Source organism: Gobius niger, assembly GCF_951799975.1.
Source record: "Gobius niger genome assembly, chromosome: 14".
Classification (NCBI taxonomy): domain Eukaryota; kingdom Metazoa; phylum Chordata; class Actinopteri; order Gobiiformes; family Gobiidae; genus Gobius; species Gobius niger.
Genome location: NC_136865.1, coordinates 3657501 through 3940000, shown reverse-complemented (window position 1 = coordinate 3940000; position 282500 = coordinate 3657501). Strand labels below are relative to the sequence as shown.

Genomic DNA, 282500 nt, shown 5'->3' with positions numbered 1-282500 from the left:
TCTGTGTCTGTCTGTCTATTATGGCTGGAAGAAAACAAAACAAATTGAGCCAGGTGCGCGGCTTCATGTGAATAAAAATGGCGTCGCTCAAGCTAAACAAAGGTTACACTCCGACTACCAACGGCTGACATGTGTGCACTTGCATGTAAACGGCGGGACCGAGAGGAGCTGATGGAGACGGATGATGGAGAGAGGTGTAGAAGACGGGATCTCTCTGAGGAGATGTGATTACTTGGCTCGGCAGCTGTTATGGCGCTGGCACCGGGATCCTGCGGCAGAGCGCTGGCACCAACGCTCCCACATTAACATGCGCGCAGAGGGGCAGCCTCCAACACTCCCATCTACACTGGGGGTGTTACACTGGCACACATATTGACAAAAAAATATTGAATATCTCAGTATTTTGGGGGATTACGATGATGACGGGATGCTTTTTATATCAGAAATATACAGAAATGTGCGGTAAACATCTAAATTGACATTGTTTTGACTTTTTTTTTTTTTACAATTTTCCCTTTTGAAAATTTTACTTTTTCTTTTCGATTTCTGTAACCATTTGTCCCTTTTTGTCACCCTTTCCCTAATTTTATCCCCATTTCTTGACATTGGAGATAAACTCGATATTGTAAATTTGCATATCTTCCAAACAGTAACATCTTGCAGACGATATTTGCTCAGCACTATTTCTGAAACATCATCATGATCACTCTCTACGACTTTATTGGATTGAAAATGTATTTAAAAAGTTAAATTGATTAACCCCTTAACTCCCACCTGAACCGAGCACATTTTCTCCAGTTTGGCTTTACCCCAGTCCAAAAGCTTCTGGAAAAAAAAGCTGTGAATATAGCAACAAAACTGAGACGAAAACAATGATGGAAATGTGACAAAAAAGTGAGAAAACATTGACAAAAAACTGATGAAAAATTGATGAAAAAGTGGCAAAAATGTCACAAAAATTACACAAGAAATTGACAAAAAAATGACGAAAAAATGACAAAAAATTGACAAAATGTGACAAAACAGGACAAAAATTTGACAAAAATTTGACAAAAATGTGATAAAAAATTTATGAAAAAAAAAAGACAGAAATGTGACAAAAAATGACAAAAATATGCCCAAAAAAATGACAAAAATGTGATAAAAAAATGGACGAAAAAATGACAAAAAAAAATGACAAAAAAAATGACAAAAAAAATTGACAAAATGTGACAAAAATGTGACAAAAAATTACAACAAAATTACAAAAAAGTTACAAAAATTAGTTGAATACTTTATTAGTTGAGTATTCCAATGTTTCTCCTGATTGGTTTGCCCTCTCTGCTCTGTGGATGCAGCGACTGTCGGACATCAGTGCTATGCTAACGCTGCTTTCAAGTGATATTGGAATGGTGGTAAATACCACTTTGTCCAGCAGACAGTTGTGGGAAATCATTTTGATACCGGAGTTTCTGAGATGAGACAACCTTTCAACACAACATTTTTTATTTATCTCAAATATGTCATTTTAATGTCATCTCTTTTGCCACCTAGCACAAAGCAGACGGTGGTAGCAGCTAGCTTCTCACTTGAATTTGATTGTTCATGGATTTCTTGTGTGTTTTTCAATGTTTAATGTGTTTTACAACTGCAAAAGCACTTGAGCGCTGGTACTTTGCAATTCATGGTTCTTTCCCATTGCACACGAAGGCAGCATAAGAAGCGGAAGCTTGGTAATGGGAGGAGCAATGTATGAGCAGGCGCAATGGTTCCTTCAATAGTTCCCGCAGATGATTTAAAGATGACTCAATGGCTCACGACACAATGGCAAGTTTGTTTTTGGTGCACACTTGGAGACGCTGCCCTGAGGCACTGGTTGATGGATGGGTCGGATGCAGAAGACAAACTTTCATACGGGGAAAATAAAGTCTCCTAATGCATAAACAAGTGCATCGGGGAGGGTTCGGGGATTGTGGCACTGCGGCAAAGGCCAGTGTGCCAACCTCTGGCACAACAACGCAACAATGATGCCTTTTTGTATGATCTAAATCAGAGTCAGGAGTTTTGAGCTCTGGAGAAGGAAGTATACAGACTATATAACCTAAGCTCAATGAACTTTAGCAGGATTTGTTTAAAGTCGTCTATGTAGCTTGCACGCTTAAAGCTTGCCCTACCTGAATTACTCCGAGATAAAACCGTGAAAGTCGTAGGTAGTTAAATGTCTCAGCTGTTGCTTAAACTTGTTTCTAGCTCTCACTTCATAACAAGACAGAGTTCATAGCAAGACAGAACTGGGATGTGAACAGTGTGGCACGCTAATGCTAACACTGTGCAAATGTAGCCTCTGACTTCCTGGTTTGCGCCGGAGGAAATTGTGCTGTATTAGGACACACAACAGCACACATGGTCTGTTTTCTGTCACAAATGCATTGGTGCTATGGTGCCAAATACATTTTACTCTACTTGAAGAAAATCATCTGATTAAACCAGATTCAAACTATATAGACCACAGACATGAGGACTTTTCCCTCATTTAATGGTCTCTCTTATGAAGCCACAAGACATGAGAGATCACACACTTTCTGTTTTTGCGTCACACACGAGTCCCCCCCCCCCCAAATGAAACCGGGTTGGATCCAACTCACCATGTCGGATAAGAGACAACATCAGCAGCCTGTCCTTTCATGTTTCACATCGGGGTCACAAATAACAGCATGCAGGTGAAACTGTTTGGTTTCAAAGGCAGAGGTGGCTGTGAGTCGCCACAGGAACATCACTCAGATTACAGCGACAGGAGGAAATATCAAACATGTTTGTTTCTAACCATTTGAGGTTGTGGGGGGGTCTGATCCGACAAATAGTCATGACACAAATACATTTTGTATTTTTTTGTGGAAGTCTCATGTCAAGTCCAAGTCAGTTCGTCCTGGGGTCAAGACGAGTCACGCTTTAGTCGGTGAGTCACCTGAAGTCGGATATATCAGAGTTAGGCCTAACTTTCACTGTTGGACAATTAAGACTCCTTTTGTGCAACAAATATAAGTCAAAATTGGCAATTTAGAAAGTTGAGGCTAATATCAAACTTGAAAGTGATCTGAATTTTGAAGGCACACTGTGTAACATTTTGGACTATTCTGTTGCCTTCAGCACAAAACATGCTCCTAATGACCAGCTCGACACAGAAAAAACTATTTATACAGTGGTTAATCAAATTATAGATTTGGATGAGAACCTAACCTGTTTAAATCTCAAATTCTACTGACTTTAGTCACATCTCCATGGAGATGAGGAGGAGATGCACCCACTCCCTGTAAAGTCACAGTCATGTCTAAAGAGAGATGAGCCGCTCACAGCGAAAGCACATGTCGTGTGGTATTTTTCAATGATGAACATATCTGTCATAAAATAAATGCTTGTATCTCGATATTAATTATTGGTTAAAATTTCTACGCAGTGTACCTTAAGTCTGATCAATATTAATAAGGCTCCGGACTGTGTACCAAAGTGGTTACAATGTTATTATTAACACAGTACTTTAAGTCGGGGGAAAAGTGTCTTTTAAACATGAGCTGATTTTTCATGCAGTCTGAAAGATAAATATAGAATCATCTTTATTTTGGTACGTTTCTTCCACTTTGGCGCAGATGCCTGCACATGTGTTTGACACTGTTCGTACATGTGTGATTTCCACATGATTTACGGTGCTTCTCATTGACGACTACATGTTTCTTCCAAAGACATGCCCAGCGTATGACTCTCACACATCAGAGTACTGCAAACTACTGCGTACTAACAGATTTCAAGTTAAAACACCAAAGTGGCTCTAACATGTTGTCAGTGGATCCATTTGTTAGCGTGTTCATGTTGTGCTTCTGCCTGTGCCGTGTCATATCGATCAACATCATCCACATCAGATGTGAGGCTGTTCTTATCGGACCTGGCGACACAAATGAAGATGAATATATTTACCTGTGTCCTGTTGAAAGCCACTCGTGCGAACACGGCCTGCGAGATGCCCGCTCTCTTCAGCTCCTCCCTCACATTGTGGTAGACATCACCGGGCACGTCCACCGCCCCCGCTCCGAACGTCCCGCCTGGGCTGTGGCTCTGCGGCCCCGCTGGGAGGCTGCACTGTGCCGGGGCGGGCCCCTGCACCTCCGGGCCCTTACTGCTGAACACCTTCACCGACACCCTTCCGCCGACCGGGGGGTGGTGCAGGTACTGCTGAGGGGACGGGGGCATGAACTGTCCCAGCATGTGGCTGACCATGTACTGCTGGTTCAGGAGCTGGGCCATGACGAGCTGCGGGTTGACCACGGGGGGGCTGAGGGGCGAGGAGGTGGGCAGCGGCAGTGGAGGGCACGCAGAGAGGGGCGGGCGCACGCAGATGGGCCCCCCTCGAGGGAACGTCAGGCAGGGCTGGTCAGGTGGGGTCCCGGGAGGCTGCTGCAGCTGCTGATGCTCGCACAGGGTCTCCACATCTGAAACATGGGCGTGAGGGAAATGTGACAACATATTTGAACGCAGGTGGAAATCCTGATGATTTCCTGTTTGAAAGCAGAAGGGCCCGCCTCAAGGGCCTGCCTCTCTGCACGTCAATGCTTCCACGAGGCGCAATATATCGTCAAGTTAATGTTTTCGTGAAGCAACAAGCCACAATATAATCACTAAGGTCTTCCATCTGACTGAGACATACTTTTTCTTTTTAAAGCAGCCTAAATTTAAAAAAAAACCCGTGAACTTCAAAATGTTTCCTAGAGTTTCCTAGTTCAAGTCCTTTTTTGCCTTCTTCTTTTAGAATTTTTTAAAGTCCGGTTTTGACCCAATTTGATGCAAAAAATAAAAACCTGTTTATTGCTTTTGGTTTTGTAAAAATATTTAGCGCTATATTCGCAATATAACACTTTATAATAAGGCTATGAAGTCATGTACGAACAACATGCATGACATAATGCATGATTTCATGATGTATTTATGCATGATGATATCTTGACTCATCACGAGTTAACATGACTTCATGCTCTTTCGAAGATGACTTAATTCGTGAATTAATTAATTAACTACTGTGTTTGTGTGTACTTGTTAATTCATCATGATCTTAGAATCATGATGACTTCACGAAACGTTTGGATTTCTTAACAAAAACATGAACTAATCCTAATTATGAAGTTCATGCCTGAAAATCATGATCATCATGATTTTGAACTCATCATTAGCTAATCCTTAGTTCATTCATAAATTCGTGATGATTACGCCCCTATACTAAAGTGATGCACATTTATGCTTTGGACAATTATCAAAGTATTTATTAGACAAAACAACACAAACATTAAAAACATTATCATTTATAACTGTTCACAATGCATTTGGGTTCAAATTATGTCTGTTTTTGGTCTATTTAATTTCCTTTACATCAACATAAACACTGCCTATTGTTTACATTTTTCTAAGGCCGATGCCGATGTGCACCGCCAATATTTCTGGACAATTTTTAAAATACGTCCTGTGTAAATGCATGAAATTTAATGGAGCACAAAACATTAACTTCATTGTAACCCATAATGCATTGTGGACAGTCATAAATTATAATGTATTTGATGTTTGTGTTTTGTCAAATAAATACCTTGATAATTGTCCAACACATTAAAGTGCATCACTGTAGTCCAGGGGACACAATCATCATGAATTTATAAAAGAACTAAGGATTAGCTAATGATGAGTTAATGTTTTTTTTTTAATGTTTTAGTGAATTCATCATGATTCTAAGATAGATGATAGATAGAAGCTAGATGATAGATTAGCAAGATTCTCTCATGACTTCATAAAACTAGTTACTTAATTAATTCATGCATGAAGTCATCTATGAAAGTACATGAAGTCATGTTACTCATGACGAGTCTCGATATCGTCATGCATGAATACATAATGAAATCATGCAGACTTCATATAACCTTATTATAAAGACTCGAATCAAATCTTGCCAGATTTTTTTTTTGGATCAGCCCAACGAATCATAGCAGGGCGTCTTTCGAGAGAAGACCTTCCATCTCGTATATCCTTTATCATCAGAAGTTCAACAGCGCTGAGGTGATTGTTGCTCTCAGTGTTACCTTTGAGGAACTTGGCCTTCTTGAATTGTTTGTACCACCGTCCGAAGTCGTGGCACTTGGCGGCGGAGACGTTTGCATAGTAGGTGCTGTTGACGATGGACGATATCATGCTCTGTAACACAAGACAAGAAGCACAGGAGGACTTCACCAGCATGTCATACACATATCCCAGAGCCTGGTGATCCTGCGGTGGAGGACAGGTCCGAGTGTCCTTTGTTGTGCTTTTGAATGGACCTAGTTCATTACGGAATCTTTGGCCCAGTTTGCTCTCTTTACACATGCATTTCACCGGGAAACGAATAATTTCCAAATTTCCACATGAAGGACTTATATGGGAAATTGTAACATGAAGGCCAATTTTCTCTTGACTCTATTTTTCTCACATCTCTCCTAAGTAACAACAGCTACAGTCACCAATTTCTTATAGTTTTATTTATTTTTTCCCCACAAGGAATATCCATCCAACCTCACGGTTCTACCCGGGCCTGTTGGTCTCTCATAAGGGGCTCTTTGTCTGACCCGTCACCTATAGCCTATAGGACCTGATTGCCCTGGGAGACCCTACCAGGGGCACGAAGCCCCCGACCACGGCGCTCCCAGGACGTTTTGAGGAGGGGCCAAAAGGATATTGAGCCCCAGAAAGTACAAGACAAATAAACCGGTTATTACTGGGGAAAAGGTTTGTCAAATTCAAAGACAAAACAAGATCTCTGAGTCCACTCTGATAAAATCGAATAAATAGAATGATATAGTTTCATAATGACTTAAACCCCACCTAAACCAAGTGCATTTTCTCCAGTTGTTTGTCACTTTTTCTATTTTTTTTCACACATTTTAGATGCCGTTTTTTTCCCTCACTTTTTTGACGCCGTTTTGTTGCTCGTTTCTTGCTTTTGTTGTCACTTTTTTGTTGATCTTATTGTGCCTTTTTTTTGGGTCACGTTTTCCATCACCTTTCTGTCACGTTTTTGTTGTGTTTTCATCACTTTTTTGTTTGCCTTCTGTTCCATTTTGTTTTGGTCACTTTTTGTCACATTTCAGTGCCTTTTTTTGTTTCGTTTTCATCACATTTTTGTCTCGGTTTTTGTTGCTATTTTGACACTTTTTTCAAGAAGCTTTCAGATTTGGATAAAGCCAAAAGCATCAGTAATCTGCTGAACATTAGGGCTACGGTTAGGATTATAAGCATATTATTCAAGGCCAATTAGAATCTTAATAGATATTAGTATAATAAGTAGTTTATTAATATATACCCCTCCTGGAACCGCCACCTTAACGTGGTGGAGGGGTTTGAGCGCCCGAATGCACCTGGACCTCTGTTGTCGGGGCTTCGTGCCCCTGGTAGGGTCTCCCATGGCAGACAGGTCCTATAGGTGACGGGTCAGACAAAGAGCGGTTCAGAAGCCCCTCATGAGGCCATCCTTCTGTGGACCCACCACCTGCAGGAGGAACCATAGGGGGTTGGTGAAATGTGATTTGGGCAGCTCCAACAGCTGCCCCCACGACCCGGAAATGGACAAGTGGAAGAAGATGGATGGATAGATGGATGGATGGATGGATGGATGGATGGATGGATGGATGGATAGATGGATGGATGGATGGACGGACTAATGCTTATTATACCTCATTAATACTTAACGAGCACACCTTGATACCAAGTGTTTCCACCTATCTAATTGGTGGAATAACATGTGGCAGGTACGATTGTTGTCAGAAGAAAAAAAAAATTCTGTTAATTATGGCTTTTGTAATTAATTAATCACAATTGATCGCATTTAAGCATCCTTTATTTAGGGGTTGTATTTATTTTCTACAATTGAGCTGATTTTGGTGGAGATGTGAGGCCTGTGTGAACATTTCAAGCACTTCAAAGACAGTTTGATTTATATTGGAGGATGATCTTTTAAAAGGAACAGGCCACTGTTTTTCCACGCTGAGATAAGTTCTTACCTGAGCTTAGACGAGTTGATGTGCACCTGTCTGGTCTCTGTGCATGCGCTCAGTCACGAAAATGTTGTTAGCATTTAGCCTCTCCCAGCAAAGGTATAGCTCCAAACTGAGGTGAAGTTAGAAGCGACCAAGCTGTCCCTCTATTTAAATACAGTTATGTGAGTAGTCTACCGTAAATGCTCTAATAGAGGCCGGGGCCTTTATTTACTCAAGGGCATCTGGGACCAGGCCTTTATTGGAACCAGGCCACAATTAGAGACAGGCCTTTATTTCTATTTGAGCAAAACGGACGACCAGGAAAACAAAGAAAAACGAGATTTGTTTCCATTTGCACCTAAAATATTAGGTTCATTTATTAATTAACTTTGCAAACCCTCTCCCAGCGGCTGGAACATTTACGCCTTTTATTTTGTCGGGACAACAGGAAGTGTTTCGCTGCTGTTAGCGGAGCTTTGACATCAATGTCACTGCAGGTTTCTGTTTCGTTTTTACCGTGGACCAGATTATTTGTTGTTATCTTGTGTAAAAGGCGAGTTTAGACGGAGCGTTTGTGTTTGTGATCGATCATGAGACTGACCCGAGAGAAGACGAGACGCTCGCGCTGATGGGAGGAGTTATTTTGAGGCGTGGGACTGACCTGCACACGGAGCAGCTGGACGTGCTTTGAAGACGCGATGGTGACTTTATTAAAACCCTGGAGGGTCACACAACATTTGTTGCTCTGTTTCCACAAACAGTCACTGGAGGTTTGAAAAGTGGCTAAATCTGTGTCAAAGTTACGCTCGGATCAGCTCCTCCATCAGCCCGGGTTCCCGTTTGTTTACTTCCTGCACGTGAGTTTTCATTTACACGAGTAGGAGACAAATTCCTAACATGGGGAATATTTCGACCACTAGTTTCTAATGATAGCCCCGGCCTGTTTTAGAGACGGCTTTAATTTGCCTCCGGCAGCCGCAAACCCGGCCTCTGTCAGAGACCCGGCCGCTAATGCAATACAGGCCAGTATTAGAGATGTTACGGTAGTTATATAAAATTAAACATGTATTAAACATGGATTTTCTAAGCAGATATAAAGGGGAACGATATTGTGAGGCGTAATAACACCTGGAGAACTATCACTGCACGGAAGTCGAAATACTCCAGGTGTTATTACGCCTCACAATATCGTTCCCCTTTATATCCGCTTAGAAAATCCACATGCTTGATGTCGATATAAGCTCAATAATAGCTTCTATTTCCACCCCAGTTTGGAGCTATAACTTTGCTGGGAGAGGCTAAATGCTAACAACATTTTAGTGACTGAGCACACGCACAAAGACCAGACAGGTACGCATCAACTCGTCTAAGGTAAGAACATATCTCAGTATGGAAAAACTGTGGCCTTTAACCTCTTAAGCCTCACCTTAACCAAGCACATTTACAAATCTAAAAGCTTCTCGACTGGAGTTTACAGCCTATATGCCAGAGTAACACCTTATTTGAAAGCTAAGACCTACAAAACTCATCGCAACTTTTTTGTCGCTTAGTCGCCGCCTTTTTGTGTTGCTTTTTCATCACTCCTCTGCTTTTCTTTTTTGTTTGCGTCACTTTATTTGACACTTTATCATCACTCTTCAGTCAAAGGTTTTTTCCCCCCGCTTTTTTATTGTGTTATTGTTGCTTTTCCGGCACGTTTTTGTCACTCTTTTGCTCCTTTTTTGCTTTTGAATTTGGGTAAAGCCAAACTGGAGAAAACATGCTCGGTTCATGTCGGGGGTTAAGAGGTTAATAAGTCTGACAGTAAAATTGTTTTTGTCTTGCCACAGCTGCCCTGGGGTAAACTGACGTGCTCGAGGCTGCCAGTCCGTGCCCCTCCGACCACCACCACTCACTACATTCATTCTGGCCTATTGTACATGTTTTTAAGTTGTTTTTAAGTTCTTTACGGGAAAAAGGAAACTGAAAAAGTGTCTGAGCCGCAAAAGCAAAGTGTGATTCATTACGTCCCGGCCCTAACTTGAATTGCAATCAAAAGTGTGTGGACTAAATCCCTTAAAACATAAAGGAAAGGGAAAACAGTGGCTTTTTTGTTTGGAGCCTTCCTGCCAAAACAGTGACTTATCCAAAGAGCTGAAACGGCCCCCGCCCTCCATCTGAAGTTACAAATCTAATTCTAGAACATGCACTTAATGCTCTCCCCCCCCCCCTCTATCTCTGCTGCTCACCCGTGTGATATTAACCCGCTCCGAAGCGTGTTCACAAAAAGGGCCCCAGGTAAAGACGAGGCCAGACACAGATGTTGAGCAGCACGCACAGGTCGGAGGGGGAGGGCGGCCTAACCCTTCAGCCTCAGCACACTCAATAATACCGACGCCTGTCGTGGGAAATGGACTGAACGGAGAACATGAGCCCGGAGTGAGAATATGGAGGACGAGCTCAGGCAAAAATAAGCACCATTTGACATAGGTGGGCTGAGATAATCATTGACAATGTCCTTCAGCACTGTTAGAATGTTCTGCAGCAAAATGTACATAAGCTTCAATATAGGTTTTCCTCGACAATGAAATAGTTAAGTATCTATGACTGGATTTCTTCGTATGAGTGGATTATCAATCAATCAATCAATTATTATTTTTTGAAAAGCACAATATCACAACATCAGTCGCCTCAATGGACTTTACAATCAAATTGCAGATTTGATCCAAAAAGGTTAGGTTAGGTTAATTTATTTAAACCCGTGGGTAAATTCGTCTCGCAATTCTGAAAAAAAGAAAGAAAAACAACTATGAGACATATCAAACAGTGACAATGACAAATGTCTCTCAGTCAGCATAAATAAGATATGAACAAAGTAAATATTTTGAGATTTACATTTTTTTGCTAAACTGCAACTTTCATGAAAGTCTGTCACTTATTTTGGACATTTAGAACATAATATTTCCATTTAGAACTAAGTTTACAGTACTTTTTTTCCTCTCCTCCGGTGCTGCTTTGCTTTGTGAGGAAAAAAAAAAGGAGGAAAAAGACCTGAGGCTCCTGTAGATATAATAAACAAACGGACATTTCACGAGGATTCCTGCTGCATCAGAGCGGGTCGCTCACATGTTTGTCAGTTCACCATCTTTTTGTAAACTTCTGTCATAAAGCTAAACTGTTAGCCGCTAACTGTTGCTGCGTCTTCTGCTTCGAACATTTGCGATCTCTTGTTCACGTGTTTGTGTTTACATGGTGCAGGGGGGGGCATGTGGGGGTGAGGGGTGTGTTGGGGGGGTGTGTTGGGGGGGTCTCCTGCTGTTTGCGATGGTGGTGCACAAGGTGGCGCATCTAGAGGGTAATTGTTGGTAATGCATCGGTGCCAGACCGGCAAAACCCAATTCTAGCTTACAGACTCTAGGTCATGTTGCGTTTTTGTCACATTTTTGTCACTCTTTCATCACTTTTGTGTCGCTCTTTTGCTGCTCGTTTCTTGCTTTTTTGTTATATTTTTGTTGATCTATTGTGGTGTTTTCATTGTGTCACGTTTTTCGTCACAATTTAGTCACTTTTTGTTATTTTTATCACATTTTTGTCTCGGTTTATGTCACTATTCTGACACTTTTTTCAAGAAGCTTCTAGATTTGGGTGAAGCAAAACTGGAGAAAATGTGCTCGGTTCAGGTGGGGGTTAGTAATCTGCTGACGATTAGGATTATAAGCATATTATTCAAGGCCAATCAATTGTATTTTTCATTTATTATATGTAATTTTATATTGTAACTAATTGCCTAATGTCATTACTGCGTATAATCAATGTAAATAATCAATATAATAAATTGTAGTTTTATCTGATCACAATTTTTACCACAAAAACAAAAAAGGACTAGTTCTGATAAGTCCCGAGCACGCACATGAACATGGCAGTGATCGGTAGATGGTAGCGCCGCAGGTCCATAATCTACTGCATCAATGGACGACCCAAAAAAAGTGTTGTCCATAAACCAATGGCTCCATGACTCTGGATGGACGGGCCCTGAAGGAAACGGAGCAGCCGACTGTGACACACTCCCAGCCTGGTGTCACTGGAGTCTTACGTGACAGGGGAGTTCCAACACGCCTCGAAAGGAACGATCTTCTGCAGAGATAAGCAACGTCAGGCACGGGGGCCGAATCCAGCCCACCAGCACAGAACCTCTGGGCCCCAAGATGATTGTGAGACATATTATTATACAAATAAGGGATCAAATAATGGATTTTAGAGTACTGTTAATGTGCTCTAAAAATGCGGGTAATACTTATATGGGCTAGATGCAAGTTGGCCATTTTATACTCACTACTGCCACCTCAGGTCATAAGTGTAACTGCAGCTTCTATATTAAGCTCAAGCATGACGGCACTTCAGACCCTTTGTGAGTGACAGTGCAGGATTTTAGAGGCAGTTGTGGTGAACAGGTCTGAGCTCATTATCACGCTGTATAGTCCCTTTAATACTACATAGTACGTATTTCTTACATTTTCTGGCAGAACATCCCACTTGGTCATATGATGTAAAACACTGACATTTGCTGAAATTATTCTTTACTTTGGACCAGTAAGTGTCAACTTAATAACATGTTGTACTCATTAATGTGGTCCCAATACCAGAAACCGATACCGCCTGATGTGCTCTGTTAAAGAGGGGGTATTATGCTTTTTTTCAATCACATATCACACTACAATGATGACCAAACCTTCTGTTGGTCTGTAAATGCAGTAAATTAGAATAACTGCCTTGTATAAAATGTCTCTCTCAAAATGGCTGTAGTGAATGTCTTGAAATAGGCCTCTGTCTCTTTAAGAACCTCTGACCCTTTCCGACACGCCCCCTCCACACGCTGTCTGTGGCATCAGTGGGGAGGGGGTTCTGCTGAGGAGCAGTGGTTGGTTACTCGGCTGGTGACGAAAGCTCGGAGGCGTCTCCAGGAGGTGGGGGCGTTCCTAGGAGGACTCAGGCAAACCTATCCCTAAAATGGCCGCCATCAGAGTTTTTACAGATTACTCAAAAATACGTGAATGTGCCAAGGCAACACTTCAGGCATGTTTTTAATGAGGGAATGACATAATAACATGATGTAAAGCTTGAAAAAGTCCATTTTGCATAATGCCCCCTTAAGGAAAGCAAAAAGCTAGAGAACTCGGAAGGCTAGATGTTTTTTTTGTATCAAATATTATATTGATTTTTGCAATAGGTGTGGATACACATAGAGCTGACTTTATTACAGACCACACTCGCTAAATCAGAGTCTGTGCTGGATTTAACCAGTGCTAAATGTTGTCTTCATTGCAGACTCACAGCACTGCAGCGTTCACAAGAAGAGCAGGCTAATGTAGCTAACTGGCTGCTAACGCCTGTGGCCATTCTTCTGCCACTTCATGCTCAGGGACTTAATGCATCTGTAAAACTGTAAGTACTGAGGAGGAGCTGTGCAAAGAGACACAGCATGTCCATGTTGAGAAACATTTAGCTGCAGCGGGAGAATGCTGCACCCGCTGTATGCAAACTGCTGGAGTCAGGCTAATGCAAAAGGAGGCCAAACTAGTAGTATCAATAAGTAACTATCTCAATATTATTATAAATGAATAAATACATAAATATAGCAGAGACATTGGGTAACTTTTGTGCTGTTCCAGTGTGGACTTTGTGGACCATTTATTTTTCATTGCTTGGAAAGAGAAAGAAGAAACCTGGAGCAGAAGTATATAGTTACCTGACTCCCATGGACGGACAGGCTATGGCTTATTCAGTAGTTTTTAACAATGTCTGGTAACCTTCGCATCATTTCCTCTCTCTGCATTCTTGCTACTGCGTTTACACAAACAAAGCACTAACATCGGGGAGAACTCTGCTTTTTCGCATCGCATAAAGACGGGATCTTTTTGTTTGCTTCCGGAGCACGTTATGTCACCAAAATAATTGCAGTCTTTGCGATTCAACTGCAGGATAATTGCGCGGTCCTAATTCGGAAACATAGGCAGGAACCCAACTCCCTATCACCCCGACTATCTCCCTCATAAATATGGGTGATAAAATGTAAATGCCCCACACACCCCGGGGCAGAATGTCAGATAGAGCCGGCTGATACATAAAACATTGTGGAATAGATGAGCCGCGCTGTGGGTTTGCGCCGACTACCAGTCAGCTGAATACGAGATGGGAGCGGAGATGGCGGTATCCAACACTCTACCCGTATACCAATGTGGACTGAATAAAGTTACGTTTATGTATGTATTTATTTATCTATTCGTGGTAACACGGCCGGACCATTCCCCCGGCAATCACACGATAAAGCAATCAGAAACCCAAATACAACTGATAGCTGATAGCTTTTAGATACTGTATACAACCTACACTTCATATTTTAACCATGTCCAGAAGCACAAGCTATGGACACATGGAGTACAAACGACTGAGAAGGTGGTGTAGGACTGTCTGAACAGGTGAGTTTGGATTTAAAGGAGTGGCAGGGAGTTTGTGGTACGGAGGTCGGAGGGGAGAGAGTTCCAGAGCTGGGGAGCAGAGCGGCTGAATGCTCTGTGCCCCATGGTGACGAGTTTGGCCGGTGGGACGGAGAGTTTGAGAGTGGGGGAGGAGCGGAGTGTGCAGGGGCAGGAGGTCAGATACATGTAGGTACGGAGGGGCCAGGTTATGAAGTGCTTTGAAATTGATGAGGAGTATTTTGAAGTTGATTCTTTGTTTTATGGGTTGTTGTCGCACCGGGGTGATGTGATGAGAGGCAGGGGGTCCGAGTGATGATTCGAGTGGCAGAGTTTTGGAGGAGCTGCAGTTTCTGGAGGGATTTGTTGGGAAGACCGAACAGAAGTGAGTCGCAGTAATCAGTGCGGGAGGTGACGAGGCTGTGGGCGAGGATGGCGGTGGTGTGGGGGGGGTGAGAGAGGGGCGGAGACGAGAGATGTTATTGATGTGAGACTGGAAGGAGAGTGCACTGTCGAGGATGACACCCAAACTCTTAACCTGAGGGGAGGGAAGGACAGATAAGTTGTTGAAGGGAATAGGAAAACTGTTAGATTTGGAGAGAGTGGAGGAGGTGACTATGAGAAGGACTTCTGTTTTGGAGCTGTTCAGTTTGAGGAAGTTGGAGGAGAACCACAAATGAATTTCTTGTAGACAGAGGGCAAGGGAGGATGGAGGAAAAGATGAAGATGGTTTGGTATAGAGGTAGAGCTGGGTGTCATCCGCGGAGCAGTGGAAATGAATGTTGTGTTTACGAAGGATGTGACTGAGTGGGAGAATGTAGATAATGAAGAGGAGGGGCCCCAGGACAGAGCCCAGGGGCACACCAGCGGAGACAGGGAAAGTGTAGGACTTGTGGGATTTGAGTTGAATGAACTGTGTGTGGCCAGAGAGATAAGAAGTGATACAGGATATAGTAGGATATTTACTGCAGAACATTCCAGTGACGGGAAACCCCTTGAGATGTAAGAACTAGTTTGCAACAAGGACCACTCACAACAAGACACTTTTAAGCTTTTCCCAAATCTAAAAGCTTCTCGACTGGAGCTTACGGTGTATAGGCCAGAGAAACCCCTCATTTGAAAGCTATGACCTACCATACTGATTCGAAGATTTTTCCTTGGGTTGTCGTCACTTTTTCGTGGTATTTTTGGTGCTTTTTGTCAAGCTTTAGTTGCATTTTTTTGGTGCTTTTTGTAACTGTTTTGTTGTTTTATCATCACTTTTTGCTACCTGTTTTGTTGTGTGTTTTTTGCCCTTTTGTTTCACCCCTTTTTCTTTCAAGAAGCTTTTCGATTTGAGTCAAGCTGGAGTAAATGTGCTCGGTTAAAGTGGGGGTGAAGAGGTTAAAGAGATATTTCAAAATTTTTGATATGGAGCCTCATTTCTCATTTTTTTGCAATTCAAGCAGTTCTTCTGTTTGAAGAGTTTCGTGGTGCTAGGCTAATGCAAGGCTAGTGCATTTCTATGGTGTCAGCTAGCCTGCATTAAAAACAGTGTGACCCACTCCACAGAGCACCTGAGGCAAATCACTTAAAACACCAGACTAACCATATAAATGTCTGTGTCGATAGAGTAATTTTGAACATTTTGCATTTAAAATAACTTATATTTGAGCAGCATCAGCTTTGTGGTTGTATAAGCTACACAGAGGCGGAGTGATCTGCTAGAAAATAGTCCCTCAAAATGCGATCATTCATGTGATGCAAGGTCAGTTATATTCCAAACATTATTCTATGGACACAGACATTTATATGGTTAGTCTGGTGTTGTAAGTGATTTGCCTCAGGTGCTCTGTGGAGCGGGTCAGACTGTTTTTAAGGCAGACTAGCTGATACCATAGAAATGCGGTAGCCTAGCACTAGCACTAGCCTAGCACCACGTAGCTCTTCAAATATAAGAACTGCATAAAATACAAAAAAAAATATCTCCATCAACTCAACAAATCAGCAACACTCTGGATAACTAGGAAATGTCAAAAATCCTGAAATATCCCTTTAAGTAGGTCTTGTGGTACCAGAAGGCTTTTATGTATTTGGTTACACCAGTGGTTCCCAAAGTGGGCACTACAGGTGGGGCCTCCAAAACAAAACAAAAACATTTTAAAAGGAAATGTATATTTCATTGCTATGTTATACTATTTTAAACTGGTATTTAACCTCTTGTCATTGCTAAATGTTGCTTTTAATGTAATGTTATCTGTAAAATAAGACATTCTAATAAACTATATCCCGGAATTTGGGAATGGCTGGGTTGCACGATAATCAAGCTACGCCTGGGCCCCAACTGTTCAAAGTTTCCCGTCGGTCAAACAGGAAAAAGCTCAGTATTTAAGGGTCATTTCTTCACACAACAGTCTGACCCGCTCCACAGAGCACCTGAGGCCAATCGTTTATAACACCAGACTAACCATATAAATGTCTGTGTCCATAGAATCATTTTTCAAATATTACTGACCTTGTATCACATGAATGATCGTACTTTGAGGGACTATTTTCTTGCAGATCACTCCGCTGCTGCCTAGCTTATACAACCACAAAGCTGATGCTGCTCAAATATAAGTTATTTTAAATGCAAAATGGTTCAAATTATTCTATGGACACAGACATCTATATCAGCAGTCTGGCCAGTGTTATAAGTGATTTGCCTCAGGTGTCAGGCTGTGGAGTGGGTCAGACTGTTTTTAATGCAGGCTAGCTGATACCATAGACATGCACTAGCCTAGCACCACGGAGCTCTTCAAATATAAGAACTGCATGAATTATAAAAAAAAATACATCTCCAGAAATCAGCAACACTCTTGATAACTAGGAAATGAGGCCCTGTGTCAAAAATCCAGCTGAGCTCCAGTTGAAAAGCTTTAAGATTTGGGCAAAGTCTCACTGGACAAAATGCCCTTGTTTTGTTTCCTGATTCACCTGCAGCGTCTCGTCTTAATCATTTTTTTGTCTCAAAAGATGAAACACCCAGACTCTCCCGATTACCCAGCATTCCCCTTTCTCCCTCCAAAACCCCCAAACATAAACCTGCCCTGATGTGACATGGATGTACAGATTTAAAGCATATTCACGTTTTCATTTTTTGTATTGATGCATTTATTTATTTATTCATTCATGTATGTATTTATTTATGTTTATGTATGTATGTATTTATTTATGTATGCATTTATTCGGGGCAGCAGCAGACTGGGTTGATCTCACCCCCACCCCCGTCGGCAAAAGCGACTGTGCCGGTCTCGGAGTGTGGAGGTGGCCCTGCTTTTGGAGGAGGAATAGTAAAAAGAAAAACATTCCTGTCTGTAAAGGTGATTTCAGAATGGAATCTAAATGAGTCCTGACACCATTGTGATTGCAGGGTCAGGACAGGCGGGCAGATGGACAGATCGATGGAGGGATAGTGAGAATCAGACGCTATCTCTCACCATCAGGGCCACATTATAATCTCCCACTGCTCCACATCTCTGTGCACGTTCTCCTGTTCACATCCAAATGCTCTCACAACAGGCCGCACTGTGGGTTACGTAGAGACTTGGCCTATTGTGCATGTTTTGGTTTAATGGGAGAAGCTGAAGGAGAAAGATCCCACCCAACCCGGGGAGTCAAACTCGGGACCTTTTTGCTTTAAGGTTGAAGCCTTTATCCACGGCTTTGCCCAAATTGAAAAACTGCTTGAAAAAAGTGTCAAAAGAGCAACAAAACTTAGACAAAAATGACAACGCTGCAACAATGTGAGGAAAAAGCTCCATTGTAGATGAGTTTTGTAGGCCTTAGCTTTCAAATGAGGAGTTACACTGGCCTATAGGCTGTGACCTAAAGTGCACTCGGTTAGGCGGGGTTTAAGATCAGTTTGGCCGGTGGGGGTATAAGTCATTTACCCACACATACAGTCTACCTGTGTGTAATCTAATGTCAGATCAAACACAGCTGCTCTGTGATGGTCTCAGAGGTCTGTTAAGAGACTATTGTGGAGCAGAAGCATCATGAAGTCCAAGAACTCACCAGACAGGTCCGGGATAAAGTCATTGAGAAGTATAAAGCTGGGTTAGGTTAGAAAAAGATTTCCAAAGCTTTGAACATCTCTCAAAGTACAGTCAAATACACCATCCAGGAATGGAAAGAGTTTGGCATCACTGCAAACCTACCAAGACCCAGCCGTCCTCCTAAACTTACTGACCGAACAAGGACAGCACTGACCAGAGCTGTTACCAAGAGGCCTATGATGACCCTGGATGAACTGCAGAGAGCTACAGCTCAGGTGGGGGAAACTGTCCACAGAACAACTATTAGTCATACACTGCACAAATCTGGCCTTTATGACAGAGTGGCATTTTTAAAAGAAAACCATAAGAAGTCCCGTTTGCCAGAAGCCTCCATGTGGCTTAAAAGTAAAAGGGGGCCCATACTTAAGCATACCACTGTACACACCAGCTAAGGTTTCTGAAGTAGTTTTTAAAGCCTTGGTCCCCAGACCTTGAGGACATACCTGGGACAGAGGGCACTCCTTGGCCAGCGAGCTCTGGTTCATCTCCTTCAGGAGCTCCTTCAGGGCGTTCCTCACTGTGGAGTGGGTCCACTGCTCTGCTGGGAGGTCCTCCAGCCGCGGGCAGCTACCAACAACACACAACGGAGAAAACAATTCACACAAATAAAATGTTAGTATTTGGGGCATTTCTTTTTTTTACACCACCTCACAATTTAGTTTTTTCAGCTCAATGTTAAATGTTAGGTCAGTGTTTCGTACATAGGAATCACATTTACTTTATTATTTTGCAGGAGAGAATCTTGTGTGTTTACAGCTTTGATCATTTCCAACATTTCAGTGCATTTCAATGTAAATGTAAATTGTTACTAGCTCAATATTGTATTTATAGCAGGTTTTGGATCCAATCCAAACTCACTGTAAAAGAGTGTGAGGTTATATGCAGGGCGTGTCTGACCGGAGAGTGGCAGGGATTTGTTACTTTACCCAAAGCCAAATCTACTACTTCATTTATACAGTGATGATGATAGATTAGTGCTGTCAGAGTTAACACTTTAACTCACCATTAATCCATAGATAATTAACTAATTATTCATTAAATAGTAAGCACATAGATTTATGGAATAGTTATTAGTGTGTTAATGATATGTGAGAAAATACTTTAAATGAGAGTTCTGTGTCGGCCTGGTGTTAATGATGAATATAATAATTACATTGAAATGATCATGATTAATTACAAGTGTCATTAAAGTGATTCTAAAAATCAATAGATCAACAGATTTTAACGCTATTTTAACATGAACTGAAACCAGTCAAACACTCTCTCATTCACACAGCCGTGTCCAGTGTACACAGACGCACAGGGGGGGTAAAGTGTCACCCTGAATACTTAATGACAGTAAGCGCTGCCCGAGTCGAAGCTGGGACTGAACAGACAAACTTTGAATCAACAGGCGAATGCTCTGCCACCCGGACTCTGCTTAGCCTCTGAAGTCACACGAGGTCAGCCATTCCCATTGTCCGGGACATCCCCTCATCGATCTGAACATCTCTCGGGGCCCCACCATAATAAAACAGCTGACTGACTGTGTGGCAGCGGTGGTTTACCTGTGCAGCTGTATCTTCAGCGTGATGACGTGGTGAACGTCCTGCAGCATGTCTGCCACTGTGGCGTCAGGGGCGTCGGTCACACTGGACAGGGGCACCGGGTTCCAACGGCCCACCTGGATCAGACCTAGGCCAAAGTACTTTTATCAAATACATGTATACAACTGGTCAAATACTGCATTACTCCAACACAATGACACGTTTCTCAGTCAAAGTGCTACTTCTGAGACAGCAATCGGCTACACGACAGGGACGAAGCATTGACCTTACATGTGCACAGCGCCACCTACAGTCCTGGAGTGGGTGTTTTAACAGGGCAGTACAATTTAACACTTTTTAATGCCGTTTTAAAGCCTAAATACTACATTCTTAAGGCCAAAAAGGCATTGTGAGCAAATTGATCACAATGGACAACTGCAGAGACCCCGTGTAAGGCTCAGAAAGGCTAAAGTGAATTTCCTTTGCTTATTAAAGAGACCCGGAAACCCAAACCGTGCGCCCCCCCTGTAGGGAAGTACCTCTGGCCTGGGCGGCGGAGCTGTGGGAGTACCCCAGAGTGAGCAGGGCCATCTCGATGAGCTGGTTAAACAGCAGGTCTCTCTTGATCAGGACAAACTCGGCGTGCTCCTCTCTGCGGGGCCCCTCCAGCTGCGGCCCCTCGGGTGGGGCCCCCCGATGCTCCACCACGCAGAAGACCGGCAGCAGGCTCCCTGGAGGCACAGCGGTGGAAGAACAGCGCGGGATATTAAAGCAGTCGTTATTTAGAACCGATGAGAGAAGAGAAATAACTTTAACGGCGAGCACAGCAGGACTGGAGACGTTTACTGACAATTTTGAGTCGTGTTTTGTTTCATTCATGCATGTTTGAGTCTTGCTGCATATTCAGTCCTAAAGGTTTGAAACAGTCTGCTCCACTTCCTTGGATTATTTTAAATAGAACAGTAACTTTTTCACCTTAATAAGTCCTTTTCGTAGTCCCTCTGGGAGTAATACATGTTGTATTGAGGTGTTGATGGGATGATTGGGGGGTCTTTCATCTCCCCCTGGTGTCTCTAGCCAAAAAAACACACTTGCAGCTTTCCCTGCCTCTGACCCGGCAGCCCCAATACACACTCATGGAAAACATCTTCCTTTTCTCTCGTTTTTCTGAGGTTTATGACACAGGTAAGTCCTGACTGTATTCTGTCTACAGCTTTTGTTTTGTTGATGAACCTTTTATAAAATGTTGGTTTATCATGATCAGAAGACGGTAACATGCTAACGGGCAAAGCTAACTGTGGGCTAGCACCACTTAAACAGCATTTACAGCCAAGTTTGAGCAGAAAAAAATATCTCCATTGTATAATTGGGCTGTGGCACAATGTACAATATCCCTCTCTCCCTTTGTCTTTTCTGTCAGCGTAGTATTTACTCTCACGGACAATTAATGAGTAAAAAAACATGCAACAAGCGCCACAACACCTGCAGTGGCGCTTGTTGCCTCTAGGGGCAAAAGTTACTTTAATATGGTTCTTTTATACAACGACTCAAGTGGTTTTAAGGACCAGCTACACATGCAATACAAAAGATGAGGAGCAACCATAGTGTTGAGATGAGTATTTGAAGCTTTCTAATATGTTTAAATGTTAAATTATTATCTAAATATTTTACACTTCTTGACACTTTTTTTAGGCCTTTTACTTTTCACCTTATCATCAGCGTTACATCGGTGTCAGAACACACTGTCGTGAGGTCATTTATAAAGATGCTAAAAACGACGGTCCCAAAATAGACCCCTGCGGCACTCCCATCGAGGTGACTCTAAACTGGGCTGTTATTCACTCGTGCACACAGATGTCGGCCGCTCAGATGAGATCTTATCCAGTTTTGGGTGTGCTCAGACTGAGAGACTTGATTGATTTGATTTACTGAAGAGTATCTGGTTTACACAGCTCAAAGAAGACGACTCCCACCCTTTTCTGATCCACATATGCCCTGATGATGTGTACTGTGTTCAGACTGTTGTGGAGAGAAAAAAGACTGCTGGGATTCTAACAGGGGTGGACCGGCAGGAAAAATCGGCCAGGGACTTTGGGGTCAAGACCTGCCCTGTCATATTCAATGCAATAGTCGAGGCCATTAGCAATACAACAAGCCCTTGAACTAAAACAGTATGAGCCACAAAACCGAGGACAATCTATGCATTTTGTTTCTGCCAAATTCAAGCAATCGACTCAATCAAGTGGTTTACAACCTGCTGCTACATTTGTAAATTACGAAATAATCTTAACGCGTTCCGCTAATGAGGTTCCTATAGTGTCTGCAACTCCAATAAACTTCACAGAAACAACCAAATGATCCCACTGTAGATTTAGGAAATGAAATGGTACAACTCACGACAGAGTTAGGGAGGTGTAGAGTGGGGATAGAAGTCCCAAAAAGGGAAAGTGTACACTGTAAATCCTTTCAAAGCAAGAAACGCTTTCCAAAAGTGAAACAGAAGTTTTGACAACTTTTCACAGCGATTTCCAACTCGAGTGGGTTCAAATGAGACTGGAATTCTGAATCAATTTCCCCAAATTTTCCGGAAGCTTTCGATGGGAACATTACCCTGGAAATTTGGGGGAATTTGCAAAACTTAAAAATTGTCAAAACACTTAAATAAACTGCTTTCATTGAATAATAACCCATGAATGATGTTTTTGATCCATAATTATCACACCATAGGCCCGTACAGGAAGTGTGAGGACCGTATCGTCTTGTCAAAGCATAAGCAATGATTCTGTTTAATCAAAAATGTTTCTGATTAAATCCCCCTGTCTCGAACTGAGATCTTGACAAACGGTGACCAATACTGTACGAGGAGTGGGCGAGGCCTGTGCATTAAACACTCTCTGCTGACACGTGGCACAGACTCTGGCAACGGCATAATATTGTAATACTGAACATACTTGGTGACTATATACAGCAGATGGACACAAACATGGTGTCTATGCCATTTACATATCCATCATTCAAACGTCACAGTCCTCTTCAAACCCTGGTGCTCATTTGTGAAGCAGATGATTTCTTTTTACACTTTTCATCTCTGTGATATTTCACTTCATAACGATCAAATCCGATTCTCACGCTGCAGTTTATATCTGTCTGTAAAGAAGCAGCCTTCAGTTGTGTTAATCCCCTGTTTATTCACGTTAATTCCCATGAAAAATGTCCGACATTGAAAATTCCCAGAATTTTACAAACCCAGGCAGGCTCTCGAGCCCCAGCAGGTGGACAGCACGTTTCCCTGCCTTCGTCGTTTGAATGGGCCTAAGCGGTGACTTCGAGGTAAAGGAAAAGCAGTAATGGAGCGGTACAGGAAGCACTAATAAAATCTTACTAATTCAAGTGACAAGTGCATCCATCACTTCCTTTTTCCCTTCGACTCCATGTTTGTAGGAAATGTGAAGATAAGCGCGGTGCTCTCTGGCCCCTGCGATCAGACTTTTTTGAAGGATGTCCTGTACCTTTGGAGTGGCTGCTCCTGCTCAGGGGTCTCCCTGGAGAAGTTCTGGGGTTGGGACAGGGCCGTTTCACACCCGGACTGTGTCCCTCTCTGCGGGGGTCGTCCCGAGCCGACGGTCCCGCTCCCAGCTCCCCGAGACGGCACAGCTTGGCCGGAAGGGGGCGGGTGATGGACTGGGGATCTTCAGTGGTCAGAGCGCCGTTACACAGAGGCTCCATCAGCAGGTTTACACTGGACACACAGAGAGGAACTTCTTCAGTGTGGAGTTGTCATACAAATACTTTTTACTCTTTCCAAAGAGAGTAAACCTTCAAGTAACAAAAGTTTTGTGTTCACTTGTGAAAAAAGTGAATGCAGAAGTAGAAATATCAGAATTGTCTTAGTCCCGGTATGTCCTTTACCATAATTATTATGTACTTTCACATTAACCAGACTTTTAGAAGCAAACCATCAATATTCGAGCCAGATTTTCACAAAATACTTCCCACTTGATAGGGCTGCACTATGTTCGACCTAATCACAAAGCAAACATCTTAGCACTTATTCATTTTACTTGAGCTTTATGGAGTTTAAAGTAGCAGACAGTGGACGGATTGTACAGTTAATCCGTGGAGAAGAAGTAAAAGCCACAGCAACAAATGATTACCGTAAATGATTGTTTACACCAAGACGCAGTCGCTCACAGTAAAACTTAATGAAAGGGAAGAGACCGCACGTTGTAATCAGCGGCAGGTCTCGCGCTGAGCGGAGCCCTGTCCGCTCCGTCCCTGCAGACACCGACGGTATGAGGCAGTAAACATCACGGACCTTGGCTCGGTGTCAGCGCGCGGGGATGACCTTCACAAGCAGCGATGCAGCGTTCCGGACCATATGGCATCTCCCCCCCCCCCCCCTCCCGCACTCTCTCGGATTTCCCCGTGTACAGTTTGAAACCTCAGAACCGACGCGTTTCCAAACACGGTCCCAGTCCCGTCCCCGTCCGATCAGCTCAGCGCAATAAAGTTTCCCCGAGACGCGCCGGAGCGTTCCCCCTCGCGCCGCCCGTCGTCATCCCCCCGTCAGAGCAAATCCACTGGAAGTCCACGGCGCTTTTTGTTGTTGTTGCTCCGTTCTTTTTTTTTGGTATCACGCGCTTTTACGCACGGCGGCCGCGGCTCTCCGGGTTTCGCCGCTGAGGTCTGCCGTGTCCGTACCGGAGTTCTTCTTCTTCTTCTTCTTCTTCCTCTTCTTCTTCTACAGTATGTGTGGAGCTCGTACACCGCGAGACAAACCGGGGCACGCGCGCCACACGAGCACGGACAATTATATACCCGGGGGCGTGCATCATCTGGGCGCGCGTCACCCCCACATCACCACCGAGGAGGCTGTGGATGGAGAGAGAGAGAGAGAGAGAGAGAGAGAGAGAGAGAGAGAGGGAGGGAGGCGCGCGCACAAACTCATAAACGCACGAGGCCGCCGCATTAGCATATGGTGTAGTAATGAATTCACCAGCGCGCGCGGTAAATGTATTAAAGTTGACAATTGCGTGTTTGTGCTTTTACAGCGGCACGCGGCGCACGCACGGCTTTGTCTTTAGGGGCCGGCGCTCTCCATGGCAACCAAGTGCAGCAGCCAGAGCCATGGAGTAGCCTATGATATTAACTTATGATAGTGATCGATCCACGGTCTGAGGCAGTAACGGGGGAGAGTTACTTAAAGGAGTAGTTCACCGTTTTTCCACACTGAGATATGTTCTTACCTGAGTTTAGACGAGTTGATCCGTACCTGTCTGGTCTGTGTGCGTGCCCGTGGAAGAGCTTGGTAGCTTCTAACTTCACCCCCGTTTGGAGCCATAGGAATACATTGGGAGAGGCCAAATGCTAACAATATCTTTGTTTTTTATGCGTGACTGAGGGCACACACAAAAACCAGACAGGTACACATCAACTCATCTAAGCTCAGGCAAGAACATATAGATACAGACGGCATCTCGTCATAGAAGGGGGCGTGGCTTCGCCGAGGGGGAAAATAGAATCTTTAGAGAAACACAATTTTTCACTCATTCTAGCCATTTTCTGGTGGGATATCAACTTATTTATCACATAAATAAAGTCAAGTGTAAATCGGGCCGATATGGACATTTTCTCACAGCAGATTGTTCAGTAGAAGTGAAAAAACGGCAGTTGTAGCTACCGCGAGCTAACCGTTAGCATTAGCCCGATGCTAACATGTAGCATCATGTTAGCATTCTCCGTTATTCATGTATTTATGGGCTGTTGAACCACTTTGCTCCTCTCCATGTCTCTGTATCTTTATTTAGTAGAAACTATATTCATATTTCAGCATTAATTACGGTAGTTTTTGAATAATTAGAGAAAATATACATTTTTTCAAAATTGTTTTCCCCCTTTAACTGTTTTTAAAAATGACCATATATGGGCGATTCCAGAGATGCCGTCTGTATCTTTCTCAGTATGGAAAAACGGTGAACTATTCCTTTAAAGCCAACAGAGACGGGTAGTACTCAGTTGCATTTACTCGAGTACTTGGGTAACTTTTTGTACTTATTGCACTTATAAACACAGGTTGGTGGAGTTGCCAAAATATTTACTTAAGTAAGAACAACGTTGCTTTAAGATAATTAAAGTGCATATGACAGGTTTGAATGCTTTTGAGAACAGTTACAAGTTCATCAGTTGCATAATTATAATTTTGTTTCAGTAAAGCAGCCATTTTATTCCAAAAATATTAGGTAGAAACTTTTTTTTTGTTTTTTTAAGCTGCAGACAGGAAGTGACATAGATGAAGGTAAAGTTCCAGAGCAGTTTGACTCATTTGCCATTGACTTAACATGGTTGGAAGGCAAAAAATGGCTCTTTCTCAATAGAGTTCGGGAATGTGACGTCATATCGCTAAGCATTATGGGATGAGCAGCAATTGTAAACTAATGGAGATTTTAAAAGTTAAAATACTGGAGTTATTGTTCACATTAAAACACTTGGACACCACAGTGAGTTAGATGTTTTTACCAGCAGTAACTCGGCAGCTAACGGAGTTGTTCCACGGCTATTTTCTAGCTAATGTTGGTCAATGGAAATGTGTGCTAACAGCTGCAAAGATGGCGGATCTCCATGAATTTCCCGAACTCTATTGCCAGGACGTCCTAGGTGGCGGGTTCCTCCAACACGGAGCCGAGTGTCCTCTCACCGCCGCATTGAAGCTCAACGGGAACGGCCTTCGGAGCGAGCGGCTGCGTCAGGTCACGTGTCAAATCATGTGATCAAATATGAAATTATGCGTACAAAAACAACTGTATAATGAATAAAAGAGACCAGAAAAAAACATGGTTGCAGGGCATTATGGGTAATATTCTGCTCTCAAGGCAGCGGAGGACCGACAGGAGAATTGGACCAGTTGGCGGCGCTGTGACGACGTGAATTCCGTCCGAAGTGGTCGAGAAGCCGACTATCCTGGCAATTGACTCTGAAACTAATGAATAAAGTGGTGCTTTTATTTTGGCGTGCTGGATCGAAACAGGAAGTGACTTCTTCTGCGGCGTTGTTTTGATTTGAAGTCAATTGGGAAACAGCCTCTGCTTCATCGATGTCACTTAAATGTAATCGTGTGAACTATGTTTTAGCAAAAATGGCATCTAATGTGTCATATGCACTTTAACCCCTTAACTCCCACCTGAACCGAGCACATTTTCTCCAGTTTGGCTTTACCCCAATCCAAAAGCTTCTAGAAAAAAAGCTGTGAAAATGGCAACAAAACTGAGACGAAAACAATGACGGAAATGTGACAAAAAAGTGAGAAAACATTTACAGAAAAGTGACAAAAAATGTATGAAAAAGTGGCAAAAATGTCACAAGAAATTGACAAAAAATGGACGAAAAATTGACAAAAAAAATTGACAAAAATGTGATAAAAAATGTATGAAAAATGACAAAAATGTGACAAAAATGTGACAAAAAATTGACGGAAAAAAAGACAAAAATGTGACAAAAAATGACAAAAAAGTTACAAAAATGAGTTGAATACCCAAGATAAAAATGATGGAAAAAAAATCTGATGACGTGAGGAAAAAGATCCTCTCGGTTCAGGCGGGAGTTAAGAGGTTAAAGTAAGAAGCAGTGACCTAAATAATTACAGGTAAAAGCTAAAAAGCACAAGGAATTGTTTATACTTGTGTACTGTAAGTAACTGAGCGTAAAGGATAGTGACGCTTACAAAAGGTGTCCTGCAGGCGAGGGCACAAATCTGTCCTGCCCAGTCCGGTGTGGTCAGCGGTGGTCAGATTATGATGGAGAGCGCCCAGGCAGGGTGAGACGGCGGGCCAGAGCAGCCACCCGAGCACAGCCGCCAGAGGCACTGCACGACTCCACTTTGGACCAATGAGAAAGTCACCCCCCCATCCCCGCGGCAGAGCAGGGGAGGAACGACCAGTGTTGGGGGTTATAGGAATCAATAATGTAATAACAGGCCAATAACTTGATCAATTTGGCCTGTTTCATAATGAGATAAGACGATAACGTAGTAACACTGTGGAGCCAATAACCGAAGAACGATTTTCCGCCGATGGTGTAATATAAGTTACTGCGTTATTGGCCTGACACGATGAAAACCACTCACAAATGTAATCAATTCAGCCAATAACGTGATAATACATCAATCTATTTTTCAAAAACGACCAGGTTAAACATGGTTTTTGCGCAGTTTTATCTAAAATGCTACATGACATTTTGGGTGTTTTTCATCATCGTGTTATTAACTTTCCAAAGCTTTAAAAAAAACGTAATTTCGATCATTTCCATCCTGATTTTGATTCTAAAAATGCAAGTTACAGTCACCGGACTCTTGTCTCAGTCTGCTCTGCCTCCAAGTTTAGGATCTGTAATCTCTCCAACTATTCGAGAAGGTTCTTGAGGGATTATCGAGGATGGACAACTCCTGTATGACAGAGCTTACAGAGACTCTCCAACTATTAGAAACCATCAGAATAGCATCAGTCTTTACCTTCACGTCAGTGGGACCAGTACCTGACCGGACCTGGTGAAGGATTTGTGATGGAGGCATGTTTTTTTTGTTTTTTTTTACAGCGCCGTGGTGGTGACGCCCTCTCCGGGTCGTCGAAGAGTCCTTGAGTGAGGGACGGATGGAGCGTGAGATCGACGGAACGGATCATCAGCAGTGATGCGGTTGCTGCACCCGCGAAGAGCTGAGTCGAAAGACCGGTCGATCTGCACGTTCCTACCCGTCACGCACGATCATGAGGTCTGGGTCAGGACCGAAAGGAGAAGATCGTGAATATGAACGGCTGAAATGAGTCTCCTTCGCTGAGTGCCTGGGCGTACCCTGAAGAGGCTGGAGGAAGCTCAGACTGTACAGCCTCAGCGACCTGACCCCAGATGAAGTGGAAGAAGAGCGTGCTTCTATAGGGTGGTTCTTGGTTCCGAATACAAAGATACTGTATATCGGGTCGATAAATGCTATATATTGTAGGCTACCGGCCGATATCATACCACTAAAAGGCCGATATCTCCAGAACCGAAAGTGATAGAGACTTGTTTTTTTGCATTGGAAAGAGTTCAGTCATAGATTTGAGGGTAACTGAGAAACATCGCAGTGAAAATGGGTCACGTGTTTGTACACCTCGGATCATATTGTACATATTTTATGTTGCAGACTTTTGCATATACCTTTGTAATCATATTGATTTTTATCTATCGAGCAAACCTGGGAAGTACCTACTAAACATGAATGTCCTTAATAAATCAGCACAATGCCCCACTTAAAAGCCCCCTGCTGTCACGGTTACTTTTCACGCGCGCTTACATTTAAAGGAATAGGCCACCGTTTTTCCATACTGAGATATGTTCTTACCTTAGCTTTGACGAGTTCTTTAGGACCTGTCTGGTCTTCACCCGTGCCTTCAGTCACGTAAACACAGCGCAGACGGCGTTAGCATTTAGCTTACGCCATTTAGTAGTTCGAAATCCACGCAGTAATCTTCACTTTACTGCGCAGTAATCTTCACTTTACTGTGCGGATGCCAAATTAATCCTGGTATTATTACGCCTTACAATATAGTTCCCCTTTTATCCACTTAGAAAATCCACATTGTTTAATTTTGTGTAATTATACTTTGTAGTGGAACACTTCACGTAACCATATTTAAATAGGGAAAACGTGGAAGAGCTTGGTAGCTTCTATCTTGACCTGTTTTGGAGCTATAGAGGAGAGAGGGAGAGGCTAAATGCTAACGCAGTCTGCGCTGTGTTTACGTGACTGAAGGCACGGGTGAAGATCAGACAGGTCCTAAAGAACTCGTCAAAGCTAAGGTAAGAACATATCTCAGGATGTAAAAACGGTGGCCTATTCCTTTAAGGTATGTGTGCATTTGTGTAGCCAATATGGGAGCTGTTATTCTTTTCCTGTTATTCTCTTGTGTAACTGAAGTACGGTTTTGTTACAGCACCACTCTCTCACTCTGCAAAGCAAAGACAACTTAAACGTTTCTTCCCTGCATTCTATCTGATTCACACGATCACAGCGCTACTGAAGCGGACAGAAGTGAAAGGCAGTGAAACTTTACGATTCATGACAGTCGGACAAACTGTCAGGGTGAGTGAATGACCACAGCAAAGTCAATCCTTCAACCCGTCACCGCCCGCCTTCAGACGCATCCCTGTAAGACCCGGGAGCGTGTGCCAGCGTGGCGTCTGCGAACACCCTGTGTGGGCCGCGGAGTGTGTGCTGCGAGAGCCCGACTCCCTCCCCTCTCCGGCGCTTAATCACTGCCTGATTCGTCGTCAATGAAGCTAGTGTGCTAAATGCTAATTAAGAGCATTACACGCTCAGGAAGCATGCAGCAGTGAGCTCCTCTCGGGGGACAGTCTCTCTCCTCTCCCCCGCTCTCTCTGCTGGATGTTTTACGGGGATGCTGTAAACTCCTGATGTGGTTAGCGAGCTGCTGACACCGGGGCGGAGGCTTCATGCATTAGAGCAAAATGGATTATCAACTTATCAAGCCACACTTTCTGTTGGCTGCGTTTGGGTTCCACTGGAGGAGAGACTTTGCAGAACTGTGCAGAAGGGTTTGCCTCACGGTCGAACGGTCCCGGGTTTATGTGGCGCCTGCGGGGCCCTGAAACAGAAAGGAGGGACCATGAGGCACATTGTGGGTGAAAAAAACAGATCACACGATTGATCACACTTCATTTAAATGTAATGATTATATTCATTATTGATAGATACAGACGGCATCTCTGGAATCGTCCATATATGGTCATTTTTTAAAACAGTTAAGGGGGAAAACAATTTTGAAAAAATGTAAATTTTCTCTAATTATTCAAAAACTACTATAACAAATGCTGACATATGAATATAGTATTCTACTAAATAAAGATACAAAGACATGGGGAGGAGCAAAGTGGTTCAACAGTCCATAAATACATGAATAACAGAGAATGCTAACTTCATGCTACATGTTAGCATCAGGCTAATGCTAACGGTTAGCTAGCGCTTGCTACAACTGCCATTTTTTCACTTCTACCGAACAATCTGCCGTGAGAAAATATCCATATGGGCCCGATTTAGACTTGACTTTATTTGTATGTGATAAATAAGTTCATATTTCACCAGAAAATGACTAAAAAGAGTGGAAAATTGTGTTTCTCTAAAGATTCTATTTTCCCCCTCGGCGAAGCCACGCCCCCTTCTGTGACGAGATGCCGTCTGTATCTATACCAGACCCACATAAAAGGCTCTGTTTGTGATTCGTAATGCAAGTGCTGTGTCTTAAAGGTGCATTATGGAGCTTTTAGGCAAAATAGACAAAAATAGTTCATATTAGTGCGTATTTGACCTTTCATTGACCCATTTGGGTGGTCAGCATGGCGCCTTTGCTTTCCATCCCGACTGTATGATGCTCCAGGATAGAGATTACATTAACCGAAAATTCTCCCTCATTTACGGAATATTCTTAGCTAGACGAAGGCCGTCCGTCATTTTGATGGATTGAAAATCAAGCCGTACTGAAAGTCCAAACACAAACACTGCTCTGTCTCCAGAGTTGGGGAGAATACTTTCAAATTGTATTTCGTTACAGAATACGGAATACTCGACTTAAAATGTATTTTGTAACGTATTCAGTAACTTTGTCCAGTCAGAGTATTGTATTCTGAGCACTTAGAATACTTTTCCCATTGGTTTGCATTGTGTGCAAACCAGTGTGCGAAAAAGCACTTTGAAAATGCAGCAGCACATTGAAGCACATCACATGACGCATGGCGCACATGAACTGTGACGTAAGGAGTTCTGAAATATTTATTTGTATTTTTGAGGAGAGACAGACCATGGAAAGTGATTTATTACTTGCTGCAATAATACAAATTTTACTTTGCCTCGGCCAAAATCTTATGCACTAAAAAGTACATTTATATATTGAGCCATCTCACACTGGAATATGCTGCCTCAGGGAATTAAGAGACTAAAAAAAATCATCTTTCTTTTGAAATAAGTCTAAAGAAATATGTAATCAGTCAAAAATAAATAAATAAATACATAACCTGCCTGAATGTTGCTTTGAGTATTGTAATGCACCTGACCTGTTTTGTTTTTTTCTTATCTCAGTTATTGAATTGAATGTGGAACTCTATATTGTTGATGTGTGTTGTATAAATGACCCTCTGACTGTGTAATGTCTTTCGAATGAGAATGGACCCCAGGAAGAGGAGTCTTTGCGTCGGTAAAGACTAATGTGGATCCGTACATAAAGAAAGAAAAGAAATAAAGGAAGGCGGTGAAGACGTCCTGCCTTTGCTCTGCCCCGTCCCGTCAGACCTCGGAAGCTAAGCAGGGAAGGGCCTGGTCAGTGCCTCGATGGGAGGGCGTTTGGGAAACACCATGAAGCCTGGTAAATGTAGTGAGTGAGTGAATGTAGTGAGTGAGTGGTTTGTGGTCGAAGGGCTGATGGCGCAGACTGGTTGCCTCGCTTCCATCAGTCTACCTCAGGGCAGTTGTGGCTACAATAGTAGCTTACCACCATCAAATATGGAGTGAATGAATAATGCAATGTAAAGTGTCTTTGAGTGTCCAGAAGAGCGCTATATAAAACTGATGCATTATTATTATTATTACAGAGCTAAACATTTCCCTGATAGTTTTGATCTTTTGTCTATTATTAATGTTGTGCAATATGAGCTGAAATATGACTGAGTACTGCAATGTGTTCCTTTGATTTTAGGACAGTAACTGTATTCTAAATCCTCAAATGAAAGAGTAACCGTACCTGCATACAGTTACTCAAAACGAGTATTCTTAATACGTATTCTGAATACAAGTATTGAGTTACTACCCAACACTGTCTGTCTCTGAGCGCTTTGTATTCCGCACGGCAGCTAAATAGTCTTTACAGCCGCACCCAGAATGCTCGAGACACAGAACCTCAAGGCAAACCATTTTCAGAGCTTGTCGGAATTGATAACGTAATAACTGCCAATAACGCAATAATTTTGTCCAGTTTCAAAATGAAATACACTGATAACGTAATAACACGGCTGAGCCATTATTGACTTGACAAGATGAAACTCGTTCACAAGAAATCAGTTCAGCCAATTATGTAATAATGCATCAACCTAATAATACATCAACCTGACTATTTACACAAACACATTCAGTCTGGTCTTTGTGCGGTTTTCTCTAAACTGTTATTGTTCGTTTTTTGATATCTCAGATGTTTGCTTTTTCACTCGGGGTAACTTGTCACGGCTCATATGCACATTTCTACGCCCCGTGACTGCAGGGTTGGCCGTTCAAATCCTGGCTCCCGGGAGTGAGTGGTCGGTGGTCAGAGAAGTCAATGGCTACAACCGTCGGGTATAGGATGCATAAGTAATACAATGTAAAGCACATTTTGAGTGTCCAGAAGATTATGGGCCTGACGAGGCGGTCAAACTGTGGCATCGGCCGCTCCGACCGCCTCCAACAACCACTCCCTGACTCATGCACCACATTCACACTTAGGCAAGGTAAGATGGCAAATCATTATTATGTTATTGGCTCAACAGTGTTATTACGGTACCACAATATCACATTTTGAAACGTCAGTACCTAAAATAAAACTCATAGGAACTTCAAAATGTCCAAAAGTTCCCACTTATTAGTTGTTTTCCTCATTTCGGCCCATTTTGGCTCTATTTTGTATTAAAGGGGGAGGTATTATGCAAACCTTTTCAAGCTTTACATCATGTTATTATGTCATTCCCTCATTAAAAACATGCCTGAAGTGTTGCCTTGGCACATTCATGTATTTTTGAGTAATCGGTAAAAACTCTGATGGCGGCCATTTTAGGGATAGCTTTGCCTGAGTCCTCCTAGGAACGCCCCCACCTCCTGGAGACGCCTCAGAGCTTTCGTCACCAGCCGAGCAACCAACCACTGCTCCTCAGCAGAACCCCCTCCCCACTGATGCCACAGACAGCGTGTGGAGGGGGCGTGTCAGAAAGGCTCAGAGGTTCTTAAAGAGACAGAGGCCTATTTCAAGACATTCACTACAGCCATTTTGAGAGAGCAATTTTATACAAGGCAGTTATTCTTATTTACTGCATTTACAGACCAGCAGAAGGTTTGGTCATCATTGTAGTGTGATATAGACTGGTGCTATGTGAGTGAAAAAAGCAGAATACCCCCTCTTTAATTTGTTCCTTAAACGCATCTTGATGAAAACAGGCGATGGTGTTTGTCAAAAGTTATGAAATATCATTTTCCCTCATGTCCTGCAGCCCCTGCCCCTGTTCACTTGACTTTCCACGTGACAAAATGACACCGAGTCCCAGCTTCAGCCTTTGCAGATCTTTTTTTTTTATTCATGTCCTGTTCGTTGGTGAGACGTATCCACCATTCCGCCCTACTTGGACCACCTGCGTGTACGTCGTATCTTCCCCTTGATGTTATCGGGATCCTTCCACAATGGCAGCGGTGTCGGGTGAAGCTGCCCCGGGGCGGAGGAGTGGCGGCCGCGTGGCTTCAGACTGTGGCTTTTGTAAAACGCAGTGCGAGCGATTTAATCGAGCGATCTGCGCCTTTGTCCCCGCAGAAAGGAGCGGATCGACCGGCGAGGGACAGGAACAGCCCGCCGACAGCAGGGATATCTGAGAACGCACTCCAACGCACTTGCTATTGTTGATAAATAATACGCACGGCGCGATTATGTGAGACATGTATAGGCCCTGTGCCCCATTTATCCAGCCCAACAAACAAACTCAGGCGAACAGGAACAAATACTGTTGATCACAGACATCATTCACGGAAGATTGTATTACAGCTTTTCTTTCATTTAACATTTCCATGTGTGCGCTGGGTTGATCAAATATAAACTAATGGGTGTCTCTGCAAGTACGAGTCACAGTAGGCCAACAACAAAAAAACAAGTGACAAGTCAAATGTGATGCAATATAAATGTACACGTTCCGCTCTGGCCGCTGTTGGGTGTGGATGCGCTGTTATGGGGCCAGGTGTTCAGTAGCCAACCAGAACAGAGCTGGAAGCCGGTCCTCAAAATCCCAGGCGAGGGCTCGCACAGCCAGGTTTACATGGAGAGAAACCAGAAATCAGCCACACACAAACGCACACGTCAGGGGGGAGCCAGGAGGGCAGCGCGGGGCCGCAACATCACCCTAAAAAACCTACTGTATGGTGACCAAATGCTGGTCAAAGCACTAGGTTTCATTACTTGAGTAAAAGTACAGATACTACTGATCAAATATTACTCCCTTAAAAGTAAAAGTTACTTTGTCGGTTATTTACTTAGGTGAAAATACTGAAGTACTGTTGAAAAGTATTCGAGTTGAAAGTACGTATAAATCAGTTTGAAAAATAACTTTGCAGCTTGAAAAAATGTGAAATTGCGCCTGAATTCCCCTCTGTACGGGAACACGATGGGGACAAACTTAAGCTTCTTCTTGGTACTGTTCAAAGAGTGTGCTTTGTTAAGCCTAGGTCACAACTTGACGTACGGCCGGTCAACATGCAAAGAACACAAGACACGTACAGAGCGCGTGTATGGCGTGCCGCTGCAGAGGGTCTTTGTCATGTCAACAAACTCTACGGGCGCTTACGTTTTTTCAGGTTGCAAGAAAAACTTATGCACGTTGTGCATCTTTGTGCGTCGTCTGTATAGCCAGGGTATGTATTTTGTACATTTTGTACATAACTTTTCCGTATGCCTGGCGGACTTCGTTGATGTGTCGATTGCCACACGTGCACTTTTAGTGCGGCCAAACCCACAGATGTCTCGTACGTCCTCCGCGCATGTCGCGTAAATCGATCGTGAGTTGCTCAGTTTTCGGCCTGAGTGCATCAACTGCACAAAAGCTCTGATATAGAAAGCTTCAGAGCTTCAGAGATGCCTTCAGTTTTTGCAATATGCCGAGGAGAAGAGGGAAGGCGAGGAGAGAACAGAGGGAGGAGAGAGAAAAGGTGGAAGACCTGGGTCTCTTCTTTCACCAAAGGTGTTTGGATCCATACAAATGTATGACATGTGCTCACCGTGGCTTTCTCTCTCCAACTCCGGGAAAGGATTCTGCCCAAACATGCACCTTCTCTGTATCCAAGGACGTCCCCACCAGCGCCTCAGTCTTGGTCCCTGTTCTCGCATGAATTAGATAGAGAAGTATAGCTTGTTCTTGTTCCTCAGCTTCACAAACCTGTAAAACATCAGAGAAGAAATCTTTGCAGAGAGATCGCCCTTTTCACAGAGGAGAATGTGGTCAAAATATGATGAAATAAGCTACATATACCCCTCCAAACTGCCGGGTAATCTCTGCGACAAACGCACAGCGTTGATACACACAACGTTACACACAACGTTACACACAACATTACACACAACGTTACACACGTTACACACAACGTTACACACGTTACACACAACATTACACACAACATTACACACAATGTACAGATCGTGTGCCGTTCTTGAAACCTTCCTCCCGCGGTCAGTACGTTTATTGCAGGTTGGTCTTACAGCTTACGTTGGCTGTATGAATGATGCGACAGCTGTACGTCCGAGCAGCCACAGTCAGTGTGATGCATGTTGGACTTAAAGGTTGTACTTTGGGTGCGCAGTGATAACTACAATCTCCACAAACAAAAAATAAACGCAGCGATTTGGGAAACACCAGAAATCGCATTGCCAAAAGTCATACGTCTAGTTGTGACCAAGGCTTTAGGCTTTTAACTCGTGGTCAGGTTTACTTTTGACTTTACCACTGACACAGCCTGCTCACTGATAGACACCTGCAGTACATCCAGATGTGCTGGTCCAGTTCTGACCAGGACCAGGAAAAATGACCATATTAGACCAGTGCTCAGGTCTCTCCACTGTTGCACAGAAAATAGACTCAAATTAGCTTTGCTTGTCTGTAGATCTGAAAATAGTGCCACATGAACTATCCCGTACTCTAAGAGCCTCAGGGAGTGGTCTCCTGTTGGTCCCTAGAGTCAGGACTAAACATGGTGAGGCTGTGTTTCAGTGCTATGCTGCTGCCGTCTGGATCAGACTGGGAGAAAGTGAGAAGGGCCATGTTTAAGCCTGATTTGTTCTTATCCTTTTTTAATGGTAAATGGCCTTGAAACATAAATAAACATGCCTTGCCTTTGGAGCCTTTACATAAATGTAGTGCAGTGGATTATTTATTCATCTTCCAAATGTAGTGGAGCAAAAGTAACATGTTCTCAACCAATCGGATCTTTTTTCAGTCAAATTTACCCAGAACTCCCCCGAACGAACACAAGAATCAGCCCAACACTGGAGCAGGCGACAGATGTGAAAACTGTTTGATCTAAAGTCAAAGCTAAACGCACTAAAAACAGCTACAGTCAACTTTATTAGTTGTGTTGTAAGACTGTATTCACATGTTTTTCAAAGTGTCAGTATCAGTCCCATTGTGATTTTAGATTATTTCAATTAAAACAGTGTGCCTTTTATCGATCACGTCTTGGACATTGTGAGTTATCTTATTAAAATGTTATTTTAAAAAGAGCCAGTCTTTTGAGCGGCTCTTTGAAAAGAACGGATCCCACAGACTCAGCTCTCAGTAAAGAGCCGTAAATCCCAATCTCTACCTCTGATTGTGGGTAGTGCCAGGTATATCACTTCAGGCCCCAGCTTTTTTGTACTTCCAGAGCCACTTTAACCAATGGGCTAGCAGGGGCTGGAGCCCAGGGGTCTACCATAGTCAAGGGCCTATCAGAATTAGGGGGGGGGGGACTTGTTGATTTTCATGTCAATCACTTCACTTTGCGGCATGACTAACCGTATGCGATGATTGTGCTGCGCTCCTATGTGTGTACCTGGAGTGGGCCCGCCCTACCTGGCCCAGAGGGACACATGTAGGAGTAGCAGGGTTAGGGTTTTTGTGAGACTTAGTGTTAGGGTTATAAGTTAGGGTTAGGGTTTGCGCTGAGGGGGGTGGGGGCCTACAATTCTGTTTAAGCCACGGGGCCTATGGGTACATTAAGGCGGGCCTGTGTACTTCTACATAACAGAATGTGACCAACAGTATTCCAACCTGGAGCCGTACTTTCCCCTGGGAAGGCATGGGAACTATTACCCGACAATGAAGCAGCCTGGGGCTTCATGTGTGTCCAATAGAGTAACCAAAACAACCATATACTGCTTCATGTCCGGCTAAGCGACCTGAAGAAGCTCCCGCTGCAGCTCAGGTCATAATACAGGGAAATATCTGAATATTTTGACCCACAGTGAGGGTTACAGATTTATCTCATTTATCTCTGCAGTAAAATCACTGGTCATATTTCGGCGACTTTGGCGCCTAAAGGGTTATACGTGAGGGTTTTAGAGGGATACAAAGATTCAGTTCAGAGGAGATTCAGGATCTTATTTTGGCTTTGAATAAACTTTTTTTAAATGAAAAAATCAATTAAATAAAAATGTAAAACAAAAATGTATTTTTGGGGTTCAAAGCTGAATAATAAGAAGAGTTCAAAATATCATTGAAAGCCCTTTATCTGAGCCTTTATAAGCATGAAAGAGAAAGCAAAGGTTTGAACTGTTAGTTGTCCCACATTTAAAACGTTTTATATGGTAAATGGTCTCAACTTATATAGCGTTTTTCCACCTACATTAGGCACTCAAAGCGCTTTACAGCAAGGATCCACTCACCCATTCATACTCTCATTCATACACCAATGTACACAGACACTTTAGAATCACACTGTTCCAACTCACATCAGGAACATCCCAACACTGAGAACCTTCACTAGATCAGGAAAACTCTGGCTCCTGGACAATCAAACCTGCAGTCACAGTGTGAACATGGAGGCTGTTTACCAATAGTGTTTAAAATCTCTTATTTGTCTGTGTCGTTTTGTTCATAATGTCTTTTTACTAACCATTTTATCTTGTCTTTTGTTCATGTCTGTTGTGCTTGTTGTTCTGAAGACAGCAACCTGCCCTGGGACCACAGATGAAAATTAGCCATTGTGGCTAACTCTGGCATATTTACATGTGGACTTTGAGGATAATTAATATGCACTGTCCCATCTTAAATAAATAAATAAACATCCTTGTTATTTGTCCACAAACCACGGCATGTTCGATAATGGAGGGGGTGTCACCACAATGTGAGAAAAATGCATTCTGAGGAAAAGCCATGGTAAAATGTATATTTATTTGAACATGTTTCTTCACCTCAGATAGGAGGTGTTTATGAAGTGTTTACAGTAGTTTATACATGCCCTAGTTTGTACATACCCTGCCTTTAAACTTCACTCCCATTTCCACTGCGTGTTGGAGAAAATCACTTAAACTATGCATTTCCTTCATAAATCCAGGGCTGAAGTGAAAATGAGCAGTGGGGAAGTGCAGCCTCTGTGGTAATAATGGGATTGACCCAGATGTGTTTGCGTGACACTGCAGTGATAAGCTGTACATGGGTATATCAGGCTGCTGCAGGTGTGCCGCTGTGTGCCAGACAAACACAGATTAGCAGATTAGCCGCAGTACTTTCCACACTTTGGATCACGCGAAGGATATTATTCATGTCAGTGCAGGGACGAGGAGGGATCACTACTGGATCAAAATGTATGTTTAAAATGTTTCAGATGACAAAGTCTGCAGTCTGATCCTGGGAAAATAACAACATATCCGGTTTGACTTTCCCTTCTGCTCTCTTCTTCTTCATCTCTCAGCTCTCACTGTAATAAGTGACTCACAAAGGGTGTTTCCTAAAATCACTCTGAGTTATTAAGCTTTGGGGAACTGACTGTTTTTCCAAACTGAATTGGAAAACTGTCATTCGAAATTTTACATCGTTCTTCCAGAAATCCAAATCATATTTTCAGGGCCAAGCCAATTTGGCCTCCCCTCCCCCAACAAAGCAAAAATGTAAACTGTCCCACATTTAAAACGCTTTATATGGTGAATGGTCTCAACTAGCGTTTTTCCACCTACATTAGGCACTCAAAGCGCTTTACAGCAAGGATCCACTCACCCATTCATACTCTCATTCATACACCAATGTACACACTTTATAATCACAACAAACAAAAGTCACATAATAATTTGTATACATTTATAACATTTATACATGCGTGTGTGTGTTTTTAGCACATGCAAATTGTTTGAAATGCTTTGACACAAATGATATTCTGTATTTTTCATAGATTTTGAGGCTGATTTTATGGAAAAGCTTAGATTTAATGTATTAATTTACGATTACGATTATTATTATTGGTTGCTATTGTTTTAATCAGAAGATGAACATTCAGTTCATCAGTTTTGTTGTAGCCCACACTGGGTTTTATTTGAGCAGGAAGTCTCCACTTCTGATGTAAATGTACAACTTGTCACGGTGACGTTGCACTGCTCCGTGGAGGCACAGGAGGACCAGGAGGACCAGGAGGACCAGGAGGCACAGGAGGACCAGGAGGACCAGGAGGACCAGGAGGACCAGGAGGACCAGGAGGACCAGGAGGACCAGGAGGCACAGGAGGACCAGGAGGACCAGGAGGACCAGGAGGACCAGGAGGACCAGGAGGACCAGGAGGGCCAGGAGGGCTCCTTTGAAAGCTGAACTCTCTGGTTCTGGCACAAAAGACCACAAGTCTCGATCTCTTTCCGTTCAAACGTTATGTCCAAAAGTCGGGGATGTTGTAGATGGCCGCCATGGGCCTCATGGTTCAACAACTAAAGCGCTATTAGGCTCCACCAGATGGCGACCTCGGCGAGGCTCAAGGCCGCCCTGCATATTTTAAACTTCTTTCATCTTCGTTTCATTTCATTTCGTCTGATCCACAATTATTTCAAACCAGATGTTTATTTTTACTTACGTCAATCTCTTCCCTTTTTCAGCAGAAGCTCCGCCTCACTTCCTGTTTCCCGTCTGTGATCCTGGGTCTGGGATGGATTTGGAACTCTCTATCTGAGAGAATCAGGATCATGTTGATTTAATCCAGAAAAGTGTGGACATACTGGGATAGCTCATTCTGATCCAGCAAAGTGGAATCGAAACATTTACACACATTTCACAGACTGCACACTTACCAAAATAGAGGCTCTTCACCAAACTTTACACTTTGTGACCTTCATCCAGCAGGGCCATTTTCTCTTTCTCCAAACCAGGTGCTGCTACTGCCACAGGACTGGCTGAAAACAGAGCCTCGTCTGATGAGTGAGGAAACTGAGACTGTGATGTTTGCAACAATGTCACAAATCAGCAACATTCACATGGCTGACACTGACCTGCTTTTCCTCGTTCGGCCGGGCCGAGCAGGTGCAGACGTGGAGAGGGAGATGGACTGTTCCATTGTGTCCAGCTACACTTCACTCTCCCCCTGTCTGCTGTGCTCTGTTTGTCCACACGGGGGCAGCACAGCGCCACACATGCAGCGCAGCTCTGTTACTGCTGTAATGTCCCACCTGATGCTGTGGAGGGCGCTGTCACCTTGTGGTAGACTCTTGCGTGTCAGTAAAAGAGCAGGGGAGGCCATGGAGAAAAAGAGAAACAACTGTCACTTATTTAGTCACAATTTTCGCCAAGAAAACACACAGAACCTATTCCCAGAGTGTGTAGGCCTGGATGTAGAAGTGCCAGTTACTCTGATTATTTTTCATCCTTATTAATGTGGTATTTTATTGCTGTTAACTGGTTTGTAAGACTTCTACTATCAAGCTACAGTGACAAAGCAATTTACTTTGTGGATGAGTAGTGGTGGTAGTATTTTTTTATTTGGTTGTTTATTTGGTTGGGACAGTGAAAGTTAATGAACACACATGGGTCTCATGCATGTAAACACGCCACGCCGGATTGTGTCTTCTTCTTCTTCTTCTTCTTCTTCTTCTTCTTCTTCTTCTTCTTCTTCTTCTTCTTCTTCTTCTTCTTCTTCTTCTTCTGACTGTGAGGCAGATGTGCAATGAGACCCAGTGAGACAGTCTCAAAGCAAATCATCACAGCACACCGACCAAATGTTTTTGGACGGAGGTTCTGCTGTACCTGCAGGTCGATCCCTTCCAGCCAAGAAGCCTGTGCCTGTGTCCACCACAGGTCGTCGGGGTGGGACGCCCTGGCAAACAACAGACTGTCGGAGTTAACCTCGAGGCACATGTTTTGATTTTTGTTCTCACTTTGATTAGTTCCTCCAGTAGAGACTTGGAGCTGTGGCTTTCAGACGGACTTTCCTACATCACGCTGAACAGACAGGCCTCTTCATCGTGACAGGGCCGCCCCACAACAATCACAAGTTCGACGGATGATACTTTTAACTGAGAAGAGCTTTCCCTTCGTTACCTCGTCATATTTACATTACTGTAGTAGCTTCATCAAATTAACAAGTGTGAGCTTTTCCAAATTAGGTCTCATTAATTTACCACAATCTTTCTGTGTGACTGTTCAAATTCGACCTTTGACGCTTGTGGTGTGTGGAGCTGTGTGGTGTGTGTTGCCCGTGCGGCTGCTCTTGCTGTAACAAACACCTGTTTAGTCTGCAGGGATGCTGACTCGCTGTGAAGGAGCTCAGGCACTTCCTCTCACTGCTCAGTCTGTTTCTGACTTTTCTGTTCAAACGGGTCCTAAGTGTAAAACCCAGGAAGAGGAAAGAGAAAGCAGTTTTGGAAATAGCCCTTGTGACAGAGGCTTCAGCAGCTGTAATAGTATTGTAGTATCAGTCAGAGTAGTGGTGGTAGTAAACTCTTAATTCAAGGTACTATTTATGATTAGTGACAGTATTTTCATTGGACTTGGCAGTGCGGTGGCTCAGTGGTTAACAATCGCGCCTCCCTGGAACTGTTCTGTTCTGTGCGGAGTTTGCTGATTCTCCTCCTGTGTGCACGGGTTTCCTCCGGGCGCTCCGGTTTACCTGATCCACTCAAAACATGTACAATGCGTGAATCCTCCAGCCAGGTGATTCTGACCATCAGCCTGGCTCCACATCTGGAGATGGGTCCCCAGATTAGACCAGGTCTTCATGAAGTTGTCCAGGAATGATCCACAGCAGTAGAAATGTTCAATCATTGTAGTCATCTGGACCGGGTTGTCAACTACAGTTCAGTTCAAAACTGCGCTATAATCGAGTCTGAGTTTGATGACCGAACAACATTATAAACAAAGCAATGTGTGAAAGTACTGAAGACAATACAAATCCTTTACATGTGTGTGGAGAGTATCTTTAGGGCTTCAACAATATAAAGCTTGCGCCTGAATTCCCCTCTGTGCGGCATCGCGACAGGGACAAACTTTCATCCTTGTCCCGAGTTAGTGGCACTGACCGTACCTCTGCACTTTCTGTGTGGAGTTTACATGTTCTCCCCGTGTCTGCGCAGGTTTCCTCCAGGTACTCCGGTTCCCCCACCACTAAAAACATGTACAATTGGCTTGTTGCGCGGTGTGGCTATGCTAGTTCCTCTGACCTGAAGGTGTGAGCGCCTGGACTTCCTGTCTGTTTTCTTTTCCTGGAATAAAAATCATATTTTCCAAAGATTATGTTGTGGGCGGTGAGTTCCTGGTCGATGATCATTTACTGTGTTCAAATCTTTATGTAACGAGTTCAGATCAGAGACGCCTGTGATCATAAAGGATTGATAGTTTGTCTTGAAGCTAAAGGCTAACATGCTATAAAAGAATATATATATATAAAGGCACTATTTCAAGTTGTGTAATGCCTTAACCCCTTAACTCCTACCTGAACTGAGCACATTTTCTCGACGAAAACAATGATGGAAATGCGGCAAAATGTCACAAAAATATCACAAGAACTTGACAAAAATGTGACAAAAATGTGACAAAATGTCACAAAAAAATTACAAAAAAATTACAAAAATGTGACAAAATGTGACAAAAAAATGACAAAAAAGTGACAAAAATGATGGGAAAAAAATGTGAAAAAAAGTTCCTCTCGGTTTAGGCGGGAGTTAAGAGGTTAAATTAGCCTTTAGCTTCAAGACAAACTCCCTGATCCTCACAAACATATATGGAAATATTTCTACCAGGAACTCACTGGTCTGAGCTCATCCTAATGGAAATGAACACGAACAGGAAGTACTAGCGCCCACAGCTTCAGCTCAGAGGAGCTAGCGTAGCCACATTGTGCAACAAGCCAATAGGACAGGATCAATGAGCGTGCGTTTGAGAGTGCGCATGGGGGACGATGGGTGGAAATTTGCTCAAGGCCACAATCCGGTGTGGCTTATTTACATGCATGAGACTGGGACTTAAAAACGGCCCTGGACTCTGACCAGTCTGGCCCGAATTAGCGTAAATGCGCACAGCACAAACACATATTGACATTACCCAAATCTAAAAGCTCCTGAACTGGAGAGCAACTTTTTGTCATGATTTTGTTGTTTTTTCATTACTTTTGTGGCTTTGTCATTGTGTTTTATCACTTTTTTGTGGCTTTTGTGTCGCTCTTTTGCTCTGTTTTTGTCTCTTTATTGTTGTTGTTGTTTTGTCACGTTTTTGTTGGTTTTTGTCACGTTTATGCCACATTTTTGTTGTTTTTGCGGCACATTTTTTGTCCCGTGTTCATCCTCGTTTTCGTCGCTATTTTGGCGCTTTTCCTTTGAGCTTTTAGATTTGGGCAAAGCTCGGTTAAGGCGTGAGATAAGAGGTTAAGGAGAAAATCGAGAGGCCAGACCGGCGGCCCTGGAGCCAGTGGCCCTTCTGTGCTCTTCCAGAATGGACACATGGCCAGTCCGCCCCTGCATGAGACCCATGTACGTTCATTAACATGCACTGTCCCGACCAAATAAACACAACACAATACAAATACAACTGTACTCATGAACAGTACTTCAGTAAATGTACAGAAGTATTGATGACCACTTCTTATGATAATGTAGCCAAGTAAAGAGCTCAATAACGTTGCATTTTCTTGATACTTTAAATCTTGTGCCTGTGTTTGCCCAGCTGAAGAAGTTCCTAGTTAATCCGCCTTTGGAACGAGCCTGGGAATCCCCCACGCTGCCGTGTGCGCTCCAATCATTTGGAACCGCACAACAGCCTGGGGACCATGGCCGAAATATTTGCATGGATTTGGGAACCAATCACAGAACGAGGAGGGGACGGCAGGACAATGACGAGCTATTCGAGATATGGAAGCTTGTGGTTTGTTTGCAGATCCAACATGACAGATTCCATATTCTGTTCAAGCTTTAGACCGTGTTCTAAACAGTAACCGAGCTCTACCCCAATCTAAAAGCTTAAAAGAAAAGCATCCAAAAACAAAAGTGTGCTGGAAAAGCAACAAAAAAGCAACAAAAAAGTGCCAAAAACACAACAAAATGTGACGGAAACGTGACGAGAAAGCAATAAAAAAAGCGATGAAAAAAACAACAATAACATGAACCCCCCCCTGAAAAACAAGAGACGAAAACCCAATGAAAAAGTGATAAAAAGGTGACAAAAAAAGTGACGAAAACATGCCAAAAAACAACAAAATGTAAAGAAAAAGCAACGGAAACATGACAAAAATGCAGGGACAACGTGACAAAAAGTTACCATCACTTTTCTAGATTCGAGCTTTCAAATGAGGCGTTACAGTGTTGCTCTCCAGTCAAGAAGCCTTTTAGATTTGGGTAAAGCCGAACTGGAGAAAATGCTCTCGGTTAAGGTAAGAGGTTAACATATGTATTTGTGGAAGTGTCACATTTACGCTAATTTGGGCCAGGCTGACCAGAGTCCAGGGCTGTTTTTCGGTCCCAGTCCCGCCCCTGTCTGATACGATGATACGATTGGCTGTGGCCACGTGCAGACACATGATAGAAATTTGTAGCGCGCAATAAACAGCTTTGGACAAACAGGGGCGGGACTGGGACTGAAAAACAGCCCTGGACTCTGACCAGCCTGGCCCAAATTAGCGTAATTGTGACTTCCACAAATACATATTTTAACCTCTTACCCCCCGCCTTAACATTAACGAGTGCATTTTCCCCAGTTCGGCTTTTTTATTATTATTTTTTTGATCGGTATCATCAGCAAAAAGAACGGGAAAGGTGGTCGCAGAAACAGAAGCAAAATCTTTAATATAAATAATAAATAATAGTGGTCCCAAAATTGAGCCTTGTGGCACACCATACTCCACGGAATTCCTTTTAGATTCATGTTTTTTTTATACTGGGCTTTACCCAAATCTAAAAGCTTCTCGACTGGAGATCAACAATGTGACGCCTCATTTGAAAGCTAAGACCTACAAAAGTGATGTTGTTTTTTTAATGATTTTTTCTAGCATTTTTTGTTGTGTTTTTTTTTTTGTCCGTGTTTTTCCTCATGTTTTTGTTGACTTTTCATCCTCTTTTTCTCGCCATTTTGATGCTTTTCTTTTTAGCTTTTAGATTTGGGTAAAGCTCGGTTGAGGCGGGACCGGTTGCCCTGGAGCCAGTGGCCCTTCTGTGCTCTTCCCGAACGGACATATGGCCAGTCCGCCCCTGTGGACAAACGTAAACCACACCTCTCCAACGAGAAAACGAATTACAGACTAAATATCACCTGTGATTTTAATCAGGCCACTTTGGAACTGAGTTTAAGCTAACTTCCTCCAGGTTTAGTCCCTTTAACCCGCCGTCCTCGCCTTTGTTTACGTGTTGTCTTTGTCGTCCGTCCCCGTGTCCTCCTCTGCCGTGTGCCCGCGGGTGATACGGCTCGTCCTCACTCCTCGGCTCAGACTGACGGACGTGCGCCGCCATTGCTTCTCGTTGACAGCCGCTCATTGTTTTCCCGCGCTTAATAACTCCGGCCGCTGACAGCCGGCCGCTCGCGCTCTCACGCTGCTTCCCTCCCGCCGCACGCGCAACACATGGACCCGACCACGAAAACGCAAGCAAACACAACACTGTGAAGCTGGCCCCCCATGCGACTTTGAGCAGTGACCGATCTAACCTCAGTCAGTGAATAGTTTACGTCCATTTGCAAATGTTGAGCTAAAGTTATTTCAAAGTCCATCCCTACACCACATGACTCACAGCAGGGATTCCCAACCACGGGCACCAAAGCCATATATTTTGCAGTAGAATATGCAGTTTGGGGAGTGTTTTAGGTTTATTTTGAACGCAACATTGTCCTTTCCTTACTACCACTCCGGTAACACTTTACATTACGGGCCAGAAAGTCCTTGGTACTTACAGAGGTAATTCTAGATACTTATTGTGGTACTAACAGTGGTACTTATGGTGGTACTTATGGTGGTACTTACAGTGATACTTAATTCTAGGTACTTACAGTGGTACTTATGGTGGTACTTATGGTGGTACTTACAGTGATACTTAATTCTAGGTACTTACAGTGGTACTTGCGGTGGTACTTACAGTGATACTTAATTCTAGGTACTAACAGTGGTACTTATGGTGGTACTTATGGTGGTACTTACAGTGATACTTAATTCTAGGTACTTACAGTGGTACTTGCGGTGGTACTTACAGTGATACTTACAATGGTACTTATGGTGGTACTACTACTACTAGTACCACATTGACTACCTATGAATTGCTGCTGTAGCATCTTTGAATTACCAGTAAGTACCATAGATGTATCACTGTAGCTACTAGAAACTATCAATTAAAGTACCAAAGTAAATAGAAGTACAACCTTCATTACAAGAGCATTACCGCTGTATCTCTTAGTGACGAGAGATACAGCGGTAACTCTGTGTCTCCCTAACCCTAATCCTAATTACTAGTAAATACCACTTTTAGTACCACAGTAAGAAACTAGAATTACCACTGTAAATGCTAGTACTTACAACTGTAAGTAACACAATAAGTAGGCCTACCTAGAATTACCACTGTAACTGTAAGTACCACAATAATTTCCACTGTAATTATCACTGCAAGTACCACGGACTTACTGGCCCGTAATGTAAAGTGTTACCGATACTCTGTTTAAGTGACTGCTTAGACTGCAACCATTCTTGAGGTGGGGGGTACACAGAGTACCACTAAAGGGTCCAAGGGGTCCGCCAGACAAAAAGGTTGGGAAACACTGACATACAGTGGATGTCCCATAACTGGACGAGAAGCTTAGGCTACCACAGTGCAGTGCTACCTAAGCCTAAACAATATAACATAGTGTGTTATAGGCGATAGTGCATGTGAAACTCACAGAATAAAACAGTTCACACACAGGCTGAATGTGTGGACACCCATCAGGAGAGCGCTTACAACTCAGACTCCGGACACTTTGACTTTGACCAGCTATAAGTGGGTTATTCTTCGGACTAAATGGGAATAAACAGGGCACTAACCCGACAGCAGACTGGACATGGACAGATATCAACTGTCTGATCTCATTTTTAATCAATTTCTACACGGTCGTTCTTTGGTAAATGGTAACCCCTTTTCGTCACAAATCGCATATATTTGGGTTGACCATATTTAGCATCATCCATCCATCCATCCATCCATCCATCCATCCATTTTCTTCCGCTTTATCCGGGTCGCAGAGGCATCAGTCTCAGCAGAGATGCCCAAACTTCCTGATCCACACACACCTCCTCCAGCTGTTCTGGGGTGACCCCGAGGTGACACCAGGCCAGCTCGGAGACATTGTCCCACCAGCGTGTCCTGAGCCTTCCACGAGGCCTCCTCCCAATATGACAAGCCTGGAACACCTCCTGGAGGCGACCAGAAGGCATCAGAAACAGACGCCCTAGCCACCTCAGCTGGCTCCTTTCGACGTGAAGAAGCAGCGACTCTACTCCGAGCTCCTCCCGGGTAACTGAGCTCCTCACCCACTCTCGGAGGGTGCGCCCAGCCACCCTGCGAAGGAAGCATATTTCGGCCGCTTGTATTCGCGATCTTGTCCTTTCGGTCATTACGCAAATCTCATGACCACAATGCAAAGTTCACACATCAGGGTTATGTTTTCCACAAATGACTACTTTTACAACATACTTTTATAGGGCAAAAAGAATACACCCTACAAAAAGTTTTAAAAAAGTACTTGGATTTTTTTTTCCAAACCCCTAAAAATAAAAGATCACGTTGTCATTTCAATATTTTTTGTGAAAGCCAATCAAAACAACAGCCCGGGTCTCCCCTCCTGGTTTTTAAAAATGACCTCAAGTATCCTTCAAGTGCTGGACCTGACCCACGCGCGGCAGGACCAGCTCTGTCAACACCACGCCTTCCTAAAAAGAAAAAAAAAAAAAAAACCTGCGCGCGTCCGCTCCTGCAACTGTTGTTACTGTACTCGGCCGTGCGCGCGCACCAGTCACGGTCACGCGCCCGGGGGGCTGGGGCTCGCGGAGTCTGAAAACGGAGCGGCTCGTGCAGACGGCAGGCAGGACGCAAGTGAACCCAGCTCGTTTTTCTTTTCTTTTCTGTACCGCGCACTGCTGCGGTGGCGCACGCCCTCCCTCCGCCGCCCGTCTTTTGCCGCCCGTCTCTGCCGCTCGTCTCTGCCGCTCGCCGCTCACTTTGATGGGGGCCGCCACACCGCGCAGGGACCATGCCGGTGATGAAGGGATTATTAGCGCCGCAGAACACCTTCCTGGACACCATCGCGACGCGCTTTGATGGCACCCGTAAGTTGCTTCTTTCTTTCTTTTTTCGGAATTCTTTCTTTGGCCCTGGTTTGGTCTTGGTTTTGCTTTGATGGCACATGCAAGTTGCGGGTTTTTTTCTTTGAGCTTCAGTTTGCTCCGCGGTTTGGTCTGGCTTGAGTCTTGGTGTGGTCTTTGTTTGGGCTTTTTGCAGTCCTGATAACTTTCCTCCTGCTGCTTTAGAACAAAGCAATGTTTTTCTGCTCTTTGCTTTCCTTTCACTCCGGGTTCTTTGCAAACACTGATGCTGAGATATGTAGCAATTTGTGGAAATATGGTTTCCCTTTTAAAAGTTTATATTCACCTTTTCGCGGATGAGAGAACGCCGTATTTACGCCGAGTCCGAGCGGCCAGGCGCTGTCCGCGGTGCTGGATTCAGCGGCGCGGCGCGTTCAGCACCACGGACAGCGACGCGCAGCGCACCCGCGTTCTTCTACGCTCTTTTTTCAACGGCTTCTTTCTTTTCTACTTTTTTTCCCCAACCTGGCCCCTGCTACTCCCCTGAATTCAAAATTTTTCTCAGCTTGTCAGCCAGGTCCTGGAGTTGTGTGGAGTTTTCCGTATTGTCTGCGTAGGTACTCTGGTTTCCCCTGGCACTAAGAACATGATCACAAATCCAGGCTGAATGAGAGTGTGTTTGCGCGTGTGGCTAGCGGGACAACGGATGTAAATTAGCCCCGGCAAGGTTGTTTCCATGCATGAATCGCATGTATGCTCAGTATCACGCACTGTAGTGACGGAATAAACCCGGCACGTTGGCTGAGGTCGGTAGATCAAGGTTCCTCAGACCCAAACCGAGAGTTTTTTTTTCTTTTGTTGGTCCCAGACTCTGGAACGAGCCGCCTCTGTACATCAGACAGGCTGACTCGCTTACTGTTTTTAAAGGAACAGTTCACCGTTCTTACCTCAGCTTAGACGAGTTGATACGTACCTGTCTGGTCTGTGTGCATGTCCATGGAAGAGCGTGGTTGCTTCCAACTTCACCCCGCTTGGAGCTATAGGAATACATTGGGAAAGGCCAGATGCTAACAGGACTGAGGCATAGTATATATATCTATACTTCGGAGGTTGTTCAAATTGTTTTTTTGTGACATTACTTATTGTCCTTATGTCTTTTTTTGTTCAGCGCTTTGGTCTACTTAGTTTTTTTTTAATAGTGCTTTTTATACTGGTTTGGAAATGAAAAGTTGCCAGATCCAAACCAGTGTTTCTCACCTGGTACTGGCATTGGGACCCACCATTTCACAGGGACGACAAGCCGCGTCACATTTTGAGGCTTAGGTAGTGATTCTATACCTTTGTTGTCCATACATTTTAAAATAAAGGTTTTCTTGTAAAGGCTCATAACCCACTGAAAACTGATTTAAGCTGTTTCTCATCGACTCACATATCAGTTCAAACGGTTTTCAGACTCTTTTACAGAACACCTTGATATTTCTAAACTCAAACTCAAACACAACAGCACAAACAATCCGTAATGGCTCCATAATGGCTTGTTTAGTCCAGCAGCGAGGGAGTGTCTATAATCAGAATACATTCTTTTAGCTTCTTTTTCGCACTTCATCATCATGTCTAACTTTTTCTCCATAATTCCCGTCCGTCGCTCCTCTCGCTCTCCCCCCGCCCTCTCTCCTCTTCCCTCCTCTCCTCTCTCTGCGTAGGGGATTTTCCTGTGCTCCGTGGCAGCCCCCGAACACATTTATCAAATTTAATTGGTGCGCTCGGCGACAGCGATACACTCTCTCTCTCTCTCTCTCTCTCTCTCTTTATTTCAGACTCTTTATTTACGTCATGAATGCTGGGTCAGCGTCTTTATCATCTTTCAGCCTCTCCCCGCGTTTGGGTTCGGCGCAGCCAGGGGTTGTTATGTTGCATAAACCGGTCCATACAGCCATCCCACTATTGTGTTTTTTATCTTACCTTATTTCAGCTTTTTATTTTACATTTTACAATGTTCGCTTTTGTTGTTGCGTAGCATTTCATTAATCAATTCTCCATATTAATTCAGTCTCCTTCAACACTCTGTTCCACCTGATGATGTCATGAGGTGGTGCTCTCCTGTGTTTTAAGGGGAGACACTGCAGGAAAAACTCTTCTAAACTTTTAGGTTTTGGGGTTTGCGATCCAGCTTTGAAACCCTTAGAAACATACAGATCTTTCAGAAATAACTTTCAAAGGCTAAAAACAATCTAATGTCAAAAGAAATAACCTATATGTCGGCTCTGTTTTTTGGATTTCGTTGTCAAAAAATGTATATAGTTTAACCGTTGTTTTTTGTTTTTGTTTTATGAAAAGATCAAATGAAAAAAGACTTGCTACACATTTTAGAGCGTGGTCCAGCCTGGAAGGTGAAGTACTTGAAAGGAGAGTTCTTCTCGCTCCTGTCAGTGCAGTGTGTGGGGGGGCATTAAGTGCTCTACCATTGGTTCACACTTTTTAGATTTCAAAGGACAAATATCACGTAGAGGCATGTGTTACTTTGTTATTGCTGAGAGTTTCCATGACCAGTGCTGCCCCAGTTTCCTTAACTGACTCTGTTTACCGATTACTCCTTTAAAGGGCCTATTTCATGCAAAATGGACTTTTTGTTGTAATGCTATTTCCTTATCAAAAACACCGCCAGAGTGTTTTTAACTTCATTCACGCAGTTCTCAGGAATCCTCCTGAATCCTGCTCTGAGCAGCTGCTCCGCCCTCTGCTGGAAAACCACTGAGTTGTGACACTCTGACGTTTTTTACGTCAGGAAGAGCACAACTTCTGTAATATAGTGCCTTACAGCCTGATTTTAATTTATTAAACAGCTTTTTCATCATTTCTGTTGTAAGAAATACATTTAAAAAATGTAAAAGGAAGTGCCCGACCCGTCTTTTTTCTTACCTAACGATAATGTTGCGGAGAAAAGTGCGGATTCAGTGACTATCAGCCAAAATAGTGTTGTTCTGTGACTGTCTCTGGTGGATGTTTGGTGAACGAGTCCCATAATGTAAACACCTGATGGAGCGGTGACTCAATCCAAACGCGTGTTAGCTTGTGTTTTAGCGTGCTAGCGTGTGTGTTAGCCATTTATGAAGCTGTGTTGCAGATGTCAACTCCTTATAACTGCATTGGGAAGTAAGTTCACTTATTGCTGTGTTATTTATATATTTATTGTACTGCTAATAATGCATGGGCAGATTAGCTTGGAGAGAGGGGGCGGAGTTAACTGAATTGAAGCGTTGTGTCTTCCGGGTTTGAAAAATACCTCCAGAAAATACTTATATTTCTCTACTCTCTTTCAAGCTAAAGTGCTTTAGATTTTTAAAGACCTGTAAGACCCTCCCACCTTCCCAATATACGCTGTCAACGCAATAGACAAACACACCTACACCACCTACCCGTTTCTCTACACTCTCACACACACAAAGACACGCATGCACACACACTCACACTAACACAATCTTGTTGTCTGTTGTTCAAATCACCTGGATGGAGGAGTCACCTATTGTGCATGTTTTGGCCATATTACATGGTGTGTTACTAAGAATCATCGTGTTACTGAGATCATTGCTCATAACGTTTGTGTTGTCACTGTAGAGGATCTGACATACTAAGAGTTTCCATGGGCCACGAGCAGGTCACCAATGTACAGTTTAACACAAATACTGCAGTTGTCCTAAAAAGTGTCTCGATAAAACCTTCACTTCACTGGCTGGGGGGACGATAAATGCTCTCTGCTGGCATTATCCTTTCGAACTAAGTCATAATGAGGTGAAGAGGGAAATAAAAAAAAGGCTTTCAACTCACAACACGTCGGAGTGAATAGTCTCTCCACGTTCTGCGAAAAACTTAAAGACCTTAAACTTCAGAGACATGGCCCCGTAAGGCAGCCCCAAACGCCGGCGATGAGGATCTTCAGCCACAGATTTCATTTACAACGCGCAGTTCGTGGTCGTCCTCAGCTGTTGAGGTCAGTCGTAAAGTACGGGCTCTCGTGATGGTGGAAATGGCCTCCTGTCCTTGAGAGGAAATACTGAATGATGAGAACGGGAGAATGAGTTTGTTGGGCGGGCGGGCGGGCAGCGGAGCTCGACGAGGCGCTTTGGCCTTGGAGAGTGAGAGGAAGAGGAGGGAGGTGTTGGGGAACGGGAGGGAGGAGAGAGGATGAGCAGAGCAGGATGGAGGAGAGAAGGCAGCTCAGTGCTCTGACGTCACGCCCGGCCCGGGGAGCCTCGGACCTGCAGACAATGCATGATGAATGGATCCCAGTCCAGCGGAGAGCGGTTTAAATAGAACAGCTTTACAGGCCGTGTATTAAGCAGAGAGAGCTCTCCCACTTCGCCCCAGTGCGTCGTAATGTGGGAAAGAGTAGAGTTCAAACTGTTAAGAAGGACGAGACAAAAAGTCAAAAGTGTCCACGAGTCCACAAAGCCAGGAGGACATTCACGGAGCGGTCACTTGTTTATTTAACGTTGACACAAGTTGATATGTATCTCATATCAACAGTGAGGGGGAAATACTGACTTGGATTAGAGGGTTCGGGTTATCAGGGTAGATCGATGCAAACATTCCCTTTGCACAAAACCTGCTTAGATAAGAAGAAGGCTCTTTGACCAATCAGAGGAGAGAATCCGCCTCTCTGTGGCCCAAACTCTGCAGTGTTCGGAGGAAGAGGAGCAGAGAGGGAAGAGGAGGAAGCCCCTTGAGAGAAGTCCTTTTTTTGAAATAGATCGTATAAACATAGCATAGATTTGATAAAGCAACGACATCGTGTTTTTACACCAGTGGCTAATGCGGATTTTAGATGACGACATGAAAAAGGCTTATTTCTCGTTCACAGAGTAATACGAGTGTTTCTTCGATGAAGGTTCTTGAGTTGTCATCTGTACTCTGTAGTTGGTGAAGGATGTTTCGCCTCTTCATCCAAAAGGCTTCATCAGTGACACTAAAGTTTCCAGCTCAGCCACGGATAAAGACAACTGGGAGGGGTTAGGGGGTTAACTTAGCTAAAGAGAGGGACTTAACCTTCATTAACAGATCTGTTAGTATTTTATAACACCCGTCCAGAAGGTTTGAACCACATTGTGTTTTGTGTTTTGAGATTGTGTACAATTGGTGGAGCACTTTCATTTTGAATAGAATATGAGGAGGGAAATATGTTCTATGGATAAAATGTAGGATTTCTTGAAGATAACTGCATATTCTACCAAATAATGTCCCATTTTGAATTTGTTGGATGAGGAAGTTCTTCTTCCCACTGTTAGACGACACACATAGGCTCATGATAAGCTGATTGAAATAGAGAATATCATTTAGAAACTGTTCGGTGAGGACAAATTAGATTTGAGTACGAAGGGTAACTGTTCTGTGGGACCCCATAAGTGCACACTGCAATTGGAGACACTGGATCCTTTCAGACTGTACTGTTGTTGCAAGTCTTGAAAAGTTCAGAGAGTTAGACTCTAATTCTGGGGATAGAACCTCGATGAACCTAGATGATTCTGAGTTTGTCCAGGATTTAGACTCAGAGAGTTTCTGTGGTTGCTTTTAGCTAGATTTAGTTCTTTGGTCTTTTTTTCCCTGTAATGATCTTATAATCTTTTTATAAGATCTTTCTGCTGTTGCTCCAAACCCGACAGGTCTCTGTCTTTATTCGAGTGTTTCTGTCAGACTGATTGTGATGTTTATTGTAAACCTCGGTACTCGCTGGGAGACGCTCGAATGCCCGGGTATTGTTTTCACATTCCATTGCAAGCAACTCTTTTGGTGATGTTACATCAGGATATTCATGTGTTACAAAAACCCAGCTTCTCCCAGTCAGCTTTGACCGGGAGATTCTCCGGGCTGGAGCTGGTGTAGCTTTCAGTGAGGCTTTGGCCGAGGTGTCCCAGCTCCTCAGCACGTCTGGACCTGAGTCAGAGCAGGTGTGACACTTGGCCTTATCTGAGTGACCTCAACAGATGGATTCAACCAATGACTGTAGGTGTGGAGAACAAAAAACTGAGAGAATGTACCTGGGTTTTATTATTATTACCAAATTAAAATTACAGCTAATAAAAACGTTTCCCAGTATCCTTCAGTGGGTGAAAGAGAGACCTTTGATCGTCTGAAATGAATGCATGGAAGAATGCTGATACATGGTGATGGATTTTGATATCCAGAAGAACTGTGTCTGCGTCTTCAGTGAAAGACTAGAATAGTATAAACGAGACATATGTTGCCGGTATCTTGTGGAACATTGCTCCGTAGGGAATCGTTAGATCGATGGAATAGATAGACCATGAAGTGCGCGTGTCTCGGCGTCCCACAGGAAATCCTCGCGACACTCCTGACTCGTGGGCGCCTCGAAAGCGTCTGGAACGGCGCACAGCTGCTGCCGCCTGGGCCACTGTCGGAGTCACGGGAAAAGAAAACAAAGGCCTGCCAAGATACACTTTTAGAGGCGTTTAAACCTCCTCTGCTCATACAGTAAATGATAGAGAAACCACAGCAGTTATAGACATACCATAAAATCAGTCAGACTTTAGCTTTTACACAGAGGCTGTGGAGAGAATCCAGACAGAACGTCCGGCGACACACAAAACCTGTCAACTCCGTATAGCAGTGGGTTGAATGATTTCTCTGGGCTGAAGTGTGTGTGTGTGTGTGTGTGGGGTGTTTCCTGCTCTAAGCGCTCCTCCACAGTCAGCAGGAGTCCCATGCAGGCAGCCCAGGTAATTATCCGCCACAATCAGTGAAGAGAGCGAGGGGAACACTGACAATGGAGGAGCCTGAAAGCACCGGGCCGCACAGGAGACTCCCGAAAACACTTTGCCGTCTAAAATGCCCTCAATGTTCCTTCCGTACAGTGCATTATATAGCGGTATTTTTGCAAAGTATGGTGCTCAAAGTTTGCTCTTGAAAAGTAGTGACCTGTTAAAAGATCGATAGCTTCCCCTTTTGGGCGAAGACTTAATAATCCAAGCCGTTTTCTACCTTCATGTGTAAGATAAGACTTTATTGATCTCACAGTGGAGAAATTCACTGGTCACAGCAGCTCTCGAGAAACACTCAGGGAAATGTGCCAAAAGTAATAGATAATAGAAGTATATTGTGTAAACATCTGCATAATAAGAATGGGAACAGAATATAAAATATCAGTCAACATTGGCAGTGCAAAGTCTACAGTCATAGTCATTGATTAAGAGACTCTGGCACAGAGGTTAGTTTTGCATAGACGTTATTGCACATGAGTCACGTTACTATAGTACTTTACAGTCTCCTCAGAAGCACCTCAGAGGCGGCTTTGGCCCTTCTTGTACACTTGCCTGGCCTTCCACTTTTGCCTTTTGTATTTATTCAAAAACAGGACCACCTGGATATTTTCTTAAGTGTACCTAAGAATGTATCTGCTTCATCCTCTAGAGGAGTAGTTTGCCATGAGTTTCAAGTTTAATGGTTTTGTATAACCCAACATCACAACAGAAGTTGCCTCACAGGGCCTCACCGAACATTAAGGCAATAAAACAGAGCAATAAATATGACAATGTAAATTTGTAAAAGGTTCATACTGTCTTCTTAAGACAGAAGGTTTAGTTTACCTGCTTTACTAGTTTCGATCACTTCCTGTGATGTTCCTCAGAAGCCTCACCTGGTGGTGGAGGTGAGTGGAAATGTGATGTCATTTATGAAATCCCATGTCTATCATGCAATAAAACATATGTGGGGGAGACGGGGCGATCATTCAGCACACGAAAGAAAGAACACCAGAAGGAATGTGAAAAGGAGATCTCAAATCAGCCATATCAGACCACTGTAAGAGGGAGAACCACATCATGAACTGGGACAATGCCAGGGTCATCCGTGCCGAAAGTAACAAGTACCACGGCTGGATCAGAGAAGCCATCGAGATCAGGAAACATCAACATGTATGAACCGGGACGAGGGAGCGTACACCTTATCCCACACCTGGGAGGCCGTCCTGGAGAAGGCGCCGGTCAGTAGGGGGCGTAAGCTGCCTTATGACACCTCACCTCCACCACCAGGTGTCGCTTCTGAGGAAGATCACAGGAAGTGATCGAAACTAGTAAAGCAGGAAAAACTAAACCTTCTCTCGTACTAAAAGAACAAAACTGTAATATGACAATGTAAAGTTCAGGTGAATGAAGTATCCAGTCAAACATAATGTCCAATAGCAGCAGCGGGAGGCGACGAATGACGCAGGTGTCCCCTGTCCTTAGACTCTACAGCACGGCAAGGAAAAACTCAAAAACCCAGCAGGAGAAAAGAGAAACCTTGGGAGAACCACAGAAGGACAGATCTACTCCCATGGACGGACAGGCTATAGAGACCCAGGGCCGAAGGATCCCTCAGCAGACAGGCCAAGATTGCAGACCGTCCAGTCCTCAGATTCCAGAATGCAGGGTTGGGGCCCCAGCAGTCAAGGGACCCATTATTTATAACTTGCATTGAACTCTTGACATGCACAGTCTAATGACTTTGGCACTGCAGGTAACAGTCTCTAGCGCTATTTATCCCCCTCCTGCTGCTGCTTTAGTGAGCTATGGTTCCCTAATGTCAACTTAAAAAGAGCAGTGGACCGATTTTTCACTCTTATCTCCACCAGATTATATTTCTAATAGTGAAACCTCATCATGACCTAAAGAACCTCAGCTTCTGTTCTGAGGGAAACTTGTGCAACTGCATTCTGGGAGTGGACAGGTGACCAGCTCCTGCCCACATGACGTCCTCTCTCCCAGTGCGCAGTACACCGAGCGGCCACCAGAGGGGCTCCAGCCAACACTCTCGCTACGCCACTGCAAACGTACGGTGACTGAAACCAGGGGCGGACTGGCCATGTGTCCATTCTGGAGGAGCACAGAAGGGGCCCACTGGCTCCAGGGCCACCGGTCTGGCCTCTCACTTTACCTTACCCTTACCCCCGGGCGTGACCGAGCTTTACCCAAATCTAAAAGCTTAAAAGAAAAGCATCCAAATACAAAAATGTGCTGGAAAAGCAACAAAAAAGTGACAAAAACACAACAAAATGTGACGAAAATGTGACGACAAAGCAATGAAAAAAGTGATAAAAAAACAACAATAACATGAAAAAAAGAAAAGAAAAACAAGAGACGAAAACACAACGAAAAAGTGACGAAAACACACAAAAAAGCCACAAAAAAGTAATGAAAAAGCAACAAAAACATGACAAAAATGCAGCGACAACGCGACGAAAAGTTACCATCACTTTTCTAGATTCGAGCTTTCAAATGAGGCGTTACAGTGTTGCTCTTAGATTTGGGTAAAGCTGAACTGGAGAAAATGCTCTCGGTTAAGGCGGGGGGTAAGAGGTTAACATGTGTATTTGTGGAAGTGTCACATTTACGCTAGTTTGGGCCAGGCTGACCAGAGTCCAGGGCTGTTTTTCAGTCCCAGTCCGCCTCTGTCTGAAACCGCCGTTATGCATTCACATTGTATTCTCCCACGTTTAAAATCCAAACAGTCGCTAATGACTCCTTTGTGTCGTATGGTTCATTCACATTAGTCTCCGCTCTTCGGCCGATGCCTCGTGAGAAACACTGACTTCCTTGTTTACAAAATACGCCACAGAGTTTGTCATTTTGCAGTGAACCACGGGGAGTGGTCTCCAGCCGGTCCCAGAGTCAGGACTAAAGCTGAGGATCTGCTTCACTCAGCATGTTTTCAGCTTTGCTTTAAACTAGTGAAAAATGGAACATCCTCGTCACCTTCCGCGACACAACGCTTAAATGAAAATCAAGAGTTATCGAAGTTTGACTGCTGGGTTTGAACTGTGGTTTTAATGACTGTATAAATGCAAATGCAACTCTCGCCCCGTCTCCGTCTCTGTGAACGTCGGCTCCTCCAGCAGATGAACGCCCCGGTGTGGAGCCTCTGTAATTAAATGGTTGCAGCGGGAGCATGTGTAGCTGTGGGTGCCGGGCCGGCTGGTGTGGGCCCCGAGAACACAGCACTTCTGGAGAGAGAACGAGGGGCCGAGTAAGAGCATTACGGCGGCGGTGGCGTGCTGGGACATCGTTTGGGCTCGGGGAGTTTTATCATCCCGGCCGGCCCTCGAATGGACGTATAACCTCGTGAGGCAGGCGTTATGGGATGGTTGTATGGTTGTCTGGGCGCAGTCAGCAGGCCGAGTTATACAAATGAGATATATCTTATTGATCCACTTTGTACACGAGGGTGGCTTGTTTTTTTTTACAGCCCCATCTGCCTTTTTTCTGTCTGCTTTACGACCAAAGACATCATCCGGACCTCTGGTGTTCATGTGGTGATATTTTTGGCAGATTTTTAAGAATGTCTCGCCCATAATCCCGTGTGTGATGCTTCTAATCTGTAGAAAGAGTTGAACTGTGACTGAACATGTGCCTTTGTTTGGGTCGTGTTGACGCAATTACGGCCGAGCGAGTGCCGACTAAAGCTGGGTACCTTTCGTTTTTTTTCCGATACCACTACTTTAACGATACCAGCTTTTCGGTACCGGTGCCTTTACGGTACTTTTTTCGATACCTATGCTATTTTAATTGAGTTAAAATAATGTGTATAAAAAGTATCGTTCAGGAGAACAAACAGCACAGCAGCACAAACACGGCACATCAGAAAACAGGAGCAGCAGCGTCACCTGTAACTTGAGCAGAATTCCCTCTAAAGCAGTGATAAAAAGAGAGAAAGGACATTATTACCTTCTGAGCTGCAGAGACAGATCCACATCAGGCACCGTTTTCTTTCAGATAAACTTTTCTAAACTCACTGAGCTGTTCCACAGTGAAAGCTCCTCACACGTCACAGATCTGTTACATAGTGAGAGCGCTCACTCTGTCACTAACAATGTACCATAACTGTTCCAAACATGGCTAATGCAGAGTGAGCGGTCACCTTTTCCAGAAACAATCTTTGATCCCAAACGCTCCGGTGCAGCTGGAGTTTAAACAACAGCAGTGACTTCAGGCTCTGCGGGGCTAAAGCTAAAGGTAAAGGTAATGTGTTTCTTGTTGTTACTACCGTGTTGTCACTGCTTTTCTGTCCTGGTTTAGTCCTGGCTCAGACCGCGGCTCTGCCATCTCTGATAATGACTGAAGTGTGAGTAAGTTACAGCTTTGCTTCTGCATTTGTGCTGAAGCTGCTCATGAGTTCAGGCTTTTTTAGACTCACTGTGGATCATTTATTGACGTTTGAAGAGAAAAAGTACCGAAAATTAGCACCAAATTTTTTTTTTTACGATACCGCCCCCTACCGGAGCTTTTCGGTTGGTACCAAGTAGGTACCGTTTAACGGTACCCAGCCCTCGTGCCGACCCGCGCCACAGCAGGGTTTATCTTCTTCCCACATGAACTGAGCACATTTTCTCTAGTTTAGCATTACCCAAATGTAAAAGCTTCTCGACTTGAGCCTATAGGCCAGCGTAACACTTGTTTTGGTCACTTTTGGACAAAAATGTTGTTTTTTCGCTGAATTTAGTCATTTTTTCGTTGCTTTTTCTTAGAATTTTTGTAGCTTTTTTGTGGCTATTTGGATGCTTTATTATTTTTTTTAAAGAACTTTTTAATTGGTGTAATACCAAGCTGGAGAAAATGTGCTCTGTTCAGGTGGGGGTTAAGAGACTAACACAAGTATTCAGTTTGGCCGATAGAGCTTCTAAAAGGACACGAGGCAGCGCGATGTAAATGAGGAAAAGGATGTGAGGCTGATATAGGAGAGCTGCTCTCACTGCTGCTTTGAGTAAACTGTGCCTTTGTCGACCTCTTTTTTTATGTTAGCCTAAGCAACGCCCTCTCACAGTGCAAACAAGATGACACCTGTCCTCGCGCCAGGCCCAATATCTCTCATGGTTCTGAGCATAAGCAAAAGTCTGCAACATACTGCAGATGTTTCTCCGCCTGAAGATGTGAGAGGGCTCTGACTACAGTCCTTTCATTGACCGAGTAGTTTCATATTATATCATTTAAAACAATAAAACAAAAAACAAAATCTGAAATTGACCCTACATACAAGCCCCCAAAACATTCCCAGCTCAGAGTCTTGATAATGTGATTCTGGGGAGCGGAAATAACTCTTCCGCTGAATGCTGTCATTTCTTGTTACATTTTTAGATGAAGCTTGTTTGTAAATGCACCTCTTAATTACAGATGATAAGAAGTACGTTTTCGGGAGCGTGAGTCACCGCCATGACTCAACTATCGACGCATTCCTCACAACATTTCAGTGGAAACATCACAAAAGCAGCCTGAACCACAAGGCCACGCGTCGGCAAAGTCATCAGAGTTTACAGATTGTCAGATTCACTCTCATTTCGCCTGGAATTCTTTTCTTTTGATTTGATAGTACACGGATTCTGCCGATAAAAATAGAAGCTTCAGACTGACATTTCATTTTGTTTGGTGGAGCGGCTCAGCTGTGCTAGACGCGTCCGCGCAGGGGATAAATCTCTGTTTGCTGGAGGCTGTGATCCATGTCTGCGGCTCACAAACCGGGAAACCGAAAAGGATGGATCAAATGTAGAGAGGCCCCCGACGTGACATTTCAAACTCTATTTGTGCGGAGTCAGTGGAACAAAGTCAGTGGAACAAGCTCCGACATTTTCTCTAAGTCATGACGGTGGGCGGACTTGTTTGCGTCTGATAATGCAGCGCTCACCGCCTGATGAAATGTAAGAGTGAGCCGCACGCACTCTCTCCACATGAACTTGATTGTTTCGCCGCTTTTCCAGAAGTGTCCTCTCTGCGTTTCACTCTTTGTCATTACCGAAGCCGGCGTGTCAATCCTGTTTTCATACGCAGGATTTCAGACAAAATCCGCATCAGGATCATGTGTTTTTACAAGATACTGTCCAGATCAAAAGTTTAAGACCAGTTTAAAAATGACTGGATCTTAAAGGGGCTAGACGCAAGTTGGCCATTTTATGCTCACTACTGCCACCTCAGGTCATATGTGTAACTGCACCTTCTATATTAAGCTCGTGCATGACGGCACTTCGGGCCGAAGCAACACCGTTTTTAGTGACAGTGCAGGATTTTAGAGGCAGTTGTGGTGAACAGGTCTGGGCTCATTCTACACATTAGGACTTTGTTGGAACATGTAGGGGGAGGAAATATATATATCTAATTTCCTCCCCCTAAATGTTTCAACAATGTCCTAATGTGTAGAATGAGCCCAGACCTGTTCACCACAACTGCCTCTAAAAAAGGTGTTACTTCGGGTCCGATTTGCCGTCATGCACGAGCTTAATATAGAACCTGCAGTTACGCACAAGACCTGAGGTGGCAGTAGTGAGTATAACATGACTAACTTGCATCTAGTCCCTTAAAGGTGAGGCAGACACGGCAAGTGGGGGGAAAAAAAAGATTTTTGGCTGTTTTTCTCCCGGTCCCTGAATAACACTCCAAACATGAAGCCTCGGATACTACAGGCCCGATCTTGTGCATCAAAACGGAGACGATAGCGTGACATTTTGCGCTCAGTCGGAGCACTTTGTGATCTTGCCACTCCAGACTTGGCGCATTTAAGTGGGTGGAGACACACATTTTCCTCCAACCAGATCGACTCCGCGTCCAGGAGAGTGGTTGTGTGGGAGTGGGGGGTGAACATGTGCTTTTGTTTTGCTTCGCGTTCACGCAGAGCGCGGCCGATCCGCGCCACAGCGGACGCTGTAGCTCTTTTTCTCTCGAGACGTGAACATGGTTTAGCTCACGATGGGGTAAATAAAGTTTTTAGTTTGACCTGTGAGAGCCTAAGGCTTAAGAAAGAACGCAAGACAGCGCAATGTAAACGAGGAAGTGAATGTCAGCTGTGTTTCCATCAGTGCAGTCACCTCCTCTTGTGATGCCCACATATAGCGCCGCCACTCGGAAAATAATTCGCCAAGAGCCTGCGCCGCCCCGTGCGCCGCCACAAGATCTGGCCCTACATGTGACTGAGGGTCGAGCTGAGCTGTGACTGTAGTTTTTCCTCAGAGGGTTCATAGATGTGTTTACTGTGTAAAGGCTCAATTCTGCATGCTAACCATGGTAGCATGGTAGCATGCTAATCGTGGTAGAATGCTAACCATGGTAGAATGCTAATCGTGGTAGAATGCTAACCATGGTAGAATGCTAACCATGGTAGCATGCTAATCGTGGTAGAATGCTAACCATGGTAGAATGCTAACCATGGTAGAATGCTAACCATGGTAGCATGGTAGCATGCTAATCGTGGTAGAATGCTAACCATGGTAGCATGGTAGCATGCTAATCGTGGTAGAATGTTAACATGCTAAAAATCTTGAAGAAATTTCTGATCTGATTATTTGAGAGTATTGTCTTTTTTTTGTTATTTCAGTGTAAACAAGTCTCTTATGCATATGCAGGTTAAACCTGTCTAAAACTGTGTGTACTGCCCTCTCATGGCGACTGTTGAATTCTGATTTTGTAAAGTTACACCTTTATGTAAAAGTCATGAGCTCTGGGACCATACTTTTTACAGTTATGATTGAGAGCCATGATTACAATTACACATGCAAATGCTCCGGTCCTGCCCTTTAGTTTCATCCTGAGTAGAGATATCGTCACTAAATCCACTTCCGTCCTCAAATGGCAGCATTAACAACTTTGTCCCTCAGAAGCAGACGAGCGCCGCACTTCCCTCACCTCACACCTCACACCCCTGTCATTCAGCCTTATTGTATCAGATCCTCCAAAACAGATCCCTGATCTTTGACCCAGACAAAAAAAAGACAGGGGAACGGCAGAGAACAATAGTAATGCTTACCCAAGGTCCCGAGGTCATTCTTTTAGCTCTCGTCTGAACATGTATAAGTGATTGTCGACTGAAGTGCTTTCCGCAGGCATCTCCCACTTCTTCACTCACCTGTGGACACCTGACACACTTCCGCCTCATTAAGTGGTGAGCGTGGGGCGTCCCTTCGCGGTGCACACTCAGCAGTAGTGGCCTAGTCTGAGTTCCCTACAGCGTCCTCTCCTCCTCCTCCTCCTTCTCCTCCTCTTCCGCTGAGTGCGTACCTCCTGCCCTGACAGCGTGGCTTCCCCCACTCTTTTAATTAGTGGAATTCTTCCCCAATCAGGGCTAAAGGACTGTCCGCGCACAGGCTGCCGCTCTCGCAGGCGGACGACATTTTTAGACGAAAGTAAGTAAAGATTTGAAAAGAGACAGGCTGTGGGAGTGGAGGAGGAAGGAGAGCTTATAATGGTGGGTGTAATGCACGGTACAGCCTGAAGGGGGCGCTGTCGTTACTCTGACCATTATACAATTTTTTTTTTAACACTTTCTCCACCCTTTTCACGTTTCATTTGTTAACCCTGGGACCTTATTCAGACGCAGGAGCTTTATGATGTGGACTTAGCTGAGGTTTAGCTCACCGGGATAGTTTAGCTCAACTGAACAAAACAAAACAAACTTGTGTGAGGGCCCATCCAAAGCATACAGTGGGGCAAATTTTGGTCAGTTCCCCAAACACTTCCTATTGGATTTCGGCCAAATACGTTTTCTAGGTCTGTAGTAGCTCAGCTGTTGGAGTCTGCTTTCAAGGCGTGATGTTTTGTCGAGCTGTGCGTCAGAGTTGATGAGGAAATCCCTACAACGTGGCGGAGCTTCCTGGTTTTCCCAACCCCTGCCATCCCTTCAGATTCACGCATGGGACTCAGTATTTTCTCCCGCTCACCTCCCGATTCTACAGTGATGCAAACAAGTAAGATTATGGGGGCTATGCAGTATTTGTCGTAGTATCTGGCAACCCTGGCCTGGGGGTGAAGCCTGTTCTCTGCGCTGTTGGTTCTGTTAAATGGTGTATCCCACATTCATCGCTCTGTTTGGTTTTGTCCTTCATTAGTACGAGAATCAGAGGAGAGAGAGTCCCTTCCCCTCAGCGTTTCCGTGGAGACATGGTACTCGCTTCACCATGTGCAACATACAATGACAGAAAACATACAATATTTTTTTCTAATTTAGATCAGTAATCTACAGAGAAAGTTTCAGCTTGATAACTCTTAATGATTTCTTCCCTATTCACCTTCATGTTTTCTCTTTTTCTACCCTGGTGGCCCACAAAGTGCTGCGGCCCACTGGGAAATGCCCCGACCCTCCCGATTACCCAGCATGCCGCTGATGAGGAGCTGAGGAGAAAACAAACGGCCGTTGCGTCACTTTTCACTTGACTTATTGTTTCTATGATGGAGATCTGAGGAGACCATGGTGTTACAGGGAGACAGACGAGGTCTCCACGGATGGAAACATCATGGCCTCCAACATGTACCTCCAGCTCTTCTGGCCAACGCCGACCGTGCACGAGTACACAGAGGCGCTGCAGAGTTGCACTTACTCAGGTTTAGTTACAGGCAACTTTTGAATGAAACTTTGAAATCATGTTTACCAGCCCGTTCCTCTGAAGCTATTCCCCCGTCCCCAACCTGCCAGGAATTCTGCTCATTATCAACAGTCTCCGCTGTCCTAAAGAAAATGTACTACTCTGAAAACCATCAATGTGCCTCACAGCAACACCAGACACCCACGCAAAAACACAATAAAATTACATAAAGAATCACATAAAGAATAACATTTAAAAAAATCTATATATTAAAATGTGTTAAAATACAATCAATTCCCATAGGCGGCAGTAAAAAGGTGTCCTTTCAGCCTGGACTTAAACACAGTCAGGGTTGACGCCTGTCTCACATCCTCACAGAGATTGTTCCAGACTTTTGTTGCGTGAAACTGAAACGCAGCCTCACTGTGTTTATTATTGACTCTGGGAACCACCAGATGTTCTCAGGGCCTGAGGTGGTTCATACGGCTGTAACATGTCAGAGATGGACTTCGGTGCCTGACCATGGACAGACTTGTAACAAGTAGAGCTGTTTTAAATTCTATTCCCTGAGTGACAAGAAGCCAGTGCAGAGACCGGAGCACTGGACTAATATGGTCGTATTTCCTGGTTCTGGTCAGGCGTCGAGCTGCAGTTGTCTAACAGCTTGTTTGGAAAGGCAGTTACAATATCGCTCCAAGTCTTGACATCCCACCTCACAATGTAACCGTGAAATATATTCAACAACTGTAAAACAAATAAATAAAAGTAAAACATCTGGAAACAAAAGTTGTCACTGCATAGGCACCCACTTCTCATTTTGTTTTATTTTCCCGTGTGTAATGGGACACACATCACTGACAGTCGTAGCGTGTCTCTTGCATCTGGCTGGTACGTGCACAAGTGAACCAATACACCCCACGCTATTCAAATGACGAAGTCTAGATGACGGCATATACACGTCTGGGCAGTCAAAGAGTTAGTTTCACATAGTCCGCTTCTGCTTTAAGAAGACTGTCACCAGCACTGATCCATTTTTAGCTGCTGCTCCCTTGTCACTGAATCAACAATTTAGTCAAGTCCCAGATCCTGGTAAACTGACTTTATTTCATGCATATTTAAGATAAAAATAAAGTTTCTTGGAGCCTTACTCTTTTGCAATTCTTGTATAAAGATAATCTTAACCATCAGGCCCTCCGTAGAAAGTAAACGAGCTGACATTTCCATGACTGCATTCAGAGAGTTTCTGTGGGTTCTTAGGGACGGCATCTGTCAAAACAATGACTGTGCTGCTCCACAACTGGAGGAGTGGGAAAGCCGCGGTGAGAAATTGTGTTTTGCACTGACTTAAATTAGATACATAAACTACAAACAATACAGAACTGAGCTGCACAAATAATACCCCCCCCCCCCTGTACCTTACACAATTCTGTAGAATGTAAACATGTGAAGCTAAATCTCCCACAGATGAACGTCCTCTGAGTGAGCTAACATACGCCCCCCCCCCCGCACTCTGCCTTAGCTGAGGGGGCTACAGTGAAAAAGTTGCGTGTCATCAGCATAACAGTGGTAGGATATCCCATGTTTGCTGATGACATTACAGAGGGGGAGCATGTAAGTTGTGAATAGTATGGGGCCGAGTACCGACCCCTGTGGGACCCAACACATGCTCTACTACACACTGCTGGATAAGCACAACTGGAACCACGGTAAAGCCGTACCTGACAGTCCAATGGTGGTGTGGAGACGATCCAAGAGGATGGCATGGTCGAGGAGAAGGAGTAGAGATGGCGATCCGGCATCAGCTGCCATTAGCAGGTCATCCGTCACCCTGAGCAACGCTGTCTCTGTGCTGTGGGCCTGACTGGAACTTCTCAAACAAGAGCTGGCTGTCAACTACCTTCTCCAAGACTTTGGACAAGAAGGTGAGGCTGAACAGCCACGGGAGAAGATCCAAAGATTCCTCAAAGATGGGCTAACGGCTCGAAACACAGCTCCTTCCAGGTCTGATTTTGGTGAGATTTTAAGCTCTGGAAAAGTTATACAAATATCCGAGTACTAAGAGTGGGAGTGTCGATCAAATACATGCAACAAACTCTCATAACTTCACTAAGTGCGGATCTTGTTTAGTATTTCAAAGCTTTAATAACTGAGTTTGTAGCGATGAGTATTAGGGCTGGGACAATATATCACAATACTCCTTTGTTGCAATACCAATATGGACACTTAATTGACACGTTATTTCACTCACAAGCTACTGAGTCTAATAAGTATTCATTCTTTTAATACTCCTAAACATGTCATAGGAACATTTACACAGCGCTGTATGTTAAACCGAGGTAAAGCACTTTACAGTCTCAATTTTTTCAGTTTTCCAGTTTTGAGCCAAATTGGTATAAACTTTCAGCTGGAATGAAATAATATCCTAATCATCACAATCACATGTTTAAATATTGCACTGATTCAATGTTTCTCCATAGATTTCTATGAGAAATTTTAAGCCCCTACAGACTTCAGACTTTCCAGCCTTGGACTGAACCATCATTTTTAATTTTTTTCTTTTTCGTTAGAGGGACTTTTTAACATCTGCTTCCAAGCCTGATTTATTGAGTTTTGAATTTCAAAAAACAAGAACGAAATTTCAATTTTTACAGATTTTTCCACTAAAGAAGCTTATTTTAAAACTTTTAAACAATATATTCAAAATCCCCTCTGAAAAAGTCTTTGTAGCTAATATGTCAACAAAATAAAAACATACATTTCAATCTGGCTCAATCTGTTATTCAAATTTCGTCGCCGAAAATATGGGGCATTTTTGGCATTTTAGACATAAAGCACTTTATTTATAAATGACTGAAAACTTGCAGTATATGTTCTCCTCATTGTGTCAGTCATGTACAGCAAAAGTTTCAAATTAATATCTTTAAATGAAAAATGGTTCCCTGTTATGGCACCTGTTAACACTTAAAAAAAACACATCACTCTGATTTGTAATAATTGAACAGTCGTAGAACAGGCGCCTCATACCAGAGCCTGAACAGTATCAGCCCAAAGCCTGCATTTCCTCAGAAGGCTGTGTTTGTTTGGACTGCGTGCAGAGATCAGGGCCATATTGTACAAAGCAGTTAATGCCATTGTGAGATAAGGCACAGCTGTGTGCGACGGCTCCCTGACCGTCCCGAGTCAGACCGAGTCAGACCGGGTGGACAGAACGGCAACAACAGCTCTGAAGCGAGAGGGAAACACCACCAGACTGTTGGCCTCCTCAGTCTTTGTTTGAGTTGTTGTCCTACAAGCTTCTACAATCCTCCTGGCTGATTCATCACATGTTCTATTTTCAGGGTACGACCTGTTGCCCACAGCCTGGTCCTTCCCTCCACTCCTCTCCGAGGGCAGGGAGTCCCTCCACTGTGGATCCATTACCCCCTTAAAGGGATATTTCAGGATTTTGGACATAGGGCCTCATTTCCTAGTTATCCAGAGTGTTGCTGATTTCTGGAGATATTTTTTTTTGTAATTCATGCAGTTCTTATATTTGAAGATTTTCGTGGCGCTAGGCTAATGCAAGGCTAGCGCATTTCTACGGTATCAGCTAGCCTGCATTAAAAACAGTCTTACCCGCTCCACAGAGCACCTGAGGCAAAACTAGCCATATAAATGTCTGTGTTAACGATTTTGCATTTAAAATAACTTATATTTGAGCAGCATCAGCTTCGTGGTTGTTTAAGCTACGCGGCGGCGGAGTGATCTGCTAGAAAATAGTCCCTCAGAATGCGATCATTCATGTGATGCAAGGTCAGTTATATTCCAAACATTACTCTATGGACACAGACATTTATATGGTTAGTCTGGTGTTATAAGTGATTTGCCTCAGGTGCTCTGTGGAGCGGGTCAGACTGTTTTTAATGCAGGCTAGCTGATACCATAGACATGCACTAGCCTTGCACTAGCCACGAAACTCTTCAAACACAAGAACTGCATGAATTACCAAAAAAAATATCTCCAGAAATCAGCAACACATTGGATGACTAGGAAATGAGGCCCTATGTCAAAAATCCTGAAAGATCCCTTTAGCCCCCCGTGTGGGATGGGTTCTGGGCAGCGCTGGGGCCTCATTTCGGCCCAGGAATTTAGAGATTTAGATCGGCCCGTTTTCCTATAGAATTATAGCTCAGATGTTGTGCGCTGGTCTCAGTACAAACACCTCTTTGACGATGTTCTTTCTCTTTTCACACACACAGTCTGAGCCTCACAAAACCACAAGCACCAACATATTTACCTTTTCTACCTTTCATCCCTCTTTACTCGCACTGACACTCTTTATTTTTCTTTCTTTTGTTTTGTGTTGGTTTCCATTTGATCGTTTTTTCTTCTCTTTCTGTATTGTGAACCCCAGGCTGTGGTGTTTTCTCTCACGAAGGGGGGAAACAAAAGTGTGTGTATGTAAAACTGCAAAAAAAAAAACTTAAACCTTAAACACCCCTGTGAGTTTGTTCAAATGGTATCTCCCTGCCGCAAGAATGAAAAGTTTGATGCGAAAAATATTGTTATTATATCATTTTTAAAAAGCGACAAAAACACACGGCTAAAGAGTGAAGAAAAAACAACAAAAACACGACGAAGACAAAAGCCACAAAAAAGTGATGAAAGCAACGAAAATAAAGTGATGGAAAGGCAACAACAACAAAAAAACAACTACAAAGGACGCATACGCAACAAAAACACATTCAAAATATGACAAAAACACGACTATAGAATGATAAAAAAGGAAAAACTAAAAAAAAAAAAACTACGAAAACATGACAAAAACACAAAAAAAAAGCCACAAAAAGGTCTTAGCTTTCAAATGAGGCGCTACACACTGGCCTGTAGGCTGTGAGCACCAGCCGAGAAGCTTTTATATTTGGGTAAAACCGAGCAGGAGAAAATATCATGATCCATTTCTTTTACTCTGCTCTTCAGTGGAACCGGGAAATACGACCATATTAGTCCAGTGCTCTGGTCTCTGCACTGGCTTCCTGTCACTCAGAGAATAGACTTTAAAACAGCTCTGCTTGTTACAAGTTGCTACAAGCTACATGGTTTAAAGTACATCTCTGACATGTTACAGCCGTGTGAACCATCTCGGGCCCTGAGAACTTCAGGGAGGGGCCTCCTGGTGGTTCCCAGAGTCAATAATAAAAGCTAAAGCTAAAATCTGGAACAGTCTTCACGAGGATGTGAGACAGGCCTCAACTCTGACGATGTTCAAATCCAGGCTGGTGTTTTATCTGCACTCTTGCCTTTTACTGAGATTGATATATTTTGTATTGATGTTTTTATTAATTTGATCTGTTTTCTTTTCCTTTCCTTTCCTTACCAGCCCTTAAATATTGAAACATCCGAGTCATTGTGGATATACTGCCTTCACTTGTGTTCCCTGCTATGCGTTTTACTGCCTGTGAAGATATTACTGCTCATTTGACAGATCACATTGTCTTGCCTTACTCTAATGGAAAGGGAGTGGATGAATTATATGGCGTGTGCACATTGTATTAGCCTCGACTATAGCGCTGAATTTGGAATGAACTGATTTAAACAGGTCCAAAGGCAGAACACAGAGGCCGCTCGCTGCAGCTAATGGGCTCCCGAACAAAACCAGGGAAACCGGGAAACTGGAGTTCGACCTAAGAGGAGGTGGATGTATTCAGCAGATAATGAGATGTTCATGTTTTAAGTCTCGTTTTTGGACAGTGTTTGTGGATTCCTGTCTCAGCTCGTGGGAACCCGACGGAGACGTGACGAGACGGCGCCGCCTAAAAGCCGTCATCATGGGTATGGAGAGAGAGCCCAGATACAGATAATGCCGTTAGTCCCGCGGCGCCGCAGCCACTGTTGTACAGTTGTGAACCTGGTTGCCATGGTTTGTCGGCAGTAACCATGGCGACGCCCAAAGTTCCTCTTCTCCACTCCCCCCCTTTTCGAACTTCCTCCTGTCTCTCGCCTTCCCTCTCCCGTCGTGGTTCCGGCTGTAAAGTGAGGTTCTCCCGCTGCCCCGCCGGTGACGGGACGGGTGGACGTGGAGGGCAGGACGCTTTAGTCTGTTGTTCTCGGTCCGGTCTGTGAAGGAGGACTGGCAGGACGCAGCTGGTGTAAAGTTTTGTGCTCATGCATTGGGCAGATGTCCGTATGTTTTGGAGGCTGCCTCTCCAAACCAGGTGAACTTCTTTACAGACATGAGCAGATAGCAGATTTTTAGAATAAACAGATCTATAGTTTGTTTTGGTGATGATTCATTGGGTAAAAAAAATGTATGGTTTGAGCAAAATGATGTCAAAGAGTCCAACAAACAATCAATAATTGTTTGATAAAGCAATATTAATCGATTAAAGCAGTTGAAGAGGATGTACGTCTCTGTTCAGGGCCATCACAGACAACGCCTCGCACACGCACATCTCTCCTCCTCTCCTACCTCGTCTCTCCTCTCCTCTCCTCTCCTCTCCTCTCCTCTCCTCTCCTCTCCTCTCCTCTCCTCTCCTCTCCCATCCCTCCCTCCCTCCCTTTCCACTTTCTCTCTCTCCTCTTTCTCTCTCCCTCCCTCTCCATTTTCGCTCTCCCTCTCCACTTTCTACCTTTTCTCTTTCTCCCTCCCTCACTTCCTCCCTCCCGCCCTCTCTACTTTCTCCCTCTCCTCTTTTTCCTCCCTCCTTCTCCTCTTCCTCCTTGTCCACTCCTCCCTCCTTCCCTCCCTTCCTCCCTCCCTCCCTCCCTCCCTCCCTCCCTCCCTCCCTCCCCTCTCCTCTTTCTCCCTCCCTCTCCACTTTCTCCCTTTCCTCTTTCTCCCTCCCTCCCTCTCCTCTTTCTCTCTCCCTCCCTCTCCATTTTCGCTCTACCTCTCCACTTTCTACCCTTTCTCTTTCTCCCTCCCTCACTTCCTCCCTCCCGCCCTCTCTACTTTCTCCCTTTCCACTTTCTCTCTCTCCTCTTTCTCTCTCCCTCCCTCTCCATTTTCGCTCTCCCTCTCCACTTTCTACCTTTTCTCTTTCTCCCTCCCTCACTTCCTCCCTCCCGCCCTCTCTACTTTCTCCCTCTCCTCTTTTTCCTCCCTCCTTCTCCTCTTCCTCCTTGTCCACTCCCTCCCTCCCTCACTCCCCTCTTCTCCCTCCCTCTCCACTTTCTCCCTCCCCTCTTCTCCCTCCCTCCATCTCCACTTTCTCCCTCTCTCTCCACTTTCTCCCTTTCCTCTTTCTCCCTCCCTCCCGACCTTTCTACTTTCTCCCTCTCCTCTTTTTCCTCCCTCCTTCTCCTCTCCCTCCCTCTCCACTTCCCCCTGTCCCCTTTCCTCCTCCTTCTCCCCTTTCTCCCACTCTCCTCCCTTTCCTCTTTCTCTCCATCTTCTCTTTCTTTTCTCTCTCTCTCCCTCACTCTCCTCTCTCTCCCTCTCCTCTTTCCTCTCCTCTTTCTCTCTCTCCCTTTTCCCCCCTCTCGCGGGCATCCTCTCCACAGCTCTCCAAATGCACCCTCACATTCATCAGAGTATTTCAGGCGCGGTTTCACCTGCTCTCGTCCTCTTTCATCACTTTACCTCCTTTTCACTCTCTCTCTCTCCCTATACCTCACATCCATCCATCCCTGTGTCCTTTAGAGCACCCTCATCCATCTGTCTCCTCTCCTTACCTGTGCTAGTGCTTCTCATCATTCACTGTCCCAGCGGCTAACCCCCCTACCCAACCCCTCCCACATGTTAGACCCACCCAAACCCTCACCCCCCCATTCTCCCACTTCCCCGTCCCACGTGAGTAACGGTTCTATCTGCTCCTCCGACACTTGCACATAGTTAGTCAATGCCAGATGTGTGTTTTAGTGAAACATGTGCAGCCTTTTACGTTTAAGATCACGTCACAGTGAAATATACAGGCGTCCTGCTATTTGCCTGCTTCATATGGGAGGGGGGTGGGGCAGGGGGTATGCAAGTCATGTTCCATTACAGCAGTTCATCTCAAATACTGTGTATGAGTGTGTGTTCATGTAATTACAACATTGTGAGGACCAGTTTGAGCTTTTAACCAACAGAGTGAGGACATTTTTGGAAAGTGAGGACATTTTGGGTGGTCCTCACTTATTTCTAGCACTGTTTGAGGGTCAAGATGTGGTTTTAGGGTTAGAATTGGGTTTAGACTAGGGTTAGGATTAAGGTGAGTGGTGCGAGGGGCAAAGGGCAAAGGGCGGACAGACGCACCCAGAGCGCAGAAAGACCAATAGATAGACTCCTCAAGAGCATACCTGTTATCCGAGGCCCACCCTACAGTGCTACAGGCATTCAGGCCCACCCTACAGTCATTCAGGCCCACCCTACAGTCATTCAGGGCTCCCTCCCTCTCCCAGGACCTGCACCTTTGTCTGCAGTACCTATCGTGCACACCTGGTTGTCTCTGTGTTGCCTCGTGCACTCTGCTTCTCGATCATTGATCATCCATCCATCCATCCATCCATCCATCCATCCATCCATCTTCTTCTACTTTTCCGTTTCTGGGTTGTGGGGGCAGCTGTTGGAGTTGCCCAAATCACATTGCACCAGCCCCTTATGGCTCCTCCTGCAGGTGGTGGGTCCACAGAAGGACGGCCTCACGATTGAACGGGCCTGTTGGTCTCTCATGAGGGGCTTCTGAAACGCTCTTTGTCTGACCCGTCACCTAGGACCTGTTTGTCATGGGAGACCCTACCAGGGGCACGAAGCCCCCGACAACAGAGCTCCCAGGATCATTCGGGCGCTCAAACCCCTCCACCACGTTAAGGTGGCGGTTCCAGGAGGGGGATCATTGATCAATAGTTGGAAACTTATTTTTAACCCAAAGACAGAGATGTCTCGGCAGAAACTTTTTCTTTTCCTCCTCTCTCTGTAATCCTGCGCCTTCTTTCTCTCTCCGCTGTGACCAGAGAACACCACAGGCTGCTAACTTTCTGTTTGGGCTGTTTTCGTCTTCCTATGGGGGGCGTCACAGAAAATATTTGAGAAGCACTGTAAAACAACCCCCTCGAGGAGCAACATAAATCATTGCTGTTCATGCTGTGAAAAGTAAAGTTAATAACACTGCTGTGTCAGCGGTCAGTTATTGCAGCATTTCAGAAGCAAAGATATGCATGAAGTTGTCATCTGGACTAAGTGTTTAAAGAGGGGGTATTATGCAAAATCGACTTTTTCAAGCTTTCCATCATGTTTTTCTGTCATTCCCTCTTTAAAAACGTGCCTGAAGTGTTGCCTTGGCACATTCACATATTTTTGAGTAATCTGTAAAAACTCTGATGGCAGCCATTTTCGGGATAGGTTTGCCCGAGTCCTCCAAGGAACGCCCCCACCTCCTGGAGACGCCTCCGAGCTTTCGTCACCAGCCGAGTAACCAACCACTGCTCCTCAGCAGAACCCCCTCCCCACTGATGCCACAGACAGCGTGTGGAGGGGGCGTGTCGGAAAGGCTCAGAGGTTCTTAAAGAGACAGAGGCCTATTTCAAGACATTCACTACAGCCATTTTGAGAGAGCAATTTTATACAAGGCAGTTATTTTGATTTATTTTAATTCACTGCATTTACAGAAGGGTTCGTCATCATTGTAGTGTGATATAGACTGGTGCTATGTGACTGAAAAAAGCCTAATACCCCCTCTTTAATGGAACAGGCCAGACAGACACGAACAGCAAAAGAACAGGGGACAGTAAACAAATTCCCAGCTACCTTCAACTGGCGTCCTCACAGGGCAGGTGTCATGGCAGGAGCCGGTCTAGAAGAAAATAAAAAAACAAAACAAAAAACTGTAGCCATCGTGCGTCCAAAAGGCAACAATCCCAAAGTAACAAACAAAGTGTGGCCAAAACACAACAAAACACCAACAAAAAGGTGAGCCCCAGAACTAATCCCTACGGGACGGTATAAACCACTGAACACACCCTAACAAAAGAATCCCAAACTAATCCCAGACACCAGGCCGCACAAAAACAATGCTAATGCTAACACAAGATGCTACAGACCAGTATATCACGATACTTAGAAACCTTTGAACAAGAGAACAGTGATTTATCTAAACGTTATAAAACAAAGTTCATTTGACATTTATTGAAGTGTTGGAGCAAACAAAATGTAGGTTTAAAATTAAGTGCTGTTTAACTTACAGAAAAAATCTCACTTTTTAAAAGTATTGAAAGTTGCATGTTGCATGTTCTCCCCGTGTCTGCATAGGTTTCCTCCGGGGACTCTGGTTTCCCCAACCACAAAAAACATGTACAATAGAACAGGATGTTTGAGAGTGTGTGTAGGGAAATAAGCCCAAGGCGTCAATCCGGTGTGGCTTGTTCATTAAAATTCACTGTCCCAACCAAATAAACCAAAAGTGCATTATGGGACTTTTAAAGCAGTACTAAGTAAGTCTTCCCCCTAGAGGCCATAAGCGCAACTGCAGGTGTAGTAGCAAGTTACGATTTTTTAACTTATTGTCTTGGAGAGTAAATACGACGCTGACAGGAAAGGCGAAGGGAGAGAGGGATATTGTGCATCCAATTATACAATGGAAATATTTTTTTTCTCTCAAACTTGGCTGTAAATACTGTTTAAAGTGACGTTAGCCCGCAGTTAGCTTTGCCTGTTAGTATGCTTGCTTCGTCTTCGTGATTCCATTAGTGTGTATTGCTTTCTCCGGACCGGTGGCAGTGAAGTTGCAAACATGGTTTTCTGTCCAGAGACACCAGGGTGAGATGAAAGACCCTCCAACCATCCCATTAACACTTGTATTACCCCCACAGGGACTACGAAACAGATTTATTAAGGTAAACACGTTACTTAGTACTGCTTTAATGTGAAATAAAGCTTTTTATTATTGCATATTTGACCTTTCAGTGACCCAGTGACTGTGTGAGTGGTCAGCATGGCACCTTTACTTTCCATCACGGTGGCTCCAGGATCAGTTGTTTTTCACATTTCTGGTAGGTTTATACTGCCGACAGAAAAACCTGCAAAACAATTGATCCTGCAGGTTATGGGAGCAGCTGTGAACGAAACAAAAAGGGTCACAAAAATGTCAATTACGCACAAGTTTTCACATAAAAAGTTCCATAATGCACATTTTCCAAGTCAGTGGCATTGACAATCCATCTGCACAGCGCCACCTGCTGTTCAAAAGTGGCTTGAAATATGTGGACAACTTTGGAACTTTTGTTGAAACGTAGAAGGTAACAAAAAGCTCAAGTCAAAAACTCAAAAACGTCTGTCTCGATGAGCTAAACCTGCGACTGTGGAAGGGTCAGTCCGAATGATCGAAGTCTGGACTGTGCAGCCCCGCGGACGCCCTCCGGTCGTCGGTTCCATGTAATCTTTCCTACGTCCCGCTCTGAAATGTGTTTCTGTGACAGGCCTGGCTGTAACCGTGTTTATGCTGGGAGAGGTTGATTACTTTTCCATCGGATTTCCGCACTGAAGGAGAGCGCGAGAAGACGATGTTTTATGGAGTGATCTGATAAGCGGCGCTGTGGAGGAAGGGCTCGCCGTGTGATTTGTTCTGCAGTAATACAAGTGTCCAAACTCACTGTAAACTCGTGGGGCAACGACGTTTAGTGCGAGGAGGACTTTAGTGAGTGAAGAAAGGACAAAGGAGAACATTTCAGAGCTGAAAGTGTCTTTTAAAGGGTCAGACACCTAATTTAAGGCGGGACTCTGCCGGTTAAAAGGAAACACTTTTATTTAATGATCTCAAGTTGAGACTTTTGTTGTACATTGCTGTTGTAGTACTGTGTACAGTATAACAGTATATACAGTACTATAACAGTAACATGAGGGAGAAACATATTGCAAGTTTTCTGTTATTTGATGATTTAAATAAAAATGGCTAAAATTGTCGATATTTTCAGCGACGAAATCTAAATAACAGATAGCAACAGGTTTGAATTAGGGTTTTTGACCTATTATTAGGTCAACATCCTGGCCTATTGTACATGTTTTTTAGTGGCAAGGGAAACCAGAGTACCCGGAGAAAACCTACACGGAGTCGCTGAAAGGAGAAAGGAGCCAGCTGAGGTGGCTAGGGCACCTGTTTCAGGAAGCATCCGAAACAGGTGCCTCCTCCCTCAGGAGGTGTTCCAGTCATGTCCTATTGAGACGAGGCCTCGTGGAAGGCCCAGGACACGCTGGTGGGACTATGTCGCCTCGGGGTTCCCCCAGAACAGCTGGAGGAGGTGTGCGTGGATCAGGAAGTCTGGGCATCTCACCCAGCCCCGGATAAAGCAAAAGAAAATGGATGGATGAAGTATTGAAAGTTGTGATACTCTGATAGTATTGATACTTGGTTTGGCGACAAAGGCGTATTGCCAAATATATTGCAAAAACGATATAGCCCTACATTTTACAGGTAGTACAGATACCACTGGTCAAATGTTACTCACATATAAAAGCGAAACATTCTCAGATAAATTATTACTGAAAAGTCAAAAGGCAGCACGGTAGCACAGTTCATGTTTCACAGCGAGAAGTCTGGGTTCGATTCCCACGAAGCCTTTCTGTTTGGAGTTGGTTCTCCCTGTGTCTGCGTAGGTTTACCACAAAAACATGTACAATAGAACAGGATGAATGAGAGGAGGAAACCTACGCAGACACAGGGAGAACATACACAGACAGGCCTCGTCCAGCTGGGAGTCGGACCCGGACCTTGTAGCTGTGAACCACCAGCGCTAACCACTATGCTACCATGAAAAAAACCTGAGAAAATTCACATTTCACCTTGTTTTTTTGTGATTCAAAGCTCAATAAATCAGGCTTCAATTTAGATATTGAAAAATCCTTGTGAAAAACCTTCAGAATCCAAGTCAGTGCAGTTCCGTGTCTGTAGGAGCGACTGAAGTGGAGATGATGCTAGAGTGGAATGAGAACCTCGTCCCTAAAGTTTGGTAGCGACTGCACATGCGCCCTGTGTATATTTCTCCCGTCTTTAGCCGCTGCTGTCTCCCACAAAGGAAACGACCATGTTTGGACTGCAGAGTCATCTCGGTCACAGCCTTACACACAGATAAAGATGTCCATACTTGTAGATGAGCTTGGGAAAATGGCCGGTGTGTTTTCACCCTGATCTTTCACCTCAAACTGCCGAACTCGTGCAGTGTAAATCTGGCTTTTTCAGTGAAGAGGAGTGCCTGGAGCAGGGTTAGGAGTTTGTGCATTAATCCAGAGCTCTTTGAGACAGTATGTTCATTAATCACCTCTATAATGTCCTCTGCACACGCACTGTCCTACTTTCCTGGGCCTTTCGTGTTCCCTCGCTGCTCTCCCATCACTGTGCACTCCTCATGCCCCTCCCCGTTACATTATACTACTTCACCATCTCTACAAATCCAAACTATAGCCTCTATCGAAACTTGGCACGAAAACAAAACATGCCAATGATCCGTTTACCCCATTCATCTGGAGAGAATCAATGACACACGGCCTACTTTGAGGGAAGTTTATGAGATACGGAAGATTGTGCTTTCAAGCTGAGAAAAATTATGATACAAAAACAAAGCCATGGTCATCAGAAAAAGTCCAGAAAAGCTTAAAAGCATAAAGAAGGGAACCCCCTCATGACTTGGGGTTGAGCCTTTGACTCCACTACAGACGGAGGCCGACTCAGCACTCAGGATTACTCTGACATGGCTGTTACAAGACACAGCGTCAAGTCGGTTTGTACAAGAATCATCATTATTCTTCTTCTGAGCAGTTCAGCTTTTCAGCCAAGACAGAACAACAGTTACTAGGGAAAAGAAAACACACAAATGTGCCTTCATGTTTTGTATTTTCCGTACAGTCATACTCAAACAGTGGAAATGAGTGAATAAGATCAGATAAGATAATCCTTTATTGATCACAACGGGGTGTGCTGTATAAGCATCCAGTTTTCTTACACACAAGTTACCGGTTCTTTCTAACTAACCAATGATTCATTTGTGTAGTGATGTCTGTGTGTCTTAAATACGATGTTCGTTGTCTTCAGTCACAGCCAGTGTTAATTTTGACAACATATTTTAATTTAGTTTTAGTCTTAGTCTAAAATGTAAGTTGATTTTAGTCGAGATTTAGTCAAAAAAAACGTTTCAATTTTAGTCTAGTTTTAGCAAGTAAATTTAGTCGACTAAATTTAAGACTAATTTAAGTTTAAGTTCAAGTTTAATGGTTTTGTATAGCCCAATATCACAACAGAAGTCGCCTCACAGGGCTGCACCGAACATTAAGGCCATTAAACAGAGCAATAAATATGACAATTAAAAGTTCAGGTGAATCCAGGCAAATACAATGTCCTCCTACAGTGATTTTGGAGACTCGAGGAATCACTAGTTGCCCTGAGTTTTGAGAGCGGAGAGCTCTGGTTGGCTGATATGGAATGACAGCGTCTTGGAGATAAAGCGGAGCTAAACGCTTTATGGATTTAAATATGAGGAGCAGCATTTTAAATTTGATTCTAAACGACTCTTTAGTCGACTTTGCATTGATAATATTCATTATAAACATATTTAATGTTGTTCCTCTGCTTCATGGAGCTGCTCCACATGAACAAAGCTCAGAGCTGATCATTTAGCAGTGATTGTAAATGATCTGAGGCTCTTTCAGACGGTCAATAGAAGTTTGGATGATTTTCACTCCCTTTCATTATTATTTAGTCTTATTTTAGTCGACTAAAATATCTGGACATTTTAGTTGTAGTTTTAGTCTCATGAACAACTTTTAATTTAGTTTTAGTCCAATTTTAGTCGTCAAAAATATCACTTTGACTAAAATTAAGACTAAATATTTTAGTCGACGAAATGAACACTGGTCCCTGCCCCATGTAGCGCCTGCATTATTGCCATATCACACAACAACAAAAGAATAATATTATCACATGATCCAAAGAATCAATCTGCATTAACTTCACACTGACTGGACAGCAGCACCAGCCTCCTCAGCCTCTCCATTCCCTCCTCTTCACCACCACTTCCTTCACTGACGTCTCTCCCTGCTGAGGTCAAACCACCAGAGTCCATCCACACGATAAACTGTTACCAGAGTCATTCACTGGCTGCAGTTTGGGACTTTCCTAAACGTCACTAAAACAACATTGTGCAAAATGGAATGGAACAGGTATTCATGACTGTTGCGAAAGAGGTTTAATCAAACAGGAATGCAGTCTGTCAGGTTCCTGCTGAAAATGGATTTGATGACAGAGTTCTGAGGGCTGGTGTCCGGTTACATCAGATTAAACATGAACCCTGAAGCCTTTATGCTCTTAAACAGCTGCTGGGCGCTGAGCTGCGTTTTCATTACGTTATTACCTTTACCAGTCCCATCACGAAGTATGACATTGTTCATGGTGCCTGTTTCGGACTGTTTCATTGCTTTATTTGCAAGAGTTCTGATTGTATAAGCCTATGCATTAATGAATTTGGCATCCGCACAGTAAAGTGAAGATTACTGCGTGGATTTCGAACTACTCCTGGTATTATTACGCCCTACATTATAGTGCCCCCTTTTATCCGCTTAGAAAATCCACATTGTTTAATTTTGTGTAATTATACTTTGTAGTGGAACACTTCACGTAACCATATTTAAATAGGGAAAACGTGGAAGAGCTTGGTAGCTTCTATCTTGACCAGTTTTGGAGCTATAGAGGAGAGAGGGAGAGGCTAAATGCTAACGCCGTCTGCGCTGTGTTTACGTGACTGAAGGCACGGGTGAAGACCAGACAGGTCCTAAAGAACTCGTCAAAGCTAAGGTAAGAACATATCTCAGTATGGAAAAACGGTGGCCTATTCCTTTAACGCTGGTTTATCTGGCTCTTTCTTTTACGTCTTATGAGCTGGTGAGGACGTGCTTCAAATGGCGTTTGACGTTTGGACTCATCAGGAATTATTTATTTGTTTGTGGCGGTTTGGGACTTTTCTAAACGTCACTAAAACAACATTGTGTAGAGTGGAATGGAACAGGTATTTATGAGAGTTAGGAAAGAGGTTTAATCAAACAGGAATGCAGTCTCTCAAGTGTCACATCAGATTGAACATGAACCTGGTCACCATTCATCGGCCACTTTAACCTCAACTTCAACCGTTTCTCAACAACAACTTAATCCCCAGCACCAAACCACAAATTATGGTAAATCAATGTCTCAAAAATATCACAAATGCCACTCACACTCTTATAGTCCTTCACATACACACACACACACACACATGCACACCTGCAAATACAGTGGCGAGAAAAAGTAAGTACACCCATTGGAATTTCTCACATTTCTGCCTAAACTGGTCACTAAATGTGGTCCGATCTTTATTCAAATCATAAGAATGATTAAACAGTGTCTGCTTAAACTAAAACCACCCAAACATTTACATTTGATCATATTTTTATTGGCCAAAACATGTAAACATTCACAGGACAGGGTGGAATAAGTAAGTGCACCGCCTGAATCTCGCTGAACTGCAGCAGTTTTGTAAAGAGGAATGGTCCAAGATTCATCCTGATCGTTGTGAGTGTCTAATCTGCAACTATAGAAAAGCAGTTATTGCTGCAAAAGAAGGATCAGCTGATATTTAATACAAGGGTTCACTTACTTATTCCACACTATTATGAATGTCTGAGGTTTTTCTGCAAAATATCTTGATAAACTTGTGAATTCATTTTTCTATTGATGATGTCACGTTGTCCAGGCCCTGAGGCAACAAAACATACAACACGATACATTTAATTAATTTTTTTGAGTAATATTTTAATCAGCAATACATAACACCTACATAAATGATACACCATTCATTCTGATATAGCACCCTTACACCCCCACATGCAAGCACGCACAAAGAGACCCCACAAACCGAGACAGCACTTACACAATAAGCACTCACCCCCCATCCCACCCTTCCTTCATGCCAACTGTATCAGCAATATTGTTGTTGTTTTTTAAAGGCGCATTATGCAACTTTTTGGTGAAATAAAAGTAGATATTTGTGCATATTTGACCTTGTAGTAAACCAGCAGCTATATGATAAACTGTATATAATGTATATTTCAAACATCGTTTCTTCTTTTGTTTCTGTCATTGTATTTCTTTCACTGGATGTTAAATGAATAGTAGAAAAAAAAGAAAACACTTTAAACATGAACTTGCCTTTAGGCCTTTAAACAGCTGCTGCGCCCTGAGCTGTCGTTTTATTACATTATTACCTTCAGTAGAAATGCAATAGGGCAGCAATGGTGGACAATAACAAAGCAAAAAGTACTCATTCTAGCCCCTTTTTCTTTGATTTTATGATGAATATTTTGTATTTCACTTTCACTAAACTATATTTTTGGGCACACTATCTGTACTTTTTATTTAACTACATTTTTTTGTTGGACTAAGTGAATGAGGTGCCCAGCCCAAATCAGTTTGGGGCCCTGTTCTGAAAAACATTGAAGGCCTCTGTTGTAGCCGTGTCAACAGCAGATTAAACATGTGTTTTTTTGTTTTGTTTTGTTGACTGTGCCTCACCTGACCGACAGCTGAGAGATAATAGAATGAAGAATGTTTGACTGTAGCTCCTCCTGCTTCCTCCCAGAACAGGTTTGGCCGTTGCCCCTCCCACAGTAGTATAAGCAGGCCAGCTTCAGTCAGACTCTCCCAGTCGCCGTCAGGAGGAGCCGCCATGGCAGAGAACACCCTCACCACAGAGGCCTGGACGTGTGCGATCTGTTTGGAGCTGCTGAAGGAGCCGGTCACTGTTCCATGTGGTCACAGCTTCTGCAGCAGCTGTGTCCAGAGCCACTGGGACCGAGAGGAGAGTCAGCCTGAGTACAGCTGTCCTGAGTGTAGGCAGAGCTTCAGTCCCAGGCCTGTGCTGGGCAGAAACATCATGTTGGCGGCTTTAGTGGAGCAGATGAAGGAGGCAGGGCCCACAGCGCCCCCTGTTGGAGACTGTGTGGCCGCTCCAGGAGATGTGCCCTGTGATGTGTGCAGTGGGAGGAAGCTGAAGGCCGTTCACTCCTGTCTGCAGTGTCTGGTCTCTTACTGTGAGCGCCACCTACAGCCTCACCGGGATGTAGCAGTGTTACAGAAGCACCAGCTGGTGGCGCCGTCGGACAAACTCCAGGAATATCTCTGCTCTGAGCACAAGGAGGTGAAGAAGATGTTCTGTCGCTCGGACCAGCAGCTGCTGTGTGTGGTCTGCTGCATGGACCAGCACAAGGGTCATGACACGGTGTCGTCTGCAGCAGAGAGAGCCCAGAGGCAGACACAGCTGGAGACCAGAAGACAACATCTGCAGGAGACCATCAGGGGCAGTGAGACAGGTCTGAGGAGGCTCCAGGAGGAGGCCCAGGCCATCAGCCGCTCTGCCCAGGACGCAGTGCAGCGCAGCGGGGACGACTTCACCCAGATGGTCGTGCTCCTGGAGAAGAGACGCTCTGAGGTGGAGCAGCAGATCCGAGATCAGGAAAAATCCGAGCTGAGGAGAGTCCAGGAGCTTCAGGATCAAGTGCAGCAGGACATCACTCAGAGGAAGAAGACCCTCTCTGAGATGGACACGCTGTTGAAGACACCAGACCATAACCACTTCCTACAGCTCCTCTCTGACCTGCCCTCACACGGACAGACCACGGCTGTGAGCACAGTCCCCTCACAGGAGCTGCACTACTTTGAGTCTGTGACCACAGCCCTGTCAGGTCTCAGGGAGAAGATCCAGCTCAGCCTGAACCAGAGCAAGGCAGAGGTGTGCACCACTCTGAGAGAAGTCCACACACTTCTGTCCAGTAGAGAGGGATTCCTAAAATACGCCTGTGATATTTCTCTGGATCCAAACACAGCTCATAAAAACCTGAGTCTGTCTGAGGGGAACAGGAGAGTCACATACTGCAGTAAAGAACAGAGGTATCCAGATCACCCAGACAGATTCATTAACCTGAAGCAGGTCCTGAGCAGAGAGGCTCTGACGGGCCGCTGCTACTGGGAGGTGGAGTGGAGTGGGACACAGTGGGTTAGTTTAGCTGTGGCCTACAGAGACATTAATAAACCCTCTGCTTGCTTTGGACATGATGATAGATCCTGGGCCTTAGATTGCTACAGCACAGGTTATTCCTATCACTTTAACGGAGTCACTTCCAAGGTCTCTGGTCCTCCATCCTCCAGACTGGGAGTGTTCCTGGACCACAGTGCAGGGCTCCTGTCCTTCTATAGCGTTAAAGACCAGACCCTCAGCCTGATCCACAGAGTCCAGACTAAATTCACTCAGCCACTGCATGTTGGAGTCTGGATAAATTATGATAAACACACCATGCACTTTCCACAAATCAAAAAACACTGAGATTATTGAGTCAGATCTGTTTGTGATTCAGTTTGTGCATTAAATGTTTTCCTCAGTTGCTGTAAACTTTAATATTTTGTATAACACTTATGATCATATGATCTCCTACTCCATCTGTATGACTAATCATTGGTTAAACATACAATTATTTTTTCTGTTAAATATCAATATGTCATTGACTCCATATGACTTATGGAACACTATCTGCTGAAAATGTGTTGTATTTTGGATAGAGAAAAAAAAACAATAAACTGTAAATGTATTTGCTTTGTCATTACTTTTATATTAAGGTACAGCAAATAAGGGGAAAAATAGTTGATAATTTTTGTGCCAGTTAAGGCCAGTTATTGATATATACTTTTTAAATATATAAAATAGACAGTATATTTCTTTTAAATAAGTAGGTAAGTAAGCAAGTGCTTTATTTGTCATTGTACAACCTGACCAGAATGTTTTTGGAGGTTGAGGAAACCGTAAAACACCCAGAGGAAACCTGACTCCCTTCAGCCTCCTCTGATCCTCTGAAATGGTGCACTGCCTCCTAGGTTTGTCCCTGTTTCAGAGCATGGTGTCCTGCACTGGTCAGCTCCTCCTTCCCCCTCTCCTGCAGTTCCCTCCGCTCCACAACAATCTTTCACCATCTCCTCATTTGTCCCCTTGTTGTTTCCTGTAGCTCCTCTTATGACGCCTCCACTGTGCTGCAGGTGTGGGGGCTCTTGGTGCCTCTTCAGTGTTTCAGAAGAAGACATTTGTAGGTTTCAAACAAGACGCATTCCCCCAATTTTCAGTGTTTCATGGTAAATGATCCGGGAAATATTTAGGAGGATCCGGTAAAGATTTGATCTGATGTAATGGTGTTTTTAATGCGAAGGTTCTGGCAAATGTTTTGGCCTGTTCCCCGAATCCATCACTTCAGACCAAAAGTGTTCCTGTAAATACTAATTTACAAATCAAGCACAGGAAAAAGGCAAAAGCTGCAGCAGGAGGGAGGGAGGTTGCTTCCTGTTTTCACAACGCCATGACAACAAGGACCAAGGATTTTAAACCAGATGTGAAAATATTTTGTCCATCCATCCATCCAATATTTTGTTCCTGAGTTAATTGACCAGGAATGCAGTTTGTCAGGTCACTGCTAAAAATGGTATGATGACAAGGTTACAGGCTGAAAAAGTTGATTGGTCACGACCTGCGGGCTATATGTAGCGGTAACTTTACAAAGTCAACTTATGACTATATTATAATCCTGTCTCTTTCCCTAATCTGCCTTTACACCCCAACAGTTACTGTAATGTCTGTAGGAGGAGTTCTTAGAAAACGATTTTTTTTACTAAATAATTTGACTCGTGTCAAAGCCCAATGTTCTAATAAATCTACCCTATAATGACTACAATTGAAATTCAAAAAGTGAGTATATTCAGAAAAATGTAAGCACTAGCCACTGTTGTGCATATACTGTAGTTCTATTATCCAGAATGAATAAATGAATGTAGTCTTTTAAGGGCAAACAATAAAAATCAATGTTTGACAGAATCTTTCCTGCTCTAACATGGCTCCTTGCAGCTGATGTTATGCTGAAGGAGCCATGGTAGGAAACATACAGCCTCCTTTCCCTCTACCTCCTTCCTCATCCTCATCCTCATCCTCATCAACCGCTTCCTCTCGCCACATTCCCTCTCGCTCTGGTGTAGAAACAAATGGAATTAGCCGGTGTCAAACTCCGGCTCTCACCTTCCCCAAATCCTGACAGGCCACAACACGAAACAATTAACAGCAACACAGCGAGCAGTCAGGCGGAAAATGGGCTCCGTCGCCGAGGGTCTGCAGGACGTCCCGGGCTGATGGGGAACATGTGTGCATTAGCATATATGAGCTATCTGTGAGCGGCTATTACTGTCATTTGTTTCACCTGAGAGAACATTACAAAGAGGCGTTACATTACAGTTTCACGCTGATCATTGAACATGTTTTACTGTTATTTCCAACTATACTATGTTCAACTTTAATGTTCCAAAGGGAAATTTGTCTCTGTGGTTCCTGCATTTACACAGACAACTATGACCGCAGATATGGGTCAATACATTCTGGATCATTGCAACTGTGGGATATGGCTGTGCTGTGACAATCACTGTGCACAAATAAGATACTTTAAGGCCAAACATTGCACATACGTTTCTATCATAGCATAAAAAAGATACAATCATTTTGCTTTCCGGATCATATTCTCTATTTTGGATTTTACACAGGACGGTAAGGGAGTCGAACCAGGCCAGGCCACATCCGATTAGTCTTTACAGAACAGCTTTATAAAAACATTATGTTTGTGCTCACACCAAATATTCTGAGTCTATTTAAAAAACAGAGCCTCTGAGACAATGTGGGACACAAGAACTCTACATGCACACTCCACTTGAGGAGGAGCCAAGATATTTGAAGGACTCGACGTGTTCTGTTTCACTCCCACCAAGTGGGAAATGCATTCATGCTGTTGATCTGTGTCAAATGTCGCTGTTGTTGTTTTTTATCTATTTTATTTTGTATCTATTTTATGCATGCACTTGTAGTTTTATAGTTTTATAGTTTATCATTTGTCTCTACCAAGTTTTATGTTTAATGTTGCACGATTACACCAAAGAAAATTCCTAGTTTGTGACAATGACAGTAAAAAAACTATTCTGATTCTGATAAAGACTGGGTCATGTGACAGCAGTCCTTTGGGGGTCAAAGACCTTCTCTTTGGAATAGAAAGAGTCTGTTTCTTTCTTTCTATATTTGAATTGGGACAGTGAACATTAATCAACACGTGTTTTTTCAACATAACAAAGTTAGCCATATAGGCTAATTTTCCTCCGTAGTCCCCTGGCAGGTTGATGTCATGACAGATAAGACAAACAACAGGCACAAACATACAGCCAAAACACCATCACAGAGACATAAAAAGACACTGAATGGTGAATAACAACATATAGTTAAATCTGAAAAATAGGTAAATTAGCTCAGCTAAAAGATCAGTAAGGGATAATCCACAAAACATCTTCCACACACCAAGTTTTACACCATGTTGTGTTCACATGTCTCAGTGTCCAAAAGCCACTTCTTCACAGAATGTCTAATGGACTTAGGCCTGTCACGATAGTTACTACATTGACTCATCGTTCAATAAATGACAGACAAACAATACATTTCTGGGCTCAGCGTTTATCGTCTGTTCATTTCTTTACATTTTTTTGTCACACGGATTAGTTTTTTTTTCTACGCCAAGTAAGTTCTATTTCATTGAATTTCATATAGTGGGATATTTTCAGTGTCTTTCAAACAAAGCTTTACTGTCATTTGTAACCTTTAGAGTTAGTTTCTATACGCCATTAAAAAGTTTTGTTTAAAACAATATTTTCATGGTTCAATATATCGAACTCATCGTGACAGGCCTAGATGGACTTTCCCCTGTTGTGAGTATCAGCTCAGCATAATCGTGTCATTGGAGAATTTGTATATTTTGTTGTTTGGCTTTTGTGTGTGTACAAAGTAGACAGTACAGGGGAAAGCACAGCTCCTTGGGGCACTCCTGCTTGTTTTTGTTTCAGACAAAGCTTTATTCACCCTCACTTGTTGTGACCTATTTGTTCCTAAAGAGTAAAACCACTATTCAAGGTAAAGACTAAGCTGTAGGTCTATCAGATTTTGTAAGACTATAAGGGCGGACCCGAGCGTAACCACCTGACTTTTCCAGATGTTTACAAATCAAATGAGACCCTCCAACAATAGCTATTGTTCAAACACTGGTTGTACCTAGAGTTGCAGTTCTTGTATACTGGCTGTACTAACTTAATACTGACCGAGGTGGACTCACGCGGTCCACTCACACCTCACATCTGCACATTAACAACCTCATTACAGCGGACTGCCCCCGTGTAATGGGATTCACTTTTCACTGTCACACTCCACTATATTAGGCTAAACTCATCTCCATTCGAAACGCGGCTCTGTGTGTGGACTCATCGATTCATCATCTTCTATTGAGGTGTACCTTCCACTGTCATCTTTAAACCTGCTCTGACACGCTCCTCTCCTGCCAAAAGGTTACGTCCTCGTGATGTTAGAACATTGTAAGGAGAGTCTGCCAGTGGATTTGCCCTGATTTAATATCTCTGGAGTTACAGGGCCTATCCGCATGAAACGAAAACTGACTCGAGGTTAAACATCTCTGTCTGAACAATTGAACTGAGCTGAAAACATGTGTCCAAAAGTGGTGCAATGATACCAGATGAAATGGAATTGAACTGGAAGATCTACAGCATGGCTCTTTCATAGATGTGATCTCTGACAACCACAATAACGGTGTGGGGTGTAACAATGCACCGTCCCACGATTCACCGCGGGACGATGTGCATCATACTGAAGTGATTGTCTATATTTCTTGATATTTAAGCTCTGTGGCACGTGTCAGAAGTGTGTGTGCACAGAGTGTGTCATCATCACTAACCTCTAAACTGAAGGCTGTCGACACTCTGGATCCACACAGTTACATCTCCCAAAAACACATGAGATTGGTCTTTGTTTCTCTTGCTGATAATCAGGCTGCGGTGAATTATAGATCCACACAATGTCAGAGGCACAGACAAATGTATAAGATCCAATCTTAGTCATAATAATCCGCCTCAAAAGCTTTATTTCTAAAAAAGTACAAGCAGAATGTCGTCCAGGAACAGCCCGAACATGAGCCGAGAATCGAATGTGCTGCTCTGTGTGTGTTTTAGCTGCCGTGTCTGGAAAGTGAAACTGCAGTTTATCACTTAATGTTTTCTATTTTGTTTTGTATTGTGAGCCAGGGGCACAATGCACTAACTGCAACATAACGGTTCAGTATGGTTAAATATTTGTGAATGTTCAGATCAGTCTTCTCTTTCAAAATAATAAAAATAATAATAATTTATTACTTTATTTGATGGCGCCTTTCATGTCACCTAAGGACACTTTACAATTAACAATACAGACATACAGATATAAAATCAGTAATAAAATCACAGTGCATGAGCAGATGTGAAAAGGAAGGTCTTGAGTTGGGTTTTTAAAGTAACTAAAGAGTCCAGTTGACGGAGGGGCTGAGGTTAAGTGTTCCAGAGCTTTGAATGAGTTTTTGGGGGAGACCAGAGAGTAGAGTCCAGTATGACACCCAAGCTTTTACCCTGGGGAGAGATGGGAACCAGGCACCCGTCAATGCACATATTGAAAGGTGGGGATATGGATAAAGTGGATTTTGAGCCGATGAATATGTTTTGAGTTTGTTTTCTGACATTAAAGCTGTAATGGCCTGTAAACAGTTGGTTAATGTGACATATTCTAGCAATATTTTGAACATAATACTCTCAGTTTATGCTCACTTTTTAAAAATATTGGCCAGATCCTTGACTTGGGGGGTACCCAGAGTATATAATGTCTTTAGGGGCACGTGGGACAAAAAAGGTTGGGAACCACCGTTTAAAGGCTGATGCATTCAATAAACATTCAATAAACAGACATGCAATCTTCTCTTACTTGGGTCAATAAACTTTATATGATATGAGTTAAGGTATATTTAAAGTCAAATCAATGCAGTTTGTTTAATATTATGTGCGTGTTTTATTTGTGTTTGAAATACATTGTGCTACACAAATTCCTTATGTTACAAAAATGATACAAATCCAATCTCATACAAACATATTCACAGTTCCTTGCATTGTTTTTCCATTTGTTAGCAGGGTTTCAACGGGGCATTTAAAGTCCTTAAAGGAACAGGCCACCGTTTTTACATACTGAGATTTGTTCTTACCTTAGCTTTGACGAGTTCTTTAGGACCTGTCTGATCTTCCCCCGTGCCTTCAGTCACGTAAACACAGCGCAGACGGCGTTAGCATTTAGCCTCTCCCTCTCTCCACTATAGCTCCAAAACAGGTCAAGATAGAAGCTACCAAGCTCTTCCATGTTTTCCCTATTTAAATATGGTTACGTAAAGTGTTCCACTACAAAGTATAATTACACAAAATTAAACAATGTGGATTTTCTAAGCGGATAAAAGGGGGGACTATATTGTAACGCGTAATAATACCAGGAGTAGCTCTTTGTTTACGTGACTGAAGCCACGGGTGAAGATCAGACAGATCCTAAAGAACTCGTCAAAGCTAAGAACATATCTCAGTATGTAAAAACGGTGGCCTATTCCTTTAAATGAATTGGGCCAAAATCAAGGCCTTAAATATCATTAAAAAGCATTAAATTGGATTCAAACTGGCATTAAATAAATAAATAAAAGGAAAATTATGAAATCGCTCAACATGTTTTGCTTCATAAGTTCATTAATGGTCTAAAACAATTTGTTTTGCTCAAAAGTTTCCCGTTTTTCTCGTTCGTCTGATGAAATGTTTGCAACTCCTAAGAAAGGATATACTGTAGGTGTCCTTTACTTTCTGAGTTTGTGGCATTCAATATAGTACTTGGGCATTCAAATGGCATTAAAAGCATCACATTTGACTTCTGTCTGTGTAAACCCTGGTCAGAAGGTTAAAAAGGATTCTTTGTTTTAGCTCTTATTCCACATTTTTGTTCATCCGCTTTACATCATGTTCATTTTCACACACAAATTTGTCTGAAAACACAAAACCCTCACTTCTCATTTGGGATGAGTCAAGTCACGCTTGCACAAATCTTTTTCCAACAACAATAGCTCCATAGTCTCCTCCTCTGCTCCCTCACCTGTCTGCCTCTTATCGCCTCATGTCCTCTTCAGCTGAGAGTGAACACAATCCCAGTGTTTTGGATTTGAGATACTGCACAGACTCGTTCGGAGTTCATCTGCACGGCTGGTTGGGGAGAAAGCGGCAGGTATTCCAGACGCTGCGATGCAAACACTAATTAAACAGCATCTACAGACTTTAGAGAATTCTCCACAAGCGTTTGGGGCCGTGGTTAGTTTGTGTTGGAGGAAGTGGTTCATTATTTCATTTTATGCCACATTCTCATGGCTCTGGTACTTCTCTCCTGCATAATCACATATATTCTCTCTGAAGAGCTGCTGTAATTCATATATATATCTGCATATAATGATCAGGGAAAACATTTGGACATTTCTTTCCAAAACTCTCTGGGTCAGATCTGATTCTTAAAGGATCTGTAAACTATGCTATGCTATTTTATGCTATTTTAGCCATTCCAAAGTTAAGTATAGGCATTTATATGTTATATCGTACCTCTACCACAATGGAACACTAATATTTGTGATAAATATAAGTGTTTTCTGGAGTTATTTTTCAAACACAGAAAACACAACGCTTCAATTCAGTTAAACCCGCCCTCTCTCTCTGCTCATGCAACTTAACCGTAGTAGAAATAAAAATACACAGTAGTTATAAGGAGCTGACATTTGCAACACAGCTTCGTAAATGGCTAACACACATGGCCGCTCCATCGGGTGTTTACGTTATCGCCTTGGTTATAAAAGTTAATCCACTTTGAATAAAGTCTGTCCTCGTAGCCATTATCGTTAGGTGAGAAAAAAGAACAGGCGTGTCCAGAGTAGGTTAGAAAGAGCTCCATTTTCACAACTCTCAGTGCAAACATGACATCAGTTCAGACGCTCAGGGGGTGCGTTTGTTTTTATTTTTTACATTTATTTAAAAAGCTGTTTTTACACATTAAAATCAGGCCGTAAACATAGAATATATTACATTACAGACGTCAAGCACTTTCCGTTCCACTCTGACGACACAACTGAGCAAGTCAGTGGTTTTCCAGCAGAGGACGGAGCAGCTGCTCAGAGAGCAGGATTCAGGAGGATTGCTGAGAGCTGCGTGAATGAAGCCAAAGACCACTCTGTTTTTGATAAGGAAATAGCACAACAACATGATTAAAAGCTCCAAAAAGTCGATTTTGCAGGATAATGTAAGCTGTAGAGCAGGCGTTTGCAGACAGGTGGCGCTCCTTCCAAACTTCCGCATCACACCTGGTGCAGAAAGTGGGCAGGACGGGGGGTGGACGGATCTCATTCAGCGCTGCCGCCCAGACTGTTACTACAGAAGGCGGTGGGTCTCGGGGGTGCGAGGGGACGCGGGGGGGGCTTGGTAAGTTTGTAGTTTGTCTTGCAACAACATGCACGAGGCGGCGCACAATGTTTAATAAAGCTTAAAGAAATAAAGCTGTCCCTCCACTCGCTGCAAAGTCAGATCCAAGATGAGTGTGAGGCGGGCGGGGAAACAGAGGCAGCAGCCCTGAGCGCTGGACACGGCAACTTTACCAAACAAAAAGGATTTCATTGATCAGAAACTGTCATATTGGCAACAGAGAAGTTGCAAAGAAATTGTAGCTTATTGGAACACTTTCTACAGCTGAAGGATTCTTGGAGCGGCTGAATTGGTGAAAGTTTCCTTTGCGCCCTGTTTGTGAATGTGTTCCTTCGATTTTAGACTGAGCTGTTCACAAGGAGCAGCAATGCAAAAAGAAAACAATGTTTTTTAAGACGACCACGACTGATGCTCTTCATTCATCAGGAGGTAAACGCAGCACAGTGGCACTGACACACTTTTTTTTTTTGCGGAAACAAATGCTTGGGCTCGTACGCGCTTCTGCCAACCCACTTTTTTCCCTAAGCGACACCCTCAGGCGACCGGCCAAACTAGCGCTAAGTAGAGTTTGTGCAAGACCGAAGCCTCGCTTTGACCAAGACTGTTGTGCCAGGTTGGGGTTGCAGGTCGCTCCCCATCGAGTTTGAGCTCATGGCATCATCGCCTGCATGTGGAAAGACACCTAAATTGTCACATGATGTTGGAGAATGTCGTGAACGCAAACCCTTAACCAAAATAACTTAATTAATTATGAAGCATCTTTGTGAAATGGGTTTTGAGAATTTAACTCGTAAATCCAAATGCTGGATGTCTGAGAATGTAGAAGAACCTGTGCATGGTTTCTAAATGCACTTGAAGAAACACAATTCCTGCTCTTTAAATGAGTTGAAACATCTTGGCTCCAACTGTCCAGAGTGAAGTCCTTAAGGCACAAAGTGTCTTAGAAGTAGCGCTAATGACAATGTTTAAATAGATCTGTCCAAGCCGTCGACGCCTTAGCTGCAAAACTTGAGCTTCTTGGGACATTATTGACTTGTCAGCATGCAGTCAGCGATCACTCCGAGGGTTTACCGTGTGAAATTTGTAGCAGATTTTAAAGCCAAATCTGCGCATGTGTCCAATTTTGAGCAGTGTTTTCCATTCGATCTGATGATTAATCCCCTCATGCCACATTGATAGAGTAATGTTTGTGTGTTCTTTCTGTCCTCCTCCCAGACAGTAACTTCATCTTGGCCAACGCTCAGGTCTCCCAGGTGTCCCAGGGCTTCCCCATCGTCTACTGCTCCGATGGCTTCTGCGAGCTCACGGGCTTCTCCAGAGGGGAGGTCATGCAGAAGAGCTGCGCCTGCAAGTTCCTCTACGGCCCCGACTCCAGCGAAGGCATCATCCTCAGCATCGACGAGGCCCTGGAGGAGCGCAAGGAGTTCAAGGAAGAGATCATGTTCTACAAGAAGACAGGTGAGGCCCGCAGCTGGTTTATGCCTTTTTTTAAGGATCATTTCAGCTTGTTGACAATCGAAAAAACTATCTCCCCATCAAGACAAACCTCCACAGGCTCTCTGGCTCGGCGGATGTAGCTGCTGTCGGACATTGGAAGAGCAAGTGCAAAGACAGGAGTCAAGGGGAAAAGCGGCACACGGAGAGGTGGTGACAGATGAGGAGATGTTTGATCCAAATTAGATTCACACTTCCTTATGTGAGCTGGGACAGTGGACAGGATGTGGCAAAGGATGTTAGATTTTTTAATCATTTCGTCGACATCTCTTGGTGTTTCGAAGCTGACTCATGCAGACACTGTGAACTAAAAGTAAAAGACAATCCCGGATGAACCTGTGTCTGGATTTATGATTGACTGAGCGGGCTGGAGCGGAAAGTCCTCCCATAAACTGCACCCACGGCGCGTACGGGACTCCTCGTGATGGGTGCCAGTCTCCCCTCGCCCCGTGTGAACACTCGTGTGTGTCACATCATCTCCTCTTCCTCTCTCTCTCTCATCCATCCTGGCCTCTTTATTACACGTCTATTGGAGCAAATTTAACAATAAACTCCCACAGAAACTTCACACACAGAATGACAGAGCCCTGGCTATTACAGATTTTAAATGGACAGTGCCAAAACGGCACAGAAATAGAGCTGACGTCACCAGTCAATCAATCATTTTGTTTAGCACAATATCACCATGGGAGTTGCCTCACAGGGCTGCGCCAAACATTAAAGCAATGAAACAAAACGGTAAACAACACAGTGTAAAGTTCAGGCAAATCTTTACAAATCTCAAACGTGGCCACTAGGCGATTGCTAGTGACGCTAGTGGGGCCCTCAGAGTCAGGGATGTCATTACCCCAAATGTATGGCAAACATCAGGAGCAGGTGGGTCGGGTTAGAAAGTCCACATTTTTTTCTTCCATAGCTACTTTGCTGGCTTACATTACATAAAATGCATTGTTATCCATAAATGTCACTCACAGTGGGCGGCAGAAGGTTTTGGTATACTATATAATCTAAGGAGTGCCTCCTGAGTGCAGGTTCGGGTCGGTCTGGTTTCATCCCGTCGGGTTAGGCCGGGTAAGAAAAAAGAAAAGACCAGAATTGGGGAGAATACGTGATAATTGTATGTATTTTGTAATATATTCCGTTACTTTGTCCGACCAGAGTACAGTATTGTGAATACTTTCATGTTGTTTAGATCATAATCTAATGCATAAAAGCAGCATGTGATTAAAAACATGCAGATGCACTTCGACTGTTATTTACCCTGGTTGTTTTGGTCTTTTTATTCTTTTATCGTTATGTATAAAACTGAAATTTGGTTAAGTGCTGCAATGTAGTGCTTTAATTTAAGGAAAGTATCTGTGTTCTCTCATCATTTGTTTCATTTCATTTCCCTCAAATGAAATAGTAACTTTATCAAAATACAGACACCAATATGAGTTTTCCAAATATCCATCCATCCATCCATTTTCTTCCAGTTGTCCGTCGCCGGGTTATGGGGGCAGTCGTTAAAGCTGCCCAAATCACATTGCACCAGCCCCTATGGCTCCTCCTGCAGGTGGTGGGTCCACAGAAGGACGGCCTCATGGTTCTAACCGGGCCTGTTGGTCTCTCATAAGGGGCTTCTGAACCGCTCTTTGTCTGACCCGTCACCTAGTACCTGTCTGCCATGGGACAGCCTACCAGGGGCACGAAGCCCCCGACAACAGAGCTCCCAGGATCATTCGGGCGCTCAAACCCCTCCACCACGTTAAGGTGGCGGTTCAAAGAGAGTAGTATTCCAAATACATATTCTAAATACATATTCAGTTACTCCCCAACACTGAAGCTGACTCAGGCGTCACTAGCGTACACAATCTATGCAGTCTTTTATAAATGAGGCCCCTGGTTCTCAGTCACACATCGAACAACAATAATATTGACCATTGTCGCTTCTCTGCATCGAGGGTTTGAGAGTAATGCATCAATCTGTGTCCAGGCTTTGTGGTCGAATCCACCGTAAATCCAGCTGAACCAACTCCTTCTATTCTGTAACATTCCATCATGAACAGGCTTTGCCAAAACTTGTCCATGACTGTAAGGAGGTGGAACTAGGTCAAAAAGACTATTCGTACCATATTTCAGCTGAACTTGAGGGCTATTTCCATTCTCCTTGCACAAATGGACTGTTGAACAAATGGAGACAGCCTCATTAAAAGGCGATTACGTGCAGTCATCAGTTAGGGTCGTAATTATTAAACAGTATGGCACGTTAAACATTCATATCTCACTCCGTCTGCTGCAGAGGGTTTACGTATGGAGAGCATTTTACCCGTTACCAATTAATCTTTCCCCTAAACTCGATGGGGCCAATGAAAACCCACAAAATAAAAAGTTCTAGAGGGATTTTGCCACAGTTTTACTCATAAACCATTAGCCAACCAATGATATTCAAGGTCACAGACGGCAGCTTTAGGCCAAACTATCAGAATCTTGTTCAGGAGGAGCTGAAGGTTTTACTCCACTGTGGCACTGGGAGAACACGCCAAATCCACACCGAGAGGTCCCACACGGGCCTGGGAATCGAATCAGAGAACTTATTGCTTCCTGATTTTCCAACAAAAGCCTTGAACAAGTGGTGTAAACCTGAGAAACTTTATGTGCAGAGGAATCTGTTGGGCTCCAAAGGCAAATCTTCGTGCTTTGTACTCCTGATCCGAAGCCTGTAGTTGATGCTGTGTGATAGATGTCGTCATCAGAAGGAACGCTCCTCGCTCAGGCTGAGTGGCCGACGTCGATCTCAGTGACGGCAGCTCTGATCAGGTGTTCACTGCTGCCACAAAGACCGTCCGACAGCAGCGGAAAAACTCCCCAGACTTTCCTCCATCTCAGCACGCGTCAGCTGGACTTACTGAACACTGACAAACGCGACAACATACACAGGATTCACTGACAATGATGACTTGTGCTTCTAGGGCTTCAGGATTTGACAAAAATACCTTATTGCGATTTATCCTGATAGATATTGCGATTTGATTTGCGATTTTAAGATTTTACTTGTAGCATAATGTTTGATTATTCATGCAATTGAGCTACATATAAACTTCTAAAACTGCTGTTGAGCGTCATGGTACTTGGTTATTAACACATTGTGGTTATTAACACAAACGGAAAAAGTTGTTTTTGCGTTTTTGTTTTAATTACAAAACTAAACACTCTAATACACCTTATGTGTGATTTTGGCAGCTCTGTGATGAACAGAAGTGAAATAAATGACGACCAAAAACTTGTGAAAAGTCACGATCTGGACATTTTGTATATATTATTATTTTCTTTTTTCTTTGCAGTCTGAGGGGGTGTGGTGTTGCCTAGCGAAGCTGTAGAGCCGACACTTCTCTCTCGCTCTCTGGAGCTCGTTTGACAAAGTAGAGCAACAAACAATTTAGATTTTAACATTTCTCTGAGTTTTAAAATGGTTAAAATCGGTCCAAGGACGGCTGAGAAACATCCTGTTAAAGTCTTCAATCCGAGAACCAGGCTGTTTAAATGCACACGCCATAAAAAGACGTCGATCTGTGGAAACACGCGGTGTTTCAAAACGTGTCAACAATGTTGTTGTTGAAACTAAGATATTTATTCATTTGCCTCTTCCCATAATGTTAGTATCTGTCCACAGAGAGAGGAGTTGATCAGAAATGAGAGTGTTGCAGCAAAAAAAAAATCTGTGATTTTGATCAAAACTAACCTATGTTTAGCTTAGATTTCTCAGGAACCGAGGCACGTAGAATTAAACTGTTTTCTCCTGCAGAGAGCTTAGAGTCTCGTCTTTCAAACGAGCCGCAGCCTGTGTCCATAGCTATAACATCCAATACACTGTGGTGCTACAAATATCGTTTGTATAGCTTCATCAGCAACAAGATACAGATCTGCAAGAGGCAAAGAGGCATTTTATGGAGTCATTTGAAAAACATGCTTAGTTTTAAACATTCTCTAATAAACATGATGCTCTCACACTCTCCCTATTTAGCTACATAAATGTATTATCACACGCTAAAAAAACACTGCTAGTTTTATATTTATTACTCCAAAAACTGTCTGTAAAGATGTTACAATGATTATAATACAATGATGCACACAGCGATCAGCTATTTTTTGCCACCTCAACCCGCTCCGCGATTAAACGATTCGTGGTGAGAATCGTTTGCAGTTGAAACACACGTGGAGTTTGTGAATCGCAGCGCAGGCAAACCTGATTCTTCTGCACCTTCTTTCGATTGGCCATCAGCCTAAGGAAGCGAGGCTCATTCTCATACAACACACAATGACTTTTTCGAGCTTTCTTGTACGTCGTGATGTTGAGAGGAACCGAGATGGAGGTGCTCCTTCGGCTTGAGAACAGGAAAAAAAATCTAAGTACAGTCGGGGTGTAATGGGACGCTAAAAGTTCAACTACTTGGAGGGCAGGGTTCAATTTCAGCCGCTGTGTCCAGAAGTACAGCGTGCCCAGTGCGAGGAGAACATTGAACGGCTGAAATGAAACCTCTCGACCGGGCCTGGAACTTCACCGGGCTGATGAGATGAGAGCGATTTTCGCACTGACTTCTCCTTGCCAATTGTGTCTGAGGGAAAGAAATCGCATAGTCAGATATCAAGAGATTGTCATGAGATTTAACAGGCCACAAGAGAAACAATCGGATGAGTCTGGGAGAGAAGAGAGAGGCGGTAATAGCCAGAGCATGGACCTGAGCGTCTGTGTGCAGAGACATCCATTTAGCCCAGTCCCAGGGCGGGTTTCTCCTGAGCTGCTGCGCGGGGACCGAGGGACCGGGCATGGAGCGGGTCGGTCTATTTAAAGGCAGCCTGTCCCTGGAGACCGGCATGTGGTGGACTGGCCACTAACAATGGGCTCAGACGATTCTCTGGAGCCGCACGTATAGGAGCGTAATGAGAAATGCGACTGCCATACTGAGGAGTGTGGTTTGGTGGCAGGGCAGCGGACCGTCGAGACCCAGTCGAAAATTACAACGGCGGCGTTTGCAAATCAGCGGTCAAACAAGCAGATTTTAAGAAAATGAGAAAAAATGTCAAACTTCCGAGGTTTAGAGCACTGGCAACCACAATCAGAGCTGTTGGAGGAAGTTTGTTCTGAGAAGACAGGATCGAGAGAGAAAGAAAGGAAAGAAGAGAAGGAGCTGAGTCTTACCCCAAGATTCCACATTCTCCGTGTTCGCCAAAGCCTCCCCTCACGACGCGATGTTGCATTTTTAATTGTCAAGAAACGTTCCTCATCCCTGCTCCGAGGGGCCTCCGTGGCTACAGGGATTCACAGCTCTTCACTAGGAGCTGAGTCTGTGTTCATTTCAAAGAGCCGTCCAAAAGACTGGCTCTTTTTTATAATGTAAAACGCCAGACAGATAACTCACAATATCTAAGACGTGATCGACAAAAGGCACACTTCTTTGATTCAAAGCAGAACTGAGTAACTTGTTTACCTTAATAAATCCTTTTCCTGGTCCTTCTTGGGGCGTTAACGGGATGATTGGGGGGGTCATTCATCTCCCCCTGGTGTCTCTGGCCAGAAAACCACAATTGCAGCTTTCCCTGCTCCGCCCCAAATACACACTATAAGGCTCGTTTCCACCAGCCCTACCCTTCTCTACTCTACTTGGTTTGGTCCTACTCTACTTGGCCTGGTTGTGTTTCCACTATTCTGTAGAATCTGATACTGTATCCATGGTTACCAGGGTGTATCCATGGATATGGCTTTGCTTTTGACTGTATCCATTGTAAACAGTACCTGCTTGGCCTGGTTAGTACCAGGGCCAAGCAGGTACTAAAAAAGTACCAGTTAACTGTAAAGTGGGCTGGTGGAAACATTTCAAATGCAGGCAAAGTAGAGCAGGGTAGAGTAGAGTAGGGTAGGTGGAACCGAGCCATAATGGAATCAAGAAAAAGCTAACATGCTAAAGGGCAAAGCTAACTGCAGGCTAGCGCCACTTAAGCAGTATTTACAGGCCAGGTTTGAGGAAAAAAATCTCTCTCTTCTGTCAGTGTAGTATTTACTCTCACGGACAATTAATGAGTAAAAAAAAAACGCAACATGCTACGACACCTGCAGTTCTGCTTTAAAGGTACACTGTGTAACATTATGAAGCTATACTGTTGCGGCAAAACAAAACATGCTCCTAATGACCAGCTCAGCCTTGGATGAGACACTGACCTGTTAAAATCTCAAATTCGACTGCCTTTCGTCACATCTCCATGGAGACGAGCTGGAGACGTACCCGCTCATTTAGCTTTAACTGAAGCTTTCACTTGTGTGGCCTGCTCCTGTGTTGGGCTGATGCTTGTGTTCGTTTGGGGAAGTTCTGGGGGTAAAATTGACCAAAAATCCGTCTCTGTTCAATTGAGATCCGGATTCGAAGCATTCACCATAAAGAGCCGTTCAAAAGAGCCGGTCGGTCACTTCACTATCCTCCGCCGACACGCCGCTCTGTTCCTCCCCGACAAAAATACGGACAAACTGTTTTTTCAGCTCTGTCAGAGTCTGGCCACATCAATCTCGACAGTTCAGATCGCACCTCAAAGAAAGCAAAACACAGAACAGTATCTGGATTTCCAAAGTAAATACCCTCCACATTCACTTTATTTTTACAAAAATGTCAAAATTTTACACGATACAACCTCGACATTTCCCTCTGTGGGAGTTTGTGATCACAGAAACAATCACAAGACTCGATTCGCTCACAAGAACCACAATCTCAGGTATGATGTATGAAAAGATGTTTATTTTAGAACGTTGGCGTTGTCGTTTTGGGGCTTCAGATAGGGAAGCTCACGGGCTCTCGTCCCCATCTGTAGAAATAGCAGAAAAATATTAGTAGAAGGGAGGGAGGGTGGGGCCGGAAACTCCGAACGAGAGGACGAGGTTAGTAGTTGGGGGACTTAAATAGGCCGGCGGGCGGAAGAGGCGTATAGGAGGTGTGGTCCGGCTCTCGAACCTAGATAAATATAAATACTTATCCCCATTTCAGCTTCTATCGCTCTCATTCACATCACTTTTCTCTGCCTCTGCCCCTCACACGCCGGAGGGAGAAGAGAAGTGTTTATGTTTTTGTACTTTCTCATGGGTTTTATTTTGCACACTGGTTGCTTTCGCTTTGCTCATGGAGCTGCCGTGACGGAGAGGAGCGGGGCGGGCTGAAGGGGAGGGAGTGGGCGTTGATGTCGCTTGTCATTCGGGAGGCGTCTGGAGCGGAGTGGAGCTGAGCGAGCAGGCAGAAGATGTGGAATCTGGGCGCAAGACTCAGAAGAGGGCTCCAAGACGACAGAGCCGAGGCAGCAGCATTCCAAAAGGAGGTGCTAAACCGCTTGAAAACAGAAAAGGAAGGTGCGCTGAAGGAATATGCAAGCGAGTGCTGCTGCTGCTTTTCCTAAATCATCAAGAACAGCGCCTGATCCTTGTCCTAAATTCATGACCCTCTGAACTAGATATGGGAGTTATGGCTCTTTACTGGGAGTCTTTGGGATCAGTTCATTTCAAAAGACTGGCTGTTTTAAATATAACATTATAATAAAGACGCGATCGATAAAAGGCACTTTTTTTTATATTTGCTCTTGGAAAAACGTGTTTGTGAGTAAAATCTTGCACCACAACTAATAAAAAGAGGCGGTAACTTGCATTTAGCTCTGACTTTAGAGCAGGGGTGCCCAAAGTGAAACAATTCTGTTGGCCGCCAGAGAGTGACCTACTTTTGCGCTGATTGTGGTTAATACTAACTCTCTTCCATTCATTTTCAATGGTAAATATGGATGCAGTACACCTTTTGACCACCAGCGTCAAATTGGGGGCGCTGTTTCACTCCTTTCGCAAAGTCAAGGAAACACTGTTGTGGTGTCTTGGTGTTTAACAATTACAGAGCGTTGTTGCAGCAACTTCCACAGTTTTCCAACTTTTATTGAAAAGGTTGTTGACCTCAACAACAATATATGTTAAAAAATGACTTATAAAAGAATTGATGCTGAACTGACACTTTCAAAATAATCTAATGTGGCATTTTCTTTGAGTGAACGAATGAGGTAAAGTTACTGTAGGTGCTGTAGATACAGGTGTTGTTGTTTTTTGCACTAAATTGCTGCAATTGTTGATTTTCTTTTACTAAAATTAGGCTTTTGCCATAGTTGCCATTTGTTTTAATATAGCATGTTATTTGCATAAATAGAATCAAATGCAAATGTGGGCTAATAAATAAAGTTACTTTATAATTTGCCGTTACATGTGTTTTTCGTGCTTGACATCGCCCTGTTTGGCCCGCGACTCAGAGGCACTTTTTAATATTGGCCCTCGGAGACAAAAAGTTTGAGCACCCCTAGGTTAGAGCAAAAAGCTTTCACTTGTGTGGCCTGCTCTGTTGTTGGGCTGATTCTTGAGTAAAGGGGAGTTCTGGGTAAAAATCTGTTCACCTTAAAGCAGCACTAAGTAACTTGTTTATCTTAATAAATCCTTTCCGTAGTCCCTCTGGAGGTAATACAAGTGTTAATGGGGTGATTGGGGGGGGTCTTTCATCTCCCCCTGGTGTCTCTGGCCAGAAAACCACACTTGCAATTTCGCTGCCTACGGGTCGGTGTCACCAATACACACTAATAGAATCACTAAGAAGAAGCTAGCAGGCTCACGGGCAAAGCTAACTGCTTAAACAGTATTTACAGCCACGTTTGAGCGAAAGAAATATTCTCCATTGTGTAATTGGATGTACAATATCCCTCTGTCCCTTTGTGTTTTCTGTCAGTGTAGTATATACTCTCACGGACAATTAATGAGTAAAAAAAACATAACATGCTACGACACCTGCAGTGGCGATATAGCCTCTTAGTACTGCTTTAACCCCCACCTGAACCGAGTACATTTTCTCCAGGTCAGTTTTACCCAAATCTAAAAGCTTCTTGACTGGAGCTTACAGGTCGGGTCGAGTTTTTGTCTTTTAGGGTTTTCGTTGTTTTTGTTGTTGTTGTTGTTGTTGTTGTTGTTGCTTTCTTCATTGTTTCTTTCCCTTTGGTTTTTTGACGTTTTTTTTGGTCATGTTTTCGTCAAGATTTTGTCATTTTTCTGTGGGGTTTTAGTCACTTTGTTAATTGTGTTATTCTTGCTTTTCCGGTTTGTTTTTGTTGCTTCTTTTTGTCGCTTTTTTGTTTCGTTTTTTTGTCACTCTTTTGTGGCTCTTTTTTTGTGCTTTGTCATCATGTTTTTGTCACTCGAGGTTAACCCCTCAACTCCCACCTGAACCGAGCACATTTCCTCCAGTTTGGCTTTACCCCAGTCCAAAAGCTTCTGCTAAAAAGCTGTGAAAATAGCAACAAAAGTGAGACGAAGACAATGATGGAAATGTGACAAAAATGTGAGAAAACATTGACGAAAAATTGATGAAAAAGTGGCAAAAATGTCACAAAAATGTCACAAGAAATTGACAAAAAATTATCGAAAAAATAACAAAAAATTGACAAAAAATGACCAAAATGTGACAAAATGTGACAAAAGGTTAGAAAAAAAAATACAAAAATGTGACAAAAATGTGATAAAAATTTGACAAAGAAATGACAAAAATGTGACAAAAAAATGTCACAAAAAAATGACAGAAATTTGACCAAAAAATGACAAAAAAATTATAAAAATTTGACACAAAAAATTGACCAAAATTTGACAAAATATGTGACAAAAATATGATAAAAAAATGATGAAAAAATGACAAAAAAGTTACAAAAATGAGTTGAATACCCAACAAAAAAATGATGGGGCGACAGTGGCGCAGAGTGGCGTAGAGTGGGTAGTCTCATGATCGGAAGGTCGGGGGTTGGAATCCCACCTCCTGAAACGGCACATTGTCGTTGTGTCCTTGGGCAAGACACTTCACCCACATTGAATTGGTGAGTGGATCCTTGCTGTAAAGCGCTTTGAGTGCCTACTGTCGGTGGAAAAGTGCTACATAAGTTGAGACCATTTACCATTTACCATTTACCATTTACCATTTACCATTTACCATTTACCATTTACCATTACCTCTCGGTTCAGGCGGGAGTTAAGAGGTTAAAGAGCCGGTCAGTCATGAACGCCACCTGAACATAAGACCAAAACCTTCACCTTCCGTGTAACGTCCGAGATAAAAACAAACCAAAAATGAAACCAAAAATAAACCCATTTGTTCACACCCTCCTGTGCTGCAAGTGGGTGTTTGATGAGTTCTCCGTTTTATAGCAGTTTTGCAACAATGCATTTTATGTCTTTGTAAACGAAGAAAAGGCCCAACCAGCGACAAACTCACTGGATCACATCAGCTGCAAACCTGTGTTGTGACCATGTTCGATCTCATCCACCCCCAAACAGGGAAAACCTGCCTTTGACATTTCATTTTCATTTCTTTTCGCAAAGTCCTGTGTTGGCTACATCCTGCTGTGACTTTTGGACGCGCTCATGTGTCTCACGGCTGATTGCCTTTTGCGTTGCAGCCGGACAGTTCTGGTGCCTGCTGGACATCGTGCCCATTAAGAACGAGAAGGGCGACGTGGTGCTGTTCCTGGCCTCCTTCAAAGACATCACCGACACCAAAGCCAAAGCCATCCACGAGGACAAGAAGGAAGGTCAGTGCCCGGCTCTGAACTCCAGACAACTCATTTACCGACAGTCTAAGATCACTTTCACACCGGATGAGATCGGTTTGCCTGAGACTTGTGAATTCTCCGTTTGGTTTTGTGGCAAAGACCAAGCAAAACGAGAGAGAAGCAGAGCCCAGAGTGTTTGCTCTATTGTGAATGCACATACTGTTAAGATATACAGTATGTTTCCTGGGCCCAGAGGGGACTCTATTGCGTATGTTTTAATGATAGGTTAAACTGGAACACTCAAAGAAAGAGAACGAGGTCATCAAACTCAACAGAGAAAGTTCCAAAGAGTTGCCGTTATATTGATAATAATGATTAATGTAAGTAGAGGTCGACGGCCGATGTCTCCAGAACCGAAAGCTAATCCATTTGATGAACAGAGTTTTGAATTGTTTAAGTTTACAGTTTTACAGTCTTTCAGCTCATGGTCCGACCTAATCGACACACATGACCACAGATGATCCTGTTCCTAGATGGACGCTTTTTTAACTGGCCACTGCCACCTCAGGTCTTACACGTAACTGCAGTCTCTATGTTAAAGGAACAGGCCACTGTTTTGACATAATGAGATATGTTCTTACCTGAGCTTAGATGAGTCCTGTCACGCAAAAACAACCAAAGATGTTGTTAGCATTTGGCCTCTCACAGTATATTCCTATAGCTCCAAACAGGGGTGAAGTTTGAAGCACAAAGACCAGGCAGGTACAGTATGTATCAGCTTGTCTAAGCTCAGGTTAAGAACATATCTCTCAATGTAAAAACTGTCCCTTTAAGCTCATCCATAATGATGAGTTCACTTTTTGAGTGACAGTGCAGGATTTTAGCGGCAGTTGAGGTGAAAAGGTCTGGGCTCATTCTACACATTAGGACACTGCTGCAGCATGTAGGGTGTAGAAAATACTTCATCTAGTCCCTTTAAAGTTTAACAATTCTACTCAACTCCAACCTCAACACCGACCTTTATATTGTAGGACAGAGCTGGCATTAACCTGTTACTTACACAATCTGGTGGGCGTGGTACACCTCCACAGTTAGCTTTTTAGTTCGCTAGTTTATGTTATTTGAGCGGTTTACTTTCATTTTTCTTTCTAACTTCATAACTGTGCAGTCATGGATGCTCAACATGATTTTGGCTGAAGCAAGAATGCTGATATGTCCCTACCCCATATTCAACTCACTACACATTTACATAACAGATCATCCGGTACACTGTACGTTACATTGACTTTTGGATGTCAAAAAATACTGCCTTTCATTCTTTCTTATGCCTCACCTGCCCTTTTTTCAATCCAATTATTTACTCAACGCAGATGCTTCTGTGTTGAACCTAAAGGAACAGGCCACAGTTCTTCCATACTGAGATATGTTCTTACCTGAGCTTAGACGAGTTGATACGTACCTGTCTTGTCTGTGTGTGTGCCCGTGGAAGAGCGTGGTAGCTTCCAACTTCACCCCCCGTTTGGAGCTATAGGAATACATTAGGAGAGGCCAAATGCTAAACAACATCTTTGGTCATTTTGCGTGACTGAGGGCACACTCAGGTAAAAATATATTTCAGTTTGGACAAACGGCGGCCTGTTCACCCCTGCTCTGAGTCGGTTCAGCGTCCAACGGCATCTCCCGCTTCAGCGCTGAATGAAAAGCGTGATGCTAAAGCTCATTCTGATTTCAACACCTCAGTCATTATTTGATCGATGGACATGACAAAAAAACGTTGCGTGACTTTATTTACGTCTAAAACAGCAGCCCGGGCTCTGCTGCAGCCCTGTTAAAGCCTTTGGGCCTGGAGTATACAACTGTGAGAGACCATTATTCATTGTTTTTTTTTTTCTTTTTGGTGGCCCAAAAGTACCACGGCCCACCGGGAAACGTCTTCTGCTAAATTGACCCAGCGCTGTTTTAAAGTCCACTGAGTCTTTGCATGATTTCTATTGAACCTGAAACACATGGATCCATCTTTTTCATAGCCAGGCAGACACAAACCCAGCCCTGATGAAGACACTGCACAGAGTTTGTGGCTTTGAAAGTAAATCCCGTTGTTATATGTCTAACTATTCCCCTCCAATCAAGAACAATATTGTAAATTGGTGCCGTTTGATTCCCCGCTGACGCCCCTGATGAATGGCATAACAAAGCGACCTAAATGCGCTCGTATATGCATATACAGCGGAGGGGGGGCCCGCCGCTCCCGACTAATGACACCCTCCCCCTGTTGTCGCGCTGCTTGTTTACCCCCGTTTTTACCTGCTCCGCAAATGTCACAGCCCCACACGAGTCAGTCACTCTGATTCAGCCTGGCTGAGCGTTTTCGCAGAGGCAACCGGAGCACTTCCCCACCGCCGACGGATGGGAAGAGAGGGGGCACAGGCAGTTAGGAGGGCCGTCCGCCGAGATTGGATTTGGGATTGGATGGGGGGGGGGCGAGAGCGGAGGGTGGGGGGGGGCGGCGTGAGACGGTGTTATGTGGATTCTTTCTTTTTCTCCCTTTTCTTTTGTGTTAAAGGAAATGACATTAAACGTTTAGTAGAAGCTGTATATACATATAATATTGTAAAAGCATCTTCAAAATCATACGCGAACAAACGATTAGGGGCGCTCAAGGGGGGTGGGATGTAAAACCTCTTCACTGTAAATTTGGTTCTAAACCTTGTGTTCTAAATGCCAAAAAAACACAGATTTGCATGAAAGTTGCACGTTTGGTAAATAAACATTTATCAAAATGTTTTCATATTTACTCTGCTGATGAATGTCCATCCATACATCCTTCCATTTTCTTCCGCTTTATCCGGGGCCGGGTCGCGGGGGCAGCAGTCTCAGCAGAGATGCCCAGACTTCCCGATCCACGCACACCTCCTCCAGCTGTTCTGGGGGGACCCCGAGGCGACACCAGGCCAGCTCGGAGACATAATCCTACCAGCGTGTCCTGGGTCTTCCACAAGGTCTTGTCCCACTAGGACATGCCTGGAACACCTCCCACAGGAGGCGGCCAGGAGGCATCCGGAACAGATGCCCTAGCCACCTCAGCTGCTCCTTGCTACTTCTACTCCGAGCTCCTCTCGGGTAACTGAGATCCTCACCCGATCTCGGAGGGTGCGCCCAGCCACCCTGCGAAGGAAACTCATTTCGGCCGCTTGTGTTCGCGATCTTGTCCTTTCGGTCATTACCCAAATCTCATGACCATAGGTGAGGGTGGGAACGTAGATCGATCGGTAAATCGAGAGCTTTGCCCCGACTCATGAATATTTGTGGATAAATAAACCTGTTATCTGCCATTTTAGGATTAGAGTGAGAGTTATTTTCTCCAATTGTGCAAAGTGTATTGACCGTATAGGGCACATGGGTCAAACACAAGTGGCATGAATTTCTGAGACCAGAAATTCATTATAGCCACTAGGGAGCATTACATTTAAAAAAAATAAAGAATTCCACATGTGTCCAGCAGAGGGCATTGACATAATAAGAGATCAGGATATAAACAGCATAATATTAGCATATTATAGCCATGTCGTAAATGGTGAGTTTGCCCCAGGGCGGCTGTGGCGATACTAGTAACTTCCCGCCATCGACTGTGGAGTCAGTGAATAATGACTTCATGTAGCACTTTGAGAAACATTTGGAACAGGCTGATGAAGCACAATAAGTGTAAGCCGTTATTTATGAGGCCACAGTCCTTTACAACATATGCGTCCCGGGACCCCCCGTGAGGGCTGAGTTTCGGCCCCCGACCCATAGCGAGCTTGACGCCCCTGGAACAGAGCTTACAACCTATGCCAGTGCAACGGCTCACGACTCTGTGTAAGATCTGTGTGAGTGAAGCTTAAGCCTAACCCCTGATCCTAAAACTAACCCCCTGATCAGTAAGAGGTTAATGAGACTTCCTTTCCCCTTTGAATGCATCATCAGAGCTGAGTGTGGAGGGGAGTGAGGGGCGGGGGGGAGGGGACGGGAGAGCAGGGTTCACTGATACCTCCTGACCCAAAAATATTCCTGGAGAAAAGCTTAGGGCAGTCTTAATCAGCTACAAGCATCACATCTCTAAACAAGAGGCCAGTGCGGTGCAGCGGCCCAACACCTCGCTGCTGCTCGAGTCCTCAGAAGAAACACAACCATATTAGTCCAGTGCTCTGGTCTCTGAATAGAATTACATTTAAGGCGAGACACTGCAGGTGAATAGGGAAAAAATGTATATTTACAGATATCAATTTGAAACTGTTGCTGTCGATCACTGGCATAAATGTGAGAAAAAAATACATTGCAAGTTTTCTGTCATTTTATCTTTTCATATAAGAACAAGGTGTTTTATGCCTAAAAATGCCCCAAATTTCCCATCTTTTCGGCGACACAATCTGAATAATGGATAGAGCTACATTCAAATTTATGGTTTCATTTTATTGATGAATGAGTTACCAAGACTTTTTCAGAGGGGATTTTGGATTCCTTGTTTAGTTTTAAAATAAGCTGTTTTTAGTGGAAAAATTTGTAAAAAAAATAATTTTCGCCTTATTTTTTGCCATTCAAAACTCAATAAATGGGGCTTAAGGGATTAAATAATAAAAAATCCCTCTGAAAAAATCTTCCAAATATTGTTCAGTCCAAGGCTGGAAAATGTGAAGTCTTTAGGTCCGACTGACGTGGACATAGCGTCGCCACAATGACGGAAAAAAGCGTTTTGAGAAAAAGGCCCTTGAAATTGCATTCTCCCATATAAGTCTATGGGGGAACATTGAATCAGCGCAATATTTAAACATGTTATTGTGAAGATTAGTCATATTTTCTGTTTCCGGGTGAAAGCTTGTATGTTCAGAGACCAATTTGGCCCAAAACCTGAAAACTGAAAAAAATTGAGTTTTGCCTGTAGTGTCTCCCCTTAAAACAGCTCTGCTTTTATACCAGTTTCTAGCACCACAGTACATCTCTGACACAATTCTACCCGTGCATATGACACTGAAAGTATTTGATCTGCACTCTTGCCTTTATTGTCACTGATCAACTCATTTTTATATTGATGTTTTATGAATTGCCTTTCTTGTAAATATGACGCTGCTGTGAAGAACTTCGAATTTCCTCGTGTATGAATCGCGCTCTCCGAATAACCCTGCCTTTGCCACTGTTCCCTTCTGTGCGCGGAGACAGAGTTGGGAAAATGACCAAGATCTGATCAAAGCAAACAGACAGTGAGAGAGAGACTCGTTCTGATCGTAAACGTAGTGCAGGCCCAGCAAACACGGAGAATCTGGAGCGGTAGACGCTGAAGTGCCAAAACACACTCGCTCTGCAACAACCCTCCACTTATTTAGTAATGGAATACGTCGGATTGGGCGCGCTCCGAACGGGCCTCGTCGGGCTCCCCGCGGAGTCCAGGCCTTACGCGTCTTCGCTTAACGCTGTAAGTCCTTCTAAGACGCTCTGCTTCCTCCGCGTCGCGTCCCGGTGGCTGGAGTGCAGAGCGGATGTGGAAGTTGCCGGAGCAGCAGCTGATGGGCCGGAGCGAGCGCGGAGCTGATTGCAGGAGGCGGTGCAGGCGGAGCGGGGGGACAGGGGACTGATTGGGTCGGAGAAAAGCTCAGAGTGAGGACTGGAGGGCTGATGAATGAAGCTCAGGCTGAAGACTGTTTCTGTGTGTTCTTGTACTGGACACTGTGGGTTTGTCGCATTAAGAAGTCAACTGTGATGAAATAAAACATACATTCACTTCTAAACTCCCACCTGGACCAAGCACATTTTCTCCTGTTTGGTTTTACCCAAATCTAAAAGCTTCTTCAAACAAAAGTGTGACAAATGTGTTGAGGGGTTCGTCCTGAGCAGCACGTGTTTGGAGGTCGAGGAAACCTGGCTGCCTTCAGTCGCCTCTGATCCTCTGAAACGGTGCAGCGCCTCCTGGGTTTGTCCCTGTTTCAGAGCGTGGTGTCCTGCACTGGTCAGCTCCACCTTCCTCCGTCCTCTTTCCCCCTGCGCAGCTCCCTCCGCTCCACTAGTCTGTCACCATCTTCTGAGAAGAGCTTAGCAGTTCATCTGTTTTATTCTCCAGTGAATGAACATGAGCTGGAACACTAGCAGGGACAGAAGGCATGTGTGCCTTAGCTGAGTCTTGCCTGGATACCTCCTCGTTCGACCCTTTTTTCTTTCCTGTAGCTCCTCTTGTGACACCTCCACTGTGCTGCAGGTGTGGGGGCTCTTGGTGCCTCTTCAGTGTCTCAGAAGAAGAAATGTGTAGTAAAATACTCTTTGTAGTAACAAAAATCCACCAAACCTCACAAAAACACGATAACGATGCACAAAAGTGTTCAGTCAAACAATGTGGAACAAGGAGACCACAAATGCAGTTCACAGACAAAGGCAAAAAACAAAACAAGCTGTACCAAGGGAGAGGGAGGTTGCTGCTATGGAACTTTACCTCAAACAGTGACTAAAACGTGACCAAAAAGTCACAAAATGTGATGAAAAAGCCACATAGCAACTACAGAAAAATGACAAAAAAGTGAAGAAAAAGAGACGATCATTTGACAAACACGCCAAAAAAAAAGTAAAAAAAGTGACAAAAGATCTGTTTCCATTAGTTTATAGGTCATAGTTACTCTGGTCTATGGGCTGTAACCTTCTCGAGCTGGGTAAAGCTGAGCTGGAGAAAACACACTGGGTGAAGGTTGAGATTAAGAGGTTAAAACATGAAAAACATGAACATAAAACATGAAACTTCCAAATAACATTTATTTATGTGTGTTCTGCACATGTCCTCCTTTCGGAATCTTTGGTATATTTTTTACCATTTAATTAGCTCAGATAATGTAATTCAACAATTCAATTCAACAGTCCCGGACCTCCACTGTAATAACAGATGAATGATACCGTCAATAATATCAATTACCAATCAAATAAAAGCATCAAAGTGAGTGACAAATAAGATCATGGATATGGTTGAAATGAGTTTCCTTGGTATATGCTTAGAGATAGAGTGAAGAGCTCAGTGTAGAACTGCTGCTCCTGCACGTCGAGAGGAGCAGCTGAGGTGGCTTTTGGAGCCTGCTGGTCGCGTCGTATTGGAGGAGTCCCCCGGGAAAACCCAGGACACACTGGAGGGACATGTCTCTGTGGCCTGTTGTCGTGTGGATCGGAAAGCCTGGGCGTCTCTGCACAGATTACTGCTGCTATGCCCCGGCCCCGGACAAAGCTGAAGAAAATGGATGGATGGGAATAAAGCACTTTTCAAATCTGGTTTAGTTTAATGTGTATTTGCATTGTTTACATTATTTGACCTTATTATCCGGCTCTTCACAACGTAAGTAGAAGCTCCGTTGATTTGAATGGGATTTCCCAACGTTCTACCGGTCATTATTTTCTGATAAAGGACCTCTGAAAAAAATAATGACGCTGCCAATGGCAACGGAGTTCGTGCTTTCATATCACTCCGCACGTACGTAGCAGCGACACTATCTCTGTCCCGTCACTGAGAGAAGTTGGGGTAATTGCTCGTGAAGTTAGCGTGAGTCTGATTTTCAACTTACCCAGAGATTCACCACCATTCCTCCAACTGCGCCTTCAACTAAGTAGCTAGGCTAGCTACTAGCCTTGCTGCTTCTAGCCTAGCAAAACGTTGCAGAGCAACGTGCAAACGTTTGGGAACTATTTGTCACGGAAGTCATTAAATAAACCTTTCGGCCTTCATAAAAGTGTACGAAGTTTATGTTGTGTGTGTTCAGTTGGCAAATGGCCGTATAATAACCGGTTTGCCCTGTCAGTGCTTATTTTCCCGATAATGACCAGCGTTCTATACATCATCCCTTACTTAATTCAGTACTGCCAGTTTTGGTTTTGTATTGATTCTTTTATTTTAAGACAATTTCCACTGTAGCGATTCTTCAAAATGTGCACACTTTTGACATTTTCTCTATGAGCTTGTAGTCACCAGAAACGGTTTTGACTTCGCAGACTGTGGAACCGTTTCAGGGACGACCTTATGAGGCTCATGAAAAGGCCAAGACTAAAGGGCAACAATTTTGAATCATCTAAATTATTAGATTGAGTTATTTCACCTTTTTGGTTTCATAACATTCCATTATTCGCATTATTCCCACGTGTTCATTCATAGTTTAATGTCTTCAATGAGAATCACACAATGGAAATAGTGCTGACAATGAAGAAAAGCTGAGAAATCATCTTGGGACCCCCCCGCTCAGCGCTCGCCACCTCCTGGGGGTTCCTACACCTGGCTTTAAGGACCTGTGCCAGACTAGGACACTCAGAAGAACACCCTGGACTCTCCCTGTGACTTCAGAGTGTGGGCTGGTGTTGTGAGTGCAGAAGAGGGAGGCGGACTAAACATGCAGGATTACAGAACCTTGTGCAAACAATATTAAACACCACGTTTTTCATGAGGACTAGTTCAAAATTCCAAAGCTATGAAAGAAAAAGCTCAGTGTTTAATCACACAGCACATGTTTCTTTTCTCATCATTTCGAGCACATTTCTCGCCTTTATTCTTTGCCCTTGAGTAATTCCGTGTAAAAATGGAGCACTGGGCGCTGAGCTGCTGCGCCTGCCCCGCTCTGAGCCACATGCGTGAGTGAGTGTGCTCATACATGACCGCACGTATGCATGTTCCAACGCGCCGGCCCCAGACGAGCTCTCGGACAGGGCCCATCCATAACGGCGCTGCCTTGGGGGGGGGGACGCTCCGCTTGCAGCCGCCCCGTCGACTCCATTCGCGCTATTTATGGGGCTCATGAATTACCCCCTCGCCGTCCCGCACGGGAGGGGGGCTCGGAGGGAGGGGGGTAAAGCTGGGGTAACGCCAGGCGCAGGGCGGACAGAGGAGACAAGTGTAGCTGAGGACAAGGGGGGACGTTGTGTGTGGGACAAAAACTTTGGGGGACAAGAATAGGAGGGGGAACTGACAAAAACTTGGGTGTAAAAAACAACAACTTTTCACCATGTTACAATGTTGTTTCGCACAAGTTTGAGTGATCTTTGAATCTTCCCCGGTGACTTTGAGATCTTTGCTGTTTCATTTCCTCTTTTTTTTAATTGACAGTCGACAGCTGTGAAGTGGAGGCTTAGGGAGAGTGCACTTGTTGAACCAGGAAGGATAACTGGGGGGAATTTGAGAATGCTGTTTTAGATCATGTGTAAAACTATCTTCTTACCCAGAGGCGTAGCTTGCCATAAGTTAAGTCAGGTAGCTGCCTGGGGCCCCAAACAGTCAAGGGCCCCCATGTACCAACACGTTATTCAGGAGCCTGCAGTAAACGCTTGATACACACAGTCTTTTGGTGATATAGTTACATCATCTCTCCACCAATGCTACGTGGCGCTGTTTATCCCCCTCCTACTGCTGCTTAAGTGAGTTATGGTTCCCTAATGTTAACTTATAACAAGCAGTGGACAGACTTTTTGACCTAAAGACCCTCTGCCTTCTGTTTTGAGGGAAACTTATGCAGAGAACTGCATTATGGGAGTTGTCAGGTGGCCCGCTCCTGCCCAAATGACGTCCTGTCTCCCAGCGAGTACATCGACTGGCCGCCAGAGGGCCCCCTGCCGACATTCTTGCATGGGGCCCCTTCGTACACCCGCTACGCCACTGTTCTTACCTGAGCTTAGACGAGTTGATGGGTACCTGTCCGGTCTGTGTGCGTGCGCTCAGTCACTGTTGTTAGCATTTGGCCTCTCCCAATGCATTCCTATAGCAAAAAAATGCAAAATGAGGAGAGCAGGAACCACATTTTGAAAGTAAACAATCAAGCTCCTCCCCCTCCCCTCCTGATTGGATCTGACAGGCTGGTTCACAGGAGAAGCTCGTCTCATTGGTCAAGGCGGGAGGATGCTAGACTCTGATTAGCAGAAGAAATCAGGGAAGGAGGGACTTTACAAAAATAATGTAGGTATATTTGTACTTACTGTACACCACAATGCAAAACCAGGCGGTCGATTTTGCACATTTTATGAAATTTGTAAAACATTTAGACTTCCAGACTATCACTTTAAGATTATCACCTAAAACCCCTTTTTGCCTGTGTTAGGATTTGTAGATGTCGCATTGCAAGACGAGGGTATTGTAATGTCTGTGCGAGAGAGAACCATAACTACCACCAAAGTTTATCGCATGCTAGCAGTGTTTACTTCCATGGAAAATGCAAGGAAAGTCAAATATGGAGTCGGACCCGCTGGTACAGGCTTGTGATTAGCGGTGCCGATGTTGTTTCCTGTTGACAGAGATCCCAACTCCAGCCTGATGTCTGACGCAGCTCGCCTTTCTGTTTTAAATCTCTGTCTCTGTCTCACTGTACGACCTACGACCTGAGATTTTTCCCGCGCTGAATGACCGATTGTTGCAGACGATGCATACACCTGGTAGTGTCACATGATCCCATATCAATATTTAGAGAGAAGCTGTTTCTTTGAAGTAATAAATATGCCAAATCCGGCCCTTCCCTACCTGTGGCCCTGTGGATATTATGACACAAATGAAAGATCAAATGCCTGTGAACACTCTAAAAATGTGTGAAATACAGTCAATTCTTCATCAAATCTTCAAACAGAACCTGAATGATGTATTTTTCGATAACTATACAAAAATATCTGTCGTTTAGAAACAGAAAACGAAACAATAATGTTTAGAAGATTTGCAAATTTACAATATCGGGTTCATCTCCAATGGCAAGAAATGTGTGAAAATGGGGAATAATTTGGGGAAAATGTGGCTCAAAATAAGGAAAAATTGTGTGAAGAAATGGGACAAACATAAATGGGGAATAGATTGGGGAAATATAGAAAATATTGTAGTAAAAAAAATGGGGGAAAATAACCAAGTCAATTCAGCATTAAAGGAAGTGACTTGGTTATTTTCCCCAATTTTTTTATTACAATATTTTCTATATTTCCCTTGACCAACAACATCAAAACAATATTTTTCCCCCCCGGTAGCTACATTTATATACCAGTAGAACCTAAACTTTTTCCCCGATACCAGACTATCGTTTCATGGTCGCCCTAATCGTGTAAATACAGTACAACGCTGGCATTTGTAGAAAATGGTGCTTTACATTGGGCTAAAATTGGCAGATCCGGCCCTTGGTCTTTTTACAATGAAGAAAATCAGCCGTCCACCAAGCAAACGTGCCTACCCCTGCCATAGTCTATAGTAGGCCAGTGGTTCAAAAAAGCGGGCTGCGGGCCTTTGAAAGCAACTGAATGCTTGGATGTGACTATGGTCAAACTTCCACGTGTTATTTTCTATTTTTTCGATTCTAAATTGATGCCATGTTTGGTTTGGTTTTGGGAACCTGTGGGTTTGAGAGGTTTTGTATCCACGTGTTGCCTTCTGACTCTTGTGTGGTCTGTATTTGTACAGAAAAGAGGAGAGAGTGTGAGAAGAGCAGCTCTCCCTTCAGCTCCACCCGGCTCCGCGGCGGCACCGTCCTCTACCACATCTCCGGACACCTGCACAGCCGCCAGAAGGGCAAGATCAAGCTCAACAAGGTACGCCCCCAACAATTAGACCGCCTTTTTCACATACAGCTGTCGGTATGTGACTCTGGTCCATCTTGTATTACAAATAACACATGAATTTGCTGTTTGGGTCGCGGTTTGTCGCAGGGGTAGGCAACGTCAGGCCCGCGAGCCAAATCTAGCCCCTCAGCATGGCTCTTCTGGCCCCCCAATTGATTTGTCGAGATTGCACAGCAGTTACAATACTGTAAAAATGTATACAATATTGTCAGTTTCTATTGAAAAAAAGCTTCTGATCTGAGGAACGACATTACTATTTGTACATAGCTAAACTTAAAGGTACACTGCGTAACATTTTGGGCCATACTGTTGCCGGCAAAACAAAACATGCTCCCAGTGACCAGTTCAACACAGAAAATGCTATTGCTGCAGTGGGTAATCAAAGAATGGATTTGGATGAGAAACTAACCTGTTTAAATCTCAAGTTCCACAGCCTTTAGTCACCTCTCCATGGAAACCAGCTGGAGACGCACCCACTCCCGGTAAAAATTTACAGTCCTATCTTAGGAGAGTTGAGCCTCATGCATGTTTGTTTGTACATTTATGAGGTATTTTCCAATTATGAAAATTCCTGTCATAAAATAAGTGCTTGTATTTCAATTTTATTTATTGGGTAAAATACTACACGGTGTGGCTTTAAGATTTGGCCAGTGTGACAAAAACCGCCCCATGACCAAGCAAACTGGCCTACCCCTGTACTAGTGACGGTGGGTCTCGAGGCCACACCAGCTGAGAACCAATGGATTAGAACAAGGCAAAACAATAACAGAAACCAGTGGTGGTTCATGATGGTCTTCAGGTTCATTTTTGAGGAGCTGCAATTCCTGAACTTTTCTTCCGATTTGGATGTGAAAGAGTCTGCACTTTGAGCCCATGTCCATTATGTGATTGTAGCTCGGAGAACGTTCCGTCACTGTCGCGTTATCCATGGACCTTTTATTCCCGAGGAGAGCCGTGTACAGGGGGTGCACTTTGAGTCACTTTTACAAACTCAGTGTTAACCTGCTCTCTGCATTGTCTATAAAAATCCTAATCATCTGACATGTCTTCTGAGATGATGTGCTACATGTAGTTGATTTGGTGAACAACATGCAGTACAGTACATCACCTGACGGACAGAAATGAGGAAATGTCATGTTCTTCTCTTCTTTGGATTTGCAAGTCATACCCATACTCTTATTAGAAGGATTTTAATTAAATGCTCCAGACCAGGGGATCCCAAAGTTGGGGATCGTATTTTTTTTATTTTATTTATAACATTCATTTCAAACAGTCATTTACCAAGTTGTGCTTCGCACCTGAAATTATACAAATGCTAGTTGCATTTCACAGTGGGGGTTTTAAAAGGTGATGTTTTTTAGACTAAACGTGACTAAATTGTGATTCAGAATTAGAGAGGTGGGATTCCGATATATGGGAGCCGAATCATTCACGCTGTTTGATGAGGTCATTTCAGAGCCGAAGCGCTCCGATCTGCACCTTTAGGATTGTGTTGGCCGTTAGATGAAACACGTCTTCATCACGGCGCCATTGATTGGTTCGCAAACTGTTAGCTAAAAGTGAAAGCTCTAGGCCAAATTGAACTCCTGGTCCCGTCTCTTGCTCCTTACTGTCTTTTCCATACATGCATGTGATTTAAAAGTTTAAAATGTTTAATATCAAGGTTCCAGAGAGGTTCCAGAGGAATGTTTCCAAGCCACAATTGTGTTCGATTTTACCGTCAACACTAGTGCAGATTTGTCCAAAAACTGCTGACATTTCCACGCTCTTTCCTCTCCAAGACTAAAACTATGGTCGTTATTAAATATGACATCAGTTTGACCTTTTAATCCCCATCAAATCTCAGCTCCTCGGGTCCGTGCGTCGCTGCTGTGAGCTCTGTTCCCCTCGGCTGGATCTGCTGAAGGCTAATCCCGCGTGTTCCTCCTGTTTCAGAACGTGTTCGGGGACCCGCCGGCCCTCCCCGAGTACAAGATCTCCGACGCTAAGAAGTCCCGGTGCATCCTGCTCCACTACAGCACGCTGAAGGCCGGCTGGGACTGGCTGATCCTGCTGGCCACCTTCTACGTGGCCGTCACCGTGCCCTACAACGTGTGCTTCATCGGGGACGACGAGGAGCTGACCCGCAGCACCACGGTCAGCGACATCTTTGTGGAGATCCTGTTCATCATAGGTGAGGGACTCGGATATCGTCGAGTCCGGCTCCCACAACAACGTCACACATCTCCGGTTAAAGTGGACTGGATTATGGTGATGAGGGCGGCACTTTCATCTGCACAAGGCTAAAGCGAAGGCAGGCTGACCGTAGGGGACAGTCACACAGGAAACAAACTGGACAAGTGATATTACACGAGAGCAGTGTGATAGTTTATGAATGGAGCATGTCCTTGAGACTCCAGAAAACTTGATTGCCAAAAACTATCTCCTACTAGTCCAGGGGTTCCCAAAGTGGGGGTCGCACTTTTTTTTCTCCATTTGTGACAATTCATTTGATGTGTTTTTCATTTAAAACGGCACATTTTTGTGAAATTAAGACAAAATTCAAAATACAGTAACCAAATTAACATCATTAAACCAGATTTTAAATGTTGTGCACCTGAATTTATTATAAATAGTTGGTGGTCTGGTGATTTTGGGGGTGGCGGCCTGAAAAGTTTGGTGACCCCTGCTTTAGTCTGTGTTCTCGCTAAAGAAAGTTGTGCCACTTTCCAAACATCGACTAAATACAGGAGACTTGACAGCTATGACTGAGACGAGCTGACCTTGCAGAAACTGCCACCCAGGCTTCAGAGTTCAGTGTGGAGAGGCAGGGGAATGTGTTTTGTTTGATATAATACTGGGCAGATGGCGGGGAAAGTGGTAAAATACTGTAGTATTCTGGCTAAAACAGGCGCCTTTACAGCCCTGGACCATACATGTAAACACACCATGATTGCAGCCATGGGCTAAATTCCGTCTATTGTTCCCCAGTTCTACTTCATTTTCATAACTTAAAGCAGTACTAAGTAACTCATGCATCTAGAGGCCATAAGCGCCACTGCAGGTGTTGTAGAATGTTACGTTTTTTTATTCCTTAAATGTCCGTGAGAGTAAATACTACTCTGACAGAAAAGGCAAAGGGACAGAGGGATATTGTACATCCAATTACACCAGTGGTTGTCAGCCGCGACCCCCATTATAACAGGTAACGGGATTCGTGACCCCCCGCCCAGGTCACACCGTGAGAAATAAGAACATTAGTCTGCATAATTCTTAAAAACGAAAGAAAAAAACAAATGGCTGCAATGAAATTCATCAAACTACGGACAAATAATGGCACTCCGGTAAAATAGCAAACACATGCTACAATAAAACATTACATTATATGCTAATGAAAATATGTATATTTCATCTAAATGATCTGGCGACCCCCAGGTTGAGAACCACTGAATGACACAATGGAGATCATTTTTTTCCACTTAAACTTGGCTGTAAATACTGTTTAAGTGGTGCTATCCCACAGTTAGCTTTGCCCATTAGCCTCTTAGATTCTTCTTCGTGATTCTATTAGTGTGTATTGGGTCTCCGGGTCGGAGCAGGAAAATCTGCAAGTGTGGTTTTCTGCCAGAGACACCAGGGGGAGATGAAAGACCCCCCAACCATCCCATTAACACTTGTATTACCCCCAGAGTGACTACAGAAAGGACTTATTAAGGTAAACATGTTACTTAGTACTGCTTGAAGAGAGTCGGGCTGGAAGATTTGACCTCAGCACAAGTAAATCCATGTAATGTGGTGCAATCAGCGACACCGGGTATTGTTTTTGTTATCACACATTAGCTTAATGATGATCATAAAACCGTGCATTTAAACAGGATCTTACATGAAGTCTAGTCCTTTCTGTCCTAACCTGTCTTCCTTTCTTCCACGTCTCCTCTCTCTCTCGTCAGACATCGTGTTCAACTTCCGCACCAGTTACGTGAGCAAGTCTGGCCAGGTGATCTTCGACGCTCGCCAGATCTGTTTCCACTACCTGACCACCTGGTTCGTCATCGACCTGGTGGCTGCCCTGCCCTTCGACCTGCTCTACGCCTTCAAAGTCAGCGTGGTGAGTGACCTCAGCCTCAGCGTGCGCCCGCATGCTCATCTCGTCGCACCGTCGGTCAAAAGTCACAGTCAGAGGCGGAGTTTGCGGTGTGAGACGGGTGGGATGACGACCCCTTTTGGCTGAAGCGTGTCACTAAACCGGTGAAGAAGAAAAAAAAGAGTTTGTTTCACATCTACAGTAACTCTGTTCAGACCATGTTCATAGATAATGGGTTAAATAACTGTTGTAGTGAGGTATAGCCTTCTTTCAACGACCAGGATAAAACTTCTGCAGGTTACAAGAGTTACAAGATGAGGATTGTTCTGTGTGCACCACATGGCCAGGCTGCTCACCTCACTCCTGTAGTTTGTCTCGTCGTGAAGAAACCCATCACTACAGTGTTGTCTGAAGTTGATGAACAGGTATGAGCCGTTATGGGTCAGCAGAGTGAATAGCAGGGGGCTCAGTGCACAACCTTGTGGGATCCCCGTCCTCAGGTTCTGGAGGAGTTGCTGCTGAAATGCACCACCTGTGGCCTCCCTTAGAAAGCGCGGCCAGTGCACAGTGGCGTGTTTAGCCCCAGGTGGACCAGTTTGTGTATGAGCTGATGCAGGACTATAATGTTCATTGTTGAACTCATTGTTGAGTCTTTTGTCTCAAGGTTTGTCATCATCACTGATACCGGTCCAATGGGCGTAGAAAAGACCCGATGAGGTGCATGACTAGCCGGGCGGTCATTGATGTGTTGGCTGGCTTATACAACTTTGTTTTGCTAGTAACTAAAAGATTAATAACTAAAAGAAGAGTAAGAAGTGAATGAATTAGGGGAGACTAGAGTCCACTTATGTGCTATGTGTGCTCCAGGATCAATTGTTTTGTTGGTTTTCTGGTGAGAGGGTTCGTCAACCTGTGCTTTTGTCCTCGTATGCGGCTTTTATAACTCAGTAAGAGCTCATCCTATTACCTTTCAGTCTGGATACTCTTCTGTAAACCAACATAGTGTTGTTAAAAACACATGCACACAGTCAAGCAGTAACGAACAGGGTGAGTACAAGGAATGTTGTCAATAATTCTAGTTCTCAGTCGCGCCGAGCCTTCTTGAGTTGTGGGTCGTTGAGAGTCGGGTCGTGTAGTGTGGGCAGCAGAAAGACGCGACTAGACAAAAATCAAACCTTTTGGATTTTTAAGCCTGATTTCAGAGGCTCAGGAGAAACGTGGGTGATTTTACCGTCCTCAAAGCGAACAAACAGAATGCAGCGGCCAATGCCAGAGTGAAACAAAGACAGAAAAACATTGCAGTGCCTCCCTTTTCATTTCTCTGTCAAAACAGCGGCACAAACTACTCACTTCATGGCCACAGCCCCACAAGAAACAACTTTATGTCAGCAAAAGTTCACGAGAGCCACCTTTTCCAGCTACATTTCATTTCAACCCGAGTTTAACCGCAGCACTGAGTTTGAAGACGGACTTTCCAGCTACTTTTCTCTGATAGCTTCCCTGCTTTCTCTGCTGTCCGCTGTCTCCTCCGCGGTCCCGTCCGTCTCGTGGCTGATGGTCCGTCTCCTGTTCTTATTCAATCCAAAGAAATACGTCCCACATCTTCGTGTCGCCAACGTTCATCTCCATTTTGCTGAGTTGAAGCTCATAGTAGCTGTAGCAGCAGCAGCAGCAGCATTGAACTGTGTTGTTGTGACAGTGATCACATGACACTGTTGGCCATTCCGGAGACGCACATGTTTTCCACGTTCACAAACAGATTATATTATTATATTTGCTGATCTGAGGTCAGTTTCTGAAGCCGGACGAGACATGAAGCTGTAGAGAGGATAATATAAAGCATTCTTTATGAAATCGTATAAGACTGGAAAAGTTGTGTAGTGTGTGCTGACCTTTAAACTAAGAGATTCTGGAATGTCGAGTTCTGCCCAAACCCAATACTGACTCTCCCTAAAAGGCGTTGGTCAGATTTTAGAAAGTTTCCAAAGCACAATATTTGGACCTGGAGATGCTTTTGTTTTCATATTTTACAACTCCTCACACGGTTAACCAGCAGCAGTCAGAGAGCAGAGTGAAATGTGGAGGAAAAACTCCATCTTATATTTGTAAATGCAGGCTGGAGACTGAACTTGACGAGGAGCGCTCTGTGAAATGTTTATGTGCTTCATACCGGCCGCAGAAAGTGGGTTATCCATGGCGAAAAAAGTTCTTATATGTTTCAGGCAGTCATCGATCCACAGGGGGACAAAGGGACAAACTGTTCCTAAGCAGAGACGAGGCGCTCAAGGAGTGGCCCCAGTGAAGGAGCAGATGAGGGTCACCTCAATAAACTTTCTTTCCATCACAGTGAACTCTTTGCCTGCCAGCCCTTTCTTCAGAAGCGACCCACAGCCAGGGTTGCCAGGTCCGCAGTTAAAACATGGAATTGGGCGGCTTTTTAAGCCTTGCAGCAGGTGAAAAAACCTGTCCGTGTTTTTTTGCCATGATGTAAAATAAGGTTAATATTGTTTATTTGTTGATGAAGATCATTATATCAAATGACAAAATCTCAAATTCAAGGCTCTCAGAGCTGCTTTTTCAGTAAGTTCTCATCATCGCAGGAGCACATGGGTCTGTAAAATATAAAACCATTGAAATGGGCGGCACGGTGGCACAGCGGTTAGTGCTCGTGCTTCACAGCTAGAAGGTTCGATTCCCACCTGGACGGGGCCTTTCTGTGTGGAGTTTGCATGTTCTCCCTGTATCTGCGTAGGCTTCCTCTGGGTACTCCGGTTTCCCCTACCACTAAAAACATGTACAATAGTTCAGAATCACTGTAGTGAGCGAGTGGTTGACAGTGGTTGGAGGAGCCGACGGCACAGACTGGTTGCCTCGCTTCCATCAGTCTACCCCAGGGCAGCTGTGGCTACAACACTAGCTTACCACCACCGAGTCTGGAGTGAATGAATAATGACGACAGTGAAGCGCTTTAAAAACTTGGTAACACAGGCTTGTAAAGTGCAATACAAGTGTATGGCGTTATTATTATTCAAGAAAATTTCAGACATGGCAACCCTGCCCAGCCTGTCAGGATCTCTGCTCATTTTCAACAATCTTCACTGAGAGACAGAAAATGTGTTTTATTATAGGTTTATCGGTTACTTTTGGGAAATAAACAGTAGTGTTCTTAAAAAAATGTTCATGGACAAAAAGTGGAGAAAATCACACTTTTGTAAAAACAGTTATTTTAAGCGACATTTTGAAGTATTTAAACCACTTCACCCACTTCATAAATGTAGCTGTTAAATATATTTCACAATCCTTTGTTTTTAACTTAGAATTTTGTTTCCAGGCATTTCTCTGCCCCGTTTCACAGACTTTTCTCTGGTGTGATGCATCTGGTTCCCCGTGTGTAATCAGTCGCAACATGTCTCTTACATTATGCACAGTGTCACTTATACGTGATCTATAAAATGTGTTTAATAGGTTTCACGTTGAACAGCATCAGTGTAATGGCTGTGCGAGCTCCTCCTGAGCCCGCCCCCGGCCGCCACATTGATTCTCACGGCTCACACACAAAACAATCAGACTGCATCATTAAGAGCTCTTTTTCTTCCCGCGCCGGCTTGAGTTGTGAAGCTCCATATCCGGAGCAATTAGGCGCGGCTCGGGTCTGGACGCGGCCTGACCGATGGCGCTGATGAGCCACTGTCTTGGGAGCGTCTGATTGGTCGCTTATACCGGCCTCTCCGCGCTCTCGCCCCTAATTTAAAGAAAGGCCGGTGCGTGTGTGTTTATGTGTGTTTATGTGTGTTTGTGTGTGTGCGGCGCGGCAGTTTGGGCTCGGCGGTTCGATAATGAAGCGCAGATGATGCAGTACATAACCCCGAGAGCCGCTGCACAGGGAGTTAGCGAGAGGACGGATGGCACAGTCAACAGTATTTATCTCCATTTGTGCCGACGCTGCCTCAAACCGTGCCTGCAAGGACTGTGAAACGCATGAGGAGTCCAACATAAGGCTTAAATTAGGGCTTCAAATGTCTTTCTTTGAAAATAGCGACGTTGCCATGTGTCTTTTACACCAGAAGCTGATCCAGAAAACACGCTCAGTTGCACATGTTGCTGAAAGTGTCTTAAATTTCCCGTGACTTTTACACAAATCTCGTCTGTCTCTGCTGAAAAGTTGCCGTTGTGACCTAAAGATGCTGCTTTTCCTCATTCCTCCTTGTGCTGGAATGGCACAATTCACAAAAGTCAGGATTCAATAGCCAACTCTACAGTTGACGTCACAAAGCTATAGGCCAGGGGTAGGCAACGTCAGGCCTGGGGGCCAAATCCGGCCCTCCAGCATAGAACCTTTGGCCCCAAGAGAATTTGATAAATACTGTAAATTCTCTAATACTGGCCTGTATTCCATTTGCGGCCGGGTCTCTGACAGTGGCCGGGTTTGCGGCTGGCGGAGGCAAATTAAAGCCGGTCTCTAAAACAGGCCGGGGCTTTTATTAGAAACTATAGCTGTAGAAATGTTCTCCATGTTAGGAATTTGTCTCATACTCGTGTAAAAGATAACTCACGTGCAGGAAGTAACAAACGGGAACCCGGGCCGATGGGGACGCTGCGGAGGAGCTGATCCAAGCGTAACTTTGACACAGATTTAGCCACTTTTCAAACCTCCTGTGACTATTTGTAGAAACAGGGAAAGCAACAAATGTTGTGTGACCCTCCAGGGTTTTAATAAAGTCACCATCGCGTCCTCAAAGCACGTCCAGCTGCTCCGTGTGCAGGTCAGTCCCACGCCTCAAAATAACTCCTCCCATCAGCGCGAGCGTCTCGTCTTCTCTCGGGTCAGTCTCATGATCGATCACAAACACAAACGCTCCGTCTAAACTCAACTTTTTACACAAGATAACAACAAATAATCCGGTCCGGTAAAAACGAAACAGAAACCTGCAGTGACATTGATGTCAAAGCTCCGCTAACAGCAACGAAACACTTCCTGTTGTCCCGACAAAATAAAAGGCGTTGGGAGAGGGTTTGAAATGTTAATTAATAAATGAACCTAATATTTTAGGTGCAAATGGACACAAATCTCGTTTTTCTTCATTTTCCTGGTCGTCCATTTTGCTCAAATAGAAATAAAGGCCTGTCTCTAATTGTGGCCTGGTTCCAATAAAGGCCTGGTCCTAGATGCCCTTGAGTAAATAAAGGCCCCGGCCTTAGAGCATTTATGGTATTATAAAGCAAATAAAAGATCAAATACCTGTTAAAGTCGGGGGGAGTGGGGGGAGATGAGCCTGTTTTGCTTTGGAGGTTAGTGTGTAAAAACAGTATAATATAAATACAAAATGTTACTATTCATATTCACATTTTCGACTCAAAAATCGCCTGCAGTATGTTTTTTAACACTGCCTGAACCGAGCACATTTTCTCCAATTTCGCTTTACCCTAATCTAAAAGCTTCTTGGAAAAAAAGCATCAGAATGGTGTCAAAAATGTGAATGAAAACACAACAACACCGTGATGAAAAAGCGACAAAAAATGCAACAAAAGAGCGACAAAAACATGGAAGAAACGCAACAATAATGCAACAAAAAAGTGACTGAAGAGCGAGAATAAAGTGATGAGAAAGCAGGGCAAAAAAAACTGTGACAAGACAGTTTTGTAGGTCTTAGCTTTCAAATGTGGCGTTACACTGATGCTCTGCAGTCGAGAAGTTTTTAGATTTAGGTAAAGCCGAACTGGATAATGAATCCTGGGGGTATGAGGTTTTTAAAGAGAAATCCTGGCAGAACATCCCATTACCTCATATATAATGTAAAACACTGGCATTTGCAGAAAATGGTTTAATGGTTCGGCCCTCAGTGATTTGGCAATGATGAAAATCGCCCCCCCCCCACGACACACACTTGCTATAGACAAACTGCATGTGTGTGTGCTGACTTACATGCAGGTGACACGTGTGTCATACACAGTTTCCTTGTCACTCAGCGGAGCCGCAGGATCTTGTACTGATCCGTCTTGTGAAGGCCTTTGTGGCTGGGTGGAAGTTCTGTTTGGAGACTTTCGTTTACAACGTTGTTGTTTCCAAGACAACCCCACATCTGCCTGTATCGGCTCGTCATGCTCAGACGCTCAGACGCTCAGACGCTCAGACGCTGGAAAGTCGCTTATTCACATTTACATTGTCCATTTTTTGTTCGGCCCATTCTCTTTCCAATTGTATCGTGTTATAACCAATCTTATGGAAATGGGATCAATCTAGAGTCCGATTTGCACAAGCCCCTTCTTCTTCTTCTTCTTCTTCTTCTTCTTCTTCTTCTTCTTCTTCTTCTTCTTCTTCTTCTTCTTCTTCTTCTTCTTCTTCTTCTTCTTCTTCTTCTTCTTCTTCTTCTTCTTCTTCTTCTCCTCCTCCTCCAAAATTAGCACTTGTTTAGCTCGCTCTATTCATGATTTGGACTTTCAGATTTATTTTGTTTTGTGATAACAGTTTTTCTACAGTAAACATAGGAGCTAACCTTTGGTACACACACACACACACACACCTGCTCTGGGACTGGGAGACAGTATAGTATTTTTGGGGGGTTTTAGATGAGAACAAAATCTGTAAAAATAAATCAATAAATATAATCAGCTATTGTTATATTAAATGTGTTTCGGATGTAGCCACTTGATTAATGCCTTTGTTTGATTTTTCTCAGATCTGAAAACGCTCATTTTCCTAGTTTCTCCAAGATGGTGACAAAGATATGAAATTTAATAGAAATATTCAATGATTGTTACTTTTCAAGGCGATGCACGGTAGGCGAAAGCATAGGTTTATCACACAGTGGGCAATGTTCAGATTCTAAAGCAACATCTTAGTTTTAACGTCAGAGCATAAAGAAAGACCAAACTGACTCCTTGCGACGCATATCCATGCTATTGCTCAGGCTAGTGGACGTTCACTGGAGAATAAAACAGACTAACTGCTAAGCTCTTCCCAGAAGATGGTGAAAGACTGTAGTGGAGCGAAGGGAGCTGTTCAGGAGGAAGAGGAAGGAGGAGGTGACCAGTGCAGGACACCACGCTCTGAAACAGCATTTGTGGTTCCAGGCTTGAACAAAGGCGTGTGCACAGAATCCCGTGTTTCCCAGAGTGACGTGTTGACGGGGGCAGGTGAGGACGGTGACAGGCCCCAGGCTATGGCGCGTTTGGCTTCTGTCTCTCTAATAATGGAAATACCAGCGACTCCCAGGGGCCCCCGGGCATGTGGAGGGCCCCCGGTCTCTTTGCACTGGAGCAGACAATCTCCTCTACGTCCTCGGAGGGCCCTCGGCGTGACGTCCCTCCCCCCCCTGAGCCCGTCTTCCACAGAATGAGCTTCAGATTTGCGCTGATTGGAAGCGATTGTTTGATAAAGTGCAAAAAGCCACCCCCCCACCCCCCCTTGCTCTTCAGTCGTCGGATGGAAAACACCGGAGGGAGCGAGGCTGCGGCCAATCGGGGGCCCGATAACAGCTGTTCAAATGCAATAATGCGGCGGATCCTAAAGGGAAAAGGGGACGTGCGTGCGGTCACAAATGAACACCAAACAAGAGGAGCCTTTCCGGACACGGCAGGGGAAAACATGGATTTATTTCACGCTAAATGTGGTATTTATTTTGATCTCCATAACAAATACAGCTCTTCCTGGAGTCAACGCGACGTGCCGTATGACATTTACACGTTTCCAGCGGCGTTAAAGGGACGGTCTGTAAGATTGCAGAGTGAGGAGAAAGGGATAGTGACATTTGAAACTAAACAATCAAGTTCCTCTTCCTCCTCCTCCTCTCCGGATTGGAACCGACAGCCACTCCCGGTATATGCAAAAAGTAAATGATCAAGCTCCTCCCCCTCCTCCCCTGATTGGTCCTGACAGGCCAGTTCAGAAATTAGAAAAGGGCGGGACTTTAGAACGAAGATTATCATTATTATTGAATATGACATACATTAAATTGCAGACCCAGGACATTTAATAAAACACCATCACCCAAACACTGGTCAGTTTGACTTTCTGTTTTCACACATGTTGGCACGTATAGTTCCAACTGCATTTACTCCCAAGTTAGTTCAGTCCGTGTTCTCCCTATTGTTTAAAGCAGTACTAAGGAACTTCATGCCCCTAGAGGCCATAGGTCCCACTGCAGGTGTTGTAGCATGTTACGTTTTTTTACTCATTAATTGTCCGTGAGAGTAAATACTACACCGACAGAAAAGACAAAGGGACAGAGGGATATTGTACATCCAATAACACAATGGAGATAGTTTTCTTCACTCAAACTTGACTGTAAATACTGTTTAAGTAGCGCTAGCCTGCAGTTAGCTTTGCCCGTTAGCCCGTTAGCTTCTTCTTCGTGATTCTATTAGTGTGTATTGTGCCTCTGACCCAGTGCAGGGAAGTTGCAATTGTGGTTTTCTGGGAGGAGGGAGATGAAAGACCCCCCAACCATCCCATTAACACTTGCATTACCCCCAGAGAGACAACAAAAAGGATTTATTAAGGTTTATTACTATGAGTTGATCCATTTTGCCTCGTCAGCAGTAATCCAAACGTCCTCATGCAGTGCGTATTCATTCTTTATTTGTGCAAAAAACGAAGCATCAAAGCGAGAGTAGTTTGGCCCGAACGCCACACCCGCTCTGAACCACCGAGAGACTCAGGCCGCTCCGAGACCACCTGTTTCAGCCGCACTCGTATCGGCTGTTTAGAGCAGCGCAAAGTGCTGGATTCACACTGACCCAAAAGTGCCGCTCTCGGGTCGAAAGCCCCTTTAGGTCGACCTAACTAGAGCCTGTGTGAAAACGGCCTTCATGTCCAAGTGAATAATGTCCACTTGCACCTTTGGATTTTGTCTTGAAATGACCAGATCCACAGTTAAACCATCAGTTTTCCATCATCACCTCATCATAGAAACTGATTGCCCTTCACTGATTGGTTTACATCACTTCCTGTTTTCTTGTGTGTGTTCTGCTCTGGAAATGTAGAGGTAGTTAATGCCGACACTAACAACACACAACAGATTCAATCGCTTCGTACAATGCTGAATTTAAATCTGGCTTTATCCACTATGCAGACGTCGTTATTGAAAATATTGCCATATTTGTCCATTTTATGCACAAGATGTCTTATTTTTATATGAAACATCTTAGTTTCATTAGTCTACAGAACATCCATCCATCCATCCATCCATTTTCTTCCGCTTTATCCGGGGCCGGGTCGCGGGGGCAGCTGTCTCAGCAGAGATGCCCAAACTTCCCGATCCACACACACCTCCTCCAGCTGTTCTGGGGGGACCCTGAGGCGACACCAGGCCAGCTCGGAGACCTGGTCCCACCACCGTGTCCTGGGTCTTCCACGAGGCCTTGTCCCACTAGGACATGCCTGGAACACCTCCCGCGGGAGGCGACCAGGAGGCATCCGGAACAGATGCCCGAGCCACCTCAGCTGGCTCCTTTCGACGTGAGGGAGTAGCGACTCTAGTCCGAGCTCCTCCCGGGTAACTGAGCTCCTCACCCGATCTCGGAGGGTGCGCCCAGCCACCCTGCGAAGGAAACTCATTTCGGCCGCTTGTATTCGCGATCTTGTCCTTTCGGTCATGACCCAAATCTCATGACCATAGGTGAGAGTGATCAGTGAGAGAGAGTGAGTAGATCGATCGGTAAATCCAGAGCTTTGCCCCCCGACTCAGCAAGCATTTCAAATTGATATCTCTACATTTATTTTTTCTCCATTAGAGTCTGGCCTTACCTTTATGTTAAAGCGCTCCTTCTGTATTGGTAGTACTCTCACACACTGTTCTCCGGTCCTCCCCGGTTCCCCTCAGGGGAGGGGCATGATCCAAGGGCACTTCCTCCGTCCTGGAATACCGTCCCAGCACGGAGCGGGCCTGTGTTCGACCTTCTGCGTCCTGACCTCTCCTTCTCAGTGGGGCCTCGTGACGGGGATATCTCCTCCATGCTCTCATTAATAATGCACTGGTGACCACGGCATATGTCTGTGGACCCACAGGCCTATTCTACAACAAGAGAGGGAGGGAGAGCTTTTAACACTATGTTTATTATAATCCGTTAATCATCACAAGAAATACACCAACCAGTCCCATCAGATATCAGACTGTAGATCTACGTCACACAAATATAACTGTTTACCATGAATGTTCTCAGAAAACACCTTTTTTGGAAGTTGTGCTGTATGCTTGTACGTCAAATACACTGTCCAACAACCATCCCTCATTCAAAACACAGGGGGAGGAAGATGTATGTGAACGCTTTGGAATTTCTCACATGTCTGTCTAAACTGATCATAAAATGTGGTCTGATCTTTATCAAAATCATGAGAACTAATACCGCCCAAACAATTACATGTTATTATATTTTTAATGGCCATAGCATGTAAACATTCACAGGACAGGGAGGAAAAAGTAAGTGAACCCAGGACTCTGCTGAACTGCAGCAGAAAGAGGAATGGTCCAAGATTCATCCTGATCGTTGTGAGCGTCTAATCTGCAACTACAGAAAAAAAGTTGTTGCTGCGAAAGAAGGATCAGCAGATATTTAATACAAGGGTTCACTTACTTTTTCCATGTTGTGAACGTCTCAGGTTTTTCTGCAAAATATCTTGATAAACTTGTGAATTCATTTTTCCATTGATGATGTCACGTTGTCCAGGCCCTGAGACAACAAAACAGCCCCACACCATGATTCTCCTGCTCCAGACTTCACAGTGAGGAGAGGGTTTTGATGTTGGTGCTGTTCCATTTTCCTCCACACATGACGTTGTGTGTTCCTCCCAAACTATTTAACTTTGGTTTGTGAAAGAGCTCTTGGATGCTCCAGAGCACTACTGGAAAAATATACTGTGGACTGAATGTTTATTCATTCTTGTGATTTTGATAAAGATCAGACCACATTTTATGACCAATTTAGGTAGAAATGTGAGAAATTGTATGTGTCAAATAGTGATATGACGCTCAAATCGGCTCTTGCTGAATGACTTTGTGAAGTAAATGGTGAAATATATACGCTGGTTATTAGTTTGAACAATGAAAGACACAAAAGTTTAACTCGTCTACCGAATATCCTGCTCTGGTGCCAGCATTAAAGGGATATTTCAGGATTTTTGACATAGGGCCTCATTGCCTAGTTATCCAGAGTGTTGCTGATTTCTGGAGATTTTTTTTTTTTGTAATTCATGCAGTTCTTATATTTGAAGAGTTTCGTGGCACTAGGCTAATGCAAGGCTAGCGCATTTCTATGGTATCAGCTAGCCTGCATTAAAAACAGTGTGACCCGCTCCACAGAGCACCTGAGGCAAATCACTTATAACACCAGACTAACCATATAAATGTCTGTGTCCATAGAGTAATTTTTGGAATATAACTGACCTGCATCACATGAGTGATCGCATTTTGAGGGACCATTTTCTAGCAGATTACTCCGCCGCTGCGTAGCTTATACAACCACGAAGCTGATGGTGCTCAAATATAAGTTATTTTAAATGCAAAATGGTTAAAATTATTCTATGGACACAGACATTTATATGGTTAGTCTGGTGTTATAAGTGATTTGCCTCAGGTGCTCTGTGGAGCGGGTCAGACTGTTTTAAATGCAGGCTAGCTGATACCATAGAAATGTGCTAGCGTTGCATTAACCTAGCACAACGAAACTCTTCAAACAGAAGAACTGCATGAATTACAAAAAAAAAAATCTCCAGAAATCAGCAACACTCTGGAAGAAAAATGAAAAAAAAAAACAGAAAATGAGGCCCCATGTCAAAAATCCTGAAAGATCCCTTTAAAGAGCGCGGGGCAAACTCCATACCACAGAAAAACCAGCACGAGCGCGTCCACTCGGAAAGTGGTATTTACCATAAATACCAGACCTCATGAAGGCAGCATTAAACCGTTTGTGTGTCTGAAAGTGAACAAAGTCAGCACTCATAAATTGTCCCGTTTGAGTTGGTGTGTTTAGTGACGCAGGGCCGTTCCGGAGCGCTCTGGATCTCTGACAGCACTTCCCGGAGCGGGGGTCAGAGGTGACTCGCCGCTGTGAGGGGAGAGAGAGAGAGCGGCGCTTGTGAGCAGAATGTTAAGAGTTTTCAAGCTTTTCTGAAACGGCGAGGTTATGTTTGCGCGGCGAAGGTTACCGTGCACCAGAAATAAAAAGTCTTTTGTGAATTGCACTTTCCCATTCGGAAAGAGAGAGAGAGCCAAGTTTAAAAAACGCTTCTGTGGATTGTTGAAAGAGACGGTTTTAGTGAAGTATGGTCCTGTGTGAGTGCTTTGCAGTACGTGAATTAAACAGGATGTACTCTCGGTGGGATAAGGCACAGGTTTCTTTCATTTGATGCTGTCATGCACTGCCCAGGCCCAAAAAAGGAAAATAAAAACCATTCAATGTGTGGAGTCTGTGGCGACCAAATCCAGGTGCGAGAATGATGTTCCTCCCAATGTTCGTGAGTTCAGTCCTGGGTCTGGTTTGCGTGTTGGACTGGTTTGGAAGGGGGTTGTGATGGAATCAAAGGTAAAACAAAAGGAAACAGGTGGACGAGAATCCTATGCCTCCTAAAAGAGGAAGAAATAAACCCATCACTTGCACATCTCCCTACAATTCACAAAAGAATCATCTGTATTTGGTCCTGTTTCTCGCACGACTTTGGCTCGGCTGTGTCTGACATTGTTGAAGGGTCCAGGGGGAACACCAAGACTCGATCAGTCGCGAGCACGACAGTAGGTCAGTCTGGTCCAGCAACTCCAGAGCATTGTGAGGGATCCATACTCTGCTAAACTGTCTGTCAGAGCTTTTAGACGCATGGGGAAAAACAGACATCTGACATGCTCAGGCCGTACTTCCACCTGTTATCTACACTAGAAGTCACTGTCGGCCACATCATGTGAATGAACATGCATTTGCGCCGCATTTGCTGGTTGTAGTTTGGCAATGGAAGCTCTTCAATCCGTTCTGGCTCCCAAATATCCAGAAATTAAAATTGAAGGCTGCTGTCCCCAAGAGTTTTGACAGAGTTAAGATAGAGGTATAATAGCTGCTTCTCTCACTCGGGCACATTACATACGTCACGACCAAATGCTAGCGATTGGGTAAAATCCAATCCAATTGTTTCAAACTCTAAAAGGAGTTCACCCCTCCCACCTGAAAACAGAGCTCAGCTGTGAAGTTCCAGACTATCTGTACGAAATGAGTACGAGGGTGTGGTAAGACCAGGCTAGCACTGTCCCAATCCTATAAATAATGGTGGTATCTCTAAACATGTAGTTTAGAGCCCTTTCAGAGCAAGAAGCACCAGGACACGCTGTGAGGACGTCAGCAACAGCAATGAAGAAGCTTTGAATGGTAAAAAGACCTTTAAATGTGTGGAAAATGGAAAAGTAAATGTAAGTAAGAGTAAGTGAGTTTAAGTAAGGGTACGTATGTGCACAGAGCAAAGACATCGGAGACAGCGGCTCAGATTGTAGAGTTTGTGGTTTTAATAGACGGAGGGTTGGAGGTTTGAATCCCTGCCCTGCATGTGCAGATCATCGTTGTGTCAGCTGTAGCTCACAGATCTGTTAAATTTTTCCTCTAGTTTTTCTATTGAGTAGTTGTTGTGTATGAACACGTGTTACATACGTAGATATTGTAATGTTCTGCAGTTGCTCAGCTCTTCATCGTCCCTTTGGAGTGATAACATTGATTGTTTGATCTAATAAATGCATTAAATGCATTAAGGGAACAGTGATGCAGAGGGATAAAGCTGATCCCTGAGGCTCCGCTCAGACGAGCACTAGCCGTGTGCACCCCCAACCTGCTGCACTCAACACGCACAATACACTATCCTCCAGCCATTCAGCGAGAGGACAGGGCCGCGGCGATAAGAGCGCTACATATATTCCCTTTCATAGTGGGGAAAGTCTAAGCCCGAGCATGTGGGGCAGCAAAGTATAGGCCTACCTGCATGCTGTCATGTTTGATATCCAGCCTCGGAGCTGAGCTAAGCACAGCTATTTCAGACTGGCCCCAAAACGTTACAGGTAATGGCACAGTTTGTCCCCTTTCTAAGCACATGTACGTTATTAGGCCAAAGAGTTGTTGCCTGATATATATATTCAAACATGTGGTATAGATGTGTCCTACATGGCTGCAGAGGAGGCACAGAGGGTGTCATGAGCAAAGGCAAAATGACTAAAGTGTCAAATGTGAGAAAATGAAGAGTGAGAAAATTATTCTGAACCCTCTATACTAGACTTTGTGCTTTGTTACAGGCTGAAGGAAGGAGAAGGAGGAAGGCTCTTACAGGCACAGGTTAATTACGACATATGTCCCACAGTAGAGCTAAGTCAGAGAGCTGAGAAAGGCGGGTTAAATGCACTGAGCTGAAGAGATGACAGGACACTATGCATATATTATATAATATAATATTCATGATACAACTATTGAAAACGATGGCTATTTTTGGTTTGGTTAGAGTCGCTTTTGTTAAAACTGAAGGTGGAACAGATTGCTCACAAGTCCATCCATCCATCTTCCTCCACTTCGTGGAGGGTCGTGGAGGCAGCTGTTGGAGTTGCCCAAATCACATTGCACCAGCCCCTTATGGCTCCTCCTGCAGGTGGTGGGTCCACAGAAGGACGGCCTCACGATTGAACAGGCCTGTTGGTCTCTCATAAGGGGCTTCTGAACCGCTCTTTGTCTGACCCGTCAACTAGGACCTGTTAGCCCTGGGAGACCCTACCAGGGGCACGAAGCCCCCGACAACAGAGCTCCCAGGATCATTCGGGTGCTCAAACCCCTCCACTGGTTCCAGGAGGGGTGCTCACAACTCATCAATCTAAAACAATTGTGTGTGTTTTTTTTTAGCAGCAGCACTAGACGCTTTAAAGAACTGCATGTGGCTCTTGACATAGTGGCAGCCTATACGACCCTTAACCCTAACCCTAAACAGATTACAAGCAATCTTAAACCTGATGCCCAGATTAGCTCTGCTCTCAAAACAAGCTTCTTCCAAATTCGCCAACTGGCTAAAGCAAAACCTGTTTTGTCCCAAAAGCATATCGTCATTTTAATTTGTGCTTTCGTAACTAACTGCCTCAATTATTGTAACGCTCTGGACTGTATGTTGTACTGAAGCGGACCTCTCTCTCGCCCCACTAAAGCTGGTGACCACTCTGGTGACCAGTCGACTCTTGACGGGCACAAAAAAGTCCTTCTGTATTGAGTTTAATATTCTGTTTTGCCTGCACACTACCTCAGGTTTGCAGATCTCTCTCTCTGTTTTTGCCCCGAATACAAACAGGAATCAGAGAGGAGACCATGCCTTTTCTGCCGTGGCTCCAAAATGATGGAATGAACTGCCCTTGCACCTCAGGCAGGTCGATTCATTGCCTGTTTTTTAAGTGCTACTAATGCTTATTAATACTTACTTTTCCTCTTCCACTTCAGCAGAGCAGTGATTCCCTGGACTAAGCCATGACAGCATCAGGGCTGACTGGACGGGAGCAGGTGTGGGTTGTGTGGGAGGTGTTGGGTGGGTGTGGGCGAGGACAGATGAGGAAACAGCCGCGGGGTGGAGGTATTAATGTGCTCCCCATCCGTTCAGGGCCTGTCCCACTTTAGAGCTCTGCTTCACTGGGAGTGTGCGAGCGCGGAGGTGACTGAAACCTTCACCGTGTGGGAGCAGACCGAGGGCTGGACCGCTCTCAAACACAGAGTACATCCCGTTTACCCTGCACATTTCTTAAACGCTGAAAGGCAGTACAGAGGGAAGACTGCGACATAAAACAAGGACCACACGTGTTTGTAGAGGGTTAAACCACGGAACTACCATGCTTTACAGATCTCAATCACTCCTAAGTGCTACCATTCGGGGTTTGAGTGTCGGTATTTGATTTGCCACTTACAGGGGAACACTCGGGGCGTGTGTTTCTAATCAAAATGCTGAGAAAACAAAAGGCAGTGATCTTCCTTCTGTAATTTGCATTGCTGGCATGCTTGATTTACCAGTTGATCAATGTTCTGTACTCTCTTCTACACAGACATTCCCAGATACAAGCGAAGCAGGAGCCTGGGCAGCTGTTTAAGACATATATAAAGTTACACACATGTTTTGTTGTCATGTCAATCTATAACTGAGATAAGAAGTATTGGAATCAGAACATAACTTCAGTATACAGTGCCTTCCATTGATGCGCTGAGAGCAGGTAGATACCACTAGAGGTTGAAATAACTCATGGGGCGTCAAGGATGTTCAGGGTCGTGCCGCCCAATCCAACGAAGAAAACAGAGTCGAGTGTACGTGAATACAAAGAGGCCAGAAAAAGCCAGAAAAAGAAAGGCATTAGCGACCAATGTGTAAAAAGTGGAAGAATAGTCTGCATAAGTCGGTCTGCTGACTGTGGAGATGCATTATGTGTGTAGAGGCCCGTGTGAAAAGTGTCTTCAGCTGGGACCGATCCTACGACCTCTGACTTATGAAGCTACTGCCCTACGAGGTGAGCTAAAAGTCGGGGGAAAAGTGGACCAGTCTAGATCACGAAGCTGAAATGAGGCCCCAGCACGCCCCTGTACAATACTGTTCAAAAACATACCTGGAGCTGTGTTTCATGCTCTTAGCGCATCTTTGAGTGATCTTTGGATCTCCTCTAGACGCTGTTCTTAGTATCGCAGTGGCAGCTCCCAAAAAGCTCCTCCTGAGGTCCTACATATCCAGGAAATGCTTTCCTCACCTGTTCAGCTCTTGCTAAGCTTAAACCTCTCATCACAGTGGAAGAAGAAGAAGAAGAAGAAGAAGAAGAAGAAGAAGGAGAAGGAGAAGGAGAAGGAGAAGGAGAAGAACAAGAACAAGAACAAGAACAAGAACAAGAACTTTATTTTTATAGCGCCTTTCACATAGAGACAACATGAGACAACATTCACTCCATGCGTCGGTGGTGTTCAGTTTCCCCTGGGGGAGACTGACAAAGACGCTGTTGCGATTGCACACATCTGCACCAACGGTCCCTCTGATCACCATCGTTCACACACACATCATTCATCCTGGCCTATTGTACATGTTTTTAGTGGTAGGGGAAACTGGAGTATCCGGAGGAAACCTACGCAGACACGGGGAGAACATGCAAACTCCACACAGAAAGGCCCCGTCCAGGTGGGAATCGAACCTGGACTTTCTAGCTGTGAAGCACGAGCGCTAACCACTGTGCCACCTCACCATCATTCATACACGGCAGAACATTGTCCCGAAAGATAAAACCCAACACAGACTTCAGTGGCCGTCAGTTGGTTTCGTGACCCGGCCTCGGACAAGCATAACTGAATGTGTGGATGGATGGAATGCTCGGCCCATATGCAACATCAGTCCTTGGGCTTGGTTGGTCAAAGCTGGACATAACGATCTGCAGTGGACAGTGCTCTGGACAGGTCATCCTAAATATAGCAAATGGCCCCGGGGCTGGAGCAGCCGCAGGCGCTGAGGAACGTCTGACGAGAAGATACAAAGGAAAGTGCACACTAAATAAAAACACTTTGCTCATTGTCCTCTAATCCTTGTGATTTTGGCGACTGACGTGAGGAAGTTTCTGTGAAGTTTAATGGAAGCAAGAACAGAAAATGAGATCTAGAGGATTATAGAGACTTTGTTTCTCAGATGGAGGATTATTTATCACCCACATGTGTTGGCGTGGTTCACGTGGGTGGAGCGTGTTGTTTTGGTACAGCCGGCTTGGTCCACTAGCGTAATGAAGATCAGTGTTTGGGAGCATGACCCCGCCTCATGGGGGCGCAAGCCTTCAATCGCCATCTTTGCTTGTTTCATGAAGTTGATTTCACTTGTGGTTGTGGTCCTTGTAAGTGATTAGTATCTTTGTCCATATATTTACAGTGCCCTGCCTGGAACTGTTCTGATCTGGGGTCATGTGTCTAAAGAATGAGATGAATGAAGAGACGTGACTCAAGCGAAGTCAAGATTTTTGCACTGAAAGTGACGTGTCAGAGTTCAAGCCTTATGAAAAGTGATTGGAGGGCAGGATAACATTGGTTGGCCAAAGAGAGAATCGATGTCAACTTTGAAAAAAAGAGTAGAACCATTGCTGACACATGATGGCTCTGACCAGTGTTGGGCAAGACACCTTAAAGATGCCTTGTAATGAATTCTATATTAGTTACAGCTTTAAAAATGTAATATGTTTGTATTATATTTTCAAAAATGTTACACTACTTTGAGCTACTTATGAGTTACTTTTGGCAAAATATAAACCGAAAATAGCAGTAATGCCACTGAGCAAAAGTACAGACAAAGATTTCCTTTTCGTTCGATTCCAACTTCCCCAACTTCCAGCTTGAGTTTCAGTTTTTCCAAACCATCTAAATGCACTTGTACCTTGAGTCACTGCTACTTGTAATGACTAATATATTTCTGGATTTTCCGTAATATGTTGTGTTCCTTAGTTACTCGTTACTTTTGTAATGCGTTGCCCCCAACACTGATTCTGACATGGCATTTTCTGGACGATTCACTCACTCCATACTTGGCGGTGATAAGTTACTATTGTAGCCACAGCTGCCCAGGGGTAGACTGAAATAAACTTCATAACAAGTAAAGGTCTGTACTGGTCTGATCGGGGTGATTAAATGATGACAATGGTTATCTATTACGCAGAATGAATGACATTGATCAGAGAGACACTGAGGGGGGGGTTACAACAGTTGGTGAAGTGGTGGGAATGCCGAGATAAAGAAGACAAAAGATCCAAGCTCCCCCGAGCAGATACCAGCCCTGTGTGACACAATCTCCAATCAACTGCTCATTTTAGACAAACCTTACAAATACAACAAAATACACAAAAAACACATACTGATTTGGTGAACAAGTTCATTCATACCAGTTGTCAAATCACTTACCATAAAAGTGCACTCAAAGTCGGCTGTTTTGTTGAATTCTGAGAAGTAGTAGGGACTTCAGTAAAAAATATTACTATTTAATATTACTTACTGAAATATGTCAAATTGCAGCCCCAGGTGGTCAATTGTACACTGTAAAAAAAATTCCGTTGTTTTTACAAAAAGGCCTCGTGGAAGACCCAGGACACGGTGGTGGGACTATGTCTCCGAGCTGGCCTGGTGTCGCCTCGGGGTCCCCCCAGAACAGCTGGAGGAGGTGTGTGTGGATCGGGAAGTTTGGGCATCTCTGCTGAGACTGCTGCCCCCGCGACCCGGCCCCGGATAAAGCGGAAGAAAATGGATGGATGGATGGATTTTACAAAAAAACTTTGGCAGCTGTGGTTGCCAGAATTTTACAGTAACATGTAAACAAGGTTACGGAATGACCTGTATATTTTACATAATAAAACTGTTGACTGCTTTCTATTTTAGCATTTTTTTCCTGTATATTTACTCAAACCAACCCACTATTAAAACAAGTTTTTTTAGTACAATTTACATGATGATTAATGTCGAACACGAGTAATGGTTAAGTTAATTACTCGTAAACATTAGTTTCAAGTCCTTAAGTTTTTTAGTAATAGACTCCGGTTGTACATTTAACCGTATTTGCTTTGTTTTTTTGTTTTGCAGTTTTTCTGTGTTGAAACTACAAAGAAATGTGATTATTTTAACATCGAGTGTCTTTAAAAGTAACAGTCTTGTGTGGTAAAACATCTAACTGTGTGTTTTATCGTTTTTCAGTTTACATTTTTTTTTCAGTCACCAATTTACCGAAATTTTCAGTAAATTTCAGGGACATTTTTTACAGTGTAGGCTTTAAAACTTACAGACCATTACCTCAAATGTGCATTATGCAACTTTTTAAGTGTTTATTGTGTATTATACCTTTCAGTGACCCAGCGGCTCATAGTTAACCTACACAGTGGACCATCACAGTGGCCTCTGTGATGCTCCAGGACCAGGATGTCTCTGCTTGAAATCATGAGGTGTGAAGAACAACTGGAGACAATCGAGTGGATTTAGAGAAAATATTTACTGGGTGAAGAGTATAGAACAAGTTTCACAATGATAGACATGGGGTTTTTATCCTAGTATGCAAATGAGGTATGTTTAGGGCGTATCCTTAAAGAGATAGGATGGCCCAAATTCCAAGTAAAAGCAATTATTTTCGGTGGGGGGGTTAGTTGAGAGAGACTGTCTGCCTGTGGGGCCCTGTATCAGTCACTGTCATGGTGACTGGACAGCTGTGAGGCCTGAAGATAGAAAACACATTCCTTGTCCTATAGGTTTACCATTAACTTCCACTAACGTAGGCAGAATACACGTTGCACACTCATAACTCAACACGCTGCCATGCTCATTCATTTATAATATAATTTGAACATAGTAATATTAAAATTATGATTTCACTGCTGACAGACCCTCTCAGCACAAAACCTACAAAAGACGTTTTAATAATATTTAATTTATGACTATGGTTAGGAACAAGACATGTGATGCACGTTGTGTTTCACTCACACACATTTTTATAAACTAGAAGGTCTTGGCTTTCAAATGAGGCATCACACTGCCATTATAGGCTGTAGCTCTCCAGTCAACAAGCTCAGAGATTTGGATATAAATAATTTCTAACCCTAACCTTTAGCTGGCATGTAACAGGTTCATAAACATTAACATTTTGATTTTTTTGACTTTGATTTTTGCACAAATGTGGGACAAAACAGAAACAGTCTTAATTATTTTATTGAGAACCAACATTTAAGTCATATTTCGGTGGCTTCATTGCAAAATAAAGTTTGCACTTAAAACAGAAGAAGAAGAAAAACAATGTTGCAGTGCACTATGGGTGATAATCAGCTTTCTATCAGAGGTGCATCCTGGGTAAATTAACCAAATGGAGGAATCACCCATTGGGTCGAGTTGGACCGGGTCAGAAATCCCCCAAATTCTGCTTTGATGGAGTCTTGCGTCACATGTTTAATTGTGATTTTATTTTGGATTTTGCTCAGCAGCTTTTCTGTGCCTCGTCGTCGTGTTGTCACTTTTGTTTGTCGGATCCTGTGCCTTTAATCTGCTCCGCCGCCGGTGTTAGCCATGTCTCCTTTGATACTGTGAAGGAAGTGTGCCGGTGAAGGATGTTCTCGCTGATTGTTCTTCCCTCCTGCAGGCCCGGCTCCTTCGGAAGAACCCTCCTCTGCCTGTGTTTACCGTGGCTATGCTAATTTTAGCCTCTCAGACTGATGAGCGCCGTCTCAATGCTAATTCCAATTAAGGTCAGCGAGAGTTTGATAATCCCCCTCAATCAGAGAAATGTGCTCTGTATGGAAGGATTAAAGGCTATAGCGCTGGGACACTCGGGCCTCTGTGAGTCTGTGAAACAGATTCACAACAGGAGCAGTTCAAAAAGACAACAGTAGATGATAGTTGATAAAAAGAAGTCAGGTATGAGTGAAATATGGATCCCAAACTTGTCGAAGTACCACAAAAATAGGGTTGTTTGAAGTCCCCGCAGTCTAACGGAATAGATCTGCTCCATAATGAATGATTGGCAATGTTGGTGAATCAAACTGACACTTATCATTGCAGAGGCTGCTTTTTCCTTCTTCTTTTGTGGGTAAAAAATTAGGATGTGGCCAATACAGAAATATAATCATTTTTAGCTGTGACCAAAAAGTAATAATTATACACATTTTTAGATCATCAACTGAGAAAGACGACTTAAAGCAATATACCTCATGTCTCTATTCTGTCACTTAATTTGATTAAAAGTTACTGCATATGTCATTTACCGTCACATAATAACTGGTCATTGGCTGTAACAAACAAGGCAAAACAAAAATAGTCCCAGTGAAGCTGCATGTGGCAGTTGAGGAGTGGGCGTCAGGCAGCAGCAGCAGCATCTGTAACTTTAGCTTTTCGTTAGCTCTGTGCTAAAAGTTATTTTCTAACTGTGACTGACTTTTGCTAAAGCGTTTCTGCCTCTGCTCCTGTTCTGAGCTCTGTGCTCATGGACGTGGCTCCCCTGACCTGTGTGCATGTGTGTGGCTGATGCTGCGCTTGGACCCGGTCGGCCTAACGCCGCAAAAACAATGCCAAAGTTAAAGTAGTTTATCATGTTGCACAGAAAATTATTTACATTTACCTGATAGACATAATGGTTGAAATATGTCACTGTTTTACATAAAAGCCATGACTAGTGCAGGGGTCCTCTCCTGGGCCGTGGCCCAGAACCAGACCTGAACCTGTTCACGTTCTGCTCCAACCATTACCAAGACCAGTGGTTCCCAACTTTTTTTGTCCTGCGTACCCCTTGAGTCAATCATTTCTACTCAAAGTACACCTTTTTTCGAGGGTGCAGCTAATCATTTAGAAAATGCTCAACTAAAGTCAGATTTATGAGTACTTTGTAGTGTGTGGGTTCTAAATTGAATGAAAACCTTAAAATTGACATTCCTTTTGAAATCATAGTGAAATTTCAGTTTCATCTTCTTTATGATCATTCCAAGGACTCTCTGCCAAATGCTCGCGTGCCCTGGGGTCCCCATACCCCTGGTTGGGAAACACTGACCAAGACGACCCGAAATGACTCTCCCCACTTTTTGCATCTGATCTGGAGTGTGATCCTCAGAATTGGCCTCGAGCTGAAGGCTCTGGCTTTCACCAGACCGGTGTAACAGGCCAAATTAACCCCCGCCCAGATTAAACCTAGGCCTAAGCCAAACTATACCCGGGGGTATAAAATAGCTATGTTCTCAAAGTTATTGGTATGTTCTCACTAAATAACCATTAAGGAGAAGAGACTTTGTGATAAAAAAAAAAGTTTGACATTGATTTGACTTATGAAATGTGAACATTGGTAATAACATAATATAGGCCTAGCAATTAATATTGCATCACATGTCAACTTTGTAAGCCTTGAATTACCATAATAACCAAAAAATAAGCCATGAAAGTGCAAATCCTCCATTTGATGCCACTTAACATTTGTTTTGCGCGTTGTTGTTTTTTCTTTTATTGCGCTAGCTAGTGATCTTCCCTTGATGAACGGAGCTAACTGACTTAAGTGTAAGTAAAATACAATTTTAAAACTCTAAAACACAAGCTTTTTTTAAAATCTAAGAATATATATGAACAGATATGTGCTATTTAAAACAATCAGGTGACATTTGTGATTAGGCCCAGTGAAAGTGTCTTGCCCAAAGACATAACAACAGCCTGTACCTGCAGGAGCATGGATTTTTACTGCCAACCTCTGGTTAAAGGACAACCCACTCTATCACCCTAAACTACTAGCCTGGGCTATAATATACCCCGGGGTATAAAATAGCCTAGGCCAGAACATACCCGGGGTATAAAATGGCCTAGGCCGCTTTAACCCCGGGTATAGTTCAAATCGGGGGTATACTCTGGCCTGTTACACCGGCACCGCACTCCCCTTTGCATGCTCACCTCAGCTCACGCTCACCTCTCCGAAACTCAACACTGAGCTATAGTCTCACAACTTCAATCTGCATTTACATCCTGTTACACTGTTGAAGCAGTCGTCCTGAGAGAAGAGAATATAGTGATGGTTCTGTAGCGCGCGGGTATCAAGGAGCTGCTCTCCATGCTTCAGAAACGGGACTCATAGTCTAGTTAAGCATGTGTTTCTAAGCACAAAGTGATCCATCTCAAACTCACTCAGTAAGTAGGCAGTAAGTCCTATAATCTAAACTTAGGCTTGTTGGACATGTTTTCTTTTGAAAGCGCTCGAAAACATGATACAGTGTCACGCCAACATCAAGTTTGGACATTGATGAAGCATGTGAGCCTGGTTTGCTAATTACAGCTGGGTTTTTTGACACTTCTTTGTGACGGGATATGAATCACATAAGCTCCATATGGCTCCTGTCAGCTCCCGCTAATCATGTCTGCTCACACTGATCAGAGTTCTGACGCTACAGTCACTCTGTCATCCCACATCCCAAGACAAACGAGGAACGTCACTGAGCGGCGAAGCTCGTGGGAAATATGGACACGTTTTTGGGAGTTTGAATAGACTGTAGATCGACCTGAAGGACAGTGACGCAGACTGGTTTCTCCATCACTAAAAGAGGAGCTTTAGTGGTGATGCGGATCCGACCATAGAAAGTCGAGATTTCTACCTAGGACACTGTGGTGCAATTGATGTGTGTCTCGAAGTCGTGCCAGTCGAGACCCACGGCTCTAGAGAACCCTCCAGTTCCCGACCAAAATTTGAGCTTCTGAGAAAGCAAATTTTCAAAGAACACCTGAAATATGTGACCAGACACAGAAAGTAAGGACACGAGTCGATGTAGTCTCCAATCTTTCCAAAGATGTGTAGCACAAGGAGATCTGATGATATTTGGAGAACCTGTGAACGTTGTTCTCACCTCTCCCTGCTGCTCGGAGTGACAATAGGGCTCATTTACATCTCATTTACATAAGCCATACCCGCTCCCCTGTGCAACACTGTAAAGCACAGGGGGCAGAAAAGGCAAAAAGCAAGGAAAATAGGCCATTAAAGAAATAGCTTTGCAAACAGGTTATATATAAATAAATGTCTTGCATAAATGGATGGATGGATGGATGGATGGATGGATGGATGGATGGATGGATGGATGGATGGATGGATGGATGGATGGATGGATGGATGGATGGATGGATGGATGGATGGATGGATGGATAGATAGATAGATAGATAGATAGATAGATAGATAGATAGATAGATAGATAGATAGATAGATAGATAGATAGATAGATAGATAGATAGATAGATAGATAGATAGATAGCTATACGTAAACAGTTTGGATCTGTCAGAAGTTGTGCCTGCTTTTCAACAAAAAGGAGCTCTTACTCATTACAAAGTGTGTTGAACTGGTAATAATAAACCCACAACAAACTCACTCAACTTGCTTTAGAATGTCCAGCTTCCCTCAACCACATAACCGGCTGCAAGTTTGTTGTTTACATTGGAAGGATCCATGCTGCCAAAAGCTATGTGTTGTTGTTTGGGAGGCGAGGGCTAGCCTCTTTAGCATCACCTCCAGCTCTATATTGTCCTTACTAAGGTTTGTTTGTTTGTTTGTTTGTTTGTTTGTTTGTTTGTTTGTTTGTATACTTTATTGTCCCCGTAGGGAAATTTGTTCTCTGCAACTGACCCATTCATTGATGCCGCTGGGGCAACCTGTAAGGAGCAGGTCCCATCTCCTGAATTAGGGCCAGGCTGATGGTCAGAATCACCTGGCTGGAGAATTCACCTATTAAACATGTTTTTAGTGGCGGAGGAAACCTACGCAGACACGGGGAGAACATGCAAACTCCACACAGAAAGGCCCCGTCCAGATGGGAATCGAACCCGGACTTTCAGCCACACACACTTTTCTTTCCCTGTGCACGAGCATTGGCCTTATGTGCTGGGTTCTCTCTCACACAAATGGGAAGGAACAGACATCTGCCAGACATTGAAATGTCAAAAACGGATGAAAGCTTGTCAGAGAGATGCAGACCTCTGGAAATGGCAAAAAATATCAGACCAGACCGTGTGACCGTGTAATGTTTTGCTGTTTTGAGTTGACAGAAAGACTTGAGAAGAACCCAGTGTGACGCCACCAGAAATCACTCATCTTCCAGTGCTGTCATTCACACAGCTGTAATCAACCTGAAGTGTCCAGAAGTAAGGTGTTACCAGTATTGATCAAGACACATGAGCTGAAACGTATTGATTTGGCCAGGAATTTTATAAAGACACATTTCCGGCCATGTCCTAGTGGGACAAGGCCTCGTGGAAGGCCCAGGGCACGCTGGTGGGACTATGTCTCCGAGCTGGCCTGGTGTCGGCTCAGGGTCCCCCCAGAACAGCTGGAGGAGGTGTGCGTGGATCGGGAAGTCTGGGCATCTCTGCTGAGACTGCTGCCTCCACGATCCGGCCCCATGGATGAATGGATGAATGGATGGATGGATGGATGGATGGACATTTCTTTCTTCAGACTTCAGACTCACTTCTTGCAAAAACGTGAAGAAAACTAACAATATCAGTCAAAATGGATTCTTGCAATAATTATGTATGCGCTGTATATGATGGATGTGCGTATTATAATTAACTCACCTTACGTTTTGACGTGTGCCCTTGCCATGCAGAGGATATGGAACATGCGTCAGTGTGCTGTGCCTGGCAACCAGCCACCTTTACAATGATATTAATCTACATGGGGGGAGTCTTATTCATCCTCATTTGGCTACTTGCAACTCGGCTTTCTCAGTAGAAAAGTGGGAGAAATGAAAGATATCCACTTAAAAAGCCTCCGACTCACTCCAAATGACTGACGATCCACTGTGAGCTACACCTCACTTTCTAACTGGGGCTGGGTAGAGCAGGTCCCCCACATACATTTTGCAGGGACCCACTTTGGCTCGCAGCATTCCATTTGTTTTCCCAGTCCACACGACTTTGAAATTGCACTGCTATGGTTCCTGAACTTTGCTCACGCCTTCCATTTGCAGGGGGCCCAGGGGATTCGGCTTAGGGAGGATGGGGTGACTGCTGGCCCTGAGGCGGAGGCTGCTGCGTGACCCAATGAGGCTGGAAGACCCATGGTGGGGGAGACTGGATGACCCAAGGGTTAACTTGGCTGGAATCCTCTGGCTCAAAACAGTGTGTGACAAGGTCGTAGTTGGCAAATTAGGCTTTATCGTCGTCCCGCAGAGTACACTTCCCTTCCAGCTTTGTTATTGACAGTGGTCCAGTGGTGTCTTTCCTCATTCCCTTTGAATTCTTCAGTAGAACATCAAAGTAGTCAAAAGGCTAGTACAGGGCGAGCTCCAGATTACAAAACACAGTGTATAAAACAACCGGTGTAGATGACATCAGCATAAACCTTGTTAGTTGAGTCCCACGGTGACTCATCATTTTAATACAACTATATGGAGTTTATCAATAAATACATTTGCCTATATGATGTTTTAGATGTCTACAAATTCCTGTGGAAACAGTAACATTGCAATATGCCATTTATTTCATTCCAAATCTGGCCCTCATTCCTCCACTTTGGTTTATAGCATTCCATGTTATTTTTCTACACCAGCCCATTGGTTTGGGGGTGGTGCGGTCTGCAGAAACTTCCTTCAGTGCCCAGTTCTTTGCAGATTTGGCTTACTACCCAGGGGCCTCATGTATTAAACTGAGTGTGACACTCTGGCTGTAGAAGTGTGTAGGAACGTGACTCAAAATCCAGAATGCAGTCTGCCCCCTCTCTCTCTCTGCGGCGCAGTAAAGCTTTCCTCTTCATGTGCTGATTACAGAGCATTTATCCTCTGTTTCGTGCCTCAGCCTCACGGTGTTTAAGCATGAAAGCGAATTGACCACGGCATAACATCAGGAAAGCTGACATTGACAGGGCTCTGATAATTTGATGCCCATTGTCCGTTGGGAATAAGTTGCTTGTGGAGCAAGAGCCTGTGAACTTTGAAGCAAAAAACGTTCAACCTAGAGAGGTCTCGGGTGGGTCCAAAAAGCGCTCCATGTGTGAAAACGCCTTCAAATCCTCAGTATGAGCCCTTTACTGATCCCAGCTGTGCACAGAGGAGCGGCTGTGTAAAAGTTCTGACGCCCTGTCCACACAAAGTCAAGCTGAGGACCAAAAGCAAAGATGTTTGATCAGTCCAGTGTATCGTCCAAACTAGCCCAGCGTTTTGGGGTCTGTAAACAAACATTTTCCAAACTAGCTCCCAGAGTGGAAAGATCTCAAAACACCGTTTACGTGGCGCCGTTGTTACGACGTCTCCGCAACTTTTGCTAAAGCGATGACATCACAGCTCCAGAGTCTGTGATCCACAATCTACTGACCTTATAATGAGTTTTCCTCATGGATCTATGATGGTTTGACTCCGCTCCTCTTTGCTCCACTGCCGTCCACAAGCCACAGGTGACAAGTAGAAAAACACGGCCGAGTCAGTCTGTGTTTTTGGACTGACAGTAAAAGTCCGGTCCATGACAGGTTTTTCTGCTTTAGTCCCGTTACGTCTGAAGAATAAACTCGCCTCCTTATCTCTTCTGTAGATCCTAAATCCTTGAATCAGCTTCATTTTCACTGTTTACATTCCACTGAAGTTTACTGCAAGTTTACCTCTACATCTTGTTCTATTATCTGTGTTAGCGTCACAGCGCCTCGCACAGGCCTGGAGGATGAATTGCGCTGTTTTCACAGACCTGAGTCGACCCATGTACACATTTACTAAGCTGGCTTAATGCTTACAAAGAAAATTTCTAAAAATATATCAGCGTTTTGTCTTCGTGTGGATATAGTTTAAATGTGATGTGATCTGTCTGCTGTCTTTTTGCTGCACCAAATATGTAAAATAATACAATTTGCCATCTTGACGGCATTGTGCTCTTTCGTGGGCGGGCCTCAGCCCACTTGGTAAAATCATCCACAATCACACACATGCACTGGTCGCCAGCATCGTATTGTGTACACGTATCACTAAAGCCAGGGGTTCTGATAGAGCTGTGAGATGACAGAGCATGTCCAGGCCATCAGGTGTAAATAGGGCAGTAGTCTCTTGTCTCTTTCATCCAGGATCTTGCTCTTTTGTTGTTTGTCATGGAGGTCATTGGTTTCCCCTCACTGGAGTAAGCTGAGTGGTGCTTAGATTTCCTTCTTCTGCACCAATTTTGTTCCATAAACATTTCTTTTATGGATAACTGTTTCTTCTCGGCTAAGGGGAGACTTGGCAGGCCACACATAACCTTTATTCATTGTGAAGTTTTGGGCCGGCCTTAACAAGTCATTTAGATTAATCAAATCAACACGAGAAGCCGTTTTCTTCTTTTTATTTTATTTTGATCTTCAGTTTGATGTAGCAATTCTCAAGCTTCAAACTTTCTTGAAGATTAATCGCTCACTGAGATCTAAAAGCTGTATCCCTCTTTCTGAGTGTACGGCAGGTTCAAGTGTGGAACGATTATTTTCTCTCTCTCTCAGGTACAGCCTATTTTCTTGAGACGAAGCAAGCAAGGCCAAACAGAAGCTTCATCTAAGTTTAGCTTATTAATAGTCCGGCACTGGAAATGACTAAATGAATGCCCGCTGTGATGTTATGTTGCTATGCCCACATCAATGTATTATGTTTGGGATTTTAGCTGTGAGAGAGAGAGAGACTCAAGGTGACTGATAACACTTTGTCTTTGTGTCTGTCACATTTAAAACAATACGCCTGGCACAACTTCCCATACATATATTTTATATATTAGGATTAAATAAATAGATTAGTCAGTTAAAGGCTAAGCTAAAAAGGTGGGTCTTGAGCTGCTCTTAAAAACATTTTCGTTCTCTGCAGCCCTGAGCTCCTCCTCAGGTGGTTCCAGAGGCGAGGGCCGTAATATTGGAAAGACGCCTCACCATGAGTCTTTTTGTTGACTTTAGGAATAACTCGGAGACCCCTGCCGGAGGAGCGAAGGGGCCGTGAAGGTTCGTAAGGTAAAAGCAGTTCTGAAAGATAAGAAGGACCAAGACCATTAAGACATTTAAAAAACATTAAAAGAACTTTAAAACACCTAATGCCTAAACACAGTCAACAACAGTCCCAACCGAGAGTTTAAATCTCCAGTCGCCACTGCGATCAAGCAGCCTCCTGATCGGCTTCGGGCTGCTGTGACTTTAGTAATAACCAGTGTGAGGGTGAGTGACTCCATGGACCAGATGTGGTCTGGCTCCTCCTTATTTGCATGATTTTTGCCTCCCCACATTCCTACCTTTTACCTTTTTGATTGTTGTGTCTTGTTTCATTGGTGTTTTATTTCTGAACAGCTTTGAGCTCCTTAAGTTGTGAATGACAATAGAAATAAAGTTGACATTGACAAAAACTGATTGAGGTCCTTTCTCACAGACAGGATTCTTTTGCAAAGAAAATCAAACAATACAATCTTGATCACATGGTTTCCGCACAGGCTCCTAAACCTTACTGTTTCATTGTCAGACCATGGGCACATTCCTGCTCTTTGAACAGATATTATATTCATGTTTAACCACTGGCAGCTCAGTACTGCTTTATCTCCATCTTAAAGCCACCAAGCTCTCCTTCAATGACAATAAGTTTCACATTTTAACCAATGAAATGGGAAGGTTGACAGGAGGAGTGAAAGAAGCCATTTTTGTGAAGAAAGAAAACCTTCCTCTGAATCGTCATGGCAGTCCTCTGTGTACAGCAGCCTTCTGCACCCCAATTTCAAGAACACTGTCATACCAACCAATTATAACTCAAGCCCTTCCAACTGAATCAATATGGTATATTGAGCCTGCAGTAAAAAAAAAAAAAAAAGATCTTTAGTCGCTTACTAAACACTGAAAGAACCAAGTACAAAGGATGGCTAAAGAACTTTAGAACGACTAGTTTTGAGAGAAAAGTCAGCTGGTGTCTTGGTGCACTCATTGGTATTTTGATTTGTGACTACCAACACAGTAGAGCAAACTCTTCAGCCACTAACCACTCCTCTGAAGACATCCATCCATCCATCCATCCACCCATTTTCTTCCGCTTTATCCGGGGCCGGGCCATGAGGCCTTGCCACCTGAGCTGGCTCCTTTCGACGTGAAGGAGCAGCGACTCTACTACAAGCTCCTCCTGGGTAACTGAGCTCCTCACCCGATCTCCAAGGGTGCGCCCAGCCACCCTGCGAAGGAAACTCATTCATCCTTGAGAGACGAAACGTGCAACACTTAAACTACAGAGTACAGATGACGGGTCAAGAAACGTTGTCTACGATAGTGATCAGAATGTTTAGCCCGAACTGCCTGGGCCTTGTTTAGTGCAGATTCTGCTTATCCCAGAAAACAGTAACGGATGTGTCCCGTGTCCGTGATGAATGGTAGAGGGCGGTGTGAAAAGGCCATGAGGTTGGGATAAGGCCTTCTGTCTGACACTCCACAGTGAGGGGAGAGACGTGGGGACAGTTACCATGTTTATTCACACATTTCATACTCAAGGTAACTCGATGCGCCGTACGCACATGTTGAGAATATTAAAGAGACTCCAACACTCATAAAAGGCGAGAAAGAACATGACAGAAATATATTAAAACGATACAATATCTTTCTTTTGAAGTAAAATCCATCGACGTGGTTTGACTTCTGATGGGGTGAAGTTTTTTGCGTTTCAGCATAGAGGGCCGAATCAAAGCGCGAAACCACTGAATCACTATAATACGCTCTCTCCAAAATAGCAGATCAGATCACGACGCAAATTTGACCGTTATTTCTCCCTGACGATGTGGGTCTTCATTGGCGTCCCCGGCTTTTTGAGCCCATGCGAAGGTTTATGTACACTACATACTGATCAGTCCTCTGTCTGCTCTTGACATTGTGAGTTTGTCGTGAACAAATGAGTGCTTCATGCAGCGCTATGTGTCGCTGCCTTGAACATTGATTCGTTGAAGTAAGAGACTTGTGACGGCGGAATTTGCAATGCTCGATTTAGCTCAACAAGAAAGGAAGTTGCATTGCTTTTGTCTGTTTCAGAAGTTTCTGCTCTTGCATGTTTCGTTTTTGGTGAGAAAATGTTCAACGCCTGCATGTATCCCAGCACACGTGAGTTGCAAATCAACAGCAGCGGCGAGTGGTCATGTTGGTACAATCGGTCAAAAGGACACAACTCTACTCGCCTGTATTAGCTTATCAACGCACCATTGATGCAGTATCAGTCTTGTGAGATGAGCTTGTTGATGAGCTCAGGCTGGGTAACGTTAAGCGATACCAGTATGGTCGAAAGCAGGTACAGAAAACAATATTATATCGACAGAATGTTTTTTTAGACCAAGTTTTGGTGCCTGTTGTCCAGGGACAGCATTAAAGGAAGTTACTTTGAAAGTGATTAATAAAAAATCAAGGCCTTAAAAGTCATTTAAAAAGCAGTAAATTGGCAGTAAATCAAAAAGAAAATCTTAGAGACAGAGGACCTGATCTTGTGTTTCAAAACGCAGACTACAGTGTTCCCTCGTTCATCACGGGAGTTACGTTCTAATAATAACCCGCAATAGGCAGAGTCCGCAAAGTAGTCAACTTTATTTTTGACTATTATTATACATGTTTTAAGGCTGTAAAACCCCTCCCCACACACTCATACACGTTTCTCACTCGTTATTATACCCACTGTGTGATTTGTTTTGTCTAATAAGATTTTTAGATTCACTTTACAGACGTGGGGATGGAAACATCATGACCTGCTCTCATCTCCGCTGTGCGTTTGTTCAAACTAAGAGACAATCGTAGCTACGACCATCTTTATCGTAGCAGTTTCAGGCTTCAGCGTGTGCTTAGCTGAGGCGAGCGCCACATGCTAGCAGTGTGGAATCATACCCGCTCATGCCCGGCCTGTGCTGCCGTGACTCTGCAGTGTGCACTGATGTGTTGACGGTCCACAGAGATCCTCTCTGCAGCGAGAGGAGGCTCACTCTGCGACAGCGAGGCCGCGAAATGTGAACCGCGTTATAGTGAGGCACCACTGTATAGCGTAACAATTTGGAGCAGCTCTGTCTTTGTGCCGGACCTGGTCCGTAGCATTAAGCCTTAAAATGGAGAAACCCTGTTGTTTCAGCTCAAATAAATGATACACATTTAATAAAGAAAGTTTTTCATGGAATACATTTGCATTATGGTTCTGTTTTCTGGTTCTATAATAAATATTTGTAGTACAGGTGTCTAAAAAAGTATAGTTCAGGTATTGGTATTGAAATATAACGGTACCCAGCCCTATTGATAAGCTAATATTGGAGTCCTTTGCAATGGGGATGTGTTTTTTTTTTTGACTGATGGGGGATCAAATCTGATCCTAAATGAGTTTTTTGTGTAAAAATCTCCTTTAAGTGTCTTTCCACAGGAGCAGTTTGGGGGGTGTTTCCACACCTCAAACTCTCGATCCATGCCGAGAGGGGGTTCTGAGAGGGGGGTCCGTGAGGGCGGTCCGAGAGGGAGGTCCGAGAGGGGGGTCCGAGAGGGGGGTCCGAGAGAGGGGTCCGAGAGGGGCGCCTGGAGTTGTTCACTTGTGTAAAAGGGAAGCACATTGAAAAGATAAGGGAGAGTTGTCAAGCAAATATAGCACGGCTTAAAGCAGAAACAAACATAATTTCATCACATACAAGAGGTAATTTGTTGTCATAATCCATGAGATGACAAATTACTGTTGAGCTAAAATGTGTAGCAAAACAAAGCGGCTCATTAACGACAGCCATTTGCAGTTGGGCTTCTGGAATATAACGACAGGTCAAATGGAAACAGGAAGCAGTTTCCCTCAGCTGCATGTTCCCATTGAAAGATTTGATAGTTCCTCCAGCAGATCTTTGTTCTACTGTAATGATTGTTCTCTGGTCTGTTTCTTCAAGCTTAGGTGATGCATCCTCCTGTTTCCTCTGACCCCTGCTGTAGACGGTGGACCAGTCTCTCCAGCAGAGCCTTGTGGTGCTCATACCGGTCTCTCTCTTGTTTGTCCAGGCCTCTGTGGTGCACCTGCTGAAGACTGTCCGTTTACTGCGGCTCCTGCGCCTGCTGCAGAAGATGGACCGGTACTCCCAGCACAGCACGGTGGTCCTGACCCTCCTCATGTCCATGTTCGCGCTGCTCGCCCACTGGATGGCCTGCATCTGGTACATCATCGGCAAAATGGAGATGGAGGCCAACGCGTACAACTGGGACATCGGTGAGTGATGGTCTCTGCGACGCTCCGCGGGCCGCCTCATCCATCACCCCGTAAAGCTCACTCAACAACAGGCTGTAATTAACCCCCAGTTTGTTAAAGGGACAAAGGATTTTTACTCCAAATCAATCGCTGGCTTCCCGGCCTGTATGTGCAGGGACCTGTCCCTTTGCCCTGGGCCCTTTAAGCGCCCTTCTCACGACCACAGTTTTTTCTCCCAAAAAATAACTTATTTAGCCAACATGTGCTGAAATACTGTATTTTCTCCACACTAAACATGAAATGAATGAGGAAAAAGTATGTGAATGCTTTGGAATTTCTCACATTTCTGCCATATTGGTCACTAAATGTGGTCTGATCAAAATCATAGGAATGATGAAACAGTGTCTGCTTAAACTAACACCACCCAAAGATTTACATTTTATCATTTTTTTTAATGGCCATAACATGTAAACATTCACAACACAGAGTGGAAAAAGTGAGTCAACACCCAGAAACTCCCAGTCCATTGAATAAATATTTGTCCAGGAAAAACCTGAAACCTGATACATTCACAACAGCGTGGAATAAGTAAGTGAACCCTTGTATTTAACATCTGCTGATCCTTCTTTTGCTTTTCTATAGTTGCAGATTAGACACAACGATCAGGATGAATCTTGGATCATTCCTCTTTACAAAACTGCTGCAGTTCAGCGAGATTCAGGCGGTGTACTTACTTATTCCACGCTGTATTGTGAATGTTTACATGTTATGGCCAATAAGAATATGATCAAATGTAAATCTTTGCGTGGTATTAGTTTAAGCAGACACTGTTTAATCATTCTTATGATTTTGATGAAGATCAGACCACATTTAGTGACCAATTTAGAAAATGAAGAAATGCAGAAATGTGAGAAATTCCAAAGCGTTCACATACTTTTTCCTAACACTGTGGGTTCATATTGTGTTTATTCAAAATTAGTTTGTGGAAAAAATACAGTATTTTACATGATGTATAAGAAATGTGATTCATTTTTGGGGTCGTGGCTTAACATTCTAGGATCATGGTGGGTCCCAGGTGAGAACCACGGTATTAGACCATCACCATTTTGGTATTTTCAATGAACTCATACAGTAAAAATGGTTGAGCAATGTCCTAATTTTATGCCGGGTGGAATCCAATTTGATGATTTTTAGTGACATTTATTATACGGCTCTTCACAACGTAAGTAGAACGCTCCGTTGATTTGAATGGGATTTCCCAACGTTCTACCGGTCATTATTATCTGATAAAGGACCTCTGAAAAAAATAATGACCGCTGCCAATGGCAACGGAGTTGGTGCTTTCATATCACTCCGCACGTACGTAGTAGCGACACTATCTCTGTCCCTGTCACCGCTTCGCGTCGGGGTCCGGTTCGCCCTGTCGGTGCTTATTTTCCCGATAATGACCAGCGTTCTATACATTATCCCTTACTTAAGGCCTTCGTTTTGGCATAATTCATTTAATGACTTTTAAAGGAATAGGCCACCGTTTTTAAATACTGAGATATGTTCTTACTTTAGCTTTGACGAGTTCTTAGGACCTGTCTGATCTTCACCCGTGCCTTCAGTCACGTAATCACAGCGCAGACGGCGTTAGCATTTAGCCTCTCCCTCTCTCCACTATAGCTCCAAAACAGGTCAAGATAGAAGCTACCAAGCTCTTCCACGTTTTCCCTATTTAAATATGGTTACGTGAAGTGTTCCACTACAAAGTATAATTACACAAAATTAAACAAGGTGGATTTTCTAAGCGGATAAAAGGGGGAACTATATTGTAAGGCGTAGTAATACCAGGAGTAGTTCGAAATCCGCGCAGTAATCTTCACATTACTGTGCGGATGCCAAACTACTCCTGGTCAACTTTCGTCATTGAAATCTGAATTTACTTTGGAAATTGTAAAATACAGGCCACGTGATAGCACTGATAACGTGAGCATGCTTAAGGTTCGGTTCCATGGGTTTTCTTCAAACAATGTGGTGATTCGATTCACTGAAATGTGAGTCATTTTTGACAATATGACAATCCGGCATGATTGCGCACATGCCCAGTCTGAAACATTGTCCATTAACGCTTTTCTGATACTTCAAACAACACTGACTAGCTGGAAATATACAACGTGCTCATGAGAGATTTCTGATACTCCCCAGACCAAAAACATTAGAGCCGTAGCGTTATGTTGTTTAAATGAAGAACAATAGTCGCCTCCATCCCCCTCAAGCCAAATCGATGTCGGCCTCAGCGCGCTCCGCCGGTGTCCATGAAGGCCTCGGAGCCGTGCGATCGACCCTCTGACGCCGCCACAGGCAGGGACCATTTTTCACTTTTGGTCCCGCGCACGCCGAAGCTCCACACCTCCACTCAGCCTTCTTCATCAGTCGCTTGTTTTACGCCGGCTCACGCGGGACCCGATAAGCAGCCTTTCCGCGGGAGTATTTCCTAATGCGCGCCTCATTATTTACCCGGGGACAGGAGATCGATATGTACAGTCGCTTAATGCGCCTCCTAATGCAGCGCACCTGTCCCGCCGCTTTCATTCCGACACCTGGAAATGGATCTGAAAACGAGTGCGTGTGACAGCAATAAACGGCCTGCAGTAACGTTTCCTCACGGTTTTACACGGGAGCGGATGTTTGTTGTCATCCCAAAGACTCCAGGATGAGAAGGAGTGAGACGAGGTGGCGTGGCGGGAGTGGAGGGAGCTGCGCAGGAGGAAGAAGGAGGAGAAGGCGGAGGAGCTGACCAGTGCAGGACACCATGCTCTGTGTTCAAATATAGACACTTTGTCCCACTCGATGCTTCTGCGGGTGGGTCTGGTCAAGCTCTGAGTGAGTGACATGGGGATTCAAACCAACGCAGAGACTTTTCAGGAGGAGAAAATGGCTTTTGTCGCCCCAAAAAGGCGACATGAAGATACTACATAATTGGCCCCTGTGATGAAAAATGGCCCCCATTTGTCATCACAGGGGTCAAATGTCGCGTGCAAGCTGAAAAATAGCACGTTGCAGCGCATTTACGATAAGGCATTGCATGTATTGTGGTTTTAGGATTCATGGATTTTCCCTCTTTTTATCCGTTTGCAAGTTGGCCATTTTATACTCACTGCTGCCACCTCAGGTCATACGTGTAACTGCACCCTCTAGGGGGGGAAGGGAATCTTATTTGTATTGCGCTTTTCATATGACACATGGGCAGACTGACAGAAGCAAGGCTGCTCACATCTGCGCCAATGGTCCCTCCGACCACTCACACATAGGCATTGGGTGAAGTGTCTTGCCCAAGGACACAATGACAGTCTGCACCTGCAGGAGCCGGGATTGAAACCCCCGACCTCCCGATCATGAGACGACCCGCTGTACCATCTGCGCCACTGTCGCCCTATATCTATATTAAGCTCCTGCATGACGGCACTTCAGACCCGAAGTAACAACTTTCTGAGTGACAGTGCAGGATTTTAGAGGCAGTTGTGGTGATCAGGTCTCAGCTCATTCTACACATTAGGACATGCAGGGAGAGGAAAATACTTCATTTTGACATTTTTAAACTCCGTATAGTCCCTTTAACTTACAGAAATTTTGCGGGGGGAAAAAGTGGAGCTGATGTCATTTCCTGTGGAGAATTGAAGCTCCACTGGTCACGTGCCCCTCCATTTGCTGCATCCAGATGCTCTTGAAAAAAAAACCCGACACTCTTTGCTAGCGCTAGAATATGTAGCACGATGCTAACATTAGAATGCTGGTTAGCATTGTCCGTTTTTAATGCATTTATGGGCTGTTGAACCACTTTACTCCTCTCCATGTCTCTGTATCTTTATTTAGTAGAGAAAAAATATTCATAATTTAGCATTTGTTAAAGTATTGATGGAGAAATGGGAGAAAACTCACTTTTTGCTCACTTTTTCTTTTCCCCTTGCGGCTGCTTTAAACGTGACCAAAGAAGCCATCTGTATCTATTGCCCGCCCCAATGAAACGTCTCCATTTCAAAAACAACCCACAAGTGAACCAGAGTAGCCTGGCTAACGCCAGACTAATAATTTTCTCGTAGGAGAGGTGTGGTTTACGATCGTCCATAGCCGTTAACGAATGTCGTCTGCACGTAGCCACGGCCAATCGTATCATCGTATGAGATGACGTATGACGTACCCGCTGTAAACTTTTGAGCTAAACTATTTAGAACTCGGTCTAAAGCTTGATTGAAAAATAGCGTCGCGTCTGCTGCTGTCATGTTGGATCCGTAAATAAACTTTTTTTTTTATCCGTAAATAAACTACAAGCTTCCATAATATCGAATAGTTCGTCATCATCTTGCCGGCCCTCCTCGTTCTGTGATTGGTTCCCAAATCCATGCAAAAAAAATTCGGCCATGGTCCCCAGGCTGCTGTGCAGTTCCAAATGATTCGAGCGCACACAGCAGCATGGCGTTAGGTTAGGACCAGAGCATGGTAGTTGAAGAATGCATGAATCTAAGCTCTGACGTGCTCTGCTGTGTTATGGATCACCGTCACACATGTTATAACACCACTGATCCGTGCTTACCTTTTGTTGTAAGCAGCTGCTCCTCGAAGATTGGTCCATAACTCCAACGACGACCAACAAATGAACTCACATCACTCTGTGTTGCAGAGATTGTTTCTTGTAAACAACATGACATTTATTCAGTCCGTGACTTGGTTCATTTATGCAGGTGTGAGTGCAGACCCCTCCCCAAAGGAGCTGGAGCACAGCCCTGTTAGGATGGATGAAGTGTGAGTGCATCATGTATCAAAACTACACTGGGATTATCTCTATACTATGGTGACATGCTCTTAGTGTATATCCTCATCCAAATGATAGAAATTCCTGTAGCCATCAGAGCCTGTTCCTACAAATGCGTACATATTTTAAGATGTGTATGTAGAAGAAGAAGCATAAACTTAACTGAATATGACTTAGCATGTAGCTCAGAGACACTTTTACACGCTAAATTGTATCTAAAGTAAAATCTCAAAGGGTCTGTCCATTCATTAATGATTTCTAAGCTTTGATCTCACCTTTATGTGTTGATGGGTTGACAGCAGCATCTGGATCGTTCATCATTTGCGATGTTTGAGGCTAACACCTAAGGAAGAATACACTGAGCAGGCTAACGGACTCTGAAAATCTGGAGTAGGTTAAATTCCCATGAAGGATAATGACATCTTTTACTCATTAACCAATCAGAGGAGAGAATCCAGTTACTCTTTCCTAACTCTGTGGACTGTGCCCACATCAAATAGTCACAATAGTCTTTTTATATGCAAAAACGAAATATACAATATGTTTTTATTGACAGCATGATGATAAATGAATTAAAAGCAACATTAATATCTTTAAAACATGAAAGCAGCGGGATATGTAGAATATAATCAACAGGACCTGGACTAAACCCGTCCCACAGTCTGAGAAGTCACTCAGCTGCGTTCTCTACAACATTAGTTTCCAATAACCCTGGGCCTGAAGTGAAGCTCAGAGCACATATATGGTCGACTTGTGCTGGTGGAACAAATGAAACATAGATTTGGGCGCAGGCTGAGACGGCACTGAGAGCGCAGACATATGAGCTCAAACTTTACCAAACAGACCAAAGAGACGAACCACTAGCTCCTTATATGTGCCATAATTGTCTTGTCTAATGCTCTCAGTCCAAGGCAGATTACCCTCCTTTTCATTCAAGGGATTCCCCGCCTGATATACGTATGTTTGACGCTGGGAAGAGGAAAGGCGCGCTCTCCCTGGACTCTGGCTCCGTGTGGGAGCTGCAGATTTGGTCCACATGCTCCATTGAACAGGCTTTACTGGCGGATCTGTCAGGGCGACAGTCGGCCTGTGACAGTGGGCAGGCTAAGACATTATCCCCGACTTCCACTCAAAGAACAAAAGTCAAACTCAACTTTCATATCCGTGGTGTAATGTTACTTTGTCAGTAAAAAACCCGACCAAGAGGAGCATTTTTGGTTAGTTTCATCAATATAGCCACGAAATTAAGCCCAACCTCTAGTGGTTAAAGCTCATGAAAAAAAAAAAAGTTTTTCAATGAAACTCATGGATGGTGTTGTGTCTCAGGGCTCTTTGAATCACTGGCAGCAATCTCAGACGCCTGTGATGATTAGTTGTCAGGTTAAGCCCAGTTAAGGGAAAAACTACTGAACACACACTACATTATTAAGCAGATCACCATTTTCAAGCAATATGGGAAAGAAAAAGGATCTCTCTGCTGATAACAAGCGTGAAAGAGTTGAATGCCTTGGTCTAGGTTTGAAAACATTCAATATTTAATGAAAGATTAAGCGTAATCATCGTACTGTTAAGAGATTTGTGGCTGATTCAGAGCACACTTGGGTTTGTGCAGATAAAGGCACAATGAGGACGGTTTCTGCCAGACAAATACATCAGATGAATAGAACAGCTGCTACAAAGCAGCAAACAGGTATTTGAAGCTGCTGGTGCCTCTGGAGTCTCCTCCAGAGGCTGCAGTTGTGCATAAACCTTCTATCCGGCCTCCCCTAAACGGTTAATTGAAGCTGATGAACAGAAACGGCTGCAGTGGCTCAGAAATACATGAGGACTCATTTACAAACAGTCTTGTTCACTGATGAGGCCGTGTAGCCCTGGATGGTCAAATCAATGGAGTAGTGGATGGTTGGTGAATGGTCACCATGTCCCAACAAGGCTGTGACGTCAGTAAGGAGGGGGCGGAGTCATGTTTTGGGCCAGAATCATGGGGAGAGAGCTGGTCGGCCCCTTTAGGCTCCCTGAACGTGTGAAAATGACCTCTGAAAAATATGTGGAGTTTCTGACTGACCACTGTCTTCTTTCTTCAAATCATCTTCATCATGACAACGCTCCATGTCCTGCTGTAAAGAAAACCTCTGCATCACTGGCTGCTATGGGCATAAAAGGAGAGAAACTCATGATGTGGACCCCCTCCTTCCCTGACCTCAACCCTGTTGAGAACCTTTGGAGCCCCCCAAAAAAAAACTTCCATGAGGGTGGGAGGCAGTTTTCATCCAAACGGCAGCTCTGGGAGGCTATTCTGACATCCTCCAAAGAAATCCAAGCAGAAACTCACAAGTTCAATGGATTAAAAAAAAATTAAGCTGCTCAAAGAAGGGCTCCTAAGGTAAAATATAACTTGACCTGTTAAGATTTTTTTGGTTAAAATAGCTTTTGATTTCAGTAAACATGACCTCCTAATGCTGCAAATTCCACATATGACAATTTTCAGTTAATTACAAGCTTTAAAACGTATTGAAACGATGAGTTGCATAATAATTTGGAACAGTGGATTTTGAGGTTTTTACTATATTTATTTGTGAAAAAAATACTGTTATCACTGGGAGATTTTTTCAACCACATTTATATGATCCCCCACCAGTTAAAGACTTGAAAATCATGCTGACTCTCATTTGAGTTGACAGTTTAGAAAATCTGAGAAAAATGTCATTATAATTTGGAACGCGGTGTACATGCGCGTTCACTCCGCTATCGACTGACCGCCTGAAAGGGTGCGATAAATCCATGAAGCTGCACTCCCGGAATGACTCCGTTATCAAACCGTGAAAGTCGTAGGTAGTAAAATCTCTGAGCTGTTGCCTGAACGTGTTCGTAGCTCTCACAGACGTTCACTTGAGTTAATAGGTGTGTTTAAGGTGAAGTGGAAGCCTGGATTGAAACTGGGCGGGTGGCGGCCGAGACCAGAGAGGAGTCTCGGATCACGTAACGTCTCGCATTTGTTGGAGAGAGTTTGTGGATAAAACCAGTTAAAAGTTTGTGAACACACTTCTGGAATCTGCCTCACCATCAGAGCAAAGAGCAGACTGTTCCTGCAAAGACTGCGCCCGCCTGGCTCATCTTTAACGCACTTGTTTAGAGGCTCGTTTCGCCGGAGTCAGGGGCGTGCTGGGACATCATTTTGGCCCAGGACTTTTATTACTTAAACAGGCCCACATGTCTTCAGACCTCGTAGCACGCCGGCTCGGATTACCACAGTTTGTTAGATCGATTCTACCTCTTTCCACATCGTACATAACATACAGTAACAACAAAACCTGGGCCTGACTCGCCTCCACAGTCAGCTTTGAGTTACGCAAACGACAAATATATTAGTTATGCATTTTCTTACATTGCTGCTGGACTGCACCAACTTAAACTAACTAACTCTCAGAGAGAACGCCCCTACATGCCGAGTCAGTTCAGCGTCCAATGGCACGCCGAGGATCCTGACAACTGGGAAACAGCCAGAGTTGGCACTTGCACAATGCAGACCCCCAATGCTAACGCTGTGCTAATTTAGCCTCTGACTTCCTGGGTCATGCTGGAGTTTACGACCAGAAAAGTTTGTGTCGTTATTTTGGCCCTAAAGTGCTCATAAACACCTACAGAGAGGTCATATTACAATAAACTGTATATTGGCGTGGTGTATATTACTGTTGGTGTGATCTACTGTAAACTTTGTCAGCCCTGGAATACAATACTACAACTGAACCTGGGTTAAAGTGACAGTCTGTAAGATATACCACTGAACAATAGATCAACACCAAACATCAGAAGGTCCGCTAAGTGAGGAGAGCGGATGGAAGTTTGTCGGCTTAATCTCACTCAGAGGAAATAAACGGCTTCAAGACAAGATCGTCCGCTTGAGGCGACAATGACAAGTGACAGGTCGCCCATTCTCCATTCAAACAGAGGGTGCTTCTGGGAAATTACAAACCTTTAAGGACAGCGTATGTAGCATGTAGCACTGCCATCCAAATGCACACGGATACAGCCTGGTTCAAAGAGGCCACTGGGGGGAGGTGATGTTGAGTGGAGTGGTCCTGAACTGACAACCTGCGCACATTTCCCAAAAGCAAACTTTATCAAAAACTTGTTGTGAAAACCTGTACACACGGAGCAGAAGTAAGACACTGCAGCACAACACGAAGCACTGTTCACGGGATGGGTTCTATAAGAAACTGCAAAGACACAAAAAACTGTACAAATGAACATGAAAAGGCAGATTTCTCATCGATTATAGTTGATATGATTCACTCATACGCAGTTATCTTAAGTTACTTCTATTAGGTTATGTACGGTAAATGAAATCCTCATGTGGTCTTTAGCTGTGGACTCTGACGCTGTTGCTCTCCTTGTCCCCTGTGGCCCCAGGCTGGCTGCACGAGCTGGGGAAGCGGCTGGAGGCCCCGTACTACAGCCTGGGAGTGAACGGCAGCAGCAGCAGCAGCGGCCCGGCCATCCGCAGCGTGTACATCGCCTCCCTGTACTTCACCCTCAGCAGCATCACCAGCGTGGGCTTCGGGAACGTGTCGGCCAACACGGACGCAGAGAAGATCTTCTCCGTGTGCGTCATGCTCATCGGAGGTAAGGCTGAGCTCAGGAGCGAGTCACTGGTCCTGGGCCGGGAGGCTTCGCTTCACTGGTTACAGAAAGGATGAGGAAACACAGAGTTGTATTGCTTCTCTTCATGACGCACAAACACATTGACGGTGAATCAAACTGGCTTCAAATTAGCGTTTGGGCACTTAAAATATTCCAAAGGGAGCTGCCAAATGTTGTAATTCGTGTGTACTAGTGGCTGACCGTCTGTCTCTTGTATATCTATGGGTTAGCAGCTCTCAAGTCTCCCGTTTTGACCCCTCTTGGAGCTCGGTTGGGGTGGTGGGGTGGCTCACAGCGGGCACCTGAGTTTTGAGTTAGTTTCAATAAATCAAAGACTTATTCAAAGACTTAAATCAAAGACTTATTCCTATGGTTTGGTGCGAAAAAGCTTCATCTCTTTGTGGCATAACGAGTGGTACCAAGGGGCCTTTTACTTAAAGTGGTAGCAGTACAGACCCTTAAAATGTTGTTACAACGCCACCCTTGACTTTGTGGGCCAAGGGAAACTAAGAATGAACTAATCCCCACATATTTAAGCACACAGGTTCGTTAACCTGGTGGTCGCCTGGTGTCGCCTCGGGGTCCCCCCAGAACAGCTGGAGGAAGTGTGTGTGGATCGGGAAGTTTGGGCATCTCTGCTGAGACTGCTGCCCCCGCGACCCGGCCCCGGATAAAGCGGAAGAAAATGGATGGATGGATGGATGGTTCGTTAACGGATAGGGACAGAGACAGTAAAATTATAAAACCAAGTTATTTTATTTAGTTAGAATAGTTTTTGTTGATCAGGGTTAAAACAGAGGGACATCACAGAACCGTCCCTCTTACATTGAACCCCCCGATAACCCCAATAGTCCAACTGTAATAAAGAAAAGAAAAATGTGCCCTCACGGCAGCACAGAGCACCATGTCCATAGAAGTAAGTGCGATAGTGAGCGACAGGTTTCCTCTGAGAAGTCACAGGAGGCCCATCCGACAAGAGCCTGTCGGTCGCAATGCATTAATACACTAATGAACTTAAATAATAAGGTGAAAAGACTTTCAGACACACACCGAGTCGTTTCCGTGTGGCATGCCACTAACATGCGCACAAACATGCCTCGACCGCACCGGAGACGCAACGGCCCGACACAAGGACCCACAGCCAGGAAGCTACAAACAGTTAGCGGTGTTAGCTCTGCATGAATATAATGAAAGTTTAAAACTCACCGAACATGCGCAAGTAACTGTAGCGAGTCACCGGGGCCTGACGCTGGAGGACGATGACAACACGTTTACTTTTTCAATAACAAAATCATGCTACGGCAGAGCTCACGGCGGCCATCACTCTGCTCTTGCCGGCGTGTGACATCAGAGGGGAGTGGTCAGGAGGGCCAAACAAAAGAGAGGGAGCTTAATAAATATATATCTTTAAAAGTACAGTACTGTATATTCATTGTTAAAATCTCTAAGTTTCTGTACTTTTTGCAGCTTTGGCACTTTGCTCTCACCGTTATAGCTTTACAGACCTGTCTAACTATTTTGATACAACCCGCCATGACAAAGGTTTTTTGTAATATTCGGTTTGACAAATAAAGCAACTTTCTTGTCCACACTGACCGGTGATCACATGGCATTAGACTGTCCTTGCACGTAATGACGAGGACCGTGACATTCGACTCACCGTTTCCTCCGGGAGGACGACTTTCATCTCAAAGTTCTCCCAGCAGCTGCAGCGTGTCCCGGTCTGACCGCTGTTGGCGTCTTCGAGGTCTTGGACGTGGGATGGTTTTTAGGTGGAAAATAGCCGACTGTAAAGCGCTCTCTCGCCTGTGCGCTTTGACGTGAAGCAGGACTTGAGACATTTGAGACATTTTGTCATGTTTACAACCATAAACATCAAGATTGTATTTAGATTTTTTTACTGAAAGTTCACACAGAAGTAACAGACAACTGTGGAGGGAAAGCAAAATGATATGAATGATTCTCTAAGTGAAAAGTGGGGCGTGCATAAGTATTCATACAGCATTTTTCTGAGGGCATTAAATTGCCTTTAAAACATTCCTCATGACTCCAGAATGTTCACACCTTAGCCTAACCATAGAGGCCACCTGTGTGTAGTCTACTCTCAGTATAATTACAGCTGTTCTGTGAGGGCCTCAGAGCTGTGGTCACTAAGCAACATCATGAAGGTCAAGGAGCACCAGAGAGGTCAGGGATAAAGCTGTGGAGAAGTTTAAAGCAGCGTTAAGTTTTACAAAGATTTCCCAAGATTTAAACATCTCCCGGAGCAACTGTTCAATCCATCATTCAGAAATGTAAAGAGTAAAGCACCACTGCCAACTTACCAAGACACGGCCGTCCACCTAAACTAACAGACCGAACAAGGAGAGCACTGGTAAGAAATACAACCAAGTGCCCCAAGATAACTCTGGAGGAGCAGTGAAGTCCTGCCGCTGAGCTGGGGGAATCTGTACATGGGACAACTGTAAGTCGTATCTACACAAATCTGGCCTTCATGGGCGAGTGGAAGAAGAAAGCCATTATTGAAAGGAGGCCATAAGAAATCCCGTTTGAAGTTTGCTAGAAGTCATATGGAGGACACAGCTCCATGTGGAAGGAGTTTTGGTCAGATGAGACAAAAATTGAACTTGTATGGGGGGGGAGCATCATGCTGTGGGGCTGCTTTTCCTCAGCTGGGACTGGGGAGATTGTAAGAATAGTTATGAAGATGGATGGAGCCAAATACAGGGACATTTTGGAGGAAAACCTGCTGGAGTCACAAGAGAACTGAGGCTGGGGCGGAGAGTTTTGTTGCATTTCTTTTGGTCGCTCTTTTGATGCTTTTTTTGCTATGTTTTCATCCACACTTCTGCCTTGTCCTTTTCATTGTTTTGACGCTTTTTTCAAGAAGCTTTTACATTTGGGTCAAGTCAAAATGGAGGAAATGTGCTCAGTTCAGGTGGGGGTTAACAGGTTAAAGTTATTAGTCCAGATGATGCTTTGGGCACAGAGGTGGTTTGAAACTGGGGCAAATCACTGGAAAACTGGGACTGTCCTGGGTGAACTGGGGCGTCTGCTCACCCTTGTCCTGCTGTTGGTGCTAATGTGCTATAGCTTATACACGGGGCTTCACCGTGCTCCGCCTCGGTTTTTGGGGGTAGGCCCTCTTTTGTTTTACCTTTCACAGTTCTTGGTGCCGTCTAATCAGTGTAATCTTTAGTCGATCGCCGTCTCTTGCCAAAAAACATAAACTCCCAGCTCTCTTAAACGAATGATCCGCTGCTCGCTGGCTGTATCCCTGCACCTGTTCACACACTCGCACTGGCACACACTCTCACGGTGTAATTATTGTGGAGCATGTGAAGAGTGTCCTGCCCGCAGCCTGAATCCTGTTCATTCCAAATGAACACAAAAACATCCAGGAGGAATGGAGAGGTAAACAATATTGTAATTAGAGAAATGTGCTTCGCTCTGCTGTAGCTGGGATAAATGTCATTTCCAAATAAAACTCGATGAATTAGATCAGGGCTCATTGGGTTACAAAGACGGAAACATGTAGAAAATGTGTCATAGTGTTATAGGACTGGAATATAAACTAAACGAACACAAGGAGTCAAATGGTGGAGACTGGACTTGGATTTTCTAAAGGCATTAATAGGTTGAGTTCACGTGACATCACAACATTCTACGCAGACACCACAGTTTTTTTGCAGAACTGATGACATTCCCTCTCCATCGGCTCATTTATTGTTCAAACTAATAACGTTGCCATGGATACATGCTGCTTGGAGAAATAAATATCCAGATTTTCTGTCCACACCGCTCTGTTTATACAGCAGTTACAAAAGTCTCCACTTTGCAGAGCGTTTGCAAAAATAACCAAAATAATGACGGCATTTATCTGGACGTGTGTGGCCAGACGGCCCAAATAAATGATTAGTATAAAAATATCTAAGCACGTGTGGACAGGCCCTGAGGTGGTGGGCAACAGAAAATTCTATGGTGGTAACTACGGCAACTTTATCTTGTCTGTCAGTATGACGATGTCCAATTATTTCATCATAAAGGCGACAATATCCAAAAACATGGGCGTGATGTCGGTCAGTAAAGGACTGTCTTTCTACCATAGGGTTGTGTTGGCCCCTGCCCTCCATCTGTGACATCATCACATTCTACAGCATGAACACAACGAGCTGGTTCACGTGATTGTCGGCAAAACAACTGTAGGACTGCTCTAGTACAGCTACAGTATAGCAGGACTTCTTATGGTAAAGGTGCTTTATTTGTCCTCTGCATTTGACCCATCCTTCGACCACCTGAACTGGTCAGTTGGCGGCTCGGGGGCCACATCCAGCCCCCCAAACAATCTGATCACTGACAACTTCCTATATCCATCCATCCATCCATCCATCCATCCATTTTCTTCCGCTTTATCCGGGGCCGGGTCGCGGGGGCAGCAGTCTCAGCAGAGATGCCCAAACTTCCCGATCCACACACACCTCCTCCAGCTGTTCTGGGGGGACCCCGAGGCGACACCAGGCCAGCTCGGAGACATAGTCCCACCACCGTGTCCTGGGCCTTCCACGAGGCCTTGTCCCACTAGGACATGCCTGGAACACCTCCCGCGGGAGGCGACCAGGAGGCATCCGGAACAGATGCCCGAGCCACCTCAGCTGGCTCCTTTCGACGTGAAGGAGCAGCGACTCTACTCCGAGCTCCTCCCGGGTAACTGAGCTCCTCACCCGATCTCGAAGGGTGCGCCCAGCCACCCTGCGAAGGAAACTCATTTCGGCCGCTTGTATTTGCGATCTTGTCCTTTCGGTCATTACCCAAATCTCATGACCATAGGTGAGGGTGGGAACGTAGATCGATCGGTAAATCGAGAGCTTTGCCCCGACTCAGCTCCCTCTTCACCACGACAGACCGATACAGCGACCGCATCACTGCTGACGCCGCACCGATCCGTCTGTCCATCTCACGCTCCATCCGTCCCTCACTGAGAACAAGACCCCGAGATACTTGAACTCCTCCACTTGAGGTAAGGACTCCCCACCGACCTGGAGAGGGGAAACCACCTTTTTCCGGTGGAGAACCATGGCCTCAGATTTGGAGGTGCTGATCCTCATCCCGGCCGCTACACACTCGGCTGCAAACCGCCCCAGAGCAGCTGAAGGTCCTGGTTCGTTGAAGCCATCAGAACAACATCATCCGCAAACAGCAGAGACGAGACTCTGAGGCTCCCAAACCGGACACCCTCCGGCCCCTGGCTGCGCCTAGAAATTCTGTCCATAAAAGTAATGAACAGAACCGGTGTCACAACTTCCTATAACATATAAATATCATATGACATATGCATACTAAATTAAACTGCTAAAGACACCTGCTAAAGGTGTGAAACAACTGACAGCCTTAACGTTATCATTGTTGTAAATCCACCCTGTACAGAGCGGTGTTACTATGGCCGATATTATCGGATATTCCTGTTAGCGTTAGCATACGTTGCTAACGTAACTTGTTACCACCTGGTCCTGCATTTTGACATACAGTGGTCCCTCGTTTATCACGGGGGTTATGTTCTAAAAATAACCCACAACAGAATCTGCAAAGTAGTCAACTTTATTTTTTTACAATTATTATATACAATTGTGCAAAAGGTATACGTACACTGGCAGAAGGCCATCATTGGCCTATGAGTGCCCCATAGCACCATGCCTGCTGTGAAATATGCAGGTGTTTTGCTGATGCCAGTGGCTCCAGCAGAATAAAGTGAAGGTGCTGGTCAGGGCTGGACTGGCAGAAAAAATCGGCCCGGGATATTTAATGCAAGGTGATCGAGGTGATGAGCAAAACAATAAGCCCTTGGCTTGAACTAAAACAGTATAAGCTTCGAATCGAGGACAATAGTTGCATTTTGTTTCTGCTGAATTCAACCTAACACCTCATTTATTTATGGTTTATTTGGTAGGGACAGTGCAAGTTAATGAACAAGCCACACCGGATTGTAGCCTTAGGCTAATTTTCATCCGTCGTCCCCCATGCGCACTCTCAAACATCCTGGCCTATTGTACATGTTTTTAGTGGTAGGGGAAACCGGAGTACCCGGAGGAAACCTACGCAGACACGGGGAGAACATGCAAACTCCACACAGAAAGGCCCTGTCCTTGGTGGGAATCAAACCCGGACCTTCTAGCTGTGAAGCACAAGCACTAACCGCTGTGCTACCGTGCCGCCTCATAGACTCAACACTTTAATCTTTTCATTAACTTGAAGGAACTTTTGTAAAACTTCTAAACAATTTTAAAATGTGCGTTCCGTTAATTAAGTTCCACTCGCGACTGCAACACAAATACACTTCTCAAAACCAACCAAATGATCCCACTGTAGATGAAGATGAAATGGTAAAACTCACCACAGAGTTCAGGAGGTGTGAAAATAGAAGTCCCAAAAAGGCCAAACATTGTAAATCCTTATAATGGAAACTAGAAGATTTACAAATTGCGCGCATTGACGACGAGGGGCGAGACGGAGTCACCTGACAACTCCCAGCATGCACTTCTTTGCAAATATTTGTCTAAAATGAACAAAAAATAGAGGTCTAAGGTTCTGGAGGGAGTTACAATAAACTATTTCCTCTTATTTTCGCAATGTGAGGGGCATGAGTGTTATGTCCCAGAGGCCCATTGCTCATTATACGAGATTATCTGGGAACCATGACTCAAGAAAGCGCCACCAGAGGGGTATAAAAGGTGTCACATCCCTCTACTGGAGGAGTTGTGTAACTGCATCTATGTAAAGATAGATTCTCCAATGGCTTCTCCCGCTAATTGTGGGCCGGTGCAAGGTATAACGGGCCTTATCTCGGTCAGACTGGCCCAACCGGCCCACCAGGAAAACTCCCGAATCTCCCGATGGCCAGTCCAGCCCTGGTGCTAGTGTCATCTCAGTCTGGCCTCATTGAACCACTGTGGGGAGATCTCAAACGTGCAGTTCATGCAAGACAGACCAGGAACGTACAGGAACTGGAGGCTTTTTGACAGGAAGAATGGGCCAATTTATCATCAGAAAAAATAAAGAACCTCATCCATGACTATTACAAAAGACTCCAAGCTGTCACTGATGTTAAAGGGGAAATACACAGTAATAAAAACTGGGGCATGTAGACTTTGAGTTATTTTGGTACTTTCAATTGTCATTAAGATTTTAAAAAATCATCAAAAAATTTCACCATACACAACTATGAGTGAGAGAAAAAAAAGTGTTTTCTTTCATGTTCTTTGAAAAATATAAAATTCTGCCAGGGTATGTGAACCTTTGAGCACAACTGTATGTTTTAAAGGCTGTAAAACCCCTCACCACAGACTTTATACACTTCTCTCAGACAGGCATGAACATTTTCTCACATTTCTCACTCGTTTAACGGGATGCAGAACACTGTAAAAACACATTATTATAAATAAATATATAAATTATACCAAAAAAACATCCGCGAAACAGCGAGACTGCGAAAGTTGAACCACGCTATAGTGATATTTTTGTATCCTCCCGCATTGACCAACGAGACAAGCTTTTTCTGTGAACCAGTCTGTCTGGTCCAATCAGGAGGAGGGGGAGGAGCTGTTCCTGCTCTCCTCATTTTGCAAACTAAGAAGGGCTTCCTGGGTGAAGACAAAATTGAACTCTATCCCTCCTCACTTTGCAAACTTACAGACGATCACTTTAAATAAGCGGCCACGTCCTCAGGTGACAAGCTTTCTACGTGCTTCGAACTATTTTCCAGCCTAAACAGCAACATTCTTTGCCATTATTCGAGTGTAAGCCAAACAAAAGAAAACAAAAGATTGAAATAACTGATACGTGATATTGGTTTCTGAAGCGAGTAGGCACGCGCACATCAGGCACGTGTCTCAAGTTTGTCCACATTGAAATCTGTCTATTAGATATCTAAATGCTACTGCGGCTATCGCAACGCCCACCGAGGAGGCTCTGCATCTGCTACAGCATTATTAATACACACAATTCTTATTACCTTTGCAGCGATTCCATTAAGAGTGTGAACTGTGGTAGAACCGAGCCCGACAGCCTGGGCGAGCGAGCAAACACACGTGCTTGTGTAGCCGTGTGCTTCTTCTGTGTGCTTAGCCTCAGGCCTTCAGAATCACACAACAGAGCTGGGAAGGCCTTTACTGTAGACCTGGGCCAACAGGGCTGAAATAACAAGTGCCAGTCACAGTGAGAGTGTAACCCTGTATCTGCTGCTGTGTGGTAAAGACTCTTTAAATGCTGCATTAAACCGTTTTGTGTTTAATTCTACAAAAGCTGAATACGTCTGGTGGTGGAGGGCTCGCCAAATGACCGGCCCAGTAAATGAAGTCATTGACTAGCCCTGCAGTAAGTGTATTGAATGGTGACTTAACCTCGGCTTTACCCAAATTTAAAAGCTTCTCGACTGGAGCTTACTGCCTCGAGGCCCATGTAATGCCTCATTTGAAAGCTAAGACCTACAAAACTGATCGTAAGTTTTTTGTTGCGTTGTGGCCGAGTTTTTTGTCACTTTTTTTTGGCTTTTTTGTCACTTTTGTCGAGAAGCTTTTAGATCTGGATGAAGCTAAACTAGAGAACATGTGCTCGGTAAAGAGAGTTAAGAGATTAAATCACTTATTTTCACAGTGAAAACATTTTGGCTATTTCTATGCATAAATGTTGGCTTATTTTGATCTGAAAACATTAAAGGTGCACTATGCAACTTTTTATGAACTCACATTTGACCATGCAGTCCCTTGCTTAGCACCTTTACTTTGAATACTTTCCATCCCGGTGGCTCCTGTGATGCTTCAGGATCAATTTTATTTCAGGTTTTTAGGGTTTCTGGTAGGTTTTTGGAATGGAGTGTATACGTAACCATGGAGAGGGTCCAGTCAGCAGTGAAAACCTAAAAAACATTTGATCCTGGAGCGTCCTACAGGCCATCGGGATGGTAAGTAGAGGCGCTAATGCTAACCACCCAAGCATTCACTGGGTCACTGAAAGTTCAAAAACGTATTCCTGTTTTTTTTTACATAGAAAATGGCGTAGTGCTCCTTTAAAGGGACTACATGGAGTTTAAAAATGTTAAAATTAAGTATTGCTCCAGCCATGTCCTAATGTGTACAATGAGCCCAGACCTGCTCACCACAACTGCCTCTAAAATCACTCAGAAAGCTGATACTTTGGGTCCGAGGTAGCCTGGGTTTCGTGCAAGGGTCTGGATCTTCACAATGGAGCTCCGTTATCAGGTGGGAGGGGTGAACTCCTTTGAAACGAATGGATCGGATTTTCGCTAGCGTTTGCTCGTGATGTATGAGTGAGTGAAGCGAGCCATCATAACTCTTGGGGACATTCCTTGCACGTTCCAAGGCTTCAATTTCAATATCTGTATATTTGGGAGCCGAGCCAGAACGGACTGAAGAGCTTCCTTTGCTTTCGTATCCGCTGCCGTTGCCAAATTGCCGCATTTCCTACAACCAGGAAATGCGGCGCAAATTCTTGACGTCACCTACAAGCCCCGCCTCCCCTGCTGAATGGTAACACGGCCACTGAGATCAGACCCAGACGTACATGTGGGGGAAATGATAACTGCCCAGAGTTTACGGATGGCTAAAGCCAAGCTATATCCGAAGTGCCGTCATGCACGAGCTTAATGTAGAAGGTGTAGTTATACGTTTGACCTGAGGTGGCAGTAGTGAGTACATAATGGCCAACTTTATCTAGTCCCTTTAAGCACATTTGAAACAAAGCATGTACCATAAGGTCGCCCCCGGGTTTGCTTCCCTTCTTTATAATTGGCTTGTGGCTCTCCCTATATCATCCCGTGACTGTGCGCCTCATTAGTGTCCTACAAGTCCATACGTGGTCCGGAGCCCTCGTACTTGCCCCGTCTGTCCTGGAGCTCCCTGTAAAAAGTAGGTTAACGTTTCGGGGAGTACGGTGAGCGCTCCCATCGGGCCGGCCCCCTCGCTGATTGGACGCCGTCTTTTAAATGTCTTTGTGCGCCTCGGGGCGTCCTCCATGCGTTCTTCCCCCATCGCCCCCCCCTCACTCGCTCCATTTATTGGCGTCCAGGGGTCAGGCGGGCTGGCTCCATCAGGAAACCAACGATTTTTTGCACAGTAGTTAGCAGTGTGCGCTGCAGGGAGAGCAGATTATTATCAAATGTTACCTACCAATCCCGTCCACAGTCGCACAGTGGGCCGTCAGTGTGGAGTTAGTCCTCTGGGAGCTCATGCAGCATCCTTATGTCAATCATGTTCTCCACGCTGAAGCCGAACTACAGCTACCCAAACCCCACAAACAACAGCCTAATGTGAAAGAAATGAATAATTAAAGGCAAGATGAATTTGCTTCGCGGAGCTTTGGTTCTATTCTGATAAATGACTGTGACTACCCAGTGCCCACGCTGAGAACCTGAGGATCATTTTATGTACGCCTGAAAATAATGAATAGTGCCTTAACCGTTTTCAGTAGAAATGGAAAGCTCATATTTTACTAACAGTAGGCTAACCTAGCTGCTCACTCTCCTCTACTTCCCATTTATCTAAAGTTTTGTTTTGGCCAAAAACGTTGAAATTAACCACAAAATCCATCTCATTCATTCCTGTCTGTCACAAATTATGGCGATGCCCACAGCGGAGTGATATCCACATCGAGCATTCACCCAGACCATGGTATAACCAAACATATGAAGCATTTTCACACATGTTGGAGCGCCTTTTGGGTCGACCCGAGACCGCACCTCGTTTAAACTGGATTTACTTCAAAGTTAGTTCAGTCCGCTATTCATAAACTTATTCCAATGACAGAGCTTTACTACAGCAGGAAGAGAACGAGGGGCTGAAGAGAGACAAACTGATCATATGCAGTAAAGTTGATCCATTTTGCCTCCTCCAACATCCAACAGTCCCGTGTATTCATTCTTTCTTTACTCAAAAAAGAGGCATGAAAGCGAGAGTAGTTCAGCCCGAGGTCGGAGCCTTCACACCCGCTCCGATAGAAGCCGGTTTCAGCCGGTCTTGGAGAGGCTGTTGAGACCGGCTTAAAGCAGAATTACGGTAAGAAACTCATGCCCCTAGAGGCCATAAGCGCCACTGCAGGTGTCGTAGCATGATGCAGATATTGTACAGTCCCAATTACACAATAGAGATCATTTTTTCACTCAAGCTTCGTTGTAAATATTGTTTAAGTGGCGCTAGCCCACAGTTAGCTTTGCCCGTTAGCCTTGTAGCTTCTTCTTTGTGATTCCATTAGTGTGTATTGGTGGTCTGGGTTGGAACAGGGAAAGCTGCAAGTGTAGTTTTCTGGCCGGAGACACCAGGGAGAGATGAAACCCCGCAATCATCCCATCACTTGTATTACCCCCAGAAGAACTACGAAAAGGAGTTATTAAGGCAAACAAGTTACTTAGTACGGCTCTAAAATGCTGCGGTTGGATTCACACTGACTCAAAAGCGTCGCTCTCGGGTTGAGAGCCCCTTTAGGTGGACCTCACTGGCGCCTGTGTGAAAACTAAAAGACGTAGTTGTGGGTGTGCAGACGGACACATTAGAAATCCTCTGCTGTCGTGGCTGAGCTGAGGACTTTCAGCTGTCAGTCCTGTCACTGCTCAGCCCTGCGACTGTCACTGTGTGTGGGACTGCCCCCGGGACAACAGCAGAATGTGTACACCGTGTTAGGAGGCGCTGGACATCTCCGGAACAGGAATGCGTTCCAGAAGAGGTAAAACTCAAAACTGCATGAATGAATTACTACTGCAGGTAAGTATGAAAGAAAACAACCTTAGAACTTGAATATTGGCTCCAAAGTGTTGTTTTTTTTGCGTGATTCTCCTTACCTGAACTGTCGTGTGTATAGCTGTTTGTGTGCTCCTGCTGGGAGCTCGTTGACCTGGTTAAAGCCCAGGCCCTTAGACAGACCCCTGCGGTCTCCCCCCCTCTGAGCTCGCTTCACTGTACTGTCAGATACAAGAGCTGCAGTGTGAGCTTATAAACAAACAAAGGCAGAAAAGGAACAATCGCGCACAAAGCTCTCAAGGAAAATGTACACTCTTCAAAAATATGACATGTTAAAGAATTTATGCAAAAAGATTTTTGACACTCCACTCTGTGTTTGGGTGAGATCAGAAACTTTCTTTTAGCAACTCCAAGTATGTGTGAGTTTGTTGGTGATGAAGGTGACGACTGGTTGTACTTACAGAGCCAGTCCCAAATAACCAATAAAGAAGTTACAATTCAAATATTTAGTTTTCCAGCTTATTCCATTGAGAGGATGGCCAATGTAGTATGTAGTATTTAACTTTTTGAATTGAAGTTTATGATGCTGATATTTTCCAGGGCCGCGTTGTCTCTCCCTTGGATGTGTTGGAGTGATATTGTGAGATGGATGTGTCACATTAACTCCCTCCTGTTTCCCGTTGCCAGCGCTGATGCACGCCCTGGTGTTTGGAAACGTGACGGCCATTATCCAGAGGATGTACTCGCGCTGGTCCCAGTACCACACCAGGACCAAGGACCTGAAGGACTTCATCAGGGTTCACCACCTGCCCCAGACCCTCAAGCAGCGCATGCTGGAGTACTTCCAGACCACCTGGTCCGTCAACAATGGCATCGACTGCAACCAGGTGCAAATCTATACAGCGACTCCTGCACACACTGTTCCACTCTCCACGCACACCAGCAGACCAGCCAGAATGCACCCTTTTCTATTCTTTTCTATACTTTCATTCATTTCACATCATTTATTTATTCATTTGAGCAGCATTTACAGAAGTTCTGACAATACTTGTATTACAAACTACCTCAGTGAATATAAATGAAATGTAAAACTATGAGTATGCTGTACATTTTCAATGTTGTGGGATCCTTTCTACGCACATGATAGACAGGTTTTTTGTATTGGCCTTAACTTGGTCTTATAATATGCTGTTATGTATAAATGTGAACATGGCACTGATAAGCTTTCTTGCATTGGCCTACTGCTTTTGAGTTTTCAGTCCTATGTAATGATATGATTTTGAAATCAAGCATGTATGGTAGAACATTTCTCACATAAATGACTACTGCAAAAAATAATGAGACTATTGTGCTCAAAAGGAGTAGAAAGTTATATATTCCTAACCTTCATCTCAGCATGTAAACCAGACATGTCAAACTGGCGGCCCGATGATTTAACCCGGCCCCTGACTTGTAGAACATGAATTCCTAAGTATGTCAAAAAAGAAAGTCTCCAGCCCATTCCTGTGCGGAGTTATGCATTTTGAAGGAAATAACCAGAATGCTCATTTCAGCCACTAGGGGGCAGCTTGAATTAAAAAAAAAAAAAGGAAAGAATTCCACAGGTGTCCAGCAGAGGGCACTGACATAATAAGAGATAGGATAAGCATATCGTAGCCAAGTGGTAAATGGACAGTCTGCCCCAGGGCGGCTGTGGCTACAATAGTAGCTTACCACCACAGAATGTGGAGTGAATGAATAATGACGACAGTGTAATGACTATAGAGTACTATGAGAAACTTGTGACACAGGGTTGTAAAGTGCAATGCAAGTGTGACCTGCCAAGGACGCTGGATTTCGGGCCATCGGATCCAAATGAGTTTGACACCAGGGATCAGGGGCGACTTCTTCAAATTCCAGATGAACGTGATTCACAAGTGTATTGACCAATCAGAGAAAAGATGGATATGACGCATAACGGCATGTGGCGAACTCTGTAAACAAGAAAGTCTGTGCTTTTATAATGCGCTAGCTGCTGAGCGGAACAAATGTGAATGATCTCTGTCGTTTTTGCCACAAAAACTTTAAGAACAAGAAGTTATTAGCAACTGTTCAGATATTAAACATAAATGAGCCGTGGCTTTCCCTTTGGAAAAAGTATTTACAATGACCTTAATAGTGCACAGTCATCATGAAGTCTTACTGTACATTTATCGCGTTATATTCTTTAAGAATGTAAGAATGCTCTGCACGGCTCTCCGAAACGCTCAGCAGTACCATCCGAGCTCCAGGAGATCTTCCCTTCTTAAAACCATCCATAACCTTTTACTGTTCCACTTACAACTGCCAGAAGGATAATACGTTTACAAAATGTCCATCAACCAGTGGCTCAATTTACCAACCAATCTTTCAAAAACTGGAATTGCTCAACTCTCACCTGATGTTGCTGAACAGGGGAGTCGGGCTGAGGGGGAGACGGGGCCGAGGCCGACTGGGAGATGAGGGAGATGGACTGTGGGATTACTCCACATTGATCTGGCCCGTGAGCGTCTCACTGTTGGCTACTGTCTGTAATCAGGCTCTGATGGCCATTGATTGCGAGCTGTTAGAGTGGAACGCAGAAGAAGGGGCTGAGGTTTTTTTTTTTTACACCATGAGGATTGGCATCAGGGATCGTATTTCCGTTACGCCGTAGAGCAATCCATTCTTCTTTATGGCCCAATAGGATTTTAAGAGTGACCTCTGAAGGCCTTACAGAGAGAGGTGGATCAAACGTAAAGAGTCCCAGCAAACCAGAACAGAACAATACTATTTTTCACAAACCATTAGGAGTACAAAGGCATTGTCTTCAAACATACTTATAGTCTGTCATGGCAGATGGGTCAGCTTTATGTTGTGACTTGTTTCTTGGGTCTTGCTTTGTACATTTGTTTAAGATGGAAACCATAGGAAATATCTATACACGTTACAGAACATAACAGCCTGTGCCTGTGTTGTATTTTCTATAATAGTATTGAGATGGATGGTACTTCTATAAGATTTTGCAGTAGCCTTACTAAAACTAAAAGATCTATTCCTGTGCAGTTTGCTGTGCTTTAGTAAATTACTGTAGTTGTTTTAGTTGCCGGTCATCTCATGGTCAGAAGGTCAGTGGTTTAAATCCTGGCTCTTGCAGGTGCACCCTGTAGTTGTGTCCTTGCCCTTGCAAGACACTTCATCCACGTTGCCTTCAGTGTCTGCGTACATCGGTGTATGAATGAGTGTGAATGGAAAAGCACCATTTACCTGTTTGTTCTCAGTCCCTAAGCACCTCTTAGCTGCTCATTAGCAACATTAGCCTGCTCATCTTGTAAAATTACGGCAACACTGATCACTGGTTAAATTCAGCAGAATCTGATAAAAAAGTTAGAGTCGTGTAGACTTCACTAAAGTGTATTCCATGCTTTTAGCTTTTCCAGGTTGTCTGCTCTGCTCAGCTGAGAAGTGGATCAGGTGCTACTGGTTTGTATCTGGACCACAACAATGAGCATGAATACAAGCATATCGAGACAGTACCTGACACTGGTCCCGATAATACATAGTGTTTATGTTTGTACGTCTTTGACAGATTTGCTCTTGTGTTCTAATGTTCTGCTTAGTGCCTTTAATTGTCCAGTCCTACTCTCCAACACACTGCCAGAACACGCCCTGTCTGACCGTGTACTATCCTCTTCTGTCCTCCTGCAGCTTCTGAAGGACTTCCCCGACGAGCTGCGCTCGGACATCACCATGCACCTGAACAAGGAGATCCTAGAGCTGTCGCTGTTCGCCTCGGCCAGCAGGGGGTGTCTGCGCTCCCTGTCCCTGCACATAAAGACGTCATTCTGCGCCCCGGGGGAGTACCTGCTGAGGGAGGGGGACGCTCTCCAGGCCATCTTCTTCGTCTGCTCCGGCTCCATGGAGGTGCTGAAGGACGGCATGGTGCTGGCCATACTGGGTACGACAGTCGCTATGTTAGGTCTAACGCTGTTTCACCTGAGGTCACACCATGGCCGTAATGTCCTTAAGGACTGGAGTGGGATTTGACAGATCTCTCGAAAATAAACCAATATCTTAGAATTACGCTCTGGACAGCACGTTTCAATGATATAACTGTGAGGACATTACAAATTTGTCCATACGATGAAAGCTTCACGTCGTTTGAAAAAGTACATGAGCACATGCTCATCAGCGTCAGACTTTACAGCGAGTGCTGCTGTGTGCTCCTTCAGCCCTCCGTCAGAGGTTCGCTTCTCTGCTCATGGATCTTTATTTGGCAATATTGGCTATATCTGACTAAATATTTAGACGCTTCTTTCCCCCGTGATATGATGGCGTTTGTTTGAGGGGCTGGTGCTTTCTTTGCTCAGCGAAGTTTAGGAGTCACTGTTGTGTTGAACCGGAGCTCAATGTCGCTGTTTGATATAAGTGGACATTCTTCCTTTGGTCTGTTCTCCTCGGAGTCTCATACAGGGCTATTTTATCAGGGTAGTGAATAGAAAATGGGGCCTATGGTTTCTCAAAGAAGACCCCACAGAGACAAGATACTTTGTTACTAGTCAAAGACATATTTGACCCAAGCAACTGCTGCCTTTGTGATGCGGTAATTGCCACAGTTCAAATTCTGATTTGCGATCAATCTTTCCGGGGCTACAGTCGATACATTCTCTTCAAATGTGCCATGACAGCTGGGCCTATAGTGGTGCTGATAACCTTTAGGAAAATGATGGTGGACTCTGTGGAGTAAGCGAGCCTATTGTTTAGAGCAGGTTATTATTAGGCCCTTAGGCTGGTCCCACTGCGCCTCATCAGCCGAGCTCCTCACTGCAGTACAATGAGCTACTATGCACCCATCGGCCATTTCCTGCTTCATTCGGCGGATCATTGTCATAATAGCAGAGGCTTAAAGGTCCAATATCAATTTAAAACAATGCAACTTGCTCTATCTGAAGATTGGTAAAAGTGTCTATGGACTATAAAACTCGGAGAAACCTCATGGATTCATCTGCATAACGTTTACCAGGGTGTGGCAGATGTTTGGAGTGTGGATAAGATACACCGTCTGACCAAAAAGAAAGTGTCCTTCACCTGGATTCAGCTAATTGTTCTGATCTGGGGCTACTGCAGTTGGTCAGGTCTTGGTTCAGACACACTAGAAGATATGGCTGTGGACCTGAACATCCTCAATGACCAGGTTGTTCCATCAGTGGATTCAAGATGGCTATGCCAGGATTCCCGAGGCTCACATTGTCAAAGAGTGGACCATGAGATGGATTGGTAAAGTTTGGATCATTTCATGTTTTGTGTCTCCTCATTTATCTCACTACAATTGTAATTCAGACTTTTAAGCTCCTACAGTTCCTCAGTGCTCACAGTGCTCACAGTACTCATGTAGCATTTTCCCCCAAGCACCTTTTTTGCACCGACTTGAGTAGCTATTTGGTTGATAGTTTTTACTTCTACTTGAGTAGCATTTTTTCTGCATTAAAGGAAATTTACTACTAATTTACTAATTTACTACTAGGAAATAGTTTGCTGAAACTCTACCACGACTGTTGAGTCATCAGGGCAGTGATGTGATGAAGACGTTTGTTGAAACGTGTTGGCCATGTTGATGAAGGTGTTTTAGGGCGTTTTCACACAGGCTCTGGTTAGGTCGAGCTAAAGGGGCTCTAAACTTGAGGGCGGCACTTCATTCAGTGTGAATTCAACCGCAGCACTTTACGTCGGTCTAAACATCCGCTCTGAGTCCAGCTGAAACAGATGGTCTCGGAGCGGCCTGGGCCACACAAGGCGTCAATCCTCAGGCCGGACTATTCTCGCTTTCACGCCTCTATTTTGTGCAAAGAAAGAATGAATACGCGCTGGGTTACTGCTCTGATGAGGCTAAATGGATCAACTTTATGTCATTAAAGTATGTCTCTCTTCTGCCCCTACTCCCTTCCTGCTGTGCAGTAAAGCGTTCCTCTCTGTGAGCCAATTAATCTAATTTCTCCTCTCCTCACTGTATTTAACCATTGACAGGTCGATGCCCGTTGTCACGGGAATAAGTTCGTGAAAACGCCCTTGGTCCACTATTTTTGTAGTTTCAGTGTGCTTCGGACCTCGTGCATTCCTCCCTTCAACAGTCTTGGTATGGTTTCAGAAGGCTTTTTTCCTACTCCCTGATAGCAAAAAATGAATTGGGGAAAAATGAATGCACTGCTAGATCTCATGACATGGCAGAAGCTTGTATCTGCTTATGTCAAAATCATCTTGAGGGCTGGATCACTGAGCTAAAAAGTCATCCACAAAACCTCCCCACTCTGCCTCTGCCTCTTCTCTCTTCTTCTCTCGATCCTCTTCAGTCCTGTCATCCCTCTTCCTTGTGCCCTGGTTCAGTCCAATATAGACTTCTACATGTTCCATCTGCTCACTGTCTTAAAACTTTGCTTCGCCAACAGCTATAATTACAATATCCAATGACACTCCAGAGACTACAATTAAAACCATGCAGCGAACATCATTAAATTATTCCTAAAGTGCCGAAGCTAAAAGTACAAAGGGGAGTCGCTGGAGTTGAAAACGGGTGGGGAAATGAATATATATTTCTCTACTTCACTGCAAAAAAAACAAAAAAACAATTGTAAACCAAAGGTTATCTATTGTCATCTCTTTGACTCTTAGTACGTCAAATATTTCTGCAGAATTGAACGTTCTTTATCTCGACAGGCCTGCTAAATAAGTTTGTAGACTGTATCAGAAGTTTGCATGTTCTCCCCATGACTGCGTATGCTTCCCCCCCATCTTCACCAGTTTCCCCTGCCTCTCTAAACATGTACAGTAGGGTCCAATGTGGGGTGCCTAGGGTGTACTATGATCTTGTGCTGCGGGGGAGATGGCTGTAAGAGGCTGTAGGGTCCTCCTGTGCACCGCAGACCATGGTGGTGGTGGTTGTTGTGTTTTCTCTAAGGTCAGACTGACATTGAGCTGATGTAAACAGAAACACGTCTCCTCCAAAAGTCAGGGGCAGCACTGTGTCCGGGTCAGGAAGGCCATCTGATAATGATGAGGGGGAGTAGAAACATAGCTCCAAATGCTTCACATATTCCTCATACGTAGAACCGGGAAACAGGTGCCGGGCTTCAAGGTAAAAGGGCAGGATCTGTGCAAATGACACCGGTACTGTTTACTGCCTCTTGTAAAGGCCGGTGGCAGAAGGAACATTGGTCCTAATGTTTTTTTCGATCTTTTTTGGTTTGGTTTTCATTGCTGCCCTTTGTTATAATGAATGAGACTGAAGGGAAACCAGGCCGTGTGTGCACAATACCCTAAACATTTATAATACCGCTTTATTTGCTTTCATGGTTTCAATTGGATCATGGATGGGTGTGGTTCTCAAACTATTGACACTCAATACCACCTCATAAATGACAGTGTAGGCCTGGGTCAAGATCAGATCAAGACTAAACGGATCTAAATTACGTCTTTCCTCGTCTAAACCATGAAAAAAACACCTATCTTAAATGCACCAGGGTTTAAAATACCTCTATTTTAGATTAATATAATCTGTAGTTGCAGATGACCTCGAGGGAAGAATCCCAGTTTTCGTCCGTGGTAATACTGATTACTGAGATTCAGAATGGTGCACCGCCTGACCAAACAAAAGTGTCCCTTACCTGGATGTAACTAATTGTTCTGAGTGGTCAAGTCCAGGTTCCGAAACACTATGTGCCCAAAGAATGAGGTTCAGCTGACCACTTGACCATCCTGAATGACCAGGTTATTCCATCCATGGGTTTCTTCTTCACTGATGGCACGGGCATATTCCAAGATGGAGATGCCAGGATTCAACTGAGCTTACTTTGTGAAAGAGGGGTTCAGGGAGCATGAGACAGACTGGCCATCCGAGTCCAGATCTTAACCCCACTGAGAGTCTTCGGGGCGTGCTGGAGAAGGGTCACGCTCTCCCATCATCAATACAAGATCTTGGTGGAAAATGTATGCGACACTGGATGTTTGGACATTGTAGAAGCTTACTGAAACAACGCCACAGAGAATGTGCTGGAATCAAAGCTAAAGACCGCTAAAACCAAATAATGGAGCGGGGATCCCAAACCTTTCAGGCCTGTAATGAGCATTTGTAATGAGTGGAGATGCGAAACATTTAAAATATTGTTTAGTGATGTTAGTTTGGATGCTGTATTTTGATTAATGGCTCAATTTCACCAAAATATGCTGTTTTCAATTTAAAAAAATACACCAAATTCAGTGTCAGCAATGTGTTAATATTGTCTCAAAATCATCTTGCGGACCCCACTTTGAGAAGCACTGCATTAGAGCATGGGAAGTTTGTACCATTAAATTTGCAATTAAAGTTGAATTATTAATGGAGTTCTATGTGTATATGTGTGTGTGTGTGTGTAGGTAAGGGAGACCTGATCGGCGCAAACCTCTCCTTGGATGACCGCGTGATCAAAACCAACGCCGACGTGAAGGCGCTGACCTACTGCGACCTGCAGTGCATCAACCTGAAGGGCCTCTACGAAGTCCTGGACCTGTACCCCGAATATTCCCAACACTTTGTCCAGGACATCCAGCAGGACCTGACCTACAACCTGCGGGAGGGGCTGGAGGCTCAGGTGAGAGGGGCTGGAGGCTCAGGTGAGAGGGGGAGGGGCTGGAGGCTCAGGTGAGAGTGGCAGGGCTGGAGGCTCAGGTGAGAGTGGCAGGGCTGGAGGCTCAGGTGAGAGTGGCAGGGCTGGTGGCTCAGGTGAGGGGGGAGGGGCTGGAGGCTCAGGTGAGAGGGGGAGGGGCTGGAGGCTCAGGTGAGAGGGGGAGGGGCTGGAGGCTCAGGTGAGAGGGGGGGAGGGACTGGAGGCTCAGGTGAGAGGGGGAGGGGCTGGAGGCTCAGGTGAGGGGGGAAGGGCTGTAGCACTTTGAGATTCCATGTAAAGTGCTTTACAAATTAAAGGTATTATTGGAAGGGGAGGGGTTAGAGGCTCAAGTGAGAAGGGGAGGGGCTATAGGCACAGGTGAGAGGGGAAGGGCTGGAGGCTCAGGTGAGAGGGGGAGGGGCTGTAGGCTCAGGTGAGAGAGAGGGCGGGGCTGAAGGTTCAATCACTGATGATTACTAGTTCGGAACCGCTAACAACATCGTAACAATGACACACGTCCACCTTTCCTCGACGGGTTTACTCTGCTCTGTTTGCTTGCGTTTCCTCCACTTCACAGTTGATGCCAAGGTCACCAGACTCAATTGCTGGTACAGCTGTGAGTCTGGATATCCTGGCAAGGTTCGCCCCTCTCACTGTGGTGTAATGCCTGTTTTCTCCTCCAGGTCAAAGCCCGGCTGTCCACCACTGCTCTGGACACTCAGGTATGGACTTTCCAAAACGAGTTACAAAAGTTATCCTTCAATATTCTTGGAGCTTACGATTCAGAGACATTTTATTTTGTATGGCAAAATATATGAGAATTATATGAAATTAGATGTTACAGACAATCTTTGCCCATTCATTTCAACGGACAAGAGCTGGTAACCTTCTCAGTGACGTAGATGTTAATCCCATCATGTTATGCCCAATGTATGTCACGGAAAACACTATTTTCAACAAACTTTATTTAGGCTTAAAAAAAAAAAAACCTTTAGACACGCATCCAAGCACTAACCAGGCCCGACCCAGGCCAGCTTCTGAGATCTGGCGGCACCAGCAGCATGTAGCAATAGGAATCATCTTGGCTGAGTGTGTGGAAGACTAGAACAAGCCATCACACAATGACACCTATTGGTTTTTGTGTCCACTGTGGTTATGTCACTATTGCAGGACCTTTGCCTTTGACCCCCAAACACCACCCACTTCACTGTCATAACTCTGACGTAGTTATATTCCTACTAAGGTCAACAGGAAATGCTGCTTCCTGTCCTTATAGTCATTAAGTCCAATCCCATCAAAACTGCGCAGGCATCCCCACATGTGGCCTGGACCTTCACGTGCAGATACAACCTAGTGTATTCAGGTATTCTCAGGCAAATCAATGCAACAGGGTCATTAGGTTCCCTTCCCCACCGATCAATAGGTGAGGAAGGCCCCTGAGCGCTGGGTGAGTCTGGACCTCATTATGAGCACAGCCAGACACAGGGTTTTTTATACTCAGGTCTACAGTGTTGGCAGTCGAGTTCTAGTTTCGTTCTGGGTTAGTCCTGGTTTAATCTGATTTTTAAACCGGATTAGTGCTGGTTTAATATGGCTTTATAACTGAATTAGTCCTGGTTTAATATGGCTTTGGAACTGGATTAGTCCTGGTTTAATATAGCTTTAGAACTGGATTAGTCCTGGTTTAAAAAGGCTTTAGAACTGGATTAGTCCTGGTTTAATATAGCTTTGGAACTGGATTAGTCCTGGTTTAATATAGCTTTAGAACTGGATTAGTCCTGGTTTAAAAAGGCTTTAGAACTGGATTAGTCCTGGTTTAATATGGCTTTGGAACTGGATTAGTCCTGGTTTAATATGGCTTTAGAACTGGATTAGTCCTGGTTTAATATAGCTTTGGAACTGGATTAGTCCTGGTTTAATATAGCTTTAGAACTGGATTAGTCCTGGTTTAATATAGCTTTAGAACTGGATTAGTCCTGGTTTAATATGGCTTTGGAACTGGATTAGTCCTGGTTTAATATGGCTTTGGAACTGGATTAGTCCTGGTTTAATATGGCTTTGGAACTGGATTAGTCCTGGTTTAATATGGCTTTGGAACTGGATTAGTCCTGATTTAATATGGCTTTAGAACTGGATTAGTCCTGGTTTAATATGGCTTTGGAACTGGATTAGTCCTGGTTTAATATAGCTTTAGAACTGGATTAGTCCTGGTTTAATATGGCTTTGGAACTGGATTAGTCCTGGTTTAATATAGCTTTGGAACTGGATTAGTCCTGGTTTAATATAGCTTTAGAACTGGATTAGTCCTGGTTTAAAAAGGCTTTAGAACTGGATTAGTCCTGGTTTAATATAGCTTTAGAACTGGATTAGTCCTGGTTTAAAAAGGCTTTAGAACTGGATTAGTCCTGGTTTAATATGGCTTTAGAACTGGATTAGTCCTGGTTTAATATGGCTTTAGAACTGGATTAGTCCTGGTTTAATATGGCTTTGGAACTGGATTAGTCCTGGTTTAATATAGCTTTAGAACTGGATTAGTCCTGGTTTAAAAAGGCTTTAGAACTGGATTAGTCCTGGTTTAATATAGCTTTAGAACTGGATTAGTCCTGGTTTAATATGGCTTTGGAACTGGATTAGTCCTGGTTTAATATGGCTTTGGAACTGGATTAGTCCTGGTTTAAAAAGGCTTTAGAACTGGATTAGTCCTGGTTTAAAAGGGCTTTGGAACTGGATTAGTCCTGGTTTAATATGGCTTTAGAACTGGATTAGTCCTGGTTTAAAAGGGCTTTGGAACTGGATTAGTCCTGGTTTAATATGGCTTTAGAACTGGATTAGTCCTGGTTTAATATAGCTTTGGAACTGGATTAGTCCTGGTTTAATATAGCTTTAGAACTGGATTAGTCCTGGTTTAAAAAGGCTTTAGAACTGGATTAGTCCTGGTTTAATATGGCTTTGGAACTGGATTAGTCCTGGTTTAATATGGCTTTAGAACTGGATTAGTCCTGGTTTAATATAGCTTTGGAACTGGATTAGTCCTGGTTTAATATAGCTTTAGAACTGGATTAGTCCTGGTTTAATATAGCTTTAGAACTGGATTAGTCCTGGTTTAATATGGCTTTGGAACTGGATTAGTCCTGGTTTAATATGGCTTTGGAACTGGATTAGTCCTGGTTTAATATGGCTTTGGAACTGGATTAGTCCTGGTTTAATATGGCTTTGGAACTGGATTAGTCCTGATTTAATATGGCTTTAGAACTGGATTAGTCCTGGTTTAATATGGCTTTGGAACTGGATTAGTCCTGGTTTAATATAGCTTTAGAACTGGATTAGTCCTGGTTTAATATGGCTTTGGAACTGGATTAGTCCTGGTTTAATATAGCTTTGGAACTGGATTAGTCCTGGTTTAATATAGCTTTAGAACTGGATTAGTCCTGGTTTAAAAAGGCTTTAGAACTGGATTAGTCCTGGTTTAATATAGCTTTAGAACTGGATTAGTCCTGGTTTAAAAAGGCTTTAGAACTGGATTAGTCCTGGTTTAATATGGCTTTAGAACTGGATTAGTCCTGGTTTAATATGGCTTTAGAACTGGATTAGTCCTGGTTTAATATGGCTTTAGAACTGGATTAGTCCTGGTTTAATATGGCTTTGGAACTGGATTAGTCCTGGTTTAATATGGCTTTGGAACTGGATTAGTCCTGATTTAATATGGCTTTAGAACTGGATTAGTCCTGGTTTAATATGGCTTTGGAACTGGATTAGTCCTGGTTTAAAAAGGCTTTAGAACTGGATTAGTCCTGATTTAATATGGCTTTAGAACTGGATTAGTCCTGGTTTAATATGGCTTTGGAACTGGATTAGTCCTGGTTTAAAAAGGCTTTAGAACTGGATTAGTCCTGATTTAATATGGCTTTAGAACTGGATTAGTCCTGGTTTAATATGGCTTTAGAACTGGATTAGTCCTGGTTTAATATGGCTTTAGAACTGGATTATTATGACAGGATTAGCAGGATTCGCACAATCAAATATGAGGTTTCCAGGATTCTCACAATTATATCCAGTCAAAAAACGGTCTGTAAATAATTTGCAATGACTTTTAGCGTAGGATTCACCAGAATTGGATAAGCAAACCACAACGTTCAAATGTTTTCAGGAAGTTGAAACAAAGCTGAATAGTCTTCTTCTGTTAGACCTGACGCATCTTAAGATTCCTATACACATTTTGGGACGGTTTTGTACATACCAAATGAGCCCAGCGTGTGGTTTTACTATGGATACAAGTTTGTTCCTTCCGACTCTCCTCTCGAACAGCGCGTATAAACACCTAGACGTTCACTAAACAGTTGGACATGCTAAAAGATATTCATGTGTATTTGACCTTTTACATGAAGGTGCTCCAATGCTGCAAGATCAATTGCCGAGTAGAAAAACCCTACAAACGTGATGGAAAGCAAAGGCCATGCTAACCACCCGTACAGCCGCTGGGTCACTGAAAGGTCAAATATGCATGAACTCTCAATCACCCCTTTAAAAAAGTTGCTTTGTTGGCCCTTCAACACAAAAATGTGCCTGGGTGTGATAGAAGGTTAGCATAAAACGGTTGATGTTGCGACCTGGACTGATTTCGCACAGCCTATCTCACCGGCCTGGAGACTAGTTTGAGACTCGAGTTGCTGCTACTCACAAAGATGTCTCCGATAAATGCCCTGGAGACAAGGCGAGTCTCCAGATAGTCTTGGTGAAAACGAACAGGTTTAATTTCAGCGGAGTCTTCGCACGGTCTCCGATGCGAACACTAATTATTGGTTGTCTTCAGCCTGTGAGACGTTTCTCCGAGACCTGTCAAGGCAACCAATAGTATTCGTGACACAACTGCTTGAAATCGCGTAGACCTCTCAGAGACCTCTTGGAGACCATGTAGAGACCATACCGAGCCCGCATGGAGACTTTTTCAAATCTCCATGTGGTCTCCGCTGAAATCGCACCTACCTCAGCTACGGCGTCACGACTAATACTAACCGTGTCAGAATACACTGCGACCGGGCACTCTTTGCTCGGGAGTCCATTATGAGCAGCTAATGGCCTCTCGTAACCTCATTAGTCTGTGGGTCAGTCGGAGTCAAGGCGGTCAGTCAGGGGCCGGGGTCAGGTATGATCCACCCCACACAAAGAGAACACTCTCAGCATGTTTTCTCCCGTAAGTAGCACTGTGTTTACTGTCGGACGGCTGGGTGCTGGGCTTCGTTTGCACTGGCCTTGTTCTCCTTGTGAAATCTATCAACCCTGCTCTGTTCTCCATCGTTCATTTCACACTCGATTTTACACCTGACGAGCTACATAGCTGCTGAGGGGGGGAAAGATCTACTACGATCCAATCCAATATGCTATTTTCGGTTCACCCCGAGCCCACTGTGGGATCCGGACTGTGAGAAACGCTGTATGGACATGCTCATGCCCCAGTGGTCTGCAGCCTCTGGGATTCAAAGAGCCAATTCTACAGCACGAGCTCCTAAATGGAGCTGTACTGCCTCCAGAAGTTTAACCTGTTACTTACTGGCCCCCCGATCAGGAGGGTTAGGTTTAGGGCAGTGGTGCAGTCCAGGGGCTCCCAGCCTTTTTTGTATTCTTGAATATACATTGAATCGCTCTTTTATACTATTAGTACCCCTTACCTGGAGGATCGGGCCAATAATACTACACAGTGACCAACTAAACTAACATGGTTCAGTACAGCGGTTAGTGCTCGTGCTTCACAGCTAGAAGGTCCCGGGTTTGCATGTTCTCCCCGTGTCTGTGTAGGTTTTCCTCTGGGTACTCCGGTTTCTCCTACCACTAAAAACATGTACAATAGGTCAGGATGTATGTGAGTGTGTTTGAGAGTGCACATGGGGGACGACGGATGGAAATTAGCCCAAGGCTACAAACCTGGTGTGACTTGTTTACATGCATGAGACTCATGTAAGTTCATTAACATGCACTGTCCCGACCAAGTGACCAATAAACTAAACTAAACTAAACTAAACTAAACTAAACTAAACTAAACTAAACTAAACTAAACTAAACTAAACTAAACTAAACTAAACTAAACTAAACTAAACTAAACTAAGTCCTTGGAATCTAAGCAGGAAGAACCTGGTCAATACTTGGCTGGGAGACAGTTTGGGAACACCAGGAAGCCTGGGTGAATGTAGTGGGTGAGTGGTCAGAAGGGCCAATGTCGCAGACTAGTTGCCTCACTTCCGTCAGTCTACCCCAGGGCAGCTGTGGCTACAATAGTGGCTTACCACCACCAAGTATGGAGTGAATGAATAATGCAATGTAAAGCGTCTTTGAGTGTCCAGAAAAGCGTTATATAAAACCAATGCATTATTATTATTCAATTCAAAGTCTTACTGAAAAGTATCATTAAAATTAACTGTCCTTTGAAAGTAATATTACAATTGTACAAAGTTTTCCTTCATTTTTTATTTGAAATAATCCAAGTGCCTCCTGCAAAGTTCTCGTACCCCTGGTTGGGAAACACTGGTGAAGTCAATACATTCAACTTTTATATGAATGTATTGATGATTTTTTTTTTAATCTAAGGTCATTCCAAGTACACCCAAGGGGTCCCCGTGTCCCTGGTGGGGGAAACTGGTTATACACAAGTAAACGCTGTATAACCATGAGGCACATTGGGCAAAGCTGCTTCTCAGTCCATTTGCGCAGTGTTATTTTTAGAAGATCATGTCACAAAGCACCATGTCTCACACGTTCACTGACGCTGTTGTGTGCCCTCCAGTATGGGGAGAAGAGGAACGGGCGGCTGGTGCAGGGACACCCGCCCGTCGTGGAGGCCCAGGTGGAGCGGGTGCACCAGGAGGAGGAGGACGAGGAGGAGGAGGACGGAGTAGAGAGGAAAAGCCACCACGGGAGGCCACGGAACATGTCCCTGAGCACGCTGGACCCCGCCAACCTCAGCCCCAGGTCAAACACAGATCATGATCATGTCGTAGCCGATTCCTCACGTTGTGATGATGTGCCTTCTCCAATCTCAGCCAAGCAGGCGTCAGTAGGGGAGACCGGGGCTATTTGTCACACTTTTTTATTCATATCAACAGAAAATCCCACAAGAGTCAGACCTGCATTAAATGAAAGCTTGAACCCTTGACTTGAAGTAGACCTCGCTCTCTTTTTTTCTATCATATTGCGATAAATTGTTATTAACCGTCAAAATATCAGGAGGAGCAATTGCAATTTGAATGTTCTTCGGCCAATTTCTTTTTACATTTTGTGAACATTAAAAAACAGATGTTCAGTATGTCTGGGATTATGGTTTGGAAACAAATTGACATCTTTTGGGTAATTAAAACAGTGGCAGTTAAATAGAAACTGGAGCCAGTTCTTGTGTCTGCTAACAGTAAGTGAAGTCCACTTGAATGTATTATACATGTGACAGGGCCGTGTTCCTGGGGGAAAACTCAGTACAAACCTGCAAAGGCTGTTGTTTAAAACATCTAGGGCCCGACCATGTGTTTCTAAACGCAGGCTTTAGATCAGGGCTGGAAATGAATCTTTACAAGGGGCCACATGAGGGCCGCATGCAATAACTTTAACTTAATTCTGCTCAACTTTCTCCCATTGCAAAATTCACCAAACTATATCTGGAACTCGCTGTGATTGCAAAGTGAACAAAGGGGCCGGTATCATAAGAGTGCTCTTCTCTCTGCTCCTTTTCATTCAAACTGCATTGATTTAGCAGTGTTGTCACTTTTGAATGATGTAAATCAAATGAAGATGAAAGATATAAACCCATTTGAGCTTTTGAGCCCCTCTGGCATAGAATGGTGCTTCTGATATCGCTACTTAATGCAGTGTGAAAATGCTGAGAAAAATATGTATATACAGACCCTTTCCAAAAAATTAGAATATTGTGGAAACGTTTATTTATTTCCATAATTCCGTTCAAAACGTTAAACTTCCATAGATTATAGATTCAGGTCCCACACAAGTATTTAGTTGGTTTTTTTTTTATACATAATTTGGGCTTCCAGCTCACAAAACCCACGAAAACAGGATTTCCAAAAATGAGAATACTGTGAAGAAATCAGCCCAAACTTTACAGGCATGAATGTTTTAAACTGAGTGTCACATACGACTCATCTACTGAGCTCAAAGAACCTGCACAGGTTTGCCCAGGTGTCATTAAAGTGCTTCACTTTGGTTCAATTGTCTCAGTTAGGATCAATATGAGGAAGACTGCAGACTGAAGACCATCATTGAAACCCTCCATGGGATGGGTAACCACAAAAGTTCATAGCTGAGGAGGCTGGCTGTTCGCAGAGTGCTGTGTCCAAGCAGATCAATGGACAGTCTAGTGGAAGGGCCAAATGTGTCAGGAGAAGATGCACCAGCAGAAGAGCTGACCGTGGGCTTCAACGGATTAAAAAACGGTAGAGATTCATGAATCTGGCAGAGATCCAGAAAGAGTGGAATGAGGCGGGAGTCACAGCTTCAAAAACCACCACATTCAGGCTCATCTGGGGGACAACTGTCGGGTTCTTCTGAGCCTGAGCCAACGTAGGAAGTGTCTCAACTGGGCCAGGGAGAGGAAGGACTGGACTGTTGACCAGTGGTCCAAGGTGAAAGTAAAGCGTGCCTTTCATTCAGGAATCAAGGTCCAAGGGTTTGGAGGAAGACGGGTGAGGAACAGAACCCAAGCTGCTTGAGGTCCACAGTCAGTCATGATTTGGGGCGATGTCCAGTGCAGGTGTTGGTAAACTCTGCTTTCTTAAATCCAAGGTCATCGCATCAGTCTACCAGAATGTTTCAGATGACTTCATGATTCCTTCTGCTGAGGATCTGTATGGAGATGCAGATTTCATCTTCCAGCAGACCCTGCCCAAACCGCCAGAAGCACCAAAACCTGGTTTGATGCCCATCACAGTGCTTGACTGGCCAGCCAACTCGCCGGACCTAAACCTCATTGAGAATCTATGGGGTAATATCCAGACCCCAAAACAAAGAAGAAATAAATACTTGAACTGGTTTAAGTTGTGGGCCCTGAATCTATAATCTATGGAAGTTTAACGTTTTGAATGGAATTATGGAAATAAATAAACTTTTCCATGATATTGTAGCTTTTTGGAAAGGGTCTGTATATGGAAAGGGAGTTGAGGGTTGTTCAAAATTCCTTAAGTGAAGCATTCTATATTGATACATCCGAGTTATCAAGGGCCTCTAATAATCACAAAGAAGGATCAGTACATTTATTCCAAGGCCACTTTTTGTCCTTCCCTTGAGTTGAAGTGGCTGAGACCGTCACACGACTGCGGCTCAATTCAGACGATTGTTGAATAAATTGAAATCTTCCAATCTGTTCCGGGATATCGCACTCACCCACAGACGGCCGTATCTCATCTGTCCCTAATGGATCCAAAGAAGAGCCTGCGTGCATTTTCCCCAAGCTGGAAAACAAAATTGAATACAGTTGAACGTATTTACAGTCAGGGAACAGAGAGATCACCCCGATGTGATGTCTCCGTCTTGTGTCCTCCAGGGTAGTGTGCGGGACCGAGGACAGCGACAGGACCGAAGCCTTCTCCTTCTCCCCCTCCTCCACTCGGGACGGTCCCGGGAGCAGACCCATCATCAGCGCCTCCACAGCCAACACAGGTATACGAGCAAAGCGGAACTGTCTTTGGGCGATAGAAGTTATGTTCTTACCAGAGCTTAGACGAGTTGGTGCCTACCTGTCTGGTCTTTGTGCCAAAAGATGACCAAAGATGCTAAATGTAAAGTCCATGACAAATAAGAATGAATAAAGACTGTAGCGCGCCTGTGTTTCCAGCCCATCTGCAGGTGAGCACGGCGGAGCTGGCGGCCCGGGCGGAGGAGACGCGAGGACAGCTCCGGACCCTGGGACAGCAGGTGGGGCCGACTCATTTACTCTAGCCTTATGGTCGGGCCGCCCAGGCGGGGGGGGGGGTTAGGGGGGATGGGGGAGGAGATGAGCTCGAACAACACACAATATAAGTGGTTTGGAATAGATACTGGCGTGATGAAAATCCTGCTCAAATCACCTTTAGGGTTATTCTGCAAACTCCGAGGTCCTCAGGTGATTCTAGTCCCGTGTGAATCGACGTGTCGATGTATCTAAGGATAATCCGACAGCTCCAGAAAGTGTGTTCAGGAGCGTGTCCCCGTGACGACCCGCCGTGTCCCTCCACAGCTATGGTACCTCTGTATGTCTGTGTCATAAGCCGATCTTATTTAACACTCTGACACTTCTCTCAGCCTGTCCTTTGGCTGGCCCCAGAGGTGAGCAGGAACTCTCCCAGCATGCACCTGTGCTCTGCTAATCCCCAATATCCGCGGCTCCACACACGGCTGTCCCAGGGTTTGGGAGCGCGGCCCTTACAGCCTGTCTTTATTTGGGCTGTTTCCATGTGGGTTTGGCGTATCGTGTGTGGATGTTTTTGTTGTCAGTGTGATCATTTATTAGTTTGTATTATAGTTAGTGCTATCAGAATGTAGGCTCTTGTAATTATTGGCACAGATTTGCCAAGCCAGGAGCTACATAGCGAGTCTGATTGTTGGCCCTGATTTAGCTTTAGAAACTGCTTGTGTCATTACACCAGGAAAAAAAATCCATCTTATCCTAGATAAAGGCTTAAAGCAGAACAAAGTAACTCATGCCCCTAGAGGCCATAAGCGCTGCTGCAGGTGTCGTAGCATGTTGTGTTTTCTTACTCATTAATTGTCCGTGAGAGTAAATACTTCGCTGACAGAAAACACAAAGGGAGAGAGGGATATCGTACATCCAATTACACAATGGAGATTTTTCTTTTCTTTTTTTTTTACTGAAACTTGGCTGTAAATACTGTTTAAGTGGCCCACAGCTAGCTTTGCCCGTTAGCCTGTTAACTTCTTCGTGATTCCATTAGTGTGTATTGGGGCCTCCAACCCGGAGGCAATTGTGGTTTTCAGTCCAGATTTATTAAGGTAAACAAGTTACTTAGCACTGCTTTAAAATGTGGTGCAATTGAGGAAATTCATGCTGTTTTTGAACAGGTTTGGGCTGTCTTGAAATAATTTACTTTAAATTGGAGAAATGAGCCAGGTATACTTGAAATAAAGTTGTGCACACGTAACTGGTCGAGTTGCGTTACCGCTTCTATTTGGTCACTTGAAACGGCTGCAATAAGTCGCTTGTGAATGAAGATTGTTTCTTGATTTGTTGCTAGTGCTTTGGTGACAGTGGAATAGTTTAACTTCCTTATTGTCTAACATGTTATATTTTAAAGACAGTAGGTATAACAAAAAGTTTGTACAAATACCTTGAGTGTTTTGACGGACTGGGAATTTACTTCCGTCTTCCTCAGAGGCGTCTCCAGACGTGTGTGATGAGTCTCTTATCAGTTGTTCTTCCCCGGCGTGGCCACACTGACATGAGTAATAAACCTGCCAGTGTGGCCACGCCTCCATCCGAGAGGTGGTTATTGGAGAAGCGAGTCCCATGTGGCCTCATCTCTGTTGATGGATATGACTCCTCGCTTTCTGACCTCTATGGCCTCCTGGATCCAGCGCTTGTACTTGTGCTCTTCCGTCCCCATGATCCTCGACCCTTCCTTGTCCATTATGTGATGTTCCCTTTTGCAGTGGTCTGATATTGCAGATTTGAGGTTCTCTTGTGTGGCCTTCTGTTTTATTGATCTGGTTAGCCGTCCCGCTGTCTCTTTTTCACACTGCTTTTATGTTTCGTTGCATTTATAGTCGGGTTGAATTCTGTCCTTGTGCCACTAACTGTCTGAGCTTCGTATGTGCTTTATTATTGTGTTGATGTTGTGCTTTTTGAAAGCTCTTTGTATTGGCTCCATGACTCCTTGCAGAAACGGGACTGTGAACATGTCTCTATTATTTCCGTCTGCTGCTCTGGGTTGTTTTCTATCCTTTTTCTGTTTCTTGTGTTTGTTTTGGCCCACGGTGGATATTGGCACTCTCTAAGTGCCTATGTAACGTGTCTTTCCTCTCTGATTCTGTCCTCTTCATCCATGATGACGTTGACCTATTCAAATAAAGTCCTGACTACCCAAAGTTTGTGCACAATGGGGTGCTCCAATGTCCATAGTAAATGGGTGCGTGTGTTTTCTGTAAATAGTTGTTTTGACACTGCCACATCAATCATGTTTAAATATTCCGCCTGTGTATGTCCCTGATTAATTTTGTCTAAAATGTCATCTACCGCTTCCAGAAGGTTTGTATTCTTCGAGGCCGTTTCTGTTGCTCTGCTCCTCCATGAACAAGCTGCTCGTGGCTGCTGACAGGGGGTCTCCCATGGCGAAGCCCTCCTTCTGTCTGTGTATTATGCCCTTGTACTGAAAATATGTCGATTTTGTCCTGAAAGTCAGTGGGCCAGATCTTGTGGTTCATGGCGCAGGCTGTAGAGCAGACGACTGTGCAGACGGTGGCGCTCCTTGCAATCTTCAGTGTCATGCCTGGCGCAAAAAGTGGGCAAGACATGAGGGGGGACAGACTCGCATTGCAATGTTGTGGTGCCGCCCCCTCCCCATGCTTTCCACAGACCTGCGGAAGGCGGTGGGTTGTAAGGGGGGTTGAGGGGGGGGTTCTCTTGTAAACGCGTAACATGCTGATGCAACGCGCAATGTTTAATAAAGATTAAAGAAATAAAACTGTCCCTCCGCTGCTGCAGCCATTCACTGCAGATCCAAGATGAGCGGGCGGGACAGAGAGGCAGCAGCCTCGCGCTGGACACCGTTCGAATGCGCAAAGTTATGAAATGTGCAGGATTTAACTGATCAGAAACTGTCATATGGCTGCGGAGGAGTTGCAGAGTTATGAAGCAGTTGCAAGAAAACTGTAGCGTATTGGAACATTTGCGCTACAGCTGCAGGATTCTTGGAGCGGCTGAATTGGAAAAAAAAAAAAAAAAAAGTTGCTCTGCGCCCTGTAAAATGCGCTTCTTTCTTTTGGACTGAGCTGTGGCTACACAAGGAGCATCATCAGGAGGTAAAGACTGACACACGATGGAAATGTCTCCTTTAAACGCAGATTGGACCTGGTGTTGTGGCACTTGAGGAATGTGTGGTTTATTTATGGAAACTGTTGTTGTTTTGGTGTTAGGTGCGCGTTGATCTATCAAAGTAAGCCCGTGTGTAATCGACGCTCAAACAGACTTTTCAAGCCAATTTCGCTTTTGTTTTCAATTGTGCTGCTTGTAATGAACCTCGCCTCAGTCGGCCTCTTTTTCTTAAACAACGCCCTCTCCCTAGTGGTGCAGCCTTGAGCGCAAAACCTGCGCCACATGCACGATCACCCGTGCACCACGTTGCGTTTAAAGTTGCGCACGGACTGCGCCAGTCACAAGATCTGGCCCTGAAGCTCCATTACTGCGTTTCTTTAATATTTGATCCTTTTTTAGTCTCTCCTGTTCTATAACGTTACGTCCACGGATGTTTTAGTGAACAATGACACCACATCATGTGAGACAAGTATTTCGTCTTCTTCTATTGTTTTGTTCTCAAGTTCCTGGATCAATTCTTTCCAGTTCTTGCAGTGGTGTGCTTGATGATTTTTACAAATGCCTCAGAAAAATTAGAAGTAGCTGACCCCGTGCTATCCGCTATGGGGCGGAGAGGGTCCTTCTCATGGATTTTTGGAGAGCCATAAATACATGGGGTTATATTTGCTGTTGGGATGAAACTGTTGTAAACCTATGTGGTTATTTTCCCTGATTCGGCCAGCGGTCGTAAAAGAGCCTGGAGTGCCTTTTCTTCTCCTTATGATCACATATGTGCTTTCATCCTCCATTTGTCTTTCATACTTTTCCATATCCATTACTTTGCGGATAGTGGGGGGAAAAATGAGGTCTGGGCTCGGGCCGACAATTCACGCCAGGCGCGCTCAGGTCGGGCTCAGGTTGGACTAGATTTTTTTGGGCCACAGGAATGAGCACGCTTTAGTGGAAGCTCAGAGTGAGACAGTGTTGAGAAGTGACCTGGGTGGACCGCCCTGGACCTCATTTATGCAGTTACTTTCACTTAAGCACCACATTTACTCTAAAAGCATCTCTTTTTCTTCACAAATGCTGTGCAAATCTGACTTGGCAAAAAGATATCGACTCGACGTCAAGAAAATACATTGACCACAATTGTAAAAAAAAGGAATACAGCTTTAAAAAAGTGAAAACCAAAAGAAATAGAGTATAGTCCTCAAAACATCGCTCCACTAGAGTTCCACATAACATACATTAAGTTTCCGAGGCACATCTGGATTACGTGTTTCTTTTATTCAAACGCTCACCGTATTCCGACTTAAAGCAGTAGATTCATTCTCAGTATGAATCTTGATATCTTTTTCCTTCAGTGAAAATATTACCTTGGCCCAAATCGTGACAAAATAAATGCAGTACCTTCATGATCCCACGGCAGGTCCGACCAGGCCGGGTGCGTGAGGAAATCTGCCGACACTGCATAAAGCCCTTATCAGCGCCGCGGCGGACCTGGCAGAAAGAGGAAACCCATTCAGACGCACGCCGCGCCAAACACGTTTACCCGGAGTCGAAAGTCATTTCAGAGCAGTTATTCTTCAGGAAAACGGAGTCGGCACAGTGATAAGGACGGTGATTTATGAGCGGTGTAGCATCGGCTTGTTCTTAAAGCCACTTGAGAACAATCCGTACACAGAGTCATTCACAGCGCTTTGCAGAAAAAGGATGTACTATAGTGGGAATATCAGAATGCTTTGAGTGGAAAATGGTCGTGAGTAGAACTGTCTAGAACGTTATTTGTACTGCGCCTTTCACGGTCTTCAGGTAAATCACTCACTCCTCTTTGAACATGTAATAGGAAGTCAGTTGTGTTTTGGTCATTGAGTTGCTTGGATATTCTGAATAGATCAATACAGTTCAGAAGGAAATACAGTATAAGTCCTTTGTTAAGTTTGGGACATGGGTCACGTGCGCCTTTACTCAAGCACAGCAGGGGTTCTTAAAGGCCCTATACCAGATTTTTTTGATTGCAAACAATGAAAGGGGAAGCCAAATCTTATTTGTGGTCCAAACTCATTCGTAACTTTCCTAATATATTTATAGCATATTTAAATGCATCTGATTTAATTTTCTGTTTGGTTCATACTAACCCCCACCTGAATCCAGCACATTATCTCCAGTTTGGCTTTGCTCAAATGGTGCATGTTTCATAAAACACGTGATATCTCCGTTTCTAAAAAAAAAAAAGTGATTTTGATCAAAACTAGCCTCTGTTTAGCTTAGGATTTCTCAGGAACCACGGCACGTAGAGCTTAGAGTCTCGTCTTTCAAACGAGCCATAGCATGTGTCCATAGCTATAACATAGAATATGCTGTGGTGCTACAAATATTATGAACATTGGTCTGGATTGTTGGCACTCTACAGCTAAATCCCCAAAACAGCGCGGCACTCAATGTGTTAAAGGTCGTTGCTTATACAAATAAAAAAAATAAGTTGACTACTTTCCCTCCAGCCTCATCATCTTTTCCTCCTTAACATTGCGCTGCCTTTTGCCTCATGCACTTCCTTCTGTGTTCGGGCTCCATGCCTCTTCCGCTCTCACAGGACAAACTTTATTTATCCCACTCAGAGTTAACAAACGTCGAGTCTACAGTCTGTATTTAGAAACACAATTGGGCTCATGGTCCCTCCAGCGTGTCCTGGGTCTTCCCCGGATGCCTCCTCCCAATGGGACATGCCTGGAGCACTTTCCGAGGGAGGCGACCGGGAGGCGTCCCAAACAGATGCCCGAGCCACCTCAGCTGCTCCTCTCGGTGTGACCGAGCAGCGACTCTACTCCGAGCTAGTCCCGGGTAACTGAGCTCCTCGCCCCCAGCCACCCTGCAGAGGAAAGGTGAGGGTGGGAACGTAGATCGACCAGTAAACGGAGAGCTTTGCCTTACAAATTTTGACTTTTCGAATCACATGAACTAGTCCTTCAAGCCCAGAGCCATGATGATTAAAAAGAATTAAATCCATTCTCAGGGAATAGAGCAGAATATTGGTTTGGAATAGATTCGTACCTTCAGATACCCAGAGAAAGTATCCTATGTCAGTGTTTCTTACTGACTTCTGATGATTCAGTCGAAGGTTTGAGTCTGAGAATATTTAAGCTTTGTTTTCCAGCACATCACTCTACTAATCATATGCAATAATCATTAATATTAGTGGGTTTACTTGGTCCCTTAGTAAACATTGACAGGATCCTCGAGGTATGGGGTATGAATGAGTATAAATGAAGGGGTACGCTCAGACACAGTGTCATCAGTCTTGCAAAATATTTGTGTGTGCTCCAGGTGCAGTAATGAGTAGAAAATGTAGTAAGGCCCTTTTTAACTTTTAACTTTGGAGTAGAAAGACCCCGAGGGGAGCGTTGCTCGACATAAATCCAAAGGCCAAATCCTGAGTGGTTACAAAAATCAATGTCCTCATTTAGGGCAGGTATAGTTTCGCGGAGTCCAAGGTCTCTACCCAGCAAGTTTCTCACTCTGATCAACCTGTTAGTTTCTTATCTGGTGGCTGAACGTTGTGTAAATCAGGCAATTCCTCTTTCATAAACAGCACAATGCAGTGTCGGCACATTTTCATGGACGTTGATGACCTATTCCCCTGCAGCTAATGAACAACAAATGCTCAGCAATGCTCACCTAAACAGGTGTGCTCCTGCTCTCCGACCTCTGAACCTTCACCCCCCCATGACCTCATGTGGTCGGGCAGGGGTTAGATCCAGGGGGAACCAGAGTACATTTAGGTGCTATTGGAAATACAAGAGCTCCATCAGCAGCACAGACTGAGAGGCTGCATGATTCACAAGAGCTCTAATTGGGTCTAGCAAAGCCCTGTGTAGGTTTTGCCTGAAATGTATGCGCTAGCAGCATAGCTAAAATTAGCATTTGATCTGTTCAAGAACAACAGACCTAAGAAAAGTGACTAGGTGGCGTAGGACTGAACAGGTGAGTGGATTTGAAGAGTGGCAGGGGGTCCATGGTACAGTACGTAGGTCAGGAGGGAGAGAGTTCCAGAGCTGGGGAGGCTTAATGCTCTGTGCCCCGTGGTGACGAGTTTGGCTGGTGGAACAGAGAGCTTCAGAGTGGAGGAGGAGCGATGTAGAGGAGGTCAGATTTGTAAATGGAGAGCCAGGTAATGAAGCGCTTTGAATGGTTTCTGTGCGCCACTCTGTTCTGCTGGATGCTTTTGTATGTCTTTGATTCTTATTCTTTGAGACACATTTCTTCCTCTGAAACACTGAAGAGGCACCGAGAGCCCCCACACCTGGAGCACAGTGGAGGCGTCACAAGAGGAGCTGGTGAAAGGCTGTTGTGGAGCGGAGGGAGCTGCAGGAGGAAGAGGAAGGACAAGGTGCAGCTGACCAGTGCAGGACACCATGCTCTGAAACAGGGACATACCTAGGAGGCGCTGCACCGTTTCAGAGGATCAAGGGAGACTGTTAAGTTTGAGAACGCAGGAAGAAAGACTGAATTTCTTGTAGACGGGGGTATGGGAGGTTAGAGGAAGAGATGAAGATGGTTTGGTAGAAAGGTAGAGCTGAGTGTCATCCGCAGTGGAAATGGATATTGTGTTTGCGACAGATTTGACTAATAATATATAGATAAGATCAATATAGTACTGAATTGGGCAAATCAGACCTTTCCTTGTGGAGAACACCTTAGTAATGGATAGTTGGTTGCAGTAGTAGACAAAAATGGTGAGGTGAGGAGCAAGAAAGGCGTTCGCAAACCATGTGTAAAAATTGGAACTCACAATTTATGAGCTCTCCTCCACCAGTGTTGGGTACGAATGTGGGCTGCTCTAAAACGGGAGCTGGAATGATGTCCCAGTTCACCACAGTGTTCCCAAGTCTCTTTTTCTTCTCTGCTCCGTGGGTTCGTTGCCAGCGCTCCTTACACTGCCATTCATCATTCACACGTGCTTTCTACTCCACACCACACCACATGACAAACCACTGTATTTACTTGAGAAGGAAATAGTTTGTGCAGGGAAAGAGGGAAAATCCTGGTGATACTGGCTTGCCATGTCTGCTCCTTTAGTTCAAAGTGAGAAACCATTCACAGGGATGTAGCGATGGGATTTTTGATGACAACCATCCCGACTCACTCTGGGTTTTACCTCATACAGTGCTGTACGCTCTGCTGTTGAGCTGTTTCTTGTATCCGTTGCCTGTAAAGATACACGATATATATCACAAAATCGTTGTCATGGCAATATTAGATGATGCAATCTCCTCATGGTAAGAAGAGACAATCACTGCAGCTACAAAGCCGAGGGCAGAGCTGAATCTCTCGCCTGCTCTGACTAGAACAGGATTTGCCAAACCCATGTAAAACCGTGAGGTTCGTTTGGAGGGGCATGATCTGACTTTTCCCTGAGCCCATCAACAACCTGCCCGGGCCGATTGTAGTCAGAATAGAGCAGCGTGTAGTCAAGTCAATGCTGTGGTCAAATCTAGCTGCATCTTTTAGCAAAGACCAAACCCTTTTTATCCCCTGGTGACCTCGAAAAGGCCACACACATGTTTTATCAGTTCACTCATCGACTGTATAACACACTCTATTTTGGTATCATGTAGCCCTCACTAGAGACCTGCCCACTCCTGGGGGGGCTCTCCTCCCCTGACCGCCCGGGGATCCCCATGGGTCCCGACAAATCCTGTTTCTTAAGGTGCATTCTGAAGAAAGTCATTGCAATTCGTGATGGCTTTTCCAGAGCGCACGGACTGAGTAAGGTTTGACAAGTATTTAACTCACACCACTATGGGTCATGTGCCAGGAGACAAAAGCGGGATGAGTGTAGTTCGGCTGTAGGTTTGGTCAGTTCGGGGCGAAAGCAGCCAGTGAAGGATCTAGTTTACGTGTCTCTGTCACCTCTCTCTGTGAACATGCAGCACACTTTTGCACTCACCGCTGTCCCTGGCAGTGATCCGGTCTGAGCTCACACTTCCAAAGGCAGTGGGAGGCAGTCAGAGTGGTCCCCTCCCGACCTAGAGCAGTGTCCAATGCTGTCGTACCACCCCCGGTGGCCAGGGGCGACTCCAAAACACACTTGGTAAACAGCGTTTCAACAATCACTTTGACCTTCCCTAGCACTGCTTAAAAGCCTGGCTCCAAAGAGTTGCATTTTTTTCTAAAAATCGCAATGACCCATGTGACAACGCCGGGCTGGGTGACATGTTTTTACCCATGCTGGTTTTGGCACATCAGCACTAAAACGTAGAAGCCTTTTCAGGGCCACTGTGGAGGCACTGTCAGCCTGCCTGGCGAGTGCGGGGCTTCCCACTTGTGTTCATTTCACAGACCACTCGGGATCATTATAATGAACGGGGCTGATCAGGACCCACTCATCTCTCTTTATTAAGTCAATGTTCTGGACACTTCAGTTTGTGTTTTTTCTCGTCATCTCATTTCTTATATCCCTGTTGTCTATTGACAACAAAACGTTTGATTGTTCTGTGATGGTGCCATCCCAATATATGTTGATGTTTCATGAGGGCTGCATCCCTCTGACCAGATATTAAAGGGATATTTCAGGATATTTGACATAGGGCCTCATTTCCTAGTTATCCAGAGTGTTGCTGATTTCTGGAGATATGTTTTTTTGTAATTCATGCAGTTCTTATATTTGAAGAGTTCCGTGGCGCTAGGCTAGTGCAAGGCTAGCACATTTCTATGGTGTCAGCTAGCCTGCATTAAAAACTTTCTGACCCGCTCCACAGTGCATGTATAAATGTATAAATGTCTGTGTGATAGGATAATTTTCTAATACGACCCTGCATCACATGAATGATCGCTTTTTGAGGGATTATTTTCAAGCAGATCACTCCGCCGCTGCGTAGGTTATACAACCACGAAGCTGATGCCGCTCAAATATAAGGTATTTTAAATGCAAAATGGTGAAAATTACTGTATCGACACAGACATTTACATGGTTAGTCTGGTGTTATAAGTGATTTGCCTCAGATGCTCTGTGGAGCGGGTCAGACTGTTTTTATTGCAGGCTAGCTGATACCATAGAAATGCACTAGCCTTGCACTAGCCTAGCGCCACGTAAGACTTCAAACAGAAGAACTGCATGAATTACAAAAAAAATATCTCCAGAAATTAGCAACACTCTGGATAACTAGGAAATGATGCCCTATGTCAAAAATCCTGAATATCCCTTTAAAGGAATAGGCCACCATTTTTCCATACTGAGATATGTTCTTACCTGAGCTTAGACGAGAAGAGCGTGGTTATTCCAACTTCACCCCCGTTTGGAGCTATAGGAATATGCTGTGAGAGGCCAAAGGCTAACAACATCTTTGGTCGTTGTGCGTGACTGAGCGTACGCACAAAGACCAGACAGGTACGCATCAACTCGTCTAAGCCCAGGTAAGAACTCAGTATGGAAAAACTGTGGCCTGTTCCTTCCCATTTTGGTGAGGGAACATGGCTGCATGACAATTTTGCACACTTTGTTCAGAGCGTGGTCCTGCTTTGACCGTTTTCCATCAGCATCATCTGGGACGCTTCAATCCAACAACCTTTAAGTTTTGTACCGTTTGAAGTTTGAAAATGCAATCCTCTCCTCCTTCCACTGGCTCCCGCTCATTCGTTTTGTTAAAGCTCTTTGTGAACACGCTCCCCCGTATCTCTCCGGGCTTCTGTCCATCCACCGAACCATTGATAAAAGTCCCGCAGTAGTAAGATATCGCTATTATCAAGCGGCCTTAGTGACGCAGAAATACATCCGACACAGTGCATGAGACATTTCCATGGACATCACGTCTCTACATTGTGTGGTTTCCTGCTCGTGTCATGTGTGGGCAGTCAGTCCAAGCGGCGACTCCGGGCCGTCCGTCTGAGCTGAGGGCTTGTGGGAGGACAGCGTGTCAGATTGGACTGTCCTCTGGCTATTTTTGTCACCGAGATGGACATGGGACAAACACGGGACGGAGGCTCTTCCCAAGCGGCCGACGAAATGCTAAAGCCTGCTCCTCGCGGGACGCACGTGCTCTCTGTGTATATGCAAATGTTAGCGGCTAATTGCTCATCGCCTCGAGCGCTCGCATTCGACGAGCGCTGAGGGACAGGACTGTGGAACTCAGCGGGACAGATTTGCGAGATATTGTTGACACCTCGCACACATAAAACAGGGCAGTGAAAATGATGTTTGTTGTTTACAAGCTATAAATGACCTTATAGAGATAAGTTATAGTTATAGTACCACACTCTCCCAAAAACTCGAAGGTGTCGTGTCTTTGTTTCTCTTTTCTTTGTACATTGTGGGGGTTTTGTGCGTCTGAATGTTTTTGTGGTGTTCCCCGGCGCTACAGACCTGGACATGCATCGACTGCAGCTCATTGTGCTGCTGCTGAGAAGGTGATTGGCTGTGAGCTCCCATCTCTCCAGGACCTGTTCACCTCCCGGACCCGGAGGCGAGTGGGTCGGATCACAGCTGACCCTTCTCACCCTGGACACGGACTTGAATAGTTTTTCCCCTCTGCCACCAGACTCATGATCAAAAACAAGACCCAATAACGCAGTTACAGACTCATCAATGGAATCACTCAATTGCACTCTGTGGTTTGTCCACACTCAAATTTGCTGCTAACACTCAGTGCACCTGTATATCTGTAAATACACTCATACTGTTGTATGTCAAATTGTTGTTGTCTTTATCATAGTTTATTATACGGCTCTTCACAAGTAGAACGCTCCATTGACTTGAATGGGATTTTCCAACGTTCTACCGGTCATTATTTTCTGCTAGGTCTTTCATATCACTCCGAACATAGTAGTAGAGGACATTATCTCTTTCCTTGTCCCTGCGAGAGAAGTTTGGGGAATCGTTCGCTAAGCTAGCAATAAGTTGCTAGCCTTGCTGCTACTAGCCTAGCCACACTGCCTGGAATCACAACAGGGGCGGATCTAGAGGGGTGGCACGGGGTGGCAGCTGCCACCCGTAGTTAAGGTCTTGCCACCCCATTGATGTCTTGTGATCTCACATCTGCTCCAGGAGCTACTTGGGTGCATACAGGGGCTCACTCTCAGTTAGTAAAAATATTATAACAACTTTTTTTTACAAAAGCTATGGGGACGTACGTCATATGCTCCAGATTTCAACGACTACGTAGAGGAGAGTAAATAGGAGATATCTCAGCCAGACTAGAAGCATTTAAAGGGAAGTTGACTTTTTGACTCAACAAGGATCTGGACAGGGCCGGTTTGAACGACTCCTGCAGCTGATCAGGAGTCGTTCAAATGGTTTTGTATCGCCCAATATCACAACAGGAGTTGCCATGTTTTGTTTCATTGCTTTAATGTTTGGTGCAGGACAATGTAAAGTTCAGGCGAATGAAGAATCCAGGCAAATATAAAGTCCTACTAAACGTCAGCAGCAGGTGGCGACGAGCAGCATGGGCGTCCCCCATCCTTAGACTGTCCAGCACGGCGAGGAAAAACTCAAAAACCTAGGGGGAGAAAAAGAAACCGTAGGGAGAACCACAGAAGGAGAGATCCACTCCCATGGACGGACAGGCTATAGAGACCCAGGGCCGATGGGAGTCCCTCAGCAGACGGCCAAGACCGCAGAACGTCCAGTCCTTGTTGGAGCTTCAGTTCCTCTTGTCCAATCCCTGTAGGCGGGGTTCCTCCGTTCCTCCGTGGCCCTGTCCACGGGCTCTTTGAAACAGGGGACGGGGGACACCATGTGAACAGAAGAGACGACTGGGGAGTCGCGCTGTGCATACCTTTGAGCAGCAGCAGCTAAAAAAACTGGTGAAAAAAGAGAATACACAACTCATCATCACAGATTGGGCTTTAATCTCTGTCCCCATCTGTGTTTCGCTTTGATTGGACCAATGATGACAGAAAATTGGAGCAAAAGCTGGTGGAAAACGATCGGAAAATTATTGATAAATCATGCAAATGTGTGTCGAATTTGCACGGCATCAGAGCGGGACCTGTGTTTCAGACGCAACGTTTTTGTTCGTCTGTGATGGGAGATATTTGAAGAGATATGAAGATTTTTTTGGTTTATTTTATGCAAAGTGAGTCATGTGCAGATGTACAGGTTGAGAATTTATATATTTTCATCCCTTTGTAGCTATAAACTCATTTTAGTGGAAAAGACAGGTTTCTGTAAGTTAAATTAAGATATAAAAGACTAAAAATAGTGCAATAACAACAATCCTGTCAATTTGATACATTTTTAATCCAATTAATCCACAGTTCATGTTTGTGTAAGTATTTGACAGTTTATCAATAATATTTAGACTTAAATTCTCTCATTTTGGCCATAATTTCATAATTCTAATATAAATGTAGGCCTTGTGTCTTATAATAAGTCCATGAGGACATTAACAACATTATGCCTGGGGTGAGGCCCTCTATAGCCGTTGTTTTGCCAGATTACCAGGGCACACATGGGATCACTGAGTGTTCGGAGTGATTACAAAATGTAGCAGGCGCTCTGGGGAACTACCATCTCTACCTGGGTCGCCTGGAGCGAAGGGCCTCCAGACCTCAGCCACCGAGCTTTAACCCCTGGAAGCTGCACTATCACTGATTAGGACTTGCTGGAAGGTCAGGTGCTGGGGTGTGGACGTGAACTTGAAAGGTCATGTTTATAAAATATTAACCAAAAATGCTACACAGGTGAGCGACCTTCTCCCGGCGGGGCCCCTGCACGTGTCTGGGGCCCCTCAGGTGTGCCACAGGGGCTCTCATGGAGAGGTGATTAAGCCGATGGATGTATCAGGAGGACGGGGTCGGCAGCAGCAGATGGACCGTTGTCTGTGAGATGGACACAACAGCAGTAACAAGGGGAACACGAGGCACGAGTTCACTTTGTCCCGTGGAGCGGGGTCGTACTATGAAAGAAATGTGTGTTCACTACCACTGTAGGGAGATACAAATCAAGAATGTTTTCATGAAACCCAATCCATTCACCAGGTTGAAAAGACTGGAAAGGCTTTAAACACGTGATTTAATAAATTGAGACACTTTGGTCAGAGCTGCGAGAGAGAGAGCAAACGTGACTCGAGGCAATTAATCGTAATTTATTGCAATGTATACTTTGGTTAATCTCAATAATAGTGGGACGTTATCATTGTTATCAGCCATTTCTTTGGCAGAAACAGCTCATACACTGTAGTAAATAAAAAGTTGAGTCAACTTAAAAAAGTAAAGCAACTGGCTGCAAAGCTTTTTTGAGTTTACTAAACGTTTAAGTTTTTTGTTGAGCCAAATCTTATGAGGAAGTTGGTCAAAATACCTGGTTTGTTTTATACCTACTTTTTTCTATTATTACAAGCAAATGCAAATTTTAAATAAACCCAACTTGGAAGAAATTTTACCAGACATAGAATTAAGTGTTTGCTGGACTTAAAGCAACACGTTTGGTCAACTACTAATGGTTAATTTCTTTAACAAAGACAAAAGAGTTGAATCAAGTGCAAAGATAACTTTCAAATATATATTGGCACAACTTCATTCTTGATAAAGTTGAGTGGACTTAAAAAAGCTTTGCAGCCAGTTGCTTTACTCTTTTAAGTTGAGTCAATTGATAAAGGTTTACACTTATAATTCAGTTGTAATTTAGGGAATAACTTGTTCAAGATAGAACATGTCATTCTTGAAAAAAGAATGCAAACAAAACAAAAACAAAGCAGCTGTGTGAGTGTGAGATTGATCAATATAAGATGTTTTTTTGCCGTGTCATCCAGCCCTACGTGGCTCTTTTTGTGAATGTTAACAGTGAGTTGAGTGTACTGCTCAGACCTGACGATGGTTTCTCTGTCTCTGCGGCACACCTTGTCCCTCTCAACACAGTTTACAGCCGTCTCTCTGTCTGTCACAGGCCAGAGACCTGTCGAAGTCACTGCACAAGTCTAAAAAGCACACGAGGCTGTCGCTGCATTCTCTCAGAGAAACTAATAGAGGCATCTCGGTGTGACACTTTACAAAATCACTCAGAAAGACACACGCATTAGATTCATCTGGGATTCTGTGTGGGATGTTTATTTTCGTATTTGGAGTTTTTATCCCGCTCATAAACAAATACAACAGACACTAATTCAAGCGTTTTCTGTGAAACTTAAGTTTACCTTGAACGTGGGTGTACAGAAATAAAAACGAGATGCAGCGTTCGATTCTAACGTATGCAGACAGTTAGTAAGTCAGACTTTTCAGAATCTGTTAGTCTGCTTAAAGGATCTGTATCCTGCTGAATATGGAAAGCACTTTGGGGCAGCAAAATGTGCTATATAAATAAACCTTGACCTTGACCATGCTATTTTAGCCATCCTAAAGTAATGTAAAGACATTCATATGATATATTGTACCTCTACCACTATGGAGAACTATTTTTTGTGAGAAATATAAGTATTTTCTGGAGGTATTTTTCAAACCCGGAGGACACAACGCTTCGATTCAGTTAACTCCTCCTCCTCTCTTCGATCAAATCTGCCCATGCATGATTAGCTGTATAAGAAATATTAATATCACAGCAATAAGTGAAGATACTTCCCAATGCAGTTATAAGGAGTTGACATCTGCAGCACAGCTTCATACATGGCTAACACACAGACGCTAACACACGTTTTGACTCACCACCGCTCTGTCCTGGTCACTCCATCACATTACGGGACTCGCGTTGGTTATAAAAATTAATCCACTTTGAATCTGGCGAAGGTTCACCAAACATCCATCAGAGACAGTCACAGAGAAACACTATTTTGGCTGATAGTCCCGGAAAGAAATTCCAACTCCTGGGAGTGGCCTCTTCTTTAGGAAGGTTGAATAAAGTCCCGTCCTCGTAGCCAAACGCGCTTTTCTTTCGTGACATTATTGATAGGTAAGAAAAAAGAACAGGCGAGTCCAGAGTAGGTTAGAAAGAGCTCCTTCTTCACATCCTTCAGTGCAAACATGACGTCAGTTCAGATGCTCAGCTGCGTTTGTTTTCTCCGCAGGGGCAGTGGGGACGCCTCGGGCACTTCCTTTTTTTACTTTTTTTCTTCATTTCTTTCGTACAACAGAAATAATGAAAAAGCTGATTTATAAATAAAAATCAGGCCATAAGACATTACATTACAGACGTCGGGCTCTTCCTGTTTGACACTATTGTGTGTGTCACAACTCAGTGGTTTTCCAGCAGAGGGCGGAGCAGCTGCTCAGAGAGCAGGATTCAGGAGGATTGTTAGAACTGTGTGAATGAAGCCAAAAACCTCTCTGGGTAGTGCTAATAGCATAACAACATGGCTAAAAGCTCCAAAAAGTCCATTTTGCATCCACCTAACATCGCAAATTATGAACAATCCAGATGTTTTCAGCTGCTGTTAACCATCAACCACATAAAACTAGAGCCTAGCTAGAAATCATTCACGATTGTACAGACCTTTTGAGATTTTACTTTCGATACAAATTAGTGTCCGTAAGTGTAAATGCTAACTCATATTTGTGGGTCGGATATACATCCAGTGGCCACTAAACTTCATCTTATAATATGTTAATAATAAAGAAACCACACATGTATATAAATGCCATGAAAAGGACAAAACATACCTGCTTGTAGAGCACCAGTCCTCCCTATTCATTTGTGAATATAATGTTCAAAATGGGTTCATTTGTAGGCACAGACTCAGATAGCTAAAGGCATTTATATGATTTCCATGTGTGGATGTAATAATGTACAGGCCACAGAACTCAGGACAAGTTCTTAACCTTCTATTGGCCAGGACCAGCCTGTCTCTGCAGGGGCGGACATTACAGAGGTCATTCAGTCACGTTCCCAGCAAGTGTTGGATCCCACCAAGGATGCCTTTTTTCCCCAGTTCTCTTCAACAATTTGGACAGGAGGGTGTACACGTTGCCACTTTATGACTGATTTTGTCGAGTTTGTCATTCAAAACAACATCATGAAACCTATGCTATTCTTCAATACCGTGGGGTTTTGTTCATTAGTGTTCATATACATACTCAACATAGAAGTGTTTGGCACGACTAATTTACATGCTACCGACGTTGAGGCGCAATTAGGCGTGAATGAATCCTCCCTGATTGATGCAAATGAAGTGAGGAAAACGCTGCACTCTGTCGCGAATACAGCATGAGGTGACTCAGTCGTTTGTCTTATTATTTAGACGAATTTAGCACAGAACAGAACACAAGACAAGAGGGGCGTTCATCATTAAGATACACTGTGATCTGACTAAAAGTGGGGGTGCAAACACAGATGCTGTAGGATTAAAAACATCTGTACCGACAGCGCCTCACTGTAGGTCATTGAACATCTTGGCTTCATGGTCAAACCTTCTGTTTGGGGGCTTGAAACGGTTGCAGTCAGTCGCTCACAAGTGTTCTCTCAGGAGGAGCCACTGCTGTAAAAAACCTCTGTGTATGTTTTTACTTGAAACACTTTTTAATTCAATTCTCATTCAGACTGGCTCATAGGCTTTATGTGTTTTATTGTAAAGTTAGAGACCAAATTTACATGTGGTTCAGTTCTGGTTCCAACATTTTTAGAACTGGACAGCATAAAACAGTAACATATTGTTTCGCCAATCAAATCCCACAGGAAACAACAGTGTCCTAAACAAACTGTTCTCTGTCGACCCCTGTCAATTTCAGGAGTGCATCACATGCTGAGACTTTGTCGTCACAAACAAAAGTCAAAAATGAAAATAGCAAAAAGTGTCCCAAATTATGCACTAGCCTACCTGTTTGTCCAGCCTCATGTCATGATAAAAAAAAAACCTTTAAAGGAACAGGCCACCAGTTTTCCATACTGTGATATGTTCTTACCTGAGCTTACCTACCTGTCTGGTCTTTGTGCGTGCCCAACGACCAAAGATGTTGTTAGCGTTTGGCCTGTCCCAGCATATTCCAATAGCTCCAAACGGGGGGGTAGAAGTTTAGAAGGTACGTATCAACTGGCCTAAGCTCAGGTAAGAACATATCTCAGTATGGAAAAACGGTGGCCTGTTCCTTTAAAACATGTTTGTAGTAATTCCTCTGATCCGAATGCCTGGGCTCGGGAAAGGCATTTCAAACCACAGCGTTGTGATGAAGCTTTTCCTCCTCTTTCCAGTCGCTGTTTCCCTTTCCCTGTCTTTATGATGAAGTAGAGGTGGTTCTGTTGCTCCAAATTCAGGCAGATAATCTGGACTTCCCTTTTCTCCTCACGCCTCTAAACAGCCGCCACACACACTTTTGAAATTTAGAGACATCAATTTCAATCTTCTGCTGTATTACTGGCATAAATATAAGGAAATAAATGTATTACGTTTTTTTGTCATTTTTGGTTTTCATGTGTGGTTTTATTTTGTTGACATGTTAGTTATTATTAGCGTTTGTGCATAGACTCTGCTGTTTTGTTTTGTTTCCTGTGGATGTGATCCCGAGGACCCCCTTGAAAACGAGACGATGCATCTCATGGGGCTGATCCTCCAAATATGTCCATAAATAAATCAATAAGTTACAAAGAATTTTTCAGAGGGGATTTTTGGATATCTTCTTTAAGGAATAGGCCACCGTTTTTACATACTGAGATATGTTCTTACCTAACCTTAGACGAGTTAATATATCCCCGTGTGGTCTTTGTCCGTGCGCTCTGTCACGCAGACGGAGCACAGTAACTCCTAAAGACTTCCCCGCTCACTTCCGTCAATAGAAGCTGCGTGACTTGTACAGAGCCTTTTACAACAAGCAGAAAATATATTTTGGGAAAGTGCTGGTGCATTCCTACCTCATGGTCGAGGTCATGAGTCCTGTGTCGTCGTCCGGGGTGAGTTGGAAATCTGTGAAACATTACTACACTATATACTTTCTGCTTGTTATCACAGCCCGGCACGATGCACGTAAAAGGCATTGTTCACAAGTTATCCACGCTTCTTCAACTGTTCTCTGCAGCTCTACAAGTCACGCAGCTTCTATTGACGGAAGTGAGCGGGGAAGTCTTTAGGAGTTACTGCGCGGACGTTTTACTCCTCGTATCATTACGCCTCACAATATAGTTCCCCTTTTTATCTGCTTATAAAATCGACATGCTACATTTCTGTGTAAATATACTTCGCATGAAAACACTTAACTTTATTTAAATAGGGAACACGTGGAAGAGCTTGGTAGCTTCTATCGTGAGCTTTTTTGGAGCTATATGACATGTGGGAGAGGCTGCGTATGTGCTCCGTTTGCGTGACAGAGCGCACGGACAAAGACCAGACGGGGATATATTAACTCGACTAAGGTTAGGTAAGAACATATCTCAGTATGTAAAAACGGTGGCCTATTCCTTTAAGCTCATGCATGACGGCACTTCAGACCCGAAGTAAAAACTTTTTTAGTGACAGTGCAGGATTTTAGAGGCAGTTGTGGTGAACAGGTCTGAGCTCATTCTACACATTAGGACATGGCTGGAACATGTAGGGGGGGGGGGGGGGGGGGGGGAATACTTAATTTTAACATTTTTAAACTCTGTATAGTTCCTTTAAGCTGCTTTTTTTGGGAGTGGAAAAATCTGTAAAAATGTTAATTTTGCCTTGGTTTTTGACTAATTACTAATTAATTAATTAAAATCTATCTGAAAAAATGGAAAGTTTGAAGTCTGTAAGAGCTACTGATGTGGAGATAGTGTCGCCACAATGTGAGAAAAATGCATATTGAGGAAAAAAAAGCTAATTTCCCATACAAATCTTTGGAAAAACACACAATCAGTGAAATAATTCAAATGTTATTGTTATTGTTTTTGTTTCCAAGTAAAATGTCATATGTTAAGAGACGAATTTAGCTGAAAACCTGAAAATTGAGAAAAGAGTTTTCCTGCAGTGTCTCCCCTTCACTTGCCCAGACTGAATCCTGTCCCGTGTGCTGCTGCTGTGTTGCAGGTGAGCTCCCTGGGGAAGGAGGTGGCCGACCTGGGCCAGCTGATGATGAGGATGGCGCAGCTCATGGACACCTTCATGAGCCGCGGCCACGCCCCGTCGGTGTGCCCCACGCACTGCTCGCCTCACCACGCCTTCCTGCCCCACCACCCCCCCACGCAGCCAGCCCCGCCCCTGCCGCCCGGCTCGCTCTGGGCCGACACCCCCACCTCGCTGCCCTGCTCCCCCCAGCAGCAGCAGCAGCAGCAGCAGCTCGCGCACCTCCACCTCCTCCGGCCGCAGGAGCTCCACCTGGGGTTCGCGCCCGTCACCAGCTCCCCGTCGCACCCGCACTACCCGCCCGCCGACCCCGCCCGCCCGCAGCACAGAATGATGCCTTCGCCGCACTCGGACACCCCCCCTCCGCCGGCCGGGGGGGGCACACTCTGGGACAACAGCCGCAGTGCCACTTTGTAGCGCACACCGGAACCTCCTCTGGAACTGGAATATGCAGGACTTTGATCATATTTATTACCGAAACTTTAAAGATTATTTATCGGACCTTTTATCGACTGAAGGAATGCAGCTCATGGGCTCTTTTTCTTTGTTTTGAAACGGCGCCACGTGAAGCCGAGTTGCATGAATTTACGGATGGCTTAGGCGCGTTAGCTTTACCCATAGAGACGTAGTGTAGAGGCGTGGGGCCCGCTCCCCTCTAAGAAACCCTTTAATAACCCCCCCCACACTGAGGGCAGAGAGGCAGAGGGGGGCCCGAAGAGGAAGTGACGGTTTGCTCTGACTTACAAGGATGCATGTTCTGAATCAGTGGTTCTCAAAGTGCGCCAATGGTTGAGCGTGGGCTTCAGCTACTGCACATGATGCTGTAATCCAAATATGGTCATTTCCTCTGTGGGAGACAGCAGCGGCTAAACACGGGAGGAATATACACACTTAAAGGAACAGTTCACAGTTTTTCCATGCTGATATATGTTCTTACCTGAGCTTAGACGAGTTGATACGTACCTGTCTGGTCTTTGTGCCCGTGGAAGAGCTTGGTCACTTCTAACTTCACCCCCGTTTGGAGCTATAAGAATACATTGGGAGAAGCCAAATGCTAGCAACATCATTGGTCGTTTTGTGTGACTGAGGGCACGCACAAAGACCAGACAGGTATGCATCAACTCGTCTAAGCTCAGGCAAGAACATATCTCTAATAATGGAGACCTGTTCCTTTAACAAGATTTGGACGTTTTTTCAGAGGGATTTTTCAAACTCTAGCCCCTGCCTGATGTACTGAGTGTTGAACCTCAAAGGTGGCACAGTGGTTAGTGTGTGTGCTTCACAACAAGAACGTCCCAGGTTCGCTCCGGTTTCCCCGACCACACATGGAAATGAGTTCATGGCTACAATTCGGCACCACACCAAATAAGCTGAGCAGGTAGGGCTGAGTGAGTGAGTGAGTGAGTGAGTGAGTGAGTGAGTGAGTGAGTGAGTGAGTGAGTGAGTGAGTGAGTGAGTGAGTGAGTGAGTGAGTGAGTGAGTGAGTGACTGAGTGAGTGAGTGAGTGAGTGACTGACTGAGTGACTGAGTGAGTGAGTGAAAAGGCAATGTAAAGCATCTGTCCAGAAAAGCGCTATATAAGACTAATGCATTATTTTTACTATAATTAAAAACACGACAAAATCCTAGTAACTATCTACACGTTAAACCAGATTCTATGCATTATTTTAAATTGAAAATGAAATAAATACAGGCAGCAAAAGTTTCAAATTGACTTCTCTATATTATGTGTTTCCCTATTCATCTGCCGCCTTAAGTAGTCTTTAACCAGTTTGGTTCTGGTTTGATTCTTAGGTTCATGAGGTGATGACGCTTGTGCAGAAGTGAAGCGTCGACACGACTTCACCGTGACAGCCTTTGTCTTTAGCTCGTTCCAAACGGCTTCACTTTACACTGCATAGACACAAGCGCCCTCTGCTGGACGTTTGTGTGTAAACACTTGATAGAGGAGGTGGTTGGATTGGCTCTACCAGCACAAACATCCATCTAAATACATTTACATACACAAGTATGGTTGAAACCTAAAGCAGCCCTGATTATGATTAGGCCCTTTAGAGCAAATGTCAGTTGTAATTGAGTTCTGATTACTGCTGGCCGTGAGGGGTCTGGGATGTGGCATTATGGAGTTAAAATGTATTTATGAATTCATAAATGTCTGTTATGACTAGTCTGAAGAGATTGTGCTAGTGGAAAGTATGAATCATAATTTTACTCCAGTGACAATTTTATATGAAGGAACATTTAGAAACAACAGGAATTCTTCCTCTTCGTACGTCACTCATGACAGAAGAGAGGCTTATCTGTGCCATCCATCTAAAGCTAAAAAAGACTCAAAGCTAAAGGCAGAATATTTCTTGGTTTATCCAAATCCAGTCCTTTCGTCTTTGCAGAAATGATTGTGGTCAAGCTCAGGATAATAACTTCATCATTTTATAAATAACTAAGCCATAACAAGGGGACAGTTTTATTATTATTTAATGGCAAGGAGTGACCTGTGTAAAACAGGCTCGAAGAAATCAGTTTAGATGATTTATTTTTATTTATTGGTTTATTTGGTCGGGACAGTGCATGTTAACTCACTGACTGCCAGCCATTTTCAAAGTTTCCCACTGCCAGAGGTTCTTCAGGATTTTGACTGTTTTTTCAAGACCCACTGAAAATGTAGGTCTAGGTCTATGTCAACACAAAACCCTCCCAAAAAAAAGATTTGACTCTCTTCTTTCATCTATAAAAGTTTGTTTGTACCTCTTTCTATTCTTTAGTAATCGTCCATAGAAAATAGGTGAAATCACTCAAAATGCTGGTTTCTGACCAAAAAGCTGAGAAAAACGTTTTTTTTTTTATCAAGCAAAACAGTGACTGTGATCACATCCAAGTGTCTGCGTACACTGGTGTATGAATGAGAGTGAATGGGTGACTGGCTCCTTGCTGTAAAGCACTTTGGGCCTGATGAAGGTAGAAAAGCGCTTTATACTGTTAGCCATTTACCATTTATAAATAAAATACATCAAATTTCCTATTGAGGACACAAATGTTCGGGACTTCCGAGCCTGTGCTAATATTAGACGGGGAGCAAAGGCCAGAAGTCCCCGGTGATTTCTAACCAGGCTTTGATAAAACACTCACGTCGAAGAGTTGACAACTGACGAAGACCTTTATCTTCTCATAACCGGTTATTTGTGGCTGTGGTTTGAACAAATCCAGTTCCTCACAGCCTGGAGGCGACGGGGCATGAGAACACCTCTTTCACCGATGTCTATGGACTAAGAGGAGGTCAGTGCAGGTCTGGGGGCGGTAATTTGCTGATGGATGTGGCTGTCAACGCCTGCGGGGCCCTCTTTCTGCTCCACTGGCCCCTATACCCCACATCCCTAACGGCCCTCCGTCCCTTTTATGCAGAAAGGAGCGAGTCTGCGGTGGATTCAAATGCGTTCTCCCACAAGGCGTCGAGAGCAGCGTAAACAAACAAAGGTCACTAATTGGACAGCGCCGCCCGCTCGCAACGCGCTTGAACAGGGGATACAGGGAAAGAGCGGGACAGGGAGGGGTTTGAATGGAAATGAGAGTTTGTGTTGGTAATGCCCAGACCTATAGCTCAGGGGGGAGGGTGAGTGCTTAGTCCTTTCAGCCACGGACCAGGAGCAAAGTAGATTCACTTCAACACAGTCAACACGGCTGGACATGTGAAGTTACATTTGTCCGTGTAAGTAGTTCGTCTGTAGTTGAAGTGACATTTTGAATCGCAGGTTTCCGCTCACACACCGACTAGATAAAGACAGATTTAAGTTATATTTTATTGATCCATTCTCGGAAGTGGGCAGGCACCCATGGGACCCATCTCCAGATGTGGAATTGTACATGTTTTTAGTGGTGGGGGAAACAGGAGTACCCGGAGAAACCTTAGACATGGGGAGAACATGCAAACTCCACACAGATAGGCCCTGTCCAGGTGGGAATCAAAGTTAGGACCTTCTAGCTGTGAAGCACAAGCGTCTTTGATTGACGGACGTTTCCATCCATCCATTTTCTTTCACTTTTCTGTCTCCGGGTCATGGGAGCAGCTGTTGGAGCTGCCCAAATCACATTGCACCAGCCCCAATGGCTCCTCCTGTAATCTTATGATCTTTATTTATATGGCCACAAAGTGCTTCACAACACAGTTAAAAAGCCTCCTGTTTGTGCGGGTCAGAATTCTCGCTGCAGAGTTTTGCAGTATGGCAGTAGAGAGAGCTCCGTCTTGTTTAGGCATGAAAACAAACTGTTACAATAGTCTAAGCGTGAAGACACAAATGCATGAATGATGAGCTCCAAATCATTACGTGCAACCATATTCCTAAGTTTAGAGATTTTCCTTAGTTGAAAGAAGCAGTTCCTGATTAGCTGCTACAGTGCTGCACTAATGACATGTCTTTGTCAAAAATAACTCCCAAGTTTCGAAGGCTTGGCTTCGCAGACTCACCCAGGTACTGTTTAATCCCTGGAATTGAATCATCAGGTGCGATCACCAGGGTTTCCGTTTTGTCTGCATTGAGCTGCAGAGAGTTATCGCTGAGCCATTGTTTTATTTCCACTAGACAATGGAGCAGAGAGTTTAACTTCTGGATTCAGACGGCTTAAAGGAACAGTAAAGCTGGATATCGTCATCAGCAAATAGGTGGAAAGATCAGATCACTGAACCTTTGGATGATCTTTCCCAAAGGGATCAAGTACAACAAAAATATGACGGGTCCTAAAACGGACCCTTGAGGCACTCCACACAACAAACCCACAGACTCAGACCTTATTTGGTTAGCTATAACACTAAAGCTACGCCCCGATAAATATGAGGAGAGCCACTGCAGGTGGTGGTTCCACAGAAGGACGGCCTCATGATTAACCAGGCCTGTCGGTCTCTCATAAGGGGCTTCTGAACCGCTCTTTGGTGACTCGTCACCTAGGACCTGTTTGCCATGGGAGACCCTACCAGGGGCCCAAAGCCCCCGACAACAGAGCCCCCAGGATCATTCGGGCTCAAACCCTCCACCACGTTAAGGTGGTTCCAGAAGGGCTGACGTTTCGAAAATCCAATTTTCTTCCTAGGCCTGTTACTTCAATAATATAACAAGTACATGTAGAAAGTACTGTATGAGAAAAGTATTCTAAGAAGAGCAGAGATGCCGAGGCTTCCCTGTCCACACACTTATGTATTTATTTATCGACATATTTCTCCTCATGGCGCTGTCTCAGCTCCGCTGCCGCAGACTTTTCTAAGTTTACTAGCCTGAATGACACTTGGATTACGATCCCGATACCTGAACAATACTCTTCTCGATATATACACCACAAGCCAAAAGTTTGGAGACGCTTTTTTTAGGAATTGTTTTTTCTTTTATTTCAAGAACATTTATATTGTAGTTTCTCACTGAATTCTTCAAAATAGCCGCTTTACGCTTTGATCACTGCTTTGCACTTTTGATATTTCCACATTGAGCAACATGATGTCGTCACCAGAAATGGTTTTAACTTCACAGATTGTTAAACCATATCGGGTGACGACCTTATTATATGAAGCCCATTGAATTATTGAAAATGCCAAGAATAAAGGCTGCTGGTTTTGAAGAATTTAAAACATATTATGAGTTATTTCACTTTTTTTTGTTTCCGACATGATCCCATGTTCATTCATAGTTTAATGTCGTCAGTGAGAATCACACAAAGTAAGCAGCGTTGATAGCCTTGAAAAATGTTTCCCACAGAACCATATAGAGAGACATTGAATCTGCATTATTGTGAATAGTTTATTTGTTGTGTTGGTCTTGATTTGGGTCAGGCGGTGCTCGGTGTGAAGCGTTTGAGAACCACTGAACTAGACTGAACTAAAACAAGTTATTTGACCAAAAACAAAACAAACAACCGAGCCCATATCCTCCCCCCGGCTCTGCATGCCCTCTGCCTTGGGAGTAGTGCCTGAGTAGTGTCACATGACTGCGCTGCATGTCGCCCCCGCCCTCCCGGCCCCCGTGACATTTATCTATGCGTCTATTTAAAGAGCCATCTTTATAAGCAGCGCCTGCGGACGTTTCCCCGTGCGTATATATATATAGTCATATTTACCCCTCACTTGGGCTCACTTTAGACTGCCATTTTTAGGCACAAGGTAAAATGGGGACGCCCCATGCCGACTGCTGTCCCCTGCAGCGAGCTCAAGCCACGCCCACTGCGGGGGGGTCTTTGGTTCCAGGGCCGTTTCCAGCTGCGTTGTGTGGGCCTGTGCAAGAGAATCCTCAAGGGCTCTATTTCCCTTCCAAACTTCTAATCCTGCTGACAAAAAACACAAGCACCGTAAGGTTTGGACTATTGAGCACACGTGAATATAAGATGTACCAACTTATTTATTTTTTGTACATATGTAGGACCTGCTGGGGGCGCCCTTCCAACCTTCTCAGTGTAAGTGTGACTCTTCAGAGTGACACTTCAGTCAGAAACCATGAGTGACAGAAACGACGCTAAATACATTGTGCTCTTTGTTGTCAGTAAAAAGGCTGAGGTCACAGTCAGTCACAGACCAACGGGTGAGGAAGGAAGTCATGGAGATTCTGTTTTAGACAGAAGTTTAGACATGTGCTGTAAGAGGTACATTCTGGAACTTGGAAGTTCCAGAAGAACTTCTGGAAGTATGTAGTAAACACATTTTAGATTATATATATATATATTAAAAAATCACATGATTGATACAGTATATGGTCTATTTTTGAGAGACAATAAAACAATGAATTTGTTTTCCTTATGAGGGATGCAAAATATATTGTATATTTTCTATTTGTTCCAATTGTAATTAATTAATTAATTTAGGCAAACAAGCTTTTGCTTCTGCTTGTTTTGTTCTCACATAGATTGTTTTAATGTGATTTGCAAAACATATTATATTACTTTGTGTGACTGATAAATTAAACTGAAATGAACTGATAAAGATGAAAACTATGCATTTGCTGATGTAGGTCATGTGTGTCACGGTGGACCACGCCAGATGTGGACAGGACTGTGATAGTTACTATAGTAACTGGTGTCGAAGAAATGAACCTCATGAGCTTTCTGTAACATCTGTCCACATCAGTCCTGCTGAAACATGACACATGAGGAACTGAGACAAACATCAGATACTAATGACACAAGAATTATGTATAAATACCTTTTCACATTTGCTCTTGTTTCTAAAAAATATTTGAATTTCAATCTTTGATTCTTCCATCCAGCAGAAGTATGAAAGTTCTTTCTAAAACAGAATCTCCATGACTTCCTTCTTCACCTGTCGCTCTCTGACCGACTAAGTGAGGCCTCAGCCTTTGTTCTGAAAACAAAGAGCACAATGTATCACTCCGAAGAGGGTCAATTCATATTTAGTTTAGTTTATTTGAGCAATTTCAAGTTCCAAGTTGTTACAAAAGAAAAGAAACACAATAATGCCCAAAAGGGAGTAGGCTGAAGCAAACAATGCTTATTTATGCCTACCCCTTTAAACGTATTTACAAACTTTACAACTGCCGTTCTTTTACATTCCGGTTTGTTCTCTGAGACCAGCTCATTATGGTACAATTAAGGTACAAACATAGGAAATAAGTTTACATAGTCTTTATTTACAGTGAGAAGGTTGGAAGGGCGCCCCCTTGTGTCACCTTGCATCCAAACGCCTGGACCATAGCCCCATCAGGACCCATCTTAAACAATCAAAACATCTCCCAGGTGCTACACATGAGATCATAAAAACAATCAAACTAATGTCATTGTGTCGTTCTCACCGCGGAGTTCTTTCATTAGCATAGACTGTAAAAAAAAATGGACGTCTTATGCTCACTCCTCCCCGTTTACCAGAATGACCACGGCCGTGGGGCAATTCATGGCGGATTTACAGACTCCCCCTCCCCAGCTCTGACGTAGAATGTTCCTAAAAAGGACATACAGGCGGGATTTTCACCGTAGACTCGGCCCTTGCGTGACGTGTAGCTCGCGCTGCTCCAATGCTAACAGTCCGAGCCTCATTAAGTACGAGATTTCAAAAATTCATATGACGAAAACCAGCCTGGTTTCATATATTGTTATTAACCCAGCGTTATCTCAGGAGGAAGATCTAGCCTAGTCTAGTGTTGAAACAATTGAAACCAGGCTTTAAAGTAGTTTTTAACGTGTCTAAAGTCCAATGCTTTTCAATGGGGGCCTAGCGGCGATATGGAGGTACTACAGCAACGGCGGAGCAATGGCAGCCCCCACGTTTGTGGTCAAAAAGCAGGGCAGCCAGCGGCCATTGTTCATTAGACATAGCCGAGTGTTTTGGGCCCCGGTGCATTATTATTGATAACAGGACACAATATTCATTAAGACTGTAAGTCTATAAATCAGCCATATCGCTGTACAGGCCGCAGGGTTCACAGCGTGTGAAAAACGTAGCAGCTTTTAGTCCAGAAATGACCGTACTTTGAATTGGTGTGTCTTTCATTCAGATGGGGGCCCTTGTGAGTGCGACTGGTGGGGGCTGGAAACGGCCCTGCTCACTCTGTGACTGACATTAGGCATTTTGATATTGGTGGCTTATAAATGTGACAAAGTGCTTTCAGCTGAATGTAAAGATTTCAAACTGACCTGCTGACAATGGTTTGATCCCTGCTGTCAACAGTGTATACTGCCGTTGTGCCCTTGGGCAAACCCCCCGTGTTGGAGCGTAATAGAATACTCTGATCAATGCTTTTTGGATGGATTTTTGGACCAGCGCTGGCTTCCACAATCCCAAAGCCAGGCCCCAGTCACTCACACTGCCACCAAACACTCCCGGCAGTGTTCAGCCCGAGGGCACTGTGGAGGTGGGTGTCAAACTGCCAACCCTTCACGCGTTTAAGGGGACGTATCATGCAATATCCACTCTTATGAGCTGTTAACCATGTTATATCACTCTTCCCTCGTCAAAACCAGATCTGGGGGAGTTTTTTACTTTGGATTCCTGTTTATGTGTAACACCTTGAGAAGTAAAAATGACCTTCATTTGAGTCATTTACCAAGTTACAAAAAAGGTAAATATCTACCAATAGAACTTTACTTTCCTCATTTCAGTTATAATCAGATTCCTTATCTTATTTTATTTCCTAAAAAATGTAAAAGTGCAATAAGATTCTATGTGTATTTTTTTTTTCATACCTCAAAAATCGAGGTCAAACTTTTTATTTGGAGAAAATGTAAGATTTCTTGTTCAGTCTGTATTCCCTGGGTTTCCTTTTGTAACAGATAGAACCCGGAAGTGCCCTCTGCTTTTTAACCCCTCACCTCTCGGGCACCTTCTGATGGTTCTTCAAGTTATCTGGGCGCCATCGATTTCTCTGCATGACGATAGTTCAAAATGGAGGCTCGTGTAGTGATTTTAGCATGTTCAATCCCAGCCACACTTTGAAACGCAAACCGACGCAGCCCTCAGTGAGAGCATATACTATATGATATCAAGTTCTGAAACATTAATAGGAGTGGAGGCCCTGAAGCAGGTTTTAAAAAGGCCCCGTGAATGCGGGATGGGGAGAGTGGGGTCGAGTGAACCACCCTTTGAATTCTGGATGTTTCACATATTTATTTTCACGTAGCATCACACAGGCCTGTCAGAGCTTTACATCATAAACGACACCAGTATGATATCTAAAATAAAAGTTTAGGTTCTACTGGCATCGACAAAATGAAAGTATCAAAAGCAGGTACTGAAAATAATCTTCTATCTTTAGATCCAAGTTTTGAAGCAGTTGGTCCAAGGACAGCAGTAACCTCTTATACCCCGGCTTCTCATTTGAAAGCTAAGGCCAGCAAGACTGACCCCGAGGCGACACCAGGTCACAGAGACATAGTCCCACCAGCGTGTCCTGGGTCTTCCATGAGGTCTCCTCCCAATAGGACATGTCTGGAACACCTCCCTGGTGAGGTGTTCTCCTCACCCCGATCTCGAAGGGTGCGCCCAGCCACCCTGCGAAGGAAACTCATTTCAGCTGCTTATATCCGTGATCTTGTCCTTTCGGTCATTACCCAAATCTCATGACCACAGGTGAGGGTAGGAAGAAGATCCTGAGGTTCCCAAACAGGACACCCTCCGGCCCCTGGCTGCGCCTAGAAATTCTGTCCATAAAGATAATGAACAGAACAGGTGACAAATGGCAGCCTTGGCGGAGACCAACACGCACCGGGAACAGTCTAATTTTAGTCGACTAAAATCACATACAAATTTGCTCGACTAAATCCAAGATGAATTTAGTCAACTTTGCATTCATATTTTTCATAATAATCATATTTAATCACGATTCTCCGCTTGATGGAACGTCTCCCACAGGCTCCTTTGGCAGTGAATTGAAATGATACGAGGCTCTTTCATTGGAAGTTTGGATGATTTTAATCTCTTCTTTTCATTTTTATTTAGTCATAGTTTAGTCGACGAAAATATCTGGACGATTTTAGGGCTTAGTTCTTAAACAATTTTTATTTACTTTTGGTCTAATTTTAGTCAACAAAACAAATGCTTTGACTTAAAGGGATATTTCAGGATTTTTGACATAGGGCCTCATTTCCTAGTTATCCAGAGTGTTGCTGATTTCTGGAGATCAGAGTTCAGTGGTGCTAGGCTAGTGCTAGGCTAGTGCTAGGCTAGTGCTAGGCTAGTGCTAGGCTAGTGCTAGGCTAGTGCTAGGCTAGTGCTAGGCTAGTGCTAGGCTAGTGCATGTCTATGGTGACCAGTAGCCTGCATTAAAAACAGTCTGACCCGCTCCACAGTGCACCTGAGGCAAATCACTTACACCATATAAATGTCTGTGCTGATAGAATAAATATAACCATTTTGCATTTAAAATAACTTATATTTGAGCAGCATCAGCTTCCTGGTTGTAAGCTACGCAGCGGGGGAGTGATCTGCGAGAAAATAGTCCCTCAAATTTTGTCCCTTATATTTGAAAAATGATTCTATCGACAGACATTTATATCTGTAGCCGTTATAAGTGATTTGCCTCAGGTGCTCTGTGGAGCGGGTCAGACTGCTTTTTATTTAAGTAACTCATGCCCCTAGAGGCCATAAGCGCCACTGCAGGTGTCGTAGCATGTCGTTGCGTTTTTTTACTTACTATTTGTCCCTGACAGAAAAGACAAAGGGAGAGAGGGATAGCCTATTGTACATCCAATTACATAATGGAGAGACTTTTTTTTTCTCACTCAAAGCCTGTTAGCTTCTTCTTCTTCAAGTTGCAAGCATGGTTTTCTGGCCAGAGACACCAGGGGGAGATGAAAGACCCCCCAATCATCCCATCAACACTTGTATTACCCCCACAGGGACTACGGAAAGGATTTATGAAGGTAAACAAGTTACTTAGTGCTGCTTTAATGCCTCTTACCATAGACATGCACTAGCCTAGCACTAGCCTAGCGCAACTAAACTCTTCAAATATAAGGACTGCATGAATTAAAACAAAATATCTCCAGAAATCAACAACACTCTTCACAATAGGAATTCAAGCCCTATGTCAAAAATCTGAAATATCCCATTAAATTATGACATTTTTCAGTCTACGAAATTACAAATGTTGTGAGAAAACGATTGGACCTTGTGTTGAACATTCTTCCAGCTTTCCAGTCCAAACACCTGCATTTCGACGGCCACATTTTGTGTGAATGTTGTGTTGTTTTCACACACCAAAGTAAACAGTGGTCACTGCACTCCGCTCTCCCCAACATATGTCCACACGCACCTGCTCGTCATGCTTGTAGGCTCACATGAGGATGAAAACAATGTATATAGTGAAAGGCAGTAGTTTATATGTTAGCGGCAAAATAAGAAGCACATGCATTCTCCTGCAACCTCAGCGGAGAGAGCTGTGATTGGTTGCTCCCTGTAGCGGGGGCGTGGCTTACCGACTCGACCTCCGTGCGGCCGACGCTCGACGCAGAGGACGGCAATACTCCTCACAAAAAGCACAATGACAAACGTTTTTTTTTTTTATATCTATATTTCTGTGAATGTATGAAATGGGACTCTGACAAAGATGTATTTTTGTACCTCAGCGGCGCGCGGCGGGACACAGACGAGGCCGGCGCGCTCCAGCGATGCAAAACTCTGCCCCCTTCGCCTGCTCCCGCCGGCCGAATGTACTCCACTTACTTCTCTGTCCACCGTTTTTATATCTATTATTAGATACAAAATGATATGCCAATAAATGACTTATACGACTGTACGTCCCGCCTCCTTCTTCCCCGCCGTGGTCAGAAAACAACACAAAGTTGATCTAAATCCAGTTTTAGCCCACATGTGTCAGCCCGGGTGTGGCTCAGATGGAGTATGTTTTGATGTTGCTGTAAGTGTAATGCTTATGTCAAGTAAAAGGTTAAATGATGAAAGGACTTTTAAAGCAAACTTTTGAGCACCTCTCTGCTAACATGCTGTTTAAGAGGGCTTGCCGCGACAGACTACAGAGTCCTCTGCTGGGTGTCACTTGACCTGAACGGTGGAGATGGCGGAACAAACTAGAATTACAAACAGCACGGGATTCAATGACAAGCAGAGACTCAAAGAGTCAAGTGCAAGACAAGACGAGAGAAAGATTTGTGTCACATGTGAGTAATGTGATCGAATGTGGGAATATGACCTCCAGGACACAACTAAACATGCGGGAGGGACCCAAATACTAATGTGTGCGGGTGAAATCCTGGGGGTGAGCAGCATGAGGAACGCCGGTACAGTGAGTCTCCTGATCCATCCATCCATCCATCCATCCATCCATCCATCCATCCATCCATTTTCTTCCGCTTTATCCAGGACCAGGTCGCAGAGGCAGCAAAGAGCAGAGATGCCCAGACTTCACGATCCACACACACCTCTTCCAGCTGTTCTGGGGGGAGCCTGAGGCGACACCAGGCCACAGAGACATAATCCTACCATTGTGTCCTGGTTCTTCAGGGGACTCCTCCCAATATGACATGTCTGGAGCACCTCCTGAGGGAGGCGACAAGGGGGCATCCGAAACAGATGGCTCCTTTCCACGTGAGTTCTCGGGTAACTGAGCTCCTCACCCGATCTCAAAGGGTGCGCCCAGCCACCCTGCGAAGGAAACTCATTTCGGTCGCTTGTATCCACAATCTTGTCCTTTCGGTCATTACCCAAAATCTTATGACCATAGGTGAGGGTGGGAACGTAGATCGATCGGTAAATCGAGAGCTTTGCCCCGACTCAGCTCCCTCTTCACCACGACAGACCGATACAGCGACCGAATCACTGCTGACGCCGCACCGATCCGTCTGTCCATCTCACGCTCCATCCGTCCCTCACTCGTGAACAAGACCCCGAGATACTTGAACTCCTCCACTTGAGGTAAGGACTCCCCACAGACCTGTAGAGGGGAAGCGCCTTTTTCCGGTGGAGAACAATGGCCTCGGATTTGGAGGTGCTGATCCTCATCCTGGCTGCAAACCGTCTCAGAGCTGAAGATCCTCATTTGCTGAAGCCAACAGAACAACAAACCGGACACTCCCAGCCGCTGGCTGCGCCAGAAATTCTGTCCATAAAGGTAATGAACAGAACTGGTGACAAAGGGCAGCCCTGGCGGAGACCAACATGCACCAAGAACAGGTGCATGCAACAGCAATGAGAATCAAGCTCCTGCTGCCTCAGATTTAGTCCTGTCTTAACCCTGATGTTGCATGCTCTGGCTTAATCCTAGTTTAGTTTTGAGTTCTCCTTGTTTATTATTAAGCTCTTTATTATTCTGTATTAATCTGTTATTGCAATGTTTTTTAAAGCCATAAAATGCTCTATTCAAGCATTGATGATGATGAAATTCTCATTTATTTATCCCAAAAAATATGAATGCGTTTGTTGGCGGTGGTAGGCTCAAAGACTGACCGGCCCAGTGGCCAATGACCTCTGAAAAATCTGGCCCAGTGAAAAAAGTAATTGAAGAGCCCTGCCTACAGCCACAGCTGCGAGCAGTAGCATCGAAAATGGAGGAGGAGAACATGGTCCACTCAGACTCCATGGCTGTTTCTCAATTGCGAGGATCCGTCCTCCGTTTGGCCACTTCGTTGACGTCCTCGGTGGCGGCTCCTCCAAAACGGAGCGGAGTGTCCTCTCTCCGCCGCCTTTGAGCTCAAATGGAACGGCCTCCGGAGCGAGCGGCTGCGTCAGGTCACGTGTCAATCTATGCTCATTAAAACAACTGTTTTATGAATAACAGAGGCCAGGAAACTGTTTATGTGGAACAAAACTTTTTTTAAAGTGAGTTCAAACTAATAAAGTTTTGCGAGAAAAGAAAAAAGAAACTATGCTGCAGTGCATCATGGGTAATTTCAGCTCTCCGAGGCAGCGGAGGATCCACTGCTGTATCCTTCGTAAATGAGCCAAACGGAGGAGTCGAGCTGCGAGGGGGCGAGTGGTCCAGGTGAAATGGAACCACTTGGCGGCGCCGTGATGACGCGAATGACGTCCGAAGTGGTCGAGACGCCGAGGATCCTGGCAATTGGGAAACAGCCCATGTCTCCAACCTCCCTCAGGATCTGGGAGAAGCTCTTCCAGAGGTGGGAGTTGAAGAACCCACTGACAGAGGGATCCACCAGATGTTCCCAACAGACCCGCACAACACGCTTGGGCCTGCCAGGTCTGACCGGCTTCCTCCCCTGCCCTTCAATCTATCAATCTTTATTTATAGAGCGCTTTTCATACACAGGTGCATCGCAAAGTGATTGACTTTTAAAAAGACATTCAAAACATTATCGCCCGTACAGTTATCACAATACACATACACACCCCTACCCCCTAACCTTTACTCTACACTTACACTCACACAGAATCAAAATCAAGTACATGAAGCCTGGTACAGATGACCAAGGTGAGGAAACACCATCAGAGGAGCCGTCCTGCCCGGGAGCAGCAGACCCGCTGCAGCCCCATAGGAGGCGCGGCAGAGACACCACACCTACACCTGGGCACCCACCGGACAGCACCCACACAGCCACAGCCAGTCACCGCTCCCGAGGCAGAGGGCTCCTTCAGAGGAAACACTGGAGATTCTAAAAATATAAGAAGCAGTATAAATCATTGATAAAAAGTTTAAAAACAAAGTGAAAATCAGCAACAGCAGCTAAAAATAAATGTCAAAATATCAATAAATATCAGTAAATATCAATAAATATCAAGTTATCAAAATTAATAAATAGATAAATAAATAAATAAATAAATAAATAAATAAATGGGACTAAAATAAATAAATAAATATCAGCTAAAAGCTAAGCTAAAAAGGTGGGTCTTGAGCCTGCTCTTAAAACATTTTTGTTCTCATTCAGTTAGCCCCGCCCCCTCTCTCCACTCATTCAACTTTACCGTAATATAAATAAACAGCTATAAGGGAAGTTACTTCACGATGCAGTTATATGGGGTTGACATCTGCAACACAGCTTCATAAATGGCTAACACACATGCTAATATGCTAACACACAAGCTAATATGCTAACACACAAGCTAACCCGCGTTTGGATTTACACCACTCTGGTCCATCGCTGTTTACATTATGGGACTCGCGTTGGTTATAAAAGTTAATCCACTTTGATTCAGGCGAAGGTTCACCAAACATCCATCAGAGACAGGCACAGATAAACACTATTTTGGCTGATAGTCGCTGAATCCCGGAGAAAAAAACAACTTCTGGCGAGTGGCCTCTTTAGAAAGGTTGAATAAACTCCCGTCCTCGTAGCCAAACGCGCTTCTTTTTCTCCGTGACATGATCGTTAGTTAAGAATAAAGAACAGGTGTGTCCAGTTATAACGAGCTCCATCTTCAGCTGCAGCGCAAACATGACTGATCTGTTCAGACGCTCAGGGATGTGTTTGTTTTGGCCTCAGCTGACCTGGAAGCACCTCAGGCACATCCTTTTTTATTATTTTTTATTTATTTTTTTTACCTTTTTTTTTTCTCTTTGTTTCTCTCTTGCGACAGAAATAATGAAAAAGCTGTTTAACAAATTAAAATCAGGCTGTAAGACATTGCTTTAGAGATGTCGAGCACTTCCGTTCCGCTGTTACGACACAACTGAACACTCAGTCGTTCACCAGGAGAGGGCGGAGCCTCAGAGAGCAGGATTCAGGAGGATTACTGAGAGCTGCGCGAATGAAGCCACAAACCACTCTGGGGGTGTTTTTGATAAGGAAATAGCACTGCAACATGGCTAAAAGCTCTAAAAAGTTTATTTTGCATGATATAGTATGGAGACCATATTGTGTCAAAAACATTTGTCTGTGTGTAATCAGATTTGTGCGTGCGTAACCAGATGTGTCTGTGCGTAACCAGATGCGTGCGTGTGTAGCCAGATGCGTCTGTGCGTAACCAGATGCGTGCGTGTGTAAACGGATGTGTGCGTGCGTAATCAGATGTGTGCGTGCGTATTTTTTTTTTGCGTGCGTAAAATGATATTTGCATGTGTAATAAAACAATGTGTGCGTAAATTTCCATGTTGTAAAACAAGATCAACGGAAAATGTCAAAGTCCTACGCACAAGTCTCTCTTTTACACACAACACTTTTGACACTATCCTGCCTTGTCGAAGTTACAAGCGTAACCTAGGCTGTGTGTGTGCGTAATAAAATGCATGCGTGTGTAATCAGATGTGTGCGTGTGTAATCCGATTTGTGCGTGTGTAATCCGATTTGTGCGTGTGTAATCCGATTTGTGCGTGTGTAATCCGATTTGTGCGTGTGTAATCCGATGTAATAAGATGCGTGCGTAATAAAATGCGTGCGTGCGTAATAAAATGCGTGCGTGTGTAATCAAATGCGTGCGTGCGTAATAAAATGCGTGCGTGTGTAATCAAATGCGTGCGTAATTTTTTTTTGCAAGCGTAAATGAACAAACGATGTGTCTGTAAATTGTGCAAGTTGTGAAAAAAACTAACCCTGAATTTTTTTTTAAAAAGGTCCTACGCACAAGTTTCTCTTTTACACAAAAGTCTCTTTTTTTACGCACAAGTCTCTTTTTTTTACACACGAGTCTCTGTTTTACGCACAAATCTTTTTGACACAGTCCTGCCATGTCAGAGATTTGTGCGTAACTTTTTGCCGCCCACAGTTTTGACTGCCAGGCTGGTTGATGTCACTAAAACCAAATCGCCAGTAAATGGTGCTGTTTTTCCATGTTTGGGTGACCTGTTCTGAAGTTCTGAAGCTGGACTTGCAGAGGACGACAACATATATTTTAATAGAAATGCTACTGATCTCCACCCTGAAGTTTGGACCGCCAGTAAAATGGATGGTTTTGCAGCTAATAGGAACAAGCCAAACCCTTCTCTGCTCAGGCAAGAGCAGCGCCATCAATCATATCTGGGCTGAAACCAGGAGGACACTTCTGCTTCAGGTAAGTTGTTTCCTTCTGACAAATAAAAAGAGGTGTGCTCTTCCACTGTAGCTATTAACCAGATGTTTATTTGGACTTGTGTGAAGTTAGCCCCCCCATAGTGTCTGATTTGTTTCAAAATGTTGTCATTCTTTTGTGCTTCGTTTGTGCACATAAAATTAGCGTTTGTGCACACTTCGTTTTTTGAGATATTGATCATTGACACTAGTTTGGAGTGAATCGGACATTATGGGGGGGCTGATCAATTACCAATCAATGATCAATATATCAAAAAACGAAGTGCGCACAAACGCTAATTTTATGTGCACAAACGAAGCACAAACGAATGACACCATATCGAAACAAATCAGACACTCTGAGGGGGCTAACTTCACACAGCTTTTATTTGGTAATGGGGAAGGTGTCAGTGTGGTAGGATATGAATGCTAGAATGTTAGCAATTAGCATTAGCTCCGACCTGTCAAAGGGCAGCTTATTTTGATAGAATAGCTTAAGGCTAGCTAACCTTTCTCACTTGCGTTTTTGACCTAAAACATTGCATGGGAGAAAAATGCTTCTGCTTATACTTCTGACAGACAACTAATGTGTTTTAAGGGTCATACATACTTCTGTGTAATAGGAGCAATAACACTACTCTGTCAGCCCTATGGTCAGCCCTCATTGACTCACAAAATATATTGCACATTCACAATAAAATATTGAAAATATTTGGGGGATAATGAAGGGGAAAACAATGACAGTACTTGGCAAAGAATAACCACAATATTACCGATTAATTATGTGCCATAATTCAGTTTAAAGACTATAACTTATTATTTTTTTGACTGTGTCTGCTACATAGCAAAATCTGCCATGGTAATCAACAAGCTCCAGCATGGATGATCCCGTAGATGACTGCTGCGTTCAGGAGCTAATCTTCAGATATCAAGGATCATGAGCAGCTGAAAGACTGGGCTGTTGCTCAAGTGAGTGAAGATAATGACACTTGTATGCTGCGTACAGTGTCGTACTGTACAATGCATATTGTACAGTACGAGCCTATTATGCATGTTATTTGTCTTGCTACAGTGACACCAACAAACCACGAGCATCATGAAGATCCTCGCTTTAACTGCTTCACAGCCATCCACCCGGACAGGAGTGGCCCCCAGGAAGTTACATAGACACTAGTAGTCCAAGCCTGCTGCAGCATTTGAAATGCATGGTGTTTGTGATACATTTCAACTACTAGCAGGCCCTTCTGATATTATGTTGGAGTGTTTCGATTTAGAGAACACACGCTATGAGCTGGAAATGTATAAGTTCAACAATTGACATGTCACTTAACATTTGACACACACCAAGGTGAATGGATAGAGCAGTTCAGCCGTATAGCATTTGCTGCATACATTGCATTGATACAATAGTCGCTTTTTGTGTTTAAGGGGCCAGTTGTTCACGGACAAAAAGTACACAAGTGAGCTAGCCTGGGAAGGAGGAGGACGATGATGATGAAACAAAGTCCAGCTATGGAGAATCTGTCAGAGTCACCATCAAGCTGTGCAGTGAGGTTGGCCTAAATTACATTCTTCCTCAAAGTCACACACACTCACAACACTTTCTTTGTTTTAATCCAGGATGAGAAATTTCAAAGTGAGGATCCAAAATGCCTCACAGATGGTGAGTATGGATCAGCAGTAACTGTATGAGATCTTCACATATGACCACTTCAGCTCCTCTGCAAAACATCAGTAAACAGGAGAGCTGTATCTCCATGGACCCCAAGATCATCAGGCTCCCAAAAACATTTCCTGGCTGGAGAGACAAGGGACTTTATAAACATACTTTTTTCTCGGGATATAAACACTGCCCAAGGGCCAGATGGGAGCCCTGTGGTGCTTCCTTGATTTGACCCCCCCAGGTTGGCTCTTTGTGATCACTGTGCAGGCAAATTGTTTTCACATACATGTAACAACAATAAAAAATATGTAGCTCTCAGGAAGTCCTTTTCAGGCTATTTGCTGGCAGTGTGTCTAAATCAACTATGACTTTTGTTGATATATTGGACCATGCGCAATGTTCTTTAAAAAGGAATACCTTACCCCAAACAAAGCTGCACAGTCACAATATCAGTCTGTTTGTAATCGCCGACCTCCTTACACTGTAAATGTCATGTTTGACCTTGGAAAGTAGTCCATGTGGGGACTGTATGAATGATATATTGCTCAAGAATCCAAGGTTATTCTCCAAAAATACCATTATGGTCCAAGTATATGTATCCTCTCCAGCACATAGTCATAGGTAAATGTGCAATGTGAGCAACATCCATGTCTTTAACAACATGGGACACTGGCAACATCTAGTGAGTATCAACTGCATAGAAACCTGAGGAAGGGCTTTTTCTTCTTGTCTCAATACATTGTTAGCAGATTCTTCTTCCTGCACTCTCTGCAGGCTTGACCTTGTGCTTGTCATAACATGGACCGGATCTACGTCCTTTTTAAAAAACTTATTCAGTTAAAAAGACAAATCTGGTGATGTGACGTGTTGTATGTTCTACAAAGGGCAGACATTTGGACATGTGCAACGTCATACAGATGAGCATCAATCTTTACATGTTAAAACCCAGCTTATTTGAAAACACTGCCTAAGATTAGACCACCATAAAACACACGCACACAAGCACACACACACGCAAAAGAGTATTTGACTCAAATCCAATAGTAGCTGGCCAAATTCTTTTTTGCCTCTCAGTATGTTGTAAAAGCAGACAGTACAGACCGTAATATATAGTCTATGGTACAGACACAAGATTGCTATTGCTGTGATAGCCCAGTAGATGGCAGCAAATAGTAGTAATGACAGTAAATGGTCATGCTTTTCTCCCTAAAAGCATATTTAAGAATAAACTCAAATTTGATCTCATTTAATCACTGACAAGAGTTTGTGTGCAGGCCAGATGTCTTGCTCCTCCAACAGCAGGCAGTCCGATCAGGTAGAACCAATGTTGGAATCATTTCCTACACAGATCAAAAGAAACAAGGCACTTCTAAGGTGTAAAACAAGAGAAGCGTAAGTAAACTGCAGTTCTGTAACTTGTAAATCACACTGGGTGACCTATTTCAATGTAAACTGGTAAAATCATTGTATAAGTGATGAGAGTGCTAGTGCTAAAATGTTGGTTACCAAAGATAAAAGTGAACAAAAAGGCTAGTTTACATATTCATTTAAATCTATTAACTAAATCATACATGTAACAATGCTTTATCTATGTATATGGTTATACATATTTACATTTTATTTATCTCCTGCATCAATGCAAAGTCTTCAATAAATAATGGAAAGAAATAAACTGAGTGAAAACATAATACATCCTTGTTATGGAATACTAAGGAAATTTGTGCTAAGGAATGCTCAGTTTTACCTAGTTCACCGCAAGCCTGGTTTCGAGATTTACAAACTCTTTCAAGAATGTCTACAGTAATATTTGCCATTCAGAGTACCACCACATGCAAAATAGGTCTATAGAAAGGACTATACCAGGATGGATATTTATGAAACAGGGGTTAACATAAAAAAGTAATGACACGGTTTCTAAATGAAACCAAAACTAGCACTGCAGGGAAGCCTGACTACTATAATTGCCCTGTTTCATCGAAACTATGAAGTATTCCATATAAAATTCAGCCAGCTGTCCTGAAATTAACAAGGTTAGAGGCAGCTCTTCTGTGAGAGGCAGTGTCCATATGATCCTCCAGGTCACCTTCACCATTCAGCGCAGATGCACTGCTACGTGGATCCAGAGGTGGAAGTTGCTGATGATCTCATACAGTTGCTGCTGAGCCATCCTCATCATTTGTGTGGAATTTTGGATCCTTAAGTAGAAATTTTTCATCCTGGATTAAAACAAAAATCCAGGTTTGTTGGTGTCACTGCAGCATAAACGATTAACATGCAATATGCAGACTGTATGCAGCATACAAGCTTCATTATGTTCACTCACTTGAGCAACAGGTCAATCTTTCAGCTGCTCCTGATGAAGATCCTTGATATCTGAAGATGAGCTCCTGGATGCAGCTGTCACCTACAGGATCTTACCAGGCAGATTTTGCTATGTAGCGGACATTAAACTGAAAATATGGAACATAATTAAATCGGTTATATTGTGGTTGTTCTTTGCCAAGTACTGTTATTTATTTATTTTCCTTTGCTTTAATATATTCAATATTTTATTGTGAATGTGCAATATTGTTGGCTGACAGTAGTGTTATTACACTTCAACCATAACATATAACACTGTTGCTCCTATTACACAGAAGACTCGTGTATGTGACAAAATGTTTTGTCAAAAACGCAAGTGAGAAAGGTTAGCTAGCCTTAAGCTATTGCTATCAAAACAAACAACCCTTTGACGTATCGGAGCGAACGCTAATTGATAACCAGCATTCCTATTCTACCACACTGACACCTTCCCCATTACCAAATAAACATCTGGTTAATAGCTACAGTGGAAGAGCACACCGCTTTTCTATGTCAGAAGGAAACAACTTACCTGAAGCAGAAGTGTCCTCCTGGTTTCAGCCCAGATATGATTGATGGCGCTGCTCTTGCCTGAGCAGAGAAGGGTTTGGCTTGTTCCTATTAGCTGCAAAACCATCCATTTTACTGGCGGTCCAAACTTCAGGGTGGAGATCAGTAGCATTTCTATTAAAATATATGTTGTCGTCCTCTGCAAGTCCAGCTTCAGAACTTCAGAACAGGTCACCCAAACATGGAAAAACAGCACCATTTACTGGCGATTTGGTTTTAGTGACATCAACCAGCCTGGCAGTCAAAACTGTGGGCGGCAAAAAGTTACGCACAAATCTCTGACATGGCAGGACTGTGTCAAAAAGATTTGTGCGTAAAACAGAGACTCGTGTGTAAAAAAAAGAGACTCGTGCGTAAAAAAAGAGACTTTTGTGTAAAAGAGAAACTTGTGCGTAGGACCTTTTTAAAAAAAAATTCAGGGTTAGTTTTTTTCACAACTTGGACAATTTACAGACACATCGTTTGTTCATTTACGCTTGCAAAAAAAAATTACGTACGCATTTTATTACGCACACACGCACGCATTTTATTACGCATCACGCATTTCATCTCTCTCTCATCTACATTTTTTCAATATTTGTATTATTATTATTATTTTCCCTCTTCTTTCTTTTTCTTTTTTTTGTTTTGTTTTGTATTATACTGCAGTGATTTATGCGCCATGTATAAATTCAATAAAAAAAAAATTAAAAAAAAATGTGTGGAATAATGCGAGCTCAGAGTCAAAGATCACGCCCAGTGGATCCAGCTCACCACCAGGTGGTGATCAGTTGACAGCTCAGCCCCTCTCTTCACCAGTGTCCGGAGATCAGATGACACAACTACTAAGTCGATCATCGACCTCCTGCCTAGGGTGTCCTGGTGCCACGTGCACTTATGGACACCCTTGTGCTCGTACATGGTGTTTGTTATGGACAAACCGTGAGTCTCACAGAAGTCCAATAACAGGACACCAGCAGTAGCATCACTCAAATCATAAGATGTAAATATCCAACATGTTTGTTTCTTACATTCTGAGGTCTTGGAGGCTCCGATCTGACAAATAGCCACTCACGACACAACTGACACACATGAGGAGCCACAACAAATATAACTTCAGTCACACCTTACACAATGTTGCTTTAAGACATCTCTGTTATTGACTGTAATGACTTTAGCTTCCCAGTCCATGGAGACGGGCCACCCATGTCCTCCCTGGTCCAAATGGGGTCACTAATGTTTGGAGCCACTGCTGTAACCTTCCTGAATGTACCTCAGAGCTGAGTCGCGCCCGCTCACCTATAAAGCCCCTCTAAGGAACAATAAACTATGCATTTTTACACCCCCATCTGCCGCCATCTGTCGCCTGTTTTACACCCCCTCACCTCACAACATTCTGCACCTTCTCCAGAGCTCAGACACATACACAGGTTTTATTCTCTTCACAGCCTGAAGGACAAAGCCAAAATGGACTCTGTAAAGATCTGAGACACCTCACACTGTGGGCCCCTCATTTTGAAAAACTATACTCGTGTTTGGTTTCATTCGTACATGTTGGGGAGTATTTGAAATCTCCAAAAAGAAAACTGACAAATGTTGTACCTGGTCAGTATTTGGTAGATTCACAAACACGCAAACAAAAGTCCTTTCTACTGGACAACATCACGCTCATATTTTTTAATATTGTCTCCACTTTTGTTAGGGCGAGGGTTCAAGCTGGGGTACTTGACTTTTGGTTGTTGTATATTATCATTATCATTATCATCCACTGAAAACATGCACAATAGGCCAGGATGAATGATGTGTGTGAGTGAATGTATGGTGGTGGTCAGAGGGTCCGTTGGCGCAGACGTGTGTGGTCGCGAAAGCGCTTCTGACAGTCTCCCCCAGGGGAAACTGAAGCTACAAACGCAGTTTACCACCACCGAGTATAGAGTGAATGTTCTATTGTCTCATGTAAAGCGCTTTGTGACCATGTCTGTGAAAGGCGCTATATAAATAAAGATCTTCTTCTTCTTCTTCTTCTTCTTCATACGAGGTCAAGCTGAGGACCAAACGCAATGTTTAATCAGTCCAGTGTATCGTCCAGACGAGCCCGGCGCTTTGGGGTCTGAAAACCAACATTTTCCAAACTAGGTCCCAGAGTGGAAAGACCTCAAAACACCGTTTACGTGGCTCCGTAACGACTCCACAACTTTTAAAACTCTATAACGATGACATCACAGCTCCAGAGTGGTGTCTGTGATCCACAATCTACTGACCTGATAATGAGTTTTCCTCATGGATCTATGATGGTTTGACTCCGCTCCTCTTTGCTCCACTGCCGTCCACAAGCCACAGGAGACAAGTAGAAAAACACGGCCGAGTCAGTCTGTGTTTTTGGACTAAAGCCACTGACAGGTTTTTCTGCTTTAGTCCCGTTACGTCTGAAGAATAAACTCTCCTCCTCGTCTCTTCTGTAGATCCTAAATCCTTCAATCACTTTCATTTTCACTGTTTACATTACACAAAAGTTCACTGCGTATGTTCCCTCTACATTTGCCTGTCCTGCCAGACTCCTGCCTCCTTTCTGTTCAGAAGAACCGTCTGGGCGGCTGCTCACAGCCAATCATTTCATGATTTGACCCACATCGGTCCAATCACGCACCACGAGGCGGTCACCTGTCACCACCACGTACTCTTTCAAAACATTAAAGATGGCGGCGCAGGCGGCGACGGAGACACTGTTTTCTTCTGCTCTTTCGTCTGTTTTAAAGCAGTACTAAGTAACTCTTCCCCCTAGAGGCCATAAGCGCAACTGCAGGTGTAGTAGCAAGTTACGATTTTTTAACTTATTAATTGTCTTGGAGAGTAAATACGACGCTGACAGGAAAGGCGAAGGGAGAGAGGGTTACTGTGCATCCAATTATACAATGGAAATATTTTTTTTCACTCAAATTTGGCTGTAAATACTGTTTAAAGTGACGCTAGCCCACAGTTAGCTTTGCCCGTTAGCCTGTTAGCTTCTTCTTCGTGATTCCATTAGTGTGTATTGCTTTCTCCGGACCGGTGGCAGTCAAGTTGCAAACATGGTTTTCTGGCCAGAGACACCAGGGGGAGATGAAAGACCCTCCAATCATCCCAGGGACTACGGAAAGGATTTATTAAGGTAAACACGTTACTTAGTACTGCTTTAAAGCATTTGGAAAAATATTAAATCCCTAAAAAAGATACAGCGTTGGAAGCGTTCCTCGTAAAAAGGGCGTTTTTGGAAAGGCTTCCTTGTTACTGCGACGTATCTAGCGTTGCTCTGATTGGTTGATGCCGTCTGTCAATCACGCCCACCGGGAAAGCGTTGAGATCATGCTCGCTCCCAGAGTATGTCTTTGAAATATCTATGAAAAAGCAAGTGGTTCGGCAGGGCAGGCAGCAAAAATATTGTTCCTCGGATAGTTGGTAAACGGTGGACATTCATCATCCAATCAGAGACTAACTTAAGCTTAGGCACCCGCCCACTATCCTTAAGGTTAGTGGCTCGGGCAGGGTCATGGTTAAGCTGATTGGTTGATACATGTGTGACGTTTCACTCTCATGACTTGTGACTGGTTGATCTGGTTGGAAAAATATACTCACGGCCAGGCAACCTGTACATCTTGTTCTATTATCTGCGTTAGCGTCACAGCGCCTCACACAGGCCTGGAGGATGAATTGCGCCGTCTTCACAGGACCTGAGTCGACCCATGTGGGTGCACACATTTACTAAGCTGAGTTTCTGAAAATAGAAGCGTTTTGTCTTGGTGTGGATATAGCCTATAAAAGAACTTTTAATGATGACCTGTTTTTTCTTCATAAACTTAACTAAATCTGCAGTGTTATGCATTTGTCTGGTTTCCTTACAAAACAAAAAGTTAGCTTTAAAAAATCTGTATATAAAAAAAGAACAACATTGCAATGTATTATAATGGATCAGGGAGCAGAACACTGATCAAATGTTCCTCTTGTGGTATCGAGTGCTGACACATTTGTCCATGAGCTGCGCTGTATGGGCCCCCATGCCAAAATAGTGTCTCTGCTATACATGCACATCAAAAGTTATACCCCATTCAATACAAAATGCTGTGTGTGACATTTTCAAAAGCATCCACAAATACCCGGATTCACAAAGCGAGCATTCTACAACAAGCCCCATAATGGCCCCGACCCAAATCCACGAGCCATTCATGTCCAAATTCAAATGAGAAACACCTCACCGCTGCAAAAAGCTGAAAACTCAGGCAGAAGAAGAAGAAAAAGTGTCCTGCTCTCGCGTTTTCATCAGTTGGACACAATGGCGGTGGCTGTTGTGCGGAGAGAGAACATTGAGCTGGCTCCGATTGGCCCCGGGGCCCGGCCAAAGCCCCGTGTGATGGAGGCTGTGGAATCAGCAGCAGCTTTATATGAATAAAAGCAACGCTTTCACTCTTTTCAAATACGGCCATAACAATATCAGTGGTGTGTTTTAATCCACTCCAACTCTGCATCCCTCACTCCCTGACTCTCCTGTACCTCCCTCTCTTCCTCTTCTTCTCTCTCTCCTGTACCTCCCTCTCTTCCTCTTCTCTATCTCCTGTACCTCCTTCTCTTCCTCTTCTTCTCTCTCTCCTGTACCTCCCTCTCTTCCTCTTCTCTATCTCCTGTACCTCCTTCTCTTCCTCTTCTTCTCTCTCTCTCCTGTACCTCCCTCTCTTCCTCTTCTTCTCTCTCTCTCCTGTACTTCCCTCTCTTCCTTCCTTCCTTCCTTCCTTCCTTCCTTCCTTCCTTCCTTCCTTCCTCCCACTCTCTCTCTTGTACTGTCCTTTCTTTCTTCCTCCCTTCTCTCTCTCCTGTACTACCCTCTCTTCCTCTTCTCCTCTCTCTCCTGCACTTCCCTCTCTTCCTCTTCTTCCCTCTCTCCTGTACTTCCCTCTCTTCATCTCTCTCTCTCTCTCTCTCGTGTGCTTCCTCCATCTCTCTCTCTTGCACTTCCCTCTCTTCCTCACTCCTCTTTCCTGCACTTCCCTTTATTCCTCCCTATTTTCTCTCCAGCACTTCCCTCTCTTTCTCCCATCTGTCTCTCCTGCACTTCCCTCTCTTCTTCCCGTCTCTCTCTCCTGTACTTCCCTTTCTTTCACACTCCTCTTTCCTGTACTTCCCTCTCTTCCTCACTCCTCTCTCTCTCTCTCTCGCTCTCCCCTCTCTTCCCTCCTCTCTCTCTCCTGCTCTCCCCTCTCTTCCCTCCTCTCTCTCTCTCTCTTGCTCTCCCCTCTCTTCCCTCCTCTCTCTCTCTTGCACTTCCCTCTCTTCCTCACTCCTCTTTTTCCTGTACTTCCCTTTCTTTCTCACTCTTCTCTCTCCTGCACTTCCCTCTCTTCCTCACCCCTCTCTCTCTCTTGCTCTCCCCTCTCTTCCCTCTCTCGCTCTCCCCTCTCTTCCCTCCTCCCTCTCTCCTGCGCTTCCCTCACTTCCTCCCTACTCTCTCTCCTGTACTTCCCTCTCTTCCTCACTTCTTTTCTCTCCTTCTCTCTCCCCCTCCCGTCTTCCTCCCACACCTTCTCGATCAGCGAGACAGGTGATCGTAAAATCTCTCTTTTACCCGTGAGAGCGATTAAGGCCCGCAGTCATCAAGGCGTTCATGTACATTGTTCTTGAGACACCGTACCCCCCTCTCCCCCCTGCCTCCCTCATTCACTCACCCCTCCCTCAAACTTACCGGTCCCACAGCACCCATGGGAGCACTGTCACACATTCATTTATCACTGTAGCAAGAGAGGAAGGCGGCAGCGAGGGAAAGTAGAGAGAGAGGGAGAGACGAGGAGAGAGATGGGGAGGGGGAGACAAAGGGGGAGATGAGGAGGGGAATGAGAGGGAGCTGGAGCAGGAGAAAGGGTAGAGAGGGGGAAAAGAGAGAGAGAGAGAGAAGAGGAGAGAGAGGGAGAGACAGGGCGAAAGGGAGAGAGAGGGAAAAAGGGAAGGGGGAGAGATGGAGAGAGAGAGGCAGATGGGGAGGGAGAACAGGGAGGCGATGGGGCAGGAGGGATGAGACAAAGATAGGGGGAGATGGAGGGAGAGGGGCAGAAAAAGAATGAGGGTAGGGGTGAGAGTGGCAGAGGGAGAGGAGGGAGAGAGAGAAGATGAGGGAGAGAGAGAAGATGAGGGAGAAAGAGGGGAAATAATAGGGGCTGGGAGGAGGCGAATGAGAGACTACGAGCTGAAATGTAAAGGGGGGTGAGGAGGCACAGGCCTTTCCCAAATCACTCCTTTCTCCTTCTCTCTACCCTCTGAAACTCCACATGCGTGTTACACTGGAGAGCGGCCCCACAGGGAACATGCACCACACCACTTCAGTTCCACCTTTCTTTAGGAGCGTCATATGTGACTGTGAACATTTACACGGGTCATATAGACACTGGTGGTTGTAATCCAGCTGTGATCGGTGCAAACTGTCACTGTTCCCCTGAACGTGAGCATGATGTGAAAGTGCTGCACAAATAAAACTCCTTTCTCCTCCTGACTCAATGCCAACGGCCGTGAAAGCTCCCGGCACAAAGGCAGGAGAGCTGCTTTCACCAAGAGCATCCTTCGTCTCTCTGGAGATTTGATGAGGTTTTTTTTGAATGTTTTTGTGGTTAATATTTCTTTGAAAGTCACTCATTGCTTCAGACTAAGGTCAGTCCAGTCTCTTCTGATGCTTCTTTGGACCTGTTTGGAAACCAAGCACATTTTACATATAAATGGATCCATAAGAACATCAAAGACTGGTTTTCCACAACCTCATCGAGTGTGTGTGCGTGTGTGTGTGTGTGCGTGTGCGTGTGCGTGTGCGTGTGCGTGTGCGTGTGCGTGTGCGTGCGTGTGTGTGTGTGTGTGTGTGTGTGTGTGTGTGTGGTTGCAGCATGGAGAGAGTTGTAATACCACCAGTTCCACCATTCAGGCATAAGACAAGAGTCAAATGAACATATCAGTGTTTACACTTCCTCCCTGATCCACATAGTGATGCACATTTCCCCTGCTAATCTCAAGCCATTATGCTAATACAGCTAAACAATGGCTGACAGATATATATGTATACTATATACACTTAATAACACCTACTTGACTTTAATACTTTTACAGAATGCCTAGACAGTGGAAAAGAAAGACTGACAGATTTGTGCTTTCTGACGTGGTCAGAAAGAAGGTGGAGTCAGATCAGTTGCAAAGGCTCATGGGATCTGCAGTGTAAAACAGAGCAGATGCTGCAGAGGCTGAGAGACTGAGGTCCAGTGATCGTCCCAGTGCAGGTCACACTGAAGCCTCAGCAGAGTTTTGTCTGAGGTGCAGGAGGAAGTGTTGACTCTTTGACTCAGACAGACCTGTATTATGGACTGACTCCACCTGAGGTTAAACATATGACAGGTTAGAGAGAGAGACATTGTTCTGGATTGTTCTTTTATTTAAGTACACCTCTATTTGAAACATGTCACATGACCTGGCCTCTGTTTTTGCTTTTTTTTGTCTAACTGTTACAACCTACCCCAGCAACGTACCCCTGTATTGGGATAGGTTGTAACAAAGGACCACCGTGTCTTTGACATCACCTCACAAGGTCTGTGATATACTTGAATTGGTGCCATTTGTAGTTAACAGATGTGGGTACTTTGTATAACAGTTGGCCAAAATCCAATAGAAAGTCTATGGGAAAGTGACCAAATACTTTTTCCCCACAGTATGAGACAGTTACATCAGTCTCTCCACTGTGAGATCAATAAAGGCTTTTCTCATCCTATCTTAAGAAGCTGAAAGTTGAAGATGTGGCGGTGACGGTCCCAGATGGAAGAGAGGAACAGCTGAGCTCACAGACAGCACAATGGCGCCCTCTGCTGTTGGTCTGGGGAAATGCTCTAGCAGGGAACCCCTGAAGTGTGCCTACTGTAAATGCAGGCGTGTAGTACTCAGTTACATTTACTCAAGTACATGTAGGCCTACTTGAGTAACTTTTTGAAGTAATTGTACTTCTTACAGTAGTTCTACCATATGGCACTCGTTACATCTACTCAAGTAACATTATAATGTATCTGTACTCTTACTTGAGTAAAAAATTGCACACACAAAAAAAATCTTTAGGTGGCAAAATCCTCACGTGACATGTAAAATAGATGTACTTTGTGAATCATGTACTTTGTTCTTCAGAAAAATATGAATAATAAAGAACAGGATACTCAGTTACCTGTAGTCAAGTAGCATTTTCCCCAGTTACTTTTTTACTCTTACTTGAGTAAATATTTTAGCTACTACCCACCTCTGGAATTTATCACACAATAAACACACAAAAACAACCCGGCGAACAGAAACTAAAATAAAAAGATTGTTTTTGTGTGGTTTGTCAAGGTTTTATTGCATTGTTGCAGCTGCTGCTGTTTGCTTTATTCTCCTACAGGACTGTGTGACAGGGTTTAACAATAGACGGTCTGAAGTCACTTATTCTGTGGGAATCTGAAACTGAAGTCCAAAATGCCAAGTCTGAAACGTGTCTTGTGTATTACAGATTCATTCCCGATGTTATCTGACAAAGTATGTTGCCCACAGACAATAACTCAGAGTAAACTTGTCATAACCGGCACAACAAAACAAGGCTTCTCTAAGTAACACTTTGGTGAAGTTATGTTATAAAAAGCACATTTTGAGCACCTAAAAGTCAATCACAATAATCCCTCAGTGGCGTCCAGACTTTGATCCCTGGGGTGGGCCAGGGGTGGCACCATGACTGGGGCGGTGAGGGGGGTGTACTGTAATACATTAATACATACTATTTTACATTACTTAGAACATTTTATTGGTTTTGTGTCCACTTGCTTTGTAGCATTAATGTTGATCTGGTTTTACATGAGCCTGAGCAGAATGTTCTGCTCCACCTGCAGAACCAGATGGAGATGATAGAAAGTGATTGCACCTTCACATTTGGACTTAGAGTCAACAGGCTCCATCATGACGCCTCCTGTTGTTTTGATTCATAACTGTATTGATCTCAACAAAGTTAAAGGGACTATAGAGAGTTTTAAAAATGTAGAACTAAGTATTTTCCTCCCCCTGCATGTTCCAGCCATGTCCTAATATGTAGAATGAGCTCAGACCTTTTTATTTGTTTTCCTGATTAGATTATACACACAAGTGCGTAACATCAGAAAGAAATCTGATTAGGGGCCAGATCTTGTGCCTGGCGCGTGGGCGTGGCACTGTGGAAGCACCACTGACATTCACTTCCTCGTGCCTTTAAGCTTGATAGACTCTCACAGGTCAAACTAACAACGATATAAACCCATCGTGAGCTAAACCATGTTCATGTCTCGAGAGAAAGTGCACGCGGATCGGCCCCCGCTTGGTTGTAAATGCAAACAAAACCAATGCACATGTTCACCCCCCACAACCGCTCTCCCCCACCCCTTCTGGCTGGAGGAAATCGGCTCTTGTGCTGGACATGCAACACCATTGGACATGAGTGTTTCTCCAGCCCACGTACTTCCCACTTCAATGTGCTGAGTCTGGGATATTTCAGATGGGACATTAAAATCACACTGTTACACAAGCTGTGCAACTTCATATAGCGGCAAAGTGTTACTATAGAAACGTTCCAGGTCTCCTCACTTACTGTAAACATCACAAACTTGACAAACACACTGAGGTCACATGTCATCCCGAACAATACAGAAACAATGCCACATGTTCCACAGCAGATGTTCCTTACAACAGGAACGACGATAGTGAGAGTTCAAAGTTCATTCTTCTCCAGGATCCAGGAGCTGCTCGAAGCTCCACTGCTGCACGGGGAGGTGAGAGCAGGGCCTCAGCGCCACGCCTCTGACCCCCGGAGGATCCACCTCGGCCTGCAGACACAGCTGAGAGGCCGAGTGCACCAGCTGACCGCTCGTCTGCACGAGAGAGAGACGAAAGCCCAAAGAGAGCCACCCATGAAACATTTACAGAAGAAACAAGTCGGCCATTTTACACAAACCCTGCCATTCCTCTGATGGTTTTGGCTCAGATTGTTTGCTTTTTCGGTGGAAGGTAAGGCAGAAATGAGCTGTTTCAAATGTGCACCAAACTGGACCCGGACTTTACACAGAGAGAAAGTAAATATGTGAATGCTCGTCTTTTGCTACTTGCTTGTGTTCATGTTTGTAAATGTATTAATAAGCTGCTTTTGAAATGAAACCCCATCTGCGTGCTGTCGGAAGTGGGGTACACTACGAAGCTGGATTAGAGGGTTAGCAGGGTAAGTTGAGCGCTAACCCTGGTGGTACTACAAAGCTGGATCACGTTCTAGCAGGGTAGATCTCCATGGAAACCTGCCTTTAGCGCCTAACCTGCTCTAGACCAGGGTTAGCTCCAGCTTAGTTAAGGCCAAACAGAGGAGAGAAACCTCCGCTTTGTCACCCAAACTCTGTGGTTTGCAGAGGGAAGAGGGGGAAGCACCTTAAGCAGCGGCGACAGAAGTTCTTTATTTAACTGCATGGATTTTATAAAGCAGCGACATCATGTTTCTGCACATGTGTGTGACTCTGATCTTAGAGGACGACGTGCAAAATGCTTTCAGTAAAGATTTCAGTAAAGATTGCTAACAAATGTGAACATTCTCCTTCAGAGCTGCTCGGTTCAGACTCGAGGTGCTGTAGAATATATTCGTCATCAGTTTAGTGATAGATTCTGATATTCAGATGAACTGTTTCTGTGTCTCTGCTGTGATTGGCCGCTTGGTGCTGACTCCTCCTGTTTCACGTGCCTCACTAATCCTCAGAGAAACTCCGGGTGAACTAAACCCACTGAGAACATGCTTTGTAGAACCACTTATTCAAAAGCTCCATGTCTGGGTTTGTTGGCCCGGGTTCTATTTAAAAGAATAGTTCACCGTTTTTCCACCCTGAGATATGTTCTTACCTGAGCTTAGACGAGTTGATGTGTACCTGTCTGGTCTCTGTGCATGCGCTCAGTCACGCAAAAAAAACAAAGATGTTGTTAGCATTTAGCCTCTCCCAGCATATCCCTATAAGAAGTGGCTTTTGGACAATCAGACATGTGAACACCCCATGGTCTAAAGTCAACAACCACTGATTCATGTCTGGCTGTGTGGAAGATTGTGGTGTTTTGTGTATTGTCCCTTTCTTTTTTTTTACATATTTAATGTTGTCATACATCATTCACTGTCTTTTTATGTCTCTGTGATGGTGTTTTTGCTGTATGTTTGGGCCTGTTGTTTGTCCTATCTGTCATGACATCAACCTGCCATGGGACTACGGATGAAAATTAGCCTATATGGCTAACTCCGGCACATGTACATGTTGAAAAAACACAAGTTGATTCATGTGCACTGTCCCAATTCAAATAAAGATTTAAAAAAAAAAGAGGGGTGATGTTAGAAGCGACCAAGCTCTTCCACGTTTTCCCTATTTAAATACTGGTACGTGAGTATTACATGATCCAAGTCTCGTTACACAAAATCAACCATGTCGATTTTCTAAGCGGATAAAAAGAGGCACTATATTGTAAGGCGTAATAACACCTTAGGAGCACTTTGACGTCCGCGCAGTAAAGTCGAAATGCTAGTGGAACAGCGCGGCCGCTTCTAGCTTCACCCCAGTTTGGAGCTATACGTTTGTTAAGTGGTGACGTCACAGCTCTACTTCCGGGTCTTAGATGTGTGAGAAACTACAAAAAACTCTTTAATAGAACAATCAATATTCGTGAAACTCAGCAGAGAGATACTGAACATACTTATTTATCAGGCCCAGTAGCCAAAAAGGCCACACCTACTGCTAAAAAAGCAATATTTACTCAAATCGGTACCTTCGGTTTAGTGGAAATAAATGCTAACGGTGGAGCAGCTACGCTAACCCCGGAAGCACCGACTTTAGTAAATAATACTTTTTTTAGCAGTAGGTAGTAATGAGTCTGAGAATTAAGTATGTTCAGTCACTCCCCGTTGAGTTTCAGAAATATTGATTGTTGTATTAAAGACTTTTTAATGGGGGTTTTTCTCGCATGTTAGCCGGTATGCTAGGACCCGGAAGCGGAAGTCGTGACGTCACACTTAATAAACGTATAGGAATATGCTGGGAGAGGCCAAATGCTAACAACATCTTTGGTCTTTTTGCGTGACTGAGCGCACACACAGAGACCAGACAGGTACGCATCAACTCGTCTAAGCTCAGGTAAGAACATATCTCAGAATGGAAAAACGGTGAACTGCTCCTTTAAACAGTCACCCTGTTCCTTTAAGTGCTTGCACATTTCCGGTCTGTTGAGTGTTTTTCTTGAGATCCGAATCTAACAAGTGAATTTCTCTTATAAGATCAATAACGGATTATCTTCTCTTCTCTTAGAGGAACTGAAGCAGGTTCAGTTCTACCAGCTTCGTAGTATGGCCCTCAGGTTTGTTGTTGTTGTTGCGCCCCCTGCAGGCTCAGGTCCCGGTATGGGCTAGTGTTCCCTCACCTCCCTGTAGCTCCAGCGCTGAGAGCCAGGTGGCGCTCCCTCTCTGGAACACGGGGTCAGGAGGACGCGGTCTGTGAGGGCCCCCAAGCACAGGTCGGCCCCGGGGCCCCAGCGCAGCTCCCCAGCAGAGTTCAGCTCACAGTGCTGCACACACACACACACGCATACACACACACACACACACACACACAATCAGCTCACGGGAATTGATGTTTTGAAATCATTTGAAATCCGTCACCTGAGCTCCCGTCCCACTGCAGGGCACCGTGACCGCGGCCCGGCCCTGGACAGGTGCTGCTCCTCTGGGATAGTCCATACAGCTCCCACTGCCCACATTATACAACTACACACACAAACACAAACACAAGTCACGTTTGGTCAGTTTGATGTTTGATCAGAGACCAGTTGAGCGGCCCAAGGATTCATGCAAGAGCAACGTTACTTTATATGTTGTTTTTACTCCTTTGACCCAAATAATGACCCTAAAAAGGAGACTACTGGAAGAAAACGTTGTGCAAGCACCGAGTTTGAACAGTTTGAGCATAAAAGTTTGATTTTTGTTTCAGTAGTTACAGAAATGATGACAAACTAAATGTGACAATTTGTGAAAATCCCATACAAATCAATTACTATGAAGAATGACAATAAACAAAACACAGAATAAATCAGGTTTATGTTCACCTTATTCACCCCCAGTTTTAAGCTCATCACTGTAATTTGTCGTCAGGAAAAGGATGTTTTGCATGTTACCTCTCCGGACAGTCCCGGCCGGTCCCGGGGCACGTAGAGCTCAGGGGCCACAGACGACAGGTACCAGCTCAAGTCCCGACAGCCGAGGGCCCTCTGCAGCTGCACCCGCTCCGTCATGTTAGGGGCCCTGGCCTGCAGAGAATACAGCATATCCCAGAATGCTTAGCGCTCCCCTGCTCTTCTGTAAAGGGCTTACAGAGATGAGCTTGGTACCTGTCTGATGAAGTGTGCCAGCGTGTCCCTGTTGTAGAACCGGCTCTTGTAGGGGCCCATCCAGGCCTCGGCCACTCGCACCCGGTCCCGCTGAAGCTGCTCTGGGTCAGGGGGGTCGTACGTAGGGCTGGGGCCCCCGCGGAGGGCCACCCGAGAGCAGGGGACCACCTCCAAAGAGCCCCCGCATAACCACACCTGCGGGAACAGTATGGGGTCAGGATGGTCATACATGGACTAAAGGTGAGGAGGTAGCGCCCCCTTGGGGTGAAACAGAAGCCCCCGTCCATTGACATGAATGAGCAGAGAATATAAAGGTTTCATTTCTGTATCAATATGAAAAAGCAAAGGAAGAGAAGGTGATGGACACTCTTAAACTGAGATCATGACATGTCAGCAGAAATGGGCAGAGTAGCCCAAATATTAGAGTAAAAAAGTATTTGGAGAAAATGTTACTTGAGTAGTGTTAGCCTACTCAACTAACATTTAGAGCGTTAAGGTTTGGTTAATGATTTAGTGGTGACATAAATGATGAAATAATGTGAAAATATCATAAAAACATATGAAAATGAATTATTATGAAGAATTAAGTAACAAAATCCAAATGAAGATTTTTCCCTTTACTCACTGTGTCACGTGTTACTATTTTTTCTTACTCAAGTAAGAGCACAGATACTTCATTTTAACATTACTGCAGGAAATTGCAGGAATGACATCTAAATCCTTAAAGAAAAGCCAGGATTCCTTTTTTGTTGCTTTTAAACTGCGACAGATTCAGAGGATCAGATCAGAGGAAAGACTGTGTTAAAAGGCCCGACATTAATCACCTTTTCTTTTTATTATTTCTTAAATTAATCTGTAAAACTGAAAATACAAGATTGGTTGTTATGAAATAAGAAGTGGGCTTCTGTCCAGCACAGCTTCAGCAAATCAACCATCATCTCCATACTTCTTCTTCTTTGTTTATTTGGTGTTGGAGCTTTAACCCCTGGCTGTTGTTGTGTTTTCCACACCAGTGATCTTTCATCACATGCTGCGTAACAGAATCTAGGAGGCTTTGGCAAACCCATGCTGCCTGTCTTCATGGTGTGTGTCTTTACCCTGAGGGACAGCTCCACCTGCTGGGGCCCCCACGCCACTGCCCCGGGGTCATAGGCTCCCAGTCGGTCAAAGAAGAGCCTGTCCACAGCCAGCACCTCTCCTCCCAGCGCGGGGCTCCTGAACCAGACACATCAGCATCACCTTCGTTCGTTTGTAGACTCATATGGACTTTCACTGTGTACTCTTCTGCAATATTAGACTAGTGACTCACACGAGGGGCAGGATGTCCCTGTCCTCCTCCCCCTGTCCCACCGCAGCAGGGGGGTGCTCCCAGTGGAAGTCCAGGCTCCAGTCCCACACTCCCCTCAGCGGCCAGGGGGAGGCGCTGTACTGCTGGGTCTGTGGGTCAATCACATCTAGGACGGGGGACGCCACCCGGGTCCTGCAAGAGCGGCAAACAAAAGCAAAGTCATACTTCGTCTTACACTTTGAATGAATTAACATTACTATAAAATGATGCACTTATATTAGCTATTAGTTATAACCTTTGGATGATATTAGTCTATAATCTTACTGAAACTGTTCTTCTTAGACTTAAAGCCCTGTTCGGAACCTCGTTCTTCATGGTGGTTAAATGTATTCTTTGTTCGATATGGTTTTGTCCACCAGTCTCTTTTATTAAAGGTTTTCACTCTCCAGGTGCTTGTGTTTGGTGTTCACCCCCAATGATGAGACAAAGGTTTTACCCGTACAAGGTCAAGGTAACTTAATTTGTGCCAAACGGTAAATTTGGTTGGAAAAAGACACACACACACACACACACACACACACACGTATGATTGTCCAACCAGGAAGTGCCCAACGTCTGTAATGTATTATTATTATAAAGCAGCTTTATCATTATTTCTGTTGTAAGAAAAAATGAATAAAAAAAGAAGGAAGTGCTCGACAGATCTGCGCTGCCCCTGTAGAGTAAACATACGCAACCCCTGGGCATCTGAACAAAGTCCTTTTTGAGCCAAAGTTGAGAAGAAGGAGCTCTTTCTAACCTACTCTGGACATCTGTTCTTCTTATGTTTGGTGAACCTTGGCCAGAACCAAAGTGGATTAAACTCTTATAACCAACGCGAGTCCCACAATAAAAACACCCGATGGAGGCAAGAGCGGTGAGTCAATCAAAACGCGTGTTAGCTTGTGTGTTAGTTTGTGTGTTAGCTTGTGTGTTAGCTTGTGTGTTAGCCATTTATGAAGCTGTGTTGCAGATGTCAACTCCTTATAGCTGCATTGTGAAGTAGCGTCACCTATTGCTGTGACATTTACATATCTACTACTGCTAAAGTTGCATGGGCGGAGAGAGGGGGCGGAGTTAACTGAAGTGTCTTGTGAGTGGTGATTCAGCCCATAGCCCCCTCCCCCTGTCCCACAGTGAAGCGTGTCTGTACCTGTCCTGAGCCAGCCTCTCCAGCAGCGGCTCCAGCCAGCCAGGGTGGCACTCGCAGCGGGGCCCCATCATCACCAGCACGTCCCCCGAAGCTCTGGAGGCCCCCAGACTTCTGCACCGCCCGGGGCCCATCCGCAAAGGAGTGCGGATCAAACGCACCCCCTTGAGGCGGGACACGTGCTGAGACAGAGCGCCCTTCAGCTCCTCTGGACAGGACACACAGGAAGCAGAGGGGAGTTATTTACCGGCAATGGAAGTGTTTTTTTGTTTCTTTTTCTAAGCCACTAAGAGCACAAGATAAAGCCATTAAATGACTTCAAAACCAAGTATTTTAAGTACTGGTATCCAGAAAAATGCTGCGGTACAAAGCCTTCCTCTGGCCTGTACCCACCGTCCCGGCTTTGGTCGTCCAGCAGGAGGAGCTCCTTGAGGTGCTGCCCCGGGGCCGTGTCCAGCACAGAGTGCACCGTCCTCAGCAGAGAGGGCAGAGGCTCATCCCGGAAGCAGATGATCACGCTGACCGAGGGGAGGACCTCACTGTACTGGCCCCCCAGACACCTACGACACACCGAGGACACATCATCAGGGGACGGGCTTCATGAGAGTACTTTTGTTACTTGTATTTGAGTAATAATGTGTTGTGTACTGTGAGTAAGTCTGTAAGTGACACAAGCTTCATGTGACGTGTGAACATAAAACAAATGAAACTCCAATCAGCCTAATATTATGTTTTTATCTAACTGTGCTGCATTTTTGGAGCTGGATCATGTTTTGGCGATTGATAAAATTAGCCTTTATTGATCTCACAATGGAGCAACTGACTTGTTACATTCAGCCCACACAAACACCAGGGGGGGCAAATAGGCTGAAAATGTGAGAGAGAAAAACAGTTAGTAGTAGTAATAGTCATAGTGGTGTCTTTTATACAGTGAGCAGTAAACGCTCTGGGCTCACAGCACAAAGGTCCCGGGTTCCCCAGTGTGGGCCTGTCTGTGTGGAGTTTGTAGGTTTCTCTTCCCTATGAGTTTCCCCATTCTCCACAAAACATGCACAATAGGTGAATCCTCCAGCCCCACAGGTCCCTCTGCAGCCGTAAAAACACACAGGACAAATAAAGCACTTCAGCTTAAACTCTACTGTACTCGAGTGGTGTTCACCTCTTCAGCACATGTTCTCCAGTTTGGCTGAACCCAAATCTAAAACCTTCATTTACGTTAAAAACCAGGATGAAAACGCAACCAAAAAGTGACAAAAAGTGACATTCATGTGGCGAAACGCGACAGACAGAAAAGTTGCGATCAGTTCTTAGAACAGGTCTTAGCTTTCAAATGAGGCATGACACTGACCTGTTTTTAGATTTGGGTAAAGCTGAACTGGATAAAATGTGCTCAGTATCGGTGGGGGTTAAGAGGTCAAAGGAACGTTACTCGTGGGCACAAACAGAGTGTCCCGTGTGGGACTCACCCCGGGGCTCTGGACTCTCGACTCTCGCGCTCTGTCCGCGCGCCCTGCTCCGCGCGCGTCACAGGACGCTCGGGCGGCAGCAGCAGCTTGTAGCTCCTCTTCTTCAGGGCTCCGTGTGTGTCTCCTCCTGAGGGCCGCACTGACAGGAGCTGCTCCTCCAGGAGCGAGTCCGGAGCCTCCTCACCGCGCTCCACCATCAGCTCCACCCCGGGCGGACGGGCAAACCGCAGAGGCGGGGGAGCCGCAGGTGTGCCCTCGGGCCTGTGCCGGTACCGGCGCTGGGTGAACAGGTCCGTGAGCGTCAGAGAGAGCGCAGCCAGCCCGAGCAGCAGCGCCCACAGGGAGAGCGCTCTCCTGCGTGCCGCTCTCACGCACGGCCTCATGGTCCGGTGTGCTCAGGTCTGCAGAGAGAGGCACGATCACCACTTCACTAGAGTCACGTGACATGAAGACCCAGGCCGCGCTCCACCTGCGCGCGCCTCTGCGTCGGGACAGCCCGCCATTCATTCATTTATTATAGGGACAAACAAGTAACACGCTGCAACATTTATAGCTCATTTGAAATGTTCGTCCCGAGAAGAGCTTTTAGAAAACAACACAGTTCCATTATTTAGGACATTAGGTCAATGCACTTGGTCTCTTTTTAAAACACGCCTTCATTTGTTTAAAGCCTCAAGATCAACGTCCTGTTTCAGCTCAGGAGACGAGGAGTTCCACTGTTCCCTGTAAAGGGAACATGGGGCACTTTCACATTTAACTGTTGGAGCCTCGGTCACGTGAGGTCTGGTAAAAAGTGTTCTTTTTCATCCGGAGAGACATTTGGAGAACGACTCATTCAGCCCCTCGGAGCACGGACTGATGACCTCACTGTTGACCGTGCAGCTCCTGAGCTGTCCAGCCCTGGCTCTGCTCCTGCTCCCAGCCTGCCCCGCAGTCCCTCTGATCAGTGAGGACATGCCTCTGTCATTAGGGGGGGGGGGGCGTCCCGGGATGACAGGGCTTTTGCAGATCACAGAGCTCTGTGTCTGTGCTTTGGTTGAGAACATTCGTCCTTTTTCTGTGTGAATCAGATTTTTTTCTTTCCTCACACTGTAGTAGTTGGGCTTCTTCAGGTGCTTCTCAGGGTCCTCAGGAATTTGAGACTTTATTTATTTTAGGGACTAGTCCCTCCTTTCCACTGCCCTGTCCTGTGGATCTTTATCCCCATGATCTACACCAGGATCTCCCCAGTGTTGTCCGATATCCAGTCCATACGCTTGAAAAAAGGGCGATGCCGGTGGACAATGGCTCAGGTAAAAAGTCGAAATTTAAACTCAAAATTTGGGGTTTTAAACTATGACTTTAAATCTCGTAATTACGACTCCTTATTGGGTTTTTATTTTTTAAACATGGTGGAAACGGGCTTCCATAGATGTCCCATACCAGTTTTGGATCGGTGCATCCTCTACAACGCTACAGGACAATTGTTTGGAAGGTTTTCTGGTGAGAGTTTGCAGAGAAAACCTTCGAAACAATTGATCCTGGAGCGTTGTAGAGACCACCATGATGGAAAGAAAAGGCCCCATGCTGACCACTCATACAGCCGCTGGGTCACGACAAGGTCAAATATGCAAAAATATCACCTTTTTTCCCCTTTAAGCCTTCAGTCTGTGAGCCTGGCTGTAGTGTGTGGACAAATAGGCCCAAAGGAACCAGTCACCCCTTCACACACCATTCATACACCAGTGTATGCAGACACCGGAGGCAGGTAGGGTGAAGTGTACACTTCAGAGCCTCTTGCTGTGAGGCAACAGTGCCTACAGGGCCTGTCTCACAGGAGAGACTTAGGGAGATGTTGCAGAGACTGCCAGTCCCTAGTTAGAGACTAGGGTCGCCGCAGGTCACAGAGATGTCTCCGTCCCCTGGCAGTAAGGCAAGTCTCCAGGTAGTCTCGGTGAGCACGAACAGGTTTGATTTCAGCGTAGTCTCTGCATGGTCTACGAGAGGTCTCCAAGAGGTCTCTGCATGGTCTACGAGAGGTCTCCAAGAGGTCTTTGCATTGTCTACGAGAGGTCTCCAAGAGGTCTTTGCATTGTCTACGAGAGGTCTCCAAGAGGTCTTTGCATTGTCTACGAGAGGTCTCCAAGAGGTCTCTGCATGGTCTACGAGAGGTCTCCAAGAGGTCTCTGCATGGTCTACGAGAGGTCTCCAAGAGGTCTTTGCATTGTCTACGAGAGGTCTCCACGGTCTCAAGCAGCTGTGGCAATGTTTTAAACACTGTATGTTGTCCTCAACCTGTGACTATGACACGTTTCTGTGACGTCCCAGCAATGTCTCCGAGACCTGTCGGAACGAGAACAAATAGACTCCATACGACTCTTTGAGATCTCCTTGGTATCCGACAGGTCTCAGAGACATTGCAGGGACGCCACAGAAACGTCTCACAGGTTGAGGACAACAAATAGTATTCGTAAATTGCAACACAACTGTATGAGACCTGGTAGACCTCTCAGAAACCATTGGAGAGCTCTCAGAGACCATTTGGAGAGCTCTCAGAGACCATTGGAGAGCTCTCAGAGACCATTTGGAGAGCTCTCAGAGACCATTTGGAGAGCTCTCAGAGACCATTTGGAGAGCTCTCAGAGACCATTGGAGAGCTCTCAGAAACCATTGGAGAGCTCTCAGAGACCATTTGGAGAGCTCTCCGAGACCATTGGACAGCTCTCAGAGACCATTGGAGAGCTCTCAGAGACCATTGGAGAGCTTTCAGAGACCATTTGGAGAGCTCTCAGAGACCATTGGAGAGCTCTCAGAGACCATTTGGAGAGCTCTCCGAGACCATTGGACAGCTCTCAGAGACCATTGGAGAGCTCTCAGAGACCATTGGAGAGCTTTCAGAGACCATTTGGAGAGCTCTCAGAGACCATTGGAGAGCTCTCAGAAACCATTGGAGAGCTCTCAGAGACCATTTGGAGAGCTCTCCGAGACCATTGGAGAGCTCTCAGAGACCATTTGGAGAGCTCTCAGAGACCATTTGGAGAGCTCTCAGAGACCATTGGAGAGCTCTCAGAGACCATTTGGAGAGCTCTCAGAGACCATTTGGAGAGCTCTCAGAGACCATTTGGAGAGCTCTCAGAGACCATTGGAGAGCTCTCAGAAACCATTGGAGAGCTCTCAGAGACCATTTGGAGAGCTCTCCGAGACCATTGGACAGCTCTCAGAGACCATTGGAGAGCTCTCAGAGACCATTGGAGAGCTTTCAGAGACCATTTGGAGAGCTCTCAGAGACCATTGGAGAGCTCTCAGAGACCATTTGGAGAGCTCTCCGAGACCATTGGACAGCTCTCAGAGACCATTGGAGAGCTCTCAGAGACCATTGGAGAGCTTTCAGAGACCATTTGGAGAGCTCTCAGAGACCATTGGAGAGCTCTCAGAAACCATTGGAGAGCTCTCAGAGACCATTTGGAGAGCTCTCAGAGACCATTGGAGAGCTCTCAGAGACCATTTGGAGAGCTCTCAGAGACCATTTGGAGAGCTCTCAGAGACTTTTTCAAGTCTCTGTGCAGTCTCTGCTGAAATCGAATCGTTTTCACCGAGACTATCTGGAGACTCGCCTTATCTCCAGGGAAGAGAGTCCTCTCCGGGACCAGCAGCGACTCTACTGTCCCCCTAGCCTTCACGAGGCTGTGAGACACTGTGTGAGACACTGTGTGAGACACTGTGTGAGACACTGTGTGAGACACTGTGCCAGTTTGTGTGAGCCAAACTGCTGCCTGAGGCCATGTGACAGTTACATAAACACACAAGTCTGAGTTTGATTTCAAAATAAACTTTATTATTATTCTCCAGAATCACATTGTACACAATGACCTCTGACCTCAATAAACATCTAACTCTGAGCCGTAATTCATTTATTTAAAAAAACATTCTGTCTACACTCAGGGTTAGCGTTAGCATTAGCCCTGTTTGAACTGAAGCACCGTCTGAGAGAGACTCTGATTGGCCCGTAGTCGTCTGAAGTTCGCTCTCTGATTGGCTGGTCACAGAGTGGCCCTCTCTGATTGGCCTGCTGGGTGCACGGGGCTCTGTGATTGGCTGGAGCAGTGGAAGTGGTATCGGAGGAAGTGGACTCTGGGTTTGATGTGAAAATCAGCAGGAATCCTCCAGTTCCACATTTTCTGAACCTGACGAGACCAAAAGAACATTGACACTGATTATTACGCCCTCGCACACTCAGCCCTCTTTATTCAGCTTAAACCAAAACATGTCGCTTTAAAGCTGGGTGTGCACTGATAATGGTTCAAATGGAGAACCACTGTACAACCAAAGACAGAATGAGCCATTTCTGTGGCAACAATTCAATCTTTGAACCATGGCACAGTGCAGACATGGGCCTCTTCTTAAAAACACAGACTTAAGTAGGAAAATGACCTGTGTTCTGAGGTTGGTGAATGCCAAACACGGAAGTGCGCTTATGTGAGGACTAACTAGCATAGTCGAATGAATGACTACATCCACTATAAAGTTCACTAATTACATTATAGGAGACAGCTTGGAGTACTGCACTTTTGCCTGTGAGGGGCGCTATTGATCATTTAACAGCTCAAGCTAAAGGTCTGCAGCAAACATTTAAACAGCTGTTAGACTCGGTGGTGTTTCCAGTTCAAAGACTGTCAGCTGTTCTGCTCTGACTCTCCCAGTGCACTGTGGTCAGCTTTTTTCTCTCTGGACATTCGGACGCCGCTACAACATGGTGTGACCACTACAATAGTGCCCTTCTTAAGTCTGTGCCTCCTATTAAACTGGAAGAACATTTGAAAATCTGATCTTTGAGTGTGGACATTCGGACACAGCCTTTGACTTAGCATTCTCCACCCTGTGACGTCCATGAATGTTCCAAGAGAGAAAAAGTGTTTCAACGCACGCTCCTCATGATTGGAGAAAGTCTGTGAGCGATTTGGACTCACCTTCAGGACCCTGAGAGTAGTCCGGTTCTGTGGCTGGACCTGGGTCTGGGCCTGTGGAGAACAAGAACCAGATCCAACCGAACGAACACTATAAATCTATTTTCTACACGTCTACATTGCACATCTATGTCAGACACATCTCTGAGTGTTCACATGCGCTCCAGTGTTCCCTGGCTTTGCTGCAGTGTCCTGAAGAGGCCTGGGGCATGGTCTCTGGGACACTGTCGGCCGCTGACGTACTGAGCATGCAAAAAAATGGCGGTATACTTTACAAAAAAAAAGCTTTTTACTCCTGTAGATCCAGTCCAGTGTTCATTTCGTCATTATTTTAGTCAAAGTCATATTTTTTGCTGACTAAAGTGAGACTAAAACTAAATTAAAGGTTGTTTGTGAGACTAAAACTGTGAGCAAAGAGTCTAGATGTTTTCATCATTTCAACAGGTCTGAGCTTTGTTCATGTGGGAGAACAAACATGAGGCAGAGGAGCTTGAATAAATATGATTATAATAAATGTTATGAATGCAAAGTTGACTAAAATTGAAGAGAGTTCAAAATTAGCCTCTGAGCCCCCACCTGAACCGAGCACATTTACTCCAATTTGGCATTACCTGAATCTAAAAGCTTCTTGACAAAAAAAAAACGTATTGATTTCAATGGCCTGCTCTCATTAGCGATGGTGCCGGAAAAAAACCTTTGCCTCTGTGTTGGTTGAAAGTTCTAAATTCAGGCCACATTACTCTTCTCCTTTCCAACATGAAAATCATTTTCAAATACATTTTCAAATTTGGTTTTGAAATGAATGAATGATAGATGGATTATAGAGCTTAGGGACTCACCAGGCTGTGTGTGTGTGATCGGGACGTCTGTCACGGCTGGCGCTCCTGCAACGACAAGAGAGTGTCATCTGGAAATCCTCCACCCGAATGCTCCACCTGACCCTCTCCACCCTCCACCTGACCCCCTCCTTCCTCCACCTGACCCTCTCCTTCCTCCACCTGACCCCCTCCTTCCTCCAACTGACCCTCTCCTCTGCTCTACTTGACCCTCTCCTCTGCTCCACCTGACCCTCTCCTCTGCTCCACCTGACCCTCTCCTCTGCTCCACCTGACCCACTCCTTCCTCCACCTGACCCTCTCCTCTGCTCTACCTGACCCTCTCCTCTGCTCCACCTGACCCTCTCCTCTGCTCCACCTGACCCACTCCTTCCTCCACCTGACCCTCTCCTCTGCTCCACCTGACCCACTCCTTCCTCCACCTGACCCTCTCCTCTGCTCCACCTGACCCCCTCCTCTGCTCCACCTGACCCTTTCCTCTGCTCCACTTGACTCTCTCCTCTGCTCCACCTGACCCTCTCCTCTGCTCCACTTGACCCTCTCCTCTGCTCCACTTGACCCTCTCCTCTGCTCCACCTGCCCCCCTCCTCTGCTCCACCTGACCCTCTCCTCTGCTCCACCTGACCCCCTCCTCTGCTCCACTTGACCCTCTCCTCTGCTCCACCTGACCCTCTCCTCTGCTCCACCTGACCCCCTCCTCTGCTCCACCTGACCCTCTCCTCTGCTCCACCTGACCCCCTCCTCTCCTCCACCTGACCCCCTCCTCTGCTCCACCTGACCCTCTCCTCTGCTCCACCTGACCCTCTCCTCTGCTCCACCTGACCCCCTCCTCTGCTCCACCTGACCCTCTCCTCTGCTCCACCTGACCCTCTCCTCTGCTCCACCTGACCCTCTCCTCTGCTCCACTTGACCCTCTCCTCTGCTCCACCTGCCCCCCTCCTCTCACACCAAAAGCTGGACTAAAGGAAAGAAAAAAACATGGACTATTCGGTCACAGTTTCACACGGGCCTTACCTGAGTTTGTACCTGTCTCTGTTACCGTGGTAACCAGCTCTGTCTGAGATAATTCACCTGAAACTGAAAAACATGGAAAACAAACAAGTAAAGTACAGTTGAAGTACTGCTGAAGTACAACTGGAACACCGCTGGAGTATAGGTAAAGTACTGCTGAATAAAGGGGAAGCCTTGACCTCAGCCTGCTGTGGACAGGTGTGTTTACCTGTGGAGTGCAGGTGAGTGAAGTGCTGCACAGACTCTGTGTGAAGAACCACAGGAGACGACTCTGCAACAGAAAGAGGGTCATGTGATCATATGGACGGCCACTTTGACCAGGCGCTAAAGGAGAATAACCAGATATATTAACAATAAGAACACACTCATCCATGCGCCCAACTCACTCATTTACATTGTGGATTAATCGGAATTTTCACAACATCTATTGGTTTTCCAGGTAAAATGGAAGGTTTAGCATTACAATGAAGTGTCGGTTGTTTAATTGTCATATTGAAATTCAGAATTTCCTCTAGATTTTAGTACAATCTGAAGAGATGGGACCTGAGAAAGACATCTGCATTATCCCTGATTGACTTATGTCCAGGTTCGTGGAGCGTCCAGAGTCCTTTACAAACATGCACAATGGTCCGCACGTCTCGGTGTGTCCAGGTGAGTGTTACCTGTGACGTCGGGGCCCATTCCGAGTCCTGAGGCTGAAACAGAGTCAGATGTTAGTTCTCACATCAGGGTGAGGTTAGGCATATTTATCATTTATCCAAATATCACAGCTTGACTTCTTCTGTCTTTCTGTGCTTTATTGATGCCACAAAGGCATTTGATCGGGTTAATCATCATAAGCTATTCATTCATAAAATTAAATCAAAGTGTAATGGCTGTAAAACAGGGGGTGTTGTTGGTGCAATCGTTGGGAAAAGAGGAGTAACGCAAACCAGAAGCTGTATCAGAGGTGCAGATGTTGAGGAAAATCTTTTGGATTTTTAAAGATTTTTCTCAACATCTGCATCTTTGAAATATTGGTAGAAAAGTTGTCAACCATCCAGGGCACTACAAGCCATTGTGGTGCCCTAAGCGTAAATGTTTAATGGTGCGTCCTTGGGGGCAGCTCATTAAGCTCAGGCTCAAAATTAAAGCATTAAAAATAACTCAGTTTAGATGATGACTTTGTTGACATCAGTCTGCCCAGGGACTGCAGGTGGACATTAGCACAAGTGCTATAACCTGGTACAATGCATCTCTCCCTTTGAGGTTAATGTATATTGTACACTGTCCCTGTTCAAATAAATAAATAAACTAAACTAAACTATGTAACAGTTTAGTGGTGCCCCCTCCCCCCAGAACCTGAGTGTCTCTGCTCCGCCCCTGCACTTCAGCAGCTTTGGTTAGGTGTTATCCGGGGGCCAGAGTTGGTGACCTTAGGCGCTTAAAGCAGGGAGGGAGGCGGTTCCGTCAGATCGGGATCCACGCGGGTGGTAACGATATTCGGCGGTGGTGCATCCCTTTTATCTAAGAATGTGGCCGATAGCCTCAGTCGCGGCCACACACGGTCCAGATATGAGCTCCGGGCGCAGAGCAGTAATGTAGAACGCTCCTCTGTAGCCACCAACCCTGCGCCCGGATTGTCACAAATCAAGTGTGTAGATTCTCCAGAACAAATAAAGACAGTGTCTGTCCCCCGTAAACCAAAGACTAAAATATCAAAAGCTAACAAAACAAGCACTGGTGTGCGTCCAAATAACTTAATACAAATACCAAAAGGAAAATAAGCATTAAACAAAACGATAAACAAAGTGCTAAGCACATAACGTTTTAGATCAATCTCTTCAAAGTCCCTTTTAGTTAATGACTTAATTTGCGATAACAACATTAATCTTCTCGCCCTGACTGAAACATGGCTTCAGCAGGACGACTATGTTAGGCTTAATGAATCTACTCCTCCTAGTTATGTCCATTTTCAAGCAGCTAGAACCACTGGCCGAGGTGGTGGGGTCGCAGCGATATCACACTCTAATCTTGTTCTAAATCCCAAAAACGACCTAAAGTTTAATTCATTTGAAAGTCTAACGCTGTCTCTCACCTGTCCCAAATTTAAAAATCAAAAAGCTTTACTACTGGCAATTATTTATCGGCCTCCGGGCCCCTACTCAGACTTCTTAGCAGAACTGGACTGGAATAAAATTATAATAGTGGGTGATTTTAACATTCACGTCGATAATAAGAGTGACAGTCTGAGCAGGGCATTTAGTGCCTGCTGGACGGGGTTGGCTTCACACAAAATGTGAATAAACCGACTCACTGTCATAAACACACCCTTGATTTGGTTTTAACATATGGGATTGAAATTAGCAACCAAAACGTTCTCCCTCAAAACCCCACGCTTTCTGACCATTTCCTAATTACATTCAATTTCTTAATTGAAGATTACACTAATCCACAGGATAAAATTAAATTAAAACGGACACTATCTGAAAAATCTGTGTTAAAATTTAAAGAAATTATCCAACCAGTCTTTAACATTACAGAGAATAGCTCGCTTACTGATTTAAACGATAGTGATGAGTTTGTGGACAGCGTTATGCTCACGTTAAAAACAGCCCTTGATGTTGCGGCTCCACTGAAACAGAAAGTAATTCGGCCAAGGTGTGTCGCCCCCTGCAGGTACAACGCGGAAACACCAGCGCTTAAGCGGAAGACTCGCAAATTAGAGCGGTTATGGCGCAATTCGCGCACTGAACAATCTCTTAGGTACTGGAACAAATGCCTACTCGCATATAAGCAAGCCATGAGGAAAGCAAAAACAAACTACTACTCTTCATTAATTGAAGCAAATAAAAACAACCCTAGGTTTCTCTTCAGTACTGTGGCCCGGCTAACAAACAGTCACAGCGCAGTAGAACCTTCAATCCCTAATACCCTTAGCTGCAATGACTTCCTTAAATTCTTTAATGATAAAATCAAAACCATTAGAGATAAAATAAACGATAAGCTTCCCTCATCTTGTCCTGATCTAAACCTAGTTGAATCATTGACTCCATCTGAAGTCTTAGACAGGTTTATAACTGTAGATGAGGCTGAGGTATCATCAATCATTATGTCCTCAAAACCTTCAACTTGTCTTCTAGATCCAATTCCAATTAAACTCCTGAAAGAAATTACTCCTGAAATCTCAGATACCATATTGAAAATAATTAACTCGTCTTTAGAAAACGGTTATGTGCCAAAGTCCTTTAAATACGCTGTTATCAAACCACTTTTGAAAAAACCTAGTCTTGATCCTGACATTTTAGCCAACTATAGGCCCATATCTAATCTCCCTTTCATCTCAAAAGTCCTTGAAAAAGTAGTGGCTAGGCAGCTTTGCAGTCACCTACGGGACAATAACTTATTTGAAAAATTTCAGTCAGGGTACAGAAGTTATCATAGCACAGAGACCGCCTTAGTCAAAGTTACCAACGACCTGTTATTAGCAGCTGATGCTGGACTAGCTTCAATCCTAGTTTTGTTAGACCTCAGCGCAGCCTTTGACACAATCGACCACAATATTCTCCTGCAGAGGTTAGAATGTGACGTAGGCATCAGGGGAACAGCCCTCTCCTGGTTTAAATCGTACTTATCTGACAGACAACAATTCGTTAATGTAAACCAAAAGTCTTCACCGTGTTCCAAAGTGTGCTATGGGGTGCCACAAGGTTCAGTGCTCGGGCCAATTCTATTTATACTATACATTCTTCCATTAGGGAACATAATCCGAAATCACAAAATAAATTTTCACTGTTATGCGGACGACACACAGCTGTATTTATCAATAAAACCAGGTCAGACAGATAAATTAGAAACACTTAGCTCCTGCGTAAAAGCCATAAAGACATGGATGACAGCAAATTACCTCCTTCTTAACCCAGACAAAACTGAGGTTATTATATTAGGCCCTCAAAAACTGAGAGAGTCTTTATCTCAACAGATCATCTCCCTGGATAATGTTAGCATATCAACGAGCACAACAGTAAAAAACCTCGGAGTTCTGTTTGACCAAGACCTCTCTTTTAAAACACATATAAACCAGGCTTGTAAAATAGCGTTCTTTCACCTGCGCAACATTGCTAAAATACGAAATATCCTAACTAAGAGCGATGCAGAAAAACGTATTCACGCATTTGTCTCTTCAAGGCTGGATTACTGCAACAGCCTGCTGGCAGCGTGCCCTAAAAGCTCCCTGAAAAGTCTTCAATTAGTTCAAAATGCAGCTGCAAGATGGTTAACGCGGACAAAGAGAAGAGAACACATTACACCTGTGCTAAAGTCTCTCCACTGGCTTCCTGTTGAGTTTAGAATCCAATTTAAAATCCTGCTCCTCACATTTAAATCCATAAAGGGTTTAGCTCCGCTTTATCTCCAAGACGCTGTCATTCCATATCAGCCAATCAGAGCTCTCCGCTCTCAAAACTCGGGGCAACTAGCGATTCCTCGAGTCTCCAAAATTACTGTAGGATGCCGAGCCTTTAGCTACCAAGCTCCGGTTTTATGGAATAAACTCCCAGTCCACGTTAAAGAAGCAGACACAGTCCCTACATTTAAGACTAGGCTCAAAACGTACCTCTGAGAATTAGCTTATAATCAGGTCAGTTTGGTAAAGCTCTAACCCACAGCCTGAAGTAAAGCTGCCTCAGGAGAAACACTGCTGTGGGAAGTACGGTCCACTGAGCCCTATCCTCTTCTTCTTACTGCAGACTTTGTCTTATCATGATACAATACTTAATTTATCTGTAGTCTGTTCATAACTATTCACATGGTGTCTCCTGTCCCCCTCCCCCTCGGGAGTGCCTGTCTAGATCAAATGGAGGAACCTGCATTCTGGAATCTGAGGACTGGACAGTCTGTGATCTCGGCCCGTCTGCTGAGGGATCCTTCGGCCCTGGGTCTCTATAGCCTGTCCGTCCATGGGAGTGGATCTCTCCTTCTGTGGTTCTCCCCAAGGTTTCTCTTTTCTCCTGCCGGGTTTTTGAGTTTTTCCTTGCCGTGCTGGAGAGTCTAAGGATGGGGGACGCCCACGCCGCTCGTCGCTACCTCCTATTGGACATTATATTTGCCATTATATTTACCTGAACTTTTAATTGTCATATTTATTGCTCTGTTTTATTGCCTTGATGTTTGTTGCAGCCCTGTGAGGCGACTTCTGTTGAGATATTGGGCTATACAAAACCATTAAACTTGAAACTTGAAACTTGAATTGTCCGTGAAAGTAAATACTACGCTGACAGAAAAGACAAAGGGACAGAGGGATATTGTTCATCCAATTACACAATGGAAGTTATTTTTTTTACTCAAACTTGGCTGTGAATGCTGTTTAAGTGGCGCTAGTCCACAGTTAGCTTTGCCCATTAGCCTGTTAGCTTTTTCTTCGTGATTCCATTAGAGTGTATCGGTGCTCTGTGTGAAGTCTCAGACACAGAGATTGTGAACATGGCAAAGACATGACAAGAAGTTCAACCTAAGAGTGATAGAAGTGTGGCTGTGTTATATATCTGACATTTACCTGTGAGCTCGAACGGGAAACCAGTCACCGCCTCTAATTTTCCTGAAACAGAAACACAAAGTATCAGCCTTTGACACCGATCCCGAGCGCGGCCGATTTGGAGAGGCAACCGGGCGTCACCTGTCAGGTCATGTGACACAGGGACATCCGGGACGCGCTCCGTCACTGGGTCAGAGAGCTGAGCGTTAAACTCATGTATGTTTGACGTGTGTTCGTGTGTGTCATGCCTTTTACCGCTCTGAGAGATCACAGTCAGGCGGCCGTTTCCTACGAGAGAAGGACAAGGTTAACACCGGGACTGAACCAGAGCCTCTCGCAGAGTAAACCGCGGGACTGACCGTGGGAGTCCGGGGAGTCGGGGGAGTCCAGGCCATCTGCGACAGTCAGTGGTTTGAGCGTTATGGGTTTCAGACAAAAGAAAGTTGCAATGAAGCTTCGAAGTGGACTGACCTGAAGGGGCGGGGGCAGGACCTGAGGGGGCGGGGTCCGTGACCAAGAGGGCGGGATCGACCACAGAGCTCTGAGTTGATTGGTCCAGAGCAGGGAGCGGGGTGTGGTCAGACTGAGGGCCTGTTGGGACACAGCTTCAGTCAGGGCATGTTCAGCTGATGGAGACCTTCACTCTGCCGGACCACTTTCATTCATCTTATTGGGTCAGACTGACTGCAAAATCAGTCCACTGCTATTCACTAACGGTGTCATTTGTTTGATCATTTTATCATTATATAAAATGCAGTTTGAGGGGAATGTTTGTTTTAACTGTTATTAATGACACAATAAGAGTAGTGGTAGTAGTTGTCATAGTAGTCGTTGCAGAATCACTACAGTGGTGTTGTACCAGTGTGAGGATGGGGAGGTTGGGGGGGAGGGCCGGTCAGCTCGGGTCCAAACGGGTCAGAACCTCCTGAAACAAAATCACAAATTAGAAAAAGATGTAAGCGAACAGAAAGTGATCTCACTGCATGAGCACTGACCCAGGATGCTGAGCAGGAAGTCGTGAGCGGCCGGATCTGTGCCTGGATCTGGACCTGGATCTACACCCGGATCTGGACCCGGATCTGGACCCGGATCTGGACCCGGATCTGGACCCGGATCTGGACCCGCAGCTGGATCTGGTCCTGGGTCTGGACCGTGGCCTGGTCCTGTGGTGGAACAAAAACAGCTTTAGTCTGTGATTGAAGAAACAGGTTTCACAGAGATCTCACGAGGATTCTAATCTGGAGTTTAGCGTCAGGAAACCAGAGGTCAGTTCACCAGAGGTCAGTTCAGCAGAGGTCAGTTCACCAGAGGTCAGTTCACCAGTTATGATCACACAATTTTCGCGCAAACTTCAAACTCCTAGGCGGTAGTTTCCAAATGAAATAGGAGACTTGACAGGCTTCTGCAGTTCTCGCGAGGCTAGTAACAGAGTACAGTTTGGAAGGGCAGAGGAGTGTTTTTACTTTAATAACATGGGAAATAAGAATAAAAACTAATACGGGAGGACGGCAGGAAAGAGGGCCAAAATACGCTCAAAACGGGACACTCGACCGCTATGCTTTGGAGGTGCTGTACGGCGTGTCAAAAGCTTAAAATCTCAAAACGTGCAGCATCCAACGCACAAAAACCTTCAAAACGTGCAGCACAAGAGGCACGGGACGTCCTGGTGGATCTCTAGGCGCTCCTTTAAGTGCGTCCACCATAGACTTAAACCAGATGTGCCATATCTGTAAACTTTGCACTACATGTTTACATATGGTACCTTTAATATTGTAACATGATTTAATCTTTCAAAATCCATCTAATATCTATATGTCATAGGATTGCCTTTCTTACTGTGGTACTACTTGTCAGGAACTATCTTATCTGGCGTAGGGATATGAGTTCACAAATAAGTCACTGTAAGACACTGTAACAGCCCGTAACGTCTTACAGTGACTTATTTGTGAACTCATATCCCTACGCCAGATAAGATAGTTCCTGACAAGTAGTACCACAGTAAGAATGGCAATATTAGATGGATTTTGAGAAAATTAAATCATGTTGCAATATCTTATATTCTGTTCTATTTTTTACAACTATCTACAGTATTTTCTTTATTGTTTTTTGTACATAAGATACACACTTACTGTTACCGCTCATTTTCCTGACAATTTGCACCCGCTGTATTCTTGAGAGCTAACTTGTAATCTCTGTAAGATCAACAAAGTTCTATCTTGTCTTATCTTAATACTTGTTTCTCACCTGTGATTGGTCCATTATCTGCTGGTGCCCCATTCATGAACTTGTGACCATTTCCTGAAAAACAGAAAAGTCACTGACTCCCCCCCTTTACCTGTATATTACATAGATGTGTATGCTTCGTCCTGTCACACTGCAGTACTGACCAGCTGTACTTACCAAGTACTTAAATACATATTGTGATGGTACTATTACTATGCAGTGTGTAATGATGGAGCAGTGCAGGAGGTCTGGTCAAAAACTTCCCAAATGGTTTTGTACATTTTCAATAACATTAAGTGTGTTGAGAGCATTTTAATCCATGAAGTCTGGTTTATACTCCAGCTTAAGCTTCGATGGGCTTAAAGCTATTGTCCAGACACCGCGTCCCCTTTCAACTTCTGAGGCACCGCTCCGCATTCACAATGTGACAATAGGGTTGGGACGATGAGCATTTGTCATCATGATAAAATGCACTCTATGCATATTGTGATGCAGTAGTAATTGATTACTACTGCATCCTGTGAATGTTACGGCCATTAAAAATATGATGACATGTAATTGTTTGGGTGGTATTAGTTTAAGCAGATACTGTTTACTCATTCTTATAATTCTGATGAAAATCAGACCATATGTTATGACCAATTTAGGCTGAAATGGCAAACACAAATCATTCACTTCTATTGATTTCAAATATGACATGTGTTTCCTGTTTTGAAACAATAGTTCTGTACTCTTTAACACTACACTAAGAATACAAATATTTATTGAACATGGGACAGTGATACAGTAAATGCTAACTTCTGAACCCTAGGAATGAATGGAGAAAACAAAGCTAAAATGGCTAAACAACACGACTAAAAAACGAGATATTTCAATTCTATGATCTGATCCTGACTGAGATACGAGACTGAGAAGTAATAAACCACTCACAAACAATGAGTGTCTCAAAATGTTGCTACTGGTTTTGCATCGGTCGCTAGGGGTTAGCCTCGCGGGCCAGGCACAAGATGGCCGCCACATTTGCCACATCAATGAGCACCATGTTCAATGTAGAACATAAAATATATATATATATAACTTTGAGTGCTTCACTCTGAGAGTCGCGTGTTAGTGTGTCGGCTCATTGGCTCTGAGCGTTTCAGTGTGTTGCTTTGAACACTGGTGCGACACTAAACCACGGGTGTTTTCTGGTCCACACTTTGGTGATGAAGGCCATGAGCTAAGTAAATGCGCGTCTTTTTCCCTGCTTCCATTTAACCAGGTTCATATTCAGTTGCTGTTGCTATCGATCTTCCTTGTGAACGTGTATTTACTGACAAGGCCGACCTGTGCATCACTGATGTAGAGTGCATTTACCATTGGAGTCCATGTCGGCGCCATCGGAGCCTGAAACAAATGAAAAACTTAGATATCCCCCAGAGTTAACCACAGATATGTGCTCAGGGAAGCTCAGCATTACCATCAGGGGCATGGCCTGGAGCGCCTGAAAACACATGGGTTTATTAGAGGCTAATAAACATGAATCTGCATATTCAAACGACGATCAGACCTGTGGGTAAGACTGGGTCTGAACCGAGGCTCGAACCAGCTATGGACACAATGAGACCTCCCGGAGGCCCAGGTCCCCCAGCGGAATCGGATCCATCTCGAGGCCCGGATCCTCCTGCAGTCCCAGATCCTCCCGTAGGCCCGGATCCTCCCGTAGACCCGGATCCTCCTGCAGTCCCAGATCCGCCCGTAGACTCGGATCCTCCCGTAGACCCGGATCCTCCTGCAGTCCCAGATCCTCCTGTAGATACGGATCCTCCGGCCGTCCCAGATCCTCCTGTAGAACCGGATCCTACAATAGATCCAGCAGAGCCAGCCTCTGGGCCAGTTATAGTCCCAGCAGAACCTATAGAAGAGCCAGGACTCTCTGCAGGACTCGAGTGAGGACTGGACCCAGGACTGGACATGGCAGAGTCTGCAGCAGAACCAGAGGGACCTGAACCAGAGACAAGAATGGGATGTGGTTCCACCATATTTAGATACTAACAGCGAATCATGTAAGCCCTACCTGACTCCCTCAACCTTCTCCTAAACCTAACCATTACCAGCTCCTAAACCTAACCATTACCAACTCCTAACCATAACCCGCCACATCTCCTAACCTTAACCCTCTCCCTTCTCCTAGCCCTATCCTGTACCAACTACTGACCTTAACGCACATCCTTCTCCTAAACATAACTATTACCAACTCCAAACCTTAACCCCCTTCCGGCCCCTGAGAAGATTTAATCTGGCCTTGTAGAGCACAAATTCAGTATGTCAAAAAAAGAGTCTCTAGCCCACTCCTGTGCGGACTTATGGATTATAAAAGAAATAACCAGAATGGTTATTACTAACCACCTGCCTCACCTCACCTGCCTAATTTACCACTTGCCTCACCTCACCTGCCTTATTTACCACTTGCCTCACCTCACCTGCCTTATTTACCACTTGCCTCACCTCACCTGCCTTATTTACCACCTGCCTCACCTTACCTGCCTTATTTACCACTTGTCTCACCTTACCTGCCTTATCTACCACCTGCCTCACCTTACCTGCCTTATTTACCACTTGTCTCACCTCACCTGCCTTATTTACCACTTGTCTCACCTCACCTGCCTTATTTACCACTTGCCTCACCTCACCTGCCTTATTTACCACCTGCCTCACCTTACCTGCCTTATTTACCACTTGTCTCACCTTACCTGCCTTATCTACCACCTGCCTCACCTTACCTGCCTCACCTTACCTGACTCACCTTACCTGCCTCACCTTACCTGCCTCACCTTACCTGCCTCACCTTACCTGACTCACCTTACCTGCCTCACCTTACCTGCCTCACCTTACCTGCCTCACCTTACCTGCCTCACCTTACCTCTTCAAACGGACGTTGTGATTGGACAAAAGAGTCCATCACCTGTCCGTCACTTGGCAAAATGATCTTACCCGAGCCTCTCGAGGGCGCTGTGGTTGAGTGCTGACCAGCCAGGACCCCTGCAGAGGAGAGGTGGAGTCAGGGTGGTGTGATCACAGATTTATAATGAAACTCCAGATAGGACATGGTAATCTATTGAAAGTAATGTCCAGGTCTGGCGGTCATGACTGTTCATTCTTTTGAAGAAGACATTCTCCTTTGTTTGTGATTTCTTCTCATTGACTTTACACACTCACAGTGTGTTGACATGCAGTAATGCTGTAACTCTTGTGTGGGTTCAATAGAATTTGAAAAATGAGTAGGGCAATTGCAAGATGACCACCGTATTTGCCCTGGCAAAAGTGGGCATGTCCTATCTAGAGTTTTATTATAGATCTGTGGCTGTGACCCAGACATCTGGCTTGAGAGTCCATTTGTTTAAAATATGTTAAAAAAATCAGTTAAATTGGGTTTAAAATATGTTAAAACTTGTTAAAAATCTGTTTAAAGTTGGAAAACAATGGTTTATTCTGGTTTAGAATTGTTTTATCATAGTTTCATGTAGTTTTAGTCTCACCCTGAGTTTGTTCCTTGGACTGATCCTCATCTGAAACACAAGACCATCATTAGATTTCCCTCTCCCCAGACACCTCCCTCTCCCCAGACATACATGGTGTCTCAACTTCAAATGAAGGACTTTTAGTACAACGTCTGAGTGCCTCAGATCGCCTCCTTTATTCAGACATTCTGTCAGCTGAATACTTCGTCCTCGTCGCTGATTCTATGACTCTGATGTCTCTAACAAGATTAACATTATTTTCAATAGTAGAGGACTGGACTTTTGTAATAAAAAGAACTAACCCTGAGATATGTTTTTAGGTATAAAAAAACTAGTATTAAAGGGCTTATATCAGTCTGTTTTAGCCATTCCAAAGTAACCTATAGGCATTTATATGATATATTGTACCTCTACCATGATGGAGTGCTCATTTTTTAAAGAAATATAAGTATTTTTCCAACCTAGAAGACAAGACGCTTGGATTGAGTTAACTCCGCCTATTCCATGACGTTGACGTACAGCTGGCCCTTGTCGGTCCTGCGCCGCTCACAAAACTTTGCAAACACCGTACTTTAGAAACGATGGAAGAGCGCGGTGTGGAGCCTGACGTTGTCGACCCAGAGTGACGGTCACAGACATATTCCTGCTGGTTAGTCGCTGAATCCCAGGGAGAAATTCCAACCATTTCTGGCAACTGGACTCTTCATTAGGAAGGTTGAATAAAGTCTTGTACTTCTCTCAGCCAAACGCACATTTTCACGGAGGCATTATTTTTAGGCAAGAAAAAAAAGAACCGGTGTTGTCCCTTTACAAAGTAGGTCAGAAAGGACAAGAGGGCGTGTTCGTGAGGATTACTTAGACATGCATGAATGAAGCCAAAAAACACTCTGGGGTGTGTTTGATAAGGAAAAAGCATAACATGCTTAAAAGCTCCAAAAAAGTTGATTTTGCATGATGTAGGACCTTTAAGTAATATTATGTATGGTTTTACAAGGGCTTGGCATTAATGGCTCCAGCTCTGGTTTGCAGTTAATGTTAGTATTTTCACACCATAAGTTGCATTTGTGAGTGCTATAATACAGCAATGAGTGAGAAATGTTTAAGATTGTTTTCTTTCTGTCTTGTTGTGTCCAGTACTTCAAACCTGTGTCATTGTCACACTGTTCTATACTGACCCCTAGTGACCAGCAATGTCCATTACACCTTAGTGCATTATGGGGAACATTCAGATTACTGTGGAGTGTATATAGTGCACTACAATGGAGTGACCACTGTAGGGAGGAAGGATATGAACAAAGGCTCATGTGTTTAAATAATTAGACCTGTTCAGACTTATGTGAATTCAGACTCAGGGTTATGTGAGATTAGGGTTTTTATGGGTCATACCCTCCTCTTCCTCGGACAGTTCTCCTTCTGCTTCCTCTCCACCTTCCATCTCCACCTCGTCTTTCTCCACTGAAACACAAGAAACATCCTAACCAGGTCTAAACCAGGTCTAAACCATGAATGAACAAATTATTAATAGTATTAACTATCCTTTAACTGAAGGCACCCTTTTATGTTGTTTATTTAACAAAAAATGGTTCAAAGTTAAACCATTTGATCATGGTTTTATATTCACATTGTTTTAAGCCATCTTTAGTTACCATTATTTTTGAAGTATAGCGATTCAAGTATTTAACATTATTTATTCATGATTATAGGTTTGTTATGAGTTATCAGAGATACCTTCAACAGGAGCCGCTGCAGAAACTCGGCTGAAAACTGCAAACATCACCCACAGCAACACTACATTTCTGAAATAAATAAAAAATAAAATAAAAACACCTTACAACATTTTATTCAGTTCAAAGCAGTCTGTAGAGGGCGCCCCAAGAAAAGGAGACCTACAGTGACCTGTAGATTGTCCTCAGAGAGGACATACAGTGACCTGTAGAGGGCGCTTAGAGCAGAGGACATACAGTGACCTGTAGAAGGCGTTTAGAAGAGAGAACATACAGTGACCTGCAGAGGGCACTTAGAGGAGAGGACATACAGTGACCTGTAGATTGTCCTCAGAGAGGACATACAGTAACCTGTAGTGGGCACTTAGAGGAGAGGACAAACAGTGACCTGTAGAGGGCGCTTCGAGGAGATGACATACAGTGACCTGTAGTGGGCACTTAGAGGAGAGGACATACAGTGACCTGTAGATTGTCCTCAGAGAGGACATACAGTGACCTGTAGTGGGCACTTAGAGGAGAGGACAAACAGTGACCTGTAGATTGTCCTCAGAGAGGACATACAGTGACCTGTAGAGGGCGCTTAGAGCAGAGGACATACAGTGACCTGTAGAGGGCCATTATAGGAGAGGACATACAGTGACCTGTAGAGGGCCATTATAGGAGAGGACATACAGTGACCTGTAGTGGGCACTTAGAGCAGAGGACATACAGTGACCTGTAGAGGGCCATTATAGGAGAGGACATACAGTGACCTGTAGATTGTCCTCAGAGAGGACATACAGTGACCTGTAGAGGGCACTTAGAGCAGAGGACATACAGTGACCTGTAGAGGGCGATTAGAAGAGAGAACATACAGTGACCTGCAGAGGGCGCTTAGGGGAGAGGACATACAGTGACCTGTAGAGGGCGATTAGAAGAGAGAACATACAGTGACCTGCAGAGGGCGCTTAGAGGAGAGGACATGCAGTGACCTGTAGAGGGCACTTAGAGGTGAGGACATACTTTGGGTGGGGTTGGGGGACGATTTTTTTTTTTCATAGTATGGGATAGGCCAGCCGCTTCCTGATTGGCCAGTTGCTGACATCCGCAGCCAGTGATAAGTGGAGTTCCAACTATGACTTTACCACAACAAAGCAACACTAGTTTAAACTAACCAGGTGGGGGTTAAGAAGTTATAGAGGTGTATTTTTTCTTTTATTTCTAGTACAAGCATATATAAACAACCAGACATTGTGTGCATACCTTTATAAGCTAATCCTACCCTCAAGGATAGTAGAGTTTGACAAAGTAACCCTAATCTTACCATAGCCATAACCTTAAGGATAATGGAGTTTACTAAAGGTGTATTTCAGGTGCTAGTACGAATCTGACCAATCAGGAAGTCGATAGTCCCGTGCATTTCCCATCCTGACAGTGGAGGAGGCCTGAGTGTGGAACCTGCGGTGGTAGGGACCTCACAGTGGAGGCCTGCAGGAAGGACCTCTTGCATACAGTGGTTCATAGAAGGCCCTTATAGGAGAGGACATACAGTAGCCCATAGAGGGTGCTTAGGGAAGACGGCATACAGTGACCTGTAGAGGGCGCTTAGAGGAGAGGACTATGCAGTGACCTGTAGAGGGTGCTTAGAGGAGAGGACATACAGTAGCCCATAGCCATGGAGGGTGCTTAGGGGAGAGGACATACAGTGACCTGTAGAGGGCGCTTAGAGGAGAGGACATACAGTAGCCCATAGCCATGGAGGGTGCTTAGGGGAGAGGACATACAGTGACCTGTAGAGGGCGTTTAGAGGAGAGGACATACAGAAACCTGTAGAGGGCGCTTAGAGGAGAGGACATACAGTAGCCCATTGAGGGTGCTTAAGGGAGAGGACATACAGTGGCACATAGAGGGCGCTAGAGGAGAGGACAAACAGTACTCTGTAGAGGGCGCTATGAGGAGAGGACATACAGTGGCCCATAGAAGGCCATTATAGGAGAGGACATACTGCAGCCCATAGAGGGCATTTAGAGGAGAGGGCATACAGTGACCTGTAGAGGGTGGTTAGGGGTGACGACATACTGCGGCCCATAGAGGGCATTTAGAGGAGAGGACATACAGTGACCTGTAGAGGGCACTCTGGGGGGAGGACATACAGTGGCCCTAAGAGGGGACTTAGAGGAGAGGACAGAGTATGACCATATCCTTATTTTAGACATTAATAAAGATTTATATTTGCAAATTACAATAGTAATGCCATTACAGGTAAGTAAAACTGTAGTGGCATGAAGCACATGTCAGATATAATCATGTGGCTTACACTTCATTCCTTAGCAACATTGTGTCATGGCAGTGAGGGAGGCTGCCAGCCTGACCTCTCCAATCACACATTCACTCTCCAGAATCACACTTTGAGGTAAGGCCAACGGCACAGCGGCAGATCACACAGATATCCATAAAAAGTGTCAGCACCATGCAGTTCCATTTTCAACATCAATTATGTATGTGGAATTGACATTAATGCCAAACATGACGTTGACATTTGAAACAGCAGCCTGTGCACACAGCAAATGTCATTACACTTAAAAGGATTGAATGACTGAACTTCCGGAGTGTCAGAGTGTCCATAAACCATGTACTAATGTACTTATTAGTGTGAATGTATACCAACAACTTATATGGTATCTCTGATCACATGGTACCATACACACTCTGCACTCTTCTTCAGTAGTGCAGTGCAGTCCGTGATATCTGTTGATATGAGTGATGTCATACTAATAAAGCAGTAAAGTGTATAATGCATCATTTTAAACATAATATTTCAGTACTACATAGGTAATAATCAAATAATCATAATAAGCCTATTCATAATAATCAGGCATCCTAAGGATATACAATCATTTGTTACAATATTAACATTCATACATATTTATGTATCAGTAGCTGGTAGTACAATAGCAGTATGGTAGTAGTAGAAGTTGTAGAAGCAGCAGGTGTGACAGGTGAAGAGGGAATGGCAATAGTAGTAGTAGTCATATTAGTACTTACAGGGGCAGCATGATGCTCCTGATAGCAGTAGTAGTAATAGTAGTAGTACTCACAGAGGCAGCATGATGCTCCTGATGCTTGATCATTCAGACAAAGACACAGCTCCGCCTTCATTTCATCTTTTATACCCCCCAACGTCCAATAGGAAAAAGGGAATTACCCCCCCGGTCAATCAGAGGCGAGAGCACCTGCTGATTACAAATATAATTTCATAACTACCAATCAGGGAACTGCATTACTCCTGCAGCCAATCAGAAGAGAGTGTATCCTAAAACCTCACAACCAATCAGGAACCGTGAATGAGAAACGCGGCCAGTCAGAAGAGATTCCAGCTGAGGACTACAAACATGGGCGCTTTTTTTTGGTTCATTTTTTTTCTTCAACCAATTGTTTTTTTCCCATCCTCATCATTTACTATATTCATGTGGCACTGCTCTGACCGCACCCCCAACAGGAACCAACACACCAGGGCCACACCAGGGGCCAAGGCACTCACACTGCCCCACACCCCCACAGCCGAGGGCCAGCGAGGGGGTTAAATGCCACCGGTCCATCACCTGTCCAGAGGAGGGCGCCACAAACACACCTTTGTCACCTTGATGCCCGTGGTTCTGGAGTCTCACTCTCAACTCGCCTTGACATGATTTAAAGACTGTGGACTTGGTCTGGATTCTTAAAGGGGGGGGGCGGGGGGGTTGGTGGAGGGTGGATATGGGGATGCAAGTGCAGACTGAGACCGGCTCCTCAGTCCAGGTCTCTAAGTTTCAGTCCAAGCTCCAGCTCCAGTTTCCGCTCATAAAGACAGTCCTGTTTGGGTCCAGACAGAGGCCCATTATCCCCCCCCAAGCATTCCTCCCCCCCAGACCAGGACCAGGACCAGCTGATCCGGTCCAACTCGGGCCGGATCTGATCGCTTTACACCGCGTCACAGACTTAAGTCCAGATCCCATTTCACCTGGACTCTCCTGATCCTGAACAAAAACACTCTGTTCTCTTCATGTTCAAAACACAGGTCCCAACAGAGTCCAGGCCTTAACCACGACTAAACTTGGCCTAAACCGAGACTGAACCAGGTCTTAACTTGGCCTAACCCAGGACTTCATTTGGACTAAACCAGGTCTAAATTTAGCCTAAACCTGGACTTAATCTGGACTGAACCTGATCTAAACCTGGCTTGAACTGTGCCTTAACCCGGACTAAACCTGGAATAAACCAGGATTTAACCTGGACAAAACCTGATTAATCTAGAGCCGTGGTTCTTAACCTGGGCTCGATCAAACCCCAGGGGTTTGGTGAGTCAGTCTCAGAGGTTCAGCGGAGGTCAAGGCACACCCGACTCATCTGGATCGTGATGACGCGCCCGTTAAGAAGGGTTTGGTGAATGTGTGTATGAAACTGGTGTGTATGAACCACTGATCTAGACATTACATTTAAACTTGGCCTACACCTGGATTTAAACTAGAATCAACTTTGATTCAACTATATATGTTTGACTTTTAATCAGATGTAGTTTCATTTATGCTTTAAGAATGGATTTAAGATGTTATTTTACAGTTTAAACATCAGTCCTCATACGGAAAAGACATTTACATTTTGTAAAGTTTGTATCTGTTTTATCTACAACGTGTAAGCATTGCATATGACAGTCAAACCAGATACAAGATCCTTAGTATATGTGTACAATATGAAACTTGTATAATTTGGGAGCTTAAAAGAACAATATAAGACAGTAACTTCACAAACGGTTTCCTCAGTGGATGTGTGTATTATCAAACTTACACGAGCTGGACAACCATCAGTAACACTTATATCCTGCAAGTATCACAGAAAACTTGTACATGAGTAACTTTTTGAAGAAATTGTTTCCCTAAGAGTAGTTTCATCATACGTTACTTTTTACTTCTACTTGAGTGAAATGATATGATGCAGTATGTGTACTCTTACGTGAGTAAAAATGCTTCATTTTGATCGATGAAGTAGATGTCGTTCATCTTCTGCTCCTTGTTCTTTCGAATTATTTCGTTTTTCTGTATTTTTTGCCATTTTCTTGGACTTTTCTTTGGAAATATCACATATTCCACACATTATTTCATGTTTTGTTTCACTTTTCAGCTTCAGGTTCTTCACCACAGTTACTCACTGCTAACATTTTACTCCAAGTACTTTTTTACTTTTACTTTTAACTTCTTTTTTGACACATAGTAACATGGGAATGTTAATATCATTTGTATCTTCTTCAAAACCTGGAAGCTGGAAGCAAATAATTAAATGTCCTACAATTACTACATGGGCAATGTTTAGCCTATCCTATCAAATTAAACAGGCATAATATTCTTTTTATTCACACAATATTTTAGTTGTTGCTTTAGCCAAAAAAAACAGAAATGAAAATGGGGATAAAATAAATAACAATCACTAAATATTTCAATAACGCATCTCAAAAACGTCTGAGGAAAAGCATGGAATTGTTTATTATCATAAACCATGAACTGGTTGCTCATGGTTGTTTTTCTTGAATTTTTTTCACACAACGGTTCACATTTTCACAGATAACATTTTCTTGATGGAGAATGGTATCTCTTACATTATGGGCATGCCATGCATCATTTGAAATGATAATAGTAACTTTGCTCTCCAAACCGGCGAAAATAACCAGCACCAGCTGTGAGTAGGAATCGGTCGGACAATAGATCTGGGACATGGGTGACATAAGAGTCAGTATTTAGATTAGAAAGAGCCTTCACATTTCTAACACTAACATGGATATACTCCAATAATAACAATCCTGTTAAGCAATGGTATTAGTATTAGAATCGTTTTTTTTTAGCCTTGCTCTTCTGTAACCCCTTGAAGTTCGACCCAGGCTGCAATGACGAGACCACTCAAGACGGTTTTGTGGCTTTTATATGAAGCTCTGGAATCACAAATGAACAGGAAAGGTGATTCCAGGTGGTCTGACAGTGTCTTCTGCCCCGAAACACACCATACCATTGACAACATCTAAACTTGACCAAATGTCAATATAAATCCAAAATAATTCAAATAATCCCTTAAAACATAGTTAGAACAGTGTTATGATACAGATAAAAGAAATTAAACTGAGATGGAGTGGAGTAAAATTACTAAAATCACACAGGGGAGGAGATAGATAGATAGATAGATAGATAGATAGATAGATAGATAGATAGATAGATAGATAGATAGATAGATAGATAGATAGATAGATAGATAGATAGATAGATAGATAGATAGATAGATAGATAGATAGATAGATAGATAGATAGATAGATAGATACTAGATAGATAGATAGATAGATAGATAGATAGATAGATAGATAGATAGATAGATAGATAGATAGATAGATAGATACTAGATAGATAGATAGATAGATAGATAGATAGATAGATAGATAGATAGATAGATAGATAGATAGATAGATAGATAGATACTAGATAGATAGATAGATAGATAGATAGATAGATAGATAGATAGATAGATATGTAGATATGTAGATATGTAGATAGATAGATAGATGTTCTGATGTTTGATCCAAGCTGTTTTCCCACGAGAACCAGGTCTGAACCGGTGTTGCTGAGTCTCGTCCCGCTTCCCGGCCAAAACCCATTGCCCTGTGCTCTTTTATTTTGCCAGGGGCTTCTTGTGAATCAGGGCAGAACTGTCCCGAAACAGTATTCAGTGGATCTGGTCCAGGAGAGGAATTAGGACTTTCATGAGGATCGGGTGGACGGAACCAGGACCAGTTTTTAATGGGAACTGAAAACAGAGAAACAGAGACCGGTGGGACGTGGATACTTCACCTGAGAACCTGAGAGAGAACCATCCCGCCACAGCAGGGCTCACACCTGTTGGGACAGAGGTTTTGGGTTTGACTCCTGATCATTATAGTTGTTTTCCGAAGTTGTTTTCCGTCACAGCGGCTCCGCTCGGACTGGGAGGGGGCGGGGGGGGGGGGCTCGAGTGAGTCTCTACCTGTGTGGTCCGGGTCCAGTCAGTGCCCAGTGTTTGTGTACCAATGTGTGCGTGTGCACGCGTGTGTGTGTGTGTGTGTGTGTGTGTGTGTGTGTGTGTGTGTGTGTGTAGGGGGGTGGGGGGTGGGGGGGGGGGGTGGCAGCTCTCGTTTCTTGGGACCGTTCCACTTCACAGGCTGAACTCAAACCTCCTCAGTTCCGCCGTTTCACCTGATCTTCACCTGAGCCTCACCTGAGACCTGTGTGACCCCCGCAGTTCACCCGAAGCAACCCTGAAGGGTGCCCGCCACCCCCCCGGATTATGTGAGTGATGTCAGCCTGTGGAGGTTTACAAATTAAAATCTACTGTTTATATGAGAATCACACTATAGGACCGGATGTTACTCTGGAGTTTTGCTTTAAATGAACCCCGTGCCACATTGGGACAGTCTGTCTAAACCACGTCCCAGGGCGGCACTGCTCTGCCAGACAACCAGAAGAGTCGTAGCACACTTTGATTAGGAGGACAGGCGTGTTCTCCGCTTTGTTTTGTTTCAGAAATGAATCTCCAGACTTTATTGGGCCTGTAGGTAAATCTGCCCTCTGCACTTCACCCATCATGCCTCAGTGCGACCTGAGCGGTGCGGCCCCTGGGATCCCCTCTCCTCATCTGCAGCCAGGTTCATGGTCAAGTTTGCCTAAAGCAGTTAAAGAATTACACTGGAAGTCTTGTGGCGAGGGCTGCTATGACAGAGCACTGGTCTGTCCTAAGTGTCATGGGTTCAAGTCCTGGCTCCAACTACTTGCTGAATGTCTCTTCCCACTCTTTAACCCCTTTCGACCTGTGCTGTCCTTTCTAATGAAGCCTAGGAGCCGATCGTGCCTCACAGCTTAGCAGGTTCCAGGTTCCATTCCCACCGGGACGGGGCCTTTCCGTGTCTGCATCGGTTTAATCCGAGTACTTTTCCCCAACCACTAAAAACATGTACAATAGGCCAGGATGAATGAAAGTGTGTGTTGCTGGTGTGAGTGGGGAACACCTGATGGAAATGAGCCTAAGGCTAATTGGTATGGTGTGTTTACATGCATTTATCCATGTATGTTCATTTCCCAAGCAAATAAACAAATAAATAAATCATCTATAACTTTACTCATGATTATTAGTAATTACTGATAATTGATCAGTGATTACTGTTAGAAGATTACCAATTGGTATTAAAGCACTTACTTATCACTTACTAATTACTCACTTATTATTATTTGCGTACTTACTTACTTATAACATAGTTATTACTTATTTATTACTGATTACCTACTTATTTATTACTAACTTACCTATTACATACGTATTACTTGCTCATTTATTCACTTGCCTGTTTGTTGTTTGTTTACTTGCTTACTTTGTCCTACGTACACACTTACTATTACTACTATTACTATAATACTTATTCATTTACTTTTCTCCGACTTACTCACTTACCTCGTACTTACTTATTATCTCCTTACTTATTTACTCACTAACCTCATACTTGCTTCTTTACCTATTACTAATATCCTACTTACTTATTTACTTAAACTCCAACCTACTTACTTACTCATTTACTTAAACTCCACTTAAACTCCAACCTACTTACTTACTCATTTACTTACTTACCTATTACTTATATCCTACTTACTTATTTACTTAAACTCCAACCTACTTACTTACTCATTTACTTACTTACCTATTACTAATATCCTACTTACTTATTTACTTAAACTCCAACCTACTTACTTACTCATTTACTTAAACTCCACTTAAACTCCAACCTACTTACTTACTCATTTACTTACTTACCTATTACTTATATCCTACTTACTTATTTACTTAAACTCAAACCTACTTACTTACTCATTTACTTACTTACCTATTACTAATATCCTACTTACTTATTTACTTAAACTCCAACCTACTTACTTACTCATTTACTTACTTACCTATTACTTATATCCTACTTACTTATTTACTTAAACTCAAACCTACTTACTTACTCATTTACTTACTTACCTATTACTAATATCCTACTTACTTATTTACTTAAACTCAAACCTACTTACTTACTCATTTACTTACTTACCTATTACTTATCTCCCACTTACTTATTTACTTACTTACTTACTTACTTACTTGC

General features: G+C 44.3%; 6 protein-coding genes across 6 annotated transcripts in view; 2 read left to right on the top strand and 4 right to left on the bottom strand.

The window, feature by feature from the left end:
- satb1a (SATB homeobox 1a) overlaps window positions 1–25095 on the bottom strand; it is a 40913-nt gene extending 15818 nt beyond the window's left edge. The window contains exons 1-7 of the mRNA XM_079571234.1: window positions 24385–25095; window positions 23579–23808; window positions 20609–20800; window positions 20091–20217; window positions 18987–19110; window positions 6090–6201; window positions 3949–4460 (exon numbers count right to left, since the gene is read on the bottom strand). Of these exons, the coding sequence (XP_079427360.1) occupies window positions 3949–4460; window positions 6090–6201; window positions 18987–19110; window positions 20091–20217; window positions 20609–20800; window positions 23579–23795 (1284 nt within the window). The 5' untranslated portion in view covers window positions 23796–23808; window positions 24385–25095. The remainder of the gene's footprint in view (window positions 1–3948; window positions 4461–6089; window positions 6202–18986; window positions 19111–20090; window positions 20218–20608; window positions 20801–23578; window positions 23809–24384) is intronic.
- A 24259-nt stretch (window positions 25096–49354) lies between these two features.
- kcnh8 (potassium voltage-gated channel, subfamily H (eag-related), member 8) lies at window positions 49355–215173 on the top strand. Its single transcript, XM_079571228.1, has 16 exons — window positions 49355–49593; window positions 94489–94731; window positions 105244–105375; window positions 116741–116868; window positions 118834–119071; window positions 120828–120985; window positions 154373–154577; window positions 163762–163974; window positions 176421–176620; window positions 179439–179688; window positions 184137–184351; window positions 185050–185088; window positions 191142–191326; window positions 193899–194014; window positions 194190–194269; window positions 214265–215173. Exons 1-16 carry the CDS (start codon window positions 49518–49520, stop codon window positions 214715–214717), a joined length of 2931 nt encoding a protein of 976 aa, XP_079427354.1. The 5' UTR covers window positions 49355–49517; the 3' UTR covers window positions 214718–215173.
- On the top strand, window positions 83531–85183 carry LOC306973383 (E3 ubiquitin/ISG15 ligase TRIM25-like; the record flags this gene model as incomplete). Its single annotated transcript, XM_079570309.1, has 1 exon — window positions 83531–85183. One exon carries the CDS (start codon window positions 83531–83533, stop codon window positions 85181–85183), a length of 1653 nt encoding a protein of 550 aa, XP_079426435.1.
- A 30795-nt stretch (window positions 215174–245968) lies between the features above and the next one.
- On the bottom strand, window positions 245969–253970 carry LOC306973382 (polypeptide N-acetylgalactosaminyltransferase 15-like; the record flags this gene model as incomplete). The annotated part of the gene is made up of 10 exons (XM_079570308.1): window positions 245969–246121; window positions 248682–248825; window positions 248920–249024; window positions 249432–249563; window positions 249645–249839; window positions 250742–250859; window positions 250954–251124; window positions 252125–252329; window positions 252515–252681; window positions 253588–253970. The coding sequence occupies 10 exons, from the start codon at window positions 253968–253970 to the stop codon at window positions 245969–245971; spliced, it is 1773 nt and encodes a 590-aa protein (XP_079426434.1).
- A 3457-nt stretch (window positions 253971–257427) lies between these two features.
- On the bottom strand, window positions 257428–268182 carry LOC306974023 (uncharacterized protein). Its single transcript, XM_079571130.1, has 15 exons — window positions 268134–268182; window positions 266975–267052; window positions 266885–266926; window positions 266749–266814; window positions 266361–266480; window positions 266249–266284; window positions 266145–266177; window positions 266031–266075; window positions 265911–265952; window positions 261040–261072; window positions 260586–260648; window positions 260381–260443; window positions 259370–259414; window positions 258534–258584; window positions 257428–257750 (listed from the first exon to the last, which is right to left on the bottom strand). Exons 1-15 carry the CDS (start codon window positions 268168–268170, stop codon window positions 257716–257718), a joined length of 789 nt encoding a protein of 262 aa, XP_079427256.1. The 5' UTR covers window positions 268171–268182; the 3' UTR covers window positions 257428–257715.
- Window positions 268183–269445: 1263 nt separating this feature from the next.
- On the bottom strand, window positions 269446–276438 carry LOC306973381 (uncharacterized protein; the record flags this gene model as incomplete). Its single annotated transcript, XM_079570307.1, has 8 exons — window positions 276414–276438; window positions 273341–273408; window positions 272999–273067; window positions 271631–271660; window positions 271086–271133; window positions 269662–270096; window positions 269572–269595; window positions 269446–269498 (listed from the first exon to the last, which is right to left on the bottom strand). Exons 1-8 carry the CDS (start codon window positions 276422–276424, stop codon window positions 269446–269448), a joined length of 738 nt encoding a protein of 245 aa, XP_079426433.1. The 5' UTR covers window positions 276425–276438.
- Window positions 276439–282500: the final 6062 nt, after the last annotated feature.

What these genes read in the sequence shown, in the direction of transcription:
- kcnh8 (XM_079571228.1), top strand. Translation starts at nt 49,518, where the DNA reads ATGCCGGTGATGAAGGGATTATTAGCGCCGCAGAACACCTTCCTGGAC. An exon ending in CATGTTCTACAAGAAGACAG is followed by an intron (nt 94,732 to 105,243) that starts GTGAGGCCCGCA and finishes TTTGCGTTGCAG; the next exon opens with CCGGACAGTTCTGGTGCCTG. An exon ending in ACGCCTTCAAAGTCAGCGTG is followed by an intron (nt 120,986 to 154,372) that starts GTGAGTGACCTC and finishes TTGTTTGTCCAG; the next exon opens with GCCTCTGTGGTGCACCTGCT.
- LOC306974023 (XM_079571130.1), bottom strand. Translation starts at nt 268,170, where the DNA reads ATGAATGGGGCACCAGCAGATAATGGACCAATCACAG. An exon ending in AGATAATGGACCAATCACAG is followed by an intron (nt 267,053 to 268,133) that starts GTGAGAAACAAG and finishes GTTCCACCACAG; the next exon opens with GACCAGGCCACGGTCCAGAC. An exon ending in GACTGTGATCTCTCAGAGCG is followed by an intron (nt 266,076 to 266,144) that starts GTAAAAGGCATG and finishes TCTCTGACCCAG; the next exon opens with TGACGGAGCGCGTCCCGGAT.